Raw genomic sequence first — 288358 nt, 5'->3', positions numbered from 1 at the left:
TATTTTTTATAATATTTTAAGCTGATTGCTAGGAATAAAATATTCCTTACTTTTCTTCAAAAAAACGAACAAATAAAATAGCAGCACCTTTTAAACAAAGCAGCTAATACACTTCTTTCCATTAAAAAAATTTTTTAACGGCTTTCAAAACGAAAAAATAATAATAAGTTCATTAAAATAAATACATCATATAAAAAAAAAATCGTTTCTTTTTCCCCTGTTGCCGAAAATAATTTTTTAAACGAATTAATGCACTTACCAAAATAAAAAAAAACAATAAAATGTCAACTTCAAGAAATAATTTTCATTGTCAAAAAAAAAAAAAAAAAATCGTCTGCGCATATTTTTCGAGTTTATTCACCGAAAACTAAATACCTAAATTAAAACTTTAGCGTGAAAATAAAAACAAATCATATCAACAATAATTATTTCACAGTTAAAACACAGCAGCGGAGTCGCAGTCGGAGTCAATCTCATTTTGGGATAAAAGAGTCGGAGTCAAATATCCAAGAATCGGAGTCAGTCATTTGTCCTCCGTGTATAAATGTTTGCCAAAGCTACGAAGTCAGAGTCGAAGTCGGGGAGTCGGAGTCCGATTAATTGTCGGGAACAGGAGTCAGAGTCGGTGTCAGGTCCCCCTAAATTCTCGGAGTCGGAGTCGGGAGTTGGTCGTTAAGAGCTATTTCCAACAAAGTTTGTTTGAAGTAAATCCGCCTTCAAGTACGGAATCTACATTGACTTTGAGTTTCCCCGTAGGCGCTAATGTTAAGGGATTTGAACTGTTCAAAATTGAACGGAAAATTGTTCAAATCAAAAAGATATCTTATATACAAGTTTTTTATCAAAAGCTTTTTCCTACAAAGTTTGTTTGAAGCAAATTCGCCTCACAGTTCGGAATTGCTTTGAATTTCCCCGTAGGCGCTAATGTTAAGTTTTTTTGAACTGTTCAAAATTGAACAAAAAATAGTTCAAATCAAAAAGTGAAATATGGGAATGAGGTGTCCTCGCCGAGACCTTTCGAACAAAAAAAAGTTTGTTCGAATCGGACTATTCATTCAAAAGTTATTAGGGGGGGACAGACAGACAGACAGACCGACAGACAGACAGACCGACAGACAGACAGACAGACCGACAGACATTTTTCCCCATCTCAATACCCTACTTTCCAATTTTTAATTTTTCAATATTTATTTAATTATTTTATTTATTTTTGACTTTTTTTTGTTTTTCACGATATTTTTAAGATGCATTAAGCCTTCTTTCATGCTTTTTTCTTCTTTTTCTGACTTTTACTGGGAAAGTAGGCTAAAAAAGCTGATACACTGGCGAAGAAAGGATCTTTGGTAGAACAGCACATGAATCGTCCACGTTCCTTCCATACAACTAAATTATTTTTTAACCTGACTTTCAGAAAAGTTCTCAAACAAGAAATGATGTAACGTTTTCTTAACAAGAGATGGAGGACTCTGGGGGGGGGGGGGGAAGAGCGATTCCCAGTTATCCTAGGAAGATTATAGTGGCTATTTTTAGAGGTCTCATTGGACAAGACTTTACGAGACCATAGAATCAGAGTGTTGGATCCCCCAGAATGTGATTTGTGTGACTCTAAACATCCAATGACTTTTGAATATTTAGAAAGTTGTATTGTGTTATCTCAATATGAGGACATTTAAAAAAAATATTGGAGAGCTCGTGAACTAATGCCTTAGACGAGAATGTTTGGCATTCGTAAAATGAAATGAAATGCTTTCGATGTTAAATAGAAGTAGAAGCTAGAACTTTTTTCAAAATAACGACTTTATATTTATAAATTAAAAAAAAAAAAAAAAAAAAAAAAAAAAACGGAAAAGAGCTTTGATCGCTAAATTTGACGGGATACTTCGAAGAAATGGCTCTCTTAAAAACTTGAAAGTTTTTGACAGAATCTAATTTTATGCCCAGACTAGTATTTTTCACGATACATCTAAAAGAAAGAGAATACAAGTTTGAAGCCTACGTATGATTATTGTTCCCATGGAAAAATTTGAGCATTGAACAACGCGTAGGAGAAAGCGCAATTGAAAAAATTTATTTTTGTCTGAAAATATATTTGTTTGAAACTTACATGGGGTTGGAGAGATGGAGAGAGAAAGCGGGTAAGAGCTTTCGATTTCAAGTTTCATGATTTCAATCTAATAAGAATTTTTGAGACTGATATTGAAGCATAGTGGAATTTGCGTGCTTTGATTACCTATGTTGCAACTATTTTAAGATAAACTTTCAAAGATGATATAATGCTGAAACTAGTTTTTGTTTTAACATTATTTATGCAGGTTATTTCTCCAAAAATGTTCTCATAGCATTTGCATTTATAAAATATGCATTAAAAATGTTTTTAAATTCACAATTGCTACAAGACTCACTAAAATTACAAGATATTGAAAATAAAAAAACTATTTTTTTTTTCGGTGAAGTACTACTATAGTAAAAGATAAAAATAAGATTAAAATGCATAAATTTATTCAATTCATTTTTTATTTCTCAAGTTTAGCCATTTTCAATTTTGAAAATAATTGAAACAGTAAGTAAATAAGAAGCTAAATTTTTACAAAGGCCGCAAGGGTCGCATCGACTTTATTTTTTTGTGTGAAAACCTGAAGGCTATGAAACAGGCACGCTTGAACGAGCCGATTTTGAATTTTCTGCGCAGGCGAGAATTCTTCCCCATCTGCCAATAGCGTCAGTCACTAGCAAACAGAGTTTGGCTGACGTGTAGTGTAGTGCTCTCGTCGGATTTTTTGAATTTCAAGTGAAATGACGAAACCATTATAACATAACTAATCTTTCACTGCCTCTTGAGTTTTAGGAACAGCCGGAAATTGCAAGGGGTAGTATTAGGAGAGCAAAAAGCCCATTTAGCCACAGAAGTCTGTATTTTTTTTTGCCAAAAAAATCGAAATCTAGTGCGAGAAATGTGCTGAGAAATCGTAATCGGAAGCAGTCTTCATCTTTCAAAAGGTTTCGCTTGCCTGTCGCTCTGTTTATTGCAAAATTAGATGCAATTCTAAAGTTCCGTTATTTTTCTTGAAATTAAAAACGCACCGAGAGTCCTACACACTTGCTCAGTCAAATTTCGTTTTCCAGTGACTGGCGAAACAAACAGTTGGGAATAAATACAACCATGCGCACAAAGGTTGATCTCTGCTCATACCTGCTCGCTTGATACATATATTTTTCGCAAAAAAAAAACTTTTTTTAACAGCCCTCGTAGTCCTATTTTTCTCAGGGTCTTATTACTCGAAAAATTGGTAGCTTTCCGTTTATGATTGATGTCATAACTCTTTCAAGTGTGGAATTTCTGGTCGGAGACGGTTTGAAAGAGGAAATATGATGTCAATCCGAAGCGGAAAAATCAAAAATATTATTAAAAAGGAAAACGATCATGTTTTCTTCCACACTTTTTTTCTACACAGTAACCCCTCGTTATATCGCGCTTTTCGGGGACAAAGAAAAAGAGCGATATATCGGAAAGTGCGATATAACAGAGGTTATTAAAAATAGTTATAAGTCCAATACATAAGTAAATTAGCATTCGTTCTTTTTGACATGATTTTCTAATGGTTTCGATGTAGTTCACGAATGTACTATCACACCTATTGAAATTTAAACAAGATTGAAATTTAAGTAAATTTTCACCGTCAGAAAGTTAAAAACATCAAATGGTGAATGAAGATGATCTTTTTGAGCTGCCGGGAGATAAAAGTGAGCATTCTCCAATACCCTCTTATTCCCAATAGACTTTCTAATACGTTTGACTTGCTGTAGAAAGGATGTGAAAAATAAAAGTAACCCCATTGCTTACAGAAAACTTTTTGCCCGTCCATATCATTCTTTTTTTTTGATGCAAATCCCGGTTTGTGCAACCAAGCACAAATCTTTTCCGTTCTAAATGAAAGGCGTATGTGCTCTTCTACATGGGCTAGTATGACACCTGCTTGATGTCTGTCACTCATTGTAAAGCAATGTATCAGTACAAAAGAAGATGTCAAGTAGTTTACAGACTGATATATACTGCGTGGGTACGTACATTTGGATGACAAGTATTGCTGCTGCTTTTCCAGTGGATTCTGAAGAACAGCTTCTTTTTGTTTACTGACAAAATAAAGAAGAAAGAAACCTTCTCTGAGCAATACCATATGTTTTCGGAAATGGTTTCAAACTTAAAGCGAAGTTTTTTTCCTTAGACTTTAATATTTCTGGAGACAGAAGAAAAGAGCGATATATCCGAATGAGCGATATAACGAGGCGCGATATAACGAGAGGCTACTATAAAAAACTCAAATTTGTAGAAAAGAAAGAAAAAGGGGAAAAGATCAATAAAAGAAGCATAGTAATTGACTGCAACTATTATTGGTTTTTAATTTTCTGTCCTTTCGAAATGCTCATTATTTTTGGACATATCGCACAAACTTTGTTATGAAGTGGAAGAGATCTGGACAAAGGCCTCCCTTCCAACGGTAAGTTGAAAAACTCAGATAATTCCACTATAAATACAGTACAATTCTGAAGGTTTACAAAGGGGAAAAAGATAATCTTAACTACCAACGAGAGTAATTGACTTTCGTAACAAAGCCAACAGGCTATTTAATATCAGAAAATGTGAGTGCTTCGACATGATTTAAAATTGCAAGTACCTGAAAGAATTCAAATTTCCAGCAGAAAACGCATTTTTCTGCAAGATTAAAGGGGATCAAGAAAAAGGATAGTCCGGTTAATCGGTAGTATGGATAAGGAGGAGACGGCGAAATTTCAGAGAAAAGTTAGGAAGCCATTCTCAGTTGAGTAAATAAGCTAAGTATCAAACAGAGAAAAAAATTAACCCAATTTTACAGATACCGACAGTGTCGAAGATGACTCTCGTTGAACAGCGTGAGAGATGATGCGTACATATTTGATGAAAAACAAATTGACATTAAGGCAAAGAAAAATATGAAGCATAAGAAAATAATTATCTCTCTACCTGCACTTGCTAAAGCTTGCGATAGAAACCGAGTCGCGGATAGATCAACTGCTTTGTTAGCAACTTCAGTTCTGCACGATTTTGGTCTCGTGTCGCCAATCGACAGATCTAAAGTAATCGATCGAAGCAAGATCCGTAGAGAATGAATTAAAACTCGTAAGAAACTCCAGCAAAGTAAGAGGGAATATATTTTGATAGTCAAAACATAGTCAACTTTGACACAAGTAGTCGGCAACGACAGCAAGCACCACAGGAAATCTCTTACCGAAGAACATGTAAATATCATCGCAGAGTCAGGTTCTTCTTATTACTTCTCACCGTACTCTGATATCAAATTCCAGCGACAACATTGCTGAGGCATTAGTCTCTAATTCTAAAGAGCAGAATGCACAAATGAGGAACAATAAAATTATAGGGTGTGTTTGGGGGAGGGTACACAAATGTGAACACAGGCCACAGGGGAGGCTCTGTACGACGACTGGAGGAAACATTAAAGGTTAATGTATCTACTCCACACAAATGAGCTGCCCTTGCGCCATCTTTTCCATGCGATGGATGGCCAAACTACAGAACCACGGGGGCTTTCTGGTGATATCGGAAATCTGCTTGATATGTGTACCAATCAGCTTGTTATTTCCTTCGAACCCATGCAGTTAACCGAGGAACTGTCAATGTAGACCCGAAGAAGTTAAGTAAAGATCAAAGCTAACTTCTGGAAATGCGCAATAACATCAGCAATGGTTATAATGTAGCCTTACTATAGTAAATCGGTTTGCCGTAAAAGCCCACTGGTCAACTGACCATGCAAAGATGGAGATAGGCAGCTTTACCTGATGCTTGTCAGGTCACGATACCTTAGCTCAAAACAAAAAAATCGTTGACCCTGTCATTCATCGCAATGCCTTCTTTGCTCACCCAGAGAATATTCTCATAGGTCACTCGTACGTAAACCGGGCCTGCGGCGGATTATGAAAGCCAGAGCTTCTACAAACTCAAGCGGATCAATACGGAGTTTAAAAGTGGGTGACTTCGGAAGTGACTCAAACATAATCTTGTCCAAGTTTGAGGCAAAACGTGAAGTTTCGCATTTCACTTTTACTGTCTTTAACATTTGAGATATTTTATTGTATTTAGTATTTGTGATATTTTATTTTATTTAGTATTGTATTTGTGATATTTTGTTGTTCTTAACGGTGGCTAAACTGAAAAAGAGTTTGCCTGATGTACTGGCAAATTTTTACGTAATGTCCCTCAATATTGTAAAATAAAAGGTTGCGAAGGGAAATCGAAATATTTTTTAAAACTCTAGAAAATTTCACGCTTTGTTTTAGAGATCAAATGGCACATTTTGACATATCAAGCTATTTGAAAGTCAAAAAAAAAAAAAAAAAAAAATCGGTTATTTTTCACTTCACTCTAATATCTATGTTAATTCGAGGAAGTATAAATATGATGTACATTTTTTTTTTCATTTCTTGCGAGTGCTTACAATTTTTGTTCGACCGACGCGGTGTTATCTGCTCTACTTGCCATCAGGGGCAACTCCAAACTAACTTTTTTGGGAGAAGAAAAATTCAGTTCAATCATTCATTCGTCAAATCATTATTTAAATTTTTATCTAAACAAAACTATTCAAGGCGCAAGAACACATGTTTTCAGTATGAATTGGAATGAATAAAACATAAATTTGAGTTAAAAATTTGAAAAGCAAATACGAAAATGAATAAAAATGAAGAATAGAAATAATATTTTCTGTTTGATTGCAAAATTGTAGCAACGAATATACATTGTTATTATTTTATTTTTTAAATAAAAGTTGCAACATAATTTTGAGAGGAAATTAATAAGTTTGGATACACAAAAATACCAGAAATATAAAAGTTGCAATGATAAAAAATACAGCTAACTCGGACGCCTTCGTAATACAGCATTGTCAGATGATTTTAACCCGCAGTCAAAATAGGTTGCCAAATCCTGGCCTATTATATTCTTATTATTAATTTAGTTATCTCCAAGGGCACCCATATGGGAGGGGGACAAGAGGAGAGGGGGGGTCTCCTTTGAAATTAGAACTTCCTTGCTTTTTAGTACTTTTTTCTTTGCAAAAATGTAAAAACATTTCTACTCCAGCAATTAATGTATATGTTATTTAAAATGTCAAATTTTAATGACTCTAATCTCTACTGAAATCGGTTTCTATGGGAAAAATGTCCTGCAAAACCATGTGGAAAATATCCGAGTAAACACTTAAAATTTTGCATATGGACGCCCTTGGTTATCTCTATTATGGAATCAATACGTTTAAACTATTGTTACAAATTCTGTAAATAGTAATTATTGTAGTAACGTAACCTGTAAATAGTTTCCCGTAATGAATATACAACCCCTTTTCATTCGGCTAAAGTATACGAGCCCCTATTTCCTTTTCTTTTCATTGATTAAATTTGATAACGGTCTACGCATTTCGAGAAGCAGTAAGAATGTTGTGGAAACTTCTTCGATGTTTATAAAAGCGTCCTGCGTGATAAAAAGTGGAGTTTCGATTGAGATTTCGAACTGAGAGCGTATTTGCTCTGTTTATTGCGAGGCATTTCGCTGTGTTGTTTTCGTATTTGGAAGTAAATACGTGTGTAAACGTTGAGTTTACGGTGTTGTGTGATAATTGCTTAATTGCTGATGAATAATTTAGCAGTTGTTAACGATTTCTCCTGTACATAGTGTAAATAAAGCTCCTGTATTTTTATCAAGAACTGTGTCTTCATTTCAAGAAAGTGGAAGTCGCACCGAATCCGTTACAATTTGGCGCCCAACGTGGGGCTACTTCAGGACTTTCTTGCAGTAAGTGTGACTTTGGACATTTTTTCATAAAGACTTTTTAAATTTGGACTTTATTTTTATGGTGATTACTCGCGCAATGGATGAACAATTAAAACAACTTCTTGACGCAATCAACTCTGTAAAAAATGATATGGCGGCTAATCAAGAACAATTAAAAAATGATATGGCGGCTAATCAAGAACAGTTAAAAAGTGATTTGACTGCAAGTTTTACTGCAAATCAAGAACAATTAAAAAATGACATTGCGGCTAATCAAGAACAATTGAAAAGTTATTTAATGGTGCTGAAAAATGATTTAGCTTCTAACCAAGAGGAAATTAAAAACGACCTTACTTCGGTAAAGACTGTGATGGAAAATAAATTTAATGAGATAGAACATCGAGTTGATGCTATGAAGGAAAGTTTGAGGCAGTTGAAGGCCAATTCATCGCAGTGGAAAATAAAATCGAAGAGAAATTTGAAGAAAAATTGAGTACCGTTGAAGGCCGATGCAATGCTGTAGAAAATAAATTGGAAGAAGAAGATAGAAAAGTTCATCAACTTAAAGAAGACATCTTTAAAGACCTGGAAAGGAGATTGGCGACCGCGGAAAGCAGCTCTGTACAGTTTGGTGCTCCCACATCGGTTGCTCGACCGTCCATTAAACTTGCCACATATGATGGGAAAACTTCGTGGCAGGTTTACAAAACTCAATTCATGATAGTGGCAGAAGCGAACGGATGGGACTCTTCTACCAAGGCCTGCCATCTTGTAGCATCCCTGAGAGGTGACCCAGCGGACATTCTTCAGACCCTTCCGGACGGCCAGCGCCTGGATTTTGCCACCCTCACATCTGCGTTAGAGCTTCGCTTCGGTGAGAAGTGCCAGAAAGATTTCGGCCGACTCCAGTTGAAATCGCGTTTCCAGAAAACCGGGGAAACCCTGCAAGAGCTTGCGGCGGACATCGAGAGACTGTCTCATCTTGCTTTTTGCGACTGCCCTGCGGATGTTCGAGACAACCTGGCACTCAACTACTACATCGACGGGGTTCGAGATCCGGAAATCCAGAAAGCTCTACGGATGGCGGATGTCAAAGACCTGAATTCTGCTGTTGTGTATGCGATGAGATACGAGGCCGCCCAAGAAGCAACCCGTGTGGATCGTCATCTAATCCGGACTCAGGAAGCTGATGAGTCTGATTCCAGGTCGTACCATCTCGCTGAACTTGAGAGACTACTCGGTGACTTGGCAAGACATCTGAACAGCATAACAGCCCAAAAGAAACAAGAGCAGAAGTGCTGGAAATGCGGTAGTGAAGGGCACCTGCGAAGGAGTTGTCCTGCTCGCCAAGCTACGCGAGGGAAAGAAATCACCTCCACCAGAGCTCTGCAGATTTCCTCTACTAGTAGTGGCAGTGATGGACTTTTCATTTACGCACATGTAAATTTGAATCCTTGCAAACTGATTGTCGACACTGGAGCCAATGTGACAATCATTAGGACAGATGTGGCTCGTGAATTTGGATTGAAACTGTTGTGGACATCGCCACGCGTAAGTCTCCAGACTGTGACAGGTGACAAAATCGAGATTGACGGTAAAGTGGACTTGGAAATAGTGTTTGGGAATGCCACCTACCATCATACGGCATTTGTCGCTAATATCACGGACCCCTTCATTCTCGGATTGGACTTTTTGAAGAAATATGACTTCACTCTCGACTTCAAGACTAATGAACTGCACTCGATGAGAGAAGACATAGCCGTTTTCCCTGCAGAAAGTGATGTAAAATCCGATCATCAAATAATAGCCCAAACAGATTTATCGATTCCCTCAAGGTCAGAATCATTAATACCTGGCTCCCTTGAAGAAAGCAATAGTTTTCGATTTGGACTCATTGAATATCCTAACCTAAGCAATAACCTGAAAGCAGTGCTGGTAGCATCTACGCTTGTGGACCTTTCTAAGGATGTAATTACTGTAAGAGTCGCCAACGTGAGTGAAAGACCAAGGAATATCCGGAAAGGTGAAGTGTTAGCAACTTGTACTCCAGTAAACTGCATCATTAGAAGAATCAATTCCCCGGAGACTGTGTCTTCCGAGTCCTTGACATCGAAATTAATTGGGAGTTCTCCATTATCGAAAGATCAAAGAACTGCTGCGGAACAATTGGTGGACGACTTCAAGCATCTGTTTTCATCTACATCGGAGGATGTTGGCCGTACGAATTTAACGCAGCATAGGATCTACACTGGAGAACACCCCCCTATTAAACAGCATCCAAGACGACTACCGTTCGCCAATAAGGAAGAGGTTGAGACCCTCCTGAAAGAGATGCAGGAGAATGATGTCATCGAACCCGCGTACAGTCCTTGGGCCTCCCCCATCGTCTTGGTCCGAAAGAAAGATGGCTCCACCAGATTTTGTGTCGATTACCGGCGGCTGAATGAAATCACCAAGAAAGACAGTTACCCTCTTCCACGGATAGACGACACCTTGGACACTCTTTCCGGACACAAGTGGTTTTCGACCCTGGACTTGAAGAGCGGCTACTGGCAGGTTGAGATACACCCTGATGACCGAGAGAAGACAGCGTTTACAACTGGACAAGGCTTATGGCAGTTTAAAGTGATGCCCTTCGGCCTCTGCAATGCACCAGCTACGTTCGAGCGTCTTATGGAGACAGTGTCAAGAGGACTTTCCGACGAATCCTGTCTGGTCTACTTAGACGATATCATCATCGTGGGACGCAGTTTCGAAGAACATCTGGCAAATCTTAGGAAGGTGCTGCAAAAGCTTAAGGAAGCCAATCTGAAGTTAAGCCCGTCCAAATGTAATTTGTTCCGCCGGGAAGTGAACTACCTTGGTCACATCATCTCTTCTGAAGGTGTACAAACCGATCCAGAAAAGGTATCAGCGGTCAAGAGTTGGAGTCGTCCCGAAAACATCCATCAGCTGCGAAGTTTCCTGGGGCTCTGCACGTACTACAGGAAGTTTGTAAAGGGTTTTTCCAACATTGCACGACCTTTGCATAAGCTGACAGAGAGCAAGCAAAAGTTTGAATGGTCCAAGGAATGCGAAGATGCATTTCTACGACAGAAGGAGGCTTTAACATCAACGCCTATCCTCGCCTATCCTCAGCCTGAAAAATCCTTCATCCTTGACACTGATGCGAGCAACGAGGTCATCGGAGCTGTTTTATCCCAAGAAATTGACGGAAATGAACATGTCATCGCTTACTGGAGCAAATGCTTATCAAAGTCGGAGCGAAATTACTGCGTCACCAGAAAGGAGTTACTGGCCATAGTGAAAGCTGTAGAACACTTCCATCATTACCTCTACGGCCGAAAATTTATGCTTCGGACAGATCATGCCTCGTTAACTTGGCTTTTGAACTTCAAGAATTCAGAAGGCCAGATAGCCAGGTGGATACAGCGGCTCCAGGAATATGACATGGAGATCAAGCACCGAAAAGGGTTGTCTCACGGTAATGCAGACGCTTTATCAAGGAGACCCTGTCCTGAGAACTGCAATTATTGTTCCCGAATCGAGAAACAGTATGGAACGACTAGCCCTACTGCCTATCAGGTGACAGTGACTCCAACATCATCAGAACCTGATCCATGGAGTGATGACCAAGTTCGAAAAGATCAACTTAAAGACCCCGACATAAAACCAATTTTGGAGTTCATGGAAAGTGACAGTCGACGCCCTAGCTGGCAGGAACTTTCCATCTTCAGTCCAGCAACAAAAAGATACTGGGCTTTATGGAACTCACTCCATTTACGGAACGGCGTACTGTACCGAAAATAGGAATCTGATGACGGCAAAACATCTAGGTTGCAGTTACTACTTCCCCGATCAAGGATTTCAGATGTTCTGAAAGAAATACATAGTAGTGCGACTGGAGGACATTTTGGTGTCTTGAAAACCCTCAATAAAGTTCGGGAGCGCTTCTTCTGGAGCAAGGCGAAGGATGACGTGGAGAAGTGGTGCCATTCTTGTGACGCGTGTGCTGCTCGTAAAGGACCGAAGAAGAGAAGCAGAGGGAAGCTACATCTGTACAACGTTAGAGCTCCTTTCGAACGAATTGGGATCGACATCCTGGGTCCTCTACCAAGAACTGCTGATGGGAACAAATACATTCTTGTTTCCATCGACTACTTCACCAAATGGCCGCAAGCATATCCCATTCCAGATCAAGAGGCTACCACCGTAGCAGAGACTCTAGTCCAACATTGGATCTCGAGATACGGAACACCTTTGCAGATTCATTCCGATCAAGGGAGGAATTTAATCTCTGCTGTGTTTAAGGGCCTATGTCAAATTCTCGGAATTGAGAAAACTAGGACAACACCACTACACCCACAATCGGACGGCATGGTGGAGAGATTTAACCGCACAATCCTGAATAATCTCTCGCTTATGGTATCCAGAAATCAACAGGATTGGGACAAGAAGCTACCTTTGTTCCTGCTGGCTTACCGCAGTGCTGTCCACGAGACCACCGGATATGCCCCATCTCAGATGCTCTTCGGACGAGAGCTTCGGCTACCTTGTGATCAGTGGCGGCGCGAGAACAAAAGTAGACGTCGGCGATGCAGTTTTGCGAGGCCCTTTTAATTATAAAATATTCTCAGACAAATAATTGAATTCATGGAATTAATTTTTGTACTAACTATTGGCACTTAGGGTTCCCAATTCACTTAATTACTAGGACAAAAACATTTCGTGATTAGTAGCGCAGTCAAAAAGAAGTTTTTTTGGTGGTGGGTGGAGGAGGCGACACATTGACGAGGGAAAAAATTACCTGGTAAAAAGGGGGGTCCGAGGGTTCTCCCCCGTAAAAATTTTGAAATTTATAGTTGAAAAACGCCATTTTAGGCCTTTTTTGCTGATGTTAAGGGAAAAAAGATACAGGAGGTCTCGGTGGTAATTTCTAGAAATTGAAGCCTTAAAAACGCAATTATAGGCCATATTTATTGAATTTAGGGTCAGAGACTGTCCTAGATCGATTCTTAAAAAAATAAAAAAAATAAAAGATCAAAATCAAAGTAATACAAATTCTCGAAATTGAAGTTTCAAAAACGCAATTTTAGACAAACTTTGAAGATTTTGCGGGAAGGAAGGGAGCTTTTCCCTCGAAAAATTTTGAAAGTTATGGTACTAAAAACTTTCGCAATATTTTATATTCAGGAGCCATTCCACTTAAACTTTTTGTTAATGTAGTTTAAAAAGCCTAATTGCTTATGATATAAAAGAAAGGCGGTATGGGGATCCTTGCCCGAATATTTTTTGCAATTCAAGCCCTAAAGATGCGATTGTAAGGCCATTTTTTATAATATTAGGCTCGGTAATTTTTTTAATTCAAGCTAAAAAAAACGCAAGTTTAAGAGCCATTGTTTGTAAGGATCAGGCAGGTTGTGATTGTTGGGATTTTTAATTTTCTTTATTTTCACATAGGTTGTTCCTCATCATGAATGTAATGTAAATCCGAAATTTGAGATTTGTCTGACTCACCGTTTTTGAGAAAACAAATTTTTTTGTTTAGGGAGCGTGGCACATTTTTGCTGGTTTTTCAAATTTGCAGATTTTAATGTGTTTGTTGCTTGAAGCGCCCTTATGACATGTATTTTTAAATTCCATATTACTATATGGTCTTGTTAGATACTGTTACAGCTGTCAAATCGGTGACACTACGAGGGCGACACCCACAAACTCCGTCTAAAAATGACCGAAAATGAATTTTTTTCTATATTCAAGGCTAATTTTCTCAAAGCGCCTTCATGATGACACCAGCATTTTTAGATCATTTTCTAGCCACACTTACATACATCAAAAATATGTATCAAAATCGGTGTCACTATAAGGGCGCCAGAAGATATTGGAACTTTTATTTGATAAATTTCACAAAAACACAAATATTTAGAATCTAACTACAACTGTCGCCCTCATAGCAGATATCCGACACTAAATTAGGATGATAACCAACATGTTTGTCTAACATTTGCACACAAAAAATCGGTGTCACTCCTATTATTTTTGGAAATATAATCGTTCGAAGTTAGTACGTTATGGCGTTTTTTTTTATATTTATTTATTTAATCTTTTCACACCCAGATATTTTTTTTTTTGAACATATTTATTTTTAATTTAATTTAATACAAAGAAGTGTACCTTATAACATAAACAGTTTTGGGCAGTAAGAGTGTCTTTTTCTTGAATACAAAATGACCGTTTTGATATAGGTAGAGGCGGATCTATTGTGCATAATATGTCTAGATTATCATACCAATACTCATCTTGTTTTTTCGGCCCAAACAAATTTATTTATTCCAATTGTTCTTGACATACATTTGACCTCAACTTGCGAATGGATTTTATACGAAAGATGTATAGTGAGAAGCTCTTACAAACATCTTATATAAATGCTTCAAATTGTTCAACTATTAAATACCCCTGCATTGCCACAAGTTCAATTTAATGAAATTGGATGAGCTCTATCTTTACGAGCCCAGTTCAAGTTCACTTCAAAGCAGAGAAGCAGTATTGATAAGAACAATTTACGATTGGTGAAAATACTGGGAAAAAACAACATTCCAGTCAAGTTGCACACTTGATGAGAAATGCAATTCGTAACGGGGAAAAAACTGTTCGTTGCTCCAGAGTATTGTGCTGTGAACCAAATCCTATCCCCTTTTTTTCGATACAAGAAACAAGAAAAACGAATGCATTCTCAATACATCAAATGAGAATAATGAAGAAAGCGAACATTCAGAATCTGAAACTGAATTTGAGGATAACGTAGACCAAAACGAAGAAAACATTAAGAATCAAATCAACCAATTTCAGAAAGACGGTCATCTCTTATTGAAAACTGCTAATTTTGGAGCACTAAAGTATGGGAAAACATGGCATCCCAGAAAAATAGTAGAAGTTGACCATTTGCAAGTTTAGGTCAAATGCATGTCAAGAACAATTGGAATACATAAATTTGTTTGGCCGGAAAAACAAGACGAATATTGGTACGATAATCTAGACATATTATGCAAAATAGATCTACCTGTACCTATATCAAAACGGGAATTTTCTATTCAAGAAAAAGACTCTCTTACTGCCCAAAGCTATTTACATTAAAAGGTACACTTCTTTGCATTAAATTAAAAATAAATATGTTTAAAAAACTATCTGGGTTTGAAAAGATTAAATGAATAAATGTAAAAAAAACCCCATAACGTACTAACTTCGAATGATTATATTTGCAAAAATAATAGGAGTGACACCGATTTTTTTTTTTTTTGGTGCAAATGTTAGACAAACATGTTGGTTATCAAACTTATTTAGTATCAGATCTCTGCTATGAGGGCGACAGTTGTAGTTAGATTATAAATATTTGTGTTTTTGTAAAATTTATCAAATAAAAGTTCCAATATCTTCTGGCGCCCTTATAGTGACACCGATTTTATTACATATTTTTGATGTATGTAAGTGTGGCTAAAAAATGATCTAAAAACGTTGGCGTTATCATGAAGGCGCTTTGAGAAAATTGGCGTTGAATATAGAAAAAACTTTATTTTCGGTCATTTTTAAACGGAGTTTGTGGGCGTCGCCCTCGTAGTGTCACCGATTTGACACCGATTAGACAGTATCTAACAAGACCATATAATAATATTGAATTAAAAAATCCCTGTCATTATAGGGGCGCTTCAAGCAACAAGCACATAAAAAACTGCAAATTTGAAAAATTAGCAAAAATGTGCCACGCCCCCTAAACTAAAAAAATTATTTTCTCAAAAACGGTAAGTCAGACGAAGCTCAAATTTCGGATTTACATTACATTCATGATAAGGAACAGCATATGTGAAAATAAAAAAAAATTAAAAATGTCAAAAATCACAAATGCTTTAAACTGTCTGATTCTTACAGACAGTGGCTCTTAAGCGATTTTCGATGTTGTTGAGAATTTGGGGGCTTTAAGCTGGAAATATCGCGAAATTTAAGATCTGGAAACAAATTTTCAGTTGCTCCATAATGCTTTCGGTGTGTGTGTGTGTGTAGAGGGGGGGGGGAATTCGGAGGAGCAGCATTTTGAACATTTTCTTACTTTTTAATGAACTTGGGAAACAAGAGAAAAAAAGAAAAGAACTGAAAAGAAGAGCAAAAAAAAAAAGGGGGTAAGGGGGAATAGAGTTAGCTGATCAATAAGCTGTTGCCATTGAATATTTTTAACTCAGGCCCCGACAGATTTGGACCAAACATTTGCTAAGGCTGGGCTCTGTGCAGTCTCCCCTGCACACACTATTTTGATTACTTTTGCGTCTGTTATATTTAATAAGATCTTCAATTCGCAACTCCAGCGCTCGAATACGCTACCTTGCGGAGATTTTCAAAACTGCCGACAAAACTAAAACATTGCGTTCCATGTTTTCATTTTGGGCAAAACAAATAGTTTGTTATGTGTATTTTTTTATTTGCGTAATTCATCATTTGGAATCGTCATCCGCAACAGCGTAACATCAAAAATATCTTATATAAACTGTGAGTACACATTTTATTTATCTTGTTCTGAGTGAATTTGAATAAATATCAGTTTTTCAATTCGATGAAAAAAAAAATGAACTTAACAACATTTACTGGACACTTTTCCTTAACCTAATTCCACATAAATGATTTAAATAACCTTTGTTACTACAGTATCCTACTGAAATAGACAGTATGCAAATAAATTTTCTTGAAAATATTTATCGCAGAACAGATTGAAAAATCCAGAAAGAACGTTAAGAATTTTAACAATAAAAAATAAAAGTTTGCCAAAAATCTGTTTATAATGTTATGGTTTTAAAATTGTGTGAAAGAATAATGTATCTTGACAAGATTTCACATATCAGGTAAATCATTTCCATGACGAATGAATTAAATGCATGATTTCTTTTGATATCCAATCATATAGTCATAGAAATAAATTATCTAGTGTTAAAGGTTACTCTTGACAGTCTGCCACATATGTGCACTATGTGACAAAAATGTCAACAAATGCCGGAAATGTCACGAAACTGAACTTAATATGTACTAATGTATAGAAAAAACGGTACAAAATGAAAATGCCGTTCGAAGCGAACCAAAAATTTATGAATTCCGAATTCAACATCGTGAAAATGGCTGCTTCAGAACAACTTACTGTGTGTTCTGCATAATTTTTTACTTTCGTAATACTTTTTGATTTCTAATCTCTTTCTACATGGGTCAGAATAACCAAAAGACTTTGAAAAATCTTTTCAAATGAATAAAGAACAAAAAATCATACATGCGAACAAAAATATCTATCATTTCCTAAGTTTAGAAGCAATTTATATGTTACAGCGTGCGTTTGTTTTAGTTTTTTCATCGGCCATTAAACAGTGGCTGCAGCGCCCCCTATAGTTTGTTGGAGTTGCGAATCAAAAACATGGAAATATCTTAAAACTTCTGAGAATTTACTTTTGAGAATTTTGCGAGGCCCTATCTGCGCGAGGCCGTCGGCCGTTGCCGACGTCGCCGACGCCTAGCGCCGCCACTGCTTGTGATCTCGTCTTCGGTCGTCCTCCGGATGCGCCTGCATCGCCTGAGGAGAACATCCAGGATCTCCAGGACCGGTTGGAAGACGTTCATAACTTCGCACGAGAGCGAATCAACATCGCGGCGGAGAAGATGAAGACCCGATACAACACAAGGTCTACGACCCCTTTTACACGATTCCCGCTTTCGGACATCGGACGGCAGACATGTGACGTCACAAGTCAGAGGAAAATCGTTGCTCATTTACACGAAGGCGGAAAGCGCGAAGCGTATGCAAATTTCGTAACCGGTTCGGTGTTTTGACAGAGCGTCTGCACCTGTTTGTTTACATTTGCTTCCGTTGAATCTTCTGTTATTTCCTACTATTTTTTTTAATTATTAAAGAATTGAAGTGTTTTCCGTAAATGTTGAAGGTTTATTTTTTAGAAAACATGTCTTGGATAGCGCTTTTTTTAATCTTTTTTTTTTGAGCCACGCTAAAAATAGAAGTAAAAAATTCTAAATTTGCCAAACAGTGCTTTCCCGTGTTTCGCGGTAACGGTTTACTGCTGTTTTTTTTTTTTTTTAAATCTGTGTGCATATTCAATACATAACACGTGCACAATTAAGCCAGGCTAAAAAAAATAAATAGAAGATAATTCTGGGTTCATCGAACAAGCAATCCCTCCCGCCCCCCCCCCCTGAAGTTCAAAGATTAATTTAAAAAATAGAATGGTCCATGTTCTAGGACCTTATCACATCATGCTGCTGTTGTATGCATGAAAAAATGAAATTGCACAAGGATTTCATAAATAAAATAATTTTTAGAATACTGAAACATATATTTCTTTATTTGCTTATTTCAATCAATTTCAAAAATGAGGTTTTTGGCTTGTGCAAATTATTCTCATACAGTGATGTTTCCATCTATTTTTCTGAGGGTATACTCCCAGTAATCCATTACGCACAATATTTGTATGCGATCAAATCGTTGCCTCAGAGCAACAGTAGGATATCTTAATGTTATTTCGGGGATTAGATGTCTTAGTGTTGCTCTGAGGCAACGATATATGTAATATATGTGTTTATATGGAAATTTTTGAAACTTGAAGGTATACGCTATATGTCTAAAAAATATTTGAGAATATACGGCATACATGGAATATACCCTATGGGAACACCACTGTTCTCAGTGTGCAAAAGTTTTTCTTTCTGATAGCCGCTCGGAAAACAACAGTTGATAATTTTTGCTGTGTTCTTGCTATTACATTTTTAGAACTCGATGAGGAGCATTTTTTCATTTAGTGATACAGTGAAACCTGTGTATGTTGACCTCTTTATTTTCTTGAAACATCATTAAAAAGTGTTGAATTATATAATTCATAGTACAGCTCGAGTTCAATAATGAAAACTCTTAAGTATGGCCACCCCTTCTGTGTCCACATTTTCACTGAACGAAGGGGTGGCTTCTCGGAGAGGTTTCACTGTATAATAAAATGCTTGTAGTGATGTATCAAAATGTATATTTTTTTAGAACTGCTTTGCATGTTATTGTGGAATAATACTAACAGTGGTGTTGAAATATTTTTTCGGGGGGGGGGGGGAGGCTACATTTAACACATGTGCAAATCTACGTGTATGCAGGCCCGCACCAAGCCTGATTGGCGCTATCGTGCAAATGTCTTTTGAGCGCCTTTATGCATTAATGTTCGAGAAAATTCTAGTTAACTCCTGGGGTGAGGATTTATAGACAAATGCAGTATTGAAAAAATACGTTTGGCATTTATTTGATGTATCAAAAGGAAAGTAATGTATATATATTTCATTTTGAACACAGTGTATGTTTTTACCTTTGAGCAGGAGTTAGTTATCTCTTCATCTCGAAGTTGTTTCGAGTAAGGGTGGATGTAAGGGAGGGGTGATCGGAATTGACTTTTGAATTATGGCTTTTTCTCTTGGAAACCTTGCATTGAGCTGTTGTTAAAAAAAAGATGGCCATTTTCAGTTAATCAAAACATTTCCCCCCAACAATTAAAAAAAAAAAACGTCTTGGAATTTGATTGAAATAATTCTTGCTTACTTTAGTCTGATAAGTACTTTTTTGAAAAATGGGAAATGGCTAATATGCAGCCGTTACAAGAAAACGGAACTGTTACAAGAGGCATTGAATTTAATATCTAAAACAAATATGTAGTCCTTCCAAAGTTTTTTTTTAATACACAAATAGTAAAAGAAATAAAGGGAGGGGGAGGGGAATTGAATAATTATGGTCAAGTCATTACTTTTCAGAACTAAAAAGTTAACCTAAATTATTGTCCGAAGTACATACTGTCCAACCACGGATTGCATGGAATTTTTATACGTCCAGATAAGACGAATCTATGTGAATAAGGGGGAAAAGTAAAAATTTGATGCCCGTATTCCACTCATTTGAATGAGACTCTGCTTCTACAAAAGCTGGCATCGATAAAAAATAATAGATTTGTCCATTTCCGGCTGTAAAACGGATGTTTGTCTTTCCATACAATCCGTGGCCAGACAGTAAGTGTTACGCACATCTAAATAATATACATATGAGCAAACTATTTTTTATGTATGATAACACAAAGCAGAGGAATTACCACAAATTAAAAATTGCAAAAAGACCCCAAATTTTTCAAAGCTCTGTTGTAAGTTATGGAGCTGTATAAGGAAAACTCCTTATGGGGCGTTCTCCCCATAGGTAGACGAATACCCTCCTATGTGTATTCCTAAGCATTGCACGACCTCTGCACAGTGGCGTAACTAAGGTGGGACGGAGGGGTTGGTCCGCCCCGGGCAGCATTTTGCTGGGGGGTGGCAATTTTTGGGGATGTGAAAAAAGTTCAACATTTGCTAATAGGGAAATCATGCTTCTGATCAATTACTGGAGGCAAAAAAAAAAAAAAAAAAAAAAACTTTTCGTTGTAATATGAAATTAGCACTTGATTTTAAGAAAGTTACTCGAAAACTACCTTATTAAAAAAAACTATTTTTTTGAGGAAAGTTACAATAAGAGTAAGAAAAGAGAGGTCTGTGCAATTAATTGCTTATCTTTAGGGTAGCATTATCTGTTTCAGAAATTGCTTTAATTGGTCACTTATTACAAAACTTTTATTCAGACCAGAATTAATTTTATGCTTATCTTATAAAAGTACTTACTCACAACTCAAATAATAACTGCGACTAATCTTACTGCTTTTTATCAGTAAAATTCCTATAAACAGCGAGTTTCAAACTGAGACATTCATTTAAGCAGAAGGTTTTTAATTAGTGAATTGATGTCTAAGTAAACCTTTCACATTCACATGGAAAGTAATGATTTTCAATTCACAACTTTTCCTTCTCATGAATCAGTATGGTTAATCGAACTTATAGGGCTCATTAATCTTATCACCCTGTATCAGTGAAAAAGAAAACCATCCAAATTCTGTAATATGGCAGTATTGGACCTAGGAAAGCGGCAATTTCCGAGTTTTTCAACATTAAGACAGGCACCCCAGCACGGATCCAAAAGGATGTCATTACCCCCTTTGAAAGGACCAAAGAAACCATAAAATTGCATACCTAGATCTTTAAATTAGGAAAATTTCCTGTGCAGAGCGCCGGCCTCTAAGCTCCTGCCTGGCGTCACCAAAAGGTTAAAATGCATTCTTAGGGCTAATTTAGAAATTTTTTCTGAATAGAGCATATTCTTTATTTTTCTTCGTAATTAAGTTCTTATTTTTCCTTTAAATACTTTTGACTGTTTCTCAACCAAAGGGCAGCAAATTGAGGAATTGTCCCGGGCGGCAGAAAATGTAGCTACGCCACTGCCTCTGCACAAGATTTGATAAACTGTATTTGTGTAAGGAACCCCCCTCCCTCCCATGGTTGTGCACCGTGGGGTGAAACTCCTCATGCAAATTCTCAAGTATCAAAGGACCTTTGTGACAAATTTGGCAAAAATCTGGCCTTAATTGTGGATTTGTATAAACTACATAGCACACACAATCACTAACATACATCATATTTTGTTTAGATATATAGATTTTACTTTTATTGTTTATTTAACTTTTTCCATGATTTAATTGAAAAATAATCAGTTTAAATTTTGAACGAAACCAAAATTTAAAAGTTACCTGAAAAAATCCAGGTGGTCCTTTAAAAATCCAGTTGGGGTTTTTACAAATGCTAGTTTTACCAACCGCCTTGTCTGGTGGTCAAAGAAGTGACTATGAATGCGAAGTTACTGGGGGGGGGGGGGGGTCATAACGCAGTCTGGACCATAGAAATGTTCAGAAGTGTATCTTTACGGTTTTTTTGAGCAATCATGATTGCTTATTGCTTTCATTTGACTGTTTTGATGTCCTATGATTTTATTTTCCCACCAGCACCCTCTGCAGCATCACCGTCGACCGGCTCTTCACGATGCTACTCCCCTAGCCAAAACAGTCTCCAGGTTGCATCCATGTCCTACACACACGCACATACATACACAACTACATGCACACACAAATACATACCCACACCCATACACTCATGCCTGCACACAGACATATACACACACACACATACATACACACATATACCCACATTCATGCCTGGACACAAACACACCCCTACATACACACTCGTGATTGCGAAAAACATAATTTGAATTCAAGATGTCAAAATTCAAATTATTATTATTTTTTTGACTCTCGCTACTTGCAAGCACAAAAGGAAATGAATATAGAAACAACAAACACGAAGATAAATATTTTACCCTCAGCTAAAGTTGATTAGCAAAACCAGAGGTTTAATTGTGAAGGATGTGAGAGGAAACTATTTTAAACATTGAAATTTTAGTCAGATGAAAGATGTTTATGGTCATTTTTTATTCAATGATGGCAAGGAAAAAAAACCCCTTGAAGATACCCCCTCCTGTATATAAACAGAAAAATCAGATAAATATAGCTTAAAATGAACATGCGTAACATGCATTGAAATAGTTTTCCTTTCGTCCACCCACCTTTCACTATAGTTTGACGCTCGCAAGTAATGCCTATCCTTTTCCAATGTTGATGTAACTTTGGAAAGAAAGATATCGAACAAAATTTTTGCATTTAATATTCTTATTATGTAGCCAACTAATGAATAATAACTTACTTTTCAATTCCTGTTGAATGCTCATGGAAAATATTTATCAGGAAATTAAAGAAAAAAGTTGTAATTAACTTGTACACATTGTATTTATTTTTATCATTATCATTAAATGTAAAATTTATACCTGTGTGTGTTTTTTCCGTAAACTCGATTTTTTTTTAAAAGACCGCATAAACCAAAAACTTGGGATGCACTGAATACCGAACATTAAGTTAAAATTCTGTCCTTATCTTCAGCTGAATACTGAATATTTTGCCAAAATTTGTTGTTGTTTCAACATTTAGTACAATTGTTGATTAAAAATAGGAATGGAACAGAGCTTCAGCCCAGCCAAATCATGAACTGATTCAGCACATAACAATTTGTCGTGAATATTTTTTTTTGCAATAACTAGTACACATAGTATTATGTCCCATAATAAGTTACGAACAATTATGCCCTAGAATAAAACACAGTAAATTTAAAAGAATCCATTGCACTATAAGCGGTCCCATATTTGAGAATATGTACCTTCTTGGAAGTTCCTATGAAAAAAGTGACTTTACAACATTTGATTGATAATTATTTAAAGATTTCTTCATTTGTTATGAAATGAAGCTATTACAATATTGCGTAAAACATTGTTTAAACACTTCTAGCTACTAATGAAAACAATGTCATTATTTTTATTACATAATAATCTAAGTAATATCACAAAGTATTTGTATGATAAACAATCACAATGGTACTTACTTGAAAAGGTTTCAGGTGTAACATTGAAAATCTAGTAAATCTTCTCATTGCCTCCATAAGCAAGAATAAAATTATAATATCTTCTTTTTGCCAGCAAGATAATTCTTATGACAGAATATACAGAAATGATCCTGCCGATAAGAATTACCCAGCTAAAGATGCTACGCTGCAGTTCCTAGCATGTTAAAAATCGCTTTTTTTTTCCAGTGCATGATGGTCCTTCATAAAAAAGAGGCTCATTCATTTCGCGCGATTATCAATGATTTACGTAACTTTGTTCAATTTCGAAGTTACACTTTGAAATTCACTTTATCAAAATCATTATCGTAGACACAAAGATGGCTACCTTTTCCCTGATTTTAGAAGGTTTATTGTTACTATAGAAACGAAAGCATGTGACATCAATAGCCAATCATTGCACGTCGGACTTCGCTTTTCTGACTTGGAGTTGTGGACGATCCACAACCCATTCCCGACGAAGTCAGGCAGGTTTTGGAGGCGCGAAAACTGGTTTTCGAGCTCAAAATGACGTCAGATGTCCGAAAGCGGGAATCGTGTAAATCGGCAACTGGACATGAATTCAACGAAGGCGACAAGGTTTGGTTATTTAATCCCATCCGACGGAAAGGTCTGTCAACCAAATTGCAGTCGCATTGGGATGGACCCTACAAAGTCCTTAAACGACTAAATGACGTCGTAGTGAGGATCCAAACATCACCTAATGCAAAACCTAGGGTTGTACATTATGATCGGTTAGCCCCATACTATGGCCATAGTTCATGAGTATTACGTAAACAACCATGGTTGATAACATAAAAGTTGTAGATAATTTTTGCTCTTAATGTTTAGTAATATTTCTTGTTATTATTGTGTTTCCTATGCATTATTGGTTATTATTTAATGTGTGTATTTGTGAACTTGTGATAGAAGTTTGCACCCTTTCTGGGGATTGTACTGCCCGGGACGTGCAGTCCTTAGGAAGGGGGCAATGTTACAAATTCTGTAAATAATAATTATTGTAGTATCGTAACCTGTAAATAGTTTCCCGTAATGAATATACAGCCCCTTTTCATTCGGCTAAAGTATACGACTCCCTTTTTCCTTTTCTTTTCATTGATAAAATTTGATAACGGTCTACGCATTTCGAGAAGCAGTAAGAATGTTGTGGAAACTTCTTCGATGTTTATAAAAGCGTCCTGCGTGATAAAAAGTGGAGTTTCGATTGAGATTTCGAACTGAGAGCGTATTTGCTCTGTTTATTGCGAGGCATTTCGCTGTGTTGTTTTCGTATTTGGAAGTAAATACGTGTGTAAACGTTGAGTTTACGGTGTTGTGTGATAATTGCTTAATTGCTGATGAATAATTTAGCAGTTGTTAACGATTTCTCCTGTACATAGTGTAAATAAAGCTCCTGTGTTTTTATCAAGAACTGTGTCTTCATTTCAAGAAAGTGGAAGTCGCACCGAATCCGTTACACTATGAACAACCACTGCAATGCAATAACACCGATGTCTAATTTAATATTTACATTCAAATTACTATTAAAAAAAACGCTTTAATTAAATTCTATTAATAATTTAATGTCAGACTCATTTCTGAAGTATGTGAATATATTAAGTCAACATACTATGCTAATCAATAACAGTCTGTTATATTAGTTCAAGGAAAATATTTGCAAATAAAAAGCGATATCTGCTATCAGTTGAATGACGATTGAAACAATGAAATTTGCTATTTTGCAAACTTTAATTAAAAATGGATAGATTACTGTATTTAGATATTATCAGTTAAACTTTGATATTTTACGAATGGAGTAATTTCCTATCCCCTTGCTGGATAGTAAATAATCACCTGATTGAAGAGCCATGTTCTGTTTGAGAAAATTACAGTAAAATTAATTAAATTTCAATTTGAGTTCGATATATATATATATATTTTCAAATTGAGTTGATATATATATATATATATATATACACTGGTGTCCAAAAGTTAAGCATAATTGTTATTTATGTGAGTAATGTGAAAAATATACATCGAAATAGGGAGGAACGTGATATACGAGTGCAACACGGTTACAAAATAAGGAAACTACTCAAAAAAACGGTAATATTTACTTTTATCATCCCAAAAAATAGTTTAAAGGAAAATTTGGCATATGAGGAGTTTACTCTTTGCACAAAAATTTTTCTTTAAAAGATGATGCTGAAATTCAATAGTGTGTATGGCCACCTCTGACTGCCAGGCACGCTGCACAACGATTTTACGCTGCACTCATACTTTCTATGAGGTAGATGATGAGTTGTGAGCTTAAACAGTTCCAAGCATGCTGGAGAGCTCTTTTTAGCTCCGGAGCGGAGCTTTGCGGGGGCGAACGCGGGCTGCAAATTGTCTCCCGAGCATATCCCAGACATGCTCGATAGGGTTCAGATCAAGGGAGTTCGCAGGTCACGTCATTCGCTGGATATTTTCTGATTTGAGGAAGTCATCGACCACAGCTGTTCGGTGACATGGCGCGTTATCGTCCATGAATATGAACTCAGGACCAACAGCACCTCGAAACAAGCGAACATAAGGCTCAAGAACCTCGTCTCTGTATCTTTGAACAGTGACTGAGCCTGTCTCAAAAATATGGAGGTCGGTGCGGTCATCCAACATAATGCCCGCCCACACCATTCTCCTGCTGACGCAAAGTGATGTCTTTCTCTTATGTTTTGCGGTTGCAAACGAGTCCCCTTTTCTCTCCAGATTGTTACCTGACGAGAAACACCCTGTAGAGTAAAGCGGGACTCATCACTGAACATCACATTAGCCCACTGTCCCAGACTCCAATGCCGATGTTGCAAGCTCCAGTTTAAACGAGCGCGTTTATGCGCTGATGTGAGAGGAATGCAAACTGCTGGTCTTCAGGCATACAGACCGACATGATTGAGTCTCCTGTAAACATTTTGTCTCCAAATTGTTATTCCTGTGACGGCACTGAGCGCCGAACCCAGTTCCCTGGCACAGCTATCCCTATGACGTCGTGCAGAAATTGCCAGAAAACGATCTTGGCTTGCGGCTGTGACTCTTGGTCGACCTGGTACTGGTCGGTGAGTAACATCTCCCGTATTTGAAAACCTCTCCCACAGTCTCGAGATTACACACTGAGGCACATTAAGAATACGAGACACTTCAGTTTGTGATCATCCAGATTCTAGCATTCCAACGATTCTTCCTTTCGCAAACATGTCCAATTGGCGTCTTTGTGCCATTATTAGTTCTGTTTCACCAGATCCAATGTTTCTTGGTACAGCAATTGCATGAAACGCACCTGAACTCTCTAAAGCGTGCGAGCTGTTTTATCCACATTCCGAAACGTGCACCTAATTCGCGCATGACAGCATCGACGTTACTATTTTGCATAAACATATTGTTTCTTCTTCAACTAATGAATCTCCATAAGTAACTTTATATAATTTTACGAAAATTTACAGATTTTTCACACATTTTATGAATTATGCTTAACTTTTGGACACCAGTATATATATGTATATACACTCATGTTTGTGAAAATTGCAACAACATGAAGGACTCATTGGCAAGGAATAAAATTAATTTCACATATTGCTCATAGTGCTACAAATAAACGATCAAAACTGCAGGTTAATGAAATGAAAACAACAGACGTAAATTAATATTGAATGTAGCAACCCCGATCAGCTATGAGAGCCTATATACCTTTCGGCATCGAATCATAGAAATGCTGATTTTTACGATTGGGAATAGCTGCTCATATGGCTTCAATCGGATGCTAAAGTACATCCGTACCCGCTGCCGGACGAGACACATGAACGAGTCTCCGACCAATGACATACAGGACATGCTCGATGGGCGCCAAATCCGGAGAATGGGCAGGCCAAGGAAGTAGCGTAACCTGTCGTGCACCCAAGGACACTTGTACGTTACGTACGGCATGTGGTCGTGCATTTTCCTGCTGAAACACTGTACCAGGAATGCTCTGAAGAAAGGGTAGTACCTCCGGCGTCACAGCATCCCTGAAGTAGCGCTCGCTATTGAGGTTACCAGTAATTCGGTGTAGATGGGACTGCCCTTGATATTCAATAGCGCTGCATATCACGACGCCTGGCGTTATGCCGGTATGACGTCGGATTGTACACTGTAGGAGGTGACGTTCCCATGTGTAACGCCTGACACGTACACGTTCATCGTTTTAGTGCAGATTATTTCTGGACTTATCCGGGAAGACGACCTGTTGATAGTCCGCACGCCATTGTGTGTGTTAGTGGGCGCATTGAGGCCAGAAGCAACGATGGTTGAGGGCGAATGGATTCTTGTGTAGGGGAATCCTTGTATATATGGGGTCTTGGCTCAGCAGACGATGTCAAACCGTGGATGCTGCAAGTGTGACACCTGTAGCCATACTCCGACGTTGTGCTAGCGTACGAGAGGACGCTATTCGATCCATCACAGCTAGGCGAGTGAGGTGCCGATAATCCCGTGGCGTCGTTCGGTTACGTGGGCTGGTGCAAGCCCTTCGACTAATTTCATCGTCCTCTGTTCATCTTTTACAAATACGCATCACAGTTGAGTCATTACGCCCGGTGCGGGCATTGATTTTTCTATACGAAAGTTCACCCTCACGCATGACGATCATGCGGCCCTATTTGAAATCCGTTACTCGTTCGTATGACGCTCTGCGTTTTAGACGAGGCACATTGAGCACTAAAGAAACATCTACCATCGGCAAATAATCATACACTGATTTCGAAAAACCTTTATAGTCCTTAAAGTACAGATTTTGCGCCGAAGTTCAGAGGTCGTTTCTCGGTCCACGCATACGTGAATCAATTATTTCAGAAAGGGCTAAGTCCAATGAATTCCCGTAGGACTTACGCCCTTTCTGATATAATCGATTCACGTGACGTCTCTGTAATTCTAATCATTTGCATATCTTATCCTGCTATACATTTCCTGTAAGTTTCGTTTAATTTGCATAATTCCTTCTTGGTGTTGCAATTTTCACGAACATGAGTGTACTCGCGACGCGTTCCAAAATCTGTGAGGCTTCTTTTAGGGTTGCTCCCCATGAACGAAGTCGTTCAAATGAACGATTTAAATGAATGGATCAAAAGAATGAACGATCCTCTGATTAACGGGTCATTAAAAAGAACGACATTGCCAACCTCTAATTTTTATTCATAAAAAATCAATTTTTCCCCCCCCAAAAAAAAAACGTTTTTTATTTTTTCAACCATTTCAAAATTTCCGGAAATTTCTACCCACAACTCTATCCATACTTAAGTTCAGCCTAAAAAAGTAATTTAACTTTATAAACAGTTAACTTAATCATTTCTGTTATTGAATTTTTTTTTTTTTTTGCAACCATTACGATACTTGTCCAGTCCACCCATTCAAACGGAAACCAGGACAGAATAGGGTCAATTGTTAGTTGAATTTAATCCTATTTACTGCAAAGACTGCCTTTCATTAAGATCTGCCTTATAAGTTAAGATTAGTGACTTTCACTTTAAGCCTAATTCTATGCTCACTTCACCCTACCTTACTTAATTTGTTCTGAAATATTATACAAATTAAATACAGTTAGCTGCTAATGCTTTATTTTGACAATGCTGAACTGGATGCAGTAATTTAACTGTTTTACTGATAAGACTTATTTTAGGAGAACGAAGACTGGAGTTAAGGTTAAAATTTCAACTATCAAAATATCACAAAGCAAGCAATTTCTTCATTCATTTTCTTTTCTCCCGTCATACATACCTTGACGGGGGATTTTCTAGTTAACAGTAATACAATGTCGAGTGTAGAATGATTCCTGATTGCTTAACTCTAAAATAAAAATTTGACACTCATTCGAACATTTATTTCCAAGATATACCTCTTTATTTGATGTATGACCACTTTCCCCAAACAGTCACTTTACCCCACCAGACCCTAAGTAATAAAAGCTTTTCATCTTCTTTTAATACAAGTTTGCTCGCGAGCATAAAAACTAAAGCCTAGGTTTTAGTTTGAAGGAAAGATTCACTATCAATTAACGAAGAATATTTCAGTTAGAGTGTATCATTAACTTTCGTCACGGGCAATCAAGTTTTCTTTAGGACAGAAACAATCTATTACTATTAACTTGAGAAGAGAAAATTAACACCTTCACAGGATACATAGGTGACAATGATTTTGATTGATTTCCTCTCCGTCCGAGTTACATTAAATAAATAGGTGACTGTTAAGTAGATTGATTTTCCTTTCTTCCATTGTTGGCCTTTCTAGATAATAACAGTATTTCACTAGATAATGATACCAGCTTGATAAATATATATTCTTATCGATGTTTTACGATCTGTAGAATAATGAGCACTTTCTATTGTAATACGTTACGTGAGAAACGTTATAATAACATAACTACGGAGTCGGAGTCGGGAGTGAAAGTTCTTAATATTCAATGAATCGGAGTCGTTTATTTTCCCATTGACTGCTTAACTCTGCCTGGATTGTGGAGTCAGGGTCTGACTGATTTTGGGGTATAGGAGTCGAGAGTCGAAGTTCTATAAATTATATGAGTCGGAGTCGGGTATTTTCCCATAGAGTCCTCAAATCTGCCAGGACTGTGGAGTTCGAGTCAAACTGATTTTGGGACATATGAGTTGGAGTCGAGAGTCAAAGTTAAAATTCCTTTTTCATAGAGTCCTTAACTCTGCCAAAATTGAGGAGTCAGAATGGGAGTCGACCTGATTTTGGGGTATAGGAGTCGGAGTCAAGGGCTATAAAATTATAGGAGTCGGAGCCGGAGTCGATCATTTTCCCAACTACTCCGCCGTCCTGGGTAACAATCGTACAGTCATGAAAACAGTTGTAGGGAAAAGCGAAAAATCATTAATTCCTAGAGTTTAAAACCAAAAATTTAATCAGAAAGTTTAATGATCAAAATGTCTGAAATGAAACATTTAAAAGTAAATATTACATAAAAATGTTATAAAATCATTAAAATTCATGATTTTTTAAAAATATTTTTAAAAAATATTTTAAATATTTTTTTAATAGCTTGCTACCAGGAAAAAATCATAAAGACAAGCATTTCTTTGGAGATTACAGCAAAAATTTGCCTATTGAGTCAAAGGATAAACTTTTTAAACTATGACTTAAAACTATTTCTTAGTAAGATTGTTCACTTTGTCTCGTTTTTCGTCATGCCAAACAGCATGCAACTGTCTGAATTTCAAATGGAGAAAATTATGGGTTACAGAGAATGTGGTACGAAAGAACGTGAAATTACAATGTACTTAAACAAATCTAAACCGGTAAATAATCATTTTTTGAATAAGAATCCAAACAAATATGGCAAGAAAAATAGCATTCTCATTCCGTATGGACTTCTTTGTATGGGGTTACGTCAAAGGCATTGTTTATCAACCACCGATGCCGGAAACACTTCAAGGACTTCGGGGACGCTTCAAGTAATGCATTTGTGCAGCATTGCGAACCATTCACACCTTAAACAATATATGTAGAAAGAACTACTTTATTACGGATTGTATGTTTGTAAGTGTAACAAATTCTCACTCATTGAACACTTGTAACTTAAAAAATATATAAAATAATATAAATAAATAAATAAAAAATAAACATGCACACAAAAACACAAGAAAGTTGCAATTTTTTCTCCAATTTCATGTATCGTGTATCAATTGTTTTAATTTGTGTAATTGCCAAAATCACCATAAATCTTATTCGATCAAACTTGCCATTTGAAACACAAATTGAATTCGTTTCTTTATTTAATAGTTCGAATGAAAATGCACTTAAAGTAAAGAAATTTATTGCACTTGAATTTTTATAGCTCTGAAACAAGAGCAAAATATTTTTTTCAAAATTTGTTCAGCTACAAAAAAAAAAAAAGTTTTTCTCTAAGTGAGAACATAATATATCGGTGCGCTTTTCCATCATTTAAATCTTCTCTGTCCTACAAATTAATAAGATGAAGCTACTTTAAATACTTATTTTACACGCTCTTTGTAATTTATTCAAAACCATAAAGGTATTTTTTCTCCAATGTATTAATAGACTTAAGTTAAAACTTCTTAATTTATTTAGGCACATGCTTAAGAGGAAAAAAAAAATCCGTAAAATTTCTAGATTATTCTTGTGGAACACGGAAAGAAAAGAAGGAAAAGAAAAATGTATGTATTTCGTTTTTTCAAACCAAAATAATTTAGTATTTTTTTACATGAATAAAATATTGTTCGAGACGCCTGCCCGTTGGAGCTCCGGAGGTTTACTGAGCGTTTTTCAGCAATTTATTTCTTTTGAGTAAACCTTATCAGAATTTTTTTTTTTTTTTTTGTACTCTGTAAAAGCTTAACTAAGAAACTCAATGTTCCCAACTTACCTAGACGATTGTCTTTTTCGAATGATTTTTTTTTTTTGCAAGTGCCCATAGGATAGGTTTTTTGGTTGATTTATAGCACGTTCGTAGCCATTGGGATCATGGGGAGGGGGGGGGGTATTTTTAAAGCTGCCTGTAAGAGCAAAAATAAGACACTAAAATAAGTCCAATGGGGTTTTTCAATGATTTTTTGCAAGTTCGAGGAGTTTTGGGAGTATATATCCGACTAAAGAGTCAGAGAGTGCAATTTCTGCATTCTGTGAGAGCTAAACTGAAATATTTCCAATTTGCCTGAACCATGGGTTTTTATTTATTTATTTTTTTCGTAAGTACCAAACTATGGGTTTTTGGTTCATTTTTCAGAAGTTCGAGGGACCGTATGGAGGTGTTTTATAATCATTCAAACAGTCAGGGAGTGCTATTTCTATCTTTTGTAAGAGTTAAAATGCTAGACTGAAATAATTGCGAGGAGTCTAAAGAATGGACTTTTTGAATGATTTTTTTAAGTGCCAGAGGAACGGGTTTTTGGTTGATTTTTCACAAGTTAGAGGCAGTTTTTTTTATAGCCATCCAAACAGTCTGGGAGTGATATTTCTTCATTCTGTAAGAGCGAAAATAAGACACTATATCATTCCCATAGGTTTTTTAAATGCCTTTTATTTTCATGACTGGGGCAGTCATTAAGACCGTTTAAACATCGTGGGAGTTCTATTTCTGTATTCTGCAAGAAGTTGACTAAGAAACTAAAATATTTTCTATTCACTTAAAGGATTGGTTTTTTGAATAATTTTTGCAACTGCCTGAAGACATGGTTTTTCGTTAATTTTTCGAAAGTTTAGGGCAGTCTGCAAATATTTTTAAACCGTCAAACTGTTTGTGAGTGCAATTTCCGCATTTTGCAAGAGCTAAACTGATAAATGATTTATTTCCAATTAGTCTACAGGATGGGTTTTGTGATTGATTTTTTTTTTATAAATGCCTAAAGGATTGGTTTTTAAAATAGTTCTATGTAATTTTGAGGACGTCTGGGAACATTTTGCAATCGTTAACAGTCTGGGAGTGCGATTTCTGCATTGTGTAAGAGCAAAATTGATAAAATAAAGTATTTCCAATTTACCTAAAGGACGGGTTTTTGATTGATTTTTGTGCAAACGCCTGATGGATTTGTTTTTAAACTTGTTTCAAGAACATCTGGGAGTGTTTTATAATCTTATAATCGTTCACACAGTCTGGGAGTGATATTTCTGCATTGTATAAGAGCAAAACAGATAAAATAAAGCCTTTCCAATTTGGCCAAAAAGATGGGGTTTTTTTTATTGTTTTTTTTTTTTTTTTTTTTGCAAATTCCTATAGAATTTGTTTTTAAAATGGTTTTTCGTAAGCTCGAGGATGTCTGGGAGTATTTTATAACCATGCACACAGTCTGAGAGTGTTATTTTTGTATTTATCAAGCGCCAAAATCAGAAATTTAAACAGTTCCAATGTGCCTAGAGGATGGTTTTTTTTTGCTACTACGCAACTTTAACGAGCTGCGCAGTAGCAAAATAACCGCCAACGGTCTTGCAGACCCTCGATTCCGAGTTCCCTAACATTCAAATGTTCATTTTTTCCAGTTTCTAAGTGCCTAAAATACCTTCCCGAAATATATCACCAGCTCTTGGGCTACAATATTGATGTATTTCCCCTCCATCATTTATTTTCACCTTAGAAATAATGCCATTGATACGGTCTGTCACGGAGGTGAGGAATTTTTCATTAATATAGGCCTAATGGATACATTTTTCAAGGAAATATTTTTTTTCTTCGTGCTACAATCTGCACATAATAAGCATATGAACACATGTTCACTTCTTTTTTTACAATAATTTGCATCCCTGAAATTTAAGTTCACGGAGGTGAGAAATCACAATAACCACACTTAGTTTTTTAAAAAAAATCTATCTTCTTGTTTTTCGACAAATATCTCACAACTTCTTTATGGTTAAACAATATAACCCTTGTATCATGGAAAATAAAACTTAATGTCATTACCGCCACGTGTTAATGAGAAATGCTATTTTGTGTTTAGGTAACGGAGGTGAGAATTTATTGTGTGACATGAATCCTTATCCTACGAAAACGAACTAAAACACACTATTAAAAATTAAATATACTTAAACAATTAGTATTTTTGGAACACTCGTAAAAGCAATAATAAATGAATAAGTATATACTTAAATCAAACAAGTTATTAAGCAACATTAACAGTCACACAAGGTGTGTGACATGCCATGGAGTTGAGAATTCACATGTTGTGAACTAAATATATACTAAAATAAAAATTATTATTAAAAGTGTTGGCAGGTTTAAATAGTTTTTTTTTGATGAAATTAAAAAGTATTGTTAAATGAATTTGTTCCTTAAAGTTTTTACTGAATAAGGCGTGTGACAGAAACGTTACACTTTTTGAAGGATGACTCATTTGCTTTATGATCTTAATCTTACGTTATTTCCTTTTAATCTTAATCATAATTTAAAGTATTAAATAATGATGTTGACTAAAGTTGCATTTTTCTCTGTGTGATATTTGTTAGCTGGACATAGATGGTCCGAGATTGAATGTATTTTACACTTTAAAACTACCTAACAGATCACTTAATGTAATGTTTTGTTTCCAGCATATTTAGAATTTAATAACAGTTAAGCAATACTAAATAAATTTCTTTTATTAACTTAAAATTTTACATATTAAGTTAGTTTTTGACAGTATTTGACACTTTTGATGAGCTAGGTTTTTGACGTAACAGTTTAAATCATGATTTAAACTGTCAGCAAATGACACGTATCAAAAGTCTGCCAATCTTATATCTTCAGAAAGTAACATTTTAGAAATCAGTAAAATCCGTTTAATGAACCTCAATAGATGTAGCGGTTTTTGAAAAATTATTATTATTATTTTTTATTTATTATGGATTAACATAAAAGAGAAATTAGGATAGATAACATCCAAGAGCTGCCTGTTCTGTTGAAAGAGTAATATTTAGAAAAGTAAATAAACTAAATTATTTGAGTACAGAGGCGGCGATTATAAGTGCGAGGGCAAGAAACTTTTGGAAGCTGAATATGTTACTTTTGGCTATCTTTGGGTGATTTAAAAGGGAGAGGGGGAGGGGGTCTCTAGGAAACTTTTCCCCCAAAAAATTTCGAAGCTGAAGTATCAAAAGAAACGTCTTTGGTGATGTAAAGGTAACCTCCCGAAAATAATCCCGCAACTGGTGTCTTAAAAACGCAAATTTAGGACATCTTTAGCAAACTGAGGGCAACGCGTTCTGAGGTTCTCTCCCGAAAATTTTTCAGAGTTGAATCGTTTTAAAAACGCTATTTCAGGATATCTTTGGATAACTTTATGAGGAAAGAACGATTTCGGAGGTTCTCCACGGTAAATCGTTTGGAACTGTTAAAGCCCTAAAACATCAATTTTGGACTTCCTCAAGTGACTTGGGAATGGTGTGGTAAACGGAAATTACGGAGGACTACTTCCAAATTTGTTTCTTAATTGAAGGTTTAAAAACACATTTTTACATATTTTTACTGATGTTAGGGAGAAGCGGGTTCGCTTCCAAGAAAAATTTCCGATTCTTAAAATAGCACTAATTTAGGCCTTTTGAAGATACAAGGAGGGAGCGTGTTTACGGTTTCTCCTTCGGAAATTTTTCGAAACCCAAGTCTAAAAAATGCAGTTTTAAGCTATCGTTAAGTGATCTCTCAGAATTCTTTTCAAATTAAAATCTTAAAAACGTTCAGGCGATGTTCATTGATGAAAAAAGTGCGGGGGCGGTGCCCTTGCCCCACCGAATTGCCGCACAGTGTGGCGAAAACGTCAAAAAGCGCTTATAAATGTTTTTTTTCCTATATTAAACCAATTGAGGATTAATAAATTTGCACATGCCTACCTGTTAGGCAATCAGAACTCGAATTTTAGAGCATTTCGTCCAACACAAAGCTGAAAGGAGCCTTTAGAAAGTTGAAGAGCCATGAGTGCGGGAATTTACAAAAATCGCTTTGTAGCAGTCTATAATTTTTTTTTCTTATTAACGGCGGGTATATTTAATTTCTCGTGTCCAACGATAGTAATAGAACGAAAAAAATGAGCAATCGAAATCTCAAATCGAAAATCGGTTTTGACCAGCACCGGAAACTTGGGAATTCAAGTTTATTGTTTTCAAAACACTATGAAAAAATTTCCTCTTATGTCCTCTTAGAAATAAATATTAATTAATCATAAATGGTCTGTAGAAAGAAAGACCCTGAAAAGGAATTAGCTGCGTAAACATGCGAACTTTGGACCCTGAGTCCAAACAAATCGGAAAAACTACATAATAACATGCCTGTGTAAACAGACAAGTGAGAGAGGATCAAAAACATTTTTAAGCCCTTTTTGGCGTTTTCGCCTCACTGTGCGCCGCCATTGTTTGAGTGTATAAGTAAGTCTATAGCATTTCTCTCACAATAAAGAAGTCGATAAATACCACAAAAAGAGGTAAAGTGACTGCGAGAGGAATTCATCATCATATAAGTAATAGCCGATGATCGAGTAACTCTCGTGTTTCTACAATGAAACTCGCGCCACGGCATGATAATTTGATAATATGTTTTAACAAAGTTTAACATGCAGGGAAAGGCTTTATTGTGACAAGACTGAACTCGATCCGGTAACTTAACAGCTTTACTAGTAAGACTGTGTCATTTCAGGGGAATGAAAAAACGAAAACAATTAACGCTATCTACTAGAGTTTAGAGTTAATCCAATGGTGTTATTGTTAAAATTTTAACTATCAAAATATCACCAAACAGGCAACTGCTTCGTTCAAATGTAGAAGAGTAGAAGCAGTTTTCACTCCTCATACCTTGACGGGCGACTATCTAAGAATTATCATGTGGTATTTTAATACCAAGGTTGACCAGAGTGAGAAAGCAAAACGAAGTGAATGTGGGAAGCTTTGGTTTTGAATTACGGAAAGCCGAACTTTCCGATTTTCAAATCTCTGTATATCCAATGAACTGCGAATGGTGTCACCGGAGCAACCACTAATGTAACTTATTTCAAAAAAGTTGTGGAGTTCTCACATAAATTTCAACATGAGAAGTGACCGCATGCGCTTACAAAGCACGTTTCACATACGTATAGAAGATCAAAGTGTGATATAGTGACATAAGCATTTTAGAAAGAGGACGTTGGCTATGGACATTCAGATTTTGTGTTAAAATTTCTACGAGAATGATTTGAATTTGGCGATCTGTTTCCAAGTGCTGAAAGGAAATAACTAGATGCTGTTCTGTTTTAAGTCGAAATTTGCCTTAAAACATTGAAAAAGGAAGTTTCCTCGGAATTCCTTGGAAATCCTAGACAAAGAACGAGTTCATTGTGTTCGCAGTTTTGATTTTTGCAGTTTTGTTTCAAATTGCTTTGAAACAAGCAATAACACTAGTTGGGTATAGTGATACAATAATTATATGAAACACATTGCATTACATGCTCATCAACTGTTTGTTCTTTCCATTATGTTAACGACAATTTTCAAAAATCTGCTTAGCTTCAATAATCAACAGAATTCAGGAATAATTTTTGTGCTATGAACAATATGCAAAAGACAAAAGAAATAAATGAACGGGAAAAGGAAAAGCCCTTTTGTTTTGCCTTCTTTGATGTTGAAAACAAATTTGAAGTTTTGATAATACACATAGTAGTATTAATAGCTTTGAAAGCTAATGGAATAGAAACGGCGTAGAGACCAAAGTAATCAAGAGAATTTACAGAAAAGCAACGACAGCTACACGCTTTTACAAAGGGACGGCTAAAAGCAATTTAAAAGTAAGCTTCTTAAGGATCCGGTTTTTCTGAATGAGAATTAGTTTTCTCTTTAGCGTTAGGTGAACATTTCTGAAAGTTGTATTGAAAAAAAGAATGGCATAAAAAAGGAATTTCTAAGGCATCACTGGTGGATAAACTCAGTATTGTCCGTTTTTCACAAGAAGGCACTTAACTCCTCCTTCGTCACGTGGTATCCGGTGATTCTCTTTCGCTGTTTTCGGCAGAAGATATATTCGGATCAAATCATTTTGTTGTTAAAGCAGCAGTTTTTAAAATGTAAGAGTAACTAAAGCGGCAACAGACAAGTGAAACAAGTGATGTAAAAGACACTCAGATGTTTTCGCACATTAAAATGCGCGTCCAAGTTCCCATATTGGACCACTCATAGAATGCGACAGCAAATTTTTTTTAAATTGTAACTACATTATTACTAGGATCTGTTTAGACGTATAAAACAAAAATTTTGAAAATATCTTTTATATTTTAAAAAATACAAGCTGTCCTATAAATAGGACAACGGTCCAAAGCACTACAAAAATCTCAAATTTTTATCTTACCTTCTGAGGAAAAAAATTACAAATGAAACTTTGGAAAACATACTAAACAAAGTCCAACATTTCATTTTTGGCATATAGTTGTTGGTTTCCGCTTGCAATTTTTCAATTGGCATCTTCTTTGGTAACCATCAGCATTTTTTACCAGTATATACTCATTGTTGGGATGAAGGAGTTCTTTGTTATTTTGTAGCAATAAACTGCGCTGTCTTATTCCTTGGAATTGATTCATCTAAGTAACTGATAGTTACTGATCTTCAGAAGGTTAATCTATCTTGTAATTCACTCGTACAAAATAATTTAGAAAGGTTCCAGGCTGCAACGAGAGCTGTTTCAAAGCAGTTCAAGAAAAGTGGCCAATACCACTTTTTTCCTTGGATTGAAGCAAAATAAACTTCAGCATGACTGTCAAAAAGGTCTATTCCATTTTATATTTGTTATGGGTGGTGACACAATATGGCACATCGACTTCTTTTCTGCCTTCCTTGACCCGGTGTTCTACTTTGTTTTTTACTTTTGTATTTTCAAAATTGCTCATCAAAGAAACGACACGATTATCATTCCAGCGTACAGCAGCAATTTTGTTGGCAGAGTGAAATGCTGCGTCGGAAGTACCTCTTTCTGTCTTAGACAGCTCTTTCACAGACTTCAATGAACATTCTGCTATCCTTTTGTCTCTTACAGTCCCAGTTGCACAAAATTCCCTTTGTTTCAATCGAACAAGTAACCCATGGGAGGTAAAAAAATTATCCATGTATATCTTGTGAAATGCAGGATTTTTCACAAGATAGTAAATTTTCAACAACGCGTTGAAAAAGTGTTTCGTTACATTTTTCATGAGCTCCTTGATAATGATATTGTTACAAATTCTGTAAATAGTAATTATTGTAGGAACGTAACCTGTAAATAGTTTCCCGTAATGAATATACAACCCCTTAACATATGGCTAAAGTATACAACCCCCTATTCTTTTTTTTTCTTATTTCATTCACTGATTTTATCAATGGAAGTGTAGTTGTAAAACGGTCTACGTATTTCTGGAAGCAGAAAGAATGTTGTGGAAAATTCTTCGATGTTTATAAAAGCCGTTAGCGATGGATAAACAGTCAGTTTCGATTGAGAATTCGTTAGTGTATTGGCTCTGTTTATAGCGAGGCATTTCGCTGTGTTGTTTTCGTATTTGGAAGTAAATACGTGTGTAAACGTTGAGTTTACGGTGTTGTGTGATAATTGCTGATGAATAATTTAGCAGTTGTTAACGGTTTCTCCTGTACATAGTGTAAATAAATTTCCTGTGTTTTTATCAAGAACTGTGTCTTCATTTCAAGAAAGTGGAAGTCGCACCGAATCCGTTACAATTGGCGCCCAACGTGGGGCCTCTTCTGGACTTTCTTGGAGTAAGTGACTTTGGACATTTTTCTCATAAAGACTTTTTTTTGAATTAGGACTTTATTTTTATGGTGATTACTCGCGCAATGGATGAACAATTAAAACAACTTCTTGACGCAATCACCTCTGTGAAGAGTGATATGGCGGCTAATCAAGAACAATTAAAAAATGATATGGCGGCTAATCAAGAACAATTAAAAAATGATATGGCGGCTAATCAAGAACAATTAAAAAATGATATGGCGGCTAATCAAGAACAATTAAAAAATGACCTGACTGCAAGTATGTTGGCAAATCAAGACCAGTTAAAAAGCGATTTAACGGTGCTGAAAAAGGACTTAACGTCTAACCAAGAAGAAATTAAAAACGACCTTATTTCGGTAAAGACTGTGATGGAAAATAAATTTAATGACATAGAGCATCGAGTTGATGCTATTGAAGAAAAATTTAATACCGTTGAAAGCCGATTCAATGCTGTAGAAAATAAATTTGAAGATGAAGATAGAAGATTTCATCTATTAAAAGAAGAGATCTTTAAGGACGTGGAAAGGAGATTGGCGACCGCGGAAAGCAGCTCTGTACAGTTTGGCGCTCCCACATCGGTTGCTCGACCGTCCATTAAACTTGCCACATTTGATGGGAAAACTTCGTGGCAGGTTTACAAAACTCAATTCATGATAGTGGCGGAAGCGAACGGATGGGACTCTGCTACCAAGGCCTGTCATCTTGCAGCATCCCTGAGAGGTGACGCAGCGGACATTCTCCAGACCCTTCCGGACAGCCAGCGCCTGGATTTCGCTGCCCTCACATCAGCGTTGGAGCTTCGCTTCGGTGAGAAGTGCCAGAAAGATTTCAGCCGACTCCAGTTGAAGTCCCGTTTCCAGAAAACCGGGGAAACCCTGCAAGAGCTAGCGGCGGACGTCGAGAGATTGTCTCATCTTGCTTTTTGTGACTGTCCTGCGGACGTTCGAGACAACCTGGCACTCAACTACTACATCGACGGGGTTCGAGATCCGGAAATCCAGAAAGCTTTACGGATGGCGGATGTCAAAGACCTGAGTTCTGCTGTTGTGTATGCGATGAAGTTGGAGGCCGCTCAGCAAGCAACCCGCAAGGATCGCCATTCAATCCGCGGCGTGAAAACTGATGAGCCTGATCCGGTTTCGTCACGTTTTGCTGAACTGGAAAAGCAAATAAAAGAAATTGCAGGAATCCTCAAAAGGACTTCGGCTCCCAAGGACCATAATGGACAATCACTTAAGTGCTGGAAATGTGGTGGCGAGGGTCACTTACGAAGAAACTGTGAAGCTCGTCAAGAAACCAGAGGGAAGAGCACCTCTCCCTCGCAGGTCCAGGAAAACTAAGCCATGGCAATCTCGCGGGGCGGAGGTCGCCAAATTGGAATGAGCCCCATCTTAAAGTTTTCCAGATTTCATCGACGAGTGGCGGCAGTAATGGACTGTTTGTTTACGCATATGTAAACGGGTTTCCATGCAAACTGATTATTGACACTGGAGCCAATGTTACGATCATTAGAACAGATGTGGCTCGTCAATTTGGACTCAACATTCTGTGGACGCCGCCCTGCGTTACCCTCCAAACTGTGACAGGTGACAAGATCGAGATTGAAGGTAAAGTGAACTTAGAAATTGTGTTTGGAAATGCCATTTACCATCATACCGCATTCGTTGCTGCTATCATAGACCCCTTCATTCTCGGATTGGACTTTTTAAAGAAGTATGACTTCAACCTCGATTTCAAAACTAACGAGCTGCACTCGACGAGAGAAGACATAGCAGTCTTTCCCGCAGAAAGTGATGTGAAATCCGCTCATCAAATAATTGCCCAAACAGATTTATCAATTCCCTCAAGGTCAGAATCATTAATACCCGGCTCCATTGAAGAAAGCAATAGTTTTAGATTTGGACTCATTGAATACCCTAACCTAAGCAATAACCTAAAAGGAGTGCTGGTAGCATCTACACTTGTGGACCTTTCTAAGGATGTAATTCCTGTAAGAGTCGCCAACGTGAGTGAAAGGCCAAGGAATATCCGGAAAGGTGAAGTGTTAGCAACTTGTACTCCAGTAAACTGCATCATTAGAAGAATCAATTCCCCCGAGACTGTGTCTTCTGAGTCCTTGACATCGAAGTTAATTGGGAGTGCGCCATTATCGAAAGATCAAAGAACTGCTGCGGAACAATTGGTGGAGGACTTCAAGCATCTGTTTTCATCTACATCGGAGGATGTGGGCAGGACGAATTTAACGCAGCATAGGATCTACACTGGAGAACACCTCCCTATTAAACAGCATCCAAGACGACTACCGTTCGCCAAGAAGGAAGAGGTTGAGACCCTCCTGAAGGAGATGAAGGAGAACGATGTAATCGAACCTTCATCCAGTCCTTGGGCGTCTCCCATCGTCTTGGTCCGAAAGAAAGATGGCTCCACCAGATTTTGTGTCGATTACCGGCGGCTGAATGAAATCACCAAGAAAGACAGTTACCCTCTTCCACGGATAGACGACACCTTGGACACTCTTTCCGGACACAAGTGGTTTTCGACCCTGGACTTGAAGAGCGGCTACTGGCAGGTTGAGATACACCCTGATGACCGAGAGAAGACAGCGTTTACAACTGGACAAGGCTTATGGCAGTTTAAAGTGATGCCCTTCGGCCTCTGCAATGCACCAGCTACGTTCGAGCGTCTTATGGAGACAGTGTTAAGAGGACTTTCCTACGAATCCTGTCTGGTCTACTTAGACGATATCATCATCGTGGGACGCAGTTTCGAAGAACATCTGGCAAATCTTAGGAAGGTGCTGCAGAGGCTTAAGGAAGCTAATCTGAAGTTAAGCCCGTCCAAATGTAATTTGTTCCGCCGGGAAGTGAACTACCTTGGTCACATCATCTCTTCTGGGGGTGTACAAACCGATCCAGAGAAGGTATCTGCGGTCAGGAGTTGGAGTCGTCCCGAAAACATCCATCAGTTGCGAAGTTTCCTGGGGCTCTGCACGTACTACAGGAAGTTTGTGAAGGGTTTTTCCAACATTGCACGACCTTTGCATAAGCTGACGGAGAGCAAGCAAAAGTTTGAATGGTCCAAAGAATGCGAAGATGCATTTCTACGACTGAAGGAGGCTTTAACATCAACGCCTATCCTCGCCTATCCTCAGCCTGAAAAATCCTTCATCCTGGACACTGATGCGAGCAACGAGGGAATCGGAGCTGTTTTATCCCAAGAAATTGACGGAAATGAACATGTCATCGCTTATTGGAGCAAATGCTTATCAAAGTCGGAGCGAAATTACTGCGTCACCAGAAAGGAGTTACTGGCCATAGTGAAAGCTGTAGAACACTTCCATCATTACCTCTACGGCCGAAAATTTCTGCTTCGGACAGATCATGCCTCATTAACTTGGCTTTTGAACTTCAAAATCCGGAAGGTCAGATAGCCAGATGGATACAGCGGCTCCAGGAATATGACATGGAGATCAAGCATCGAAAAGGGTTATCTCACGGTAATGCTGACGCTTTATCCAGGAGACCCTGTCCTGAGAACTGCCACTATTGTTCCCGAATCGAGAAACAGTATGGAACGACTAGCCCTACCGCCTATCAGGTGACAGTGACTCCAATATCATCAGAACCTGATCCATGGAGTGACGACCAAGTTCGAAAAGATCAACTTGAAGACCCCGACATTAAACCAATTTTAGAGTTCATGGAAAGTGACAGTCGACGCCCTAGCTGGCAGGACGTTTCCATCTTCAGTCCTGCAACAAAAAGATACTGGGCTTTATGGAACTCACTCCATTTACGGAACGGCGTGCTACACCGGAAATGGGAATCTGACGACGGCAAAACATCTAGGTGGCAGTTACTACTTCCCCGATCAAGGATTTCAGATGTTCTGAAAGAAATACATAGTAGTGCGACTGGAGGACATTTTGGTGTCTTGAAAACCCTCAATAAAGTTCGGGAGCGCTTCTTCTGGAGCAAGGCGAAGGATGACGTGGAGAAGTGGTGCCATTCTTGTGACGCCTGTGCTGCTCGTAAAGGACCGAAGAAGAGAAGCAGAGGGAAGCTACATCTGTACAACGTTGGAGCTCCTTTCGAACGAATTGGGATCGACATCCTGGGTCCTCTTCCAAGAACTGCCTATGGGAACAAATACATTCTTGTTTCCATCGACTACTTCACCAAATGGCCGGAAGCATATCCCATTCCAGATCAAGAGGCTACTACCGTAGCAGAGACTCTAGTCCAACATTGGATCTCGAGATACGGAACACCTTTGCAGATTCATTCCGATCAAGGGAGGAATTTCATCTCTGCTGTGTTTAAGGGCCTATGTCAAATCTTCGGAATTGAGAAAACTAGGACAACACCACTACACCCACAATCGGACGGCATGGTGGAGAGATTTAACCGCACAATCCTAAATAATCTCTCGCTTATGGTATCCAGAAATCAACAGGATTGGGACAAGAAGCTACCTTTGTTCCTGCTGGCCTACCGCAGTGCTGTCCACGAGACTACCGGATATGCCCCATCTCAGATGCTCTTCGGACGAGAGCTTCGGCTACCTTGTGATCTCGTCTTCGGTCGTCCTCCGGATGCGCCTGCATCGCCTGAGGAGTACATCCAGGATCTCCAGGCCCGGTTGGAAGACGTTCATAACTTCGCACGAGAGCGAATCAACATCGCGGCGGAGAAGATGAAGACCCGATACGACACAAGGTCTACTGGACATGAATTCAACGAAGGCGACAAGGTTTGGTTATGGAATCCCATCCGACGGAAAGGTCTGTCACCCAAATTGCAGTCGCATTGGGATGGACCCTACAAAGTCCTTAACCGACTAAATGACGTCGTAGTGAGGATCCAAAAATCACCTAATGCAAAACCTAGGGTTGTACATTATGATCGGTTAGCCCCATACTATGGCCATAGTTCATGAGTATTACGTAAACAACCATGGTTGATAACATAAAAGTTGTAGATAATTTTTGCTTTTAATGTTTAGTAATATTTCTTGTTATTATTGTGTTTTCTGTATCTGTTAGTTATTAATTAATGTGTATATTTGTAAACTTGTGATAGAAGTTTGGCACCCTTTCTGGGGATTGTACTGCCCGGGACGTGCAGTCCTTAGGAAGGGGGCAATGTTACAAATTCTGTAAATAGTAATTATTGTAGGAACGTAACCTGTAAATAGTTTCCCGTAATGAATATACAACCCCTTAACATATGGCTAAAGTATACAACCCCCTATTCTTTTTTTTTCTTATTTCATTCACTGATTTTATCAATGGAAGTGTAGTTGTAAAACGGTCTACGTATTTCTGGAAGCAGAAAGAATGTTGTGGAAAATTCTTCGATGTTTATAAAAGCCGTTAGCGATGGATAAACAGTCAGTTTCGATTGAGAATTCGTTAGTGTATTGGCTCTGTTTATAGCGAGGCATTTCGCTGTGTTGTTTTCGTATTTGGAAGTAAATACGTGTGTAAACGTTGAGTTTACGGTGTTGTGTGATAATTGCTGATGAATAATTTAGCAGTTGTTAACGGTTTCTCCTGTACATAGTGTAAATAAATTTCCTGTGTTTTTATCAAGAACTGTGTCTTCATTTCAAGAAAGTGGAAGTCGCACCGAATCCGTTACAATTGGCGCCCAACGTGGGGCCTCTTCTGGACTTTCTTGGAGTAAGTGACTTTGGACATTTTTCTCATAAAGACTTTTTTTTGAATTAGGACTTTATTTTTATGGTGATTACTCGCGCAATGGATGAACAATTAAAACAACTTCTTGACGCAATCACCTCTGTGAAGAGTGATATGGCGGCTAATCAAGAACAATTAAAAAATGATATGGCGGCTAATCAAGAACAATTAAAAAATGATATGGCGGCTAATCAAGAACAATTAAAAAATGATATGGCGGCTAATCAAGAACAATTAAAAAATGACCTGACTGCAAGTATGTTGGCAAATCAAGACCAGTTAAAAAGCGATTTAACGGTGCTGAAAAAGGACTTAACGTCTAACCAAGAAGAAATTAAAAACGACCTTATTTCGGTAAAGACTGTGATGGAAAATAAATTTAATGACATAGAGCATCGAGTTGATGCTATTGAAGAAAAATTTAATACCGTTGAAAGCCGATTCAATGCTGTAGAAAATAAATTTGAAGATGAAGATAGAAGATTTCATCTATTAAAAGAAGAGATCTTTAAGGACGTGGAAAGGAGATTGGCGACCGCGGAAAGCAGCTCTGTACAGTTTGGCGCTCCCACATCGGTTGCTCGACCGTCCATTAAACTTGCCACATTTGATGGGAAAACTTCGTGGCAGGTTTACAAAACTCAATTCATGATAGTGGCGGAAGCGAACGGATGGGACTCTGCTACCAAGGCCTGTCATCTTGCAGCATCCCTGAGAGGTGACGCAGCGGACATTCTCCAGACCCTTCCGGACAGCCAGCGCCTGGATTTCGCTGCCCTCACATCAGCGTTGGAGCTTCGCTTCGGTGAGAAGTGCCAGAAAGATTTCAGCCGACTCCAGTTGAAGTCCCGTTTCCAGAAAACCGGGGAAACCCTGCAAGAGCTAGCGGCGGACGTCGAGAGATTGTCTCATCTTGCTTTTTGTGACTGTCCTGCGGACGTTCGAGACAACCTGGCACTCAACTACTACATCGACGGGGTTCGAGATCCGGAAATCCAGAAAGCTTTACGGATGGCGGATGTCAAAGACCTGAGTTCTGCTGTTGTGTATGCGATGAAGTTGGAGGCCGCTCAGCAAGCAACCCGCAAGGATCGCCATTCAATCCGCGGCGTGAAAACTGATGAGCCTGATCCGGTTTCGTCACGTTTTGCTGAACTGGAAAAGCAAATAAAAGAAATTGCAGGAATCCTCAAAAGGACTTCGGCTCCCAAGGACCATAATGGACAATCACTTAAGTGCTGGAAATGTGGTGGCGAGGGTCACTTACGAAGAAACTGTGAAGCTCGTCAAGAAACCAGAGGGAAGAGCACCTCTCCCTCGCAGGTCCAGGAAAACTAAGCCATGGCAATCTCGCGGGGCGGAGGTCGCCAAATTGGAATGAGCCCCATCTTAAAGTTTTCCAGATTTCATCGACGAGTGGCGGCAGTAATGGACTGTTTGTTTACGCATATGTAAACGGGTTTCCATGCAAACTGATTATTGACACTGGAGCCAATGTTACGATCATTAGAACAGATGTGGCTCGTCAATTTGGACTCAACATTCTGTGGACGCCGCCCTGCGTTACCCTCCAAACTGTGACAGGTGACAAGATCGAGATTGAAGGTAAAGTGAACTTAGAAATTGTGTTTGGAAATGCCATTTACCATCATACCGCATTCGTTGCTGCTATCATAGACCCCTTCATTCTCGGATTGGACTTTTTAAAGAAGTATGACTTCAACCTCGATTTCAAAACTAACGAGCTGCACTCGACGAGAGAAGACATAGCAGTCTTTCCCGCAGAAAGTGATGTGAAATCCGCTCATCAAATAATTGCCCAAACAGATTTATCAATTCCCTCAAGGTCAGAATCATTAATACCCGGCTCCATTGAAGAAAGCAATAGTTTTAGATTTGGACTCATTGAATACCCTAACCTAAGCAATAACCTAAAAGGAGTGCTGGTAGCATCTACACTTGTGGACCTTTCTAAGGATGTAATTCCTGTAAGAGTCGCCAACGTGAGTGAAAGGCCAAGGAATATCCGGAAAGGTGAAGTGTTAGCAACTTGTACTCCAGTAAACTGCATCATTAGAAGAATCAATTCCCCCGAGACTGTGTCTTCTGAGTCCTTGACATCGAAGTTAATTGGGAGTGCGCCATTATCGAAAGATCAAAGAACTGCTGCGGAACAATTGGTGGAGGACTTCAAGCATCTGTTTTCATCTACATCGGAGGATGTGGGCAGGACGAATTTAACGCAGCATAGGATCTACACTGGAGAACACCTCCCTATTAAACAGCATCCAAGACGACTACCGTTCGCCAAGAAGGAAGAGGTTGAGACCCTCCTGAAAGAGATGCAGGAGAATGATGTCATCGAACCCGCGTACAGTCCTTGGGCCTCCCCCATCGTCTTGGTCCGAAAGAAAGATGGCTCCACCAGATTTTGTGTCGATTACCGGCGGCTGAATGAAATCACCAAGAAAGACAGTTACCCTCTTCCACGGATAGACGACACCTTGGACACTCTTTCCGGACACAAGTGGTTTTCGACCCTGGACTTGAAGAGCGGCTACTGGCAGGTTGAGATACACCCTGATGACCGAGAGAAGACAGCGTTTACAACTGGACAAGGCTTATGGCAGTTTAAAGTGATGCCCTTCGGCCTCTGCAATGCACCAGCTACGTTCGAGCGTCTTATGGAGACAGTGTTAAGAGGACTTTCCTACGAATCCTGTCTGGTCTACTTAGACGATATCATCATCGTGGGACGCAGTTTCGAAGAACATCTGGCAAATCTTAGGAAGGTGCTGCAGAGGCTTAAGGAAGCTAATCTGAAGTTAAGCCCGTCCAAATGTAATTTGTTCCGCCGGGAAGTGAACTACCTTGGTCACATCATCTCTTCTGGGGGTGTACAAACCGATCCAGAGAAGGTATCTGCGGTCAGGAGTTGGAGTCGTCCCGAAAACATCCATCAGTTGCGAAGTTTCCTGGGGCTCTGCACGTACTACAGGAAGTTTGTGAAGGGTTTTTCCAACATTGCACGACCTTTGCATAAGCTGACGGAGAGCAAGCAAAAGTTTGAATGGTCCAAAGAATGCGAAGATGCATTTCTACGACTGAAGGAGGCTTTAACATCAACGCCTATCCTCGCCTATCCTCAGCCTGAAAAATCCTTCATCCTGGACACTGATGCGAGCAACGAGGGAATCGGAGCTGTTTTATCCCAAGAAATTGACGGAAATGAACATGTCATCGCTTATTGGAGCAAATGCTTATCAAAGTCGGAGCGAAATTACTGCGTCACCAGAAAGGAGTTACTGGCCATAGTGAAAGCTGTAGAACACTTCCATCATTACCTCTACGGCCGAAAATTTCTGCTTCGGACAGATCATGCCTCATTAACTTGGCTTTTGAACTTCAAAAATCCGGAAGGTCAGATAGCCAGATGGATACAGCGGCTCCAGGAATATGACATGGAGATCAAGCATCGAAAAGGGTTATCTCACGGTAATGCTGACGCTTTATCCAGGAGACCCTGTCCTGAGAACTGCCACTATTGTTCCCGAATCGAGAAACAGTATGGAACGACTAGCCCTACCGCCTATCAGGTGACAGTGACTCCAATATCATCAGAACCTGATCCATGGAGTGACGACCAAGTTCGAAAAGATCAACTTGAAGACCCCGACATTAAACCAATTTTAGAGTTCATGGAAAGTGACAGTCGACGCCCTAGCTGGCAGGACGTTTCCATCTTCAGTCCTGCAACAAAAAGATACTGGGCTTTATGGAACTCACTCCATTTACGGAACGGCGTGCTACACCGGAAATGGGAATCTGACGACGGCAAAACATCTAGGTGGCAGTTACTACTTCCCCGATCAAGGATTTCAGATGTTCTGAAAGAAATACATAGTAGTGCGACTGGAGGACATTTTGGTGTCTTGAAAACCCTCAATAAAGTTCGGGAGCGCTTCTTCTGGAGCAAGGCGAAGGATGACGTGGAGAAGTGGTGCCATTCTTGTGACGCCTGTGCTGCTCGTAAAGGACCGAAGAAGAGAAGCAGAGGGAAGCTACATCTGTACAACGTTGGAGCTCCTTTCGAACGAATTGGGATCGACATCCTGGGTCCTCTTCCAAGAACTGCCTATGGGAACAAATACATTCTTGTTTCCATCGACTACTTCACCAAATGGCCGGAAGCATATCCCATTCCAGATCAAGAGGCTACTACCGTAGCAGAGACTCTAGTCCAACATTGGATCTCGAGATACGGAACACCTTTGCAGATTCATTCCGATCAAGGGAGGAATTTCATCTCTGCTGTGTTTAAGGGCCTATGTCAAATCTTCGGAATTGAGAAAACTAGGACAACACCACTACACCCACAATCGGACGGCATGGTGGAGAGATTTAACCGCACAATCCTAAATAATCTCTCGCTTATGGTATCCAGAAATCAACAGGATTGGGACAAGAAGCTACCTTTGTTCCTGCTGGCCTACCGCAGTGCTGTCCACGAGACTACCGGATATGCCCCATCTCAGATGCTCTTCGGACGAGAGCTTCGGCTACCTTGTGATCTCGTCTTCGGTCGTCCTCCGGATGCGCCTGCATCGCCTGAGGAGTACATCCAGGATCTCCAGGCCCGGTTGGAAGACGTTCATAACTTCGCACGAGAGCGAATCAACATCGCGGCGGAGAAGATGAAGACCCGATACGACACAAGGTCTACTGGACATGAATTCAACGAAGGCGACAAGGTTTGGTTATGGAATCCCATCCGACGGAAAGGTCTGTCACCCAAATTGCAGTCGCATTGGGATGGACCCTACAAAGTCCTTAACCGACTAAATGACGTCGTAGTGAGGATCCAAAAATCACCTAATGCAAAACCTAGGGTTGTACATTATGATCGGTTAGCCCCATACTATGGCCATAGTTCATGAGTATTACGTAAACAACCATGGTTGATAACATAAAAGTTGTAGATAATTTTTGCTTTTAATGTTTAGTAATATTTCTTGTTATTATTGTGTTTTCTGTATCTGTTAGTTATTAATTAATGTGTATATTTGTAAACTTGTGATAGAAGTTTGGCACCCTTTCTGGGGATTGTACTGCCCGGGACGTGCAGTCCTTAGGAAGGGGGCAATGTTACAAATTCTGTAAATAGTAATTATTGTAGGAACGTAACCTGTAAATAGTTTCCCGTAATGAATATACAACCCCTTAACATATGGCTAAAGTATACAACCCCCTATTCTTTTTTTTTCTTATTTCATTCACTGATTTTATCAATGGAAGTGTAGTTGTAAAACGGTCTACGTATTTCTGGAAGCAGAAAGAATGTTGTGGAAAATTCTTCGATGTTTATAAAAGCCGTTAGCGATGGATAAACAGTCAGTTTCGATTGAGAATTCGTTAGTGTATTGGCTCTGTTTATAGCGAGGCATTTCGCTGTGTTGTTTTCGTATTTGGAAGTAAATACGTGTGTAAACGTTGAGTTTACGGTGTTGTGTGATAATTGCTGATGAATAATTTAGCAGTTGTTAACGGTTTCTCCTGTACATAGTGTAAATAAATTTCCTGTGTTTTTATCAAGAACTGTGTCTTCATTTCAAGAAAGTGGAAGTCGCACCGAATCCGTTACAATATTGAAAGTGCCATCGTAAGATGCCAGCATCCATAATTTGTATCCAAATTTTACTGGCTTGTTTTTCATGAACATCTTACAGCTATGTTTACCAAAATAACGCACCATTCTTTCATCAATTGTTAGATTCTCTGAAAAAAACTCCAAAACTACTGCAAAGCAACATTAAGTTTTTCAAACAATGATCGAATTTTGTAATAACGATCTCTTTTGTCGATTGTGGAATTGTCATTGAAATGAAGATAATGTTTGATGTCACTGTATTTTTTTCTTGATTTTTTTCTTTTGCATTACTAATGTTGTGCATATATCTGGAGCATTTTCCCAATACATTTTTTCACGAGATAAACTGTGATAACCGCTATAAAACATAACACTAGGAACAGCTTAAATTCACTCTCAGAAAAGAATGATCATTCTTTTGGGAAGCATATCAGTTCGTCTCTCTAACGGTGTGTGATATCATGTGTTCAGCCATTATATGAAAAAGTTATTTTGATTCACAATTTTTCCACTTCACATCCTCCATTTCGAAAATAGCCGCATCGGGTTTGTTTTTCGTAAAAATTTCTACAGTTCCAGCAGCATCTTATACATCAGATTTGTCATTCAATGCTGGTGTATGACAATTTGTGAGGGTCGTCTATTTCATATTCGTCACTAACTAAATCAGGTTCGGGAGGAATAATAATCACTTCTGCTTCATCAATTTCATCATCAAGAGAGAGAATTTATATAATCAAGAGCTTCCTCAACTGTCAGAAATTTTTTCGTCATTTTATAAAAATCTCATTATTTCACATATCATCTAAGAAACACCCTGCACTGCAAAGCGAGTCAAAAAGTAAATGATACTCCGCTCTTAAAGGAATCCTAAATTTCAGAATGGTTTCCCCTAAAGAGAACAGGTGTACACATACAAAAGATTTCGTTTCAAGGAATGCAAATCTTTACATATCTTGTACATACCAAAATATTACTTAGTGGGGAAAGGGGAAGCTTCTGTCAATCAATTGGACACCCTTCCACCTTAAAACTCCACCCATTTGATCTTGGTTTGTTATTGTATGAATACAGCTTGTTTCACGACTATTTTTGTAGGAATGTGAAACAGAAAAAAATAAGAGTTGGTATTGGACTGTTGTCCTGTTTTTAGGACACCCGAATATTTCGCTAAATAAACCTATAAAATATAATTGTTTTCTTGAATTTTATTATTTATAGCAAAAGCACTGCTCTTCTACTCCAAAAATAAATTCATAAATTTCTTTTTAAAATGAATGTATAATTTTTAATTAATCATAAAATAACATAAGTTTATTAAGTTCTAAGTTTTATGGTTATTTCCCAATTTAAATTAAATTTATTTGTCAAACTTTTGCTTGTATATTATAAACACCTACGTCAGAAAAAGTATGTGACAAAGTTTATAAAAATCGGTCTATTTATTTGTGATTTATACTTGTTTATTTCAGCTGTCCTATTTATAGGACAGCGGTCCAATATGGGTTAAAATTGTCTGGTTGTCTCATATAGAAGCGCGTGGATATGTTTACCGATCATCCCAGCGTAAAATGGCACTCTGCGTTCGAGAAGGTGTGGCGAAATGCCTTCTCGTGAAAAATGGACAGTAATTGCATACAAAAACCATATACTTGTTATTTGAATAGAACAGACTAAACTGGTGAAAATACGCACATAGGAGTATTTGCATCAAAAAACCGGACAAAATTATTTGATGCGATTTTTTGTCATATAATACATTGAAACTTGCTGCTCGATCAAAATAAGGTGCTTATTTAAAGGAAAAAAGATATTTCTTAGAAAATTACTATCTTTTTTTCTCTTCTATAGACTTATTGCAATTAAACGGTTGCTCATCTAGTATTTATTACTGTGTGATTGTGTCTTACGATCATCATATTTACTCCTTCTATGGAAAACGATTTTGTTCTTTAGAACTGCCTGGAACTACCACTTCTTTAGTGGGGGTTAGGTTTTCATAAGTGTCTGTTTAGTCTGCATCTGCTACAATCCACTCATTAAAATTACCGTGAAAAATGTACTCGGTGATGCTGCTCGGGCTTATTGCGGATTACAGATGCCTTCTCTGAAAACTGAGCAATTGGTTGGATTGCTTGAGAGGTAAACTGCAGCACCTGGATTCAAAAATTTATGTATACTTTTAGGCATAGGATGATAACCTAACTCGTATAGGTCGTCAAAATCTAACAGAGGAAGGAAGAATATTTTGTAATTTTGTTTCCTCCACCATCAATAATTACAACTAGTAGTGTGAGCTCTGTTTAATATTTGCATCGTTCTCGGGAATGTTTTAAAATTTTTGTTTATACTGTGTCTGCTGGTACCCATCATAGCCCTCCTTTTATATCAGTACCATAGTTTGCTTTTTTCCCCCTGAAGACATTTCTCCAACTATTATAATTATACAGTCGTAACCCATCGTGGTCAAGCAGTACGTGAAGTTGAATTTCAAAGACGGTATCTGTTACTCGTACAGGGTCTTCATCCGGGTAACATTCCTTCTAAACACTTTCTTCAATTGAACATCTAAGGGTAATTGCTTTTGTTATCATTTTAATTTCTTCCCACTGCCCTCTACGGAGGTCTCTGTCTGAAAAAAATTGCGAGAGCCTCTTGAGATGTCTGTTTCATAAAAACACTTAGATTATTACAGTCGACTCCCGCTACAACGCGATGCGACTTACGCGAAATGGCTATAACGCGAATTTTTCACGAGTAACGAATTTTAGAGCTAACGCGATTTTTTGCCCACAACATGAATTTTTTAGAAGGAAGTATCAACTTCGTTACTAGCTACTAAATATTGATTTCGTGAATGTTATTACGTCCCTTTGAGCGTCACTGACAGTCAAAGTTCCCACGCCAAACTAGTCTAGTGCATCAAATAACCATAATGGCACCTTAGTGTCACCTTCATCTGAAGTTTGAAAATGTGAAGAAAAAGAAAGTTTCTGATAAAAAAAATTTAAAAAGGCTAAGATTCTCGATATGCTTGAACAATTACAAAACGTCGAAGGTAGCGTGACAATAAGTATGAGTGAATCTTCCATATGTACAATTAAAAGTCAAAACAAAAAGATGTCCGTAAAAGTTTAGAACTTAGTTTCAATTTTGAAGCTTGCAGAGCAGTCTAGCAAAGTAAACATTATAAAAATGGAAGCTACGCGCTTTTGCATTGTGGATTAAGAAAAAGATCAGGTAGAGGAGATGTAACCACAAATTGAAACGTTTTAAATAAAAGGTGAAGCGTATTTAAAAATGTATTAGCTAAGAATAACGATCTGATCTTGGAGCATAAATCATCACTAGTATCCTCATTTTTTAACTCGTAAGTATTGCTACTGTATCTACTGTACAGTACTATTTTGTGCATCATTTTAATTTTACTGCATGCAGTGCGTACCGTGTTGTTTTATTTTATATCTTTTATTCCCATTGGTCATTCATTTTGTGCATCTTTAGTATTTCATGTTGAATAACAGATTTTTATATTTTTTAAATACACTAAAAGTTCAGTTCTTTATGGAAGAAACTGTAAGGGTTAAGGAATGCTTCAAAGCAGATTGAGGGGTGTTTATAAGTGCCTAAAAGCATTTGGTATGCTTTAAAAAATTTGTATGCATATATTTTTCCACAACGCGAAATTTCAACTTACGCGAGGAGTGTTGGAACGCATCCCTCGCGTAAGTCGGGACTCAACTGTATAGAGGAAATAATAGTTCTTTCGAAGTTAGGTGGATCCAGTTGGTAAAGAATTTAGTTATTTTATGATTTCGGATTTATCACTGTTTTTATAGTGCACTGGCTTATACCAACTACACTTGTCATCTCTTCTTTTACAATTTAGTTCTTAAAAGGACTTTGATGGTTTCTGCTAATTGCGCAGATTTTGTCGACCAGTAATGAAATATCTTAGCCATTGTTCTTTATTTTTCAAGAAACAATCAGCAATATATAGCATTCAGATGCCTCTTTACAATTGAATTCGGTTTTAAAATACTTCAAAACACGACTCAATATGATCTGCCTATTTCCCTAATTCCTCAAGTTTTCCTCTCGACAATGTACACTTTTTATCCAGTACCATGGCTTTGAATTCTTTCATAATGTCATACAATCCTATTCTAATAAAAGACTTGACAGTTTCAGAAGAATTTATAAAGAAATGAGAAAAATCTCTGAACTTGAGTTAAGCCTTTTTTACTCACCAACTTTAAACTCCTTAAAAACAAAATGGCGGAAATAGGCGGAAGATGAATTGATACAGAATATCATAGCAGACAGTCTATATTTTATGCCCATATCAAAAGTACAGCCCGACTCGGCCCGGAAAGTAAACAAAAACTTTAACTTCTAAAAATTTTAGTGAAAAATAAACATCCAATTTTGACTTAGTTTCACAGAGTAAGAAAATGACAAATGGCGAAATAATTCAACGAAGCAGGATTTTAGATGGAGCTATCTACCTCCCTTTTCCAAATCCAAAAGCTTGTTTTACTAAATTTCATCGCATTCAAATACAGTAACAATAAAACAGAGACTTAGCATGAAAAGCGTCGAAAGCAAAAGCGAGAAGATCCAACAATGTCTAAGTTCCGACTAGCCTACACCAACGGAAATGCAACAGGGGGCTGTCCTTTAATAGAACAATTATCTGACTTGAAGTAAAGTAGGTTTAAAACAAGTTTCGTTAAACTTTTGGATTTTGGTTTTTGTCCGGTTTTACTGGCCAAATACTCCTATGTGCGTCGTGTCAGATGTGAATTAAATATATATATATATATATATATATATTAATTTGAATTTTTGGCATCTTGAATTCAAATTATGTTTTTCGCAATCACGAGCGTATGTGTATGAATGGGCGTGTGTGTTTGTGTAGACGCATGTGTGTGTGTGTTTGTGTAGGCGCATATGTGCGGATGTGTGTGTATGTATGCATGCATGTGTGTGTGCATGTATGCATGTGTGTGTGCATGTATGCATGTGTGTGTATGTATGTATGTGTGTGCGTGTTGTGTATGCAGTGCTGTGTGTGTAAGCGTTCGTGTGTGTGTATGTACACTCTCAGAAATGGACTTTCAAATTTGACGAAATTTTCTTCGTTTTTGACGAAACCACTTCCAGGGATATGCTCCGAGCGAACATTTCGTCAAATTGAAGAAACTGCTTTTGTTAGTGGTTTGAGGATGCGAATTTCGTCAAATGTAACGAAATATTTCTTCATTCTAGTTTTGTCAAATTAACAATCATTTTCGTAGTTTTGAGAGCATTAGTTTCGTCAAATTAATTTCGTCATATATGAGGACGTTAATTTCGTAAATTTTTAAGAAAATTTATTTCCTTTTTTTTTTTCTTTGAGCACATTAATTTTTTTTTTTTTTTTTGAGAATACAGTCGAACCTCGTTCATTCGAACACGCTTAAAACAAATAACTGCTGAAATGAACTTTTTTGCAATCTTTGTCTTATTGTTTATTGTTTTTTGGATAAAGCGAACCAACTTTTTATAATAATCGATTTTAATGGTCCCTTTAAGTTCGTTATAACGAGGTTCGACTGTATTTTATAAGATTCGTGTGCGTGTGATCAAATCCTAACTTCAGAACCTTACCACCGTAGTTTCCCACTTTATTACGTATAGTCACTTTCACAGGACCGTCAGTTGTTTTAGTTCGTTTTCTGTAAAATTTTTATTGAGTACAGACTCTTTGTCATATTTGGGAAAAAATTGAAACAACGGGCCTGCAGCTCCCTCCCCCCCCCCATCAAAAAAAAGACAAGTAATTGTTAAAAAAAAGAGGCACATAAAATATGTCAAGCGAATTTTTATTTATGTAAAAATGCAAACAAACAACTTCTTAAAAAAGGTAAAACAAATCATTGCAGATTAAACTCCCCATGATATCTAATCACCCCCCCCCCTTATAATGTGGGTTTTCCTTCAAAAAATCTAATTTTTGTCGGATATTTTCCAAATTTGGCACAGAGGTTCGTTATTGGAGGCTCGGGAATTCACACAAGGTCGTTTATGTCCCTCTATGTGGGGGGGGGGGGGACAGGCAACCCCACATTGGGGGTTCTCCGTATTTAAAAAAAAGTTTTTGTCCGATCTTTTTTAAATTTGCCACAGAGGTTCTTAGATGCTCAAGAATCACGCAGGGTAGTTTTCATCACTTTATAAGGGGAGGGGGCGCGATGGGGGGGGGGGGGGTCTTTGAAAAAATCCAATTTTTGTCGGATTTTTCCAAAATTTGACACATAGGCTCTTTGATGCACGGGGATTCACGCAGGGTAGTTTTCGGTCTTCTATGGGGGGGGGGGGCAGGGCAACCCCTATGGTAGTTTTCCTACAAAAAATCCAGTTTTTGTTGGATCTTTCCGAATTTGGCAGAGTTTCGTTATTTGATGCTCAGGAATTCTGATAGGGTGGTTTTCTTTCCGCTATGGGGGGCAACCCCCATACGGGAGGGGTTCTTATAGAAAAACAGTTTTTATCATATCTTTTCCAAATTTGGAACAGAGGTCCTCTGATGCTCGGGAATTCACACATGGTAGTTTTCAAAGCTCCATGATGGGGGGGGGGGGAGCAACACCGCATTGGGGGTTCTCCTTATATAAAAAAAAGTTTTTTTTCCGATATTTTCTAAATTTGCCATAGAGGTTCTTTGATGCTCAGGAATTCACGGAGGTTAGCTTTCGTCAATGTATGGGTGGGGGGGGGGGGCAACCCCGATGGGGGTTTTCCTTGAAAAAAATTTATTTTTTGTCGGATCTTTCCAAAATTTGGCATAGAGGTTCGTTCATTGATGCTCAGGAATTCTCATAGGGTGGTTTTCGCCCCGCTATGGGGGACAACCACCAAATGAGGTGTTTTCTTACAAAAAACCAGTTTTATCATGCCTTTTCCAAAATTGTCACAGATATCCTTTGACGCTCGGAAATTCCTGTCTTCGTCTCGCTATGGAGTGGGAAACCACGTGTGTGTGTGGGGGGGGGGGGTCTTAAAAGAACCCAGTTTTTGTCCGATCTGTTCCAAATTTGGTACATTTGTCTTTTGATGTTTCGGCATTCTCATAGTGTAGTTTTCGCCCCGCTATGTGTGGCAAACCCCATAGGAGTTTTCCTTATTAAAATCCAGTTTTCGTCGGATCTTTTCCAGATTCGGCCCAGATATCATTTGATGCTGGAAATCCATATAGGATAGTTTCCCATGGGGTAGTATTCATATGGGGTACTACCCCATGTGATTAAAGAACCTATGTGCCAAATTAGAAAAAGATCTGACAAAAGCCTGGATTTTTGTAAGGAAAACTCCCCTAATTGGGGAGGGGGGGTGCCCCTAAAGCGGAAAGAATATTTCAAACTGTTTGAACTACATCGCTACATCGCGATGTAAGGACGGCGATGCATCACGATGTTGAAATTCCTACATCGCCCTGGCCCCTACTGGGAATATAAAAGTGCTACTTCCTCAGCAGACATTGGGTTCTGGAAAAATAAATCATGTGCCACTTTTATGCACAGTTAGATCGATATATGCTCGGGAGAAAATTGATGAGAAGTTTCTTCACTGCATTGCATGAAAAATTCCAGAAAAAAAAAAAGATTTTTATCCAACTTATACCACAAATTTCAAAGAAAAAGTACAATAAATTGGACAACTTTAAGTTAGTACATATTTGTTCTAATATTAGATACAGAAAATAAAATTAGATAATCTTAAGAAAAAGCTTACCTTTTTCTTCTTCTAATTAATTATTTGTTTTATTAATTTTGCTTGTATGTAGAATGTTTATTTGGCCACATGAAATGCATGCAATAATAAAATTCCTGTTTTTTAATACAGGAATTTTAGTATTGCATGCATTTCATACTTCATACTTTGAAAACAATTCTCTGCCAAAATTGCAAAAGGTATTTGAAAATATAAATCTTAAAAAAATGCAGATGTGAAATAAATCTTTCGGTAAAATTAATTTAGTGTAATGTTTGTTAAATAATTATAAAAATATACCTTTGCTTTTTACCCCAAAGTTTTTATTTTTATTTCCAAACATGTGTAACATGAAATCAATGTATAATATACGAACATTTAGAATATTGTTATAATTATGAAAAAGTCTTCGTCTGTCCTTGTTCCAATTATCTCCGTGATGTTGGATCCATCCTAAAAAAAGTTTTAAAAAGAGGATATATAACATAATAAGTAAAGGTTTAAGTCCATGGGTGTATGCCCTCATGCACATGGATCTTTTTTCTATTTCGAGGAAAGTTTTACGATTAAATTCATCAGTTTATTTCTGAAATAAAACATGTTTTCACGATATCTTTCAAAATCTGAGGTTTTTTTTTTCCTAAAGTTAAAAAGCTACGATTTTGTGACTTTGAAAAGCATCTGATTTAATTTTCATATTTTTCAAAATATATGATGATTTCAATGCTGACAGCTTTTTTTCAGGCAGATTGCAAGAATGAGTTATTTTTACAGCGGATGAACAAAATTTTTATTTAGGCAGATAGACTCTCAGTTAGTTTCTGAAATTAATTTCTAAATAACATTCTAGAATTAGAGTTTCTTCAATTTATCGAGAATCAGCATTATTTAGCCATTAAACGAGTTAATTCTTTTGCACATCAAGTCGTGAATTTTCATTTTTTTGAGCTATAAAAAAATCAAAAGTGCGAAAATTGTTGATCTGTGATTTTTTTTTATATTTATTTTTTATTTTAACCGATAGCCAAAATACACCGTTTTTCTTTCTTTTTTTTCGATTTTCGTGTTCCGTTTTCTTCACGAATGTTTTCTGAAGTACTCTCTCCCCCTACTCAAATTAGTTCCAATAAAGTACTTATGAATTAAGTAGTACTGAAACTGGTGATTATGATTTTATTTGCACTTTTTTCAGAGATTTTATTGTGCTATGTTATCAATAAACAACATTTACTTACCGAGCTTTACCTCCTTAAAATATTATCAAATTCGAGTCAAAAACCCTGGGCTCCAACACTCGAAGCCAAGCTCCATTTCATAAGTTAACTAATAATTACATAAAGCTACCTTCTAGCTGATGGATAGGGATTTAGTAGAAAAAAAAACTGATTTTTCCGCTATACTGGGGGTAGAGTATGGGGCGTAGCTTAAGGGCGTGTGTACTTCGGGTTGTTTTAACTCAGCTGGTAATGATTTTAAGAGGGAATGCTTGCCAAGTAAAGTTTTTAATTGATAGTATAGTACCTTGAAATCTTTAAAAAATATTCGAACAAAATCATAAAATCATCAGAATCAATCACTAGTACAAAAATATTCAAACGTAGCTCTACTTACTAGTTTGGGACGGAGACGAAGGGAGTATCACCTTTTAACTAAGCATATTTGATTTTTAAAATATGCAATTTTCACGCAGTAAATAAAAAAAACGCCAAGGGAGAAGAGCTGCCAAAGATAGGGGAAACCCAATAACGAAGTGCATTTCCTTGTTTGTTTGTGTCTTGAGACTGATATCAATGGATTTTTTTTTTTCAAAGGTTTATAATGAAAATAGGGACCAGTGTGGTGCAAACAAGCAAAACTTGTTACTTCTTATCATACATTTTCATTATCCTTTTAATTTTTCATATATTTTCATTATCCTTTTAATTTTTCATATATTTTCATTATCCTTTCAATTTTTCAATTGAAGTTCGGTTAAATTTTCAGACATTTTACTTTGTATCCAGCAAAATCACAGCTCCAACAAAAAATTTGGATTTATTGGAAGTTCATCTATAAAATGCTTCTTAATCTGATTTAATGTAGACCGGGATTTCTCACTTTTTGTTGACAATACCTTCAGGCGGCAAATATGGCAATAAAATTAATGCTGCATTTATTTTAGCTGTAGAAACTATGTATAATGGAAAAATTCATAATTATGACAAATCATGTAACACAAATTGACATAGAAAAACCTATAAATTTAGTGTATGAAGTGGGAAAATAAACAAAAAATGCTTATTATTGTTATTACAATTTTCAAACATGCTGCTATACTATCTTTTCTTTTTAAATCGAGGTTAAACATTAAAACTCTACTTTCAATAATTTATTTTAATTTGCGGAAATTTTTTAAAAAATATTGAAAATATTCTGCTGAAATATCAAGCACAAAGATAGAGTTCTTTATGGAAATTAATATTTTCTCTATCTTAAAATGATTTGTATTAAATTGATATTTACTTTACTTCATGTTTTATGCAAGTAAAAAAGAAAGGCTCCACAAATAATGAACATAAGCACTTATTACTAGAAACATCTGCTGCAGGGAAAGAGATTATATAAACAACATGGGATAAGCATTTAAAAGTCTTGTCTACAAGCTTAACAAAATAAAAGACGGTATCATTTCGGATCCAAAAGCTGATATAAACGGTTTGCATTTATTTTTTATTGCATCAAGCGCTTTTTTTTTCCTCGAGTTTCATCGATTTTATTCAAAGATTGCTAAACAATTATTTTAAAATATTTTCTACGAACACTTTTGTGTTATAAAGTTCTTGATACTTTTTGATTATTAATTTCTTCAAAATCAATTTTATTTTGCTACTTAAATATTTCATGAAGTTTTGTAATATTGTTTACCCATTCCAAAATATTAATTTTTACTAATGGGTATAGCAATATTTCATTGAAAATGATAAGTTTGCGAACACTTTTGGGAACTACTGTATAAATTATTATATTGAAAAAAAACATTAAATGTAGAGTGGAAGAAAAAATATCAATACTTACTGGGGGATTGGTACATAGTATTTTTTTAAGAAAATAAAAATGCGGAATGAAACAACTTTGAACTATTAAACTAAAAAATACACTTCGTTTAACAGAATTATTTTTGTAAAATTCATGGAGAAGAGTGAAAACACATAACCATGTAATATATTCCACGTTGAAATTAAAAGCTTCAAAGTTCTATGCCATTTATAAAAGCGCTGTATATCATCTGTGTTAGTTTAGCTACGGTGGAGTGTTTTTTTTTTTTTTTTTTTTTTTTTTTTTTTTGTAAGTTTAAATTCGTACAAATTCTTTAGTCATGTTTGTAATTTTTTTAACGAAATAAAGGAAGTACGTTTTTGGAAATAAATGTCAACAAACCAATATTCTCTTCTTCAAATAAAAAAAAATAACGCTAGCTAAGCCTAACGTGGAGGTGACTCAAAGTTAACAACACACAGAATTCTAAACCTAATCGAACCGTTCGTTTTCAATTTTAATGTGTTTTAAATACAACAATAAACACAACACTAAACAAAAATTTAACAACACATAAAAGAAGGCACATTGCACATACAAATTTCATTAAATACTAACCTTTTTTATGAATCCTGTAGGATAATTTCCGTAAGATAATTTAACGAGCAAGTACAAGACTGAAACAAAAATTCCCAGAATGCACTGCAATATGACGAAATTGGGACGAAATAATTTCGTCAAAAATTTGAGATTTCTGGTTTCGTCAAATATCACGTGATTCGGTGACGAAAGGATCGTCGAAAATAACGAAATAGTGCTCGAGGATTGCCGAATCGTCAAAATTGAGCGTTTCATTTTTGACAGTGTAGACATACGTGTTTGTGTCTGTGTGCAGGCATGAGTGTGTGTATGTGTGTAGGAGTTTGTGTTTAGGTCTGTGCGCAGGCATGAGTGTGTGTATGTGTGTGTAGGATACGGACGTAACCTGGAGACTGTTTTCGCAAGAGGAGCAGCATCGTGAGGCCGGTGGTGCTGGCAGACGGTGCTGGCGGGAAAATAAAATGATAGGAATTCAAAACCGCCAAGTGAGAACAATAAGCAATCGTGATTGCTCAAAAAAAAAAAAAAATAATGACTTAACCTCTAGAAAATAATAGTATTCTATGTTAATGCTGCAAAAGAAAAAAAAATGTGTCAAAATAAAGACAGCGTTAAGTCATACGCATTTTGATCAAAAATATTCTGCAGGTGAGCAAGGTGATAAGAGGTTATTTAAGTATTCAATGTAATATATACTCCTGAAGAGAAAGCCAATGATTTTTACCCACAAGCGTGTATTGTTTTTTACGTTACTTTGCATTTATTTGGGTTAAATAACATGTTTGTGCAAGGTTAATACAGTTGGCTCTCTGTTTAACAACTTTCAAGGTTCCACAAAATATTGTCCTCAAGTAGAAAACGTCCTTAAATAAAATGCTTTTAAACACTGTAGTGGACCACCTGGGACCGTGAAAAGCCGTCGTTAAATAGAGAAAGTCGTTAAATAGAGCGTCGTTAAACAGAGAGCTAACTGTATATGGCAGAAAAATACAAGTTTAATTTTTGCAATACGCAAGTGCTAAAAGAAAAACATACTAATGTCTAGCCTTCTATCTGATATTTCTTAGGTAGATGAATGAATTGGAATGAAAGATACCTAGAAACAGGAAATTCCTTCGAAAAGATTAATCCTCGGCCATGCACTTCAGCGTTTCCGTGTTCTAACAATACCCAGTGGACGAAGAACCACTCCCCAGGAGAAATCTACGTTTGCGCTGAATCACAGCTCAGCGAAATAGCCAATGATGACTTTCTATCTTGTAGGAAAGGTAATAAAAAATTCATGGTGCTTCGCTTTCTTGTTTTTGTCATTGAAAACGGTGGAGAATTTTGGTACTTTGAATCGATACACTATCAATGTATTTATGTTAAATCTATATAAATAAAACAGACAAGATATATATATATATATATATATATATATATATATATATATATATATATATATATATCTTGGCGGTACTTGGGCACCCGAGAAGAAACGTAGGGGGGTTTTGAAAGCTAAAAAAAGACCCAAACCGTTCGAATTTTAATTTTAGGAACCTAAAATTGCATTTTTCTAATATGATACGGAAAAAATGCTCGCAAAATTTAGAATAAAATATCCATAGCAACTCCTGATTTTTCTGCATCAGATAAAAGTTGTTCCAATGTTCCAATGTAATTGAAATGTGAATTATAACTGTCTTCAACTAATTTCATGCTAAAATGTAGGTAAGCCTCCAATTAGAAATTCATTGTTAATCACGGTCATTGTTGAAACATGCTTTTATTTAATTTGTAGCGTGAAGAAAATTATTGAGATGAAAGATCTGTTGCCATTTTTTTTCTCGAATATGAACAAATAAATTTCTGGCTTTTGTTTTGAGGCTTTTTCTGCGAGATCGGGATATTTAAAAATTTTCCTTTTTTGGTTATTTTTCTGCCATCTTTTGGGAAATTTTGCAGATTTTTTTTGTTAAAACCTGACTCTTGAACACGCGTCACTTGACATAACTTTGATTTTCTAAATACACCGTGCAAAGCCGGGCGATGAAGCTAGTCTTATCTTAAATAGTTAAAAACTGAGCGTATGTATCTATGTATGAACCTATGTATATATCTATGTATGTACCTATGTATGTATCTATGTCCGAGTTACTTCTCCCGAACGCCAGTGAACTGACCATCAAACCAGGTATCGATAGATTCATAATTTTCCCGTCTTTATGCTTGACTATTTAACGTAATCCTCCGATAATAATTAGCGCAGATATCAATTAAAAACTATTAATCGTAATACTTAGATTTCGACATAAAATCCCTTAATTTTCGAAGACTTTTCTCCATTCATATTATTATTCAGTGCTTCAACTCAACTTCCCGTAACAATGCTTTTATTAAAATTTGTAGCGTGAAGAAAATCATCGAGAAGAAGAATTTGTTGCCATTTTTTCTCCCGAATGTGAACAAGTAAAATTCTGGCTTTTGTTTTGAGACTTTTCTTGTAATAGGAAAGTTTCAAATGTTTCCTTTTTGGTTACTTTTACGCACTCTGCCGCAAAATTTTACTTTTTTTTTTGTTCATGCCTGATTGTTGAACACGCGTCGCATGATATAACTTTTATTTTCAACCGATTTTGTGGTGGAGACCTGAAAAATTTTCAAGATTACTTTACTGGAACTTATCGTAGTAAAACATACCATGTTCACATGCGCCCAATATTCAGATGTGCCCCCTTTCTCCCAATGTGTGCTTTATGCATAATTATTCTTAGATATAATGGATTTTTCTCCACAATACTTTGCGCAAAACAGCTGTGCACCATGCTGAAGGTAGTTATTTTTGATGCTTTCCAACAATTTTTGAATTTCAGTTGCAATTCCCCGAAATATGTTTTTATCCAATTGCGGAAAAGAACGGGACACAATATTTTCAAGTATATTTTTTTAATTAATTGAACAAATTTCTTGATATTTTTATTTTATATCATTATCTACGAGATAAACGTTGTCCTTTACACACGAAATAGGCTTTAATATTTATCTCATTTAGCTAATTAGATATCTCAAAAGATCGTACTCTGTTTTGTCCCGAGTTGCTGTGCCTGCTTCCTTTTGCTGAAGAAGTAGCTTCATATAACTTCAAAATATATGTAAAAGTATTTACTAATTACTTTTGCAGAGAAATTTAATTTCTTTGCACTAAATGAAATGTTTTGAAATTTTTAAAGCCGCGTAGGATATAGATGCATTTAGATACTTCTTTTCTTTTTTTTAAAAAAAAGTTTTTTTTTCTTTACACAAAAAGAGTTTTTTTTGTTAATCCGACACAAGTGTAAATAATGTTTAGTGCAAATCTGTGCCTGCGTTTGATTTTCCCCACCGTGAAAAAGTAGACTATGAACTCTATTATCAAGATGCATAATATCCACAAAACAGAAATATTTCAAAAGAAAAATCGAAAGGCAAAAGCATTCATAGCAAAAAAATGTAAATAATTCCACATCATCTAATCCGGTAAAATGGCATCATTTATACCAGTGGATTTTTTCTAGATCCCCGATACATTAAATATTTCAAATAGATGGCGCCCTGGGGAATTTTCAGGCTAGTAGACTTCATTGAAAGTGAAAAGTATGTACTTATGTTTTGACAGGCTATCAATTACGGGCACAAAATGTAATAAAATTTTTGTATAATGTCGGAAATATTTATAGAGCGTTACAAAATGTCAATTTAAGAAGAAAAATCCATGTATCAGCTCATGAAATTCTACATGTAAATGTGTAGTGTTAAAGTTTTCCAATATAAAAAGAAATAAAGGAAATGATTTAAAGAAAACAAGAAAAAGCAATTGTGCTCTGGTTGGATTTATAAATAAGGTAACAAAAAAAAAAAAAAAAAAAAAAGAATATTTCAGAATGAATTTTCTGTATACCTGCGTCTATAAAACTCAGCCAGTGAATAATATTTCTAGCAATGAAAAAACCGTTACAAATTCAACACACTATTAAATTTAATTTTTGCTAAATCGTTGTAGCAAAAATGGGTTTGTTTTACAGGCTGTGAAGCAGTCTACTGGAAGATGAAATAACCGACTCAAACTTTTGCTAGAGCGTGCTGTCCTTAAATTTACACATGTTCCTATGCAGCAAAACCTCTCATAAACTAGAAACTAATCTACCAGTTTGATGGTTTTGCAAAATGGCTTAAATTGACTTCGTAAGGTTCTACAAACATAACATACTCCAGCAAGCTCTGACGACTTAGTTGGCTACCAAAGGGCAATACATCTCAAAAGACCCTACTACGAGAATCGTGCGATAGATGAATTAGTACGCTGATAAATCTTCGGTTAGATGTTACAAACATAGTATACTCCAGCAAGCTATGACGACTTAGCAGAGGAGGCTAACCAAAGGAGAAGACATCTTTAAAAATACTGCTGCGAGAAATCGTGCGATATTTGACCTAGTGCTGTCATGCTAGTAAATTACCGCTTGGTTAACTACATTGGCGTGGATAGATATAAAGGGATTTTTTAGTTGGAATTTTCTCATCTATTGTGTACTAGTTTTATTGTACGATTTTGCTTATTTGGTTGCCGCTGAAAAAAGTGTGAATAAAAAGTCTCATTCCAATATTACCTTTTGTTAGTACTGAATTCAAAACGAGTTTCTTAAAAATATCTCAAAAACTTATTTCACAGATACTGCCGTTTACCATCCGACGACTTTACAGCGCTCGCTGTACCAGAGGCAACACCGCTTCCTTTAAAATATCGTCACAGCACCTGTGAACAGTCAGCGAGTAAAAGCAAACAAATGTGATAGATTACATGAAATACACCGCCAGCTCAGTCATTTCCAGCCGAGGACTGCAGTTTCGTGCTTCTATATTAGCTACCAGTTTGTTGTGCACTCTTGGCTTCCTTAAGAGATTTTCCATCTCCAGCTCAGTCACTTTCCTATGCCGGGCTGATGAGTGCTAATAAGCACGAAACTGCAATCCTCGGCTGGAAATGACTGAGCTGGCGGTGTATTTCATGTAATTCTGCTTTAGCCCTGGCTAATGGGCGGTAATTTACTGAAAATGTGATAGATCTTTATCTATGTTCCTGCTACGTAGATTTTATGGCCGTATGCCGCACATTGGTAAAAATGATCAATCGAGGTGGACATTAAATTTTTTTTTTCTATCAACAGAGCATTGAATGGACTTTGTACTTTTATCGAGGAATAGCTGACTAGATATAAACAGCAATAAGAATTTGATGAATAAACAGTTGTGTAAACAAACATTCTTTCCAAAACAACAGGTAATTCTGAGATCTGTGCAAATTTCAGAGCATTTCAGTTGTGTCCAACCATTCATACTGTGTTGTACATATAATAACGACACTGTTAAAAATTCAGAAAACTTGTGTGGTAAATATTACTGTAAAATGAAGTGTTTACAGTACAAAATAAAATTAGTAAATTGCACCAAAAAAAAAAAAAAAACCAAAAAACATTGTAGCGCCAATTGATACACCACGTGACATACAAATTGAAGCACATAAGACCGTATTTCCCCTCACTCGATGTATCCCAACTTGTATGGTGGGCAACAAAGCCGCCTGCCAATCTGAAGGTCCTGAGATCGAAACATGCTGCTTCCATTTTGAGTTTTAAACCCTCGTTTATTCTACCGTAAAATTTTACAGTAAACTAGGATTTTACGGTAAAAGCAACTGGCAACATGGATGCCAGTAACTTTTACCGTAAAATTACAGGGTTTTTTTTATTTTTTTTTACAGTGGACCAATTGGCTCTTATTTTTCCACTTTGTAAAACGTTAGCTCCCAGCCCCTTATTTTGTTCCAATAGACAAAAAAAATGATGTATGCAAAATATTAGCTTAATCGGAAAAGTTTAAAGGGTGCCTCAAATAGCATGAAATTATAGAATTTTCACCGAAAAGATATTTTTTCATCTTTTTTCAAGTTTAAAAACAGATTTCTAGCAGATATGAATTATTGATGGCCTTATTTCCTGTCACAAGTGTCATCTTATTCAAACTGCTTTTTCCTTTGACTTTGTATGGCTTTCCTGCTTTTCATCTGGTTTCTTTTCATGCGGCGAAGCTTTTTCTTCAAGAAAACGCTCGAAACTCATGACATTTTTGCAATCATTTCTACAACAATCTCCCAAAGGCTTCTCTGTTAGTTTTTAGCCGAGGTATTTTAGTAAGAACACATAAATTTATGAGTGTATTTAAAATTAATTAGAAATATAATTTAGTTTGAGTTTTATTAACCTTGTTAGCATGCAGTGTTTTCTATAACGTGTTATTTACTTTTTTTGAGTGAATGTGAGAAAACACTTATGAAAGGGTTATGAAAGGAACTTGTATTAGTGGTACCCGCATGGCTTTGCCCGTAATAGAAAAATTAAAAGGTCTTTTGGTTCGCCTGTATATTTACAAATAATGTATGGTGCATTTCTCGCCAGTTGGCTCGTACCCATGTTGCGGTTTCACGTTATGATAATTTCGTATCTCGCCATTTGGCTTGTGCCCATGTTACGGTTCCACGTTTTGATAATTTCGTATCTCGCCATTTGGCTTGTGCCCATGTTACGGTTCCACGTTATGATAATTTCGTAATTTACTCGTCCACCTTATGATAATTTTGTTCTTAAAATTGGAATAGAAAAAGAACCACATCGAATTTTCGAAAAATCGCTTCGAGGTGCACACCCTCATGCTACAAACTAACTTTGGAGCAAATTTCATGAAAATCGGTCGAATGGTCTAGGCGCTATGTGCGTCAAAGAGATCCAGTAGGCTTGTGACATAGCACCAACGTCTACCGGTAGCTGTTCACGCAAGTTAAAAAGGTATTTTTATGTTGATATTGTCGATTACATTTACAATCAAATTGTTGGAGTGAAAATATATCAAACTGAGAAGTTTTAAGGGTTTTTTTCTTTGAGTTTTATTTTATTATCTTGAAGTTTTATTTTTTCTTTTTTACAATGACAAAAAAGAAAAAAAAAATCCGTTTTCCGGCAAAAGCAAAAAATCACGAATTCATACTAGAAGAACGGACACTCTGAATTGATAAATTAGCCTAACTCTATGGTGCATGAAAGAATTACAGATTTTTGTTTTTTTAAGAATTACAGGTTAAAAAAAGAAGGAGAAAAAATCTTTTTGAGGTGAGAGACCTGAAATTATGAATCATTTCTGTGACATTGCGCGTGCAGATGTTTTGAAAGAGATCAAAAATGAAACGAATAGAAAATTCTGAATTCTTTAGTGTGAAAAAGGTTGCCGGGGTTCTATGGTTGGCGTTGACAAAAAAACTAGCCCAAAAAGGAGGAGAATTTTTTTTAAAAAAAATGGAGTTGTTCGAAAGAAAATAACTTATGAAGAAATGGAATAACAATCTGTCTCATCAACAACTTATGATTTAGCTTCTAGCTTCGAACAACCCAAGCAACGATGATTTTGACGACAGTGACAGAGAACCAGGATAAAATTTGACAAAAAAAGATGTATATGTGGTAACGATGGAAGTACTTGATGATGAATTCTCAACCACGATTTCTTTAACAACACATTTCTATTCAGAAACAACAGCGTGATGATCATCGAGTGCTAGGTAGGTGTCAAAAGGGTCTTTATGTACTCAAGATTTAACTACTTTAGGGTCAATTTCAGTTAGCTAAAAGGGAGAGGAACTCTTTTAAGACCATTATGTAGTTTTCTTGTGCTCGAGTATACGTTCGAGCCTGCTTTATCTCTCCAGAAGCTGTTAAAGCTCCCTATGCGGATTTTCTATTCATGCGTTAACTGATCAATTATCAAGATATTGATCCCGAAATCAGTGAATTTACTCTCAAAATTTTTTCAAACCATAGCTTAAAGTTGGCTTACGAAACTATAGCTATTTCCTTATTAGATGATATTATTCCAACCACGGTTAAGAGAATTATGACTCAAATTACGCTAGAAGCTGATAAATATTTTGCAATACCTGTTACAAAATATTTCTTTACCCGCTTTTCTATCAGTTCCGATTTCCATAACCAAGGTCTCAACTTGGATGAATTTGGATATTAAAAGAGGAATGAAAAACTTCACAAAACACTTTTTGTAAATGATGCTGCAGAAAGAGGTGTAAAAATAAGTCAGGAACACAATAATATTCTCACAGAAGATGAAAGTGAGGAAAGAAAATGATTCACACATCGTTGCTGAAGACCGAAAAAAACTGCCCTAGTGATACTAAAAATCCTCACTTATGAAAAAATAATGTTCATACAACATTGGATTATTCCTCTATGATTTGAATCTATAGAAATTATTAATCCTGATAAAATTTATTTATTCTCAAAAAAATTGTTGCAATGTTGAACAAAGGTACAATTTTTTAAATTATTTTACTAGATTTCTAGGATGGACTGAACTTCAAGGCATTTGAGTCACCCCTAAAAATTGTGCTATTGAAGGGAAATTTTGCACAGGTCAATGAAACAAGGTAGGAGGGTGGGAGCAATGCAATTTTAACTTTCGAAAAATGCCCTATATAAAATGCCTGCAAGACCTTTATTTTCGCAACCGTTAATCCTAGATATATACTTCCAATTGCAAAAATGTTCAAAATCAGATGCAGAGTTAAGAAATTCAAAATTTGAAGTGAAAATAAAAATTAGTCAAAAAAATACAAAATTTAACTTTCTATACGGGCCCCAGTTCCCCTAGCTTATATTTAGGGAAATAATTTCGATTGAAAAATACTTCCAACACAAAAAGTTTGAAACTATTACTACCAATATTCACCGAGACATGAAACGCAGCGTTTTGTGACTTAGACCACTTTTCACTCACCGTCAATAACACCTTTTGGGGGAAAATATAGCAGTTAACAAGTGTTTAAAATGATATATGTGCACAGAGTGGTTTTTAAAATTGTTCGAGGTTTTGTAGTGTGTTTTTACGTACCACGGAATAACACTTGCATTTATTTTTGAATAGCAATGAAAAATATAAAAACCTTGTTTTTCTTACTTTGACGACCTGTCATTCTTCTGAAAGGGCGATAAGTTCCAATCTCATCTTTTGTATGTTCCCTTAAAACTTTGAAATGGAATATCTACTTGATTTTGGACGCACAAATGTCAAGTTTTTTGTGTCAGTAATAGTTTTCAATGGAGATTATTTTTCTAAATATTAATTAGGTGACCTGGGGCCCGTATAAAAAGTTTTTTTTTTTAAATTTTTTGACTGATTTTTATTTTTTCTTCAAATTTTCAATATCTTAACTTTGCATCTGATTTTGAACATTTTGCAATTAGAAGTATACATCTAGAACTTACGATTGTGAAAATAAAGGTCTTGCAGGTTAAAACGGAACACCCTGTATAATCTACATCTATATATGTTTATGGTGAGTGGTACATATATTAAAATTTAACTTTCCGGGTGCACTTAGTTTGAGATGAGTAAACCTATATAGCAAGTTAACAGATTTTTGTATTTGGAATGATGTAATTTCCCCCCCCCCCCCAAATTCCTTCAACTTCGGGATGGCATGGTTTTGAAGTATAACATATACATAATATGTAACAATTGAAATCAAAACAGTCCAAACCGATAGAACAATGCTATTTATTGTTTTTACTCAACTTTACTTTGCTCTGTTGACGTGAAAAAAATTCTTATGTCCATTTAGATTGGCCATTTTTAACAGTGTGTGCTGTCTAGTAACAAATGCTTTCTGCCTCCACACACACACACACACACATTCGGTATTCATCAGCACTAAAATAAAACCCGAACTCTTCACTGACGATTAAATTCCTCCAACCAGATGTTCTTCTACTTGACCGAAATCGAACCAAGTTTGATAACATTTTCGATGTTGAGGAGTTTGTGGCAAGTGTCGTGACAGACGCGGTTGATAGAATGAAGTATCAGTTATTAAGCATTAAATTATCGCCCATAAGCCTTGACTAAGATAGAACTACATGCAATATACCGACAGTCCTATCATCCTTTCTGGGGGACCATTTGGAAAGTATACTCTTTCAAACAAAAAAAGAATTTTTCAAATCGGTTCAGGCGTCTTGGAGAAATCAGAGAACATACATAAAAAGTCGCAGACGAATACATAAATTCCTTTGAAGTTGGTTAACAAAAAAATAAATGAAAATTAATGTGCAAAAATTGACGTGCAGTGTTAAACACAAAATATGACTATCTTCTGGAAAACGTTTAATAAAATCACAATGTTTTTTTTATTTCTTACAAAGCATATTTAGTCTTAATAATGACCAAAGAAACGCTCCTAATATCTGCAAATTTTCCATGTTATTCACTATCACAATAGGTGCAAAACTTGTACCTAATATGTACCTAATAAGTGAAATTAAAAACTCTTTAATTGAAAGATAGTTATTATTTTCAGCTATTATCAAAAATACCGGTATTTTACCCCAGCAAGTACCGGTATTAAGAAATTGCAAAATAGCTCGAAATACCGGTATTCGGTATACCGGTATTGCAATCACTAATTACTGCATACAACATGCGTTTCGGGGTTTCAGGGAGCACCTTGTTCAATGCAAAAAAGTCAGCTTTTGGATGTTCCGACGTGCTTTTACATGATTGTCCTCAAATGCATGGGCATGTCTTTACATGAAGTCTGCAGTGGTAAAAACAACAAATGTTTTTTTTTTTTTTGCCATCGATTGTACGTTAGCTTTATTGTTAAAGTTTGCTTATTTGGTTTCCGCAGAAACAAAATCGCGAAAAAAACGAGCTGATGTGTGCATCACATGACTTCCTTTTACTCCAATTTAATGTCATTTCCCCGTTACTGGCAATTTTAACATGATTCAATAGTTTACTCTCTAAATATCACCAACAGTGGCCAAATCGAAATCAGATTTGAAAAAAAAAAAAAAAAAAAAAAATCTCCAAATTTGACGCCAAGTTGGCGACAAAACTTGGCAACGAAAAGACTGGCGATATATCGTCAAGTGTCCGACAAATTATATCACCACTTGAGTTTACATCGAAATTAACAACAATTTCCCTCCAAAAAGGGGCAAAAGACCCCCTTAGGAACATCCGAATGCAACCAAAAGAGAAGGTGCACAACCGACCGCACTAGGAGTCTACGTACCAAATTTCAACTTTCTAGGACATACCGTTTTTGAGTTATGCGAGATGCATACACACATACACACATACGCACATACGGACGTCACGAGAAAATGCACTGCAATTAACTCGGGAATCATCATTATGGATATTTCGCGTGTCTATAAGTTCTTAGGCACTTATCCACGTATGGTCGAGTCGAATAAAAAACTCAATATCCATTCGGGGGTGAGTAAAATGGAAATTAAGGTCGATTTTTGAGTGAAATTTTTTTCGCGAATACAATACTTCCTTTTTTGTAAAAGGAAGTAAAAACATCTAATTCCAACAACTCCCTGTTGTTAGTATTGAATCCCAAACACGTTTCTTCAAATATCTCGATATCTCATTTCTGCAGATACTGTCACTTACCTGGGCCCACCATAAGTGTCTTCACTTGATTGAAGTTGACGTTCCAGATCACTTCTGAAGTTCACCAGCCTTCACGCTCGGGTGCTCCTCCTGGGAGGTGGCGTCCATGTCCTCCGGAATCAACTTTGTTATATCCCGACCCTCTCGACTTTCACAATCCTCTTAAGACAAAAACAGCATCCAGCCCACAATATCCAGCACACAGCATTCAGCTTCCCAACTACTAACATCCATTTTCATTTTGACGTCTGGAATTCAAATTATGTTTTTCACACTTATGAGTTCGACAGAAGCCATTTATACACCCTTGTGCGAATTAATGGAAGCAAGCCAATTTTTATACAAAATCACCTTTATTTACATCATTTAATTATAAAATCAAAATCACCACTTAGTATTCCCCCCACTCTCCTTTTTTTTTTTGTCCAGCACCATTTTTGCTTTACCGTAGAGTCAACTAGAGTTTTGCATTTTTTTTCTTTGAATTCTTGATCTCTAAACCATGTTTTTAGCAAAACACAAATCATTTTGATTTCCTTTTACGTAGTAAAGGAAGTATTGTTTCGCGAAAAAAAAATTCACCCAAAAATCGGCCTTAATTTCCATTTTGCTCACCCCCGAATGAATATTGAGGTTTTTTTTTCCAACCCTTCCACACGTGGATATTTCCCTGAGAACGTATAGACACCCGAAATATCCATATTGACGATACTCGAGTTAATTTCAACGAGTTTTCTCGTGACGTCCGTATGTATGTATGTATGTGCGTATGTATCTCTCATAACTCAAAAACGGTATGTCCTAGAAAAATGAAATTATGTACGTAGACTCCTGGTGGGATCTAGTTGTGCACCTTCCCTTTTGGTTGCAATCAGATGTTCCAAACTGGATCTTTAACAACTTTTGGGGAAAATCATTGTTAATTTTAATGCAAACTCAAGTGGTGTTATAATTTCGTAAACACTTGGTGATATATCGCCAAGCATTTGGTTGAATAGTTTTGTCACCAACTTGGCGATAAAAATCTGGTTTCTATTTGGCCATATTTAGAGAGTTAACCACTGAATCACATTAAAATTGCCAATATTGGGAAAATTTATCTGTATAAAACGTTTTCTTTGCTTCGGTTTGCAACAAACGTGGGCTGAAAACATTTAAAGGGTTTCTTTGTTTACTTCGAGGCACTATTTTCATTACATTGGAGTAAAAGGAAGTTATGTGATGGCTCCCATCAGCTCGTTTATTTTATTGTGCAATCAGATTTTCACTCAATGTCACAATGGCCTGCCTTTTCCGTAGAAAAATATCCATGATTAACAAAAAGATAAAAAGTGACCGGATTGAGAAAAAACAGCAAAAATTTGTAGAAATTTATAACACTTAAACAAAACACAATGTTGCTGACGAAAACACGTGAGGTTATAGTACCTAATCAACTGGTAGGCTAAACAGCTGTCATAAACAAAGATTGAACCTAAAAAATTCGAAAATTAAAAATTCCCAACTTGATTTTTAATTTGCACAAGAGTGTAGAAACAAAAAACCAAACCAGCTAGGTCCTATTGCAGTTCACGATTACAAAAAACATAATTTAAATTCTAGCTGTCAAATGCCAAGGGTTGTATACCTAAAGCTTGATATATTTTTAATTGTTTTAACGCTTCAGCACGGACCTCCGTGAATTTCACTTTTTTTGTGCGTGTATGGTACACTTAATAGTGAAACTAAAAATAAGCCTTACCAAATTAATACCTATCTAAATTCGCCATTTTTTTCCGTTATGTCACTATCACTCTAACCCGTAAATTTGTACTAATTAAGTATTCCAGCGGATTAACTAAACAACTACTAGTCTTATTCGGCCTAAGTTATTCGACAAGTATAAGTAATCCAAAGCCGTTTGGAAAACTCATTTATATACGCTAAGGTTTTGGGGAAAACTCTTCGAAGACGGTACCCGGAAAGTTTATAAATGTAACGAATCTCAAAATTAAAGATAACATAATGCTTAATTGTACGTGATGCTAATCAGATCTTGTAATAGTAATCAGATTTTAAATCCTGCAATGCTAATCAGATTTTAAATCCAATATTACTAATCAGATTTACAATCCTGTAATACTAATCAAATTTTCTTCTCGAAACAGAATTTATACATAAGATGAAAATTCAAGTTGCCGTTGTGGTACTTTTCACCTTCCTAGCAAATGAAAATGATTTTTAAATGAGCACTGCAATACAAAGGCAAACCCGACTCCGGGACAAAGTTTCGCTGTATTCTTCAATTTCCTCCCAATGCCAATATTTGAAAGCTTTTAGAAAACAGCTTCGCTTGCCGTAACAATTTCAAGTATTAAATTAAATACTTTTCAAAGCTTCTGAGTATTCCTTTTGCAGTTGCTCCGTCCAAACTACTGGAAAATTTATAAATGCTAATTTTAGCTCCTATTTAAAATTTTTATCTTTCATTTGAAAGAAAACTCAACAATTTAATATTTTAAAACTTGTTCTAATGTTAATTCTAAATCTATCTGTTTTCAATACTTCAAATTTGCTAAGTGTGTCGCTACTTTAACAACTTCTTCGTATTTTTCCCGTTTAAATTGATATACATATATGTCTGTAAGTTCAATTTTATTTGATTTTGCAAAATTTAGAGACTTTGAGTTGTGTGTGTGTAGTTTCCAGTTTAATTTTAAAATAGAAAAACTATGAATGTCAACAGATTCAATTTTTTATTCTTGATCTTATGAGCTCCCTAAATTTTCCTTCCATACGTTAACGTTTTACGTGTATTACTACTTTAATTTCCTTTTCTCTATTTTTTTCTCTTTTCTTAAATTTTAACCAAGTTCCATTGAATTAGATTTTGAAGAATGTAGAGGTTATGAGTTTAAAGTTTTTATTTAAATTCGGAAGAAAATAAAGTTTATTTTATGGATGTTTCACAAATTAATATTTTATTTTCAAGAATGTGTAAGATTTCGAAAATTGAATTTAATATGTTTCGCTAATGTTAATAATCATTGGTGAAAATAAAATTGAGAAAGTCCTACCGCCCAGAAAAAAAAAATCCCCTTCAATTGTAAATAATTGAAACAACATTTGAAGTACCACTGACAACCATAAGCATCGCAGGAAACTTATGACTTAAGGTCTAATTTTGTCAGGGATTAACTGCGTCGTTTCAATCGTAATATGAAATAGGGGTTGTGTTAGGTAGGATAACATATTTTCTTTATGGTCCTGCATCAATCTTTAAAAAAAAGTGAAATATCAATTTAGTTCTGAATTTGTATTGCGGCAAGGTGAATTCGTAAAGCTTTTGGTTTTGAGATTTGTAGGAACTTGTCCATAATTGTTTTGAGCATGTATCCATACTAGAAACGTTTTTATGTAATGACTTTTTTTCCTTGAAAGTTTCAAAGTTCAGGAATATAACGCTCATTCTTACAGCTACCAAATTAGTCGTTTGCGTTTAGTGGTTTCCATGATTTAAAAACAAAGCCAAAGCTTAGGAATATTAACTCAAAAAACATTTTTATTTAACTTTTACGCCAAGATACTGATATTAAAGTAAACTATGAAGGCAACACGTAGGCATATATAAATAAAACTGCAAAAATATGCAAAACATTTAATTTTCTGGTAAAAAATTCACTGCATAAAATAATAGCACTACAATTAAAGAGGAGAAAAGGGGGCACATGTGAACATTCTTTTTCATTTCTTAATTTCGCAGAAAATATTTTCAATTTCTCACCGAAAAAGGGTCCCCATGATTGAATAGTCTTTTCTTTGTGCCATGGAATTTTTTCAGATTTTTTTAAAAAGTATTTCTATACTTCATAGATTTTTTTAAGGGGTCACAGTTACCTCAAAAATGATCAAACGATCAAAAAATATTTTATTGCTAATTTCAAAACTAAAAATTATTCTAAACACAGGGAAAAAGTTTCATCGCTTTAGTTCACATATTTCAAAAGTTATGAGTAGTTTTAGGTCATGCTCGCTATGTGTTCTTATGCAAAAGAAAAATTTTAAATTGCATTTTCTCGGTGATCGTTTTTTTTTTTTTTTTTTTTTTTTTTTTTTGAGCAATCACGATTGCTTATTGTTCTCACTTCACCGTCTTTGATGTTCCGTTCCTCTTTCAGCTTGAACCAGGGGCCTCTGCAGGCGGCGCGGCTACTCCGGTCCTGAGCTATCCGCTTCTGAATCCATGTCCTACACACACGCACGCTCACATCACGACTTCTCACACATGCCTACGTGCATGCACACAGATCCACGCACACAAACACACACAACTATGCACACGTAACCGCCCAGGAGGAGGGGCAGGCTTGGGAGGACAGGAGCCGTTTCTAGAAATAATAACCCCTATCAGTAGGGTCGTGTCGCAGTTCGTGATTGCGAAAACCATAATTTGAATTCAAAATTTTAGAATTCAAATTAATTTTTTTTTTTTGTGTGTGTGTTTGTGTTTTCATGCCATTAGAATCCCTAAGCATATTTTTCTATTAAAGATACAGCTTTAAGGTAATACTTTTTGCAGTCCGGAAAATATATTTTACAAAATTGTGCATTGGATAAGCATTTTATAAATTACTCAAATATTTAGAGCATGTTATACCTTTAAGAACAAAATATATTACGATTTTTTACATAATAAATCACAGAAAATACTCCAATGCATATATAAACAAATGAATGCACAGATTTTTATAGATGAACATTGTGATTGCTTAGCAAAAATCTTTTTTTAAATAAGTGCAAAAACAAAAAAGCTTTAGGGATTTTAAAAAATTGAAATTTCATTAAATTTTTTGAATTTTTAAAAAATGTGGGCAATATTTTAAGATTTTGAAAATAAATTATTGGTTGCAAAATGAGTGTGTATGTTATGGTTCAAAGAAAAACACAATATTCATAAATTTAAAAAAAAATGTTCAAAAGGTACTGTGACCCCTTAAATGTGTTCAATTGTCCACATGTGCCCCTATAGGGGGGGGGGGGGGCGCATGTGAACACGATTGAAAAATGCAGGAAGAGCATCATATTTCAACGAAAAACTCGTTATAATGGAGCATATATGTATATACTAATTACATTAAAGAGTTTGTAACCTGTCAGTTTGAATTGTACGGTAACTCTGAATTAGAAAATATGTTTTCCGATCTGTATAACCCTGCTCACCGTCAAATTTTAAAGTTTCATAGCATTTTCTAATCAATGGATCGACAAGAAAAAATCCTATGAGACTAAACAATACAAAGAATATTTTATTACGTAAAGTATATTCTTGTTATATAGTCGTTATATAGTGCGTTTAAGCTTCATACAGAATATGATGATGAATTTTAATATTTTTCTAAACTTCAGTTTTTAGTTAAAGGAAAATATTTTGTCTTTATTTACCTTGCAAATATTATATACCACTAAATTTTTAGCCAACTATTTAGTAATTAACGAATTAAAAAAATAATAAATAAATAATTAGCAATTATGTAATAATACTTAACAATAAATTTACAAACTGATTGCAGCAAAATAATAATTATAACTCTCTACATCTCTTTTAACACTTATAATAAACCTACACTAATATTTATATTTGCGGAGAGGATATGGGAGCTGTTCACATGTTCCCCTACATGTTGCGTTCATAAATGCCCCGGCATCTACCTTAGAAATAATTTTCAAAAATAAAGAATTTTAATTTAATTACAAAATTTAAACATTTGCATTAATTTACGTGAATGTTCATATAATGGTTTGCAATAATTAAATTTAGCTTATTCGTTAGTTTAAAATATGTTTTTACACAAAGAAGACAGTGATAAAAGTATATCAGCATCTGCTAAAAACAAAGAAGCTGTCACAACAAGAACATAAACTGGTTCCTTGTTCTGAAAGTTTGGTTAAAAAGTAGGGCTGGTACTGCTATTTCTTGAGAATTTTTTAAGATTTTTTGCTTGACGTTATTAGCTTGACATACCATGTTCACATGTGCCCTGTGATCACATGTGTCCCCTTTTCCCCTAAATAATGAAGGATCAAAATCTTCTACATAAGGCAGTATTTAATTCACTTTACCAGAAGCAGTTTATGTTACAAAATGTGTTGAAAAAAAGGACTTTTACATTTAACCACACTGTATTTGTTTCTTCCAATGTGTACTCTTAGTTTAAAAAAAAGTCTAATTTCAAAAGCTTCTTTTTCAGAAAATCAATGAATTAAGAAATGCAACATTTTCCCAAAAATTTCCAAAAATTTAAGAATAAGAACTACTCTAATTAGTAGTGCCTGGTAATTGCTAGAACAAATGCATACAATTAAAAGAAATTCAGCGTACGATTTTATTTTTAGTTGAAATAGGTTTTGTATTCTAAACATTTTCATCGTATTCTTTTATTATTACTTCGAGTATTATATTATTATTTTTCTCTTGATATTGCTAATGGGGGTCATTTCCAAAGTTTTAAAAGTATTTTTTTTTCTGAAAGAGAATGCTTAAAAACATAGGATCTGACCATTTTTTTGAATAATTTGTTTAAGTTAGGTACTTTTAAAAAATTACCTAAATCGGTGAGCTTTCATTGTTTACGCTTCTGTCCAATGACATCACAAATTATGAAATGCCATTCAGTGTTGCCATTCACAGAGCAAAATATTTAATTCGCATCTTTACTCACGTGTATTGGCTACGATATGGTTGATAGCAAGCGCAGAGCGCAATTTTAATTCGCTTCTTGATTATCGTAACATGGAATCGCGGTAGAAAGATGAGCCAAAGAGCATCGTTTGTGACGTCATTTCAGTTTATACAAGTACAATTCTCAAAAACGGATAAAATTTTTATGTATTTGTTCTTCCTTAAATATTTATTCACAATAAGCTTCAAAATGTTCAACACAAAACTTACTCAACTTGATAAAAAACAGATTATTCTTTCTGCATGCTGGACCGAAGCTCGACTGATGCTCAAAAACTTATGCGAACATGTGCTAGAGAGCAGCATCAATCTGTTATGACTGCTGGCTCTCCATTTATAATTTGTTTTGAAAAATAGAACACTGTGTAAACGTGCCCCGTTCTACCCTATTTTTAATGAGTATTTCTGAAACGGTACTAGTAAGAATTAGTTTATAAAAACCTTTTGTTGGTTCAAGATTTTTTTTAAGTGTTGCCATACCATATGAATAGAAAAAGTATTTTAAGAACAATAAATTAATATTTTTATTTCACTTCCAGTTCCTTTAATTTAACTGTGATTATAACTTGTGGTAAGCTCGTGAAAAACTTCTATATGACATAATTTTCTTAATAAAAAGTAATATTTGAACTTTTTTTCTTGAGTTTTGATGATAATCAATATCAAGTTATGTCTTATTCTCTTAAATTATTTTTTTCTTGTTTGTTCTCTTTATTAGATTTCCAGTTTAACTGCCATTAATTATTCAGTTACGATCAAAGCTATTAAATTGTGGGAGTCAATTAATTGGATAACGAGCCCGAAATCTAAATCCGATAAGTTGTTCTAATTAAGTCTTTCGCTCGATAGTAATGTCAATTAATTTAGTTAGGCAGCAGTAACTAATTTACATAATTTTTACACTGAACGCGATAAAAAAAATCCTGAAAGAAGCTGCAAAAAATACTGTATAAAACCATTATATGTAAAACACTATATTTTGTTGGAAACAAAATTTCTTTTATCACTAATTGAGAATGCTATGGCTCCTGCTCCAGAATAAAGCGCTTAAAGTTAAATGTTAGTTTCGTTTTTGTATTTTGATACGAAGACATGTATAATAGGGGGGGACCAAAAAAATCGAACTTTTGCTGAGCACTTAGCCTTAGTGCGGAAAATTTGTGACTCCATAACACTAATTAGTGGGCAAAATTTCGTGACTCTGAGTTAATGTCTTCTGCTCTGAAAAGACACGTGAGTTTTCGAGATTTTTAGAAAAACATTAATAAAGAGAAAATTTACAAAATATTTTAAATTCAGCTGAACTTTAAACCTTAATTCGGTAATTTTTTAACTTCCTTACACAAACAACTGCATAAAATTTCAAGCCTGTGAGTTAATTTTTTCTGCTCTGGCAAGAGGCCTGAATTTTGAGAATCTTACATAAAATTCCTTAAATACGAGTGTCTTATTACAAAGTAGCTACATACCTAATACGCTGCAGTACTTCAAATTTTTAATCACATCAACGGCATAAGACTACCCCTTGAACCAGATCTTTCCTTTAAGGGTTAGGGTCAAGGGGGTCAACGCCAACTTACTTTAAAAAACTAACGCTTTTATATATAAGTGGGCGTGGTTTTGTGGTTTTCCCATGAAATTTCATTGAGTTCGCGCCTTTATCCCCCCCCCTATGGAAAAATTCTAAATAATCGGTCTCTCTTTAATTTTGTAAACTCTTAACACAAATTACTATGCTAACTTTCCTATATCTAATTTAATCTCCTCTGCTCTGGAAATAAGTCTAAATTTCAATGATTTTTTTTTTCTATTGTGTGGCTGTTAAAGTGAGCAGAGATTCAAAAATGACTAGATCTTTAATTATATAATCTAATTGCATGTAAGAACAAGTTCGATTAAAAATCAATGTTTTTATTCGGTTACAAAAACTCTCTGGGAAGTATGCAAAAAAGAGCTGCATTTAGGATATAGATTTCTATTCATTGAAGAAAAATTATAAAATCTTTACTAATAATAAAGCTCCAAGTCTCTCTGTCTGGATGTCTGGATCTCTGTGACGCGCACAGCGCCTAAACCGTTCGGTCGATTTTCATGAAATTTGGCACAAAATTAGTTTGCAGCACGAAGGAGTGCACCTCGACGCGATTTTTCGAAAATTCGATTTTGTTCTTTTTTATATTCTAATTTTAAGAACATTTTACCGAGCAAATTATCATAACGTGGACGATTAAATTACCAAATTATCATAACGTGAAACCGTAACATGGGCGAGCAAATAGCCATAGCAAATTGGCGAGAAATTCATCATCCATTATTTGTAAATATACAGGCAAACCAAATGACCTTTTAATTTTCTACTGCGAGCAAAGCCGTGCGGGTACCACTAGTTACTTATAAAGCTTGTAAACTATGCATTATTAAAGCTACAAAAGGTACCTTTTCGAGCAGTTGACGGAATCAATTACAGCGATGCCTTTTTCGAAAGTATCTTGATATAAAAAGAATTCCCACGTATGCTTAGTTCCGTCTCAAATAGAATGGTTGGTTTTCACTCTAAACCAGGAGATGGAGTATATACATTAATAAATTTGACCAAGATTTGAGACTCAGTTGGTGGTTTTATGGTTGAAGTGCACAATCTCAATCTTCTATTAGCAATTTTCAGACAGCGAGACATATTTAGGGCACCTAGATTGTGGTTAGTATACGTGGTTAGTAAGGAGAGCGTACGCCTTATTTTACAGCAAGTGATATTAGTATTTTGGTCTTTACTCAATATCATCGGGTCAACTTGCAATCAAATGGCTTAATACTAACTATGGGACGCTTTTCAGAGTCGCACAGCCTTTTTTAAATTTTACTGGAGTAAGATTTGGATTCTCACTGACGTTGAACCATCAACAAACTGGAAGAAATGCCGCAATGAGAGTTCGTTAAGATGTAAAAGGAAAAATGCCCACAGGAGCGGTCTGCGGAGTTTTTGCTCCAATTGGCGAATGATTCCAGATTTAAAAAATTGAAAATATTTTAAAATGTGCTTCAGATACAACAGACAACTTCTAACAACTATTTAAACCACGTGAATTCCTTATCATTTTTCCCGCATAAACAACGAAATATAGCCGATTTCAGTTCAAGACAAGCCCATTATTTCGATTTTTCCAAGGGGGGGGGATAAAGGTAGTAAACTCAATGAATTTTTATCAAAAACTACAAAACCACCTACATGTAAAAACGTTAGTTTTTTAAAGTAAAGAGGGTCTTTACCCTTTTCACCCTAACCCCTTAAAGGAAGAACCTGGTTTAAGGGGTTTTCTTCTGCCGTTAATGTGACTAAAAATTTGAATTACTGCAGCGTATTAGGTATGTAGCTACTTCGTAATGTGTCACTCATATTTGAGGAATTATATGTAAAATTCTAAAAATTCAGACCTCTTGCCAGAGTAGAAAAAATTAACTCACAGGCCTGAAATTTTACGCACTAGTTTGTGTAAAGGAAGTTTAAAAATGACCACACTAAGGCTTAAAGTTTAACGGAATTTCAAATATTTTGTAAATTTTCTCTTTATTTAATGCTTTTCTAAAAACCCTCAAAAATTCAAGTCTGTTGCCAGAGCAGAAGACATTAATTCAGAGTCACGAAATTTCGCAAAGTAATTTGTGTTAGGGAGTCACAAATTTTTCGCACTAAGGCTAAGTGCTATGCAGAAATTAGATTTTTTTCAGCTCACCCTAATGTATAATTTTTCATTCATTGTAGCTTAAAACAGAATTTCTCAACTCTTTTCGCAGAAAAAATATAGGGGCATACACAGGGGTGCTTACCTCCCCCCCTCCCAAGCGCAAGGGCGCACAACCTAAATATTGTGAAGATTCCCCCAAAGTAAGAGCCTCCCTAAAAAAGAAAAATACCCCTCAAATCAACCCCCCTAAAAATTTTAATGGTGCAGTTTGCGCCTTGACAATCCCACCCCCAATCCCCCCATCAAGGTGGGCACCCCTGGCATTAGGGGCGAATACAGACTAATATTTTAGGAGGGGTCATGCTAATGACCCCCAACCCATGACCGAACTTGCAGTTTTCGTACTAAAATTTTCTGAAACTGATTGAGGGTCAATAAAAAGCACCAAATCGGCCAGGAATAAGGCACTTAGTACAGCATAAACGCTACCAATTAATTTCATAAGCAATGAAAATAAGAGCAATATTTCAAATATTTACTTTAATAACAATCAATGAATTTAAAAGATTACTGAAATCGTTTACATTTTATTCATCAAGTGCTTGAACACTATATGAACGGATTATATTGCAGACGGTTTAGAGGGGGGGGGGGTCATGACCCCAATGGCCCTCCCCTCATATCCGATAGTGCCTGACATACATTAAAAAATATTAAAATAGTGGAGTCATAAAATTTGCAAAATATCCACTGTTGAACTACTTCATTAGGGCAAAAAATCGTTACTGAAAAACTCAACACAATGCCCAAAACGTCTATTTCTTCCCAAAAAAGAATTTTTTAAGCACATTTTGGAATGACAGTCCCAGATATGCATTTTTGAATTTCAGAAAATGCATTACGTGCAAAAGGATACCCGTAATTTATATTTGATGGATGAATTGACAACTACTATTTCTGAAAAACTTCTTCCAAGACACTTTTCCCATTGAGAAAAAACAGCAAAATAAGTAGTTTTCGTTTCCAAATTGAAAAAAAAAAACATAATTTGTCTTTCGCAAAGTTATTACTTTGCTGTATTGTTTTTTTTTCTTTTTGTTTTTAAATAGTTTGCAGAATAACTTATTTCAAAGTTTATTGCATTGAAAAATAACAATTTCAAAATTATACGGTGTGTTTTACGATATTTTTTCATACCCATCTTTTGATATGGATATTTTTTAATTGTTGAAACACAATCTCGCTTACTTTTTTATCGCAGCTGTTTTTTCTTTCCATTTAAAAGAGATGTTTTGTTTGTGAGAATTGTTTTAATCGGTGGAAAAATTAATTAAAGTTGGGGCCTGAACCGAAAAAGTCAGCGATAGATCAAGAAAGAGAGAGAGAGAGAGAGTGAGTTATTGTCAAAATATCAATTTAATTTAAACTACCACATTTCTTTGGTCTATATCATATCAGATTTTATTATGGGAATTTTCACATCCTGGAAGAGCGAACTAAAAATCAAGCGCTGAACTGAGCTGACTGCTCAATGCTTGTTCGTCATTAGAAAACGTAATGCGTTACTGTTTTATTCTGCCATTAACAATTTAACTCTTGAGGTAATTTTGTAGATCTTTTTTAAAACGAATTATTAGGTTCGAAAATCGCTGAGAACTCTTGGATTTATGGATTATAGAAATCTTAAGACAGGAATTAGTAAATGGATGAACCAAGTCCAAACATTGCCTTAGCAAAAGATGAGCCAAAGAGCCCAAATCACGTGACCCAACAAAAAGTATGACTGGCACGAAATAAGCCTGATTTTTTCCAATGCTTTGCTTTAAAATCTACCACGTGACTTGGGGTCTTGGCTTCCCGAATGAAAGTCTTCACTCCCTTCATTTTATTGGACTATTCCATTGACAAAGCTATCGCAAATCGCACATAGATAAAAATATATCATTGCCAAATTTAAGCTTACGAAACGAGTTTAAGTCGTATATGCTTCTTCTTCTTCTTTTTTTTGAAATCAACACAAAAGCTTGTGTCCTGGGTCTAAATAAAAGGGTAACAGAGCGAACTGGACAGTTTTAATGTGTTGAAAATATACTGAAACAGTGTTCGCGCTCAACTATCCATAACCTGGGTCCCAGGGACCCATTAATGAAATAAATTTGGGTCCTTTGGTGGAAAAAAGGAGTCCTTTAAATTTTAAACAAAATCTTAGCGTGTAAATGAATAATATAAAAATATTTATACTTGGGGAAAAAAAAGGTATGAAGTAAGATAAATTGGTTAATTTTGCCCTAATTTTTTGTGATTATCATGGTAAAATGATTTTCAAATAATACTCTTGCAAGACTTAGTTATGTGAGAAACTATTTGGTCAGTTACAATAAGATTAACTCAAAATTTACTTTAAAAATGTGTTTTACCATAAAATAAAAAACAAGTGCCTCTGATTGATCAAGGAAAAAGCACTCCATTAACCTTTGTTTTCCTGGAAATTATCTTAGTGAAAAAAGTGAATAGCCCCCCCCCCCAATTATCATTAGCAATTACATAATAATAAACTAAAAAGCAAGCGAATGAACCCAATGCAAAAATCTCGATCGCCAAAACGAAACATTTTTTCATGTGCAATTGCTCATTTGCAAAATTAACTCACTATATTTGACTTTATTTTGACTCATTCAAAATATCTGTTTTGGCTTTTGTGCTATTTTTAAAATCGCGCCATTTTCAAGATGGCGCGATCGATTAATACCCGACTTTTGCTAGTCCAAATAAAAATAGCCCATCAAAAAGAGATGAATTACTAAAAAAGGAACAAGATTAAATTGCTTTTGTATCAAATTCAATTATTCATAAGCAATTTAAGAAGAAAAATGTGAGTTCAGAACTTTGTGTTTAACATGATCGGGAAAATGTTTGCCTTTTTTTTTTCTTCCCTCCTTTTATTGGGGATGTAAAATAGTGATTTTCAAAAGTAATTCTGGTTACGTGGATGCAAAATAGCTATATTTTTACTGTACAGTTGTTTTGTATTAATCCTGAAGATTGCATTGAAACCACTCTTACTTTTAGTTTTTATTACTGTTTTCAGGAATTTCCTCAAGATAAATGTTGAGGGAGAGCTTATTCTTAGAATACAGTACAATGAGCTATTTATGAACTTGCAATATTTTGCTCCATGAGCTCTGCCCAGGAGGTCACTATAAGCTCCAGTCTTATCACTAAAATTCCATTGACTGGTCAACAGTAGGGGTGTGTTCGAATAGCTGATAAAGAGATAGGGTCTTTTTAATCCCTTTCTGTTGATTCTCCAGGTCATTGAAGCTTAAAAGCATTTACTAAATAGATTTTTAGCATTTTCTTCAATTTTTTTCTGGTTCTTATCTTTTGGGTTTTCTGGGTCCCTGGGACCGATTTTTCGCGTAAGTTGCGTCCCTTTCCCGCGAATTTGCGTAAAAAACCCGCTATAGCGCGTAAACGCGAACCCTGCTGAAACATTAAAACCATACAATGCCTTGCTGTCCAGTGGATGTGTCTTGAGACAATAGAAAAGAAATCACTTCAATGCAACTCAACGAGAAAAAAGTTTAATTTTGGGATTCCAGCGGAAGAAAGGTTTCATCCCCCCCCCCCGCATGCAAACAGAAAATTTCCAACATGTACTTCAAATCATTTCCAGCACCAATTCATATGAGAGCCAAATTTCGACCGACACAACGAATTGCGTTTTGAGTACGAACATCCACGATAGCGTCGCCTCATAAACAGACACACAAATAGACAGACATTTTCCAAAAATTTTCAAAATGAGTTCAGCTCCCCTTAAAACATATGAAAATGTGAAAGTAGACAATACCCATGAATCCGTTATTACAGTATCAGCTTAAGAATCCTTAGCTATGAATAACATTTTCAAAAACGTTTTTGGAAAAATTCCCTACATTTGTATCCCAATACATTCAATCGGAGTGTTAGTTAGATCTTGGAAATAACTGAATCGAATAAAAAATGGCATCGTTGACGATAAATGTATACATCACTTCTCCCAATTTCAGAATTGCTGCTAGCGTCATTAGTTCCTAATTTTGCACAAATGAGATTTTTACAACAAAGCCCCCATTACAGTAATGTAATTTGCTTTGAAAGCCCATTGTTTCACACAGCAGACTCTCAAGAAATCAATCATCATGAGAGATATTACACAAAATGAAATAGCATGCAAATATGCAACCTTTACGCTTTACAATTAATCTTTAGAACTAAGTTTGCGAACTTTATAGCAAGTTTTGAGAACAAGTATTTCCAAGAAATGCTGCACGTTAGCACTAAAAGCACTTAAAGTTTAGAGCTACTGGCAGATAAATATGATTTGTAATAGAATGTGAGGTGATTTATGCACCAATGGACTTGTGGAGGCATTTCTTCGTGCGCAGCTGGAAAAAATTCGAAACATTTTGAATTCTTACGGTGTTTCAAGAGTAATCTCCCAGAAAGTGTAACGTTGCAGAAGGGAATAAAATAAAATATGTTTTCGTTTCCGGGAATGGTGCCTTTTATTTTATCAAAACTCTTTTAATTTAAACAAAGGGGTTGTGGTGGATATTTTAAGAGGAGAACCAATCACACTGCATTAGATTTTGGGAGAATAAAACTTGCGTTGAAGTGCAGAGCTGTGAGGAGTTCGAATGTTAGAGGTTTCAGAAAATTTAGCTCCTTTACTTAGAGTTGAAGATTTGTTGAAACCAACAGAATCTTTTCATGACAATTTTTGAGTCACATTCATGGAATTTTATACTCTGAATAAAGAGTTTTGGAGTGTGTGTGTCCGAATGCAAACGTACTAATTCTTCGCCATAAAATGCTGATTTAAAATCCTAGATGAAGATCGACTCAAGCGACTTTTTTTTTAAATTTTTATCACAGACAACACCTCGGCGGGAATACTTTTCCTTCATATATAACCAACTGCTTTCCAACTGTTTCTGCAGCTGAGTTTAAATTCTGATGGATGATCTTCAAAGATGATTTCTTTTAAATTTTTACTGCAGGAAATGAAGTGGTGAGAAAATTACTATAAAAGATAATTAACTATAAAAAATTGTTTTTTAAAAATGTAAGTAAAGTTTTACATTCATATGTTCATGTTTCTCCTTTTATTTAAGATTAGCTTTTAATTCAAGATTAAATGCAAGTATTGTCCTTAAATATCTAAATATTTCTGAGTTATTATTTAACTAAATTTCAGAAAATTACTCTTGTGTTGCCTGTCAAATGGATCATGAAGACACATATACTCCATTCATTCACACAAAATATACTAACTTGTACGTAGTTATTTAATCGTTTTGTGTATAAAAAAATATGCATGCTCTACAACAAAGTTTACGGTACGTACAGTCTGACCACCGCACCGATGAGATAGAAAGGCAAGCATCCGGTTCACAGGCGGAAATGGACGCATCTATTAGTTTTTCAGGGATGCCAGCTTTTGCAGATGTACGTTAACCTCTAAATTAAACAGAGTCACATTCAAATGAGCAGAACACGCGCAACAAATTTTTACTCTTCTCCCTCATTCAGATAGACTCGTCTTAACTGGACGTTTGTCAATTCCATATCATCCGTGGGCAGACTTTTAGTCTTACCTTTACGTACCATAATCTTTACAGAAGAGTATGGACATTTTTTTATACGCAAAACTGTATAACGAGTTTACTAAACAGACAATATGTCCATATGAAAGTTCTTGCAGAGGCATCTGTTATGCTGCCACCTACTTGCAAAGAATCATCTGTGAGGGTGTCTGTTAAAAACCCCTAAATTTGCTGATTTTATACTACAACCTCAGATAAGTGCAACACATAACGCATACAAATGTATTCTTCCTGCACCTATGCTTTAAGATACTGAAAATAAATTTTCACATAGATTTAAAATGCAATTGACTGTTCTTATCAGATACATAAAATCTCACATCATGATATATTGTATATAATAAACTAAATTCAGTGGCGCAACAGCCCATGGAGGCCGAGGTGTAGACCTCTCCACTTTCGTAACCCAGGGCTTTTGAGTGCAAAGCACATGTTCCGGTTAGGTAACCAGCCGAGTGCAGAACCCACAGTGTTCAGCTTGCAAGCAATCCTGGCACTCATTTTAGCTACTACTCGGCTGAGTCGACTGAGTCCAAACCAAGAAACCGTGCGGCATAGAGGGCCGAAATGCTACCACTAATTAATTTCTGGTCTTCAGTTTGCCAATAATGAACAACATAATGGTCTCCAGTTTTGCTCTTCGCGTTACTACAAGCACGTATTGGAATTGATGTAAAATGGCTGGAATGGACAATAAAATTAGATCAAAGTTAATATCTAGAACCAAATAAAACTTTGCGACTGTCTAAGGAAAAAGTTTCAAACCTGTTTTTAAAGTACATTTAAAGGCATTGAAACTTAAAGACACTTTATATACGGCGTACATTTGACGTAAACCCTAATTTTTCTTGCAGATGATTCATGCAATTCTTTTTTGCAGCAAAAGTTTTAAGAAGTAGAAATAAATGTCACTTGGCCGCATAGTTTTCAAGAAAAGAGCGCGTACATTTGTATTTGCTTACTTTTCAAAAAATCTTAAATGAATTTCTAGACACTGTTTATTAATATCAAAGAATCTAATAAAGTTAAGATAGAAAAAACCGACATAAAAGATCTGAAGTTCACAAACTTTTATTTATATTTGTCATAAACAAGAAATAGCTCTTTGAAAGATAAAATAATCTTATGGGAGCACATAAACCGTACGATATTTCTTTTTGCAAAAATATCAGAAAACTTTTTAAAGATTTAGAGGGAATATTTTAAATGCTTTTATCTTTCCTATCAGACGTTTTGGACTTTTATTGTGTTATAAAATTTGATATAAGTGTCATCTAATTTGAACAAAAGTTTTTGAATTGGCTTTTATATTATGAAACAGTATATGGGCAGAATATCAAAACTAAAATAGAGTAAATAAATGCGGAAAGGAAACTTTATCATTCTTATACTTCTCTGCCCAAGATTCGAAACTGGAAAAGGAACTTTTATTCTGCTTTCATACTAAATAAAATCAAGGTTCTGAGAGTTTTCCTTTGAATACAGTTCTTTTTAGTTGTCTTTTATTGTGAAAAGAAAACAAAACAAAGTTGTTTGTAACCAACCAACTTAAAGTCCATTTTAACAAAACCTTTCACGCTAAAAACTTTAAATAATCACATGGAGCAATACAGTTATGGTTTTTGTCCCTGTATCGTAGAAAAATCCTTAAGCATAATTCTCGTCATAGCAGTCAAAAGCTGTTGTAAACAGGTATTTAACTCTGGATACATTTTTCACAGTGGGCAGAAACTAAGGCTCTAAATGTCAGGGATCTGACTATTGCGTAGACTGACCATATTATGGCCCGTTGCCTGTTATTAGTTAAGTTTCCCCTTTTGTTAGATTATCTTAGCTCTGAATTAAAATGAATTTCAAATGACAGTTATGAAAATATGAAACGGTTCCACCAGGAATCTCGTAATTACAAGATTAAAGCATTTTATCGGTCACACGATGATGCATTTTATGTAAACATCCCAATCACGCTAGTAACAACCAGTTAATATGCTAAGAAAGACTGGTTTTTCAGTGAAACATTATCAAAATCTATCTGTAGACAATACTTTAGCACGAAAAAAAAGAATATTAATGGATGAAGGTTTTTCATGCCTTTATGTGCACCATGTATTTATTTTTAAACATCCTTGATTGCTCACTAGCCTCTTTGTAAAAGTTAATTTCAAGTGCTATTACAAATGTATTTGTTCTATGAATTACATATTCCAACCATCAGTTGTAACAACATTTTATGACACATATGTTTTAATATTTGACTCAACTGTACTGAATTTTGAGAAAAACCTTTCCTTTTTAATGTAACAAATGTCACCTGTATTGGAGTACTGTACTCTCTCGCTATTTAGCTGTATACTTGACGAGATAACACTTAGCAATTGTATAGTAACTTAAAAATTTACATAGAGGAAAGGCATACAATTGGAAAATATTTTCAGATATATATATTCTTGTAAAGAATTTTGCAAAGAAAACGAAAACGATAAAGAGAAACCAACAAAGAAGATCAAGTTTAGTTGAGTTCATGATAAATTTCAAATCAAAAGGTTCTATCACGTGTGAAAGAACGTGTCATGCGCGAGCTGCGAAAACGACGTCGGTATTAGTTGTTGTGTGCGAAAAAGAAAGCAATAAAATTAATTTGTGACTATGAATAATATATAATGGAAGTCTAAAAATAATAAACAGTAATATATAAAGTAAAAAAAAGAAAAACATGGTGATTCGCTCGAAATACCTTTAAGTGGACATTTAAATAAGTTTACAGTAAATTTGAAAATTCGGTTGTAAATAGTGAAAATCCTATTAGTTAAATAATAGTAGATTATGAAATGTGTTATTAGAATAGTTTGAAAATTAAACTTAAATGACAAAATTATTTGCAACTACAGAAAAAGTTAATTTGTAACTATTGAAAATAAAATGTATGTCCAAAAATAATAAAGTGTATCATAAAATGAATAAATAACATATTGATGAAAAAATAAATGCAAAAAATAAAATAAAATAAAATAATCAAAGTTATTTAAACGACGTGTGTTAGTGAAACTCTTGAAAAGTATATTTAATGATGAATTCAAAGAGTGAAAAATTAGGTTACTAGAAAAAATTATATAAGATGATTTTTAAATTCCATGAAAAATCGTTTAATGATACTTAATAGTTAATACAAAGATTAAGTTGATTGAAAACAATAAAATGAATTAGCAATTGTAAAAAAATCAGAATTAATTAAACGACATGTGTTAAATTAAGTCAAGTAATGTTAAGTTCAAATGCACTTTGAAATTTGGGTAATGATGTACACTAATTAATGTAAATGGTAAATTGAATGAAAGCAATAAAATTAATTTGCAACTATGAAAAATAATAATTTGTAACTTTGTAAAAATTAATTTACAATTGTGGAAAATAAATTATAATGGAAGTACAAAAATAATAAACAGTAACACATTAAGTGAAAACGTGGCGATTCTCGAAAATCTTATACATTGAAGTCGTTAAAATAAGGTAGAAAATAATTTATCTTATTTATCTCTTGAATGTATTTAAATATTGAAAATGAATTGAAATGTATTGATTTATATTTGTTAATGGTGTGTGTTTATTAATACTAAACGTGCAAAGAGTAAATGGATTAGTGATATTTGGTAATTAAAACTAAGAGTAAAGTGATTGTGAGTTTTAAAATTAATTTAATCATTGCGTTTGAAGATTCAGTTGAGGAAATTTATTTTTGTAAGTTTGAAAAATTTTTTGAAAAAAAAAAAAACATAGTTTTGCGAAAAAAGATTAAAAAGAAAAAAGAAATAACATGTTAGAAAAATATTATTTTTGTAAGTTTTGAAAAAAAAAAATGATTTTATTTTTATTAGTAGAAAAATATTACAAGTTTGAGAAATTATTTCTTAAAAAACATTTTGTATGATTGAAAGAAAAAAAATATTTGATTTCATTTTTATTTGTAAAAAAAATATTACAAGTTTGAAAATATATTTAAAAAATTTTTTATATGATTGGAGAAAAAAAAAAATATTTGGTTTCATTTTCTAAGTAGAAAAAATATTACAAGCTTGAAAAAATACTGTTTTGAAACAAAAATCTGTTTAAAAAAATATTCTTTTGAGTTGGAAATTTTTTATAAATTTGAAAAGAAAAAGAAATTATATGAAAAAGCAGCGATTCGAAAATATACTACATGTGAATCACCCGATTAAGTCTTAAAATTATTCGTTCAAGGTTGATTACTCGTCATGTACTTATAAATAACTTGAATATTGCATTCGTTTTAATATGACAAAATACATCCGAAAATTGCAAAAGAAATTGAATTCACTGTTGCAAAAATAATTAAAATCGCTAGAAATATTTTTGGAAATGTGAAAATTACAATGTTTTTGGAAGAATAAATGATTGCAACGCTTAATTGATGAAAACTATTAAAAGAATAAGAACGCTTTGAAAATAATTCCCACAGTGAAATAATCATTGAAAAATAACTAAGTTTAAAAAAAAAGTAATAACTATGATCTTCCTGAAAACACGAAATGTAATGGTGGAATACATGAAATACACCGCCAGCTCAGTCAATTCCAGCCGAGGACTGCAGTTTCGTGCTTATTAGCACTCATCAGCCCGGCATAGGAGTGACTGAGCGGAGGTGGAAAACCTCTTAAAGAAGCCTAGAGTGCCAAACAAACTGGTAGCTAATACAGAATTAGCCCTGACCAGACGAGTGACTGACCAGACGAATATACCTGAATGCCTTCAATGTTCGAGTTGAAATGAACCATTGTTTCTGTCACTCGTCTGATCAGTACTAATTCTGTATTAGCTACCAGTTTATTTGGCACTCTAGGCTTCTTTAAGAGGTTTTCCACCTCCAGCTCAGTCACTCGTATGCCGGGCTGATGAGTGCTAATAAGCACGAAACTGCAGTCCTCGGCTGGAATTGACTGAACTGGCGGTGTATTTCATGTGTTTCTGCCTTAGCCCTGGCTATAGGGCGATAACTTACTGAATATGTAATGGTGGAATGATTGCGAATAGGAAAAATCAACTCTTTAAGTGTGTGTGCGCGAGAAACGAATAGAATAGAAAAATTTTGTAAACAGTTCAAGTTCGGGAAAAAAAAATCTCCGACAGGGGTTTTGAAATTAATTAGGAAATTAGCTTCAAATAAAGACTAAAATTGAAGTATCGGGATGAAATGCGATATTTTCTTTAATTAAGTTTGTGCGCGGCATGCTGATTGCAAATGTTTTATGTAGTATCTAAAAGTTATCTGTGATAAAGTGGTCACGAGAGTTTACAGCAGGTTGAAATCTTACCACGTGGTTTCCATGAATCATTGTAAGATAAGATCATCGATATCGCTGGCGAAATGAACATTCATGTCTTACGGTTTCAAGAGGACGCATGTTTTGCAAGGATGTGCTGACTAGCTGTATGAAAAATTAACGAAGGTTGGAGTTAGTTGCATTTTTTTTGGGTTGTTTTAATAAATCCATCCATTAATTGCAACTAATTTCAATGCTTTGTTTGATTCACATTCATGCAAGTGGCATACTGTTCTTTTCCTAACATTATAGGTCAGGTTTTTAAATATTATCTTCTTATTGTATTGTTTTCTGTTTCTAATTTGTTGAATTTGACTTAGTGTTTAATATAATAATAGTAATAAGATGAAAAATGTGTTAATGATATTAGTTGATTGTAAATTATGAAATTTAGAAAAAACATGTAAACTCTTATTTTCAAAAATAACTATAACAAATATATTAATGTAAATTTAATTATAAGTTTAATGAATATTAATTAAAAATATGTGATTAAATAATTTTGTTGAACACTGATGTCAAACGATTATTAGAATTAATTAAATGAATTCTTGTAAATTAAATCAAGTAATGTTGTATTAAGTAATTTCGGTTAACGATATGTACTAATTTTATCGTCAAACTGATTGAAAGCACTAAAATTAATTTGACTATGAAAAATATGTACCTTGAAGTCTGAAAATAATAAACAGTGACACATAAAGTGAAAAACATGGTGATTCATTTGAAATAGCTTGAAGCGACCCTTGGATTAGTTTGCACTAAATTTGAAAATTTCATTCGGCTGTAAATAATGAAAGTCCTATCAATTAAATAGAAGTTGATTGTGAAATGTGTTATTAGAATAGTTCGAAAATTAAACTTAATTGGAAAAATAGTTTGCAAATATAGAAAAAAAAAAAACAATTTGTAACCACTGAAATTAAAATGCACGTCCGAAAATAACAAAGCGTGTGATAAAATGATTGAGATATGTATTAATAAAAAAAATAATTACTAGAATTAATTAAACGAATTGTGCATAAAGAAACTCTTGAAAAGCATATGTAGTGATGAAATGCATCATGACTGAGAAATTTGCTTACTGGGAAAAAAGTTATATAAGATGAGTTTTGAATTCTGTGAAACTTTGTTAATGATCTGGGGTGATTAATACCATTGGTAAATTGAATGAAAGTGATAAAATTAATCTACAACTGTGAACAAAAAAAATTATAACTATGTAAAAAAAATTATTTACAATTGCATAAGATTTAATGGAAGTCTAAAAATAATAAACAGTAAATAAACATGTTGATTCTTGAATTTGATGAAAATTGTTTACTGGTGTTACTAGATGTTAAAGTAAAAGGATAAAATATCTTGCGTTAAGGAAAAAAATAACTTCGATGAATTTAATCCAAGTGCTAAATGACGGGGAAAACGTTCAAGTTCAAAATGTATGAAAGAATGATCAAGTTCGAAATAATTGAATATAAACTAAGTCAGAAAAACTATGAAGATCGAAAGGTGCGTAAATAATTCTAAGTCGGGAAAAATGATTAATTCCTGTATGTTTGTAAATAAATAAAAGATGCGGAAACAGTTAAAGATCAAAATGCCTGAAAAATAAACTACGTCTAAAAAATCGCGAAAAATAATCAAACTCCAAAAATGTACGAAAAAAATCTAAATAGTGAAAAATATTCAAAGTGTGAAATGTTTGAAAATAGCAAAAGACTAAAAATGTAAGAAAATAATCAAAGATTAAAAGAAGTAGTCTAAGTCCTTAATGGGAAAAAAAAACGAACTCAAAAATGCATGAAAATAATAAGAAAAAAAATATGATGGACAGATTAATTTGAATTATTTTTCGTAATTGTAATAAATGCATGAAAAATGGTAAAAGGCGTGATAAAGCAATTAAAATAAGTATTAATGAAAAAAAAAAGTATTTATTAAATGAACTGTGATAAAGCTCTTAAAGGTTTTAGTAATGGTGAATTTTAAGAGTGAAAAATGTGATTGCTAGAAAAAACTTAAATAAGATGATTCTTGAATTGGATGGAAATTTATTAATGATATATATTAATTAGTACTAAAAGTAAATGGATTAGTTATATGTGTTAATTGATATTAAGAGTAAAGTGATTGTAAGTTTTAAAACTGATTAAATCATTGTGTTTGAAGATGCGGTTTGTAGGATAATGATTGTAAAAAAATTAAGACAAAACCTGTCACTGGTACTGGAAAAAATAACTTGTGCGAAAAAACGTTTAAGTCTGAAAAAATAAGGAAACTCCAAATCATATGAAAAATCTAACTTGCGAAAAATATTCAAATTCCGAAATGTTTGAAAATAGTTCAAAGGCAAAAATGTGAGAAAATATTCAAAGATTAAAAGACGCTGAAGTAGTCTAAGGCCTTAATGCAAAAAAAAAAAAAAAAAGAAAGAAAAAACCTCGAACTCTAAAGTCCACAAGGTGGTAAAATAATGTAAAATATAAAAATACTCCTACAAAAATGTATGAAAATAATCAAAGATTGAAACGCCCTAAAATAGTCTAAGACCGAAATGGCAAAAATAATATTCGAACTCTAAAATGCATGAAAATAATCAAAATCGCGAAAAATATTCCATCTCCACAAAGCGAGAAAATAAACTGAATCGCGTGAAATATTCCTAGTGTAAATATGCATGAAAACAATTGAGCTCCTAAATGTAAGAAAATAGTTAAAGTCGAGAAAATGATAAACTCCAGTATATTTGTAAATAAATAAAAGATGTGAAAATAGTTAAAGATCAAAATGCCTAAAAATAAACTAATTCTAAAAAATCGTGAAAAATCATCAAAAGAGCTTTAAAATAATCAAAGACTAATGTGCTAAAAATATTTGAACTCTGAAATGTGCGCAAATAATCAAAATCGCGTAAAATATTCCTAGTCGAAAAATGCATGGAAACGATCTTTGTCCGGAAAAAACTTAATAAATAAAATGTTGATGAAAAATAGCAATCAGAATTAATTAATTTGAAATAATAAAATCGATGAATTAAATCTAAATAGTGAATGATCTATATTTAAATAAATCATAAAACAACTATATTATTGTAGAAAATAATAATAATGACGATAGTTTCAAATATATGTTTAAATTCGGTTAATACTAAAGGTAAATTAATTGTTGGTTTTAAAATTGATTAAATTGTAACATTCGATGTCATGGTACAGATTCATATTAAGACTGAAATAGTAATGGGAAATATAGCATAGTGGCTAGCATTAGTTTTTTGCTAACTGAAAGTTCGGATGTTCGATTCCCAAGCCCGACTCTATGTAAAATAAAATAATAAAATTTGCAGAAATATTCTAAGTCCGAAAAAAAAAAAAAAAAATCGACGTCTCAATTGATGACGCAACGAGCACTCTTAAAGTAACTCTAGCTATTATGAGAAAATCAAAACAGGTTGCCATCCTAAAAGTGAAAATTTTGGTTGCTATGAAGAGTTGCCATCCTAAAAGTAAAAACTTTAGTTGCTATGATGCGTTGGCATCCTAAAAGTAAAAACTTCGGTTGATATGATAACATGTTGCCATTCCCTAAAAACTATCCGTAAAAGGTTATGAGAAAAAAACGACTAAGTAAAGAAACGCGCGAAAAAGTTTCGAAACCGAAACTAAACCCCCGTGACCTTTCACGGGCGCGCGCGGAGATTACAGGCGGCGGTGGGGAGGTCACAGGCAGAGGTCACACCGTTATCTTATCCCCAGATCCCCCTGCCGTCGCAGAACTGTCCTTTTACCCTTACTTTCGATTTCTTCCTAGGTGTTTTATTTTTATTCCATTCACAAATCTTATCAGGGGACCATATACGTCATTCGAATATAAGGGGGCTGTGTACTCATTACAAGAAACTATTTACAGGTTAAGTTTCTACGATAATTTTAAATGAAAATTAATGGAACAAACGCCAAAATTAACCAGATTACAAAAAAAGGAATCATAAAAACACCATTAACAAATTTGTAAACACTGCGTTAGGATGACTTATGTCGCTATCCTTCAAACCAAGATAAATAGTTTATTAACGATAGCATATTAAACACATTTTATTAGCTAAAGATACTCAAATTCACATAATGTGATTAAAAATTATCGAAACTGTTATACTGATCAAAAGTTCCATTAAAAATGCAACAAGTAATGTCACAACATCAGAGAAAAATGCCTTTACATAAATAAAAAAATAAATATAATTGGTTTTCTTTACTTTTAATCAAATTTAAGAAAATGATAAATAACAAAATAGTTTTGAAGTCTAAACCGTGATAACATCATTTTGAAGATTTCTTACACTTATGCTTTAAAATCACCTATGAGGTTTCATTCTTTAATTATACTTTTATGCTTGATGAACTCCTCTCTTTAATCAAAAGCAAAGGAGCGAAGTTATCAAAGACGGCTTTTTTTATAATAATATGTCACGCATCAACTGTTACGATGAATTCGAATAAATTAAGAAAAGTTTTTGATTAGAATCATAAATTTCAACTCCCAGAACTCATTTCAAATTTTCGGGGCAATGATTAACATTTTTCTTTTCTGTTAAATGGACGGCACTGAAATTTCGCTCGATTAAACTCAGAATTTTCGAATTTCCAATGGTTCTTTCCAACTGTCAGTAATGTGTCACAAAACAAAATGTTTAAATTATGTTTCCGTGAGAAGAGTATTTTCTGACGTGATTTTTCTAGCTGTATTTTAATAATCATTTGCAATTTCAGAGATTTAAAAACGCCAGAAATATTCATTTTTTATTTGCATATTGTATTTCGAAAAGAATTTCTTAAGTTTTTAATGCATAAACGGAAACATTTTACATACCCAGCGATTCTGAGAAAATTGTTAGTTAAGTTGCTATTTTGACTTTGAAGTTCTCATCTCATGAATTTTTCATTTGTATTGACGATAATGTAGAGAAATAATCTTAGTTTGCACATCATGTTTTATTCCGACGCGTAAAATAATGAGTTTTTTAGTTGCATTTTCTTGATTTCGTAGAAAACTATATCCAGTGGCATTCCTAGCACGGGCGTGCCTAGGACGGAAATTTGTGACGCTCCCCCTCCCACCAACCCCCCTTTTAATAATGCCTCGTGTGAAGGCGGTCTTATCGTAAAGCTTTCTCTTTTAAATGCAGTACCTCTCCCTTCTGTAAGCAAATCAGTATGGCCACAGCCTTCTTTTGCATTAGAGTTGTTTTTTTTTGTTTCTCCTAAAAAAAGTTAAATTTGAAACAGTATTTCGCAATGAACTGTTTCGAAATTTCAAACTAAACTTAGAAAGATCGCTACTGAAACTTATAATTTATTGAAAGAAGTGTTATGGCAATTAATAAAACAATAAATGGTAACTTACTGAACAAAGACCTTTTCCTTTTGTCGAAAAAGCTTCTTACGGATATCTTTTCTTCCATAAACTCACTTATTTTGCATTGAAAAAGGGATTACTTGTAACCCTGAAACACTTGTATGCAGCGATCTACAATTTTTGTGCAATTATATACGAATGGCAGAGACATATTTTAGTTATTAGATTACATGATCAACCTGCGGTCACATCTTTCCATTTCAAAACAGATGACAATATTGAAAAAATCGATAACTTGATTTGACCTGACAGTTGGTAAGTATTCGCTGAGTCTGTACGACCCGAAACCACGAATTGTGAAAGAAAATGTAGTTTATTCTCTACCAAGACAATGTGTCGGTTAATTCTGCAATGTCTTTTAAAAGCCTTCTAGCCAAGTTGTTCATCAGCTTTTTGTTCCGAATCCTGCATTGTGCGACTTCTATCTGTTTGCTAAGGTCAAATCTGTATTAAAATGGATGAGTTGAATCCGTTGAAGAGGTGAAAGAGAAAGCCGCACGCGTTCTGAAGGAGCTGACGGAAGAAGAATTTCAGCACTGCTTCGCATAGTAGAAGATTCGCAAAAAGCGTTGTAGGGATAGAGGGGGGTTGTACATCGAAGGTACATAAACAAAAGTAAAAATACAGAGGTAAAAATGTATGAAATCAAAATAAATGTTTTACAGCGTCTGTCTCGTCATTTAATTGCCACACCTTATAAATTTATCTCTTCAGCATGTGACACGTTCTCAGCTTTTAAAACATCCCATTTATTCTCAGTGAACATTTATTTTTGTTTTGAGACGTATTGGTTATCTCCCTCGCGATGTAATAAAGCACACATTAAGAAGATCTTTAAATCAAATCAAAGCACCCATATTTCTAAACTTTATCAGGATACTTTATGATTTATTTTCCCCAACTGCAGGATCATAAAAATAAATGAGTTGGGTATTAATTTTATCAATTGAATTGTTTCATAAATTGTTTTATTTATGAGTGTTATTTAAGGAATTACCAATCACTGTTAACTAGATTTTCTTATTGTATTAACTGTAATAGAAGATGGAGTAGCTTTAAAAAAATATTAAGTAGTTTTCTTTTCCATTAATTATTTTTGTTGCCAAAATCTGAAAAATAAATAAATAAAAATATAAATTAAAAAATGAACAGTATTTTTAATGTTTTAAATTTTATCATTAGTATGAAAAAGGAATTATATGTTAAGTTAATTATATGTAATAAGAAAAAATTGTAGTTAAATTTTTCAACGTATTCCATCCGTAGGAAATCTTTGCTAATAATAAAGCTGAAAGTCTGTATGTCTGGATATCTAGATGTCTGTTACGCGCATAGCACCTAGACCGTTGGGCCGATTTTCATGAAATATAGCACAAAATTAGTTCGTAGCATAGTATTTCGAAGCGATTTTTCAAAAATTCTATGTTGTTCTTTTTTCAATTCCAATTTTTAGCCGAGCGAATTACCACTACATGGACGAGCAAATGAACACAGCATATTGGCGTCTTCCCCCAATCTACCATACTAAATTACCGACACCTTAGAGCAGTAACACTGCTTAAACCTTTCGAAAATTTCTTCGTATTTGGCAAAACTGCTTTGTGAAACGTGCTCCAAGTGAACTTTCCTTCGAATTGACTAATATTCTATGAGATTAGAGCATGAGTTTACAACCCAGTGTGGAAAAAATCGTCGAAAATTACGAAATTCGTCAAATCCTCGGAAGTGAGCGTTCAATATCTGAGAATGAAAAGAAAAACGACAACATACGTTACAAAAAAAGACAGAGAGATTAAGTTGTGAATCAACATGATTTAAACAGGAAAGTTTGAAAAATTCTCAAGACTGGCATAACAGTTTGTAATGGCGCGGAACTAAAAATTTTGAAAAAATCATTGGAATCTCCTATATCGCTATATCGATATTAGTCTTTTATTGCGCTCCCATATCATGAAAAGAAAGTTTCAGTTCGATCCTCTTTTGCGCTTCCAGAAAACTTGAAAGTTGTTTCCAATAACTATCTCATTTCCTTTCATAAGATTTTTTTCCTTATTCGTGGAAAAGCATATTGTAAAATCGGAAAACAGTCATTGTTGGATGATGAACTTATTGGTTAAAAGTTTTCTCCATTATCTAGAATACTTTTACACAATCAACATTGATATACTTTTACTATTCAAGAGATCAAAAGATGTTCAACGAAGCTAAAATGGCCATTTTCTGTATCATTTGTTAAAAAATAAACTTATGCGTTTACTTTTATCAATACTGAATGCATGGTATTTTTCAATTTTGTTGTATTTCATTCCCTTATTCCCTGTGTGTCTTTCATTTTTACGTTCGAAAGCTGTGAATTTTCCAAACTTTGATTCTGAAATGATGTTACATAAGAATACATTTATATATTTCATCCTGTTACACACAGATACTTATATTTTACACGCAAGTTAATGCTGTTTTACGTAAAAAAACAGATTTTAAAGGAATGTGATGAATGGAAAAGTAAAATTTTCACTAAATAAGTACTTTATAGTTCACAACACTTCGGTTTATTTTAATTAACTGTGGGACAAATATTCATAAGAATTCACTAAAAACATACACACACTCACACTTCAAGATAAATTTTATAAATTTCACTCTACGTAGAAGAAATAAAATCACAACACACAAATTGAATTAGAGCACGAGAATAGTAAACTAATTTTCACTGTTATAAGAGCTAATTTATATAATAGAAAATTATTAAATCAAAACAAAACCCCGACTGCGTAAAAACCAAAAAAAAAAACCAAAAAGAAAAATGTATAAGCCCAGTAGTTTAGAATGTAATTAGTATAACTGAATAACTCCACCGTTGAAATAGTTTTATAACCGTACACAGATAAGACAAATCATAAATTCAAAAGCAGAATAGAAGGATCAACAGTCGGGGCCCATTAATTTCTGATTTAACGAACCCCGTCAAATTTGCTTGTGGTAGAAAACTGTTTGCGATAAGTATGACTCAAAATAAACAAAATACGAATAAAAAATAATGACAATGTTCAACAGTGGTTTCTTTGTCCTTGACTTCGGATCGAATTCGCTCAGAACTCATGGCAATATCAATGATTTTGGAAGATCTGCCCTAGTTTCTGTTTAAAGAAACCCAAGGCTGAAAGCTTAGGTGGGGTGTTGAGGAGAAAAGTTTCTATTGTTGTTGTTGTCTTGTACCAGCTACGCTGGCAAAAGATTCCCAAAGTTTCTTCATTGCCAAAAGTTCCTGTTTGAATATTTATTTTCATGTTACACTACAAGTAAATATGAAAAAAAAAGCAGTTATATTTAGGCCACTTATCAAACAAATCATGAGCCTGTACAACGTGATAGCGGCATCTAAATGAAGATCAAGGATTCATGACGAACAAGTTGGGTTCATGCACTTTGTATTGTAAGGGTTAGATGAGCAGATTCACATCGCAGCGCTTGTGGTCACTCTCTGGCGGTTGATCCAGTAGCAAAAGCTCTCATCCATCTCTCACTTCTGTCTTGACGTGAGTAGCGAGATCACACAATATTTTTTGGCATATCCGGTCTTTCACGTATTATTTATCACGTGTATTTCACGTATATCCGGTCTTGTTTCAAGTTCTATAGCTTTTGAACTAGACTAACAGCTTTGTAACCACGAGTGTTCGGCTCACCCGAAAAATACCAGAGACGTCATAACCAACACCTGACCAGCCACGCGTTGTAACTGGTAAACCTGTTCCGAGCGCAACCGAAATGAACCTGAGCACCAAGGTCCTAGAAGAAGAAACTCAAACGCCCGAAAATGCATATTTGAGAACTAATTAAAGCGAAATAATGTTTTACTTTCAGGACTTTTAATAGATAAAAATAAATGAAAATTCATCAATATCTTTTTGAAGTTAAGTAAATAAAACATTAACATTTATTTTTATCTGCTAAAAGTCGTGAAAGCAAAAAATTATTTCGCTTTAATTAGTTCATGAAAAGTATCACGAAGTTTACAACTAACTAAAAAAAAGTATTTGCTTAATTAATTTTACTACATTCTCCACCTGTCAATTATTTACAGGAATAGAAAAATTCCAACTCGTAATAAATAAAATATCGGGCAGCGCAGTATTAATAGCAGACGAATTCAGCAAGTTGGCAATGAAGAATAAAATGAATTTTTCCAACAAAATACTGCACTAACTTCCTGTAGATGAGAGCCGTACATCGTCCACTATATTAGCCCCTTATTACAACCAATTTCCAGTAGTCTTTTATTTATTTTTTTCGTTTTAATAGCTGCCTCTAAAAAAATGAGAAACTTAGCATCATTTGATCTACTGCGATTGATGGATGCCGTTCGACGACAGCGCCCTCTGGAAAAAGTGAACAAATGATGCCACTTCTAAATTGGAAAGATTTATCTCCTCCCTTCTACCTTCCTGGTTGTCAACAAACTGAACTAAAGGATTCCCCCTCTCTATGTTTTCTATGCACAGGAGACACCTTTGGACAAGATAAGTTCAAAACATAGGAAGCATTATTTCTAAAATGTTTACGAAATTATGTTTAGAGCAGAATTAATTTCTTTTAAAAGTAATTGCAAAATGTATCTCATATGATTTTGAAAATATTTGCAGGTTACATGAATCTGAACCTGTTGAGATAGTAGCAACCATTCAAAACCTATCGGGCACACCCGAAATATACCAGTGACGTCATAACCAAACCCTACCAGCCACGCTCTGTAACCGATGAACAGCTTCCGAACGCAACTGAAATGAGTCTTAAGCACCAATGCCCGAGAAGAAGAAGAAGAAACACATAAGCCCGAAAATATATGTTGTCTGTCACCTTTGGACATGGTAAGTTTAAAATGTAACAAGCATTGTTTCTAAAGTGTTTAAGGCGGTTTTGAAAGTAGAATTAATCAATTTTAAAAGTAATCGCTAAAGATATGTCACATGATTTTGAAAATATTTGCTAGTTAAATGAATCTTAACTTGTTAAAATAGTAGTAACCTTCAAAATTAGTGACTAATTTCAAGTACAATACATTTATTCAAAGATATCGATACCTTTGGCGAACTAACAAGAGTTTAAAAGCTACTTGGTTTTATAATTCTATCAAGTGTGACCATAATGTATGATAATGAATGAAGAAGATAATTGTAGAGGACATTTCACAGACCTTGTCAGAAGTTAATGAAATTTGCATTTACTGAGTGAATTCGGTTTTGTTTTGAAAATGAGGAGGATTTAAATGTCACTTGATTTTGAAATTCTAGCTTGAGGAACTGGAATATGATAATTTATTTCGGGAGATATCTATTGAGCTATCTAAAAGAATGTTTTAGAAATTAGACTCTTTGTGATGTCTTTAAACATTTAGCAAACGTTTAAATGATGCGTAGGTGTAGGTTTTTCATGGTTTCTTGAAATTAGCTTTGAGATGTTAAAAAAATTAGTTTTCGGTGGAGGTTGAATATAAATGCCCTTTAGGACAGTTTTCTTGTTTTGTTTTTATATATGAGACGAAGTTGACTTTAATGTGGATTAAAAGGTCCGAAATAAATTCAGCGATTATTGTTTTTATTTTGATACTTCACAAAATTGCTTATTACAGTTATGTGTTTTACATCGTTTGTAGCTTATTTTTTCTTTGCTTTGTATTAAAGCTTCACTCACATATACTGCTGTAAAATAAAATTTAGCCAGTAGAGTAAACTGAAGGTCTAGTAAATTCCTATAGTTTATTTTAAGTGTAATTCAGAAGTTTGGTGTTGGAAAAGAGCCTTTAAGCTTACTTCAGAAGGGTGGTGTTGGAAAAGAGCATTTTACTTAACAAATCTTTAGAACGATTTGATAGAGTTTTGTGTTTAACAGTAATAGAAAATGATGTACAATCAAGAAATTGTTGAATTTAAAAATCTTTTGACATTTAATTATTTGCTTTACATAACGTTTCAAATTACAATTTCTTAAGTACAATATCGCACTTTGGCAAGGAAAGTGACACTATTCATAAAAAAAAAGCACTGGTTAAAAAGGAAGGTTTTACGCAACAGTAGTTTTAAGCGATTTCCTCTCAAATATTTCAATACGCGCAAATAATGTATAATGTGATGTTTACTGGTTAGTTTTTGTTTCCTAAATTAATTATGCAGCTTTAAAGTCGGAAGTTTTTCTTCTAATTTATGAAATTTTAATGATGTGTCACTATCGGTTGTATCGTTTTTACGCCACCACGCACCATTTTTTAACTAACTTTGCGCTAGTTCTCTGGCAGGAAAGAGCATTAATTTAGATTTTAAATCAATTGCTAAAACGTTTTTCCCAAATTTTGAGTTATATCTCTTTCCTTGCCAGGATTTGATATAGTATACTGAAATTGTTCCATTGCGATATGTGTAGAAACCCCCCAAAATTCATAAGCCGAAATTAAGATTAGTCAGGGTAAAATCTTTCATGCTCTTAGTTTTGTAAACTTGCTTGTGTTGAACATTTTTTCCACTTGAAAAAAAAGATGTGTGTGAGAGGCAGGGGGGGGGGATGAAAATTTAAATTTAAAAAAAAAGAAAAAAAATGAAATTAATTAATTTGAATTCTGAAATTTTGAATTCAAATTATGTTTTTCGCAATCACGACAGGACCCTACTCACTGGAGTTATTGTTTCTAGAAACGGCTCCTGTCCCCCCAAGCCAGCCCCTCCTCCTGGGCGGTTACGTGTGCATAATTGTGTGTGTATGTGTAGGTTTGTGTGTGAGTATGTAGGCTTGTGTGTGTGCGTGGACCTGTGTGTATGCACGTAGGCGTGTGTGAGTGTATGTGTGTAACAGCATGTGTGTGGGAGTGTGTATGTGCGTAATGATGTGTGAGCGTGTGTGTGTGTGTAGCACATAGACGCCACCGACAAGGAGAAGCGGCTAAAGCGGGTCAGTGCTCAGGACCGGAGGCTGGTGGTGCTGTAGAGGCCCCTGGTCCAAGCTGAAAAAGGAACTACAACGCCAAGGACCGTCAAATGAGAACAATAAGCAATCGTGATTGCTCAAAAAAAAAAAAGAGAAAATGAAATGACGAAGTGATTATTTTTATTGAAATGCTTATTTTTAGTATTTATTTTAAATTCAATTTTAAACTCTGCTAACTGAAAGAATATTTGTAATTCCAGAAACAAGAAATCGTGCATACCGCATAACCAAATGAAACACGTTCGCCGAATAAAACTGCACGTAATGTTATTGTATAACACTTACGCTGACGAAAGATTTCCTCCTTTTCTTTCATTTTTATGCATTAGGAGCCCTAATTTCTGCATTCTGCGCAAAGCATACCCTCACGTAAAACCTGACCTAAAGCAGATTTTTGTGCGAGGCAATTTTGTGCGTGTGTTTGTGTGTGGGAGGGAAAGGAGGATCTTCCACAAAAGATGTAGTTTGAAGCCTTGCAATTTTCGGATAGCATTTAATGGATTTCCATAAAACAATAAGTCAAATAATTATTTAATTAAATTCTTTGGCAGTACATTTATGTGTCATTAGTCGTTTGAAATTAAATATATTCCTAACGGTATTTTTGAATTGATATCGAGAGTAACTTCTTTACTAAAAATAAAGCTGAAAGTCTCTCTATCTGGATGACTGCATCTTTGTGACGCGCATAGCGCCCAGACCGTTCGGCCGATTTTCATGAAATTTGGGACAAAATTAGTTTGTAACACGGGGGTGCGAACCTCGAAGCGATTTTTCGAAAATTCGATTTTGTTCTTTTTCTATTCCAATTTTAAGAACTGTTTACCTAGCAAATTATCATAATATGGACGAGTAAATTACCATAACATGGACGAGCAAATTACCATAACATGGACGAGCAAATTACCATAACATGGACGAGCAAATTACCATAACATGGACGAGCAAATTACCATAACATGGACGAGCAAATTACCATTACGTGTACGAGCAACTTACCATATGTGTGAGAAAATCAAAATAGCATATTAGCGAGAAACTCATCATCCATTATATATAAATATACAGGCGAACCAAATAACCCTTTAATCTTCTACTGTGAGCAAAACTGTGCGGGAACTACTAGTTATGAATGAGATCGCTGCAGTAGCTTAGTATAATGGGATGTCAAAATTTTAATATGGTTTTTATCAGGGAGGGGGTGTTGAGATTTCAAGATTTATTCGTCGCTACCGAGTGATTTTCCTATTATACACTAATACTATTGTCTTATATATTTGAATATTGCTATACAATCTATTCTTTATTACTTCTTTTTAAACTTTAAGTATCGCAATAGTTGTCTTTCTGTCATTTTGCCCTTTTCCCCCGCACCACAAAACGGTTAGCCGTAACTGACACAGCACATCAGTAAACTTTCATTACAACTTGTGCCTTTTTTTCCGCGACACCTCTTTATTTTCCTAGTAATGCAGACATTATAAATTACTATTTGTGAAATTTCTGCAAAGGAATAAAATAATCTAATATAAAAGCTCGTTTTAAAATGAAGCATTGAATCAAAAGTTCAAAGTCAATTCTAAAGCTTTTTAGATTTTACGCCAAAGGAATGTTTCTAAAACTAGCCCCCGAGTCAATACTTGCTGTGGGGCAAATTTAAGTTTTTTTTATTTTTATAAATATACTACTCAGCAACTATAACTTCATTTCCTAAATTGAAGAAAAATTTATCTAATGGCGAGGTTCCATACTTAATTTTTTAAACAGCAAAAAGTTTGTGTATAAACTGTAAAAGTAACTTGGAAAGTATTTATTGAATCAAATTTTAGGAGTTAAAATTTTTTTTCCGAAACATCCTTCCGCATAATCTGTCAATAAAACGGCGTTTAGTGCATAATATATAAGCGAGAAGTAAATAAATTGAAGAAGTGAAAATATTATTGTTATTAAGAAGAAAATTACATTAGCTTTTTTAGAAACTTGATAACTGTTCAAGCAACTCTGAATGAAAGGCAAAGAGGTTTAAATTGGTTCCTGTAGGACTAGAACTGACATTAAAATGTTTAAAAGTTTGTTCACTATAACAAATGACTTAATACTCAATTGAAGGATTTCGGTATGCTTAGCAAACACAGTGGTGTGAGGTGTTATGGCTTTTAACATATTACGAAGTCAGCATAATATTTAACATTAATTTCTCGCATTTTTGAAGGGCCCGATTAAAATATTTGAGGATCCTAATCTAAATATTTTTTCGTTGTTCTTCTTTAGTCAAACTTTTGAAACGCAAACATTCACGAGGAATAAGGAGTGACGACTGCAGGGGGCGGCGGTGATCAACTACTCGCTCAAAATATTTATTGGGATGCAAAACACATCGTAAGTGAGTAGAGAAAAAAGTAAAATTAATAAATAAAAGAAAATTGTTTAACGTTCAAATTACTTCCTTTTACATAGCAAAGGAAGTATTAAATTCGCGAAAAATATTTCACTCAAATATCGGCCATAATTTAAATTTTGCTCACCCCCTAATTAATGTTGAACTGTTTTTTCGACCCGATCACACTTGCATACATATATAAGAACGTATGGTTGCCCGAAATATCCATTTTGACCAACCCCGAGTTAATTACAATGAGTTTTATCGTGTCGTACGTATGTAGGTACGTATGTGTGTACGTATGTACATTTGTATCTCGCATAATTCAAAAACGGTATACCGTAGAACGTTGAAACTTGATATGTAGACTCCTATTAGAGTCTAGTCGCGCACTTCTCTTTTTGGCTGCTTTTGGATGTTCCAAAAGGGATCTTTTACACCTTTTTGGGAGGAAATCAGTGTTAATTTCAATGCACATTCAAGTGATGATACAATTTGGCGGACATTTGGCGATGTATCACAAAGCTTTTGGTCTCCAAGTTTTGAAAAAACTTGGCGACAAATTGGGCGAGTTTTTTTTCTAAATCTAGTTTTAATTTGGCGATATTTTCTATTCATTGAATCAGGCTAAAATTGTCGATATTGGGAAAATCAATATCTGTAAAACACTTTTCTGCTTCGGATCGCGGTAAACTAGGGGTGAAAGTATGTAAAGTGTTTTCTTGCTTACTCTAAGGCACTGTTATCATTAAATTGGCCTAAAAGGAAGTCGTGTGGTTCACATCAGCTCGTTTTTCTTAAATAATAGATTAGAACTTGTGTAGTTTTTGTAATTTGGAGGTTCTTAGAAATCAAGTTTGTAGGCCAGGCCCTGGTTTGCTTGTTCAGTTTTTAGGTTCTTCGTTTTGTCAAAATGTTTCTTAAGTGCCGATGGGGATGCTCTTTCTCGAGTTTATGATGGCGTATTTTGACTTATTTGAATAAGGTTAGTAAGGCTGGGGATGTGAATGCTTTGTTATCCCGCATTCTTAGGAAAAAAAAAAAAAACTGATAATGCTCAAGTTTTTTACAGAGTCTGCAAAAATCATTTTCATTAAACAGGATCATAAGCTCATATGCATGTTTTAGATCGAGTACAACGTGATTCTATATAGAAAAAATCCTTTATAATTATTTACCTTATAAGAGCGCTACTCCCAACCTTTGTATGCAAGAACTTTTTAACATCTCTTGCTAAGTAGCGATAATGTGACTTACCTTAGTCTGGCTTTGAGGTACAGATAATATTATTTGAAGACTGTAAAATCATATTCAACTGCTGTTTTTGCACTTTGCACCAGTTTTGTTAGTTACTCAACTATAATGTATTTTTGTAAAAAAAATCTTACGTTATTAATTAAAAGGTAAGGATTGTTTGATTATTCTTCCTCCTGCGTAACTTTCTCCTGCAGAGCAGTGATAATGTGGCCTCACATTCATCTGGTTTTGAGGTACAGAACCTTTCGTTGTTTTGTAGTTAGTCTATTTTTAACCGACTTCAAAAAAGGATGTTATGATTTCGTATTGCGGCTTTTTACGTATGTTTTCGTATTGCACCTAGTACTGGACCGATTTGAAAAATTCTTCTTTTATTTGGAACGGTATACTTTCTAGATGGTCTCATGTTAATTTTGTCTGGATCTGATGAGGGGTTTCGGAGAAATCTAAGAAACTTTAAATTACATGCGTTGTGGCTACGTAGATCAGCTATAATGTAAAAAACCTATAAACTGCTACCTAACGTAGCTGAGTAGGTTTTGTTTTAAAAACTTTCGTGTTTTGTTGAATTAGTGTTTAACTCAGGATTTGTTGGATTGTCAGTTACGTTAGGTAGTAGTTTATAGGAGGCCCCGACTTCAAATCGTTATTAAAAATTAAGAGATCGTATATAATTAGTTCGATAAAATAATTCATCGTATAGTAATTAAAATCAGTATTTATTTTATAATTGGGTGTTTAGTTTAGTTGATTTTTGTACTGGAACTGTAAAAAAAATTGATTTATACGTTTGAGTAGGAAATCGTGTGTAAGTATGACCAATTATTTTTTTACTTTTTAGTTCATCTTTGTTTTTTGAAATCGGTTCTTGTTTTATTTGAAAATAATTTTCTCAAGTCGAGTATTATTTAACGAAATTCTTATCGAGCAAAGTGATGAAAACGAAATGTGTCGTTAAATACAATAGGTCATTTAATGAAAGGAGCTATCAAAGGAAATGATAGTCTATAAAATGCTTCAATGGAAATAGATTACGCTTAGCTAAGTTATTGTAGTCTAGTAAAACGATCATCAGATCTAGCTAATATTAGAACATAATCATTATTAGTTATTATTTTAGCTTTTTTTTGTTTAAAAAAAATAATGATCAAAAAAGAGGCTAATGACACTAAAATTTAAAACGATTAGTGTAATGAATAGGAAAATACCTTAAAAAACTAAAACCTTTTGTGACTATAATGTTAGTTTCCAAATGGGTAAATACTCAAAATAATACGAAAACCTATAAAACCTAGATTTCATCTAAACTTAAAACTCTTCCACTTTTCATCAAACTGAAAAGAAATTTTTCCTCATAATCATTTATAATGGTGAATTATTTTTCGAAAAATCTTTTGTTTCATAGTTTCCTGAAAACTTAAAAAATAAATTGCTAAAATAAAATATGAAAAGAAAAAGAAACTATCAGCGAATTAATATTCATAAACCGTTAAAATGCCGATAGATTTTAAAGCGTGCCTCTAATGGATTCATTTAATGAAGTATCAGAGAACACGACTTTGATTTCTGTCTGGTGGGACTGTAAGCTAACTGCAGTGCTTTGAAAGCAAGCATATTATTCTCTTATCTCAAAAACATTAGCAATTTTCTGAGATGCATAAAAACGATTAAAAGACGAAAATGAGATTTTGATGCTTAAAACTTGCTTGCTTGATTCAAAATGAATGCAAATTTATTCGAGGAAAATTATCCGAGGATAAAACTAAAGTGAACAAACAAAAATTGAATCTTGAAAAAAAAAAAAAAAAAGATTAAAAAAAAAAATAACAAGTATTTTTCGGAACAGTTTTAAAAAATTTCGGAGAGGATTTGAACCTAAAAACCCACCACTTAAACATGGCCCTGATAAGTGTTGAGAGAAAAATTTAATATTTTGTTAATAAATATGTTCAATGTATTTCTTCAAATTTTATTACATGAAATAAAAACTTTTTATTCAATTTAAATTTATGAGATGAATAAATTGATATACAGAGATAAAAATCTTTCGTGAACAAACCGCATTTTCTACACGCAGCATACTTTACTTTTTCCATTATTTATTTAGCCGCTGAGGTAGGTAGCGCATAAAACCGAATTGCATAATATATTTAACATTTTTCTTTTACCATAATATAAAATCCTGTTCGCATTTACTTTCAATAACAGTTTTGTGTTTGCTGGGAGATCATTTGAGAAAATGATTTATTGAGACCAAAACATATTTAAAAAACAACTTTGACAAAATGGTTAGATTATGTAAATTTGTGGGAAATATATTTTGAGACTTAGAATAGACAAATGCAATAAAGTCTGTGTTCCATAAAAATGAACTGCTGATCCCGTAGAAGAAGAAATGATTTTTATACCATAAAAGTATAAAATTACGTATAATTTCTAAAGCATGTACAGTAGGGTGATTCAAAAATACATGTAAAAAAAAGTTTCTCCTACGTGACAGGACACCAATCAATATCTTTAGACTTGTGGATAGTAATATACTAGAACTTAAGTTTCTTATTTCAGTTGAAAGAGGGTGCTCAACCTCCTCCCTCAAATTTAATCAGTATGGGTGGGGGGGGGGTTAAAAATACATTGAACTGAAAAAACAATGCTGCATATTATAATAAACATGAGTAATACGCATATAAATTGCAATAAAATAAATATTAAAAAAAAATATAAAAAAAAAACAGCTCGGGAAATGTAATGTTTCTAAAAATGTGACATTTTTTTATGCTACGGCAAATGTTAAATTAAGGCGTCATTGAGCACCCTCTTAAAATTTGAATAAGAAGCTAAAAATTTTACAGCTTAATCCTATTAGTAAGTGTAAAAAAAAATAGGGGGTGTCTTGGACTCTAGCTGGAAAAAGTTTTTTTGAACTACCCTAATGTACAGTCAACTTCGCTTGTAATGATACCTGATTTAACGAGAACCCAGATCAAGTGAGGAAATCAGAAAGATTTGGATAGTACAATGTTAAGTATAAGGGAACAGGCAAAACTCGCTTGTAAGGAGCAAACCCCGCTTAAAACGAGCAATATTTTTGTAGTTCATAAAATTTCCATGATATGATTTCCAGCTCAGCTTATCCTTTCTTAGAAAAATTCTTCTAACACTCAGAAGTCAACCGAAAGCTAGTAATGAGTCATAAAACCTGAGAAAAAATGATGACGGTACCTTTTTTTTAATTTGTGGAGTTGAGAAGCATTTGAAAATTAAATATTTGTTGATTCCAATATGTGTTATCACTTCCGAGGTGAAGAGTTTGAAGCTGAACCACTTTCAACATATTCTGGTTTTTCAGGTGATATCACGTGATCATGAAGTAGTCAATCAGATTTGCGTATTTCCGAGTTCCTAGTGAACTCTAATGATTTGTGGTTTTTAAGTGCAGAAAAACTTTTGACCTTTTTTTGAAGTTAGAGATGCAAGTGTGGATTTTTTTCGAGTGCGCAAGAAAGATAGTGTCAGACAATAAGGCAGTTCAAAGCAAATTTACCAGAAATAGTAATAAGAAAATAATAAGTCTCTATGAACTTTCATGATTTTTTTACAAACTCATTTTTTACAAACACTCGATTATAATTAGCAAATATCGCAGTCCCTCTGCTTTCGTTATAAGCGAGTTCGACTGCATTATTGTTTTGAAACAAAAATAAAACAATCAAAGTTTCTGATTGCAAAAGTTCTGTAGTAGCTGTGTTGTCAAGCTGAATCCCGCAAAAACTTTTGATCCAAATATCTCTTCGTAAACTAACCATGAAAAAACGTAAAATGACAACTCCTTCCCTCTTTTTTATGAAAAAATAAATAAGCAGTTATTTAAACCCTTTTACAAATCCCACCGCCGTTTTATCCCGTTGGCGCTTTCAAAATGAATTACTTTAACTTGTTTTTAGAGTTTAAATTTTCTTTGATCTAAAGGAGAATTTTTGCTCCAGATTTTATAAATTTAACATATTCAGGCTCTCAAGCTAGATTTGTTTTCAGTGGAAATATTCTTAGAGAGTAAATCTCTTTTCGATTGCGAGGTAAGCACCGCAAACACCTGTAACTTTATATTCAGTAAATTACCGCCCATTAGCCAGGGCTAAAGCAGAAATACGTGAAATGCACCGCCAGCTCAGTTATTTCCAGCCGAGGACTGCAGTTTCGTGCTTATTAGCACTCATCAGCCCGGCATAGGAAAGTGACTGAGTTCCTATGCCGGGCTGATGAGTGCTAATAAGCACGAAACTGCAGTCCTCGGCTGGAAATGACTGAGCTGGCGGTGTATTTCACCTGTAACTTTCTTTACTGTCACGTGACGAGCCATTTCGTTTTGCTGCCATAAGTCATTGGCAATCCTTGGTAATAGTAGTTGCTTTGTACTTGTGTCAGGATGATAAGCTTTGAAGCAAAAATGTTTTCCTACCCACATATTAGTTTCAATTTCTTTTTGTTTGTGTAGTTACTATATTGTTTACCAAAGTAAGAGAGTCGTCCAAGATGTAAATTACATTTTACAAATCTAAAAATAAAAACTATCGCATTAATTGCGACTGATATCACTTTAATATGTTTTTAAAAGTCTGTTATTTCAAATGTAAAGACGACGTATGTGGAATGGCACAAACCTTTCAAACGTTGGGAGGATGATTTGTTATGTTTATCTTGAGAGAAGCGTTTTCTCATTTCTTTGGGAAAAAAAAAAATCCTCATTTGTTGTTTCAATAAAATAAATTTCCAATGATGAACAAAAAAAAAAAAAAAAAAAAAGAAAAAGAAAAACAATCTCCTTGCCTTTTTTTCTGCAACTGACTGACGTTTCTTCATGATTGCGCAACCAATTGCAACTCAAAGTTGGTTTTGATTATCCTTATATATTATTTCTGTAGCCTGTTTTTAGTTTCTACGCGAGATTTTCCTCAATTCTTGATCTATGTCTTTGATTTACACCTTATTTTAAAGCTTATCGTGCAGGTTACTGACGAAAAATAGACCCAGGGTCTAAAAATTCTTTTTTCGGGCAAAAAAACCTATTTTAAAGAACCAGAATGAGGTTTTCGGTTAATTTTATAACTTTAACTTGCACTGTTGCCGACAGAGCTGAATAGCTTGATCGGCAGAGCGTTCGACAGGTAACCAGGAGAATGCGTGTTCGGGCCCACGTCCGGACAATCTGCATCAAAAAGTTAGAAAAATATCGCGCATTACATGAACAATGAATAACAAATATGAGGGAATACATGAGGTAGAAAAGCTCCTAGCTGTTATGAAAACTTGATGCAACACGGAGCTAAATTGATACTCAGTTGTAAGGTTTTTTTTTTTTTTTTTTTTTAAAGCTTTGGCTCCGGGAAGAAAATTAAAACATAATGTAAGCGAAAATATAAGTATCAGGTTTAAGATTTCAGACTACATTGGAATTGTTTTTTGTTCAGTAAAATATAATAAATCGTATGTTGAAATATAGATTCTTCTAATGAGTTTCTGACTCTTTGTACAAATAAAAAAATACTACCTCAATTTAAAGGGTAATATATATATATATATTTCTCCTTTTTGCAAAAAAAAAAAAAAAAAAACAAATAGCGTATCACATTTTTACTACATTTGAAAAGCTACGCTTAAAAAAGAACTTAATTCAAATTATTTCGTATTTTAACCGTGCTGTTAAATGATGAACACGTGCTGCCATCTAAGTCATAACGGTTCAAACAGCCTGCGATAACAAATTGTAAAAATTTTTAAAAATAAAAACACTTCTCGACAAGAAAAAAAATTTAAAATTACCTGTGGGTTTTTTTTTTTTTTTTTCGGTAGAGCGTTCGGATATTAACTATCTGAACTTCGGGCCAGTTCGGGCTGTCCGACATAATAGCAAATTTACAGTAATATTACGCATTACATGTACTCATAACATACAACACACCTTATAAAATAAATGCAGTGGGAATGCTATTTGGTGTTTCGACTCCTTTATGCAGGCTACAGTTATCATTCAGATAAGTTGACTGCTAAACGAAGGGAGTTCTTCCCTTTTTTTTAAGCTTTGACTCCGTCTAGACTACTGAGTATAATGTAAGCATAAAAAAAAAGTATTAGATATACCTCAAGGGAATCCTTTTTGTGCAGAAAAACATTTTCATGGTATGCTGAAATGTAGATTTTTCTAATGGCAGTGTTCGAACTTTTGTACAAATGAAAAAATACTACGCCAAATTAAAACTACGAGTTTCAACCAGTAAATCTTTAATTTTTTATTCCAATACGATATAAAACATTAAAATTATTATCAACTTCATTAGTAAGAAATCATTTTCTACTCCTCTGCTTTCGGCTGAAAAAAAAAAAAAAAAAACATTTTGTCTACGTTCGAAAAATTACACTTAAAAAACGGACTCAGTTCAACTGGTTTTGGTTTTGAATTTTAAGTGTTCGATTAAAAGAAAAACAAGTGCGGGCTTTTAAGCTGTACAGGTTAAAGAAGCCTGCTATGGGAAATTGTTGAATATTCAAAAATAAAAACACTTATTTTTTCTACCGAATTTATTACTTCTCTAGAATGTTTGTTTCAATCGCTACGTGAGATCTTCCTCATTCTTTAATCAAATTTCATGTTTTACGAATAATTTTAAATCGTATCATGCTGGCTAATGACAAAACATAGAAGCATTATCTTATTATATTTTTTTCGGCGAAAAACTTTTTTACTGTGTTTTATTACGCATCCTTCAATGAATAGCATTCGAAAAGGAAGGCACAGTTGCTAGGTTTGTTGGAGCGTCGTACTGTTAATCAGAATGGCGCCAGTTCGAATCCGTGCCATTAAATATCTCTTTAATGTTTCTTTTTTTTCCGTCAGATGCTCACATGGGCAGGACTGTATTTGCCACAATCTGTTTTTTTCACATGCAAAATTACTGATGTTTCACGTGTCACTCAGCCACACTTTTAATGATATTTATATTTGAATTGAGAATACGTACAACCAAAAGGGGAGCGATGATCAAATTATCACAACGTTGTATTTAACGAGGTTTTGTTACTGATGTCTTCAAACTACATGCATTCTCTTGCGCGCTTACTTTTTTCCGTTTACTTTTTTTGGTTTTTCTTCATAATATTCTTTCTTTGAAATTTTTAAAGAGCGAAATGCCTTATGAAACGATTCGAAGTACAGTGCGGAGTTCCGCACGGATCGACTAGTATATTCTAGTGGACGAAGGATTAAGCGATTTTATTTGCTAAAAATACGGGTTAGCAAAATCAGTTTGAGATTATTTAAATAATTGACATCATTGTTACACATTCAACGATTAATATGTTTTTGTGTATAGCGATATTTTTAAGATGCATTAAGCTTTCTTTCATGCTTTCTTCTTTTTACAGGAAAGAAGGCAAAAAAGGAATTTCACCCCGCCTTCAAACCATCTTTCTCACGTAACTAGAGCAATGGTTATGATTTTATTTTTGAAATTATAAGAAAGTCATTGTGAAGTATCATTCTACGCGGTCCTAGTATACATTTTATTAGGAAATAAGTGTCGAAAAACGTTTTGTAAGCGTTGAAATAGACCGGTAGTTTTACTTTTTGTGCGCACATCAATCTTCCTTTATGTCTGGTGCAAAACAGAGAAAAACGGCAACGCAATATTTTTTTAGCTTGGCACGAGAAACGATCTTAGGGCCATTTCCATTTTGATATGCTTTTAAAGTCATGTTGAAAGGATCATTGGAAGTCAAATGGCCTGTGAACCGTTTTCACCGCATTCGAATTCTAAAATATAACTTCTGTGGATCATTTGTTTTGAATCGAGTGATGTGGCGATTGTATTAATCATACAATTTTTACGCATCCAATAACTCTTCGCATTTTGGCAAAAGGTGAATGGTAAACTTAAAAAAAAAAAAAAATTGTCTGTGATCTAAGTTTAAAATTATTTTTCAAAGCTCCTTTTACTTTTCTTAGGTCTCTAATCTACCGTGCCATATTATCTTATCCTTTACTTTATATCCGGGAGTTTTGTCGATTCTATAACGTTTCTTGATGCTGCTTCTACATTATTATACTCCAATTAAAAAATGTACTATATAGTACCCTGTTGTCATGTTTTGACAGGCATAAAAGTTTAATTAATTATTCAGCACCTGGCCCTTATCGCCCGTCAAGGAATGACGGGTGAAAATCGCTTCTATATTTGACTACTATTGCCTGTTTGATGATATTTTGATTTTTTGAAATTTGAACCCTAACTCCAGTGGATTAACCCTAAACTACAGTGGATAGCGTTCATTGTTGACCACTTTTTCGTTTCTTCATTCTCCTTAAATAGTCTTACCAGTTCTCGGTTCAAGTTCAGCCTTGCCAAAAAAAAAAGCGTTTACCTTCATGTCAAACATTGCCAAAAAAATCATCAAATTATAAATAACTTGCTGAATTTTCGGTGCTTTAGCAATAAAATAATGCCGTCACGCATGTTACGGCGCGAGTTTTATTGTTGATGACATCAGAATTACTCGATCAGTGGAGCTTCCACACGTCATATGACGCTTTACATGACATTATCCAGCAGCTGTTGCGGCAATTTATCCTATTCTTCTGTCAGTCACGTATAAGGATGTCCTTGCTCAATGGAGGGTGTTGTCGACCAGCAAGACTGCTCTCCAAAGCATCCCAAACATTTTCAATATGATTCAGATCTATAGAACGTGGTGGCCATTTGATGGGTTGAATGTTTTGAGTGAGCTAGACACTCCTGGACGGCGATTGTAAATGAAATGTTACGTTGCCATCCATGAAAACGAATTTATCTCCCCCAGCACCTCAGAATACGTGAACACGAGGCAGTAGAACAACATTAATGTATCACTAGCCGTCATAGTCTTGTTTGGAAGCACACGAGCGACGTACGGCCATCGATTATAATCATACCCATACCATGACACAACTTGTAGGATACTAGTCCTTTTCTTTCATGTTTGCCGGCTTTATACGCTGTACCACTCTCATGCCAGGTTAGTTGTCATCCACAATTAGACGGCAGACTGAACCTGCTTTCATCTGAGAATAGTACACAAGCCCAGTCGACTTCTCTCCAAATGCGATGCTGAAGACATGATTACAAACGAGCAAAACACTGATTTGTAGACAATGCGATGTACAAAATAAGCTGACGGGCGTATAATCTTCCTGCATTTGAACGTCTGGCTGCAGTTTTTCGGGATATTTGCTTGCTAGTAGCAGCAGGAAACTGCTTTACTACCCCAGTAGCTGTGTTGCGCTGGTTCCTTTTCATTGCTAGCACTAAGTACCAATCTTCTGCTGACGTCGTATTGCGTACACGACCTCCCACTGACATTTGCTACGCATTCCATTTCTTTGAAATTATTTCCTAACTCTAGAAACAACCTTGTGGCTGAAGTAAAACTCCATGGCAACATCAAAATTTTCTGCCCTTCTTTCTATGTTGCCAACCACGCGGTAACCCATAAAATCATATAAGGGATGTCGGGAAGACTTACTGAAAAATGCAAGTTTGTCAATTCAGTCTTTCCCGCCAAACTTTGCTTTTGAACAACGATGGTCATCATGCGCATAATCTTTTCTATCACTTATCGGCGCTATCACGTGACCAGTAACGTCGTGAGTCTAAAGTTTGCATACTCACAACACGTCTTACTGTGTCCCGAACTTATGCTTGATTTTATATTTCCTTGCCTTCCATTTTGTGGTTGCTAACGCTGCTAAACCAGAGTTACTATACATGCGAAAGTTTGTCTGGATGTATGTATGTATGGATGGGTGCTTGTTGCTCTTTTACGCAAAAACCACCAAATGGATTTTAATGAAACTGTTCAGTAATATAGCGTATGCATTAGAATAACACATAGTGTAGTTTTCGTTCCGTTATGGTTGGCAAAACCCCCCATAGGGGGCGATAAAACACAATTTTCGCATAAATTCCCTAATATGAGGACGAAAAAAGGCGTGCACATATTAACATAATCTGTACATCGAAAGTTCTGACTTTTCTGTTGAAGATGGCATAGTTTTAAATTTCTAAGTAGAATAAAAAAACGAGTTATACTCCTTTTAGTTCCATGTTCGACCCTTTCATCAACTCAATTCAGTATTTAGTGTGCCATCTCAACTCCCTGACGATAGCTAGAGTTATTGTGTTAGTGAATATGTATATTTGTTTTTCGTCTGACTGTTCAAGGCTTTTCTCAAGTTAAATCTTAAAGTTACATTTTCGCACATTATTGACATTTAATAAATGGATTTGGCTGGTTATTTTCCATTTTAATGGAACTTTAATACAATTGTTTTTTTTAAAGCTTTTATTGAATGTGTTGATTACGAGATCGAAGTTCCACTTGAGTTTTTTTTTTTTTTTAACTGTATTTCTACTGGCAGTTTACATTCAGTGTGTTAATAAACTTTCCCTTTCATTTGCACTTACATCAGGGTCAAGACACCTAAAAGTCGTATTTTCTTCTTTAAGGGCGATCCTGTATGGTCCAAAACATCTTTTATGTGTTCAGCGCCATTGCATACCTGCCGAATTTGCTATTTTTAACTGGTGCTGTTAACTTTTTTTAAGGCTGTTTCCCGATTTCTAATTTAAGTATGATTTTTTTCCGTTTTTAAAACTTCTTCAAATCTTTAAAAGATCGGCTGATAAGAAGTGTTAAAGAAAAAGTAAAAACATTTTTTCTAGTAGAACTAATAAAAATCATCTTTAAGAGTCTTTTTTTTTTTAAAGCTGGACACTTTTAATAAATGATGTCTTCAATTTTCGTAAAAATTTCAGGATGAGTTAGTGGTACTATGATAAGAAAAAGTGAAGTTTTTTTTTTAAAAACTGATGTGTTTGTCCTTGAGTAGGGGACAAAGTTTATGGTCGTGAGAAAAAAGAGCTAAATATATGATTGCTTTGCGTCAAAAGCAATGATTGAACCGAGCCAATTCTTTTGAGTAAAGATACTACTTGATACTAGGTACATCCTACTATAAATATTTTGGTAACTCACTCATGGCTTTGAGTGTAAAGGTCAATTGAAAATGCAATTTTTAAAACTTTTTTACATTGTTTGGGTCTGGATATCTGCTAAAGCTATGAGTAACCGTCAGAAATAAGTATATGATTAACTACTCACCACAGTATAGTACTACGAAAATTATAAAATAGTTTTCGTTTCTCTTGGCTTTAGTAGCTAAACAGTTTCAAAGTCGATGATTTTTTTTAGATGGCCAAGTTTAGAGGTCAATAACTTTGATCGCGACGGGTCAACAACTTTGGGACACAGCTGTAGTTATAGTTCGAGCAGTGTAGTTTAAGGTCCAGATTAGAAACCCATGGCAACTAATCAACTTTTTTCGTTACGCAGTCTCAAAGTTGCTAACTTGAAACAACAAGAATCAATGTTTTAGGTCAATTACTCTATAACGCTTGAGTCAATAACTTTGAGCAAGAGCTGTAATTATGCTTTACGTGGTGCAGTTTTACACTCATGTCAGAAAACCATGAGATCTAATCATCTTACTTAATTAAACGGTCTCTAAAATGATGATTTCGGTATAAAAGAGCGTTTTACTCGAGTTTATATGCGTGCTACTCAAAATCTTATCAGCTCAAACTCACATAAATACTAGAACGAATCTACAGCCAAATGTACTTCAAGCTCCAAAAATTTCATGCTTAATGTGTAATGATTTTTTTTGTCCCGGTCAAACTGAAACGTCTAGCAAGCGTATCCAAGAGGGATATGTTTTCGGCAACCTAGAGCTTATCCCTGAGGCAGATGGGCGGCAAAAGGAATTTATTGTTTGAAAATTTATATATTTAGGAAACAAATAAAATTGATCTTATATGAAGAGAAAACTTTTAAATGCTATTTTACAGCGTTGTTTTCGAATTAAATACTGTATGAAGATATGGTTTTTAGCAGCATCCCAATCGATGCTCTTTGATATAATGTCTAAAAATCTAGCAGCGTACCAAATGATGATTAACATGCAACGGAAGTAGCGATTGGAAAATTCATAAATCACTTATGATCTTTAGGGGATGAAGTAGTAGTTTTGTCCGTATTGGATGAAAGAATTAACTTTGAAGATAGGAAAAGACTTCTCCAAAAAATGCTTGCTGATAAAGAAGACGTGTCTGGTGACTGTATAAAAATTTCAGATTACAGTAGATGATTTGGAATACTTTTTTACTAAAGATCTCCCTCTTTATAGAATCAATTACAAGTAAATTAAACTGTTTGATAAGTTACAAATACCAAAAATTTTTTTCCTACTTGATCTTGATTCATGGCAAAATGAAGAAAGCTATTTCAAGGAAGGGAGAGATCGTTAAAATGCTGAAAGTTGTGATTGATACAACTGTAAGAAGAGTACAATTAATCGAAGAATTTCACAAACAATTTACCAAATATGAGTAATGAAACCAATTTCTTTTACAGACAGTTCAACGCTATCGGAAAAAAAAAAAAAAAACACACACACACACGATCGAGAAACAATGAGAAAAGCGTACGATTAAGGTAAAGTTTCTAAAGCATTATTTCATCCTTATTCAAGGTAAAATCTTTAGATAATACAAAGTAATTAAAAAGATTGATTTTAGCGTACGGTAAAAATATTTTGCAAACCTAGGAGAAACGATGTACTGGGTCTGAGGTAAAAACTCGAAGATTGGTGAGACAATTATCAAAAATGTTGAAGTTCAACGTCCTATTGACACGTGTTTTTATTGACCGATCGAGTTCAAATTTTGCACACATTACTTTTTACCATAGTGATACCAAACTAGGCGTCGTCACTTGTTGAATTCCAGAAAAAAGTTGTTCCCATATAAATTAGGACCCTATATATATATATATATATATATATATATATATATATATATATATATATATATATATATATATATATATATATATATATATATATATATATATATATATATATATATATATATATATATATAACAATGCTAGTATATGCAATAGCTTATAAATATAGATAGCACTCGCATACATTTACTCGCTCACATAGCTAGAAACAATAGTATATGTAACAAATGCACGTAAAAGTTAAAAAATGATCGCTCATTACTGAAAACGGATTATACACCATACGTGAGTAAATCATGCACCAGATCACCTGAAACAAATAAAACTAGTGTTCACCAAAAACGCACAGAAGAGAAGTGCAGAATACTTTCAAGACTCGTCCAGTCACCGTTTTCCGTGTTTAAGTAGTGTTGATCCGTAACTAGGTAAGTGAGATTGATCTAAAAGTCGTTAAGTAGTGCAAATCAAAAGCAGTAAGTAGTGCAGATCTGAAAATCAAGTTTCAATTACTCAGATTTTGGTGATCTTGAAAGGTTTGATGTCATTGGAAAAGAGGAGGGAGAAAGAAATAGGAAATGTATAAAATTAGATTTTGCACTTGTTAAGTTGAAACTTGTGCATCTATTCACATTTAATTAATGAACGCCGATATTTTGTTTTTTGAAAGTGTGAAAGAACGCGGCTAATCATATATACATACATATATATATATATATATATATATATATATATATATATATATATATATATATATATATATATATATATATATATATATATATATATATATATATATATATATATAACTGCAATAGGGAAGTATTCGATTTTCTAATTTTATTTTTATTTGATAGAGTAACATACATGAACATCATCTGCGAAAAAATTTTTACGATACGACTAATACTTTTTTTTAAAATAATTTTTTAAAGTTCACGCGCGAGTGACGTCATTTGCTTGTAAGTCCTTTGACTGACGTCACTGCCGCGCTGCGAGGCGGCGGGGTTGGCTAGGACAAAGAAGTGCTTGGCGATCTTTGGGGGAAGGCGCGGGAAAACAAGAGCCTTCTAACAGCAGCGCGCATAAAAGGCTAGTGAAAATCTTTTGCTGTCTGTAGAGTTTAATGCATTCTGCGATTGTTTTTAATTTGATTTTCTTTGTCATGGCTAGTAGAATCACTTACAAGTATTGCTTCGTTCCTGGATGCGTATCTACATCTAAAAAAACTCCTCACAAGCGATTTGTTATTGTTCCGTCCCAGCAGGATCTTCGAAAGAAGTGTTTTCAAGTGTGTTTATTAATTAAAATTTGAAAATGAAAATTTGCACTTCATTTTAATTAAAAACTATGTCAAGTGAGAAATACAGTTTGAAATATATGTTCACAACTGTTCATAAATAAATGTTTAATAAGCATATGAGATATTTTTTAAAAAAATGCAAGTAAACAAAGGAATTTAAACCCTGCACAATAAACTTAAATAGAAAGTAATAGATGCATTACTATTTCCATTTTAATAACAATGCAAAAACTATTAATACTTTCTTTTTAACATTCAAACTATCTTCAAATTTTAACTATTACAAATTGATAATTTAAAAATACATTTTCAGTTTATCACCAGAAGCGTTTCTATATATACAAGACCTTTCTCACCTGCAAAAAGGTACTTATTTTATGAAATGAACACCATTTTCAAATTTATTATTTTTATCAAAAGAGCAAAAAAATATATTTTTCCTTTTTTTGCTAAGTTGCACAAAAACTCAAGGATAATTAACATGTATTAGTGGATTTAAAACAATTTTCCACAAAAAAAAAGCAGATCAACTTTTATTGCCAACAAAGCGAAAAATTTTCATGCAAAAACTGCTCTAAAACTTAGTACTGGAATCACTTGCAGTAGGGTTGTTACAAAATGCGCGCCTCATTAAAAGCCGCCAAGTAAGAACTGGAATAGCGCTCTGACATTGTAATTTATATATTCAGATAAAAAAACCATCTACACACAAATGGAAATGATCAATCTTGATAAGGGAAACTAATGCGAATAATATGAACTGCAAACATAGACGGATATGTACGTACAATTTTAAAGAATAACAATGGTGAAACTTTGTTGTCTCACTCCCCGTGCTTCTAGGACATTAAACCTCTCGTCCTTTCGAAGAAAGTCAAACACCATGAATGACTTTACTTGAGGAAGGTTATTGGATTGACCTTTCGTGAATCCTAGCCCCATGATGGAAAAAATGCTGGTTAAATGCTTTAAAAAGGCTGAAAAAGACAGTGCTATTCACCTCCTGGTAGGCGCAACACGGCATGGAAATGGAGCTCTGATCGGAACAGGGAAATGACGTCAGCTGCTGACGTTTTAGGCCACACCTCTTTTTTGCGCATCGCTCTTTAAAAAATTCATAAAAAATCAATCGTTGGTTTTAAAAATCCGGCCATGGTGAATTTTTGTGTTTTGTAAGCCTGTCAACATTGTGCAATAGTTAAAATTGGAATATTTGATAGGTTGATACTTCCCTATTACCGAACGAAATGAATTCTGAAAATATGACAGCACTTAATTACAAATGGTAGCAAACGGAGAATGTGTACGTAAAAAGTCCAATTAATTTAATGAAAATGTCTATTACAACATTTTTAGACAAGGAAAAGGTTTTCCGAAAGCAGCAAAACTTTCATTTAATTAGAGTTAATGAAATACTTTGCTTGAAAAATCCACAGTCTAACAAGTTAAAATTAACGAAAAATTGCGCATGATAGAGGAGGAATTCAAAAATTTCTGAAGACTTGTATAGGCATTTTTGAATTACCGTCAGCGAAATTTTAAGTGTAAAATACGTCCGTTAAGTAATGATTTAATTAGCCTGAATTGGAGCTATTTTGAGAGCAGGTTTTAAATGACAAAATTCAAAATATTTTTGGATATTAAATATGACAAAGGAGGCAATTTTTTTTTTTTTTTTTTTTGAGGGACAGTGATGGACTAGGGTGCCGTGAGAAAATTAGGGTGCCGCAAGTTGAAAAGGTTTGGGAACCTCTGCTTTAAAATTTCCTTTGACGCTTCTTTTGTATATCCACCCTTATAAATGCCTATTATTGAAAATCAGTAGTTCTATTAACGAGTTGTTTAAAGTAAAATTAACACAGTTGTCAACACATTCAAATTGTGTGCATTTTTTTTGTTTTATTTAAGTTAATGCGTGTAAATAAAACTAGCACCCTAAGCCATATTTACTGTCGCATGTTAACATTTACATCGCCTTAATTCCTGTTCCAATAAACATATGGCTATTGACAGACCTTTCATTACGCTTTACGATGTATGCTTTTCCGTTTTATCATAAATATGAGACACAAATACACAACTTTTGCATCTCTGTACATAAATAAAGCATGGCATACGTCAAAAAATACATTTCAGTTGGAATTTCCTCTTTTCTATGTTATTAAAAGGTCAATTTAGTCTCTGCATTTCATGAAAATAGCTCCGTACTGCTGTCAGATTATATTGAACAACAGATCATACATATCCGTTGCTCGAGAAATCAGAAGAATAAATAATGCCATGGGTGATGCAGGTATTCAAGCATTCCTCTTCAATCTTCTTGGAATGAAATGCGCATTTACTTCGTGACTGACGTCAGAGAATCGGTCCCACTTTATACTCCTTAATTATTTAAATGATAAAACTGATCTAAAGACTGCTTTCGCAAATTTCGAATGCAAATCTGGAATGTAGTATTCGTCAAGGTTCTGTGTTACTGCTTTGTATTCTTTTCCTGCATTGTTTTATGTTGTGGGGATAAGTTTCCAGTAGTTTACGGTTAAATAGTGTATTTGAAGCTAAGGGAATCGCTAAGATTTCAACTTTCTTTGCTTTTATTCTGTATAAGACATAACGGGTTATACAGAGTCATTGAAGAAGGTATTAAAAAGCCACTACAACAGCTTCAACTAATGATGTCACTCCAAAAGTCATTGCCGATGAAAAACTTCGTTGCATGAGGAAATCTCCTCCGCCGTAATAATTTGCATAGCTTCAAAGAAGGAAAAGAGGAGGGAGAGTAGGGGGGGATACCCCCTAAAATCACATTTTTTCCATGCGCTACAACGTTGTACAGAAAAAAACTCGAGACAGAGAACAGAGAAAAAGGGCAAGCTAAAACATTTTAATCCGATTTTCCCAGATTTACTTACTTGTTAGCTATCAAGATCTTCCATTAAGCATACCAGCTGTAATCCCTTGTGTACACAAAAATAGTAAAAATCGCAATGAAAAGAAATGATGAATTCATTATAAGGCTAGTCGGGAAGCATGTTCTTTTTAGCCTACTTTCCCAGTAAAAGTCAGAAGAAGAAAAAAGCATGAAAGAAGGCTTAATGCATCTTAAAAATATCGCGAAAAAAAAAAAAAAAAAAAAAAAGAAGTCAAAAATAAATAAAATAATTAAATAAATATCGAAAAATTGGAAAGTAGGGTATTGAGATGGGGAAAAATGTCTATCTGTCGGTTGGTCTGTCGGTCCGTCGGTCTGTCTGTCTGTCCCCTCTCCTAATAACTTTTAAATGAATAGTCCGATTCGAACAAACTTTTTTTTGTTCGAAAGATCTCGGCGAGGACACCTAATTCCTATACTTCACTTTTTGATTTGAACTATTTTTTGTTCAATTTTGAACTGTTCAAAAAAACTTAACATTAGCGCCTAGGTGGAAATTCAAGGCAATTCTAAACTGTGAGGCGAATTTGCTTCAAACAAACTTTGTAGGAAAAAAGGTTTTGATAAAAATCTTGTATATAAAATATCTTTTTGATTTTAACAATTTTCCGTTCAATTTTGAACAGTTCAAATCCCAAGCGCCTACGGGGAAACTGAAAGTCAATGTAGATTCCGTACTTGAAAGCGGATTTACTTCAAACAAATTTTGTTGGAAATAGCTCTTGACGCCAAACTCCAGATTCCGACAATTTAGAGGCACCTCACTCCCACTCCTGTGCCCGACAATTAATCGGACTCCGACTCCCCGACTTCGACTCTGACTTCGTAGCTTTGGCAAAAATTTATGTACGGAGGACAAATGACTGAGTCTGTTTCTCTGATATCCGACTTCGACTCGTTTATCTCAAAATGAGATTGACTCCGACTCCGCAGCTATGGTTTTAACTGCGAAATAATTATTGTTCATATGACTTTTTTTTATTTTCACGCTAAAGTTGGAATTTAGGTATTTAGTTTTCGGAGAATAAACTCGAAGTCATTTATGTTTCTACATAAAGATATGCGCAGACGATTATTATTATTATTTTTTTTTTTTTTTTGCGCAATCACGATTGCTTATTGTTCTCATTTGACCGTTTTGGTGTCCGTGCCTTTTTCAACTTGGACCAGAAGCCTTTGCAGCACCACCGCCCACTGTCCTCTGCTGGCGGCGCGGCGCGGCTGCTCCGGTTTTGAGCTATCTGCTTCTCCTGGTCGGAGGCGTCCATGTCCTACACACACGCACGTTCACACACATACACGACTTCACACACATACACTCACATACGCCTACGCGCATACACACAGGTCTACGCACACGCACAACTATGCACAAGTAACCGCCCAGGAGGAGAGGCAGACTTGGGGGGGGGGGGGGGGGGGGGGCAGGAGCCGTTTCTAGAAACAATAACTCCGATGAGAAGGGTCCTGTCTCAGTTCGTGATGGCGAAAAACATAATTTGAATTCAAAATTTCAGAATTCAAATTAATTTTCTTTTTTTCCTATAATCACACTACAGACTGACTTTTCTGCTCCAATGCTACCTTTTCTACACCGTCATAAAGATCAAGTTCTCTTTTTGCTGCTATAAGTCAAATATCACGAAAGTCCTGATGATTTAGTGGAAAACCTTTTGGACAATTTTCGGAACATATTTTTTTTTTTTTTTTGAGAATGAAAAATATTTCTTTAAGTTGACATTTTATTGTTTTTATTTATTTTGGTAAGTGCATTAATTCATTTAAAAAGTTATTTTTGGCAACAGGGGAAAAAGAAACGATTTTTTCTTTTTGATATGATGTATTTATTTTAATGAGCTTATTAATTTTAATTATTATTTTTTCGTTTTGAAAGCTGTTAAAATTTTTTTTAATGGAAAATAGTGTATTAGCTGCTTTGCTTAAAAGGTGCTGCTGTTTTATTTGTTCGTTTTATTTATTTATTTATTTTTATTTATTTTTTACGCATCTAATTTTTTTAGATGAGTGAGGAGTATTTTATTCCTAGAATGTTTCAAACAATTTGCGATATTAGCTTAATATTGATCAGGTACTAGAAAATAGTATGAGTATACGGGAAAGTAGGCTCGTATAGTTCTAGACCGAACTTCTTGTTTACTAATGCCCTCCATGTTTTTTTTTTTTAAATGATGGGGCGTGTAGCTTTTATCAGACATTTGCTTTATAGTGTTCTAAGTCATTATGTATTGACTTCCATTTAATTAAACTTTTTACAGATAAAATTAAACCGGTGAAAAACCATTTAGTATTTAGAAATATTAAAACACTTACTCAAATATTTTAAGGATTCAATGTTTCTTGGTAATTTTACTTTGCCGTGGAATAATTTTTCTGAATCTATTTGCTTGTGAGTGATAGATAACGATTCACATAATCTATTGCCATTGCGTGACAAATGAACTTTGCGTTCAGCGATGTCGTGTGGCCGTTCGTGGATTGCGAATCGCGTTGTCTTATTTATTTACTTTTTTTTTTGTCTCTTGACGTCTTATTGTTTTTTTTTTTTTTTTTTTTGTTTCGTTTTAATATTATTTATTATCATTTTATAACTAAGTATTAGTATCATTATTATTGTTATTGTTTTGGCTGGTATGCTAAAAATATTGATTTAATATTGATTGAAAGTTCTTTTTACTTATAGCAAATATATGGTTGGAAATAAGTTGGGGGGATTTTTTCCTGTTTTTAGTATTGAGTTTAAAAGTCATGGAATTAAATTATTCAAAATAGTGTCATTTATTTATTGTTAATAAATACATTCATCACAATGTTTGATAAACTCAAAAATGGAAAAGGTTTTTTCCGCCGATTAATCTGCTAATTTTTTTTTCGATTATGGCCGATTAATTGGGACATTGCTAATTTCTACGTATTTTTATTTCTAAAACGATTCTTCGTTCGCTCCTTTGAAAGGTTCCCACCCAAGTCTTTGATAGTGAAAAATGTATTTTGAATTTGTCAACCCGGGCAGTTGTTCCTATGCTGGTTAATGACTGCCCATAGGGCGTTTTCATGTACTATAGGCTAACCGGTAACTATTGAAACGCGTCTGGTTTGTGTCTGATCCCGAATTAACTGATTAACGCTACCTCGGAAATCAAGTCAAAGCTAATTTTTATCTTTGCTTTTGTGGTACTTAAACTTGTAGAAGCATCTAAGAATATTTTGCTAGAAATGATTCAAAGTTGACAGTATATTTTTTCTTTCTATCTTTTCTTTTTTTTTTGCTATTTTTGTGCAACTCCTTGCCGTAGAGTTTTAAGAATGTCTTTAATACACTTAAAAAGAAATATTAGAATATTTTATTCAAGCAAAGCAACCGAAGTTAAATTTTGGGTTTGACCTTACTGTAGTATTTACATCACATTTTATTTCACTTTAATTCAAAACAGCCAATTCTTTTATGATTTTGCAGTCAACTTTCTTCTTTTTGAAGAATAATTTATTCTACTCACGATAATGGCAACAGCTCAAAGATACTTTCTCCACCAGTTCGTTTGTGGAGTTCCACACACGTGCTTAAGAGCACAATCGGAGAAAATGATGATTTGTTTTACTTCGCAGATTCACTATTTTACGCATTTTCAATGATTATTTTAGAGTGAAATTGTATTGCTTCGATGTTGTATTCTATCCTTAGAAAATTGCCAGTTAAGGTCTGGTCTTTAGTAGATTGAGCGTGAAATATCATAGGTTGAGCGTATAATATCATTTTTTCTTACATGCTTAAAAGCCAAGTTCTTTTTGGCATCGCCCCAGCTTCGAAATTAAATGTTTTGATTGTTTCATTTTCAAGAAATTTTTCTAGATTCATTACTCAATTTTAGAGAAAATAGTTATTTTCCACCCTTAGAAAGAAAACAGTAATATTTAGGCTAGTACTTCAAAAGCCTAAATTCCGTTATTTTCTTTGACAAATAATTTATTCTTCATGATAAAGATAAAGTTTCTTATCAATGTTTTTCTTTAAAACAAACTTTTTTGAAAAATACAGAACTCCACATTTTACGACATTTTTAAAAAGAAAAAATAATGACTGTGGAACGTTATTGAAAAGGAATAACAATTGAAAGATCTATCTATTGGAACATTTAAAAAAATATATTTGAGAAAGCTGAATTACTTTCTTGATAACTAAGGTTTTTTTTATCAAGTACCGTTAAGAAAAAAGCTTTGTTCTCATTAAAAATCTTTAAAACGAGTGAAAAGGTTTCATTATTTGGCAATTGAAATTGATTACGATTTTCCCGATTTTCACTTAGGATAACTCAGTCGGTACATTTTGCTCAGATTAAAATATTATTTGCAACATTAAAATATTATTTTTCATTGAGTTGCCTGATTTTCTTTTATTTGTTGATCTACATTAATGCTGTAATGTAGTGAATAAAATCTAATTATCTTAAAGTTAAATTAACGCTCACGCTGTAGTATTAGCGATATCTCAAAATGCTCAGACAACACAGGTTCAGATTTCAAGGGGACTTTCTATGCTCAAAAGTAGATTTATTGAGGAAAAAAATATTTCTGATAAAAGAAAAATATTTAGAAAGTTTTAAAAAAATCATCAAACATATGCAGTTGTAGGTTTTGCTTATCAATATTTAAAACAGTATCGTGAAGTTTTAGGATAAAAATGAATGGTATCTATGCTGCTGGTACTTTGTACAGTAAAATGGTATTGCAAAAGATTTTACAGTAAACGAAACTCAAAAGTATACCGCTTTTAACTGCGATCGTTAAATTTGCAGGTATAATTTGCTTTAAAACCTTCTCCGTGCTGTACACACTCCATTTTACAACAATAACATTAATTTTTTCCTGAATTTTCAACAGTTTGTTTAAAAAAAATTTTGTTTAAAAATTTTTTACTATACCACTAAATTATGAGATCATTACAACGAAAACTTCTGCTGCATTTTCCCCTCATATAATGAAATTACACATTTAACGGTGCAAAAATCTTAAACGATTTTTGTGATTTTAAATCAAGGAATGAAAAAAAGTGCATCGACAGAACATTAATCTCATTAAATAAAACGAGATAATGTGTGCCTCCCATGACTTCCATTTACTCCAGTTCAATGTCATATTCCCTTTATTGGTAATTTTAATGTGATTTAATAGTTTACTTTCTAAATATCACCAACAGAGGCCATGAAAACTCTTTAAAAAAAAATAATAATAAATCGCCAAATAAGTGTCTTCCAAATTGTAACACCACTTGAGTTTACATCGAAATTAACAATGATTTCCCCCAAAAAGGGGCGACAGACCCCCTTAGAAACACCCGAATGCAACCAAAAGGGGAGGTGTACAACTAGATCTCACTAGGAATCTACGTACCAAATTTCAACTTTCTAGGACATACCGTTCTTGAGTTTTGCGACATACATACATACGTACATACAGACGTCACGAGAAAACTCGTTGTAACTAACTCGGGAATGGTCAAAATGGATATTTCGCATGTCTATACGTTTTTAAGCACTTATTCACTTATGGTCGATCCGAAAAAAAAAAAACTCAACATTCATTCCGGGGTGAGCAAAATGGAAATTAAAACCGATTTTTGAGTGAACATTTTTTTGCGAATACAATATTTCCTTTTTTGTAAAAGGAAGTAAAAACAACAATCTTTTACTTACCGCAATCAACTTACTAGAAAATCTTTTTGATTGTTTAATTTTTTTCATACCTATGTAAAACAAGTTAAGGGTTGTTATTTTCTTTTATGTAAACGATTTGCTGTTAAACATTTCGCAATATTTTCATGAAATGTCAATACTCTGGGTCAAACTTACTTATAATTAAAAGCGTTTTATTTTATTCATCTGTTTCGAATATTAAGAAATAAAAACACTCTTATTTCCGTCAGGTTTTTTCGAAATTTTTATTTGTCATTTTGTGTTATATTTTACCACCACATTTACCTGCATAATACATCATAGTATTCATTTTTCATGCATTAGAACTTCCTTTTTTAAAGGCCATCCTGTTCCATCTCCTACCTGCAAACAACGTCTCGGCAATATATTTTCTCCATAGAACGAAACTTACGGCAAATATCTATACAGCGACTACTTTTAAATCTGAGCATCGGACCGCATTTCTTTGCCAAGGAATCATTTCGAGGCATTCTCGCACGTTATGGATCAAGGAAGGAAAAAGTTTCAAAAATGCAGAACGCCGATAGAAAATTCTAATACTTTTTCTCTTAAATAGCGAATGTTAGAATGAGATAACTGAATTTTGCTTTAAAGTGTAAAATATTAAATTGTTTAGTTCAGTTGTTTAACAGTTTCTATTGATTGTGGAATGAATAATTATTTTTCTCGTTCTTTTGTTTAAAAATTCGAACGAAAAACTGACAAAGGAAAAGAAGCAATTAGATTCAGTGAAATAATTAGTAAACAGAAAAACTAAATTTTAACTTAATTTGTATTCTACAAAATTGTCAGTTATTTCATTTCCTAATATTTTACTTCTTACCTTAATGATTTAAAACTGTATGTTGGAGAAATATTTTTTTGTATTTCTGTTCTTCAATTAGTCTCTCGTAAGTTATGTGTATTAGACGAATTGGCCGTAGTGGCCTGATCGGTAATTCGTCGGGCTTGTAACCTGAGGGTTGGGGGCTCGACACCAACCGGTCAAAGATCCTCCGTGTTCGCTGATGATGACTGGGGCACGTTAAATATGTCGTGATCATTAGGCCAACCAATTCCTCTGGGAGTGCTTAACCAGGAGTTGTTAGGCTTCTGGTTTGGATCAAAATTATCGAAAAGTTAGAATGGTTTTTCCATCTATCGTATGCTATCCAAGCTTAACGGTTTTTCTTAAACCGGGCAGCGTTTTCGACTCGGGTTCGGACACCGGAATTTTTTAAGTAACAACAACAACAACTGCAATATTTGACAAAACAGCTGAGTTTGAAATGTTCCTGACAAAAGATCACCATTCACGTTATTATTATTATTGTAAAAATAGACTAACAATTCTTTAAACGAAATTTGATACAGTTTTTATATCATCACGTGAGAAACATATTTTTTTTTAGAATCAGTTCAAACACTTTAAATGATATGCGGGGCATACTTTGAAATCTTAGCTAATGCACAGAAAATTGATCTAACAATAAACAATCTACGTTGATGTAGAGAGAGTAGGCTCGTTTATTGTAGATAGAACGTTTTGTTTCCAGTAGAAGTCAAAATCTTACGCTCAGGAGAAACCCTTGTACCAAATTCGGAAGAAATTCACTTTATAGATTTCCCTACGGCGAGGTTCGACTATCTCCTATTAAATTTCCTTTACCCTGTACATTGCGAAAGTCTTTTCCTTTCAATCCATCCTTACTGTTAGATAAAACTTATGAAATTCAGCTCAAAACGACAATCAGCAGGATTGAGATTATGTCACGGCTTATAAACTTGAAAAATACTCCTTCAAAGTTAGATAATGGGGTTGTTTTTGAAATTTAAAAAGTATCTTTTTTCTGAAACAGCATGCTTAAAATCATGGTATTTAACCATTTTTTAAAATAATTTGACAAAGTTTAATATTTTTTAAAAAATATTTTAATTGGTGCGCAGATTCAACTTCATTTTTTACGCTTCTGCATATGACATCACAAGCGCATAGCGCAATATTTTATTCTCATCTTTACTGACATCTACTGGCAACGATACGGTTGATAGCAAGCGTAGAGCGCAATATTTAATTCGGTTTTGAATTATCATAAGCTGGCAACGCGGTAGTCAACAAGCGTAAGCATTCAGCACGCCAGTGGAGTGCGCGCCATAGTTCATCGCTTGTGAGGTCATAAAGACCACGCCTGGTTTTAAAAATTTAAATAAAAAATAACTGTTGGGAAAATAAATTTTTTTTCTAGCTTCATGTCATTATTATTATTTTTTTTTTTGCTGATTCTATCAACTTCAGTTACTAAAAGTAGTACTTTTGATTGATGAAGCAACCCTATTTCTGTTCAGCCGACGCGGTGTTTTCTGCTCTACTTGCCTGCTTTTATATCTGTATGTGTTCAAGCTTCATATTTCATGAATCTCTCAGATTAATTCGTCAAGAAGAGGGTGGAGGGTTTTTCACTTTTAGCAGTAACTTTTAGCAACATATATATATATATATATATATATATATATATATACTGTGTTGCGAAAATGTCTTTTTATAGCTACTCATAAAGTTTCGAACGATTTTTTTGGTGCGAATTTTTTATGCGATTCCTGTACACCGCATAATAACAGGTTTGGGTGTATTTCTTAGAATTTGTTTTTTGCATTTTGGAGAGTAGTTTTCTATTTCAAAAAAAAATGCTTATGTAGTTCAACCAAAAAAATGCTTTCTTAGTAAATTAACTGAAATGACACTTTCAATCGATTTATGAAAGCAGAAGGAACTAAATAATAAAGCTGTTGATCGATTCTGGGAGAAAAGAGCTTTGTTTCTCACAGTTCAATGTGGAAGGCTTCAAAGGCAATCCCCGATTAATTGCAGACTAACCAGAATATTCAGGTATTTCGCTGTTATGTCATGTTGACGTGACTCTTGTTGCAGAAAGTGCTAAAATTTTTCTTCTTAAACACTGCTGAATTTTTTCTATAGTCCAATAGATTTTTCAGAATTTAGTGCATAAAATGCATGTTAATGATTTTATTCATTATATTTACAAAAAAAAAAAACATTATAAAAACCCAATTGGTATTTACATAAATATTTTTCTATAAAGTTTTAATAAAACTTAATGTCAGCAACCACTGTCTCCTCGTTAGATATATGAATATCCTCATATATATATATATATATATATATATATATATATATATATATATATATATATATATATATATATATATATATATAAATAATAGCCAATGATCGAGTAGCGGCGAGTTTCAACAATGAAACTCGGGCCACGGCACGATAATTTGATAATATGTTTTGGTAATGTTTAACATGCAGGGAAAGGCTTTATTGTGACAAGGCTGAACTCGATCCGGTAACGTAACTGTTTTACTGGTAAGTCTGTCATTTAGGGGAATGAAGAAACGAAGTTTAGGGTTAATCCATTGGAGTTAGGGTTACAATTTCAACTATCAAAATATCATTTAACATTCAATGACTTCGTTCAAATGTAGAAGCAATTTTCACCCATCATACGGGCGATCTTCTAGTATGTAATATTTTCCTTCTTTAAATGTCAGCAATCAAAATGTTTTGCCGAGTCTTTCCTTTAAGAAAAGTTTTAAAAAAGAAAAGTCAATTTTTCTTGTTCTCAAAATCGGATCCAGTAAAAATATGAAAACACTCATATTTTTTTTAAGGCGGGCAAAAAGTAGTTTCGTTGCCTAGTGATTTGACTTCTTTCATGCATCACATACCCCTCTCCCTCCAAAACAAAATGTCCCTGAATAGTTTTTAAAATTAAATTCTTCCGGAATTCGTTTATTAATTTGTTTGTAACTCTACGCTCAGATACAAGAAGTGTTGTATTTTCTTTTTTTTTTTTTTTAACTCTGGTGTCTTCATAAGCGAAAACATTTTTCTAAAGAGATATGTACTGTTTCTCAGATTAAAAGAATTTTGTTGGTAAGATTAAGACGCAGCGTAGTTAAAAAATTTCAAAATGTGTAAGTGAAAATGTAGAATATAAATTTTTAAAAGAAATAATACTAACTACCAAACGGCACGAACTTGAGGGTCACGTATATAGACAAAATTCTACAGAGGTGTGAAATTTATAAGACTCAAGGAACGAAAAAAAGAAAAATTGAATATTCCGGTTTAAAAATAACCTGTAGACCTTTCTGAAAGCCTAATTATGTTTTTCCAGAGTAATCGAAGTACTATATACATTTTTTCCACTCAAACTTTCCCGTTTTACTTGAATTTTCCCTCCCTGTCACATTGAACCTTATCTGATAACACGCGCCATTATGTTCTGCAGCTGTTTCCAAAATTGTTTCTGCAGCTGTGGGTGGTGTGAATGTTTTTTTGTGTGTTTTTGCGCTAGGATCACCAAAATAACAAATTTATAAATGATTTTGATTTGCACACTGGTTTCAAGGAAGAGTTTTAGTGTTCGTTTTCATGTTGTTCCCATCGAACACATCGATTTTGGTGGATTTTGTTAAATGGGTAAGCTGCCGGGCCTCTTACCAAGCAAGAAAGCATTGGCTATGTGTATATTAGACCAAAATACCTTCTCATAAAGAGTAATTGTGAAAAAAAATAAACTATTTCCCAAAAAAACTGTCCGTAGAATCAATTTTTTATCAAAGAAAACATACCAATTGTCCCAAAGAGATTGGGAAAATATGGCATAAAACGCAGACGGCCTCCAAAGATGAAAAGAAAACTCATTCGGATGATCAAGCCCAACAGAAGAGCAACTAGTTAAGACCTTGCGAACAGTCTGAAGCATTATGAAGCATTATGGTGAGGACGTGGACCCACGATTGACCCGGCGAAGACTCATCGCCAATGGGATGTCTGCTCGAAGGCCCCGCAGGAAGACCAAAATCACCCCCATATATGGCAAAGAAAAAGATTCAGTAGGCCAAATATGTTTAAAAAATGTTCTAGAGAGTACTAAATCCTTTTCCCAATCCATAGAGCTTGTATTAGGTATAGCGGCAACTAATTTCAGCACATTTTGAAGATTAATTAAATGTACCCATTGATGTTAGTGTTACTTTTTTATTGCTGATTTTTCCTTTGTGAAAAACCCCGGAAAGCAATGCTTCTTTTATTTTTACTTATTGTCATCTCTTGTGTTTTTTCACTTAATAAAATGTTAAAACTTTTATTTTAATACTAGAAAGTCGCCCGTCAAGGTATGACGGGTGAAAATTGCTTCTATTTCTTCTACATTTGAATGAAGCAAGTGCCTGTTTGGTGATATTTTGATAGTTGAAAATTTAACCCGAACTCCATTGGATTAACCCTAAACCCCAGTAAATAGCGTTCATAGTTGACCGCTTTTTCGTTTCCTTATTCCCCTGAAATGACAGTCTTACCAGAAAAAACAGTTAAGTTACCATATAGAGATCAGCTTTGTCACAATAAAGGGCAGGCCCCTTTCCCTGCGTATTAAACATTATAAAAGCACATTATCAAATTATCATGCCATGGCACGAGCTTCATTGTTGAAACACGCGCGTTACTCGATCATTGGCAATTATATATAATGAGGGTTAACATATCATTTTCGCAAACAAAAAAAGGAAGCAATATGCTTACTTGAAAGAGAAAATTTAAAGCAGGAAAGTGTGACTCCTCGCTGATTTTCCTTTTTCAACGAATGAAGATTTTTACACTGTTTCAAACAAAAATCTGAATTTCTGCCGAATTTCAAGCACAATATGATTTGTTGTTGTACCATCTGAAAGGTAGTGAAATATGTCAGTTTTTGGTACATTTGACCGATTATAGCTCACACGGTTGTTTTTGAAAATGTCAATTGTAGTCTTCGGCACCATTTCAATTCTGAGAGTGTTCAATGTTTCAAAGCTAACAGCTCGCTTTAAAGTTTGACTATCTTGATGGGGAAAAGTCATTTTGAAGGATTTAATCTGTTTTTTCCAAATATGTAGTTATTTTGTGTGTAGGTCCTACAGGGATTTGAGAAATCGGTTGTTTTCTCAGAATTTTATTTTTTAACTAGTTTTCCTTATATCTATAATAACTCGGTTACGGTTAAAGATTGAACACGATAACGGGTCATTCTATGCTCCGCGTGGGCTCTGCTACCACCCCCCTTTCGTATGATAGATTCGCTCGAAATAAAAGCCCTTTAAGGGGAAAATGTTCCCTGCTGGAGAAATGTGGATGTCATATTTGGTTGTACCAAATAATATAAATACCAGTCATAACAGTTCACTTTTCATGATTCCAAATTTTCCCGGTCTATGTGATTATTGTTGATACTAATCTCCATTTACACTGCTCGACATTGAAAATGCAACACCAAGAAGAAGTGGTCAGAAAGTGATGAAATTTGGAAAAAAGACAGATACAGCAAGGAATAATAAATGATCTTAATTTCAAAATGATAGGCAGAATACAGAGCGTGAACGGCGTCGGCTCAGAAGGATTTAGGACCACCGCGGACAGAGATACACGAAGAAACACGTCTATGCATAGAGTCAATAAGGGTGCGGATGGTGTCCAGAGGAATGGCTCTCCATTCCCTTTCAACCATTTGCCATAGTTCGTCTTCTGAACGAGGCAAGGACAGGTCTGCAAATGGCGTTCAATCACATCCCACACATGTTCTATTGGTGACAGGTCACGAGAGTCTGGTGGCCAGGGAAGCATATGTGTGCCTTGGAGAGCATGTTGGCAGTGCGAGCATTGTGTGGTTGGGCGTTATCCTGCTGAAAAATTGCAACGGTGGATGCGTCAATCTACGCGTTCTGACGTCACTTTGGCTGCCCCTGCGCCCCTGATTCTTGCCACATTTCGTTGTTTCAATCGTCTTCGGCACAGCCAATGCAGTGTGCTCGCATCCATGTGGGTATCAGCTACGATTTGACGTACGGACCAACCTCCTCTTCTCAGTCTGATCACCACACCCCTCGGAAAATCGTCTATCTGCTGGAAGTGCCTTCGTCGACGCCAGCCTGGCATTCTCTCGTGTTACACGTATCCTCCAAAACAAAATTTCTTCGATAATTCTCCAGTCAGAAATAGCGACACGAATATTGCCCGTTCTGCAACTTTCTTCCCTTATATCTTACTTCACGTGAGTCGGAGAGCTGCGCATTTCACATCATTTACAAAACTTTGTGATGTACGTCTACTCTAAAATTTGCATAAATTTCTGAACACTCTTTCTTTGTGTTTCATTTTCAATGTCGAGCAGTGTATGAAGACATCAGCAGCAGTCATACAAGAAGCTTTGAGCTAGTTTCGCTATGTAAACATATTAAAAGACCTCATCACATTGTCATATATTTAAAAACGATCTTTTTAACAAGATTGGTCAAAATGAACTGAAAACACATCTTTAACTAGAGTTAACAGTCAAAAACTAAAGAATTATTTATTTAAACATCTTGTCTTAGAGCTTTTTAGACCCTCATGTTTTTGGCACCGTATGTCTTTGGGAATTGAAAATTCTTCACTGCTAAACCTGAGCCAAAAAAGCAATTAAACAATTATCCCTTTTCTACATTTTTTAAATAGCTTTTGAGATACGAAACTACTCATTGGCTCGCCTTATAGGAAGTTTTACAAAAGTCACAACTGGCTTCAGGTCTGATTTTTCAACTAAGGTTCTTAAATAATCTTCAAAAATAATTATTTTTCTTAATGTTAGCAAAACAAGAATCGGGTGAAAACTATACATTTCTACTTTAAATGCAAAATCTATCAGAACTTAAATAATAATATCTGTTTCTGAGTATGCTTTTTTGTATTTGTTTTTAATTATAAAATGTATCAAAATACAACTTTATAACTTTTCCCATTCATAAAGCTTAGTTCAATTTCATTCTCGAGTCCCAGTACGGATTTTATAGTGATACTTTATTCTGAAAGTAAATTCACGAAATGTTTCCAAACGAAAGTTTTCCTGCAAATTTCCATGAAAGATATCTTACTAAGTTGCCGAATAAACCAGTACAACTGTGCATATTTGAAGCCTAGAGAATTCAAGCCCACTTTCAATTTTAAAGCTAGATTCTTTTTGTCGTTTCCAGAAAGCGACTTTCTGTCCATAAATCAATTCCCATTTTAGAGCTCTAAGAAGTGTTTGCATCTTTAGATACCAAGCCACGAAATTGTACTTTAAGATTAAATTTTAGAAAATCAGGAAAATTTCCCTTTGATTTTCCGAGGCTTTTCCTTCAAAATAAGCGGAATACTTTATTTCTCGTGCTTGTTCAGCATAGATGTTTTATCAATGGTAAAGAAAAACGACCTCTTTTTTTCAACATTTACGATAAAGTAGAAACCCCGTATCGAGAATCGTATGAGAATCAAAGAAGCCCATAGAATCTTGATTACACTCCGTATTTCAAACTTCTCTTAAATAGGAGTTTTTTTTTCTTTAATTGTAAAACCGATAGTTTCAAAAGGTTCAGCTAAAAACCTGATTCGTACATTGATTTATTTAAACAAACGTTGAGTCAGGAAAATATTGTAGGTCATTAAATTTCAAAGTAAAAACAAATCATTACTAGCCCAGTTATTTTGTTGAATTTTCTACTTCATGCGATACTTGTAAAGTTTTAGAGCTGCCCTTCTTTAGTGCTCATAAAATCATAAATTTAGTTGAAAAAATCTAGTATAGATACTATGTTAACTTTCTCATATTTGGTGTGAACATTTATTCTGCTTTCTTAATTAGAAATAGCGTATCTAAAACACTAACTTTTGCTACTCGTGTATTTCCAGTTATTTTAATACAATACGTTAGGAATTTGAGTTCAAGTTGTTTCTTAAACAGCTTATTAATCATTTTAATTTTAGTTTTTTCAACAAGTTTCTTTTTCTTCGGATGGGAGCGAAAGTTTATATTGTTTAAATTATAACTAGCTGCGTGCCCGGCGTTGCACGGGCTACTTAAAAAATGAAAGAGATGTCCAATTGATGTTTTTGTATTATTCTAACATCAGTTTCTAAAGCGCTAAAGAGTAAATAAATACGCGTAATGCAAGGTTTGCAAAACACCAGTAGAGCATATTTTTGGCAAAAATCTCTTTAACGTTAATCATAGTTATCAATGATACAAGTTATGAGTATTTTCAATTAGCGCAAAAGATGAAAATATATGCATTATCAACTATAATCTACGCTCACGTTAAAATGAATTACATCTGATAGACTATAACTGAAATATTTATGTACAATTACAATGAGCTCTTTACATAAAAGTGACACACACTTTTTGGTTGATTACGTGAAACTAAAGCACCAAGACTATATAAATACCAATAAGTATTAATTTAATACCCAGTCATCAGATTCCAATTTAGCTTTAGTTAAAATCCTTAAAAACAATCATTTTTGTTCAACTCTGTTTCACTTAAAGAAATCCAAACAATCTTAATTTAACATGTTCTTTTAACGATACAAACTGTATTTCAAAAATATAAACAGGAAGGAAAAAGAGAGTTATTACAATTCGAAAACTCACCCATGTGACAGGAAAAAGTCCAACAAAATAAACATAATTAGCCGCACATCCTAAATGTACCAAAATGCGAGGCTGGTGAATGATAAACTTACACTACAGTCAATAAACATAGCTAAAGAAACAACTTTCATATGCTGAAAAGAGTTACGAACGTTGAATGTAAAAAATAAAAAAAAAAAGGACAGACGATAAAATAAAGCCTATGTCCGAATAGAGCAATTAATTTGAAACTAATTTAAAATGAAATTCTAGATGGAGACGTTGTTTTAAGATTTAGACAGCAGCCAAAAAAATCTCTTTAAAAACAATTATTAGAATTTTACTTGCTCACCCATATGCAAAATGGCAACAGGAAAGAAATAAAAATTCCTGAATAATGCTATGTTAATTAACATTTTAATTAATATCTCCGCTAATTAAAGTCGCACAATTACGAGATTGGTACTATTGTTTTCTTTAGAAAATTTCGAATTGACCGGTATTTCGTTTGACTCCCAATTCGCAGCGGTTCTCGAGAAGATCGATCTTCAGACGGACAGACAGACGGATGCGAACAGAGTTTAATATTATAGTGGATAAAATCATTACTTAAATTTTATTTTTACAGGAGGAGGAGCAAGATTTTAATTTTGTTCTAGTCGTAACGCGTATTTCAATCTGATTCTTCTTAAAAAATGATAAAAATATCTACGAACCAAATAAGGTTGAGAAGCAATATTTGGGAATTAGTGAGTAACAACGAACAGGGGGCGAAGCCCCTGGTGTATTTTAAGGACATTATCACATTTAACACCATGTCCATATTCCAGTCAAACTTTCACGTTTTACTAGCCGCCAGGTCTGAATCGCATCTGCAGCATGTTGAAGTACACCGCCTCCGAATGTGCACTTCGCGGGCTTAGTCCCTTCTCGCCGTCTGCGGCGCAGAGAGCCACCATAGGCATCGGCCTCTATGCCTATGGTGGCTCTCCTAAACCATCTGCAGCGGATTGGTGTACAAATAAGTTTTCCGGGAGTACCAAAGGAGTAACTTGGAGCTTTGTCCCGTACTTGATTTCTGCAATAACTGAAATTAGCGAAAGGGTTTTTTAACTGACGTTTTTGGGACGTAAATTACATTTCTTATAGAAGTAAAAGAGGAAAAAAAATAATTGCGATAAACAACGCGTTTCACTTACCTACTCGAAACATTCGCTTGCCCCACGTGACCTGTCGTTGCTTATCCTCTTTAGAAATCTGACATAAGTCAGATCAACTCTAGTAGGCTGTTAACTGCCAAAAAATTAATGACTAGTAGGGGATCAGTTGTTATTCACCTTTGAAAATCATATGCATCCCAGAATATGCTCTGGAGTTTTTTTACAATTTGGATAGATTTTTCTGCCTCCCTCAAAAAAGAGACACTTAATGTGGCCACTTGTGAGTCTTGCTAGTGCCGTTTCTGCGTGACCTATCGTCTACTAGTCACTTCCGCTTTGAGAAATAATTGGTCGCTTACCATTAGCAGAATCCGATATTTCGGACGAAGAAAGGAGGAAGAAGAAATACCTTTTAAATTAATATCTCCACTAATTAAAGTCGTGCAATTACGCAACCTAGCCAAACATGATGTCTGAAAAATTACAAATCCATTGATATCTAGTTAGTTCTCTTGTGTTTTCAAAAACTTGGGAGAACATACATACATAGAAACATTCACACAAAAATGCTATCGACTTTTAATCTATACTAATAGTATAAAGAGAGAGGGCGGATTTTTGTGTGTATTTATGTTCGAAGTAATCTCCGGAACCACTGCACCTATTTGAAAAACTCCTTCATTATATAAAAAGTGCTTTCTTAATGAGTGACATAGGCTATAGTTTGAAAAAAATCCGATAAATAGTTCTTTCTTTATTCCAATTTAGGCCCAAATTTCACATAAAGTCTCAAATATGGGAGTGAAAAATCACTTGCACATATTAATATTATATATCGTTGAAAAGGGTAGAATTTTCCGCGTTCTAAACAATTTGTTTCAATGTTCTAACTTAATTACGGCGGGAGTAATTTTTGGCTTAGCTGAAATTTAGGCACTACTTTCTTCTTTAAATCTATCAATAAAAAGTGAAGGAATTGTCCCACAGTTTTCTTTTAGACACCATTTAAAAAAACGACATTTTTTTACTCCAGATCTCTCTCGACCTATGGTCGATAAACTTAGCTTCTAACTTCAAAGGAAAAAAAAAGTTACAAGCGTTTTTAAATCAAGTTCGAAAGATGTCATTTTGATTCAGGTTGTCAACCATTTTATTTTCGCGTTTCCACGTTTACGCATTTTTGAATCCATTGTTTCTTTCCTTATTTTGCATTTGATTTCTTAAATTTATTTTATTTCGTGTTTCCATGGTAACGCTTTTAAAATCCATCTTTCGCATTTTAATTTCTTAAAAGTATTTTAATATCTGTCGTCATTGCTTGGAAGGGTAATTTTGCACGGTGTTTTTTTTTTTTTTCTTTTATCTAAGCCTGATTGTTGAATATATGTCACTTGACACAATTTTTATTCTCAAGGTAGACCGGGCAAAGCCGGGCAACGCAGCCCTTAATATATAAAGATTTAAAAGCTACTGTTAATGTGATTTTATGCATTTTTGTTTGTTTGGCGAAACATTTATTATTGCCAAAGATAAAACATCCGCTTCACTCGCAAAAAGGGTTGGGTTCCTGTAGCGTGGTCGCTTGGCGCGTTAGGTGCTAAGCAGTTTATTCTAGGATTATTGTTTTAAAGCAACCATAAATGTAATTCATTGTTTTGGTGATTTGTTTTGAAAGGAAAGAAACTTTTGATTTGTTTTTATCCGAGTGAAATGTACGACATTTTTTTTTTCTGACGATGATTTTTGAATGTTCCACGGGATGAATTCTATTATGTTGAATTTGGGTTGTACTATTATTTTCTTTGATATTTAATGCTTTTCTTCCCGTCTTTTTTTTTTTTTTTTTTTTTGACAAGAATCAAGTATTTGTTTCAGCAATTAGTTAAAATATTGTTAGATAGGTGGAGCTAGAATATTTTGCATTTTACTTTACTCCACATTCCCCTACTATACTATAAACCATAACTGAGTCGATTCTTTTGACTAGGAATTAAAAGTTTATTGATCACTTTTAAGTTTTAAAAAAATGTCTTTCTGAAAAACATTTATTCATAGATGCATTCAAAAGACTGAAAAATGTCGATGTTATAATGTGTCACACATGAAGAGACCAGATATATAAAGGTATGTATCGTTGCTTTAATTTTAATTTTCGAATATTTTGGTAGCAAAAACTTAGGTAAAAATTTGTGAATATTTTGAAATTATGACATAATGATCAAAACTGTTTTCGTGCATGCACTTATAATGGAAGCATTCTACCGACTTAAATTTAAACTCGTAATAATTGCAGTATACTTTGAATTTTGTGGTACGTAAAAGTTTGCTTCAGAATATAATTTGAGGAAGCAATTGGCTGGAATGAATATTTAAAATTTAAGTGTTAAAATTTTTGTTTGTGTTGAAAAAAATAAATCAAGAAAAGTTTGATCCCTCGTTTTTTTTCTTTTCTTTTTCTGATGCAAGCATAAACAAGGATAGAAATGGAATTAAGCCGCTATTCATTTTGGATTTATTGTATAGTTTAGATCTTCGAAATAATATTTATAGTTCTGCAGTTAATATTTGCGGTGGGAAGTCGAAACTTTAGTTCTCTCATTACCGACAAACTTAGAGAATTACCTTTAACAGCCCTGTAAAAATTTGTTTAAGAAATGCCGTAAGAAAACCATTGAACAAAGATACATTGACTGCAAACGATGTTTTATTTTGTTTTCAATTAACATAAAACAAGAACTTGAGATCAAACATACAAAAAATTCTTAATGCCTCAAAAAACGCAAAATTATTTTATGCTTAGAAATATCCAACAGAAATCTCCTCTAACCATCTATGACTTAATCATGCGACTTAAGTCATAGAGGGTTAACTTTTAACTCATTTCTTTTTACATCTTCTTTAACTGTATTTTTTCGAAATAAACGTCGTTTGATTGATGACAAAAAAATCTGAAATGCTAAAAAGGAAACGAAAGCAATTTTTATCTTTCACTTGCGATTTTTTCCGTATTTAGTCAAAGTTTTTGCTGAATAGTTTTATCTTAGGAACTTTTTTGGTCATGTTAGTTTGAAAAAAAAAGGGAACCACATTACGTTTTTCCTACAAAAAAAAAAAAAAAAAAAAACTCAAACAATATGCGACTGATTCTATTCCGCCCATGCCGTTATAGATCTCTGGTGGCTTACGAAGAATTCATTGTTATTGTTGCCATTCCTAAGAACACAAATCCATCAGATCCTTAATGAGTCGGCTGCAATGTCCAAGTGAACTGAACATATGAGACATTAGAGACAAATATATTGCTGCAATCTAACCGTCTCGAAACGAATCGTTGAGCAATAAAAGAAACTTCGTGGTGTTCCAGACAACTGTATTTTATTGTCAGGTGTTGCAAAAAATGTAAGACACCTGTTTTGTGTTAGGGAAAAATTAAGTCATGTAAGAGCAGTGAGACAACTATATTTACCACTTTCGTTCCATGTGTTATGTTTTGGTGTTTATTGTTCTTGTGGGGTTTTTTCCTACTTCCAGATTCAGGAATGAACTTTTCCCATAATTTTGAAGATGTACTAATGTTTGTTTTGTTTTTGTTTTCTTTAAAAATCTTACTACTGACTAAATATTTTTGCAATTTTTAAATATTACATTTAAGTTTTATTTTGAGAGCAAAGTTACGTTTTAATTTCAAGTTTTTCAATTGTTAAATATTGTCATATTTAAAAAAGTTTGTCATTACTTGGGTTAATTTTCTTACATTTAAAAAATGTATATTTTAATTTAGCATATATTTTACCTTTTTTTGAATTCAAGCTGTTTGAATTAATTTTAAAAAACAATATAAGACTCAGTTTTTATCTCTACAATTGTTTTAAAAATGATTTTTAACATGTATTAAAGTATATAACTTTGAAAAGTTTTTATCGAAGTGCTTATGTCGCTATTTATTATTATTATTATTTTTTTCAATATTAGAGCTCGAAAGTTTACATTCGAAGACATTTTAATTGTTTATAATTTTAAAATTTGTTGTTCAAATGCTTTTTATTAAAAAAGGAAAACATAAGTACAAGTTGAAATTTACGTCCACATAATTCGCAATATTTTGAGAGAATGTCTTTCATAATGTTTTTTAAAAACTAATATATTTTTTAGCATAGAAGATACATGTTTTGCCTTTATAAAATATTTTTGCTGTCAAAAAAGGTTTATTTGAAATAATTAAGAACTCAGAATTCAGTGAAAAGTGGGTGAGACAGAATGATGATATTTTAAGAAATAGATCTTGGCACATAAGAGGATAGACGACCGTCTTGTTCACTTTTGGGATTTTAGTTTGTTGTTTTACTGCTGACTAAAGACAGTTTACAGTTTAACTAACAGCAGCTGACAGTTTAACTGCTGACTAAACATGTATTTCAAATTAATTTTTTAATACTTTCATGATTGGAAAAACATTATGTTTTAACCGTTTAATAATTCTTACTTGCAATAAAGCATTAAATTAGTGTTTAATGAAGAATAACAAAATCAAACCATTTCCGAACAATAATAACTATAAGTATTATATATAAATATATTTTTAATGAAAACTCAAAACGAAATAAACGAATCTTTTACAAACTCCATTCATATCAGTGCACAAATTCATGAATGAAAACCAATACTTATATGGCGAAAGAACAACTAATGTGTGATTTTTACAATGCAGGGACAATACGGTTGGCCAGTTCATTTTTTCCCCAAGAAGTAAGCTTTAGAGCTTCAAAATTCGCAGTTCGGGACATGAAATCCTTGATATACATGCACTGAACATAGTGCTTCAGTTCAGAGTATTCAGATCAACAATGATTTTACTGTCGTTAAATGTTAGTCACGAAAGTTTCTTCCTAAACTCTGCTGGAGTCAACCATCGGGCTACTCAAGCTTGATTCTTCTTCGTCCGTTTCAATGATGATGCTTGGGGCCTTGATCCCAACTTTCAGCCTGCTGCTGGCTGGTAACCTCAAGGAATTCACACATATGATCTCTTCCTCTTCACTGGCACTGCTTTCGTCCATGCTGGCTTTGCTGGCTCTGGACATATCACATGAACTCTGGTCGTCGGACATGGAACTCATGTCCGTCTGTGCCATCGATTTTGAAGTGATACTGGACGAGTTGGTGGGTACCATCAGATGCATGTTGCCTGCCTTACAGGCTCCATTCTGGTGAGATACTTGGAAAGACACGGACGGTAGGGTTTTGTTCTGGGAGGGTCCACACATGCTGGGCTGGAAACGGACTGTTGGGATTGGCTGTAAAACAAAATGGTTTTGTTAAAATACACATAGCTAAGTATGGATAGTTTCATGATGCCTGTAATAGCATTTTATTAATGAACTTAGCTCAAAATGTATATTTTTGGATTGCTTAAATCACACGTATCCGCTCTCTAAATGCAAGAATTTATGCTTTATTTTCTAATGTGTTCGGGATTATTTAATTTAGCGAAAATAAAATAGTTCCATATTCAGTTTTTTGTACAAAGTATTTACGCATATGCACTTTGGGTCAAACGGTTTGCGGCAAAAATATGTTTTCTCTCCTGTCGCTACATTTATAGCATGAGAGCGCATCTGGGATTTTGCTGCCAAATGTTTCATATGATACGCAGCGTTATATAGCAAAACCCCAAATGAGCCCATATACTATAGATATCAGGATACTTATTTTCGAAACCTCAGACGTCGCTATATATTCTATTTATAAAAAAATGCACCTCAAAAGAAAAAAAAATATTGAGTCCCGACCATGAATATCGACATATGTTATGTACAGTCCTTACGCATATGATAAAATTAATAAATTCCGAACGAAGCAACATTTTTAACTGTTAACTACAATAAAAAACTAATTTCAGTAATTTATAAAAGTATTCTGATGGTTCGGATCCATACTCAATGGGGTATGGACTCTACTTTTTTCATATACTTACTTCATTTCACACTTTTTATTTGCGAGAATTTTATTGCTTATTAAAATGCTCGTAGAATTTGGAATGAAAAAACAATTTTTATATTTTATTTTAAAGCTTTTTCGTTTTGAAATTTATTTGTGGTGAAATTTTTTGAAATTTAAAATATATGTACATGTTTTTTATACTTATTTAAAAAGCAATGTATTGAACTTAGTTTTAACATCAATGTATAGCGCATAAAGAGAGGAAAGCTGATGTTTAACGCTATCTGCACTAAGTATTTCAAGCTTGTATGCTCGAATTTAAAAGCAATTTTGAACTAGTATAGAGACAAAAAAAAAAAAAAAAAAAGAGAACTAATTTGAATTCTGAAATTTTGAATTCAAATTATGTTTTTCGCAATCAAGAGTTGCAACAAGACCCTACACACTGGAGTTATTGTTTCTAGAAACGGTTCCTGTCCCCCAAGCCTGCCCCTCCTCTTGGGCGATTACGTGTGTATAGTTGTGTGTGTGTGTGCGGATTGGCGTGTGTGTGTGTGAGTGTGTATGAGTATGAGCATGCGTGTGTGTAGGACATGGACGCCACTACGCCACTGACCAGGAGAAGCGGCTTCCGGGGGACAGTGCTCAGAAGCCGCGCCTGCAGAGGACGGTGGGGTTGAAAAAGGAGCCAAACATCAAGGACAGTCAAGTGAAAACAATTAGCAATTGTGATTGCTCAAAAAAAAAAAAAAGCTTTTAAAAACGCTTTGAACCTGATGAATTGACTTGAATCAAATAAATCTTCCAAATCTGGATTGTTTGATATGTTTAAAATGCCCAGCATCCATAAATATATGCCTGCTTAAATTTATTTGCTAAATTTATTCGCAAAAATTAAACTTAATACTTACTATTATTTTTCATTGGCAACAGTTAAAAAGCGAGACTACGTTAAATTTGTAATTAATATTATTTTCAACTGTTTTTAGCAACTCGGACATCATCATAACAGAGAAAGTAAGCTAAGAAATAGTCTTTAAAAGCGACATTTTTTCTAAAAAAAAACTGTTTTTTTAGTGTTACAAAATAAGTTTAACAAGTTATCTTAGAAACTACACACCGTGAAAAGAATTTCTCTCTCCATAAAATACAAAATAAACGCCTACACCTGCAAAAAAAGATCTCAATAAATTGAACTTTAAATCTCCTCTTTGAAAGGCAACACGATACATGTTTTCTTTTTCTTTTGGTTCTCATTCTATAGATGGAGAGCTTCAGATATTTTCTGAAGACTAACTTTTGTTGCACGTGAGAGAAGTTCAAAGGAGATGTTATTAATATCAATCTCTTCACTTTAAAGGATCAAAAAACGCTGACAGGAAAGAAAACAAGACGAAAAACGGGTAGTTTAAGATAAATTTCATGTCAAATGCAACGTTTTAAAAAAGGAAAAAGAAATTCATATGGAACGAAAATGTTGAGATCAAAAGGCTGAATTTCACTTACCAATAGATAAGTATCAAAATGTTTAAAATAAAGAAGGGGCGAGGGACTGCAACTAAATCGTGATTTATTCAATGAATTTCTTCCAAAAGGAGATAAAAACGTACCCATATATGCTGATAAAATGGCTGAAAATGATACCCATATTCAGTAAATTACCGCCCATTAGCCAGGGCTTTTGCGCGGTGGATGGGGATCGCATAAAAAAAAAAGAAAATCAAACAAAACTTTACGAGTAGCTACAAAAAAATGTTTTCGCAACACAGTTAAAAAAAATGTTTAACTGTTTTACTGCAAGACTAGGAGAATGAAGAAACGAAAAAATGACCAACAATGAATGCTATCTACTGGAGTCAAGGTTTAATCCACTGTAGTTAAGAGTTAAAATTCCAACTATCAAAATATCACCAAACAGGCAATGGATTCGTTCAAATGTTGAAGCAATTTTCACCCGCCATACCTTGACGAGCGGTTTTCTAGTTATTTAAGAAACAGAAACAGTCGCTCGGTTTCACTTACATTAGAATAACATTTTCGTAAGTTAAAACAAAGATTGAATTTTAAACTCTTGGTACCTTCCCCTACAGTCATGCTCTTACCTCTCCCTGCAATTTTACTAATCTCTCCCCCGCGCAAAAAAAAAAAAAAAAAAACCACGATTTCCATAACGAGACAAAATCCGTTTGAAAACAACATCTAAAAACTATTTTTTTTATCGCAAAAGAAATTCTAAATTTACTAACTTTTCTATTTTAAATCGAATTTGCAAATTCAACCTGCATATTTTAGCAAACGATGTTTTAATTAGCTAAAATAATTCAATCGAAATGACCCTTTAATTTTCTACTACGGGCAAAGCCTTGCGGGTACCACTAGTGTCGAAATAAAAGTAATCAGGAAATGCACAAAAATTATTAAACGCATGATACACTGCAATAAATATTGCAGTAGATTACATTGATTTTTATTATGTATTTTTCATTTGCTTAATTTAATTTTATTTTTATCCAATAAATTTTAATTTGAAAGAACATTTTTAAAAAAGTTAAGTTATTGGAAATGCTTTTTTTTTTCATTGATCGTTCATAAGTTTGGATGTCATTATTTATACTTATAGGGTAATTATGAAACATCTCAACACTTTGGAGATCCCGCCAACCTTAGAAGCCATTGTAACTACAGTAGTCAAAGAGTGATCTAACAACGATAGTAGTCTAGTCGATCGTTGTGAATCGAAGCTCTTGGAAATACAGTGATGGAACAAGAAAATGACTATTAAAAGTCGATCAGGTAAGTTACTCATAGTTTGCACAGCTTGAAGTTAATATTGGCATTGATATTGGTTTTAAATGTTGAGCGTAATAAATGCTTTGGCTTTATGCGATTTCCACGTCATCTGGATCAGACATTTATTAAATTTCATTATCCGTTTCTCTCTTTTTATAAAATGTTAAGGAAGAAGGTAGACATTTGACTTAATCTATTTCAATTGTATTACGTAAAATAGTTTGCAAACTGATTTATGCGGAGTTTTCAAGTCAAAACCAAACTTTACGATTTGATATTAATATATAAGTAAATGTTTCTGAAAAAAGAATTTAATTCTCAAGCATTAATTTGTTATTCACTATTTTCCCTTAAACTGTCAAAATGTTCCTAAATTACCTTATATATTACTAATATATACGCTGTAGTGCGCAAAATGATGAAACTTATGTTTCGTCGCCTCAGAGCAACACTAAGACATCTAATCCCAGAAGTAACACTAAGATATCCCACTGTTGCTCTGAGGCGATGGTTTGTAATTAATAGTTTACTTAAATATTTTCGTTTCTGTTGAAGAATTAGTATTAAGGCATGGGTTATTTCTCCAAGATGAGATCTACACAACTTGCTTTAAAGCTTAAAGCTCAAGCCATCATTAGATTTAAATGTTAAATAGGTAATTAAAGAAAATACAAAAAAAAAAAAACTGTACGAAAAGAACTTTGTCGAAAGTATGCGTTTAAATAAGAGCACTTGGAATTAAAGAAGAAAAACACCCGTTTGGCTCATCTAGATTCGTCGTAAATGATCAAAGAATTCTTCGAAAAAAGTAATCAACATGACAGAGAAGCGAAACTGAAATATTTTCGCAGTTAATAAAATATCATTTGCCATTGTTATATTTCCTTTTAGTTAAATTCAGTTTTAGAGTTTGGTTATGCCACCTTGCGGTGATTAAAGAAATAAGTCAAAGAAGTAAAAAATTTCAGTTTTTCACTGTAATGACCCGTTAGAGTAAAGAACAGTTGGTGACTCTCAATCACCAAAGAGGTGCTTACAAAGGACAAATAACAAGAATAGCATATGTTGCGTCATTACGCTATAGACGAGCCTTGATTATTTAGAGTAATGACGCAACATTCACGCATAAGGATGATGTTTGATTGGGCAGATCATATCCAACGCAAAATGGCACGGTCTTGGTTTTTCCTCTTTCAGCCGTTGTTAGGCAGAGAGTGCAGTTCTTCCTACAATTTTTTAAGAGCGCGGTGCTAACGAAACTTTCTTATCAGTAGAGCTTGTGTAATTTAATACGGATTTACCTACCATTATGTCAAGCCTGTTGATAATATTTTCATTTGGCTATGATTAAATTTTTATTGCAAAATAATGAACTGCTTTCTGAATAACTATTAAAGATGCAGAAATATGTCACTAAAATATTTTTTTCTATGTAGAATAATTTATTCAAACTACAGCATAGATTCTTTAGTACGTTTTGCTCTTTTCTATTGACTTTTCTTTTCTGCTCCGTTGGAATTAGTAACTTGCTTGTAACACGCATATTAGTTAGTAGCAAAAAAAGAAAATTATGCTAAAAAATGTTAATAACTTTAATAGCGAAATATTAGTTATAATCAGAATTTTCCCAACAATAAGCCGTACATTTCTTATTACTTTCTGCTGTTTGCTATATTTTGCTACACTAGGTGGCTCTGCCCCCTGCTCGCTAACGATCACCAACACCCGAAGATTGCTTCGCAATCTTATTTAATTTGCAAAGATTTAAATCGGCAATTAGAAAGAAAGAGATTCAAAACGCATTATGAGCTCTCTTTGGATCAAAAAGCACCCCCTTCTCCGGGTTTCAGAATAACTTGTACCAACTTGCAGAGCCGTCCCAAAAAAGGGAGTGATCTTAACTATTTCACTTTGCCCCACATTCCCCTACTTCGTTTTAAACTACAATCACATGAATGATCATGATTTAACAAATTTTCAACAAAAGTTAATTTCTAGAGTACACATAAAAGAAGTACAAGTCTTACGAACAGTCGTGAAAAATTTTTTAAATTATTTGCGAAACATTTATTTAGTATTGAACGAAACTAATGCTTTTCAAATATAAAATTCTTCGAAAAATACCATTTTAAAACGAAAAGAGATTGGCTGAGAAAGGAAATTCAACGTCAAGTCCATCTGCGCTGAAAATGAAATTACGATTGAAAAGAATATAATGAAACTTTGTTGACCAAAATGGCAACGCATGACGCGTAAAGGAGATATTTTAAACCTTGACAAAAAAGTTTTCGCAGTAGTAAACTTTTCACTCTATCTTTTATGAAGCACCTAGAAATGTCGAAATTTTTTTGTCAGAATCTTGTAGAGAAAATTTTCTTGAGAAATGCGCAATAACGTACGAGTGAGGAAAAATTGCCGACTGATTTATGTGACAAGAGTTACGAAAGAGTAGAAACTTTCACGATTTTAGAGGCGAAAATATTTTTTACGGGGCTATTTTATAAAAGAGCCGATGAAACAAACTTGCAACGTGTGGAAACTAAATTCTATTTGAAATCAATAAATACATTTGAATACACACAATGTAAAAGATAATAACGCAACGTTAATCTGTACAAACCGTGTTGAAAACTGCAGACACATGTTTTGAGGTTGCGTTGAACCACTTTTTTTAATGCAAAAGGAGAAGCATCACGTGCCTGCAGTTCTCTTTCACATTTTTGTATATTAACGTTGTATTATAAATTTTAAAAATTATAAATGTAATTATAACTTTTATGTATGTAATTATAATGTATGTATCTAATTATAATGTATGTATCTAATTATAATGTATGTATCTAATTATAACATTTTAAAAATTTTAATTGGTTTTAATAATTTACAAATTCATTTTACCAAACATATTACCTTCTTGATTTAAAAATATATTAACATACGTAAATACACACGCTCGACAAAACTTGTCAAAATGGTCTTCAATATGTGCTGTACAAAGGGTACGGTTGCCAGTACGTACATACAGATGTCATGAAAAAGAAAGCCGAAATTATTAATGTCAGCATAATTAAAATGAACACAAAACATCCGTTATTTCGTACCAGGAAGAAATAGATTGGAATGAGATAGCGGGAAGTATTCAATTCCAAACTCAATATCGAATTTTCAGGGCATTGGTTGCTGGAGCGTGAGACTTTCTCGCAAGTTCATTAACCTGCCCATTCGACAGGTTAATAAGTTTGCAAGGAGTTAGCGTAATTAAATCCTTGTAATTAAATATGCATCCATTTTCAAACACTGAAAGGTTTCTTTAAATTTCTCAGAATGGTAAATGAAAAAGAAAATGGCTTGAAATTAGTGATCAATGCATTAAAAGCAAAAGGAAGAGGACCCCAATAAGAACAGTCAAATAAGGGGAAAAAATGAGAAGAAAATAACTGTAAGAGAAAATTATGTGAATCGATTACGAATGATCCCCCAAAAATATAAGGAACAAGAAGCGTAAAGAGAGAGAAAGACAGGAAAAAAGTTGGGTAAAATTACAGGAATAAATGAAAGAAATGACACAGACTAAAGGAATATAAGAATGAAAAAAAAGACAAACAAAAGCTTTTGATCCTAAAATATATTTTCGCTCAAGAGTTACACATTCTAGAGAACGACATTTATCATCTTAAAGCTGACTTGTACTTTTTTCAATTTGTCTCTTTCTAATTGAACAAAAACGAGCTGATGTGTTCATCACATGACTTCCTTTTACGCCAATTTAATAATAATAGTGCTTTAAGTAATCAAGGAAACACTAAATATTTTCACCTCTTGTTTGTTGCGAACCGAAGCGAAAAAAAGTTTTACACAGATTTATTTCCCCATTATTGGTAATTTTAATGTGACTTAATGGTTAACTCTCTAAATATCGCCAATAGTGACCGAATTAAAACCAGATTTTTTTTTTAAATCGCCAAACTTTTCGCCAAGTTGGCAACAAAACTAGGCGACCAAAAGCCTGGCGATGCATTGCCAAGTGTCCGCCAAATTATAACACTACTTGAGTTTGCATCAAAATTAACAAAGATTTCCCCAAAAAGGTGTAAAAGACCGCTTTTGAAACATCCGAATGCAACCAAAAGGGGAGGTGCACAACTTGACTACACTAGGAGTCTACTTGACGAATTTCAACTTTCTACGACATACCGTTTTTGAGTTATGCGAGATACATACGCACATACACACACACATACATACGCATACACACACACATACATACATACATGCGGACGTCACGAGAAAACTTCTTGTAATTAACTCGGGAATCGTCAAAATGGATATTTCGTGCGTCTATACGTTCTTAGGCACTTATCCACGTGTGGTCGAGTCGAAAAAAAAAACTCAACATTCATTCGGGGGTGAGCAAAATGTAAATTAAGGTCGATTTTTGAGCGAAAATTTTTTTGTGAATGCAATGCTTCCTTTTTTATAAAAGAAAGTAAAAATGGGGCTTTTGGAACAGAAACTATTTCAAAATTCTTGAGATCAAAACTTTTTTAAAAGCAAGCGAAAAACAAATTTTACGTAGTTTAAAACGCGTTAGAAACTATAAGAAGCTTTGCAATGGGGCTTAACCTTTTTTTTTTTTTTTTTGCTGGAATGGTTTCTTCCAACAAGCAACCGTTAGAAACTAGAAGTAAAAATGTAAAAGTGAAGAAGCCTTTCTTCGAAATGCTCCTTTTGACTCTTCAATAGTACATCGACAGAATGTTAAGCTGTGACACAGTTGAGTCATCGTTTTTAAGTACAAATATATGCTACAAAAAGTTGTTCTTTTCTCGAGGGAAAATAAGACATGTCTGATCAGCTTTTTTTATTTCATTATCAAGAATAAGAAAGAAAGAAATTTAAGAAAAACAGTGTTTTGATACATCAGACAACGCAACGAAAGTGACGCATTTCAAAAACGTTCCTTATCTTTAGCAATAAAATTATTTTATAAAATAATTTGAATCGAAAGGCAATTTCATCACAAAATGAATCAATACAAACTGAGTTTTAAACATGAAAGTTCTTGTAGTAAGAAACTGTTTGAGAGTGAATGAATAAAACAAATAACGAAACAAAATTAATATTGAATTTTTAATTTCGCCTTTTTCTTATAATGCTAAATAATGTAGTTTATCTAAAATTCCGTCCAGGAGCTCATTGCTGAATTAAAGAAACTTTTAAAGAGAAATTATTCGCTCTATGGGGCTCGAAGATGAAACCGAGAAGCTGAAAATAATGCTGATTATGACTTTAGAACTCTTTTCCATGATATAACTAATAATTTGCTGAGAACATGCCATATAATAAACTAATGAAATCAAAGCATAACAAGAAGTTCAGTTCAGAACTAAACGAGGCTACTTTCCCGTATACCAATATCGACTTTATAGTATGTGATCAAAAGTTCTCAAACTTAGCTAAAACCACAAATTTTTATACCATAACTTTTTAAGAAGTTTGAGCCGATTAAAGAAAATATGCCTCGCTCATGTAAAGAATTAGATGAGTAAAATGTAAATAAACGAACAAATAAAGTAGCAGCACCTTTTAAACAAAGTAGCAAATACATTTTATTCATTTAAAAAAATCTTTAGCCGCTTTCAAAAAGAAAAAAAAAAGGAATAAAAACTAATAAACTCATTAAAATAAATACATCATATAAAAAATAAAATTAATTTGAAATTTGGCATCTTGAATTCAAATTATGTTTTCGCAATCACGAGTGTGTGTGTAGGCGTGTGTGTTTGTGTCTGTGTGCAGGCATGAGTGTGTGCGTAGGTGCGTGTATGTATGTGTGTGTGTGTGTGTGTGTGTGTGTGTAGGATATGGACGCAACCTGGAGTTGGTTTTTTGCTAGAGGAGCAGCATCGGGAGGGGCCGGTCGACGGTGTTGCTGCAGAGGAAGGCGGGAGGGGGCTGGGGAATAAAATCATAGGAACGTCATTCAAAGGTCAAGTGAGAACGATAAGCAATTTGTGATTGCTCAAAAAAAGGTTTGTTTTTCCCCTGTTGCCAAAAATAATTTTAAAAATGAATTAATGTAATTTTGAAATAAAAAATAAAATCTATAAGATATCAACTTAAAATAATAATTTTCAATATCGAAAAAAAAATCATTAAAGCATATTTTTAAGTAGAAACATAAAGGATTCCAAATTTCTCCGCCAGAAACTGAATATGTAAATTAAAATTTTAGAATGAAAATAAAAACAAATCGTATTAACAATAACTATTTCACAGTAAAACCCATGGCTGCGAAGTCGGACTCGGAGTGAATCTTATTTTGGGACAAAAGAGTCAGATTAGGGAGCCCAAGGTATTTAATTCCAAGACTCGGAGTCGAAATCCGTCATTTCCCTTAAAATCCGGAAATCTGCCAATGTTTCTGGAATAGGAGTCGGACTTATTTTGAGATAAAGGAGTCGGAGTCAAATTTCCAAGAGAATCGGAGTCAGTCATTTTTCCTCCGCGTATAAATTTTTGCCAAAGCTACGAAGTCAGAATCGAATCGGGGAGTCAGAGTCAGACTTTTCGAGCACAGGAGTCGGAATCGGAGTCAGGTTCCCCAAAATTCTCAGAGTCGGAGTCGGGAGTTTGTCGTCAAGAGCTATTTCCAATAAAATTTGTTTGAAGTAAATCCGCCTTCAAGTTTGGAATCTACATTGACTTTCAGTTTCCACGTGGGCGCTAATGTTAAGGGATTTGAACTGTTCAAAATTGAACGGAAAATTGATCAAAAAGATATTTTATGCACATGTTTTTCTTAAAAAGCTTTTTAATACAAAGTTTGTTTGAAGCAAATTCGTCTCTAAGTTCGGGATTGCCTTGAATTTCCCCGTAGGCGCTATGTTAAGTTTTTTTGAACTGTCCAAAATTGAAAGAAAAATTGTTCAAATCAAAAAGTGAAATATAGCAATGAGATGCCCTCGCTGAGATCTTTCGAACGATAAAAAATTGTTCGAACCGGAATATTCACTCAAATGTTATTAGGGGTGTGGTGGGACAGACAGACCGACAGACATTTTCCCCCATCTCAATACCCTACTTTCCAATTTTTAATTTTTCGATATTTATTTAACTATTTTATTTATTTTTGACTTCTTTTTTTCTTTGTTTTTCGCGATGCAAATTTTTCAAGATGCATTAGCCTTCTTTCATGCTTTATTTTCTTTCTCTGACTTTTACTGGGAAAGTAGGCTAAAAACAGAAATGAAACAAAAATTTCATTAAGATAGTTGGTGAGTAAATTATCTAAAATTTAAAGTAGAGTGGAGTGATTGGAGTTGCTACGGAACGAAATTTTAAGATTAACCTGATTTTTACTGTATTTTATTTTATTTTTTTGATGGTCAAAGTTTCATTCCATGACGAGCGAAATGAAAATATATTTTTTATAGAAAAAAAGGTCTATTAATGGTGTATTTATAATTTGCTAAGTTAATGTTGTTTCTTTCTTCGTTTTTATTTTAAAGAATTCTAACTGCAGATATTGTTGTCCGTTAAAAATTACTTCAAAACCGGAGACATCGCCCCCTGCTTTATCTAACAAACTGCTTGAGGGTAGAAATGTCCGCAGTATGTATCCCTTATTAATTAAAATATCAATCTTCCTTTTTGGTTCCTTTTAGGTCACGATGCCGTAATGCAGAGGAAAGTGTAAACCTAATCTGATAAACATTATGTCAATGTAAAAGATTTTTATTAGAAAAAAGACTACGACGAAAAATACTTTGTTTGAAACTTTATATTTAAATTTTCAAAACTTATATTAAGGTAAAGATTTTTTAAAAAAAAAAACCCTGACACACAGCTCCTAAATCACAGCTAAAAAAATAATCGATCATATCACCTTTTAAAAAGGAAAAAAAAAAAAGAAAAAATGCACATTTGTTTTAGGAGCTGCGATGGATACAGATAGACACGCGAATGCAGTTAGTTACACACGTCAAACTTATAACCAACCCTCTTTTTGCTTTGAGGATTAAAAATATATGAACTTTTGTTGCACACTTATAACGTTGTGTCTAACTAAAAAAAATTCAGACATTTTCTGAAGTTCTAAATAAAATGAAAACCTTCTCTTTCTTGCTTATACTTTAAAAATAAAACATGCGTTACTTTTTGCCTTTCGCTTTAAATCAGAATTAGTAACCATCAGCAAAAAACACAAAACAAAAGCTAAATAAGGAAAAAAACCCTCTAAAGTTAATATGAAAGTCAAAATCTTTAGTTTATCGGGGAAACAAAATATATACATAAAAATATTTGCAATTTATGAAGACTTTTGACTTACTTGGCAGTTTGCGCTCTGACCAGCTCTTCCCCTACCCAGAATATACTGTTGATACTGGGAGACTACGCATAATATACAATATACCTAAAATGAAAATGGTCGCGAATATTAATTTACAAATAAACATTGTACGATTATCAAAAATTAATTTCGATGAAGTCCTTTCAAAAAATTGTAACACAAGTATCATTTCCACTTAAACCAGTCATCCATTTGAACAATGTCATTATTACTAGTCTCAGGGGCTATCCATAAATGATGTCACACTTTTTAAAAGCACTTTTGGCTCGTTCTTCCTTTGTCACAAAGTGTAACACTTTGCTCTCTTTGTCACATGTCAAGCTCTTTTCACAAAAATTTACAATAGAAAAATTTCCTGTCACGGTGTTAGTGTTTAAACTCCTCTGAAACGGCTTGACTGATTTTTATGAAATTTTTTATTTTTACTTGGAAGGTATGAAAATAGGTCATAAAGTATTTTTTCACACCGACAGGTAATCTGGTTTTCCCTATCCAAAACTTTTTTTGAAAATCATTGTAAAAACCATTGTTGAAAATAATAGTAAAAACCATTGTTGAAAGTCATTGTAAAAACGATTGTTGAAACTTATTATAAAAGCCTTGCTTGAATTAATTATAAATATCGCATTTGTAAACAAGCCGAAAATAGGAAAAAAAATAAAAATAAATCATTGAGAGTTTTCCGACGTTTTACCGGAGCGTCGAGTCCTTTTGTCATTTATTCTGTATTTCTTTCGTATCACAAAGCAGTGCGTGCGAAATTTTGAACGATTCAAAAATTTTGTCTGTGCGTGTGCGTGTATTACTGTATTGAGAAAATGATTGGTTGGTGTTTCTTTTTTGTTTTTATCGGTGATCGTCATCTGCAGTGCTCCATTCCTCTTTCCGTCAAAGATCTCATCCCAACAAACTTACAATACATTCGTTATTTTTTAATTAACAACTAAAATATTCGCTAGAAAATATTTATAAGGCAGAACAACGTTTGCCGGGTAAGCTAGTCTTCTTATAAAAGATGTGTGATGGGACACGATTTGCTACCCCTCCCTCTAGCAATTTCACGAACCCTCTCCCCCTCAAAACTTGAGCTCATTAGTGAATGACCCCTTAAGCGTTTTAGACTACCTGTAAAGAATAATTCATTCATTTTATTTATGGACAGCCCCTTGTCGGAAACATTAACCTAATAACAAACCACTCTAAAATAGTGGCTACCAGCGACACGCCATTTGGACAAATAACATCAAGTGATTATTATTGCATTAACAGTTTTCGTAATTACGTCACTCACGTTCATCCACCGAATAATTGCAGGTGACATAATTTTCCGGTGGAAAATTCTAGTCGGACAGCAACATTTCAATTCACGGTGCATTTTTCCGGAGAGTGACATTTTAGCAAATTCATCTTTTTCACTTCCCCAAGCCACAAGGGATGCGAAAAGACTAGTTTGCGCAATCGAATTTTACTTCAATTCGATGCGGTTGGAAATAATATTTCATTATAAATTTATACTTATGATTTAAATAGCAGAGTGAGAAATAGCAAAATTTAATTCGACAAAATTGCAGATTACTGCCTACATAAGTTTAGGAGTTACAACAGAATAAAAACTTATTTGGCACTCACAAAGAGATTCGTAGTAACACCAAAACACGTGTATGCCGCAATCTGAAATTTTGTGCATTTAAACCTTGTTATTTCTTATTTTACTTCTCAAACACAAAGGTATTTGTTCAACTTTATTTGTACATCATGTTTCAGAAGATTAAATAAATACTTTTGTTCTTGAAAAGTATAAACATAAACGAAAAAAAAAAAAAAAAACTATGTATAATACCACAAATTGCAGATTACTGCCGACACGTGTTTCGGGGTTACGTGAAAAATGGGTTCCTTGAAACCTTGAAACACATTTGTGCTATTATACAATGTTATTTTTTGTTTTATCATATTACATTTTCTGTCAAGTTTCGCTGTAATATTTCAAGTACAATCTCTCCGTTATGCTTAAGTAAATGCTTAATTCGTAAGAACTAAAGCTAAAATCAATTTCATTGAACTGAAAGAGCCACAAAAAAGTATACTAATGTTGATATTCAGTTTCCAGTAATTGGTATGTATAAATCTGTATAGTAAATCCAAAGCGTTGCTGCAACGCTTTTTATTGCAATACTTAGCTAAACCAAGAGCATAAGACAGTCAAGGAATTTCAAAATGGTCTCCAAATAGTTTAAACAAAACAGGAAAAATTATTATAAGTCATATTGCTTGGAGCGAAATTTTTTTTGGAGGTACCAACTTTTGCAGCCATACGGTTCATCTGAAAGTTATTTACCTCAAATAAAACCTTTTGAAATGAAATTAAAATATTAAATTTAGTATATTATTTACTTGTAACCTTTCATTCATTTAGTTTTCAATAAGTATACATATGTATTGTATGGTTACTTTAAAAAAGGATGTTAATTTGCAAATAAATATAAAGAAAGTTACATTTTATGGGGGAAAACTATTTTAAAAATAATGGATACAGCTCGCATTGGAAGAAACTATGGATGAAGCAGTTTTATGCTCTTCCTTATTTGATGATTTCCTATTTAGCGAAGTTTGATCTTTAAGAGCTTCGATTACTGGCTCTTAATTTAAAGCTTTTATTTTAAATGAAGAGCCGATCCTAAGAATAGATCAATGTGGAGCATACACTGCTTGACAATTGCTAAGGAACAATTACATTTTTTGGAATAGTTAAGAATAGATAATGATTAAAGAAACAGAACGAAATATATAGTTAGTAGGGAGGATGTGCCTTTATTATAAGTACAATGAAGTAAAAACTTAAAAATAAAAAAATAATCCTACTTAGATGATTTTCATACAACACCAAAAAAATGATCTAGGTCAGAATGATGGAGACATGAGTACATTAATATGATGTATGATTATCAGGGACACTGATGCACAATTTACATCTGTCTTCGATACTCCCTACTAATTATTGAGGAGTGCTTGGGGGATGTTTTCCCCACTCCTCTCTCAATGCGGATTTGAGTTCTTGTACTGTTCTGGGAGGGACAGTTCGTCGCGCAACACGTCTGTCCAGAGCCTCCCAGGCAAGCTCATACGGATTTAAGACGGGAAAGTAAGCAGGCCACTGCATACAGAGAATGTTTTCATTTTGCAGTGTGTCTGACACTTCAATGCTCCAGTGTGGCCGTGTATCGTCGTCCTTAAAGAGAAAATCTGGACCGATAGCCCCCCTTAAAAAGACTAACATGGTCCAGCATAGCAGCTCTGCAATACATTCGCGACGGATCGCTTTCTTATTTAAAAATGTAAAGCTGTGTTCTGCCATTGTGCATGATGCCTGCCCACACCATGACGCCTGGGCCGTACCGATCACGTTCGCAAACAAATTTTTCTGCATAACGTGTTCCACGCTCTCTCCACAGTAGTTGGTGACCAGAATCACTCGTTACACTGAAACGAGATTCGTCAGAGAACATCACTCTAGACCAATTTTGATGATCCCACGAACATGTTCCTTAGACCAGCGTAATCTCTCTCGACGATGGCGTAGTTGAACTTATATGCAACGTACGGGCTTCCGTGCGTACAAACCGACATTATTTAGTCGCCGTGAGATGGTTCTTGCAGAAACATACGTACCGGTAGCGGTTGTTAGATTTGCAGCTGAGCGAAATTTCTGTCCCTTTTTGCCACGAGGGCTACATAGCGATCCTCTGAAGGTGTGGTGCTCCTACCACGACCCCCGGCATGCTTTTGCAAAACATTTCCACCTTCAGCGGCCGTCTATAATCGGGAGAATGCACTTTTTGATACACCCATTGCAGCAGCCACAGTGGTGAGACTTTGACCTGCTTCCAGTCGTCCAACCGCTCGTCCACATCGTAGATACTCAAATGATGTCTTGCTGACATTTTACTCTTAAGTATTTCAAGAACCAAGCAGAATTTTAGAGAAAAACCTTTTTTAACATCCAGCACTATTTTTGTTGAAAACCAAACAGCGTGAATTTTCGTACGAATTTTGAGCGTGTATGCAATGTCTTTTATACAGATAACGAGTCTTGGTCTACCACGCCATCTGAACTTGAATTTATTTCCATTGGCCAGGTGGTTGAGGTACAAATTTGCATAAATCACTTGTTCCTTAGCAATTGTCAAGCAGTGTAGATTGTGGATAACTTCCAACAAAATAGTGCCGAAGACTAACTAAATCTAAAACAGAAAATGAAAAGTATCTATGAAATAGTGATTGTACAATAGGGGGGAAAACAAATCGAAAATAATTTTTTTAATATTGCGGAAAAGTTACGATTTGGTTCCATTAAGAGAGAGCAAAAATATTTTTATAATGCGTTTCCATCTTAATTGTTTATTCTGATCTTCAATTTCACAAAAATGTACATTTTTCGTAACGTTTCGTTTTTAGGTTTTTAATATAAGTAATTTAAATTTTTGGTTAAAGGAAAAAAGTAGTCACCGGTATCATAAAGAATGTATTAGAATTAGTACTTTATTTTAAGTATTCATCTGAAGGGTTCCTCTAAACTTGAAATGTACAAAACTTGATTTATTTGCTTTGGTTTTGCAATATTTCCCTTTTAACTTTTTTTTTCTTTTCAATATTCAACTATTAATGCCACAGAAAAGTTGTTGATGATGCCACAAACATACAGCTGAAACGCTTTTATTCTCCGTTTTTTTTTATTTTTGAGCTCTTCTCTGACCTTGATTTTATTTTTTAAGTCTGTTTTAACACTATGACGATATGAAGAGACCAACGTAAATGTTGAAAAAAAAATTGAGGTTCTTCAGCTTCTCAAAATTCATTTCAAGGAGCTGTTACAGTGGTTAGTATGTCAAATTCATTTTACCAACGTCCATTGAGACATCTATCGAAACACTAAGATGGCAAATCTGAAGGACACAGTGCATTCTGTGGAATTATTGAAAAAGCATTGGCTGAATGGGAACAGTTGCTAACTTCACCGTTTGAGACAATTCAAGTTAGTACTTAAGCTTCTTCTATTTATTTTTGTAAGACTAACACTTTGAAATACAAAATATTGAAAAAATCTTAGCAAAAAGAGAAAAAAAAAGTATCTCGAATCGTTTTGAATTTAATTTAGTACTTTTTTTTCATTTCTATGTCTTTTTTACTACTACTATTATTATTACTTGCTTTACATCTGTCTCAAAATGTACAGCTCAAAACAATTAGTTTTGTTACATTCAAAACTTCAAACTGTACACATTTTTCTTTGCAAAACTTCAAAGCAAGAAAGTTGCTGACTAAGAATTTCATTTTCATTACACAGCGTGAGTGAAGAGGAGAACTAATTATACAAAAACAATGTGCAAGATTAGCAAGTCGAGAGGAATTTCATTCTAACTCCCGTAGGAGCTACAATGTGCAGGGATTGAACTAATTCAGCAGTTTTTTTTTTCCTTTCTCCGCCTTTCTTTAGTTTAAGAGAAGGGTTGAAATAAAATGAGGAAAAAAGTGGCGCTATTAAAGAAAAAATGGCTTGGTTGACAATTTTTATAAGCTTTATGAAATGAAAATACTGATCATAAATTTTAAAACATTATTTTCTCAGAAAGTATTTTTATTTTTAATTTAGTTAGTCTTCTCAGGTACTAGACTAACTTGAGTATCTTCTCAGGTACTCAGGTTAGTCTTCTAGTGTACTTTTAGACAGTGGCGGATACAAGGAGAGTGTCATGTAGGTAATTTCTCCCCCCCCCCCCATTGACAATATTATCCGTCCACATTGTGTTAAACAACTTCATGAATGAAATGTAAACAATTTCAGTAATGTTTTCAATTCATTATATTTTTAAAAGTAATATTACTTCTTTTCATTGCTTATGAAATTAATTAGTAACGTTTGTGCTTTACTAAGTTTTACTAAAGTTTAACTAAGTCTACTAAGTGCCTTATTCCTGGCTGATTTGATGCTATTTACTGATCCGCGAAACTGGGGATAAACATTGAAAATCGGATTCGGACTTTAAACGAAAGCTGTTCGAGGACTAAGACAGAATGACCAATGAAAATTTCCTCTAACGAACAAATATACTTTTTTTTTTAATTACATAATTTAAGTTATTTTACTTTATTTATGTTTTGTTTTCAGAAACATTAGTATATGAGATATATGATTTTCCTTTGTATCTTCTTTTTTTTTCACTTTTTTTTTTGTAAATTATATTAAAAACGGGAGAGATCTTTTAAGAAACTGAGCACTATGAAGAACAAAAATTGCGACAAATATGTATTTTATTGGGATTTCAACTTTTTTTCGGATGCAATGTATGGCAAACCAATTTTACACGAAGGAATAGAACATCTTTTTGATACTTTTCTGTTCCCTTGTCGTAGAAAGATTTGAATTAAAAAAAGGTTATTGATCAAATTAACTTTTGATTTATGATATAGGAGAAGCTGCTGCACCCACGGACGGTTGTACCTATACGGACGTTGGTCGGGAAATTCCGGGTATCGTCGAGAGAGATTTTAATTGGGGTTCAACGTGTGTGTCACAGTCCTGTCCAGTACCCCATATGCCATCAAACGAGCATCTAAGATTCTATCACATTTTTTCGGTTTTAGTAGGAGCTAAGTAAAAAGAAACATGAGCAATTTCTTTTTTTTTCGTCCATCGCGGATTGTATTACTCATTTTTGTTGTAGGTATCATGATTCGCTATATTTTGAAGGTTTTGTTTCTGATTTTTAATGTTGTAAAACTGTGGTTTTGTCAATGTGACTGGCTTGCAAAATCAAAATGGCGTACCTTTGTGCCCAAGGACACATAACCATGTGTATCCACGGGCTGCAATTTTTAGTCTCCTTGGGTCACACCTGAATCTTCTTACAAAGTGAAGTACGTCAAAATGGTGCTTTTTCATCAACTTCCGAAATTTGATTTTAACAATGATGATGAATTTGAAGCAGGGCTTGAAGATTTAGTGTTGAAGTAACAGCCACCTGTTGTAGGATCAATCTTACCTGGTTTCATTTGAAGTCCACTTTTCTTGATTTTGACCTAAACTGAGTTTTTTTGTAATGAGTTAATTTTGGTTAAAGGTTTCAATTTGCATATAAATTGAAGTTATTATGTAGGTACATAGAGAGTCATACTGTCATGAATCTAGTTATGTTTTTGTTCAAAGACATATTAAGTATTCATAACATCATTAACTCTTAAGTGTAATAAAGAGTTCCCTAATTTTTTAAAGAGTTCCCTGATGTTAAAAATTCGGAAATTTTTTTTTAAAAAAAAAAGGGAAAAAACTTTCTATTAATTTTCAAAGTTTAATTTATGTTGGATATTTTATTTAATGTTAATTTCAATGCATGTTTGAATAATTTCAGTATAAAATGGCTTATAAAAATGTATTAAGTATAATTGAGTTCCTCAGACCTATTTTTATGCATATTTTTTATACGTCCATGTGTACAAAGGTACGTCCATGTGTACCACCTGTACTCGGGGTGAACGGGGTGTTGTACCCAAGGACAAAAAAAGGTGGTTTTTAAGAAAAAAAATTTTAAGTTGAAAGCTTTGAGATTTTCACCGGACAAAAGTTGCGAAATTAGATGATAAGTTGTAGATTCTGCCAGAAAGTTTTTCCGATCCGTTATCCATTCCCAGATACCAGCAAAAATTGAAAAGTAAACTTTGTCCGTGGGTACAGCAGCTTCCCCTATATATATATACATATATATATATATATATATATATATATATATATATATATATATATATATATTGCTATCAAGCTCCATTTTTGGACATTTCAAAATTTAAAGTTAAGCTGTCGCATAAAAGAAACTATATAAAAGCAAGAGCTTTTGTCAAATATTTACTTTGAGTACTTTAACCATATAGTTCCATTTCCATTCACGATGTTACAAAAAATCATACGTCGTCGTCGAAATGGAGCTGTATTTATGGAAGAACGCTTGTGGCAATAGAAAAGGGGCAATGTGAAAAACATTTTTATAAAAAAAAAAAAAACTTTGGAATACATGTGTCCTGCTGCTCTCTTAATACTGGAGATTTTTCTAGAAATATACCCAGGTTTTACTTTACTTCTACTAATTAACTTTATATCAAGATCAGTACACGTTATTGAAAGAAATAGCTATGATACTTGCGCAATATTTCAAAAAATGTTTGCATCGCTATGGAAACCGACCTATACGACTTGATTATTCGTGTCATTGTTTCTCCACACATTGAAAATGGTGTATGGAATTCTCATCACAAAATTTCACTTTGTAATAATGCTTCCGTCAACTTGCAGTTGATCTAAAAGTAATGATCTTCATAAAGCACCTTTTTTTGAATTTTCTCTTCGTGACAGAAAAGAAACACTAAAAGTAAATCAAATTTTTCCCATTTCATTCTTTGACTATATCATGCTTTTAGTACCTTCCAAACTATTGGTCTTTACAGCGTAATCGAGTACCATTTCAAAAACATTTTTGAGACGACACAAATCTGAACTATTTAAACTAAAGTCATTGAGTTGCAAGAAAAATCTTCCGTCTACGTTTTGTACTAAATGCGAAGAAAAAAAAAAAGAAAAGAAAAAAGAAGAAAGAAAGTGAGAAAATATTTATGCTTTGGGGCTGTCCATAAATGATGCCACACTTTTTTCAGTATATTTGACCCCCACCCCTTCTTTGTCACAAAGTTTCACACTTCACCTTACCCCCTCTCCTCGTCACATGTCCCGCTATATTACGTTAACAGACTGTTATAAAAGATGCCTTCATTTTAATCACAATTCCTAATCGCGAACTCCTTGTTACATTCTCCCCTTATCATAAAATGTAACAATACCAGGAATCCCCCTCCCTTTTCTAAGCTTGACATCATTTGTGGACGACCCCTTAGGCGTTTCGCGAAAGAAAAAGCATAGGATACTCACACTTAGGGCACAAAAGGAGATATCTAGGATAAAGAAGATGGTGACAACAGGATTTTCAATCTGAAGAAAGAAAAGAGAAGCTTTTAAATGTATCCATAAACTGTAGTGCCTCACAGCTAAAAGAAGAACACATCTAATTCATAAGAGCAGCAACGCAACTAAATAACGCAATCGATATCCCCAGAGCAAATAAAAATTCTTGTTTCGTTTCATTTCGTTCAAATCTTTACTACATTCTGAGTAAAAACTTTAAGTCCAGTGCACTTTTTTGAGATTTTGGACACACCTTAATCTTAGGATCAAAAAGTCGTATGAGCGATAATTATTAAACTTAAATACAAGTAAAAAAGACAAAAAAAAATTAATTGTAAGTGTTTCATTATCAGAAAATATTACTGATCAATATTTGAACATGAGTAAAATCTTTAAGGCCAACATAGAAAAAAGCATACGAGGACAAAAATTCAAATATTTCTAAGCTTGTGTGGGAGTCATTCCTTCAAATTACTTCAAATATTCTTGTTTCCATGAATGAAACTAGTTTTTGACAAAATTCGGGATGTATTTTTTACCATTCATCTTCGATGGTAGATTTCAGTTCCATTGATGAAGTAAAATGTCTCTCCTTTGCATAAACTCTTCTTCCTAAGTCACCCAATAAGTTCTCTGTTGGGTTAAGATCTGTAGACTTAGTTGGTCATTTCAAAGTTTCAACATTGTTTACTTTGAGCCTATTTCTTGCACTGTTACTCGGATGGATAGATGCATTGTTTCGCTGATATTTTCAATTTTCCCCAGCAATAAATTCAGCATTTGGTAAAAGATGACTTGGGAAGAAATTTTGATATGCTTGTGAGTTCATTTTACATGAAACAAACGCAACTGAGCACACACCATTGTAAGAAAATACTCTCAAGTTCTGACAGAGCCTCCATCTAATTGGCGCTTGTAAGATATTTCTTTTTCTTTTCGTAAATCATGCCAATAGTACTTCCGTCCGTTTGGTCCATACAAACTTCACTTCTTTTCGTTAGAAAAATTTAATTGTATTCATTGGTTATCCCAGGTCATGATTTCCTAGCTAAAGTTGAAACGCTCTATATTGTGCATTTTCAATAAATGAGGTTTAAGCAATTTTTTATTAGCATTGATAAAATTTCCACACCTTCTAATTGTATTATATATCGTTTTTGACAAACATTTAAACCTATCGTCTGAATAAGTTTCCTGGTTGAGTACTTTTCAGATTATGTAATTATTTCGAAACTCTTCTTCCATGACCAGAGGACAAAGCTTTAAGTTTTCCCGGGTTTTATTTTTACCCTAATTGTGTTTAAATCAAACAAAAATGTTGACTTCAGTCTTCGATCTTCCTATTTCTTCGCAATAGTACGCCTACTTATCCTAGTTGAGGAAAAGGCTTCAATCTGCCCTCTTTCTTGAACAGTTAACTTTTTACCTTACGATATCGTCGCAAGTAGGATAAAAACTTTGAAGAAATTAATCACAAAACTGCAAGTTGAAGGGTTTCCACAATCTTGTTAACTGAGGTGACATTTATTACAGTATAAGTACTTGCAGTTTTTTAAAAATGCTAGTGGCCTTAAAGTTTTTACTCAAGCTGAAATGCTAACTTTGAATAAACCATTGCTTTTCTGGTTATTGCATGCTTTACAAATCCTGGCTGTTGCGTTATTTCTTACCAATGAACATTAATCCTTATATATTATTTCTGTAGCCTGTTTTTGGTTTCTACGCGAGATTTTCCTCAATTCTTGATCAATTTCTTTGATTTACACCTTATTTTAAAGCTTATCGTGCAGGCTACTGACGAAAAATAGACCCACGGTTTAAAAATTGTTTTTTCGGGCAAAAAACCTGTTTTAAAGAACCAGAATGAGGTTTTCGGTTAAATTTATAACTTTAACTTGCACGAGGACCGACAGAGCTGAATAGCTTGATCGGCAGAGCGTTCGACTGGTAACCAGGAGAATGCGTGTTCGGGCCCACGTCCGGACAATCTGCATCAAAAAATTAGAAAATTATCGCGCATTACATGAACAATAAATAACAAATATGAGGGAATACATGAGGTAGAAACGCTCCTAGCTGTAATGATAACTTGATGCGACACGGAGCTAAATTGATATTCAATTGTAAGGTTTTTTTTTTGTTTTTTAAATCTTTGACTCCGGGAAGAAAATTAAAGCATAATGTAAGCGAAAATATAAGTATCAGGTTTAAGATTTCAGACTACATTGGAATTGTTTTTTGTTCAGTAAAATATTATAAATCGTATGTTGAGATATAGATTCTTCTAATGAGTTTTTGACTTTTTGTACAAGTAAAAAAAATACTACCTCAATTTAAAGGGTAATATATATATTTTTCTTCTTTTTGCAAAAAACAAATAGCGTATCACATTTTTACTACAGTTGAAAAGCTACGCTTAAAAAAGAACTTAGTTCAAATTATTTTGTATTTTAACCGTGCTGTTAAATGATGAGCACGTGCTGCCATCTAAGTCATAACGGTTCAAACAGCCTGCGATAACAAATTGTAAAATTTTTTAAAAAATGAAAACACTTCTCGGCGAGGAAAAAAAATTTAAATTACCTGTGGTTTTTTTTTTTTCGGTAGAGCGTTCGGCTATAAACTGTCTGAACTTCGGGCCAGTTCGGACTGTCCGACATAATAGCAAATTTACAGTAATATTATGCATTACATGTACTCATAACATACAACAGATAACACACGTAATAAAATAAATGCAGTGAGAATGCTATTTGGTGTTTCGACTCTTTTATGCAGGCTACAGTTATCATTCAGATAAGTTGACTGCTAATCGAAGGGTGTTCTTCCGTTTTTTTTAAAGTTTTGACTCCGTCCAGACCACTGAGCATAATGTAAGCATAAAAAAAAGTATTAGATATACCTCAAGGGAATCCTTTTTGTGCAGAAAAACATTTTCATTGTATGCTGAAATGTAGATTTTTCTAATAGCAGTGTTCGAACTTTTGTACAAATGAAATAAATAAAAATTAATTTGAATTTTGACATCTTGAATTCAAATTATGTTTTTCGCAATCACGAGTGTGTGTATGTAGGCGTGTGTGTTTGTGTGTGGGGGGTATGTGTGTTGTGTGTAGGTGGTATGTGTATGTGTGTGTAGGCATATGTGTTTGTGTCTGTGTGCAGGCATGAATGTGTGGGTAGTTGTGTGTGTGTGTATGTGTAGGTGTCTGTATGTATGCGTGTGTGTATGTTGTGGTGTGTGTGTGTATGTGTAGGTGTCTGTATGTATGCGTGTGTGTGTTTGTGTGTGCGTGTGTGTATGTGTTTGTATGTGTGTATGTGTTTGTGTATGTGTGTAGGTGTATGTGTGTTCGTGTGTGCGTGTGTGTATGTGTGTTCGTGTGTGCGTGTGTGTATGTGTGTTCGTGTGTGCGTGTGTGTATGTGTGCGTGTATTGTTGTGTATGTATGCGCGTGTGTGTAGGACATGAATGCAACCTGGAAACGGTTTTCGCTATAGGAGTAGCATCGTGAGGAGCCGGTCGACGGTGATGGTGCGGAGGGTGGCGGTGAGAAAATAAAATGATAGGAGGCCAAAAACAGTCAAATGAAAGCAATAAGCAATCGTGATTGCTCAATACTACGCCACATTAAAACTACGAGTTTCAACCAGTAAATCTTTAATTATTCATTCGAATACGATATAAAACATTAAAATTATTATCAACTTCATTAGTAAAAAATCAATTCCTACTCCTCTGCTTTCGGCTGAAAAAAAAAAAAAATACATTTTGTCTACGTTCGAAAAATTACACTTAAAAAACGGACTCAGTTCAACTGGTTTTGGTTTGAATTTTTAGTGTTCGATTAAAAGAAAAACATGTGCGGGCATTTAAGCCGTAATGGTTAAAGAAGCCTGCTATGCGAAATTGTTGAATATTCAAAAATAAAAATACTTATTTTTTCAACCGAATTTATTACTTTTCTAGAATGTTTGTTTCAATCGCTACGTGAGATCTTTCTCATTCTTTAATCAAATTCCATTTCTTACATATAATTTTAAATCGTATCATGCTGGCTAATGACAAAACATAAACGGATGATCGTATTATATTTTTTTGGCGAAAAACTTTATTTACTGTGTTTTATTACGCATTCCTTCAATGAATAACATTCGAAAAGGAAGGCACAGTTGCTAGGTTTGTTGGAGCATCGTACTGTTAATCAGAATGGCGCCAGTTCGAATCCGTGCCACTAAATATCTCTTTAATGTTTCTTTTTTTTCTGTCAGATGCTCACATGGGCTGGACTGTATTTGCCACAACCTGTTTTTTCACATGCAAAATTACTGATTTTTCACGTGTCACTCAGCCACACTTTTAATGATATTTATATTTGCATTGAAAATACGTACAACCAAAAGTGGAGCGATGATCAAATTATCACAACGTTGCATTTAACGAGATTTTGTTACTGATGTCTTCGAATTAAATGCCTTCTCTTGTGCGCTTACTTTTTTCCGTTTACTTTTTTCGGTTTTTCTTCATAATATTCTTTCTTTGAAATTTTTAAAGAGCGAAATGCCTTATGAAACGATTCGAAGTACAGTGCGGAGTTCCGCACGGGTCGACTAGTAATTAATAATACAATAATATTAAAATCCCTTTAATTTCATTTTCCTTTTTTCAAAGAAAATTATACTGGCCTTAAAGTTTTTACTCAGACTGTAATAATAAAGCTGAAAGTCTTTCTGTCTGGATTTCTGTCTGGATCTCTGTGACGCGCATAGCGCCTAAATCGTTCTGCCGATTTTCATGAAATTTGGAACAAAATTAGTTTGTAGCATGGGGGTGTGCACTTCGAAGCGATTTTTCGAAAATTTGACTTTGTTCCATTTCTATTCCAATTTTAAGAAAATTTTACCGAGCAAATTATCACATTGTGGAATAGTAAATTTCCAAATTATCATAACGTGGAACCGTAACATGGGCAAGCAAATGAATACAGCAAATTGGCGAAAAATTCATCATCCGTTTTTTGTAAAAATACAGACGAACCAAATGACCTTTCAATTTTAACTACGGGCAAAGCCGTGCGGATACCGCTAGTATATAATAAAGTGCGTTGCCGCTTTGACATTTAGTTGCTTTATAACTTCATAAAATATATTCAAATAACTTCGCCTCAAATGAGAAATAACAGTCAAAGAACGCATCTTTGCTTGTTTTATGTTAGTGAAATATTGGTGAGTGACTTACTACATAAGAGTAATATTTATCAAGGATATTTATATATTTACATACTTTTATGGTTAAAACCTGAAGCAAATATTTAGTTCAAGTTATAAACAGTTTATGAGAGATCGACTTGATAACTGAAAACTAGGTTGAAAATTTTACCTGTAATTGATAACATCTGAATAGTTGCAAAATTTAGCAATCTAAATTGAATATTAATCGAAATTAAAGGATTGCCTACATATATATATATGTTTTCCATATCTTATATCTTTACATTTTCATTCATTTTGAGCAACATTTATGCAATGAATTACTTATTTATCTTTTTTTTTTTTTTTTTCGTTTTTCTTTTCTACCTTTCTTGGACACCTGATTGTTAATGATTTGATAGTTCACTTTTTTCCCCCACCAAGAATGGAAATTCGCTTTACATTTCTGTTTCAGAAAAATGGTACTATAAGTAACATAAATCGAAAATTTAATGTCAAAGAAACTGACACCTTTAATAATAAATTATAAATGCATTTTAAATGTTTAAACGTAGTTCCTCCATAGAGGATTCCCTTCACCCTCAACCGTCGTTGCTTCCGGCTTCATTGGGCCCACCAGCTAGCCCAATGGCGAGCTGACTAGCAACATATTGTCTTCTCGGATGAGTACACATTTAATCTGCATTGTAACGATGGATGTGTACTCGTCAGACGTTACAAATGAAAACTTCACCTCAGTGAGTGTGTAATCCGACGTTATACCGGCATAACTCCAGGCGTCATGGTCTGGAGCGCTATTGAATATCAAGGGCAGTCCTATCTACTCCAAATTACGGGTAACCTCAATAGCGAGTGCTACTTCAGGGACGCTGTGGCGCCGGAGGTACTACCCTTTCTTCAGAGCATTCCTGGTGCAGTGTTGCAGCAGGAAAATGCACATCCACATGTCGCATGCAATGTACTAGTTTTCTTCGGTGCACGACAAATTACGCTACTTCCTTGATCTGCTCGTTCTCCGGATATGACACCCATTAACTATGCCTCAGACTGAGTTGGTCAAAGACTCGCCTGTATGTCTCTTCCGGCAGTGGGTACGGATGAACTTTGGCTTCAGATTGAAACCATATGGAATGCTATTCCCAATCGTGACATTCAGCACCTCTATGATTCGATGCCAAAACGTGTACAGGCTCTCAAACCTGCGCGGGGTAGCTACATCCGATATTAATTTACGTCTGTTATTTTCATTTCATTGATCTGTAATTTTGATCATTTATTTGTAGCACCATGAGCAATAAGTTTTATTCCTTTCCAATGAGTCCTTCATGTTGTTGCAATTTTCACGAACATGAATGTAAATTGAAAGTAACTACTAAAAATATTAAAAAACTTACCAAATCAGGAATAAAATAGAGAGATGCCACGAATTCCAACGTTGTGGCAACGGACACTGATGCAATCCATGGAAGAAGAAGCAGTCGGTTGTCCTATCTCAGGAAAGAAGAAAATATTTAGACAAACGAAAATGTTTCGAATATTTTTAGTTGAAATTTCTTGTTTCTAATTTTCAGTTTTTGTGAGCCATTATGTAAATCCTTTATGTGAGCTAGCGAAGCACGAATTTTCAATGCCAACGAGCAATGGCAACGAACTATAGTTTTTAATCTATATGCTTTTTGGAAAGGTTTTAAATTCTTAAAATTCGTCAGTTGAATTGGATAGTTCATTGAATTAATCGCTCTATTTGGCAAGCATCGATGTCGACATAAAAAAAAGAATTTTTTTTTTCTTTAAGAAAAAAAAAAGTCTTAAATAAATAAAAATAATAATTTCTAGCACTACTGGTGCTTGCATAAAAATGTTCAAGTTTTACATGATTGACGCAAATGTAAAATATTTTTATTGTTTAAAAATCAGTAAGTAAATCAAATAACAAATCTTTCGTATATACGTAGTTAACTATTACTTAGTTTTTCGGACTTATACTTAGTTTTATGGTATACTTAGTCACTTACTTAGTTATATAGTATACTTAGTTTTTCGGAAGCAATCCTGCTTATGAAATAGGAATTTATTGCTGATTCATATTTTATCGTAAAAGCTAACGATATGTTTTTTTAATGATGAAACGAATTTATAAGTAGACAAGGTGCATGTCGAACGCTTAAGCAATATTATACACTTAACTTTTCAAAAGTTAGAAATTCTTTCATTGAAACAAGAATTTAAAAGCTACTTAAGGGGAATGAAATATATTAGGTAGCAAGATAATATTTTACTTTGCTGGCAATAGCATAAAATGAAAAATATAGAAATAAATCTCATGATAAAGGTTTAACCATAATGTTACCGTCGAGTAAATTCCCTCCAACAGTAAATAGCATTAAAAACAAAATTTTGCATAAACAGGGTAAGAACCAGCAGAATGTCTGGCTTTCGAAGAATATTCTCTGATAGTATTCCCAATAGATTTTTAGTTTGATTTAGTTTAAAGATTTTGATTAAGCCACATATATTCTTTTTAACTTTTGCTTTACACTTAGTGAATTTTTAAAATCAGCCTTTTGCCTCGATAGCAATAAAAGTTCATTTTTAGGTTTGAAAGCGAAGTTTCTGACTCATGAATTTTTAGAAAGAGGTAACAGATGCTGTTACAGTGTTCAGCTTTTTTTTCTCTTTACCTACTAGAATATCTAATGGGAAAAAAATACTATGAAGGCGATATTGCTGTCGTTTGGAAACGATTCTTGGATCCTACCTCAAATCGTGACAATACAACCTCAAACTGTCTGGACCATCCAGATTCCCCTCCTTTTCTGCTACTAATTACAGGATGTCAGAAATAGGTTGACTGTTTACAAAACTTTATAACAGGAAAATCTTTAATGATAAAAAAATAATGCTTGCAGAAAGTTCATTTGACGAGCTGTAAATTCCCCTCCCACCTCGAGTTGCAAATTTTAGTTAATTTTTTTTTTACTAGATTGCGCTGCGAATAGTAAGCCCTTAAATCAAAAGAGATAGAAAATTACATCATAATTTTTCGAAAAAGGTTTTTAATGAACAAAATTACATAACAATATATTTAAAATGTCTACCATCGACTGCAATCACATACGATTTAAATATAGAGTTCTTATGTGTGAGGTGGGGTGTAATCTCAAAGTTTGGCCTAGGGCGTAAATATATGTTAATCCAGCCCTGGCAATAGGTGAAAAAATCGGTAAATTTCACTTCTTCGTTTTTGACTTACAGGCTTACTGGGTCATTCCACGAAAATGTCAACCTGCAGGCCAAAATTTCAAACTCAATCAATATTAATGTATTATACATATTTTAGAGATAACATTCTTAATTTTGAATCTCATAAAAGGTTTTTCAAGATGAATGCCGTGCGTAGAATAATTACTGCTTGAAGATCTTCAACAACAACATATACATTTTAACTATAAAGCATTCAAGAACGCGACTTGTAATTTTTTAAGCATACATTCGATGTAAATAATTTTTTTTACATTTTGAGATTTTAGTTTCTTTAATTTCTTTCAGTGAATTTTAATTTTTTCTCGTTGAGCTTAATTTGAATTCTGTGTTAAACGGCCTGTTACGTTCGTCACAAAACGTCATATTTTCCCTTCCACAGTTTGTATAGGAATATAAAAAGCAAAATTTTGCTTTATTCTCTTTCCAAGAGCTTCCTAGAATGCATTTAAAGTGTTGAATTTTTATTAAATTTTTTACACAAATAACTATCTGCGTGACGAAGGTAACATATTGATTGTGACGAACGTAATCGTTTAAACAAATACTGCATCTTTCGAACGTTTAGTTCAATAAAAAATGAATGAAATGTATATTTTGAAATAGTTGTTTTTTTTTCAATGTTATTGTATAATATTTTGTAATTTTTGCAACAATTAACACGATTTTCAACACATATTTGTGGAATTTTCTTGGGTTGCATTTTTTTATGGAAAAATTGGCACCTCAAAAAAAAAAAAAAGAGAGAGAGAGAGAGAGAGAGTTAAAGCAGAACAAGAATGGCAGGTATACAAAAAGAAAATGACAAGAAAAAAAGCAGCACAGTGTATGCGAATATTACGGCAAAAAAAAAAAAAAAATCAAGAAAACTGAGGAGTCAAAAATGAGAGGTCAGGACATGAGAATCAATTGTAGAGAAGCTAGTAGGCTAGCTTTGCATAAAGTTCTAAACCAATGCAACTACACCTTTCTCAACATGCTATGTTTACGGAAGAATTCAAAAAGCACGCTCTTCCATGTAGCCCCAGAAAAAAAAAGGCTTTTATATGTTACTTGCTAAATAATAATAATAATAGTAATATTGGAATTACAAATGGCAGAAATGAAAGTCAAAAGGCTCCAGGAAGAAGCTTTCTTGAAAAAACAATCCTCACAATGGATATTGTTTTTGTAAAGAAGATTACATTTCTTGATAGCTTAAAAAAAGTTCCGCGTGTGTGTGATGAAAAAAAAAAATGTGTTGTAAAGATCCAAAACAGAAGAAAAACGTTTTTCTTTTCTTTTTTTTTACATTCTAAACTGCCATTTCACCCGTACGTCTTCTCTCACGCCAAGCTCTTGTTCTTTTTGCGTCTGACTTAGGCATATTCACAACATGATTGTATATTTTAATGAAGAAAATAGATTATAAACAGTGAGAAAACTAAAAATTTAATCGAAATCCGCATTTTTGCTGTTGACAAAAACAAAGTAATAATAAAGTTAATTTTGATTATAAAAGTTAACAAACTAAATTCAAAGCTAAACCTTAGCAATGTGGTTTACGCTCTTGAACTTGAATCATTGAAATCCTCGAAAACCTGCATTATTTGAAATGTTTAAAGTGACTAAAATCCATAAATATATGCTTACTTAAGCCTTGAAATTAAATTTTTAATTTTATTAATAAAATTAAATTTAAACGCTATCATTTTTTTCATTTTTTCTGGAGACAGTTAAAAAACAGCTGCGTCACTTCCGTGACACGAAAATGTTGGAGATCAGAAAATCAAAGCTCTCGCATAAAAAGTTTCACTTCAAAACAGAGGAGAAAAATATAAATTTTGCACAAAGCCAATAAAAAAAGTATTTATTTAATCCATGTTGAAAAATTGTTTATATAAGTGATACTTTGAAGACAAAGTATCAGTGCTTACTTATTAATTAATGTTTAGAGTAGACACGTAACGGTCTAAAATACTACACGAGTCATCACCGTGACGTATTTTCAGAGTTACGCTCTTCAATGTTACGTTCGTCACATGTCATATTTTGAAGAAATATTTATTTCTGTTACATTATAAGAAAAATGAGTATTATTCTGCATGAGAAATATAGTTAAGGAATGAAAATAACGCATTGCACTGTTTTTACAATAATATCTACCTACACTTTAGAGAAATTGAGAGCTCAATTTCATGTTGCAAATTCATGTTACTTTCGTCACACTATAGTAATTTAGTTTCAAAAACCAATTTATGTGATTTATACTGCGTTTTTTTGCATGGATATTACACTTAAGTTTTATTCTTTCACAAAATTACACAAAACCATAAGTAAATGATTATTAGACGTCTTAAAATCATGATATGCAACAAAACAGAGTCTCTAAATGTTACGCTCGTCACTATGGAATGACCCTACTGTAAAGTAATACTTAATCCGCAGCGTCATCGATTGAAAAAATTTTGAACTAAAATTTGGAACTCCGGAGGAAAAATTTACAGCCGGCCACAGGAATTTTCTGCAAGGTTTTTTTTTTTCAATCACAAGCCGTTTTTCTGTTATACATATTCAAAAACAGTCAATTTCAGGACACCCTGTATACGTATTTACAAGCCATTTATCATTCTAACTAAATGTTACTTTGCCCAATACCCATGCAACAGGAAGCCAGTTATGACTTGAAAATAACTTCGGCTTTTGCTATTTTCTTAATTTTTGCCCACACACCTTGCAAACATGTAATTGTAGATGGAGAGTTTTTCTGTTGTGATCAGATATGCTGCAGTATCTGCAGAAATGAGTTTTCGAGACACAGTGAAACTAGTGTTAGTTGTCAGCTTGCGGTGCACTACTTTAGTGGTCAACTTAAACAGGTGGTCAACTTTCAAAGGTTGATTTTATATTGTACAGTAAAATCTGTAAATTTGACCACCCTTGTAAGCTGGCTACCTACCTAAGTTGACTGCTTTTTTAAGGTACAGAGAGTTAGCCCTATGTCATATAAATCAATCTCTATAAGTTGACCACCTGTTTACGTTGACCACTAAAGTAGTGCACCGCAAGTGGTCAACTTACACAGGTTTTACTGTAAGGGCTAAATCCGTGCCTGAAAAAAACGGTCAACTTAGACAGGTGGTGAACTTACAAGGGTGGTAAACTTCATAGGTTTTACTGTATTTGAAAAAACGCCTTTTAGATCCAATACTAACAATAGGGAAATGTTGGAATTAGACGTTTTTCCGTATTTTGCTTTTCAGCGGAAACCAAATAAGCGAATTTTTGCAACAAGGCAAAAAAAAGCAAAAAAAAAAATTAAAAATGTACTGTCACTGCCATTTACCTGCCCGCAGGAGTTTTCATCTTCTTATGTTGGCAATAAAAAGAGCTTGCATGAATGCTCAGAGGCTTATCCTCTATTCATCTTGCTGAATTCTACACTTTTAGCGTCGAAAGCGTTTTTTTGACTTCATAAATGTGCTTTTTGTGATCATGAATAATATCTACGCTTGGTTTCATTTAACTATTCAGTTATAGCAGTTGCACTTTCCCCATAAAATTTAACCGCACAACTTCAGAAACTTCTCTTAACGCCTTCAATTGTGTTATAGTTATTCTAGGCTGATGATCTTTAAAATGTGTGAAACTGTATTCTCTGCAGTCTGCACACAACAACGTGATTCCTCAAATCTGCTGTTTCTTTTCTTATAGTAAACAGTCTCGCTCTATAGCATCTTGGAGACTTGCAAACATGTACCAGATCTAGTACGTATACGACGTCGTCAAATAAGAATCATGCAAGTTAGTTGAATTTTAGTTTTAATAGATTGCAATATACTTAATTTTTTGAAACCTCTCCATATTTTTGTTTTGTTATTTATTTTTTAGTAAAAAAAAGAAAATAGAAACTTGTTAACGTGTGTTAGCAGCGCCTTATAATTTACTTTGTCTTAAATCCATTCTCATGTACTTTTGCTAAAAACTTATTGAGCAATTACGATTGCTTATTGTTCTCATTTGACCGTTTTTGATGTTCCGCGCTTTTTTCAGCTTGGACCATAAGCCTCTGCAGCGCCACCGCCCACCGTCCTCTGCAGGCGGCGCGGCGCGGCTGCTCCGGTCCTGAGCTATCCGCTTCTCCTGGTCGGAGGCGTCCATGTCCTACACACACACACGCACGCTAACACACTCTCACACACACACACGCCTACGTGCGTACACACAGGTCTACGCACACACACAAGCCTAGACACTTACACACACAACTATGCACACGTAACCTCCCAGGAGGAGAGGCAGGCTTGGGGGGGGGGGAGAGGAGCTGTTTCTAGAAACAATAACTCCAATGAGTAGGGTCCTGTCTCAGTTCGTGATTGCGAAAAACATAATTTAAATTCAAAATTTCAGAATTCAAATTATTTTTATAATTTTTATTTTTATTTATAGTGTAAAAAGAACAGGAAACATCCAAAGATTTAAAAAAAAAAACTGAATGACGTACATTATTCTCTAATCATTTATAGGAGAGAAAGTTGCATTTTTAAACGTTTGCATGTAGTTTAAATTTTCTGTGCTTCAACTCAATTTTAATTGGTTTTTTTTTTTTTTTTTTTCAATTTTTAAAATCATTGAAACTAGTTTTTCTCCTTGTTGAGCCTGAAAACATGCGCAAAACGCTATGTATATTTTTATTGTTTATTGTTCTTTTTCCACTCGCCGTAGCTTTTCGTAACATTGTACTTCAAAAGGTTTTTCCTCTCTAAGATGTGACACATTTTCATATGGCTATAGAAAAATGAATTTTTAAAGTACATTTTCTACCTTTTTCACAATCTTATCATAAATTCACCACGCAGGTTTTTCCTGCATATAAAATTCAGCACGTAAGCAAAGTAGCGTAATGTATTCAAACTGAAGTGACGCAGAGCACTCCAGAAAATAATATGTTTAAAAATTCAGAAAGCAAGTGCATCACATCTTTGTCTGTAAATAAACTGCGCCATGGAACTAGTAATGATTGCTCCTTTTTTTTTACATTGATTGAACATGATTGAAAGAGATAGAAACTAGGATAAAAAAACAGAATATTATTGGGTATACATTAATATATTAATAAGTTGTACGTGGAATACTTCTGACGTAAAAAACTTGATTGACAATTTTTGACAATCAAGTTGAAAACATGATTGACATATTTTTGAGGTCCGACGGGCTCCAATCTCCTTGTTACTTACAAGTATTTTTCTTGTTAACAAATAAATATTTGAACTAAAAAAATAAATAAATAAAAATAAATTAAATAAATGCACACATTTTTTTTTATATGGAAGCGAGGCTCTTCCGTTAGAAGTTTGAGCATTTGAATATTGAGATCGATTTTTGTCTTCATTTTTTGCAAGAAAAATCCTTGCATTTTGTTTCTTGCCCCTCTGTTATGTTACTTATTAATGAAGTCCATAATCAATTTATTTAAGCGAGACTAATTTAATTTAATGGAAAGCTCCTTTGATATGATGTTTCATTAAAACGTTTGATCTACGTAAATAGAGGACGAATCGATACAGTGAGTAGATTCAGTAAACATATCTGTTCACCAGCTATAATACAACAGGTATAACTTTGGTCGAATTGCATTCTGATGCACACAACATTTCACGAGACTAACATTTTTTGTATTGTGTTAATTATAAAAAAATAATAATGCAAAAATAATATGATGTAATCGGAGATGCGATGCAATAGAATTTTCAATGTTTCATTCCACCTAGAGGTGTGGCTTGAAAAACAGCAATATTTTGAGAAACGGATTTTTTAAAAAATATTCTTTCCTCTCAGAACTGTTTTGGCAAGAAGTCGAACCACTGAAATACAGTTGTACGAGTAAAAATAGTTAATTTTCTAATGGAAATACAGAATGCGAATTCAATTAAATGTGTAATATCATGACATGCATATTTTAAGAATGCAAAATATGTTTAAAAAAGAATTAACAGCAATTTTAAAACTTGTGTGTGACCTCTGACATTTAAAACCATAGTTAATTAAATTTAGCTCAATAATTAATGCATGCAATATTTAAAGCAAATAAAAGTATGTAATTGATTCTTCTAATGTGGAGTAAAAGGCAAGGTAATGTAGATAAAATAATTTCTATCAAGTCAAATATTGAAGAAAAAAATTGCGTAAGGCGAACAAAATATAAAAAATAAAATAAAGTGTTCTTGATGATTTCAAAAAAAAAAAAACTGATTCAATTTATTTATTTACTTACTATGTTTTGTTTCACCAGGAAAAAATAGTTAGTTAAAAATAATAAAAAAATTTGTCTGTAGACTTTAAAACTACGATTCTTAAGATTGAATTGTTGTGGGTTGTTTTTACAAAATATTTATTTTACAGAAGGAAAATAACAAAGAAATTAGAACATTTGCATATTATAAAATTAATAAATGAAATGATAATGCACTTTTTTATAAACACTTTCTAGATTTACTTGTAACATTTTTTGAACAATCACGACTGCTTATTGTTCTCATTTGACTGTTTTTGGCGTCTTTTGATTTTTCCCACCGCCACCCTCCGCACCATCACCTTCGACGGGATCCTCACGATGCTGCTCCTATAGCGAAAGACGTCTCCAGGTTGCATCCATGTCCTACACACACGCGCATACATACACAACTACACACACACGCACGCACACACAACTACACACATACACGCGCGCATACATACACAACTACACACACATACACACACAAACACATACATACAGATACCTACACATACACAAAAACCTACACATACACACAACTACCCACACATTCATGCCTGCACACAGACACAAACACATATGCCTATACACATACACCTCCCCTCCCCCCCCACACACACTCATACACAAAACTACCCACACACTTATGCCAGCACACAGACACAAACACACATGCCTACACACACATACACATAACCCCTCACACAAACACATACCCCCACACACAAACACACACGCCTACACACACACACTCGTGATTGCGAAAAACATAATTTGAATTCAAGATGTCAAAATTCAAATTAATTTTTTTTGATAACATTTGCTAAATGAATGTAGTAAAAACATAAACTGTAAGGAAGTTACAAATTTTACGCAGAAACTTCTTTACAGTTCCTTTTCAGCTCAGTAATTCACACTACAAAAATGCTTTAAATACCAAAACAATCTTACCACACACAAGCCTACCAGCAATAGGACAGATGACAGCACACAAAAGAAGGAGAAGATGAGCATAATTATGTTGAAAATCAGCAGGTCTGGAAAAAAAAAGAATGACTAGGAATGGAAAATTACATATGCAGCATGTTTTTGTTTATCCAGGAAGATCACTAATTTTGCAACCGTTAGTCCTAGATGCATTCTTCTAATTGAAAAAGAAAATGATCGAAATAAGATGCAGACTTAAGATATAAAAAGCTTGAACAGAAAATAAAAAGAGTTAAAAATGTAGAAACTTCATATATGGTCCCCAAGTCCCTCACATTGCACTTAGAAAAATCCCAAGCATGAAAAAACAATTCGAAGACATAACATTTCACATTTTTACAGCCAAGGAATAGCCAATTTGCAGCGAAAAACAATTTTAATTAGCGGGACATTCCATTAACGGGATCAAAATGACAAATTAAAATGGTTTGTACATTAAAAATGCATTGCATTAAGCGGGATATTTATTTAACCGATATTCCTCTAGGGCCGTTTCCATGGAAACTTTCGATCCCGGAAATAACCTGCTTTCCACAGCATTCCGGTTATTTGCGGGGTATATGTGGATTTTTTCTCCTCCTGCTTGCTTCTGGGAGTAAAGCGGAATTTTACCCAGAATGCATTACGTGAAACAAGTTTGTCTACTAGGCGCTAAGGATGCTGGGTAAAAACCGCTTTCTGTGGTACAATGGGAAACATCTTTTTACAAGGAAACAGGGAATTTTTCAATCGTTTTTTTGCGGAGCCAGAGCGGGGATTTACCGGGTCAAAAAGTGTGTTGTGAACGCGGCTAATAAGGGGATTCGACTGAACAACCAATATTCACCCAGATGTGAATGCAGCGTTTTTGTGACCATTTCACACTCGCAGTCAACCACATCTTTTGGGCGAACTATAGTGACTAACAAGTGTTTGAAATTATGCGTCATGCATATGTGATTTCTCAAATTGTACGAGATTTGTTGTGTGTTTTTACGTATCATACCATACCATCTGCTTTTATTTCTCTATAGCGATGAAAAGTATTAATATTTTGTTGCTGTTCTTTTACTTCGACAATATGTCATTCTTCTAAAAAGACGTTATGTTCCAAACTTGTTAAATGTTTTCGCACAATGGGGTCGTTTCCGAAATTTTAAAAGTATTTTTTTTTTCTGAAAGAACATGTTTAAAAACATTTAAAAAACAAAATATTTTTAAAAGCATGATTAAAAAATGGATTTAACCATTTTTTAAATTATTTGACAAAGTCTAATATGATTTAGCAATTATTTTAAACGATGCAATTTTATTGTTTACGCTTCTGCACATGACGTCACAAATGATGAAATGCCATTCACTTTTACCGTTAGCAGAGCGCAATATTTAATTCGCATCTTTACTCACATGTACTGTCAATTATATGGTTGATAGCAAGAGTAGAAGGCAATATTTAATTCGCTTCTTGATTATCATAACGTGGAAACGCGGTAGACTGCAAACGTAAGCATTCAGCGCGCCAGTGAACTTGCGCCAAAGAACATCATTCGAGACGTCATAAAAACCAAGACTTATTTTCAAAATGGGACATTTAAAAAAATTAATTAAAAACTAAGCGTTTTGAAAATTATAGTTTTTTCTCGCTCCATGTTATTGTTATTATTTATTTTATTTATTTATTTATTTATTTTTTTGCTTAATTTATCAATTTCAGTGACTAAAAGTAGTAGGTACTTTTGACTGAAGGAAACAACCCCATTTAATCCAAAAAGGAAAAACACACAAAACATTTTTTAAATCTTTAAATGTTTTCTGACTACCATTTTTGAATCCCTTATTGATGCTTTTTGAATTTTCTTTGCAATTCCTACAATAATAAAACAAAATTGCATTTAATCTTTAATAAAATACTAATATTACTCAATCATTTTCGTGATTTTTATTCCTATCTTTTCGTAGGAGTTACTATTTTGCTGAAGTGAGGAAAAATGTTACAAAACACATGTTACTTTGTTACAAAATTTCAATCTAGAAGCTGTCACAGCAGCAGGTCAACAGTTAATTTTATTCATGCGCCTAGGGAGTTATATGATGCTCGGAAACCATAGCAACAATCGGTTTAACATGTTTGCATGAAATTTATTTTCCAGCTTAAGCGGAAAATTTTTGGAATTGCGCTCGCTGGGACGATTGCCCGGTTCTACTGCTCGCTGGAGAATTTGCTGTTTGTTTGGCAGACAACAAAACGTTGGAATTGTTTTTCGGGAAAAAATATACTTGTTATATAAGAGAAATGTACGTGGTTCGAATTGAATTCTGTAATGATTTGAGTTATGAAAATTACCCTGATCATAAGTTCTCAAAATTTTAGGCTCAGCAAATCCCTGGAAAAATTAAAGCTCCCCCTCCTCTCCCACACACTTACACAGTACAATAACAATTTTAAAACAGAAGCTGATTATTAAATGAAAATATGGATAGTAGTTTCGTATACAAGATACGATTTTTCCACACTTAACTGTATTTTAAACATATTTCTGCTATAACACATGAAATAAAAGAATCTAGTAACGAAAAAACAAATTATTTCCATTTCCTACTCAATACTTTCGCATACTTTCTATTACATTATTTGGACGATCATGTGTACTTTAAGTTTCATTTATATCATAAAACCACTCAATTTTTTTTTCAGAACAATGAATGTGAAAAATTTCTACATTCGCATTTTTTAATCAACAATCTAAAAAAAACCAAGCTGCTTTTGCTGTGGTACCGTAGGAACATAACCAAAAACCTTCAACACCGACATGCCCCCATTCGGAGATAAGTCAAACGTACAGTGCTGGCCAAATTATTAGACTAAAATGTTTTTTTTTTGTCTTTTGTACACTATTTGTATTAAAATACTATTTATTTTACTGTTACAGTACAGTACATACTGTAAACTGATTATTACGTTATTTTAGCATAATTTAATGTTTGCAGGTGGCAGCACTGTCTGATTTGTTTACGTTTTGTTTATCTACCTACCAGGAACATAACCTCAATCTATGCCTCAATCAGCTTAAACAGTTCACTAGTTCTTTTTTTTAAAGTGTTCTGTTATATTTAAAGTTAGTTTTAGGTAATTAGCGAGTATATGTATGTGAGTATATATAATAGTGAATATAAACAATTTTTTACCTCCTTTTTTAAAATGTTAAGAAATGGTGTAAACCTTGTGAAAAGTATGCCAAAAAGTCTTAAAATGCTCATCAAGAACAAGGGAATGCATACTAAATATTAGATAATTATTTCATCCTTCGTTAATGTGTCTATAGATATGTAATCAATAAAGAATTTGCTTTTAAAACAGTCTTAGTCTAATAATTTGGCCAGCACTGTAGAAGGCAGGCCTTTATCTAGAAAACCTGTTCTTTCAGGATGCTACTTTTGCACTGAGTTCATTATAAGGTTATTTAGGGGAAATATATTTTTTTTGTCGATAGGTTCTTACACAACTTCCTTAATCGCTTTTTCGAAACTGTAAAATTCAAGAACGAAGAGTCGTTACCTGCGCATCGTAATGAGTAGAAGAAGGATAAAAGAATGATCTCATAGTGGACCGGAGGAACAAAAATGTGTGTATGAGTTAGAAATCTGATTTTTTTGAAGATGTATTAATTTCTAGGCACCAAATGTACATACACATTTAATGTAAGCACATCAAGCATTCCTATTATTTCTGTTCTTTGATATGTATAAGGGTGTTCTTGCACTGTCGGGAGGAATGAGCGTATTAGATCTTTTTTATCGAACAGCATAGTACACTTTCAATGAGACTTATAATCGAATGAGTAGTAATTGATGGGGCCACCGTGGCTCTATGGTAGAAGCTTCGCTTCGAATGCCGGAGGCTGCGGAATCGATTCCCGCCGGTGCCCTGGGTGTTATTTCCTCTGTATGTGCTGTAAATCTTTCTTGTGTTGTCTTATTTGTCAATAAAAAAGTCCAACCTTTCGAGGCAATGGCACCAAACTTTCCGTAGTTGTTTATTACGGACACGACAACAACAACAACAGTAGTAATTGATGTAGTAGTAATAACTGGGCATTAGTAAAAATTGCCCAGTTGCCTGATTTCTCCCTAAGAATCGAAAAAAGTTGCAAGTAAATAAATGATGAAATAAAATGAAATAAAAACGTATAGCGTGGCTCTGGTAAGTTGATGTCTGACCTTGAACAAGAACAAACATGTTCGGATAGAATAAGAAAACATTCTCAAACCGGCACTATGCCAATAATCGTTATCAGCCACTCAAACCGCCTGTCCTCAACTCCCTACGACGCGACGTAACAAACGAAATTGTGCTCGCTTCAGCCGATCGAAGACATATCAGAGCCAGACTATAGCGTCAGAAAATGTACTCCACCTTATAAGATAGAAAAAGATAGAAAATTTTTTTTGACAAGAATAAAAACCCTAACGTAGAAATGACCTACTTCATTTTATTTTCGCAAAAAAAAAAAAAAAAAAAAAAAAAAAAAACACACACACACACACACACAAAACTAACAAGAATTCTTCACCTAGCGACATAAAATATGGACTAGTATTTTTTCTATCGCATATATTTCTTTTTCGCTTGGTCCATATAATTTGTAGACTGTTATGGTAATTTTAAATATGATCATCATGTTTATACGGTGTGTTTATAAAATTTTGCCCTGACGAGAAATAAAAAAAAAAAAAAAAAAATTAAAAAACCCCTCACATTTAAACAAAATTTTTTTGTTTTTTATTCTGATCCTTCTCTCAAAAAGTTTTTCCACAACGGTTATATACTCTTACGTGTGCGGCTTTTGTAGTTCTAAGATGATTTAGACGGTTTTAAATTTCTCGTCAGGCACTTGCGCAGCCAGAATTTGACTTATGGGGTGTTTTTTTTTTCTTCAGGGTGTTCAGTTAGGGTTTGGTTATAACAGTCTGAATATGGATATATGCTCTCATAATATGGAAAAACCAAAGGATCTGGGGCTGTTGATGCTCCTCTTCTAGAAGTCTTTTTTTTTTTCATAAACGCAATTTTCAGTTTTTGACGTTAGGGTCATTATGAATTTGACTAATATTGCAGCAATGGGGAAAAACGTTTTGAAATAAGGATTAAAATAAACAAAAAAAAAAAAGTTATTCTTAGACCTGATTTTTTAAAATAAATTTTCTTTATCAGGGCAAGACTGTATTAACACACTGTACTTTAATGAATTCTATAAATTTTGTGACAATTTTTCCTGAAATTTTCAATATATTTAGAGCACTAAAAAATGTTAATATTTTTCATCTTAAACCGAAAGTGTTTTTCTTTTTAAATAAAAAACAAAACAAAAATCAATGGTGCGAAAAGGAGATCCAATATCTTTCAAATTGAACGCAAATCAACATGATATAATAATCTTAAATATAATCCGGTTTTACTTAAGAGCAAGAAACACACTTCCTTCAGTTATTTTCCTTTTAAAAGCAAGATCATAGTAATTATAAAAATATCGTTAAAAATTTTCAGCACACTTTTTTGACGTCGTAAAAAAAAGTCACCACGATCGAAGAAGTTTTTCTTCTTGATTAAAATTTTAAAAATTGTTGATCAGTGAGAATAATTCCCGAACTAATAATACCCTTCGAAAGGATTATCGAGTACAAAGCCAAATTTATCTTTTTCATACAATTTGCTTGACTCATTCGTTTCTTTGCAACTTTTGTCTGATATTATTTTTTGTTTGGAAAGAATAGTATCTGCATTTTAAATGCTACGAAAGTACTTCGAGAAATACTTAACTGTCAGAACAGGTAATTAAGCCTATTACTTTTGACTTTATTTCCTAAATAAAAGAACGTACGCTTTTTCTATCGGCTTTATTTATCTTTTGCTAATTATATTACTTAAAAAAGGAATGGAATAAATGAACAGGACTAATTAAGTCTTATTCGTAACTAGAAGTTTGCGTTAATAAGAATAGAGATTAAATATTTCCTATTAAATTCACGCTTTGAGTAGCATGATTTTCTTTTAAATGCAAAAAAATATGTTTGCAAGTAAGCTCAGGGCTCATATATATCTATTGCTGGCTGCACAAAATGCAAAACAATGAGTGATGCATGCAAACCATGTGAAATTTACAGCATGCGTTTGCGGCGATGAAATATACAAACTATTAGCATTGAAACGAAGACGCACATCACGGACGATTGTTAAGCCACCAGAATCGGTATATAAGGGGAGAACAGATGGGCAATTTGAAGTACGGCAACTGTTTTTTTAAAATTATTTATTTTTTTTTTCTTGCGTATGCTGTGTTTACCGATTCCGATTCCTAGTCACAACTGACTACAACTGTATTTATGTCGAGGACTGCATACTAAGCGTCTTGCCTCCATAATTTTTATACCGATAGATGGCAGCACCATCACTGGATCGAACAGTTAATGAGAATTTAGAACTAGTCCAGGAGCTAATAGCTACCTGGTGCTAGCATCCCCAGAGGTATCGTTTCACTTGGAGGACATTGGACCACGAATATATTTAACGTCGAACAGTCCCTTTTAATGATGACGGTGGATCTTCGACCATCGAGGTTCGAACTCAGGACCCACCGGCCCTGAATCCGACACTCTACCGATCGGGCTAAAACGGCCCGTATGCTGTTTTGCCTATGCTTTATGAAAGATATCGAGCGTTTCTTGAGCAAGTTTTTATATCCGAGCAAGGAAGAATCGTGTTGTGGGTTATCCTTCATAGGAATCGATCAACGTGTTGGACAAAACCAAGCAACTGTGATGCGGATCTGTAATCGCTGGGTGCAAGAGGGAACGACGGGCCGACGCGACGGAGTCAATCGCCGCGCTCACCTCGTTGCATCACTGCTTGTGATCACAAGCAAATTGTGCGCATGGCAGTGATGAATCGTGCAGCGACATCAAGAACCATAGCAACAACAGATTCAGTCTACTACGCATCATTCGTTGTCCACTCGTACCATTCGACGCCGTTTGCAGCAAAGTGGAATGTCTACAACGCGTCCGTTGCTTCATTTACCTTTGACTGGAAATCACAGGCGTTTGCGTCACCAATGACTCGATTAGAGGAGGACGTGGTCAACGGAATTGAACGACATTGTATTTATTGACGAAACTATTTTCTGACCTGCAACATCACGATGGTCGAATTCGAATTTGGACACATCTTAGTGAGATGCTGCTGAAGTATTGCGTTATGTATCGCAACACTGGTTCCGGGTCCAGTATCATAATTTGTGGTTTTATTAGATTTCACTGTCGCACCCTTCTAGTACGCATTGCCGGTATACTGAACTGCAAGCGCTACATCTACATTCAGTGCTAGCAACCAGCCATATTCCAACAGGGTGACCACACGTGGCCCGCAATGTTCAAAAGGACTTCTTTACCAATAAGGTTGAATTGCTTCTTCGGCATACTTGCACTCCCGATTTATCGCCAATCAAAAACTTATGGTCTATGCTTGCACAACGACTGGTCACTTATACACTAACCGCTGCTACGCCAGATCAAATGAAGCAGTAGGGGGAAGCCGCATGGACTGATATGCCACAAGACACATTTTTCATTTTTTATCAACCATTTTTGCGTAACAAATTTGTGACCTGTTTTGCATCCATCAGCTTCTGGCTTTGTGTGCATGTAGCGCGTCAGCGACCGTAAGTTCCTTATTATTCTTTGCTTCTTATCCTCCCCTCTCACACTTCATAGATTTTTGCCCAAGGGCTTGGATTCACTCTGTAAGCATACATGTATATTAGTGGATATACTCGAGAATACATACATGTACTGGTGTATACATGTAAATGTACGTATGTACGTCAACACAGGTATACAATCGTGTTTACACATAATCATGCGTATATACTCGTGCTTCCATATATACATACGTGAGTAGACACGTACCAAACACGCACTGGATGTATCCACGAATTGACTCGTGTATACCCGTATATGGTTGCGTGTACACTTATATATGCGAATATACGTCTACTATAAACGTATATACTCAGGTATGCACGTATATACTCGAGATACAAGCACATACACGCATATGGTGTTTGTTTATACGCGTATATACTCGTACATACACTTGACACGTATATACTCAGGTATGCACGTATATACTCGGGATACAAGCATATACACGCATATGGATGTTCGTTTATACGCGTATATACTTGTATATACACGTGACACGTATATACTCGTGTCGACATCAATGCACTCCTGTTTGTAATCACATATACATGCTTATATACTCGTGTATACACGTATATACTTGAGTAGGCACGTGCATGCATGTATCTGATGTTATACATGTATCTACTCATATATGAACATGTTTACACGACATGTATATGCTCGTGTATACCCGCATATACATGTGCATATATATGTAACTATAAAAATAACCGAAACATACAAATAGTAGTGTTATTTCTAACGGTTTTGCATATATTTTTAATTGTGATCACTTTACCCCATGCTATAACCACTTTCCGCCACCCCATGAGATAAAGTAGTCATCAATACATAGGGAAATGAAAGTGTTATAAACCTACTTAAATCAATATTTTTGTTCCTGAAGTTCAATGTACCGTGTTTTTTTATAAAAGATATGGAAAAATATACACATATCATGTTTCTTAAATGAATAAAATAGTAGTCTAATGTTTTAAAAGTCAAACTTACCTATTGATTCTGAAACAAATCTTGCTTGGAACACGGTGGCCGCCAACAAAAACAAATATACCGACTGAAAAAGAAACGGAAAATAACTTACTATTATGACAATAGTAACATTGGCACTAAAATATTTATTCCACTTAAATTAAAAAGCTCCACATATTTTTTTCCTCGCTTAAAAAGGCATCCTAATCAAATGTCATACGGTTCTTGTGTTAAACAATTCTTTCAGTTCAAAGTAAACACATTTTTGCAAATTTTTATTAGTTACTTAGACTCTTATTTACTAGAGGACAATATTGTTTTCAAAATAATGGTAAAAATTTACTGTAAAATAAGTTGCAGATCAGCCAAACAGTTTGAGAGAATGAACTTGATCTCGTTTTCGATTCAAATATTTTCTGTTTTTGCTTTTGAAAGGTATATTTTGTTTCCAAAAAATTGTTTCAGCTCGTAAATAATTATAACATTTTGGATCCCAAGAGAGTTGTGAGAGAAATACGTCAGGTTTCCAGAAAATGGATGGTGGCATATAAGAGAGAGACAAGTTTAGTTCTGGGGGAAATTCTTGCTTTTTTTTAAAGAGAAACTAGCTTTGTTAAGGAGGCTACTAAATCTGTGAACTAGTAATGAAGAAGTTTGTAAGTAATGAAGAGCCGAAGAAAATGTGTGCGGATCTGCTTTGTTTCTTTCATCGTCATGACAAGTTTGAAGAAGTTTACATTTGATATTGTAATTTGAGGCTGAAATGATTTGGCGAACAAATTCATTTACTAGATAATCATTCCGTTTTACTAGATAATCTGTAGGAAACTGAACTTCAGTAAAGTTTTCTAGTAAAAATCAGAAGCGTACCTATGGGGTCCAGCGCCCCTGGCGAACTTATGAAATTGCCCTCCCCCCCCCCGCTCCAAGGTCGCACGGATAGAAAATCACCGAATATCACTGAGAACATCCCGAGAAAAAAATGGGAAGGGGTGCGGCGGGGGAGGGGGACATTTTGAGTAATTGATTCGACAAATTAAGGGAGAGTATTGCAACTTAAATATATATTCTTTTTTTTTTTTACATTTTTTCAATGATTCCCAATGTTCCTTGGCAATACATATTAAGTTTGAATGTATTTATGTGCATGATCGAATTTTATCATTCTGTAATTTTGGATTTCATTTGGCAAAATGAGAATTTTCGCCTTCCCAAAAGCTTTTATTCATTATCTGGTATCGAACGCCCTCCACCACCGCTCCCTGGTACACAAATTGTGTATAGAAGTCTTTCTCTAACTCAGTGAATCGGAATGAAATCTAATGCTGTGTAAAATTCCCCGTTTTTTTGGGGGGGGGAATTAAGGATTGTTTTTTTTCTCCTTTAGCTCTTTTTCTTGCGATTTTTATTTTTTTAAAGCATTTTTGTACTTATATCATCAATTTTTCAATGAATTCAAATACAAATCAATCAGTTGAAATGCTGCCCCCCCTGGCTGCTACGCTTCTGGCGAGAGTCACTCTTGCCAACCCTAGGTACGCTATTGGTAAAGATACAGCTTTTTTTTAAAGTAATATAGCACACACAAACAGACACATGTTCCAAAAAATCCTTCAAATGGACTTAGCACACTTCAAATCCGTCATAGTTCGAAAGAGTTTCACGAATCCAATACTTTCTTCTACTAGATATAGAAGAAAGTAAAAAAAAAAAAAAAAAAGGTTTATTCCAAAGCACTCTTGAAACCTAAATGGCGAACATAACGGCCTGTGTTCGAACGGAGTTCTAAGTAGAACAAGCGAGAACTGAAAGTGGCGGAAGGAATAATTACTGATGATTCCGTTTCTATAAAGCTTATACTAAAATACCTCAGAGTGATTGATGGTCTAAATTAGGCTTGGCATCTGAGGCACCTTACGCGTGATTGTCAGCTAATCCTCTTTTAGAGTATCCTTAAATACTTATAACAGCCCTAGTTTCCCAAAACCACATTTTAAAGAGATTATCCGACACCGTATAAAGCGAGCGTAGCCGATCGTTAAAGCTTCACATCACTACAACTTCTCATCCTACTCTGAGACGAGTTCTTAACTTACTTTGATAAACCATCGAGATTGGAGGGATTTACTCTTTCGGAAGAACTCTTAGAAGATATACGACTTCTCTGGAAAAGGAAGATCTTTTATTAGGATGGGAAACGAAAGTATACATATTTTAGTTCTTTAAACGATGTATTTTTACATTATGCACAAACTACAGGGTGTCCTGAAATAGACTGACTGTCTTCAAAAATGTATAACGGGAAAACGGTTAATGATACATATAAAAAAAAAATCTTACAGAAAATTCATGTGGTGGGCCGTAAGTTTTCTCCCCCCCCCTTCCAAGTTTAAAATTTTAGTTCAAGAATTTTATGGCGCTGCAGTTCATAAGACCGTAAATCAAAGAAAGGTAGAAAATTACATCATAGTTTTTCGAAAAATGTTTTTAATTAAAAAAAATTACTCATGAATACTTTTAAAATGTCTACCGATGGCTGCAACCACATGTCGCAATTGGAGGAAAAATCGGAGAATTTCAATGCTTTTTTTTTTTTTTTTTTGACTAAAAGGCTTACTAACTGCAGCGCCATTTATTGAAACATTATGAAGTAAAATTTGGAACTTTGGGAGAAAATATTTACGGCCCACCATATTAATTTTCTGCAAGAATTTGTTCCTTATCAATAATCGTTTCCTTGTATTAAATTTTTGAAATCAGTCAGTCTATTTCAAAATACCCTGTATTTTAACGTACATAGCCGGTTGACACAAGAAATATAACCTAGAAAAGAAATTTTAACGTTCATTGAAACGTAACATTTAATTTTAGAAGAATTGCCTTCCGTGACGGAATATCGACTATTTCGACGGTACTAAGCGTAATTAAATACTGTGGTGTTTAAAATTAAGAGATTTTTTTTATTTGTGCTGTTATCTCCAGAACTACGAGACAGATTTCAGGAAAATTAGGTTTAAACATTGGCTAAGTCACAAAAAATTAATTCGTTATAACATACCCGCACGATTGCACGTACTGAGGGCACGCACCCTTTTTGGAGAGATAAAATAGAAGTTGTTGAATAAACTAAACTAAGTTGTGATAATGGTACGGACCCTCATTAGAGATATACAAGCTTTACATTGTGATTTCACAAGAAAAAAAAAACCTTTTACCGAGTTTCTGGGATTAGGTGGTCTTATTTTTTCAGCAGTGCTATATTCAGGTTCTGGAGTGTTGCGCCTACTTATTCGAGAATCTTTTACATCGAAAAATGGAGCTTTTAAGCTGTGAAATTAGCACGTATTCGCTAGCTAAAACGAGTCTGATTGAGAAATATAGCGTACTCCCTGAGCGCTGCGCCATCTGGATTTTCCTCAGATTTGACATCACATATCGTCCGTCGATAGACACACTATTCTTTCTAGGTACTACACTTTAGACACGGAAATTGGTAGAATAAGCAAAAAAAAAAAAAAAAAAAAAAGAAAAGAAATTTTAACGTTCATTGAAACGTAACATTTAATTTTAGAAGAATTGCCTTCCGTGACGGAATATCGGCTATTTCGACGGTACTAAGCGTAATTAAATACTGTGGTGTTTAAAATTAAGAGATTTTTTTTATTTGTGCTGTTATCTCCAGAACTACGAGACAGATTTCAGGAAAATTAGGTTTAAACATTGGCTAAGTCACGAAAAATTAATTCGTTATAACATACCCGCACGATTGCACGTACTGAGGGCACGCACCCTTTTTGGAGAGATAAAATAGAAGTTGTTGAATAAACTAAACTAAGTTGTGATAATGGTACGGACCCTCATTAGAGATATACAAGCTTTACATTGTGATTTCACAAGAAAAAAAAAACCTTTTACCGAGTTTCTGGGATTAGGTGGTCTTATTTTTTCAGCAGTGCTATATTCAGGTTCTGGAGTGTTGCGCCTACTTATTCGAGAATCTTTTACATCGAAAAATGGAGCTTTTAAGCTGTGAAATTAGCACGTATTCGCTAGCTAAAACGAGTCTGATTGAGAAATATAGCGTACTCCCTGAGCGCTGCGCCATCTGGATTTTCCTCAGATTTGACATCACATATCGTCCGTCGATAGACACACTATTCTTTCTAGGTACTACACTTTAGACACTGAAATTGATAGAATAAGCAAAAAAAAAAAAAAGAAAAGAAATTTTAACGTTCATTGAAACGTAACATTTAATTTTAGAAGAATTGCCTTCCGTGACGGAATATCGACTATTTCGACGGTACTAACCGTAATTAAATACTGTGGTGTTTAAAATTAAGAGATTTTTTTTATTTGTGCTGTTATCTCCAGAACTACGAGACAGATTTCAGGAAAATTAGGTTTAAACATTGGCTAAGTCACGAAAAATTAATTCGTTATAACATACCCGCACGATTGCACGTACTGAGGGCACGCACCCTTTTTGGAGAGATAAAATAGAAGTTGTTGAATAAACTAAACTAAGTTGTGATAATGGTACGGACCCTCATTAGAGATATACAAGCTTTACATTGTGATTTCACAAGAAAAAAAAAACCTTTTACCGAGTTTCTGGGATTAGGTGGTCTTATTTTTTCAGCAGTGCTATATTCAGGTTCTGGAGTGTTGCGCCTACTTATTCGAGAATCTTTTACATCGAAAAATGGAGCTTTTAAGCTGTGAAATTAGCACGTATTCGCTAGCTAAAACGAGTCTGATTGAGAAATATAGCGTACTCCCTGAGCGCTGCGCCATCTGGATTTTCCTCAGATTTGACATCACATATCGTCCGTCGATAGACACACTATTCTTTCTAGGTACTACACTTTAGACACTGAAATTGATAGAATAAGCAAAAAAAAAAAAAGACCTGTGACCCACTTCCCCCAATCAACTCTAATTTGAATTCTGAAACTTTGAACTCAAATTATGTTTTTCTTAATCACAAATTGCGACAAGACCCTACTCATTGGAGTTATTGTTTCTAGAAACTGCTCCCCCCCAAGCTTATCCCTCCTCCTGGTTGGTTAAGTGTGTAAAGTTGAGTGCGTGTGTGTAGACTTACGTGTGTGCACGTAGGTGTGCGTGTATGTGTGTCAAGGCGCGCGTGTGTGATTGTGTATGTGTACCTATGAGCATGCGTGTGTAGGACATGGATGCCACCGCCCAGCAGAAGTGGATTCCATAGGACAGTGCTCAGGAGCCGCACCGGTGGGCGGTGGCGCTGCAGAGGCCCCTGATCGAGGCTGAAAAACGAACCACAACATCAAGGCCGGTCAAGTGAGAACAATAAGCAATCGTAATTGCTCAAAAAACATGGAGCCAGAAAAAAAAAACTTATTTTCCCAATAGTTATTTTTATTTAATTTTTTTATTATGTCCGATTTTGGAAATTAGGCGTGATCTTTTATGAGGTCACAAGTGATTAACTTTGGCAAGTTACTGCATTGGCGAGCTGAATGTTTAAACATTGTTAAAACAAAGGTTGCCATTAAACAGTAATATTAATAGCAATCATAATGAGAGATTTGAATGAAGGCTTTTCTGAAGCAAACATGAAATTCATTAGTATTATTGCGCTATTATATTTTTATCTTTATCTAATGCCAAAATATTGCGCTCTGCGCTGATGGCATCAGTAAATGGCATTTCATCACTGTGATGTCATGAGCAGAAGCGTAAAAAGATAAATTGAATCTGCACACTGATTAAAATAATCTTTTAAAAAACTAAACTTTGTTAAATTATTTTAAAAAGGGATAAAACCCATGTTTTAAGCATGCTCTTTCAGAAAAAAAACACTCGAAAATTTCGGAAACAAACCCTATTGGATGCCCGAAATCTATGCCAACTAATCTTACTGTTATTGATAAAACCTAAGCCAGGAGTTCGAGTGTTAACAACTATTCTAGAAACATGTAGTTTAGTTATTACATTTTAGACATAAAAGTATACTTCCTTAAAATCAATCAAAATCAGTTCGACCAAATTATTAAGAAACTTTTCTTGATTTCGTTACATCATCAGAAAAGAATGAAATAAATCAAACGTCTAATTTCTGTTTGTTCCGATTTAGGCAGTTTAAGGTTATTATTGAATTCATTTAATTTATATTGATCCTTTAAATCATTTAATTTATAATGTCTTTAATTCATTAAATTGTCTATTTATCATTTATGATTTATATTGACTTACTTATTAGTTGAACTATAAAATATTCAACAAAATCGTAGCTTGTCATTAAAATTTACTTATTTTTATTCAAACTAGATAACACCGCCCTAATGATTCTTTAAGACGCTCTCACTGTTATAATCACAGAATGTAAGATCGCGTCTTCTCCTTTGCTGAATACGTTTATAGGATAACCCATTTGAAACTACTCTCCCTGCGCAGCAATTCATCATCTGGAATTAGGACGAGCTTGTCATAGTTACTGCCTCAATCTAATTGAGATATTGCTTGGAGTGCGTGATTTCTGTTTTGGGCGAAATCTTCCCGGTAATGTAAGAAGAATGACACTGTTTGCATAGAGATTCGCCGAAATTATCATAATGTTATTAAAGTATTTGTCACAAATAGGAATGGTTAGTTAGTGGAATAACAGTTGCACTGCGGAAATTTGTTCTATAATTGAAACTGATCTCTCATACATGTATGTATATTTCAGGGACGGAAAACTACATTTTTTATGTAGCGAACTACAGCCCCTCCACTTTATTAACAAAAAAAAAAAAAAAAACATGGTTAAAGATTGGAAGATCAAATTTGCAAAAAAAAGCTAGAGTAATAACTTTGATTATTCAAGCATGTAAAATCACTTAGAATTGTCTAGATATGGTTTTTTTTTCTTTGAGCAGTAGTTCAAAAAATGCTAGAAATTTATCAAATAGCTGATTCCTTTAAAATAATTAAAGTTCTTTATTTTCCTCTAAGAAGCAATATACATCGAGGTTTCAAAGTAAAATATGTTTCTCTGCATTGAAATAACGTACATGTAATACACCGCCAGCTCAGTCAATTCCAGCGGTGTATTTCATGTATTTCTGCCTTAGCTCTGGCTATAGGGTGGTAACTTACTGAACGTACATGTGTTTTGTTGATTTAGAATTTTCTGATAATTTGCACACATTCGCAATAAGTCCAAAAAAAGGAGATTATTTAACACTTATTCATGAGGAATAGCAAATTATAATAAAAGCAATATAAAAAGGCTATTTTTACAATTGCTATAATTGTTACTCTCTTTATTAAAGTCACAAAGAAAATTAAAATCAAAAATTTAAAAACCTCAATTTGCTATTATGAATAAAACAATAAGCATAAAAAGCATGAAAAAAAACTCAGTTTAGAAATTCAAACGTAAAATTTCTGTAAATTGATTTTAATATTTTTTTATTTTTCAAAGATTATACAAAGGGCGTGCTCCATTTTCAAACTAAATAGGGACGTATTTGATAGTTCAATTTTAATTTTATATGATAGAATAACAACATAAATATTATCGGTGAAAAAAATTGCAATATTCTGAGTTTTTTAAAATTTTCAAAGCTCAAATGATGATTGCATTACTGTATGCTGTACGGTAGACGTCATAGCACTTCGCCCGCGCCGCGCCGGCCGTTGCCGACAAGGAGAAACGTACGAGGAAGCGCCTCTGTTGTTTAACTTCCCGCATTTCTGGATATTAAATAAATCGTCTTCTCGAAAAATGTTAAATACAGTAAAACCTCGGTAAGTCGTCACTCAAGGGATCAAACATTTTTGGTCATTTATGCGGAGTGACTACTTATGTGGAATGGGAAATTAAGGAAGAAAAAAAAAGCCTTACAAATATTAATGAATAGCAGTAGAAACAATAACTTATGTAATCAATGTCTTTAAATTAATGGAAATTTTAAAAAGGGGGACAATACTAATGATAGTTACTTTGTTTTATTTTCTCTAACTTATACATCACTTAATAACAACAACTTACTTTAATGTGGTTACGATACATTAATACAATCCTCCAATGCTGACTGGTGAAGTTGTTGCTTTCGGAAAAGAACTGTCTCTTCTAACATACATCAAGCTTTAAATTCTGTGCTGTAGTTCTTTGAACGAATGTTAAATATTGACTAACTTTCTCCAGGTATTAGATTGTGTCTGTCTTGCGGGAAAGAGTTTGATTCATATTCTCGGCACTCAGCAGAGTCACAGCAAGAAATATGCTTTGAATGACCAGAGCCGAGGATCGAGATTTGAAGGAAAAATGACTATCATTGCCTTTCAACCAAGTCCAACCTATTTTCGAAGATCCGATAAGGAAAAGGAATTTTAGAAAACTATTTTTGAGTGACTAGTTAACCGGGTAAAATTAAATTTCGTGACTAGCAAAGGAGGATCATTTCACATTACTGTGAATGAGACTTTGTCGGGACCAAAGAAAAACGACCACTTAAATGGAGTGACCACTTAACCGGTCGACTACTTATTGAGGTTTCACTGTATCATCATGGCAGTTACCTGTGGCAGGTTGTTGAATTGACTTTTCACGAGTTCTGGACCCATGGGGAAGTAAAAGTAATTAACTGACTAAAACAAAGGGGGGAAAGACTGTGATTCAGCTGCTGGTATATCTTGAATTCGAAATCTAGCGCGGAATGTTGAACATGCAGTGTTGTGACGTCAACTGCTGACGATTCTGGCTAATCCCTAATCCATAGCTGGGATTTTTAAAAAAAATCTTGAAAAATCAATCGTTGGTTTTAAAATTTGGCGTTGGTGAGTTTTTGTATTTTGCAAATCTGTTAAAATGTCTAGCAGCCAAAATAGGAATATTTAATAGTTTGATACTTCTCTATTCCCACCGAAGTAAAAAGCGTATCTGTAAACACTAATGCTGTATTGTAATTTGATTCTAATATTCTTTGTACCATAAAACAGATTATTCGAAAAATTCGTCGTCAGGAACGAATTGTGAGTAACATTTTCTGATAGAAATCTGACCCTTGACTCATAGAATATTCAGTTGCAGAGCATTTCTTCACAAAACTCAATCACAATATGAGTTCACAAAATTCCTGATGACAAGACGGACCTTATGAAATTCATTATCACAAAAAAAGTACTTCAGGAAACTAATAGTAACAGCGCAAACACATTTGCGATACAAAAGTAAAATTTTTTTTACTAAGCTCGTGCTTGTAAAGAAAAATGCTTTCTATACAGTGTTGCCAGATTGGGGGAAATTTCCCCATTTTGGGGAAATCTGGTGCTTTTTGGGGAATTTTTGGGGAAATGGGATTTGAGGGGAATTTTCGGGGGAAACATTTTTTTCTTGGGGAAAAGCTGGGGAAAAAATATTTTTTTTCGTATTTAAATTCGCGTCAAGAAGTTGTTTGTATCGAACAGCGTTGGTTTAGCTTTGCTCAACTTTATGGAATTCGCATTTCGCATTATGTGGAATATTATGCTACGGAGTTCGCATTAATGTTCTGCGTGAGTAACTACAGGTAAAAATAAATGATAAAGAACGTTCTTGGATAAATGTATACAAAAATCATAGTTTAAATATACATGCAGAAGCAGCGTAGTAAATGCGAGTAGAAAAAAGTATTTGGTTATTTCATATCTTTCAGTCAGGCGCTTGTATTTATGAATAGTGGCACCTGCACGGATTTGCCCGTAGTAGAATATTAAAAGGTCTTTTGGTTCCCCTGCATACTTACAAATATTGCATGATGAATATCTCGCCATATTGACTTGCGGACGTCACGGTTCCACATTTTGATAACTTGGTAAATTTACTCGTCCATTTTATCATAATTTTGCTCGGAAAAATGTTCTTAAAATTGGAATTGAAAAGGAACAAAATCGAATTTTCGAAAAATCGCTTAAAGGTGCACATCCCCATGCTACAAACTAATTCTTTGCCAATTTCATGAAAATCGGCCGAACGGTCTAATCGCTATGCGCGTCACAGAGATTTTGACAGAGAGTGAGAGATCCAGACAGAGAGACTTTCAGCTTTATTATTTGTAAAGAAAGATAAAGATAAAGAGACAAAAAAAAAAAAAAAAAAAAGCGAAAACGGGAAGAAAAAAAAGTTGGGAAATTTTGTAAGAAAATGTGGCTATTTGGGGAAAAAAATTTTTTTCAAGAGACAAAAATATTAGAGGAAGTCGATTCATTTTATGAAAATATAAGTGGAAAAATAATTTTTGAATTTGGGGAATTTTGATAGAAAACATCGGTTTTTGGGGAAAATTTGGAAGGGAATTGGGGAAATCTGGATTTGACCATCTGGCAACACTGTTTCTATACCGTAAAGTGGGGCTACTTGAGCTCCAGGGGTTACTTGAACCCATGAGAAAAAAGTGTTTAAAATCCGTTTTGGTCCTATAAAACTCCATGCATGGACTTAAAAACCTTCTCCATGACAGATAGCAGTACTAAGCAGAGGCCGGAGCAAAAAACAAAATTTTTGCTATTCCTTCCTTTTTCTGATTGGGGTTATGATTGCAAGTTGTCTAAACAGTTGTTTTTAGTGTCTACAAACTTTCGCATGTAAGTTCATTGGAAACATCTGATATAATCAAGGTAAAGATGTTTTTATGTTTGTATTCTATTTCTTAATAAAATTACAATGTTTTAGGTAATAGCTATATTATACACAGTAACTAATATAAGTTAGTAAAAGTGAACTGATTACCTTAAAATGGAAATACTTGAACCCAGCGTTTAAGCAGCCCCAGATCACATTTCATTACTAAATTATGTAAAGTAAGGTTTGTAATCTTTTAAAATAAAGAGGTTAATTAATATTCATACCCGTTTATTTGCAGATCTGGGGATAAAAAGAGTCCGAAAGTAAAAGAGAACCTTTTGAAGTAGGAAATATGGGGATTATTAAAAGGAAAAATTACAATTGTGTCCAGATTCAATTAATTCCGGAGGAATTATCTTAGATAGTGGCATCAGTCCATTTTGATTTAAGTATATCAACTCGTAAAGGGGATATTAAAAGATCGCCCACAAAACAAACCTGGGCATCCTGTAGTATTTGTAGCGAGGAAGAGCAGGTATTAGATAATCCCCCAAGTTATTAAAGAAAGGAGTTTTCAATCTTTCTTATGTTTAAATGATGAGCATTTCAATTAGTTTAAGCTGTAGTTAGATTATATTTCTATTTGAAAAATTATTTTTGCCTAAAAATATGTTTTTATGAATGTACGTTGATTTTATAATAATTTATATTAATAATTTGCAATTTACGTAAATAGTTTGCTCACTAGAATGTATGTTTTGAGTTTTCTTTCAACATCATTGGTCCTTCTTGATACTACCACCTGTTTTATAGTTTTTTCTAATGTATTTGCTGAGTGGGGCTAAGTAGCCCCAGCGCGGGGCTACTTGAACCCAATTTTTAAAAATAGAAAAAATATACAAAGAGTTTAAATTGTTGTTCAAAAAAGGCTTAAGGTGGTAGCATAACGTTTGAAAACTGATAAAAACAAGGTGATCAGTTCACATTATGGGTTTAACCAAAAAACCAGTGTAAAACACGCAAAAAATTGAAATTTCGGGTCCAAGTAGCTCCAGTTTACGGTATATGTAATTCATCAATGCATATAAAACCTACTCATTTTCATTTCTTCCCCATATTGCAAGGATTAAATGTTTCAGCAGACTTTAAACAAATTCCTTTTTCTGAATTCCTGTACAGTTGTAACTAGACATGTTTGCTGCGAAAAAGATGGCTATTCTATTTGGCATCATTGATCACATTTGAATTTTGAGTGAATTGCTTACACAATATTTCATGCTTCTTTTCATTTTTCTGTTACGACTTTTATTCCAAATATAAAACCTTAATCGAATTTGTTACTTCTTTAGCTTTTGACTTTCCTTTGAGTTTTTTCAGCTCCATAAAAATTGAATCAAAAACTTAACAGCTTTTAGTTGCCACAGACTTTTATTCATATAAGAAAAAAAAATTACTGGTTCAAAATCTTGATAAATTCTTCGAAAAATGGGAAACTACTTACGCACTATTCCTCTTCTACTAGAGAAAAGCATCGTATTTGCAAATGAAGGCACCTGAGACTTCCGGAAGCAGAAAAACAAAAGATTCAATTTCCGAAATAAATAGAATGCATATTAAATAATGAAAGATAAAAAGCTTGTTACACAACTGAAATTCATATGCATTCTGGAAGAAGATTATCTTAAAAAATACACGTTTTCACTTTTACGATGCTACCAGTGCAGCTTTTTTGAACTAGCAAAGACTGGAGCAATTTGGAATGCAGTACTGAAACGAATATCAGTAGAAGGGACATCATTATTCCAAAAGATTTAGAAACGAACGGGGAGAAAGAGATTGAGAGAGACATGGAGCCGTGACTATACTGTAACACGTAAAAAAGTTTTTTTAGAAAAAGTATTTTTCAGCCTGAGGAAATAAAGACCATAGCTACAAATCCTCTCTGAAAATCTGTATCTCGATATACGGGCGGCTTAATAAGAGGTGAAACCTATATTTATGTCACCTTGCATTCCTTAAGATGTATGTGACAACGAATAAAAAATGCAACGAAATATGCGGTTATTTATGCATTTAAAGCTAGCATTATACTGTACGGTGGTTCGAAAAAAAATCGATTTTTTTAATTTCGGAATCGAGTTACCTATCAAAAATTGTAGTTTGAATTCCTCAATCGGGGGGGGAGGGGGGACCTGAACCAACATCTTCAGTTTGCGCATAGGCTGAAAGTTTGGAAAAATGTTAAAAATTGCATATTTCAAAGATTTAAAATTTATTTTTTTAATAATTTTTATGGTTCAACAACCATAAATTATCAGTATATAGCGCAGTTTGAACCTAAAAAAATAGTTTACAGCTGTTGCATAAGATCATTAGTCGCGCTTACGTAAATTTCAAATTTTAGGCTAATTTAGCCTAATTGAAGGCGTATGCGCGAACAAAAGATCTTTTGTAAAAGCTATAAAATATTTTTTTAGATTCAAACTACGCTACATACGGCAAATTTATAGTTGTTGCACTGCAAAAAATGAAAACAAAAATGAAAAATTCAATTTTTAACATATATTTTCAAAATTTCAGCGTCATGCGCGAACTGAAGATGTCAATTCAGAATTTTTTTTTTAATTTTTCCCCAATTGAGGATATTAAACTGCAACTTTTTAGAAGTAACGCGATTCCAAAAGTAAAAAATCGATTTTTTCGAACCACCCTATTACACAAGGTGTTTATAAAGTATTTTAATCCCTATTTCAAACAGTTTTTTCACTACGTTCATACAGTTCTACGAGTACACCCTTCGTAATTTGGGAAGATTAAAAAGGTTTTCAAGTTCGAGCCAGGCACTAGCCTAGCCAGGCAGCGGCAGTGGTTTTCGGCCTGATTGACAGTGAGTGGCTCAATTCACGAATTGAATTGGTTTTAATACTAAACACCTTATATTTTGTATTTCAAATTTTGATTGAATTAATCAAGTTGAACTTAAAAAAAGTCACACGATATAATGAAAAATTAAATGAAAAGAGTAGCAAGAGAAAGAGCATTGTAAAACATCCTTCTCGGAGCATAAATTGCCCGTGTGTCCCCGTTATCGAAATAAGAGCAGTTAAATTCTGCCAAAACTTAAAGAAATATAGCCAAATTGAACGAATTTAAGTCAGAAATGGAAGATATCTTTCATATCATTTGTAGATGAATAAACAATAAAATTGCGCGATCGCTAAATCTTTAAATTTGGTGCATTTCATAACATTTCGTCAGACTTCCAACCCTTTTAACCTGATAGGAGGTGCACGAGGGCAAATAGGTTTGTTGTCAAAAATATGTCTCAAGATATTCTTTTAATTGCTACCTTTCTGAACTGATTTCATTATTACATTAGTCATGTGGTTCCCTAATTAGTAGCGTTTAAATAAGTATTTTCGTTTAACGGTTCTTTTTTAAAAGATACTACCCGCTCGAAGAATAAGTGCAACACGTTTCTTTGAAATCCGTCACGTGGTTTTTGGAGAAGTGGAAAATTATATGAGGCGGGGAGAAGCAAAGGGATGTAAATTGACTTTTTTTAACTTTCAGGTAAAACGAGTTTAAAGTTCAGATTTAAAGGAGGCCTTCATTTTTTTTTTTTTTTTTTTTTTTTCTAATTCATGCTGGATAGCAGCAGCCGCCAAGGTTGCTAATGCCATCTCTTGCCCTAAAACCAAGGAGAGGTTCTCCTACCATTAGAATTGATTACCTCCAAATTTTTAATTTTGTCCCTTTACATCCCTTTGCTTCTCACTGCCTCATATGATGATTTTATCCTTAACTTTTCTCCCTTCGTTTGTACTTGAACCAATGCAAATTATTATACAAAAATATTTTACGATATATTTTCTTGTACTTTCATTGCATGTGAAAGAAAGACAATTACTACAGTGCTTTCTTATAGGCTACATAACTGTCATTCATGGATGGAAATAAAACTGATGCGACAACGCCCTCTAAATGACCACATATATGAAAGACATAACACCCACTGCCTCACGAGCTGTAAAATATGCACGCAATACATTCATTCGGTACGTGGCATGTAATAAAACATAAATGGGGTTCATTATTCTAAGTGTTGGGCCATGGAATTCTTTCAATTTTACAATTCTCTTCTATTATTAAGGCTGCAATACTAAACTAGTACCTGACCTGCAGTAATAAAATTATTTTATTTGAAAATATCGAGATGTATTTTGGCTTTTGTGGTTAATGACTAATGAAGCACTGCCAGTTCTCCTAAATTCGTTAAATTGTAATTTTCGTTACTGGAAGTGAGAAAACGCCGGAAGACAAAGCCGGAATAAGACAATATTTGGGCATAAACATTTCCGGCAATGTGTTGGCCCGTTAAGGAAAAAATACGCAATAGTGTTAATAAAGTAATTTCCTGTCTTGCACTAATTACTGACACTAACACTTACAGTTAGAGAAATTGAGTTGCAATTCTAAGAGTAAAAGATTGGCATTTCACTCAAAAGGATTTGGTATAATTTTCTATTCGTATTTGTCTTTTCATTTTTTCGGCTGAATACTACAGCTAAGTAATTGCAAATTTGAAAAAATAAGTAAATAAATAAATAAATAAAAATAATGAATAAATAAAAAAGAAGAATGTTTCACTTTCGTTGAAAGTGTTCGCTCGAAGGAAGTCTTAAATACTTCTTATTAAGAAAACATATAAGTGGTAGATTAACAACATTTAAATTAAGTCTTCATTAAAACGCCGTAAAAACATTGATTTGCAGAGTTTTCCTCAAAAGCTGTATGAAAAATACAGAATTGCTGTTACCTGATAGTAGCCCGAAGATTTTCTGCATGATTATTAATAATTATTAGCATGTTTAACTGCGCTTTGTTTCGCAAAAAATATTTCTGAAGTAGATTAAGTACGGTCATTTAAGGTTGTTGAGAACCATGTGTGCATTTTATGCCACTTCATATTACTTCCTTTTATAAAAAAGGAAGTATTGCATTCGCGAAAAAAATTTCACTCAAAAATCGACCTTAATTTTCATTTTGCTCACCACCGAATGAATGTTGAGTTTTTTTTTTTTTTTTTCCGACCCGACCACACGTGCATATATACCTAAGAACGTATAGACGCCCGAAATATCCATTTCAACGATTCCCGAGTTATTACAACAAGTTTTCTCGTGACGTCTGTATATACGTATGTACACTGGTGTGCGAAAATTAAGGACGAGACGGTTTTTTCAATATAACTTTGTACAAAAGCTTTCCAAATTAACACATTTAATACCGTAAGATCCCCAATACGTAAGGACATGTGTAATGTAAGCAACACTTACTAAAAGAGAAATCAGAGAGATAAAAAGAAGCTTTATTGAAAAAGTAGCATGGACCGCAATGCGACTGAAGGCCGAAACATCCCTATGATGGGTGTCCAGCAAGAAACATCCGGTCTTTAGTAGGGGATATGATCTCCCCCGACTGCTAGGCAGGTTTCACAGCGTCTGCCCATGCTGAGAATGAGGGTGTCAGTGAGTTGTTGAGGTATTGCTGCCCATTCGTCTTGCAGCGCCAATCGAAGCTCCCGAATCGTTACTGGTGGTAAGGTACGAGCTGCCAAGCGTCTGCCTAGAAAATCCCATACATGCTCGATGGGATTGAGATCCGGAGATCGTGTCGGCCAATCCATACGTTCAATATCCTCACTCTCTAAGAGCTGTTCGGCAGCTACTGTGCGATGACATGGTGCATTGTCGTCCATGAAAATTAACTGCCGACCCATAGCGCCTCTAAAAAGACGCACATATGGAAGAAGAATCTCGTTACAATAACGGGTTCCGTTGATTGAACCTGCGTCGAAGATGTGAAGGTCTACGACTACCAAGCATGATGCCTCCCAAAACGAGAACACCGCAGCCTCCATACCTGTCCCTTTCAATGATGTTCGAGGGATGATTGCGGCTTCCCCGCTCTCTACAGATGAGTATGCGATAAGAATCGCTACTCAGACTGAATCTGCTCTCATCTGTAAAGAGTACTCGTCCCCATTCATTGTCTCTCCAATTCTGGTGTTCCTGGCACCACACAGAACACCTTCTCCGATGGGCAGGCGTTAGAGGTACACACCGTATAGGGCGTCGTGCAAACAGACCACCACCGTGCAGTCTTCTGGCCACGGTAAAACGCGATATCGGTCGTCCAGTCGCCTGTGTCGTGTGTCTAGCGATTTCTCCCGCTGTCTGCCGCCTGTTTCTTCTATCCTGTAAGACAATATACCGGTCATCTGCGGGTGTGGTTCCTCGTGGACGACCACTACTGAACCCCCCCGGATAGCTGTTCCTGTAGTTTGAAATTGTCTCCAAAGTCGTGAAACGATGCTGTGAGTAATTCCGAACTCTGCAGCCACACTTGTCACACTGCGGCCTTCCCCCAACTTCCCAATGATTTGACCTCGTGTAGAAGCATCCAGATGTCGTCTAACAGATTGATTATTCGCCATTTCTCGCTGAGGCAGCAACTCGGTGTGATTTTAACTGCTATACCGCGTGCAATCTCTTTGCCAGAAATACTGATCTCACACCGACAACATGCTTTATACTACTCAGACCTTCCCCCATTACGTCTGCCTGCATATCTGCGCATGTGCTACCGTACATCACCTTACTTAATCTCCTGATTAGTCTTTCTGTCCGCTCTGCCTCTTCGTTCAGCTGATATGCTAATTTTTCGACTTCGTCCTTAATTTTTGCACACCAGTGTATGTACGTATGTGAGTATGTATGTCGCATACATCAAGAACGGTAGGTCCTAGAAACTTGAAATTTTGTACGTAGACTCCTAGTGGGGTCTAGCTGTGCAGTTTCCCTTTTAGTTGCATTTGGGTGTTTTTAAAGGGGTCTTTTGCACCTTTTTGGGGTGAAATCATTGTTAATTTCGATGCACTCAAGTGGAGTTACAATTTGGCGGACACTAGGCAATATATCGCCAGTCTTTTGGTCGCTATGTTTTTTTTTTGCCAACTTGGCGAGAAATTTGGCGACCTTCTTTTAAAATCTGGTTTCAATTTGGCTACTGTTGGTAATATTTAGAAAGTTCACTATTGAATCACATTAATATTGCCAAATATGGGGAAAAACATGAAATTGGTGTAAAAGGAAATCATGTGATGCACACATCAGCTCGTTTTTTAGTACATTTAACTTCAAAAGAGACTGTTGAATAGGGTGGGCCGAAAAACTCTTTTTTTTTTTAATTCGAAGTTGTTATAACGCAGAAAAGTTGCGAATTATAAAGACAAACAAAGGAAAAAAATAATTATGAAAATCGATTGAATTCTTCTGTTCGCTCATGCGGCCTAAATTTTGACAAAGTTTGAAAAAAACATCATTTTTGAGATTTAAATTTTTTTTAAAAAATAGATGTTTTCTTAATATAATAGTTTGTAACGTCTTTAAATAGAGCCTCATTACATTGTGTTTACATTTGGTTTCGATCAGCTTATATCTTTCGGTCGTGCATGGGCCCCAAAATCTTCCCAAATAATGAAAAAGTTACATTTCTATGGGTTTTCGGTTTTAGATGAATAATCAGTATTTAAATATAATAGACGGAAGTATTTTTTCAGTTGGACTGAAAATGAGATATAAAAAAAAATCTGTTAGGTTCAATCAATGTTTTCCGGTTGCGCAAAGTTTAGAAACTCTCGTGCGCAACGTCGGACAGCAATCCGGATAATGTCACTCGCCTGGTTGTGGACGCTCTCCTCCATGCCATCCCCCCTACTAGAACTTCTAGAACCAGCATTGCTTTTTCAGTCTGCATATGTCAGTAGTGATTTCAGTAAACTATTATTTAGTTCGACCTAGCTGTTTTCATTCTGCAACTCTAGTAGTTTTCTGTCATAATATATGCCTGTGCAGTGGGTAATTTGTCTCTTCCATTTCAATAAGTTTCCATTCCACACATGTTTCTGCTCTTGGATGGCAAGACAACGGGATCTAGTACCTCTAAAGGATCAGTTGGGGAAAAGTTAGTTGACTGCCAGAATCTTCTAGAGTTAACTTTCAAAGTATTGGTTGCCTGGTCCCAGAGATGGACCAAAACGCGTTTAGCAAAGATCAGCATCATTAATTTGATATTTCTAAAGCAATTGAATCAGAAACCTGTAAAGAAGATTTGGATATACGAAATACTCGGCTTTTATCACATTTGAGGTGGTTGACAAAGGCAAATAGAACTCTTAGATTGTGTATACAAGTGAAGAAATCCTCGCATCTGAACTTCAAGAATTAGGATAGTTTATATTGAAATCATTCATTCCAATGTAGTTTTCTATCAAACTATCTTAATACGGCCCAAAACTTGTTTATCAAGCAATACAATATATTAGGTACTTGCCAAAACTTTCGCTTTATGTTGTCAAGTTTTGACAACATAAACTTGACATCTGCGATCGAACGGAATGTTTTTTCGCTCACCCAGAAAATTTACTGTTTATCCATGACTCAAGATGACAATAAATACATAAATGTTCGGCGTTCGAAGAATTCTGAAGTCACGACAGATAGATCCAAGAAGGAAAACAGAACATTCACGCAAAAATCAACATCATTGTGGAAGAAAACTCAGAAATGGTCAACTGGATGTACTATGAATTATCTTCTTCCCCATTGTTGGTACAAATTAGTGACGACGACTACATCGAATCACACATCGAAAGTAACTCAATCCCTGAGTTTGAAGACCTATTTACTGGTGACGATACCGAGGACTTGACGAGGCATGGATGATCTGGACAGTAGTGTGGTACTTATAAATCCGTCTCGAGATTCAGCTCCACAAACTTTTTCTGAGACTGCCGTGACGAGTTTTACTCAGCTTTCAATAGTATGCGTGTGCACTGGGAATTACTTGAAGGTAATTTTCCAGACAGTCAACTAACTTTTCACCAAGAACAATTGGCCCTTTATAGGTACTGGACACCGTTGTCTTGCCATCTAAGAGCTACCCGAAGACATTGACTGAACATGGCAGATATTTTTTTATCTCATTTTCAGTCCGACTGAAAAAATTATACTTAAATACTGATTATTCATCAAATACCGAAAGCCCATAAAAATGTAAGTTATTCATTATTTTGCAAAATTTTGGGGCCCATGCACGGCCGAACGATATTAGCCGATCGAATCCAAATTTCAACACGTTTTGAGGCTCTGATTAAAGACGTTACAAACTATTACATTAAGAAAACATCTAATTAAAAAAATTTAAAAAGATCTCAAAAATGATTTTTTTTTTCATATTTTGTCAATTTTAGGCCCCATGCGCGTACGGAAGATGTCAATCGATTTCAATAATTCCCTTTTTCTTTTGTTTGTCTTTATAATTTGCAACTTTTCCGCGCTATTACAACTTCGAAATAAAAAAATTAGTTTTTTCGGCCCACTCTACTGTTGAAGGCCCAAGCTGCTGGAAAGGTAATAGTATCGACTTTCTCTTTTTATTTTGTAAAATAAGTAGGCATCTAGTTAAATGACCCATTACTTCTGAAACGGCAGTTTGGAAAGATGATTTAATGCTGATTTGAGTTTGTGGAAATTTCTTAGTCTGAATTGTAATTATTCTATGTAGTTCAATAAGCTAAAGGTTTAGCCTAAAAAGATTCATTCTACTTTCCAGCACTTTGTATTGACCTGCATGACCTATAAGGACAAGAGAGTCATGAAAATATACGTACACTCCCAAAGTTTAGCCTTTTAAGGACCATTATGGAACATGACTCCTAATTTCCAGTTCTTTTTAAAAATTGATTTGTAAATTTAAAAAAAAAGGCAAATTTGTTTTTCTTATTATTGAAGCGTCTGAGTCTTATTACTATTTTATAGAATATTGCATATTCTTTACACAGGAAAATTGTATACTAACTTTAAAGTATAAAATCCTCAAAGGGTAAGAAGTTTGATTAGGTGGCAGGCCTAAAATAGCGCAATACAAAATGGCGGTAATGCAAGCGAGAAGTTTCTATTTGTTGCTATATGCCTCTGCGGTTATGAGCGTTTTGCTTTCATTTTGACGCGAACAAGAAAGACCTATGCCTACTTGCCAAAGCAATTTGCTTTGATTTCCTCAATGTCATAAAACTGAACGTCTGTGAAAAGCGTCAACCACTTGTCTCATGGGAGAGTCGTGGACTGAGCAGGGTGAGAGTAATGTGAAGTAGGGCTGTGGAGTCGGAGTTGAACTGATTTTGGAGAAAGGTAATCAAAGATGGAGTCAGAAATCGAAGGCTAAGATTCGGAGTCAAAATCTGAGTCCGTAACTCTGCCAGAGTCGGAGCTGCATTGATTTTGGGGTAAAGGAATTGGAGACGGAGTTAGGAATCGCATGTCTCAATATTCCAAGATTCGGAGTCAGTATCCGTCATTTTCCTTCAAGAGTCTGTAACTCTGACTAGGAGTCAGAGTCAAAGGCTTTAAAATCGCAAGAGTCGGAGTTGGTAATTTTTTCTCCGACTCCGCTGCCCATATGAGAAGGACAAGTTATTTGCATCCTCGAATGCTACTCCTGTTGCTGCACGAATGCACCACCGCCGATGAGATTGATATTGGCGAAAAAATGATGAACGTTGTCATGGCTACCTGCGATCTTGCTTATAAGGAATATCGCAGGTAGCCATGCCATTGACGAGTCACATGTCATTGGCTAAAACATGCTTTTAAACGTGAGGACGGATTATCATTGTTTGTTATGCCGGGTAACTAAGAGAGCACATATTAAACACTTATAGTATATGACTAAAACTTGATGAGTACGTGCAGGAAGTTGTACGCCACTTGTTAGTGCGTTTTATACTCAAACAATAGTCCTTTAAAATCCAATGAATCACTTAGGTGAATCTTGTATAGAAATTTGAAAAATAAAAATAAAAAACAAATAGTCAAAATGGATTCGGTACACCTCAAAACATTTTAAAATCGAAATTTGCCATTATAATATATTTTTCTATATATGGCAGTAGAAGAAAGTATGGAAAACTGGGATGGTTTAAACACGAAGAAATTTAAACTTTTTTGTTCAAAGTAACACTATTTTTACTATTAATTAATAATTTTTCCATCACAATTCGCACACGTGTCTATGTCCAAGTAACAGGATAAATTTGAACAAGGTTAATTATTAATTTTTAAAAAAAGGTTTTTTTAGTAACTAGGTCTGGTGGGGGAAAGTGGTCAATGGGGTAAAGTGGTCATAATTCAAATAAATGGCTATAGCTTGGAAATTAATGTTCGAATACATGTGAAAATTTTATTTTAGGGTAGTGCATTTATAAACTATATTTTGAATACAAAATTTTACAACTGGCAAAATTTTATTTGGTAAAAAAAAAATATTTTGTGTAAATATGAAAATTCTTAAAATCTAAACACCTTTTTTAACTTCCTTGGGAAATTTTGTTTGTTAGAATTATGAACAGATTGACTGCACAGGAAGCTTCCTACATGTCTCAAGAACTTTTACTTATTAGCAGTTAGCTGAACCTGTTTTTAATAATTTGTTAGAACAAGTTAAGTAAGATGGGGTAAAGTGGTCATAATATTAGGCTTAACGAATATTGTTCTTGTAAAGTCACTTAATCTTTAAGTATAAGGCAGATATAAATTAAATATTAATTTCACTTAATATGTATTGTTTTTACAATAAACAGGGTTAAATATACGAGTATATGCGTATGCATACGCATATACTCGTCCCTGCTCGTATATATACGTATTCACATAAATTCACCAATAAACACGTATTTGGGTACCTGCAATTATTTTTTATCGATAGAAATATACATTCGACTATACACGTATATTCCCGCTTATATGCTCGTATATATACGAACAATTATATACTCAGGGAGACACGTATATACGCGTACATACTCGAGTAGACACTTGCATACAAGCATATGATATACATGTATACAGGGTGAGTCTAAACTCTTGATCAAATTATTAAAAGGTTTTAAACGGGAGGATAAGAAGCGAGAATCATAAGAAACATCCAGAATCAAACTCAAGGCTGACGCGCTACATGCACGCAAAGCCAGAAACTGATGGATGCAAAACATGTCACAAATTTATTACACAAAGACAATATTACACAACATTTTAGGTTTTAAGAAAATTTTTAAGTTATTGATGAAATTTGCGGCCGGCAGCTGTAATACATGCATCGCAATCACTCTGTTGCAATTACGAGACTTTTGAAAAACATTCATCAGTCGCTGCACCTTCGTTGCGATGCGTGTATTAGAATTACTACAGGCCGTAACTTTTAACAACTGCTCTAAATATGTCTTAAAAACTAAAATGTCGATTAAAATCATCTTTGTGTAACAGATTTGTGACCTGTTTTGCTAACGTCAGTTTCTCACCTTTTGTGCATGTAGCGCGTCAGCGACCATAAGTTCCTTATGATTCTTTGCTTCTTATCCTGCCCTTTCACACCACTTAGATTTTGCAAAAATCTTGGATTCATTCTGTGAGCATACATGTATATTAGCGGATATACTCGTGGATATACGTGGATACATGTACTGGTGTACACACGTAAATGCACGTACATACGTCTAACAGGTATATAATCGTGTTTACACGTAAACATACGAATAATACTCGTGTTTTCCTATATATTTTCGTGAGTAGACATGTATAAACACGCACTGGAGATATCCACGAATTAACTCGTGTATACTCGTATAAGTATGTATATACACTTATATATGCGTATATACGTCGACTGTACACGTATAAACTCAGGTATGCACGCATATACTCGAGATACAAGCGCAAAACACGCATATGATATTCTTTTCTACGCTTTACTCGCATATACACGTGATACGTATATACTCGTGTAGACACGTATACACTCCTATAGGTAATCACGTATACATGCGTGAATGTATACGTGTATACACTCGTGTATACACGTATCTACTTGAGTAGGCATGTGCATGCATCTGATGTATACATGTATCTATTCATCTATGAACATGTTTACTCATGTCTACACGACACGTATAGTAGACTCGTGTATACCCTTATATACTCGTACATATACTTGTAACTATGAAAATAACCGAAATATACAAAAATTAGGGTTATTTGTAACGGTTTTGCAGTTTTTTTAAACTATGACCACTTTACCCCATGCTATGACCACTTTCCCCCATCCCATGGGGTAAAGTGGTCATAAATACAAAGGGAAATGAATGTGTTATAAAACTACTTAAATTCAATATTTTTTTCCTGAAATGCAATGTACCGTGTTCTTTAATGATGCAATGTAAAATAACAACAAAAAAAGTTGAAGTGTTTAAAGAATTTATTGTTTTTATTATCCACTTAAGTTGAAAACCTACGATTTTATGACCACTTTACCCCACCAGACCCTATACAACACTTTGAAAATTCTTCTTCCGGTTGATGCTAATATCGATGCAATAAGTATTAAAATACGAGTAAGGAAAATAAAAATAGAGAAATTCTGAATCATCGTTACACATTATAGTAAAAAAAGGGGGACAATCGTACCCATTTTTTAAAATGTGGCACGATTTTGGTGCACGTTTTCGAAGTTGGAATTGAGGTTTGGCGTTGGAAAGACAATCATTTATTTTTAACTCATCAAATGACATCATCAAGCCAAGCTATGAAGATCTAATTTTTCCTAAAAGCAGATTTTTTTTTCTAACTTTACATACGTTTAAAAAAAAAGTACAGTATATTATCCTTAATTGGATCCGGGACACAAAAATCGTCAAATTTTGCATTTTTTTTATCATTTGAAAAATTACTCCATTTTTATCTGCTTAAAAGGACGTTCGAACCTTGTTTCTATCTTAATTAGAACGAAAGATATAATTATTTTTGTTGCATGCACCTAACTAATGTGTATTTAACTTTAAAACTTCAAACGCGTTTTTCACCATGATGCAGTTTTTCCAGATTTCTTGCATTCAAACTCTTATAAGTCAGGAACCGAAAGTAATGAAATTTGGATCACATCTTTTTCAAACAGTTTGTTTTAATTTTTATTTGGCGAATTAAAAAAAAAAAAAAAAAAAAGTTTGCTGCAAAAAATGATTAAAAAAAAAGTATCTTCGGATTTTTCGAAATTTTTCTTCAAATATTTTCTATTTTTTATTGAATCAATATTCTTAAAATGGCCGAATAAAAATTAAAGCTTAGATATTTGTGCATAATTTTTTGAAAAAAAAAAATTGAAAATTGACCAAGAATATTCTGCGTTATAGCAATTTAAAGCAACCCCATTTTTTTTTAAACAACAAATTAAATTTAAATAAAAATTTTTTTTTTAGTATTTATGTTGTGATTTTGCTTATTAAATAGATCGTGAATCAGTGCAAAAAATTTCAAAACTATGAAGTATTTAATAAAATTTTTTTCAAAATGTGTCCCGGACCCCCTTAAGAGTTAAAATGTATTTCTTTTTTTTTTTTTTTTTTGGACAACTAACGACATAAAACTTGGGTAATCTTTTTTGCTGATTTGAGAACAATGTGCTTGCTCATCAGTATTTTTTTCAAAGAAAACGTTTAAGGTAACAAGAGAGATCGATTCTTGGATAGATTCATTTACATACTTAAGATAACAACCTATATTATTAATTAAATGAAATAATTACCTAGGGCGTTGTCTAACCCTTCAAAATTGGTTCTTTAAATTATAGCCGCGGTTGCTTTATTATTGGTGTAATTTATGGTTTCGAAACTTATTAGTTACCGGTAATTCGTTTTAAATGAAGTACTGATTCATAATGCAAAAACAGAGCAATTGCACTCAAAACCAAATGTGAACGAATTTTCTGTTCCTCAATGTACTTTGGTTGTTTCTTATAGATTTCAAGGTGCTGAAAAACAATATGTTTGCAAAAAATTTCTATCACCCTCCAATTTCATTAAATTTCATTAAAACGTTTTAAATTTTTAGACTATCTTGCTATTTTATAACAGTTATGAATTTACTACATTTTTCTTCTAAATGCATCTGATCCTTATATACATATTTTTTTACTCATTACAGCAACACAGCATGTAACAAGAGAGTAGAAAACGAATTCATTTTGATAAGTTTTATATTTGCGACCTTAAGCAGATAGCGCAAGGCGTTCCATATCATTTTGATTTCATTCAGGATCACGGTCGTTGAAGTTGTCTTTCGGCACGTGAAACTACCCTGACGTCGAATCTTACGAAAATATGAAGATATTGCTTCAGGAAATCGACAAATTGAAGAATAATTAAAATGACACAACGTGTATAAAGTACAAAAAAAAAAAAAAATCATTTAAAAGAGAGTTAAAAACTCAGCAAACAGCTATTTCAGGGCTGTCAAATGCGAGCCCCTTCAGTTTTTTAGTGTACGGTTGTACAGTTTTTAAAGTAATTGCATTTTCAATGATCTGCAGCTCGATTATACGAAATACTGCTCTGTAGAAGTGGGACAGCAGAGCAAAATATGAACATTACATGAAAAAGAAATGGCCAGAGTGCAAACAATATATTGCAGGTGAAAAAAAATCAAAACGTTCCTCTAGTTGATAAAAAAATAAATTCTCCCACCTTACATAAAATTGAGATTAATGAAGATTTTCGTTAATGCAATGGATAATAAATGGTATGAATTTCAATATTTACAGGAATAGTTCCCATCACTCACAAAGCAAAACTTAAGGAGGGAATTTTCATTGACCCACAGATAAGAACGCTTTTGAAAGACGAAAATTGTGATGCTAGTTTAAGTGATTAAGAAAAATCAGCATGGCTTCATTTTAAAAATGTTCTGACACAATTTTTAGGAAATAATAGAAGTCCTGATTGTGAAAAAGTAATAAAAAACTTCTTAAAAAGATACAGAAAGTTAGGATGATCAACGTCATTGATTTTTTTTTTTTTTTTTTGCATCTCACTTAAATTTTCCCCCTGAAAGTATGGGAGCTGTAAGCGACGAGCATGGGAAACGCTTCCCCCAGGATATTTCTGCAACTGAAGAGCAATATCAAGAACAGTTAACTCCTAATATGCTCCGGACTACTGTTAGAATCTTATTAGAAAAATTTGTGATAGTGCCTATAAAAGATTTTACTGCTCCAAGAACATTTACAGCCACAAGAAGAATGAAATTTCGGATTTTTTTTACGAGCATTATTATTTTTTTTATTCAAAAATCTCTTTCATTCTTCTACAAATTTTTCAACAATATATATTTTTATGTTTTACATTAGTTTTACGCTTTGTAATTGTTTATATAAAAAGGTAAATGACAAAAATTTTTCTTTCATGCGTTGAATAAATGTCATTAAACTGAGATTTTAAACGTTTTGAATTTTTCAAAAATCTGTGAATGATGGAATGTTTTTATTTTCATATTCTTTTTCAACATCCTCTAACCATATAAAAGTCACGACTTACTTATTGAGAAACAGAAACATTGTTTACCAGTGTTATGTAACTTTGACTATTAAATGGATCAGATTTACTTTAAAGTTTTTTTTTTTTTCAACGTACAACAACCTCTGCTTATAACGCAAAAACTATTAAATTTAGTAGAGCTTGTATAGGTAATTTGGAAGAATACTAGCAAACAAATCTGAACAAGCAATAATCTAGTTACAAAATGTACGTATAACGTAACTTATAGAGAAAAGCGAAGCGAAAATAAACTGTGAATAAGATCTTTTACTTATTAAGATTAATTTGAATGAATACTAACAAACAAATTTGAACAAGAATAATCTAGCAACAAAATGTACGTACAATGTAACTGAGAGAGAAAGCCAAAGCGTAAATAAACTCTGAATGAGATCTTTTATTTCTTACACCCGCACGTCTTTGCCCGTAATAGAAAAATAAAAAGGTATTTTGTTCGCCTGTATATTTACAAATAATGTATGGTGAATTTTCTCGCCATTTGGTTTGTACCCATGTTACGGTTCCACGTTATGATAATTTCGTATCTCGCCTATTGGCTTGTGCCCATGTTACGGTTTTACGTTATGATAATTCCGTAATTTACTCGTCCGTCTTATGAAAATTTTGTTTTTCAAATTGGAATAAAAAAAGAACAAAATCGAATTTTCGAAAAATCGCTTCGAGGTGCACACCCCCATGCAACAAACTAACTTTGTGCCAAATATCATGAAAATCGGCCGAACGGTGTAGGCGCTATGCGCGTCACAGAGATCCTGACAGACAGAGATCCGGACCGAGAGATTATCAGCTTTATTGTTAGTAAAGAAGAGTAAAGTATAACGAGTACAGTCAGTCATTAAGCGTAACTTTTAGCCACATTTATTTGTTTATTTTATTTGTACTTTAAACTGTGCCATTCATATTGTAATAGTTTTGTCATATTTTTTGTTACAAAAGGAAATAGACACTCCTATACATGTATAAAAAAAATCCAGTTTAAATGAATTACAATCTTAGTTTTCAGCTTCCTTGCCATTTAGGTTGACCTTTAACCCCGCCAGAAATGGGATACAAAATAAATTATTTTTATAAAAGTAGTGTAGGGGCCTGTTCACATATCGGCAGTCCGTTCCGTCCATCACATTTCTTTCCTCCCGAAACAGGTTTTCTTTGCTGGTTGCCATGACAGCAAGCCATCTTGGACGGGACCGGTTTCGATCAGAAGAACCTTGATATCTGATGGCCGTCAAAAGTAGAACGGCATTTCATTGGTTTCCGCTAAGCAGCGCGCTCTTCTCTCTGGCGGGGGTATTCAGTCACGTGATTGATGTGCGGCGACCGTATGTGAACGCTGCTCTGCTTTCGTCGGCAGTTCGTCACGTCAAAAAACGGGATGGACGGGACGGACTGCCGATAAGTGAACTGCCCTTAACTTGGAAACAGAAAAATTAAATTTCTAAATGTTTAAAAGAAACACTTTGTATCCCATTACTTCAAAAAAATTTCTACCATTCATATTATTGTATAAAATATTACACTGTAGGAAGAACACTTTCAACTCCAAAATAGCTTCCGAGCAGTAACTTTAGAAATATTGAGTGTAGCAATGTGCTGAGTACAATATTGCCAACTTCTTCTTGTGAAAACAGGTAGAAAGCAATCTCATAATAATGGCAGGTGAGAGCTAGTGGTGTGACGTCGATATCGATGTTTTCAAAACATCGATGTTTTTGTTAAAATATCGATGCTTTTTCTAAAATATAAGTTTTGTATTTGATGTTTTTTCGATATCCATTTTTTTGTTACATTTGCACCAAAAAATATTCTTTTAAAATGTGAATGTGTTTACAGATTACTGTTATGATGCAAACTTTATTATGAATTAGTTTTTTCATGCGGTACCATATCGGGGAGAGTATTCTATTGTTAGTTCTTTAATAAATTAGATTTATATTTCAGAAAAGTTAATATCCTTTTCATTAGTGTGCTAAAAAAAAGGATTGATGAATGTCTTCATACTTTTTCTGAAATAAAAACATAAGGTTTTTTTTTTTTGTTTTTTTTTTGTTTTTCATTTTAGTTTCCCTTCTAAGATATATATGAAACTATAATAAAATTCCCCTCTCTCAAAAAGTCTCTCGTCGCCATAAAACTGGCGAGATTTTTAATCGCCAAAAGAAACTAAAATTGAGATTTAGTAGCCGTAATACCTTCTTATAGTAAGTGGCAGTGACAGAATTCTGCCTTGAACATTTAGCGGTTCGTTTGGTGATAACAAATTGCGTGCTTCTCACATAAAACTACCTCAAAACTAGCCAAAAACTTAATTCGCGTTTAAACTAGCATAATTTAGCTTTGCGAAACTTTCTCCTATATGTTTTTTTTTTTCTTTTTAATAAATTCTTGACTCAAAGCAAAATCGCAAACTACTTATCATTTCTTTATGTGCAATACATTTACATTATAACAGAAGTGAATACTTTTTTTTTTTGGCTCTAAAAGGTGACAGGTAAGCTATTTTTTTAAGTTTCGCTTCAAATAAATTTTAAAGTTGAAAACAAAAGAAATAAATAAAAATAAATAAGTAAATTAAAGATTTTTTTTTCATACAATGAAAGTCCAAAAATCTTAGTTTGCACCAAAAGATAAGAAATGAAATACATATATGATTCCTTGATTAAAACACTCAAAAATGCAGTAAATCTTAATATCCTTATTAGGTTAACTAAAAAGCAGCCAATGAAACTTAAATTAAAAACTTGATCGACGAAATAGGTGGCCTACAGCTTTTTGCGAACAGCTTTTGCTATATACCGCATATGTTTTTCTCCCAAATTTTGATTTAAATTTCATCGGCTGCTTTTGAATTAACCTAATAAATGTGTTACGATTAGCAGCAAATTCTTCAGTAAAGTAATCATAGGCTTATTTTATATCGTACTTTGCGGACCAAGCTTTCAGAAGAAGTCCCAAGGTTTAAAAAACATTTAAAAAATATTATTTAATCTCTAATGTTTACCATTTGAAGGAAAGCGTAGATGCAATCAATCTGATGAAGTGCATAGCTATAACAGCAATCGCATAAATGCAAAATAACACCAATTTCGATTAGGAGAAAAATATTTTACGGAAGTGTGCACATTTTCGTTTGATTTAAATGATAAGTGTGTCATGATAAAAGGGATTCCGATTTGCTGTTTACCAGGTTTTTGCCTTTTTGTTGTATATATGAAAAGACCAGCTGCATTGCCTGTGCTTTGCCCCGGTCTACCTTGAAAATAAAACTTGTGTCAAGTGATTATGTTGAGCAATAAGGGTTCAAAGAAAAAAAAAAGCATCATGCAAAATTTTCCTTACAAACAATGACGACAGATGTTAAAATACTTTTGAGAAATTAAAAAGAAAAAAGATGAATTTAAAAAGCGTAACTATGAAAACCCAAATAAAATAAGTTTGAGAAAGATGGAAGGAAACAATGGATTCAATAAGCATAACCATGGAAACGCAAAAATAACTTGAACTTAGCAACTTGAATGGAGATGAGATTTTTCGAACTTGATTTAAAACGGCTTGTAACTTTTAATCCTTTGGAGATAGAAGCTTAGTTTTTCGAACATGGGTCGAGATAGTAGCAAGTAAGAACAATGGATTCAATAAGCATAACCATGGAAACGCAAAAATAATTTGAACTTAGCAACTTGAATGGAGATGATATTTTTCGAACTTGATTTAAAACGGCTTGTAACTTTTAATCCTTTGGAGATAGAAGCTTAGTTTTTCGAACATGGGTCGAGATAGTAGCTTTTTCCAATGCTGTCAAAAAGAAAACTGTGGGAAAATTCCTTCACCTTTTAATGATATAGTTAAAGAAGAAAGTACTGCCTAAATTTCTGCTAAGTCTAAAAAGTTTGAGCTAGAAACGCAAATAACTTTCGCCGTAATTAGGGTAGAGCATTGAAACAAATTGCGTAGAACGCGGGAAAATCTACCCTTTCCAACGATATGTAATATTAATATATATGTGCAAAAAATTTTTAACCCCATATTCGGAAATTTTTGTGAAAATGGGGCATAAATTGGAATAAAAAAGGAACTTCTCGTCGAATATTTTTCAAAGTGATCTGCAAACCTTGCCGGTACTAAAAGAACGATGCTGTGAAAATTTCAGCAAAATCGGTCGGGTGGTTCGCGAGTTTTATGCGTTCAAACAAACAGACGCTCTTTGGAGACTATTTACACTATGACAATGAGACATTTTACACTATGTAGAGATGAAACGTTAAGTGATGTAAGTCAATGATTTAATCGTTTTGAGAAACTAAGTGGTTAACTGAAAGTATAATTTAAACAAATCCATAAAAAATAATATTGAAGTCAAGACTGCTCCATAATCAATTACTTTAACTTACATTGAATTGTGCAGAGTCAAATGGGGAGAATTTATATAGGAACTGAGCATGATAGGTTTTGGAAAGTAAGCGACGTCTCTTTCCTCTTCATCGCCGTATTTTTGAGCGTACAGACGGTCTTTATGCAGGGTGATCCATAAGTTTATTTCCCTCATACAAAGCCCTAGCGGCCTTCCGGGAAAATAAATCGAACCAAAATGTGAGACATCGTTTTTTGAAGGTATGCGATACACACTGTAATGATTTTAAATAACGCAAAGCTCAGCCTTTGTTACCGTTGCAGTGTACCAATTTTGAATTTCGAATGGCATGACACACTTTTTCGACGTTTGAAATGACCAGCGCATTGAAAAACCACAAATGAAGCACTGGGAAGCAAAGGGAAGCAAGTGGACATTTTCAAGTTTTGAATAAAACGACTTTAAATATAAGGTCCTAGGTAGGCTAACATTGATTTTTTTTTCTAAATCATGCTGTACAGCATCAACTACCAGGATTACTACTACTAGATCTTGCCCCAAGATAGAGGAAGGGTTCACCTACCATTTGTACTGGTTATCTCCAAATTTGTAATTTTGCCACTTACATACATCCCTTTGCTTCTCATTGCCTTAAACGGCGCTGAAACGTTTGGCGTGGGACGAAAATTGTTAATTAGCAAATTCGAACATCGGAGTGAAAAAACAAGTTTTCCACCCTGCTTCTGAATTTTTTTCTACCAGTAATAGTTTGCTCATGATGATCTGTATTTGATGCTTCTACTACTGTACATCCTGTAAAAAATGCAGCGAAGTTAGTCAAAGGTCCTGCTCTCTACTGTTGTCATTAATTTTTTACGATGCTTTTAGTTGCTACTTTACGCGGGTGATTTTCATCATACGGCAGTCGTCTCAACACTAGTTTGAAGATGTCAATACGCATATCAATTTCTACAAAAAAAAAAAAAAGAAAAAACAGGCGTTGTGATTTGAAAATTACGAAATATGTTCACCGTAACCGTGAGCACTAAGTTGTTTAAAATTATCCATCTATAGCGCATACCTTCAAATAAAAGTCTGGTTGAGTCTAAAATAGTCTGGTTGGATTGGTTCAGCGAATACGCCGTTTGAGTTTCAAATGTAAGGGTAGTTCCATTTTAACCATCTTGTACATGGATCATAATGCCATATTCGCTTACTGTTATTAGAATAAATATGTTTTGAAATATTTCCAAGAAGCCACAGTTTCGCAAATTTTAACTTTGCATGGTATTTTAATAGGGCTTTAACCCTTTTTGGTCAAACGACATCTGGTTTTATTTATGCTTCAAATATGTCTTGAGATGGCAATTAAAACATTTAATTTTGAGAAAGATTTTCGACGAGTCAACAGCCTCAATTCTTTACTTTAAATCCGATGAGATCGCAATCATTATACATCATTCATTCAAAGAGTGGTTTTCTGGCAAGTATGATTACCGAGTGGCTTATTTAAAAATGATTTTTCGAGTATTTGAACTAAACACAATTTTAACTAGCTTAATGCAGTATTTAAAACGCTTCAGCTTTATGCAATATTTCAGCTACTTCATTGTTGCGGAAAATACTTCCTAATTGCCGAGTACAGTTCTTGTAAAATTTAAGAGAAACAAAGTACATATATCTTGTTTAAAAGGAAAGTTTGCCTTTGAAATAGGTTCTCTTTGGAGTTGAAGTGAAAGTTCAATCATGAAACTAGAATAACTGGAGTGTATGCCAGTTAGAGACTACAAAAGTCATCCACCAGTCAATTAACGTTTTGAATAATATATGTACGATGAAAAGTGATAAAAGAAAAGGTGCAAGTATGGAAGTTTGCTTGTGTTTCTGATTTAAAATTACTTTAACTTTAGCAAACTCGCTAATTTTTACCTTTGATAAGATTTAGAAACAGTCTGCTAAATTAGAGGAGGCAAAACTATGCTTAGCAGCATTTTTTTTCCCAATTAAAAAACGAAGATTTATACAAAAAGCTCTAAATAACGCATCAATTAAAATATGGTAAAAATAAGGGCCCTCTTCAAAAAAGTAGTTCAAAAAATTTAATCTTTTGTACCTCTCACAGCTACTTAGGCTACTGCTACTCAAGCAGGGACTACCCAAATTGAACCTGTGTTCGTTTTTATACCTTTTCTTTTACGCATGCTCATTAGAGCAGTCAGAATTTTCTTCTGAGCGAGAGAGGGGGGGGGGGGAGACGGGAGTAGGTTCGGAAATGCTTGACCCATTTGTACAAGTAAAAATTTACCCCTATATTTTTACTTCATTCCGCGAATTTTAAATTTTTGCTTTAATTTACATATATTTGACTACAGTACAACGTGGTTTATCTGGACTAATTGGGACCAAAGGCATTCCGGATAAACAAAGAACAGACTTGTTTTTTATTAAAGCAAAAAACAATAGTTTATATGAAAGTTACATGGGATTGTTTCTCGTTAACACTTCATCACTTATATGACGCTCAAAGTGCGCCATGTTGTTACAGTACTTTAACTAGGGTTCTCCCAGCGGTCAAAATTCTACGATATTCATGACTGAATATTTGAGAAAACTTATATGAATTTTAATGTTTCTAACATTTTTGTTTTTACTCTCATACTTTCGTTTCACGATTTTACATATTCTGTAGACCGGGGCACGTTTACGACGATTTTTTTCAATGAATTTTCTAATTTTTCTGTTTGAATCTAGGAAGTATTAGACAATGTGGTTTTATAAAGCAGTTAATGAAGTCAAAATTTGTATATTCAGTTGTTGCTGAGCTTGTGTTTTTAACCGTAAAAAAAGTGTTTTTTAAGAACAAGTCGGTTGCGTAAACTTGCCCCGAACAGAGGGCACGGTTTACGCATCGAAAAGGGCGCGTTTACGCATATTGAAAATGATACCAAGGAGTAAGTGATATAGATATTTAACAAAATTTAAATGTTTTATTTCTCTTAAAACACTTTGAAAATAAGAAAATCATAAATAATTAATTAAAGAGCATTTTATGGGCTAAACTAAAATCATAGGGCTTATTACTAATTAAAAACAGAAACTATTTAGTCATCTTCTTCATCACTTTTAGATTTTAATATCAAAAATAAAGTATATCTTTCCGCATACTTGTCATGGGACTGCGTTTTGACATCTGAGACATTGAACTCTGTCTTGACTTTTTTTCGATTGGTTGTGTGCATTCAAACAATAGATGCAAGCACAATTTTGTATTTCGTAAACAGAATCGTTCATTAATTTCCTTTTTACAGAGTGCACAAACTTTTTCCTTGTCGCAGGTTTTATTATCATACATTTTTCTTTGATGTCCTCTATTTCTGCTTCAATAGAAACATAAAGCAAGAATTTTAAAGTAATTTCTCCTCTTTTTTTTTTTTTTTTGTTCTGCTCATTTTTTTTTCTTTGTAGCTTCTAACTGCTCTTGTCTGACGGCTTTTTTAATCGGAGTATCAGTTAGGAATAAAACAGAGATTGCTTACAATCCTTTCCTGCTTTCTAAGCACTAGTCCTACGTTTTCAAATGGTCTCAGTTGGGGTAGTCCATATGTGACGATGTGGAAGGCCTAGTGGGAGAAATACTCGACTTATCGATAAGCCTTTTCATTATTTTGACATCTAACATGGTTATGTTAGTGTTTTGAACGTAATGTCTTAACATCTTTAAAATTAAAAAATATATATATTACAGGCTGATCAGTGTATGAAGTTAAAGCTGAACAGGCATGAAGACAACACTATATGATTGTAAGCGAGAAGATACTAATCTGTTAATTAAAAATGAACGGTGATTTTTAAAACTAAATAATCTGAAAATACTAAAAGTTTGAGACAGTACAAAGCGAAAAAAGCGTCCGGGGCCCGTTTAGAAGTAAGACAGAGTAGTAAGACACACAAAGAACGTACGTAAATGTGTCCCAATGAAAATGCGTAAACGTGCACCGTCGACAAGTTTAGGCTTATTTTTAACGTGAAACAAAATTTAATAACTGTTGTGTTCATATAAATATAATTCTCAAAAAAGGGATAAAATTCTGCTATTTTTTATATATTCATTTGTTTTTAAGAATGTATTATTTATTCAAAATAAGCTTCAAAACGTTCAACACAAAATTTAGTCGGCACTATAGAAAACATATTTTCTAATCCGCTTGCTAAACCGAAGCTCGACTGATGCTCAAAAACTTGTGAGAATATTTGCTAGAGAGTAGCATCAATCTGGTATGACTGTTGGCTCTCCATTTATAACTGGTTTAGAAAAAAGAGCACTACGGGAACGTACCCAATGCGTAAGTGTGCCCCGGTCTGGTCTACCCTACTCACAATACCGAACAGTAATAATTTATTCCAAATTTGCTTTCTGTATGTAGCGTAGCATAACCTATTAATAACGCTTTTGCGCCAAAAAAAAAAAACATAGCTTTTTGTACGTTAATCTCAAGACAAATGAATGAAAGGGGATATTTCAATTATTTGGAAATTGACGTGGTCGTCAAATTCTTGCGGTGATCACCATTTGTTTCATTTCGGATACCATATTATCTGGTGATAGCCCTATGTAAATATATATTTTTCTAATTTTTGTTTACGTCCTTTTGTGGCATTGATTCCAAAAAATTGACGCCAATGGTAAAAATCGCCAATTTCCAAATTATCGAAATCATCCCGAATAAAATGATACCGCAAAACTCAGTTAATACGTAAAACCTCTGTTTTAACAAGTTTCATTTCTTAACAATCAAGCTAAAAGTGGCAATACATATTATTATTTAGCAATTCCTTCATGCTATGTTGCGTGAAAAAGCAAAGAAAATGATTTTTAGCTTTCTTATAATTGCTTCCAGCTTTTTTTTTTTCCATTCAATTTAGCGGGTTCGCGTTTTCAAACCGTAAAGTGGAGTTAAACGTGTTTCAAAGTATGTTTTACAATCTTTCAAACCATACCAAGATTGAAGCACTAAAATGCATTTTTCGTGTAGAAAGAGCGGTTTAAAAATCAAGTAAAACAGAATGTTTCACGCTTCCAACAATGAAAAAGAGTCAAACTTAAAAATTATGAGTTTCGCAAACCAAAAGACGCTTATTTTTTTTTTTTTTATTTATTTATTTTTTTTTCTAGTGGATTTAGGTTATTGGACCTTGTGCGTCCTGACAGTTTTTTCGTTTGGAGTATTAAAGACCTTTCCAACCATATCAAATTCGAAACAAATTGGACCATCCATTTGCGTAGAAAGAGCCATTTAGGAAAAAAATGCATTTTTAATTGATATCTCCGTTAACTAATGTCTGATATCAAAATAATTTTATTGATGATCCTAAAACTCGGCAATAGCTACTAACCAAAAAAAAAAAAAAAAAATGATGAAAATAGGTTTACAAATAGAGAAGAAAATGGCACCGAAAGAAAACCTATTAATTTATAAAGATTTATTGTACTACCTTTGCAAGAGCTCTGCATTTGATCAAAATAAAAAGGTAATATTTGGTGTATTTATAGTTGTTTTTATTTTAAGTTCCGTTCTTGATATCACTATTTAAAATTATTATTTTAGTGAATATTATATATTTTTTAATTGATTTCATCCAGATAAACCGGAAATTCGTATAAACGGGGGCCGGAGAAACTAGGTTCTTCTGTATTAGGAATCATTATGTATCATAACACAAAGTGTTAGCTTTCTTTTCTTCTTTTTTAACTTAAGAAATAATGATTTATACGCTTTGTGAGGGCGACTTAAAGTCACACCCGCAACATGTACAAATCATTGTTCTAAAATACTAAAATGTCTTTGAAAGTTGATAATTTACATTATGACTCATAATGGTTCGTTATAATCAAGCATATAAGAATTAAAAGTCAGAGCTTAAGGTTCCTGAAATAAAGAAAATATATATACGTCTGAACGGCGACATAAAATTTTACAACCATTCTCATAGATTGAGCATTAAAACTTTACTTGTACACGTATCAACATGCCAGGAGTAGAAAAAAGCCGTAAATTTATGCTCGTTAATACACATCCCTCGTTGCGCTCGAGCAAAAAATGCACATGCTTTAAATAAATTAATTTTGATGACTTCTTTACATTACTAAAAAGGGGCAATTCCATAATAATATACGCATCAATTGTTGCACAAAACATCCTACAAAAAAGTAATTAGTAAGAATAAATATTTTTGTTTTGGAAAATGAATAAAGAACTAACAGCGTTTAGTTACACAAAAGAAAAAGCAGATTACTATACACGCGTGTTTAGGGATTACAAGGAACCCATTTTTCAATGAGAAATAAGTGAACTTATGGATGAAAATTCAGAAACATGTGTAAGTAGCAATCTACAAATTTTGTGAAATTTAACGTTGTTTGTTCTTATTTTATTATCCTGCATAGACTCCAAGTATGTTAAACTATTGTGACCCGAATGTAGCATTCGCGCTCTAAGGAAGGATTTTCTGATTTCAATGCCACCTCGGGATGCTATAGATTTATGCAATGCGAAATAAAACAAAAAAAAAAGCAAGTAAAAATTACGTTTCTACTATGTTAAAATATTTTACAAAAGTTAAACTGCGATTTACCGTGTTGAAATTAATGTTTCGTTTACTGTTGTTGTTGAAATAAGAAACTTTCACTTTTTTTTTTTTGCTTTACTACGCATCGCATTAGTTTATTCTCTGGCATCCGAAGTTGCATTGAAATCAGACGATATTTCCTTAGAGCATGAATGTTTCGCGCGGGTCAGCTAGTCCAACATATTTTGAGTCTTTGTATGCTAGCAAAATAAGAGCAAACAACGTTAAATTGCACAAAAAGTGCAAATTACTGCATGCTTATATTTCGGGATTTTCATTCATACGCTCACTTATTTCTTATTGAAAATGTGGTTCCTGGTAATCCCGAAACAACTGTCTGGATTCGAACTCACGCCCTTCCCATTATTAGCACGATGCTTCATCCAACCGAGCAAATATGTCCTCATTTTTGGTTTCTATTCATTGAAGTGGGACCGCAGTATTGATGTGCCGAAATAAAATGGGAATTATGATTTCTACCTAGTCCAATAGATACAGCAGATTAGAATCTGTTACATCTACTGGGAAAACTGAAAATAATTCTTCACATTTTGTTTTGGTACATAAACGCAGCTGTATTATTCTTTTCGACGTCACTTTTCCTCTGGACTCTCATGATTCGATCAAAATGAATAAAAGTGTATATTGTATTTATTATTTTTAAATTCAGTTCTTTGTTCATCACCCCATACTTTAAGAAACAATAAAATTGCGTCATGAGTACTGAACATTTATGTGATTTATTTTTGCTCTACACCCCATAACATGGGAAAAGTAAAATAATCTATTTACTTTTTCAAAAACGACACGTTTCACAAAGTTACGGATTACGTGCCAAAATTATGTTATTAAGTAACAATATTTTTTAATAAAAGAATTTCATCCGAAATAAAATCTTAACAATGTGTCGTTCGGAACGTGACTCGTATTTCAGAATGACAACTAATTTTAGAAGAAAAAGGTCAAAAATATCGATTTACTTTTATATAACAGACAAAAATGCAGACGGTTTAAAGTTTTCTGATTTATTTTTTTATGTCTCCGACGTTTTTCTGTTAAACTGTTATCATATATTTCAAATCCTGAAGTAGACAATGAAAGAGGGGGCTATCACATTTCGAAGATGAGAGACGGTTCAGACTATGGTTTTCCTTTTGAGAAATTGAAAGAGCCTTTTCTTTTTTTTTTTTTTTTGATAAAACTTTAGAAATCGAACGAATCTAAAAAACTTTTTAAAGAAAAAAAACAATTGTTTAACGAACAACTAGTTTGTTTTCTTTACGGAGATGATTGTAAATGGTGTTTTTTTAGAGGTATAGAACTTTATATCTAAAGTCGAGAACACTGTTTGATCTGTGGGTCATTTTGATAGTTGTCACTTGTTTTGTGCTTAGTTTGGTTTGCCATTTCATCATGAATAGACAACAGGACGGTGCAACACGCCACACAGCGCGTGTCACAATTGATTTATTGAAAGAAACTTTCGGTGAACAAATAATTTCGCTTAATGAACCCATGAATTGGCCTGCGAGATCATGCGATTTAACTACGCTGGACTATTTTTTGTGGGGCTGTGAGAAGTCTCAGGTCTACACCGATAAGCCACACACGATTGACGCCTTGGACAAGAACATTCGCCACATATCACTCACATACGGCCCCCATTGCTGCAAAAAGTGATAGAAAATTGGACTTCTCGATTAGACGTTCTTCAAGTCAGTCGAAGTGGTCATATACCAGAAATCACATTTAAATAAAAATGACAAAGAATCATATTTTGAATAAAACCAAATTCATGGCGATTTATATCATTTAATGGTGTTTTATTTGAATCTAAAGTTCTATATCTCTAAAAAAACACACTTTATTTTATAAACTATTAATTTTTCGATGCAATTTTTATGTAAATATTTGCTTCTTTGAGATGTTAAAAATAATGATTTATTTACCTTTTTGAATTTTGTTGTACCTTATAAAAAAATCCTCCTTTTGGCTCATTTATTGTTATTAATATTTTTTTTTAAAGTTATGATTTTAGCATTTAAAAGTTTCAGTTGATATTCAACCTAGTAGCAGAATCGTTTTCAGCAGTCTGCGACACTAATTAAAACTAAAAAAAAATAGTCTGCAAGATAAACCGACATTCGATGATCGCGAAACAGAACAGCACCGATAAAAACTTCAAATTAGGATGCTAGTACAAGTATGTATCTGTAAACTGTGTGTTTTGTTATATACCAGAAAATACGATACGAATCTTTTTTTTTTTCCAATGGCTGGCAGCAAAAAAAGGTTACAAAGAACAAAATAACAAAAACAGACACAATACACAGAACAAGGAACAATACAAAAACAACAGAGTGAAATATTTAGCTGACGATACGAATCTTCATTTGAAAAATTTCTTATTTGTATTTTTTCAAAAGTTATAGTTTTTTCTCCCCCAATAAAGAAATATTTTGCAGACTTTCGGAAGAATCTGCGACCCACATCAAAAGGTCGCGCTGTTTCTGCTATCGGGATACCCAGTACAAATTAAAAACTACATTGCTACACATAGAATTGTTCTGGGTTGTAACCGTATTTTTTTCATAAAATGATGATGTTTTTTTTTAACTAAATCCATTTTTTATGATATTTTTATGCTTTATTCTACATATCGATATGATATTTCTAAGCTTTTACTCTACGTATTGTTAATTTTCGTTTGTTTGATTTTGCTATTAATCAAAAAAAAAAAAAAAGAAGAAGAAGAAGTTTAACATTTTGAAACACAAATTGAAAAAAAAAAAAAAATGATACGCTTAGGCGTCTTTTAGAGCTACAAAAAGGGAACCTCTTTTTATCAATGCAGAAAGTTGAGTTTCGAAATACAAAGCACCAATCCAAAAGCCAACCACACATAATTGCCCACACTAAAGCTAGTGACCAATGATGGAAGCGTGCCGAATTAACCACAGAAATGAGAAGAGATCCTATAATAATGCAATGAAGGGATAGAATTAAAATAATGTATTTGAAATCGTGTAGTTTAATACATTTTCACTCGTCCAATGGAGAACATTATTTCTTCGACAGTTTGTTTGAAACTTTCGGGAGGATTTTTATTGGCTACTCGCAGACCTTGTGCCTTCTCCAGTGACTGGCAACCATTCTTTCATGTGACTCTTCTATTAGCGGTTAGCCATTACTACTTGAGAGTTTTGATGTTGAATTAGGACTGTAATTTCGACTAAAGTATTCATACCAAATACATTATTGTGGAAACTTATTCTTACATGCCGCAAAAAAGTAGGAATCGGATATTTCTTTGACAGTGAAAACGTTTAGAATGAAACACGACAAAAAAAAATCGAACATCCAGCATTCATTTGAATTTTGACGTCTTGAACTCAAATTACGAATGTCGTTGTAAAAAATTGCAATAGGACCCTACTTGTCGAGTTTCTTGTTTTTACAAAGGCATTGGCATGGAAATGACCAAGAAATTTGCACCCGCCACATTATGACTGGTTATTTTCTATAACAGGAAACACGAGGAATATCTATAAAAAAAGAAATGGTGATTAGGATGCGGTAATAAAGATAGATTTTATGGCCGATATCCACCAGTACACTTATCATAAAGATTATTTACATCGTATAACATTACCTATTTTTATTTTTCAAGAACCTTAAATGATGGAAAATAGTAATACTGAAAATTTGTAATTAGATGACGTTTTGCTGTTTAAGTTTATCTATGTTGATGTTTTTCCTGAAAAAAATGTAATTTTACACTGCATACCTTTAACGCTGCAATAAATGTTTTCGTAGTCGATGAATAGGAATTGCACTGTTTCCCCGGGCAATAAAAGTTTGAGTGCTTCAAAATAATAAACCTCCATGGATGACATTTTTGATAAAAGGAAAAAATCCCCGCCGATGTTAAGCCAACTTAAGAAACTGGATTTACATGTCTCTTAAAATAGAAAAGTTTGTGGTACTGAAAGACTGTTCATGTGAAAAGAGTCAGAAAAATGCTGGTGAAGCATTGCAAATATACATCTCTGGGAAAAAAAAACAATGACTCAGCACTTACATAGAGGGTCCCTAAGCGATGCGTTGGCAAATATGCTTTCAAAAAAGCTACATTTTTCTTATTCAATAAAAATTCAGGGATACTTTAGAATTTCGCAGAAAATATGTAAGTCTTATAAAAGTTAGTTTAAAATGGCATATTTGTTTTGAGAACATTAACGTTATTAAAAAGTAAGACTGAATGAAATAACCTATCAAGAAAGCAATGCATTATTTCATGGTAAAAACGTAGTCAGAATCGCGTAAAATGTAAGTCATTTTGAGATAGAAATTGGGTGAAAGATGTACTTTTTTCTCATTTATTCCGAATTTCTCTCGGTAGAAGAATACATTAACTTATAGTGGTATTACTTAATACTAGAAATAAGAGAAACAAAAAATATTTTGCATGCAAAATTTTGCATCTAAACTTTTACATTTAGCTCTCGCTTCCTTAGATTTAATTCAGAACAGAAAAAAAAAAAGGATTCACGGAAATTTTCGGAATATAACTTTCATGAGAAATTTTTTTCAATTAAGAACTACTTGTTTTAGATTTTTTTTTTAAATCAAACGTCTGCTAATGTACATTCCCACATCTTTATGTCTGTAATTCCAATTTCTTTCGGAAATGAAAAATAATTTTTTTTTTTAATCGAGAACAATGACATTTTTACAGAACTCGTTGTCTCTGCAATAATTATTCAATATTATTCGCAGAAATGCAAGTTTGTTGGGTTTCCTTAGTTATTTTCTTCACTGATTTTCTTTCTTTTGGACAAAACTACGAAAGTACCCATAACATATGGAGTGGCCAGCAGAAATAAGGAATCTTGTCCGTCGCTCCATTCCATTAGGGCACAATGGGGAAAGTTTGGGCAAAAGAATCATTAATATTAACGCGTAGGAGATGAAGTTTTGCTTAGTACTTAACGCTTCCTAATGTAGAAGTGCCCATTTAAGAATCATACACTTCACAAAGTTTACATTTCTTATAGCCTTAAACTTCTGTTTTGTCGAATATATTTTTCCACACGTACGGTAAGGTACGGTAATGTTTTTATTAGTGGACCGAAATAATTGTTTTGAGATTCTAAGAGTATTTGTTTCCAGAATTAGCCCGGTCTTTGTATATTTAGAAATACGGCAAGTGTCATTTTGACCACTTGAGAAGAAATCTAAATAGTTCCCTACATAAAATACATATTTGTAAAGATTAGTTCAAAATAAAGATATTTATAACAAATGCAGTTTACTTAAAGGATGCGGAGATTTTACGGATATATAATGAAGTAGTTTTGAAATCAACACACGACGTTCATTTTCAGTGGATATCATCCCACGTAGACATTTTCTTCGCCCTTATTTACTCAGAGCAATAGTCCAAAATTAATCATCACCTATCAAAAAAGTGGAAGATCCCCCCCCCCCCACCACTGGTATGCGGCTGGGGAACCGGGCTCTTCTTTTGATCTCAAATGAAAGAACTCCTAAATCGGCAATTTCTAGATCGGCTAGCGGACATACAAAGAGTCTCATTCTTTGAGAGCAGAAAAACGTATGCAGTCTGCTACTCTAAGTGCAGGGTTCAACAGGTCTCAGCCGAACACATCCTGGACTGCTTGGGTCTTACCAAAGAAGACATATGCTACCCCCCTTCTTGTTACAGTTTTTTAAGGGTCAATGATTTGCTGAATCTTGTCTGACTCCGACAGACAATCAGAGGATAAGAAACAACAACAAGTTTTAAAAAGTTTGAAGTACCTCAAAATAAGCAGTGCTGTTTCAGTTACATTTCAAAAAAAAATCAGTTTTACCCCATTTTATGTACAAATCCATCATGAATGCTTCAAGTTTGTGAAATGATATGTTATAGGAGGCATTTTTGAGTTTATGCTCTGTTTCAGAATCAGTAAATGTGTTTACGTTTCTTTTTTGTTCAAAATTATTGAAATGACACCTAACCACATTTTTGGCTACTAGGGTTTCCAATAGGGACAGGATTTTGGTATTATAAGGAGCCAACTCCCCGGTATCCCGCGGGACTGACTTGAAATAATGACTTGAATTATTCTAAAAATAGAAAAAATCATGATTTTTAGGAAGGACTGCTCTTGTTACTTGAAATAGTGGTTTTTTGTATTCCTTACACCAATTTTGGACACTACAAAGTTAAATCTTAATTAGACATTATTGTTTGGTAGGCAAAAGTGTGCCCTAAAGAAGTCCAGTGCGACTACAAAGCATGGCTCGTAAGGGATATGATTAAGGATTTTTGTTCAAAAAATAATGCACTTGATAAAAAAACACGTGGTGTGGCTCCACTGCAATTGGTTTTACTAAAATTAAATAATTGTGGACATTTAGAAAAAGAGCCGCATTAACTTCATCACCTTCTGAAATAGATTTTTCTTTTTTATGAAACGTTTTCGACCAAGAACTGCAAATTTTGGACAAAGCGATGTCTGCTGGACATGCGTTTTGCTGTGTCCAATTTAACTTGCATTGATAATACCCTTGTTGCTCCCTAACATTGGTCATTGTATCAGTGAACTTGATTCATTGCAACAAGAGGTGAATACTGTTTGATTTCACCATTTCACCAAGTCGCAGTCTCAGTAAAAGTGCTTGGATAACTTCGCTAATTTTGCCTCTCACTTTAAAGAGGAATTCAAAAACATGAGTAGAGCTTAACTTACTGCACTGTCATGCGAGTAATCCTGTGTCTCATACAAGTTTCTGTCGCCCCTTTTAAAGACGTGCCAAATATATAAATAATGTGAGATTTTTCATTATTTGCTCCTTTGGAGTGCACTTTTTGTAACTTTAAGGTTTTGAGTGCATTACTAAAGCTTACAGAAGTGCTCTAACATTGCATTCAGACTGCTCCAGCGGGTTTCGGAATATATAATACACTTTCTCTATTTTTTCCAAAGCGTAATTTACTGGACTTTGAATTTTAGTGATGGTTTTCGAAAATGCTTATAAGTTTTAAGCATTTTCTTAATTCCCGAAGGTATGAAAATTGAAACCTCTAATGAGAATACCAATTGATTCTCAGAAAATATACTCTATTTGTATTGTGTTCTTAAAGTGGAAATCCATCGTTGATCAAACGAGACAGTTTTTCTTGCTCTTCTTGTAGATATACAAGAAAGAACTTTGACTTCAGAAGGTGCTTGTGAGTCGTTTTATGAGCGGAAAAAGCTGGAAAACGTTTGAATAGAAAAAAAAAATTGCGGGATTGAGAGAAAAATCCCGCGGGATCCATCCCACTGGATTCGGTATCGGGATTGGAAACTCTATTGCCTACAAACATTTAGTTTGGGTTTTAAATAAAATACAATTTTCTTGAAAACTTTATATTATGACACAGCACGATGCTTTAGGAAAAGTCAAGCAAGGATTAAGTTTTTCGTGGAAATACAGCAAAGTTATCAAAAAAGTTTTGCTTGCGGTCTAGATGACCCCTCCCGTATTTCTAGTGCTAAATGGCATTGTATATGTTAAAGCTATGGCGGCTTATTTTTGCAGTAAAAGAGTCGTACATTCTACAATAAATGATTACTTAAAATTATACAAGAAAAAAAATTACGTAACAGCACTAAAAGAAACAGCCCTTTTCACGGAATCAAGCCTGAAAATAATTTCAGTTGTGTAAGAAAACTTTCTTACTCACTGCTTAGATTACAAAAAAAGTATTTTTTGATGTAAATAGTTAAAAGTGAATCTAAAGATATGTCATTACATTAGAATTTTTCATACTACACAAACATATCTTCTGTAGTTGCATTCTTCAAGGATTCATACATTATTAACGATTTTAAAAAATTCGAACCGTGAAAAAACGTGTAAAAGAGGGAAATGTTAAATAATAATAATAATAATAACATCTGCTCCTTCATAATCAATTTTATTTTTCAGTGCAAGCCTTCATAATTCTGTTGGAAAAACAAATCTGAAATTCTTAGCTCGTAAAGTATAGGTACAGAAAAGCAAGGTTTACTTATATATTGATTATTTATTTAAGCTTTATTAATATTTAACGGCAAAATTGCACAGCTGTAATCATGAAGTATTGTGATGATAACAGCAAAAAGTCAAAAAAGGAAAAGAAAAGATTATAAACAGAAGAAAAATGAACTGGAAATAAAACAAATGTGTTTTTCTCACCGTGCTAATATTAAGTTTAATTCAAGGGACAATAATAGTTTACATATTTAGTAGTGAAAACGGGATTTTCATACCATTCCAAATCGTAAGACAATGTTATAAACATTCATTAAAATATTTCATAGTTATACGATTTTTAGACTTTTTATATTTTTACGATATATTTCAGTATTGTCTTTTGTGTATAAGATAAATTGTTCTTAACAAAATTTTAAACTCATGCATCTTCGAAATTTTAGGTCTTTCAATTGCACAAAAGTCATTAACAGTTACATGTTTACATAGATGATGAAAAGGTATGTCGATGATTTTTACTAATAAATTAAAAATTTGGTTTATCATATGTAAACCCCAATTCTGATTACAGTGGTGGTAAAAAAAAATGCATTATCTGCGAAATCCAAATATTTTTAGCATTTATAAGTAATTATGAAATATTTAACGGCTCTTGCATCATATAACACGAATTGGTATCGGTACATGATGCAAGCCATTGCGTAAGATTGCATCATCCTTCTAACTGTATGAAAAAACAGTTGAACGTTCGAAGCATTCATTTACGATCTGGACTTAAGAGTTGCAGTATATCGAAATACGTTCAACTGACACCACAAAGGAAGAGTGTTAACGTTGGATAGGACAAAGAAGGATTGTCGTCACGCTCCATAGCAAAAAGAATAAACTGTTCACAATCGACTGTTGTTCGACTACTGAATAAGCTAAAGATCACCGGAAGCACATTAAGAAAGAGTGGCAGTGGTCGTCCACGAATATCCTATGCAGCGCAGGACAGATATTTGATACGACTCAGTCTTCGGAACACACAATCATCTTCCACAGACCTTAGAACAGCATGGGAAAACGAATCGGGTGTTCACGCATCCACGTCTACTGTATGAAAATGACTGTGTGGTGCGGGTTTGGTGGTACGTCGAGCACCAAAGAAGCCATTGTTGATCAAAAAAAATGAGGAAACAGCGTCTAAACTGGGCAAAAGCTCACTAAGGGTGGACTGTCGATCAATGGAAAACAGTCGTGTTTTCGGACGATTACAAATTCAATATGCATTGGTCCGATGGACAGCACACAGCCTCCGCGAAGGAGAGGAATATCATCCCGCCTACATTCAACACAGTCAAGCATCCCGTATCCCAGACGATTTGGGGATGTATTTCTGATTAAGGAGTTGGTGGGCTTCACTTTGTGCAAGGAACAGTAAACGCTCAGATGTATATTGGCATTTTGGAGGTGAAATTGCTTCCTACTATCCAGGATCACTTTACTTCAGTTCTAAACGTCATTTTCCAGGATGATTCTGCTCCGTACCATAGGGCAAAACTGGTAAGTAACAATTTAAATGCCGTTTTCCTGCCATTAGACTTAAATTGACATCTGGTTAAGTATTTTTTTTCTCTCTCTTAACTCACACGCAGGTTCAGAAACGGAAAAATGAGCATGGGGTCAGCAGTTTCCCTTGGCCCGGAAATAGCACCGATCTAAAACCGATCGAACATTCCTGGAATAGAATGGGTGTAGAAGTGATGAAACATAAGCCAACCTCACTTGAAAAACTCCAGGAATCAATAATTCGTGTCTGGCACTATGAACTCAGTAAAGAATACATTCAATAACTCATCCGTTCAATACCCCGTAGATGACAAGCTGTCATTCAAGCTAGAGGCGGACCAACAAAATATTAGGTTATATTTATCATGTTCAAACATTTCCATGTTACTTTTGTTTATCTTTGAACAGAAAGATTGTTACAATTAAAACCTCTACTTACTTTTTCGTCGTTCACTTGGCAACGTGGATGCACTTAACATTGTACTTGTTACAGTTTTGGCCATGTATTTCCATACAATTATCGGATACCTGCTGTTGAATGTTTATTTCATAAGTTTTGCAAAATTTCAAATACATTCATCGTTAAACGTTCGACCAAATCTTCTCACATATCTTATTGTTGTGAAAATGCGAGGGTGATGCTCTTTTTTTTACCAGACTGTAAGCAAGAAAAAAAAAACAGTAAAAGTTTAATTAAAAATATATTATATAGGATTGGATGTTCAAAGCTAAAGCATGAGCACACTGTTCCAAATATAAACTGTTCGCCGCTCAAAACAAAGGTCGTTTACGTTTTAGGGAAGCGTACTGTGCCGTTCGTTTTAAGGAGTCAGACTTTTGGTTTCGTTCATTCAGGAAAGACACAATCCCTAATTCGAACCAACGGTCTTGTTAAATTTTCTGCATGAAAACAAGTGTCATTTCGCTAAACTCACCTACAAAGTTTCTTAAATTCGTTCTAAGGGTAAATGACGTTCATGTCGTGTTAGCCAAAAGCGGACCGTTGCATTCGAAAACGGAGAGAACGAGTTGCCTTTACGTTAGATGTTCCTTGATACATTATTTGTACACAGAATGATTCCAGTAATGATTATAAGCTAAACAATGTAATCAAAGTTATGAAATAGGGATCAATATCCTGTATTAAAGCCGTAATATCAAAGTATTCATTTAAAAATTCAGGTTTAGAAGATCCATTAAAAATCTGCCATTTGATGGAGATAAATCTGACAATTGAATTAAAGTAATAGAAGTAGATATTTAGAAGATCTTAAAACTTGTCATTTGATGAAGAAAAAACCCGGCAATTGAATAAAAATTATAGAACTCCGTTCTCATTCCACGAGTTGAGCTGAAAGCATTACTGTTCAATTACTCGAAAATACTTATGCTATTTATTCATTTTACTTGATAAGATTTAATTTTAATCCTTTTTACTTTTGAATAGATAGTTCAAAGCTAAAGTAAGACACGGCGGATGCTGTTTCGGTACTTTCTGGTATTGTTGTAAAGTTTTTCCACATGAAATAAAAGTAAAGTCAGATGTTCTATGAAATGCAAACTATATAGAGATTCAGGTTGAGCTTTTGTTTGGTTGTAACATACTCGAAGCTTTAGATCATTGCACTGAATCCGTTTTCGTCAGAGAAACAAACCAGAATCCAATTATGAGAACACTTTACACATTCTTTCCCAAAACTAAAAAAATCTTACCACTGCATTCTCATTTGCGATGGTGGTAGAAAGTTTTTTTCACGCACGTAAATGTCAACATTTTCCTTTAAATTCACGAAAGCTTTTACAAATGTGTACATTTTTTTTCTGCTGCTAACAACATTATTGTTTTTGTTCTCGTCGAATTTTACATTTTTGGCTGTGCAGTACCTTAATATGAACCCTTAAAATCCTTAACAACTCGTAATATCTAATAAATATCAACTTCGATTTTTAATTTGCTTGTGCTGTTTTAATACCACATTCATTCAAATGTCGCGAGTAAAATTTCGAAAAATATCTACATTTTATCCTTTATGGACATCAATCATTTTTGCTTCAATAAATATTTCATTCAAGTACAAAATATTATGTGCTAAAATGTAAACAAAATAAACATCATAAAAGATTCCACTGAAGATTATCCAAAGAAACGCTGCAGGCGGTGTTTTCTAAAAGTTCAAAAAGACAAAAAAACCCATCGAAATCCAAGAAAGTCGATAAAAAGTAAAAGGATTTTATAAAAAAACTGAATATTTTTCCCCGATTCATGGAGTTTTACATTACTGATTCTTGAAACAGAAATCGATTAATGCGTGATACTGAGCGAAGTTGTTCTCTTTTTTATGGCAGTCTGTACTTTGAATCAAAGGTGTTTTTTAAGGTATTAAAGATTTGAATCAATTGTATAAATGAATTTACTTTCTATTCAAAGAAGAAAAACAATTTTAAATTGAGGCTCTGTAGTAGCAAGCACAATAACTTATCTATGAGTTAAATAGAGTGTAAAAAGTAATACTTTGCGTTAACATGTTCGAAAAAACTACGTATTAACTAGAATAAACATGGCATACATGTTTGAGTTCAAGTGGAGCTTACTCAAAAAGTTGAAGAAAATAATTGGAAGAAATAGTGATCCATATCAAACAGATATGACGCAGTTTGAAGCAAAAAGGTACAACTGCAAAAAAAATAAATAAATAAAAAATAAATAAATAAAATTTGAAGATAACTAGTTCAACTGATAGGAGAAACTCCCATCTGTTTTGGGCAAGACATGGTAACAGTAGTCCCAGAATGTGCTGCTACACAACATGAATGTGAAAAACATTTCAATGAAAGCCTGCTTCGAGTTTGAATTATCATACAGTTTACTCAAAAACTTTAAATCGTCTTGCATGTTAGAAGATTTCCTTCGACGATATTTTTCCGACTCCCATAAATTTTCTTTGGAACAATTTTCAAAGCATTGTCGTTCTGTTCATAGGTATTGTTTTCGCATGATGGCCGACTAATTTTTGATAAAAATGGGACACACACACACACACACACGCACACACACACACACACACACATACACACACAAAAAAAAACATATCTTAGAGCAACATTCTCATTTGCGATTAAGGGTTTGTCATTTTCATAAATTTTACTTTTTTGCCAAGTAAAAATTTTTTGACAGGCAATTTCAATATTTTTCTTTAAATTCACATTAGTGTTTACAAGTTTACGCATCTTGTTCTGCTGCTTTTTTTTATTATTTAATGATATGAAGGTTTATTGAAACCATAAAAAAAGAAAAATAATTGCGGCATAACTCTTCATATGGTAGCAATTGCTAATACTTAATATTAAATTTGTTTTTATATGAAAAGGTAATACTATTAATGATTTATTTGTTTTTCAGTACATTTTGCAAAGTTTTGGTAAAACCTCACAAATTTTAAGCATGAGTGTCATTTTTTTCTCTCTAAAAGTAGGTTTTTGTGAATTCTGATTTTTTTTCTTTGCTTGCTGTATTTTCAATTTCCTGGTATTGTATTTCAGTGCTGGAAGTTGGTGTGGTTTTAATAAATATCTCGCAAACACAAGAACGAATGTGCTGTTTTTGAACTAAATAATATAACCAAGAACTAAATTATATGTGCACAGATATCAACTAAACTATATGTTTGGCCATGAACAAAGCCATATATACTGATATACCAAAACATTATGACTACCCAGTCAATAACGCATTGTACCACCTTTGACCTGCAAAACAGCTGCAACTCGCCTCGGCCTTCGATTTTGCTTTACCAAGCGGCCTAGTCTCCGACGTCCCTCATCTTTGATGACGCGTGGCCGTCCTACACCTTTACGCCTACTGTTCGTTTCACCGTCCTTTTTCCACTTTACATAAGTACTAACAACGGCAGATCGTGAAGAACCTACCAGTCTTGCAGTTTCTGAGATATTCGTTTCGAGTCTTCAGGCCATCACAATCTGCCCCCTATCAAATTCGCTAAGATAGTTACCCTTTCCCGTAATTTGCAAAAGAAAGTGCTCGAAAGAAGCTTGACCTTCTCTAGCCCCAGTTATATACCAATCCCACTTCATCACATGGTTTCCACGTCATACAGACTAGTTCTTCAAAAAGTTAGGGGTGGTCATATTGTTTTGGCTCTTCAGTGTATTTCACTAGTATACTATGCTAATAAACTCAATGTATAGCAGCTATTTTTTACCATGCAAGTTCTTCATATTGATGAGGTTGAATTCTATAAAAAGTACAGTTCTTCAATCGTATTTTTACCATTTATTTAAAATGATTTAACTTAATATTCAGACTAATACAGTGATTTTATTTTGAGAGACTTCAAAAATAACTTTAAAAATGTTTGTCCAGTTTTCGTTCTTTCTAGAATATGCAAAAGCTGTTGTATGTTGATTTTTTTTCCATTTTATATACAGCTATAGGCAGACCAAATCTGCCAATGCTTCACTTTATTTTTGAAAGAACGTTTCTCACTCTGCTTTATACTTTCAAAAGTTTGAACTCCTTGAAACAAAAGAAAGAATCTAGTAACTAAATACTTTCACTATCTCGTTATTTTCTTTGATGGGATCGATTTTAATTGATCAGAATATTTTTCGTCATTCCTTTATGCTTATGATTGTAGTTTATCGCTCAGAGCTTTAACAGGAATTGACTTAAAAGCTTTAAGCATCTCCTATTAGGTTTTTTCCTTATTCCCTTTTATGGGATAGCTTTTAATTAATCTGAATGTTTTTCTTCGTTAATTTTTGCTTATGCTTGAAATTTATAGCTCCGAGCTTTTACGGAAAATGATTTAAAAGCTTAAGGATCTTCTATTTTAAGACCCATAACGGTTTTTCGCCATTTTAATTTAATTTTATGCTTTGAAGTCAAAATATTTCATCTGTCAGGTAACAGGTGGTTAAATTCAAAATTCAAATCTTCTTTATCTTGAGGTAAATATGGAAATTTTTCTCAGAAATATTCAAAAGAAAAATGAAATGTATTTGGTAAAAATAATTGCATTTTCAACTCATATGATAGCAGCACATTTTTCTTTTCTTCCTCCTTCAGAATATATGTAAAAAACAAGTAACACACTCAAGGTTTTGAAAATTCCAAAAAAGCTCTTTTCAAGTATTTACGATCCAGTGTAAAAAGAAAATAATAATAATAATTAAAAAATGATATCAAACTCCTGTTCACAATTTACTAAGCGATTAATGTCTTTAAGAGGGTTTAGAATCAGCGTTTACAGATGTATTTCTTTTCAAAGAAATATCTTTGTAATCCTGCATTTTTTCATTTTAAAATGTATTTTTTTTTATTCAGAAATAAACTGTAGATATATTTGCACTATGCTTCAAGAAGATGTAAAAGCATTGGGAGAAACACTTCTTTATAAAATCTCTCAATCATTCCATTCGAAACTGGATATTACGGAGTTGAGCGAATTCGGTTAGAAACAAGAATTTGTGTAAGGTGTCGAAACAAGTGGGGTTTGAAATTTTGACAATATTGGCACAGTTTCCTACGAACTTGTGAAATACATATTTAGTCTCAGTGTTTTCTTCCCTTAGGAGTCAAAATTTATTCACTGTGAAAAATTCGACTGAATGTGTCGAAAAAATTCCTACTTTTGCTCCAAATAACTCTTTTCTGGCTTCATTTGATATAAACTCTTTATTTACGAACGTGCCGGTCGAGGTTTCATTGTTATGCCTTAAAAGTAGACGTTCTGAATTTTATTTTACTTCTAAGGAAATTGATGAGTTATTTTTTCTAACTCGGATCTGTTTGAAACAACGTTCTTTTTTTTAATGGTAGGTTTTATACTATGGTTGCGGGTCTAGCTATGGGAAACCAACTTAGCTCCATTCTTAGTGATATTTACATGCATTACTTTGAGCTTAAGCTGTTCCAAAAATTATAGTTTCAATTTTATGTTCACTATATTGATGACTGTGTTGTTCTTATGAACCATAATCATCTTAGTGTTGCTGAGGCTTTAGTTATTTTAAACTCTATAGATCCTCATATTCACAATTCTCGTATGAACTAGAACAAAATAAATGCCTTCTCTTTCTCGATGTTCTCGTTTCTCGAACTGAGTCTGGTTTTGAAACTACTGTTTATAGCAAACCTTTTGCTGTTTTTTTACCCCCACACAGACTATCGTCTCATCCATCTAATCAAAAATATTCTGTTTTTAATGCTCTTGTTAATCGTGCTTTAAAGACTTGTTCTTCAGAGAAACTTCTTAAGGCAGAACTTAACTATCTTAGAGCTGTGGCAATTGAATAGAGACTATCTGTCTACTTTGCTTTATTCCATTAAATCAAAAAAGGTTTCTAAAAGATCCCTGAGTAATGTTCGAAAAAGAACTTTCATCACGAAGAATTTGGTTGTTTTACCATTCTTTCCCTTAGTTAGTTTTCAGGTCGCTAAGATTCTTAAACATTTCCAGTTCCAAGTTGTGTTTTCACCAATTAAAAAACTCGTTCTTGTCTCTTAAGTATTCCACTGATCCTCTTAATGGTTTTGGAATTTATAAAATTGATTGCATTTGCGGTCTTGCCTATATTGGACAGACCCGCCGTTTTTTTGAAATTTCGCTTAAAAGAGCATAAAAATAAGGTAAGAAAGCAACAATTCAATAAGTCTAATATGTCTAGCACTGTTGGAACTCAAATCACTCCTTTGATTTCAACTCATTTAAAATTATCCAGAAATGCCCAAATTCATCAGATCTTGATTTTTGGGAGTCTTTCCACAGTTTGAAGAATTGTTCTAATCTAGTTAACGATCTTAAAGCGATTCCGTATTTTTCTGCAGTGAGTCATCCATTCATTAATTGGTAGTCTTTTTTCGCTCTCTTTGATACCTTATTTTATCTCCGCTGTGTTGTAGGTGGTTATTGTAATGTTTTTTTAATTACTTTTTTCTGTCTTTACGTACCAATTTCATGTTTCATTTTGTACTTGTTTTATTTTTTGTTTTTTCCCAGCGTCTCTCTGTTGACTGAATTGTTTATTCTTCCTTTCGCTAAATGTGACAGTTGATTCGTAGCAAAATCGTTTTCGAACAAGAAATTTATTGCTAATTTATTTATTAAGTAGTTTCACTTTAACAGCAAAATGTATTCTATGGGTCTTTTTATAGAAATTTATTGCGTAACGGTTTTTTCTGTGAGAGAATCATGCAGTAAAATTTGACTTTGAGTTACATTTTGTCTAGTTTTGCTTTTGTTAGTTGCTTCTTTTGATATTCAAGCTGTTTGCTGTCCATTTTCATTGCTTTTACTGGATGTCTTTACATCTAGAAGCTCACACCTTTGAATTGAAAAAGGAGTTCCCTGAGACCCGAAACACGTGTATTCTGTAATCTGCTTATATGTGCTAAACAACGTTTGATATTTCATGTTACTGAAAACGACTCCTTCAGTGAATCATAATGCGAACCAAGCACCTAAGGTTTTTATTCCTTTTCCTAAAAAATTCTAAAACCGGTATTAAGTTTAAAAATCAAGTACTGGAGTTGCATTTTTGTTCGGTATTTCAATTTCTTCTCTCCACGTAAATCAATCCGAAATTTCCTTTGACTTCAATTATTACTTTCTACATGCTTCAAATCTTCATTTGTTTTCTACATTTCAATTGCATTAAGAGGGTTGTATGTTATTTAAATTATAGTTTCCATATTACAAATGCGTTAAAAGGGTTGTGTGTTATTTAAATTATAGAATTCAAATTTAAAACGTAGCGTATGTTCTATGGCACTGATTACAACAAAAATATGTTTTTCGTCAGTTTCCTTCACTAATGGAATTTAATGCATCAAAATGAATTTGGAATAATGACAGATTTCGCGCAAGCATAATCCACACAAGACTTTGAGAGATCTCCTGATTGATGATGCCACCTGTAATTAGGTGCCATGCTTAGATCTCACTACACTAATTAGTTTCACGCTGACATGATTAATATTTCCATGTGTAACCAGTTACAGTTGCGGCAAGTAGATTAAATATATTATGGCTCTAAAATGATCTCCGTGCCTCATTTCACACGAACAAACATTGCGTTTGCTTTTCTAGTAGCATTTGTGAATGCTAAATCTAATGCTAATTTCCTATTGCACTCGAGCTATAATTATGCAGATACTACAAATCTGTCTTAAATAGGACTCGACCGATGCATCGGCCTGGCCGATGCATCGGCGCCGATTGTTCAACAATTTATCCATCGGCATCGGCATCGGCGGCCGATGCTAAATTGCAGGAAACATCGGCCCATCGGCCTTAAAAACATCGAAAAACCGATGGAACTGGCCGATGTTTTTGAAAAAAAAAGGACCTTTGATGTTTTACTTTTTAATACAAAGTAAAGGTTGTTTTCGTATAAAATTGTTTACTAAATTTCAGTATGAATTTCTATTTTAGTCACCCCTGAAAGAGTTTTTAATACTGCATTCAAGTACCAAACAAGTTTATTATTGCGTTGTTCCTTGCTGCTGGATGTACGTATGTACCTCTCATAAGTCATAACTCAAAAATCGTAAGCTGTAGAAGGATAATTTTCGCATTTGGGGTGTGCACTTCCAGTTGTGCATTTCCCTTTTTGTTTTCAATCGGGTGTTCTGAAAAGCCTGTTTACTCATTTTTTGTGGCTATTAATTACTTATTTCAATGCAAAACTAATATAGCGTCTCAGACTGACGATCATTTGGTAATATATTGCCGAATTGGATACCTTGAAAACAAATATGAAATGGCAAAACCGGTTTTTGTGTCATTTTGTTAGATTCCATTTGAGCCGACGGTAATTCTTAATTTTTCGATATCTATATACATAAATGGCTACTTCTGTGGGGATGTCCGGGGTAAAATTCAAAACTACTGGACAGGTTTTAACCATTTTTTCACCATAGATAGCTACATCATCAGGGAGCATTTTAGCTATAATTTATTCCTTAAAAACTTAGTTTTAAAAAGTTATGGTGGAAAACATTAAATTTCATGTAATTTCCCCATGTTATGATTAAATATAAAACCCATTGTTAGGAAAATTCGTTGCCTAACAACAGCAATATTAAAAGTAATCACAATGAAAATTTTGAATCAAGGCTTCTCCGGAGCAAGCATGACATTTATTGCTTTCTTAGGAGTTGTATCCTCATCTTTATATATAAACTAGCTGTACCCGACGCGCGTTGCTACGCAAACAAAAAAATACATCATTATACTGATTTTCATGACAATCGGTTGAACGGGGCAGAAGTTGCTAACTCTGCAGTGCCACCTGGTGGTGAGTGGCTTCAATGAGCATATTATGCACCTTCTTCGTGGAAAAATACACATACATAGCAATTTTCATAATAATCGGTCCAGGTATCAAGTGAAGCCGTGACTATACTCAAATTTTGTACTCACGCAGTTTGCAAGATCAATCAATCGCTAAAAATATCAAATAGAAAAAGTTTTAAATCCCCCCGTTGCATGAAAAGCCATAAAACAATAAAGAAAGAATTTATTTGTTCAAACTCAAGAAAAATGGCAACAGCTAACTTCTTATCAATGAGATCTTTCACGCGAATTAATTTCTGCAGCCGATAATTTTATTCGTATTTATCCAAAGGATTGTGACTTTTTTCGAACTGGTCTATAAACATTCCCAGTACCAAAAATAACAAACGGTGAAAGTTTCAGCCAAATCTGCCGGGTAGTTTTTGAGTTCATGGATGACATACAGACAAACATTCATTTATATATATATATATATATATATATATATATATATATATATATATATATATATATATATATATATATATATATATATATATATATATATATATATATGGCTGCTTCTGTGGGGATGACCGGGGGTAAACTTCAAAAGTACTGGACGGATTTTAATAATTTTTTCACCATATATAGCTATATTATCCGTGAGCAACTTAGGCTACAATTTATTCCTTATAAACTTAGTTTTAAAAAGTTATGGTGGAAAACGGTAAATTTCATATAACTTCCCCATTAAGTGATTAAATTCGCAACTCCAATAAACTATAGGGGGCGCAGCAGCCACTGTCTAATGGCGGATAAAAAAGGTAAAACAAAAAAATACCGTAAAACTTGCTTTGACGCGTAGTGAATGACATTAATTTTTCATCGTGTTTGTGAGAAGCCTTCTTTTCTATTCTTCTGAAATTACATTACACCACAAACTGCTAGAAGCCTGTAGTTTACCCCAAAGAAAACACGTGGAATGGAATGTTTTACCTTTTTCTTTAGCATTGGTTTTTCACAGCTAGGTAGCGTATTCGAGCTCTGCAGTCGCGAATATAAAACCCATTGTTACAAAAATTCGTTGCCTAACAACAGCAATATTAAAAGTAATCATAATGAAAATTTTGAATCAAGGCTTCTCCGGAGCAAACATGAGTTTAAAGTCATTTAAACTTTTGGAAACTCTACTTTTTGCACCCTTAAAGAAACCTAATAGAGAGCTTTTTTTTGTGTGTGTGTACTATTTAATTAAATAAAGCGCACGGTTTTTTTTAGTGATCTTTGTTTTTGCTAGTTCGTATTTTGGAAATTCTTCAAATTTTTATATTCTTAAATTCGTGCTTTCGTTTCTAAATTAATATTCGTTCGTTCTTTATATTTATTGCTATTTTACTTTTATGGGTAAGGAAGAAGCTCGATTTTTAATGACGTCAAAGCAATGTGTTTTGAGTTCTTTCAGTTAAAACAGAAAACGGAAGAAAGTAGCTATTGTTTCTCGCAATTATGACTGACCCAGGCGACGCCGGGTATTTTTGATAATTTGTAAAATAAATTACAGTAATGCAGTCTTTTCTGTATCGCTTCGGCGGAGTTACAAGTTTGGGGCCCGTCGAAATACATTTTGAGGCCCTATTTCCCTATCACAGAAGTTGTAAAACATTTATCACAAGCATTTTTCTAACTCCTACGGTGCCACTATGATTATGGTGCCTCTCGCGCAATTGCAACATTTGCTATATTTTAAATCCGCCACTGCACATCAAAACAAACTCGGGTGCAAGTTTTGAAAGGGTTTTTTTGCTCAATGTTTATGATTATTTTGAACTCTATTTTTTACGACTATTTTTTGAATTTCCAAGAACACTTGCGCGTCCCTCCTCCCACTCCCTCAATTTTTGAAATTAAACTCTAGTTGTTTTTTTGAGTTGTTTAAAACTAACACCATTCATAAAACTAGAGATTTTTTTTCAAAAACTTTATCTATTGTTTAGAAAGAATTTAGAGCATTAATGTTAGAAATTGATTAAAGACGTTTTGAATGGTGACATAATTCGGAAATCGAAAAGACTTTTGAATTTTTTTCTTCGGAAGCGCTGAGATAGATTCAGAAACTCTTCCAATGCGTTGGCTTTAGCGGTTCTGTACTGAAAAAAATTAGGCCGAGGTTGGGGCCGAAGTGTGAATTACTGCAAAATCAGAGGGTGACCCCCCTCCCCATTTTGTAATGCGCCATCTTTTTTGCGATCGATTTTTTTCTCTCGTAAGTAACTATTTTAATGTATTTATATAAAATCAATGAATAACTTATTTTCGTTTCTTATGGAAAAGTTTCAAGGATTTTCTATTATGTAATTTTTTAAATTTCAGAAAATTATTGTTATATTGAACAATTTAATTTGAACATGTTTGTAAAGCTTCAAAAAGATTAAACAATCAAATTGTTTAATATTATGTGTCCAAACAACAAATCAAGTAGTATATGTATTCAGTTATTAACTTGGTGAAAATATTGAGTTTGTTTATTGTAGCTGCGTTTTAAGAACCTCGCTCTTTTCATGGCTTTTTCTTTTTCAGCAAAATTTATGTCACTGTTTTAGTTTTCTGAAAAATGCAAAATTTTCTATTCATAAATTTTAAATAAGTATAAAAATATTCCTATTATGATTTAATATTGTAATTTATCTGTTACCTTTTTTGTTTAATTTGATGACTAAAAAATGTCTACGTGCAATCTTTCTACTTTAATTGCGTAATTTGTTGAAGGTTTCATTGTTTTATTATTATTATTTTTTTTCTTTTGGAAATGATTAAACAACATAGTTTAATGTTTTTTAATTATGTTTAGTGTTCCTAAATCCATACATCATTACAATCTTTTTCTAAAATCTTAGTTATATGTTCAATTTGTATATATATATAGGCGACTACTTTGTAGATCGATGTGCTTCGGTAATGTGAACTATTCAGGGTAAGGTTTTATACAACTTGTCCTCTAACTTTTAGATCATAATACGTACATATGAGTTTTCAACTTACTATTTCATAAAGTTTTTGAGTGACGCAAGTTTACGCGCAGGAAGACATCACTAGAGAATTTGCGATAATTAACTGAGGAGGCGTTCAAAATGGATATTTCGGTCATCTATATGTTCTTAGGTACATATGCATGTACAGCAGATGTGCCGAAAAAACTTGTGAAGTTTAAATTGGGTGATCGTAAAATAGAAATTTAGGTCAAAATCTGATTTTTTTTTTTTTTTTTCTGATTACAATTCCTTATTCGTAGAACGGAAGTAAAGTGAAATGAATCAACGATCTTTTAAATCCCTGACAATTTTATCAATTTATTTCTGTTTGATTTTTCTTTCTTTTTTTTTGCCATCGGCCAACGGCATCGGCCATCGGCCATCGGCCATTTGGAGGAAAACAATCGGCCATCGGCCATCGGCCATCTTTGAACAATCGGCCAACAATCGGCATCGGCCCATCGGCCAAAAAATGCCATCGGTCGAGCCCTAGTCTTAAAATTCATATGCATAGGTTTGAGACGCATCTTCTGGTGTTTTATCTCCTTTACAGAAATGATTTGGTTGATGCTTTGTGGAATGATGTTATTAATGTTGGTTATCAAATTTTTTTAGATTTTGGTACACATGCGCATATCCTAACATAAATACACGTATAAGAACCTTACAATCGTATAAGTACGTGCGGTAAGTTTTAAACAATACTTAAAAAAAAACAGTCGGAAACTTAACTACGATAACGAGCATACATGTAAAAATAAAGCAGTTAAAAATAGTTAAAACCTTTTTTCACTGTTTTTATTTTTACGTGTAAACACGTGTTGTCAAATTTTACTCATCTAAACAATATTTTTATGCAAAAATTAATGTAAGAAACGTGAGGACTAAAAGTTCTCAATATTTTTACTTTTTTTTTTTACATTTTTGAAATTTCAAACATTTCCAATGTTTGATAAATGTTTAACGTATTAAAGATAACTGAGCTACAAGTAGACATGTTAAGCTTTGATGATTTTTCATTATTTTCTGGTTAGGTGTGTTAGTGTAAAAAAAAAAAAAAATACGCTGAATTCTTAATGGTAGACATGAATTCGAAGTTTGAAACCTGATGAACTTCTCTTTGAAATCCATTTTTCCTCAAAAACAGCGTGAGATAATTTAGACAAAACGTCCAACACAAATCGTATACATGGAACACGGCCTAAAAGCCAAAAAGTTGTTACATTATTGAGACTTACGAAAATTTCAAATTTCTCGAAGGAAATTGTTTTGTACTCTAGCTGGAGATAAGGTGGTTCAAAAGAAAATTTCCTTATATATGTATGTTCCTTATACACCCCCAGTAATTGGCAGGTCACAAGTGATTGGCACTTCCAGCAAAAATGTCCTAAAATAAGATTTATTTTCAATCTTTTAAAAGTAGAAGACTATACACCAACTGAATGTACATTTATTTTAAACGTTTTAACTTCAATTCATGTTACTAAATGGTAGCAGTGCATAGGAAAGATAAACCATTATGGCTTGCGTCAAATCAGACATTTTTGTTGCAAAAGCTTCTTCTCTGGCTTAAGGGAAGCATGCACATCAATCCATTAAAATGTGACTTAAATTACATTTTAAACTTAGGTTGTCAAAAGTTTTGTTTAGTTGAAATGTGTGACTTTAAGTGGGAAAAAATATATTTTTATCTCTTTTTGGAGTTTTGAAGTAATGATGGATGCCATTTAGTGGTGCTTCAGTTTTGCTAGTCCCCAGTAATTGGCATATGTGCCAATAGTCACTAATGTGCTGTGCAATATGTCACAAGTTTGATTTCTGATACTTTTGCAGCAACAATCTTATACATATAAAATCTGAGTATCTATCTATCTATCTATGTCCAAGCTTCTTCTCCCGAACGACAGTGAACTGACCATCGAACCAGGTATCGATGGATTCGTCATCTTCCCGTCTTCATGTTTGGCTATTTAACATAATCCTCCGATAATAATTAGCGGAGATATCAATTAAAAATTATTAATTATGACTCTTAGATTTCAAAATAAAATCCATATTTTTCGAAGGCTTTCCTCCATTTAAATTATTTTTCAGTGCTTCATCTCAACTTCCGGCAACAATGCTTTTATTAAAATGTATAGCGTGAAGAAAATCATTAAGATAAAAGATCTGTTGCCATTTTTTTTTCTCGAATATGAACAGGTAAAATTCTTGTTTTTGTTTTGAGGCTTTTCGTGTAATCAGGGGATTTAAAATGTTTACTTTTCTTTTTTTTTTGGGGGGGGGGGGTTCCGCAATCTGCCGCAAAATTTCACTGACTTTTTTTTTTGGTTCAAGCCTGAGTGTTGAACTCGCGTCACTTGACATAACTTTTATTTTCGAGGTGGACCGTGCAAAGCCGGGCGACGCAGCTAGTATTATATAAATTGTACTATTGATTTGAATCCTACAGAATTTACAGTTACATTTTTAAGAGAAACAATAAAAAATCAATTTTTTGGCCATCACAGTCTGATATAGCAACTGTAGAGAATCGTTTTTTTTTTTAATTTTTTTATGATTCCTTAGAATCGTCGGGTATTGTTCCTTTTTCTGTGGAAACAGCTATAATTCGTAAAAATAAAAAACTGCATACCAACTGATGAAACCTCAGCAAAATTCTTGTATTTTTTTTACATGTAACGCTCCAAATTAATTTTTATTTCTCTAAAATACTTTTTCAACGTCAAGATGTGTGATTTAACATTAATTTATGTAAAATTACTTACTTTAAATTAAAATTAATCAAGTTTCTCAAGATGATAAAATTTGTATTTAAACTAAAAGTAAAAAATAAAGCGATTTTCCAGTTCTATTAATATATGCCAATCACTGGATCACAAGATGTCATACATTGGGGTATCAGGTGCCAATTACTGGTGATTTTGGTAACTTTTTATGCATATATTTTTATAAAAATATCGATTCAAATATTTTTGCTTTTAGTGAACTAAATAGATGCACAGATGTGCATTCTTTGGTACAAAAATATTTGCAGGTGAATATTTGTTTTCTAAGCAATGAAAATAGAGGTAAATTTAAGGACAAACTCTTAAAGTGCCAATTACCGGGGTCGTTCTATGAAACCGCAGCGGCCTAACGGTTGAACCAATCAAACCAAATGTTCTGCTATGGTTGTTTGAAGGTGTGCGCTAGAGATTGATAAGTTTAAATAATGCAGCAATCGAAATTACAGTAAGGGAATATCAAAATTTTCAAATGGTAAGATGTGCTTTCCCTTGCTTTTTGATGAGCGAGTTGAAAAATCACAATTGGCGTTGGACAGATTGTTGTATGACAGAAGTTGCTCGTTGGCACTGTCGAGCACCTGATTGAAGAAGCACTCTTTTTACAATGTTTATTTAAGGTTTTTCAGCAAGAAATGCCTTTCTCGTGATGTTTTAGGGTAAAGAAAAACAGGGCGTGTTACCGTTCAAAAATTACGAAATTCTCTTACTGTAAGCGTAACCGTAAGCAACGTGCAGGCTCCGATTACCCGATAGGCTACCCTAGGCCATGACTTAGGGGAGCAGAAAGGGCGCACATCACGGATAAAAAAAATTAATAAACAGCTTGTTGAAAAAAAAGTGGCTTGTTAGTATATATGAAGAATCAAAATTCAACTAAAATAGATTGCAACCAGCGCGTTAGGCAAATGAAAAAAAGAGCGATCGGAAGATAGAGAAGGGGCGTAATGATCTAGTCGCGTTCCTTTTCTGGCCAAAGCAGATAATTTTCAATATCTTTGATTTGAAAAATAATATCTTTAAAATATAGCTTTGCCCAGGGGCGGACTGGGTCCTCCAAGAGGCCGTCAACCTAGACTCCCAAAAGGTGCACAGGTTCGAGGGCCGGTGGACTAGTAGCTGGGAGAAGTTGGGGGGGGGGGGGGCGCTCATGGCTTTGCAAAACTGAACACTTATTAGAGGTACGTCACACACAGGAAAATTAGTAAAAAACATGACCCGCTCATAAACGCTCAGTTATAAAATTTGTTACTGAAACTATTTTTCTCTTGATGTCTTTAAATTATGTCAGTAAGTATGTGTTTCGTAATAAATAATTTATTAATTCATACTTATTTATAACTGCCAATCATCAGGAGCGCCCAAAGTTAAATCTTTCGGGAGATGGGAAATTATCAATTTACCGAATAAAATTTCAAATCTTACCGAGTAACAAAATACGAGCATGCACACTTACCAACATCTAACGAGAAAAAAATTAGACATCCTTAAAAAAAAAAAAAAAAAAAAAACTACAATGTTTTTTCCAAATTTTTCTGTCAGACATTTTTTGTCAAATAAGGAAAGTTTCGAAATATCACAGTGGACAGTGACCTCCCGTGACCCCCTTCTTCAGGGCACCTCTGACAATCATATCTCCTATTTTGTACAAAAGATTCACCATAGACTGCTTTAATTCTCTACACACCCATGCATTGCATGCAAGTTCCCAACAAATAGTTTATTATACGCAATTTAATATATTTCTACTTATAATGATGCAAGTTATCGGCGTTTGCTTCCAACATATTTTTATGAATTTTACTCAAAAATTTACCACGAAGATCACAACAAAGTGAATTAAAATATATGGGATGCCCCAAAATATATTTTAAATAGAACAAAAATTAAAATATAGAGAGAAAGATTCATTTAGAGCATTGTAAGGTAGAGACACCAGCAGTTCCTAATTTTTCTAAGGTATAAAAAAAAAGAATGGAAAACAAAAGTACATCAAGAAATTCAAGTGTCCGGATATTTAAATTTAAATAAAAAGGAAAAAATTATATAAGATATCACTGCTAAAAATCACCTCAGATCAAAGTGTCAAAAGTTTTTTTTCTGGAGCTAAAAGCGTTTGTTTTTCAAGCAGGAAAAAATTTGAAAAGTAAGTTTGAAAATTCCATTACGGAAAAACTTAAAAAGTTAATGTTTTTAAAAAAGAAACTAGTAGGTTGTGGCCATCACGAAACTTTCTTCTATATCTTTCTTATAATTCTGATTCCTCCCAATGCTTGACGAGGAAGCAATATTCCCAACAAAAACAAATTACACACGCCAATTAAAATCACGCGAAATACGCAGATGACAGTCTATTACGATTTATCTTTCTTGTTGTTGAATTAATAAAGCTATTTTTACTCAAAAAAAAAAAAAAAAATCAGCCCCCCCCCCCCTTCCACATGGAGCGATTGGCGACAAAATTGAACCAACGCCGGTTTACATATGGATTCACATTTATTCCAAATTTCAACCAGAACGTGTCATTACTTCTTGAGAAATGGCACTTACAGTGGGAAAAAAAGAACGTTCGATTGCGCCACCCCCTTTTCAGCTGTTGATGCCAAAATAGAATCAGCTCTTATACACTCTAAGGGGCTACTTGTCGATAAATTTTTGTTTGATTCCGTTCGTTATTTCTTGAGATACAGCAGTTACAATTGACGACAAAAACGTTCTACAGCTCAACTTTCGTTTGAGCTATTGACAATAAAATTGAATCAGCTCCTGTACCTGTTAGTTGCAACATATGGACCAAATTTTGTTTGATTCCGCCAGTTACTTCTTGGGGAATTGCAGGCACGCATAACTCAAGAAACGGCCCATTGCTCCACATGAGACTCAATGAACCACATGTTCAACTGCGCATTTAGGACTTAAATATCGAAAATTCCTGGGGAGGGTCCTAAACACTAATTCTCTCCCTAACACCATCGAAGAAAGCAAACAATTTCGTTTATAGGACCTCAACTCTAAACATTTGTGCAGGAGTAACCTCGACCCCCAAGGTAACCTCGACCGACCCTCGAACCCCCACCCCCATCCCCTGTTCCGTTCCCAACATTTTGAAGATGGTCTAAAATTTCAAACATTTTCCGGAGGAGATTCCCCAAACCCTATCCAGTCACTCAGCATTAGAGGTGCCACAAATGCATATTTAGAGTTTTCATTTCGACTTTTTTTAAGGGAAATATCTCTATAACGCCCCACTTTCACATCGCATCAGATAGTCTCAGATTCTGTTTTTAGAACCTCAATTTGGAAATTCTTTCCTGAGAGCGAATTCGATTTCAGCCCTTCTCCAACGCTATTAAAATCGTCCAAAATTTTGTTTTTACGACTTCGATTTCGAAACAACTACGGAAGAGAGTTACCGAACCATATACCTTCTCATAATGTCATCAGCGATGGTTTTCAATTGCGAATTTAAGTTTCCAATTTCGAAACCTTTCTGAGAAAAAAAGGTTAAAACCCATCTGTGTCCGAACGTTATAAAAGATGTCCTACAATTTTTTGGTTTTCAGTTTTGAAAAGCTTCCTCGCTAAAGTCATCAATCACCCTACATCAAAAAAAAAAAAAAAAATCGTTAAAAGTTGCGCTTTAGGATATCAATTTCAAAAAAATTTCAGGAGAGCTGTCCCGACTCCCACCGTCTTCTACGGGGGTGATGGGGGGAGAGTTCCCGAACTCATCTCTTTCTTCAACATCATCAAAGATAGTATGTATATTGTATAGGACTTCAGTTACAAAAACTTTCCGTGGCGAGTTCCAAATTCCCTTTTTGTCCGCCTTTGATGGTCCAAAATTGCATTTCTAACGCTTCAATTTCAAAAAAAAAAAAAACGGAGGAACATCCCCCCCCTCCCCTCTTTTGAATATCATCGAAGAAAAACAAAGAAAGAAATCCAAACCTCTTTTCATCAAACAGCTAGGAACACGAAATTTTCAACTGTCATGGACGCTACTACGCCTCTGGTAATGCCTGGGGGGAGGGGGGATACGATTTCAATAGAGTTCGGATATGTGAGGTGGGGCATAATCTCTAAGTTTGTTAATAGTTGTTTAAATAGATGTTAATCCGGTCCTGGTAACGTGTTATTTAAAATCATCACAGTACCATTTCTAATAGTTTGGTTCCATTAGCACAGCGGATAGATCACTAGGACTTCATATGTGCCTGAAGTTCCTTTTTGATCCCCCTGTACATCGCGGCATGCTGCGTCATACTCCATTTTCTGCTCAGTGACGACGTTTTATCACAAAATTCGATTCAAGAATATTGATAGTGGGCCATTCCAAAGTAATTATTTTAAATGAAACGAAATAATGACGAAATTTTTTGCTTAAGAAATCTCACATAGGTTTGTAATTTGTTAAGCAGAAAAAAATTATTCTTTTTTAAAAATATTACTTTTAATGAAATATGAGATGTCACGTGTGGGACAAAATAACTGTTTTCCGTGGAATGGCCTTAGTCGGGATCACAAAACATTCCGCACACATGCTTTAAAATCTCGCACATTACAATAACAAGAGTTGATTACAAATAAAATGCAGTTAATTTTGTACTCTTGTTACCCAGATTACTTTGTACTTGACATTATGCTTATTTATCATGTTCCTATGACAAATATTCCAAAGGATTTATGTGGATATTCTTTTTATGATAATTTGCATTCTTTTTACCACTCATCGCCATATCTAAGATAGGAAAAATGTATTACTTATGTTTTAAAACTCCCTTTTGTGTTGAACAAATTCGTTTTGCTACAGTTTGTTCAAATTCTAGACGTAACTGCTTTGGCAATCTACATTTGGCACGACGATAATCATTTATTGGTTACATTTATATTTTCATAGAGACAATTGCTTGAATACTTTAACTTTTCCTCCGAAATGTTAGCACCTGAATTACACACGCAATATGCTACAACATACATTTTTAACTGCCTACTTGCACACCCTTCCAAAATAGACCCTTTCGAGTATTTGTAACTCGTACCACTCGTTCACAATTGTCCTATATGATGCAATAATATCACATGAGAATTACTATTGCATTGAATGCAAGACACATAATTCAGTCGTGCTCTATCAGCTGTTCATTGCATTAATATTTCGGTATAGCTCACAAGAGCTAGTAATATACAGTTTCTAGCTGAATTTGCATCATGTAGTTAGTCGTCATCCTTGAATGTAATTACGAACCTAAAATTAAGCCTCGAAATCGGTGTATTTTAGATATGTTACACGTACTTTGGCACAAATCCGAGACTATCTGTTTTTAGAGTATACTCGCAGAGCCTTTAGATTGCTTGAATTTAAAATGTTTATTGGTAGGTGTAATTTAGTGAAACGTAACACTTGACAGCTTAAGAGAATGACTTTGATATAGTTTTTAGCCTACTTTCTCAGTAAAAGTTAGAGAAAAAAGAAAAAAAGCATGAAAGAAGGCTTAATGCATTTTAAAATATCGCAAAAAAAATCAAAAGTACATAAAATAATTAAATAAATATTGGAAAGTACGGTATTTAGATTGGGAAATTGTCTGTCGGTCTGTCTGTCTGTCTGTGTGCCTCCCCCCCCCCTAATAACTTTTGAGTGAATAGTCCGATTTGGACAAATTGTGTTTTGGTCGAAAATTCTTGGTGAGGACACCTCATTCCTATCTTTCACTTTTTGATTTGAACAATTTTTCGTTCAATTTTGAACAGGTCAAAAAAAACCTAACATTAGTGAGGAAATTCAAGGCGATCCCGAACTTAGAAGCAAATATGCTTCAAAACACCAGTTCAAATCCCTTAACAATAGCGCCTATGGGAAAACTGGAAGTCAATACAAGTTCCAAACTTCTAACCGAAACTAATTAAGAGAGAGATTTTGCTGCAGTAAGAAAAGCAATGTTAGTCGCAAAAAAAACAGGCTCGTTCAATTTTAGATCAACTTTTTGGATAAAAATTCCTTTGTGTTCTTTCACTATCAGTTTTAAAATTTTGAGCTGCTTCCAAAATTTAAAAATAAAATCTTGCAATACCTTCCATTCATTTCCATTATGCAAATACACTGCCCCCCCCCAAAAAAAAATAAATAAATAAATAAATAAAATAAATAAAAACAAAAAAAACCTGACTGCGTAAGAACCAAAAATTCGAGACAGAAAAATATATAAGTCCAATAGTTTAGAATTTTAAGTATTACTGAATAACTACTCCAATGAAATAGTTTTATAATCGATACACACATAAGACAAATTATTAATTCAAAAGCAGCATAGAAGGATCAACGGTCGGGGACCATTCTTTTTTGATTAGTCAAAAAAACCCCATAAAATTTCTTTTTTCTTTGTACCATTAAAAGGTTTTTGCGTCAATCAGAAAGATTTCCTTATAATAAAGAAAGTGCATTTAGAATTAATATTGACATTTTTCATTTTGCGTTTGTCATCGTAATTAAGTTACTTCAAATTTTCTAGATTTTTTCCCCTATATTTTTGCAAATGAAATGCAAATATATTCATTACAAAATAGTTTTTTTTTTTGTTAGCTTCAAAAAAAAAAAAAAAAAAAAAAAAGAAAGAAAGAAAGGAACAGTAAACCACATAGCTGACACTGAAGTTTCCCAGCAGTAGTACTGCTAGAATCATAAAAATAACTTTACAGTTTGTAACAAAGATTGATTTCATTATCGCTGAGTTCTCGTTGAATTTAAAAACAAATAATATCGCTTGGAAAAGAAACCTCTGCTAAATGCAAGCACTCCTAATATAAATTTCACGCAGTAGTCTTGAGGGTTAGAACTTAATCAAAATTATTTTAAACTATTTGCAAAAAAATTACATTTTCTACCTTACAAAAAATACAAATAAACAAGTTCCTTGAAAGTAATATTAAATTATACGCAGTACGAAAGAACAGTTATGAACTGTACAAAAAACATATTGTAATAAAGCGAAAATAACTTTCTTCAAGAAACAAATGCTACGCAAAACTTCACGGGGGTAAAGCACAGGGGAAAAACTTTTGTGTTCACGAGTCTGTAAATCAACTGCGCGTTTCTATTGTTTTTCATAAGTACCACTTTTATAAATAGCACATGGAGTTAAGCTCGAGTAAAATTCAATTTTGCAAGTAAAAATGAATACAGTAGGGGAGACCGGGGTTAGTTGTGCCTGGGGCAAGTTGTGCCATCGAGCCTCCTGACTGAGCCAATATGTTTCAACACCTGTCACTTCATGTGAGTGAACAGGTTGATGGTCTCGGTGTTTTGTGTAAGTTTGGAAGTATAGCGTTGGATTGTTTAAGATAAAATATTTATCGTGTTTTCTACAGCAAAAGTAAATTTTGTGACCTGCGTTGGAATTGTCAGTGCACTAAGAATACTGAGGTGTGAAAACTTTCATACCATTATCTAAATACATGTGTTTCGAGCTGTTATTCTATGAATTTCATTTGTTGATTATGACACTATTTCGGAAACTATTTAGTAAAACACAAAATGCCGTAACACGGAGCAAGTTGTAACAAAGTCAAGGAGGCACGTTGTGACAGTGTCAATACTTGCCCTGATCCGTTATCCATCAGAGACGAGAGCGTTGATGACCAAAATGATGGTGGAAATAAACATGAAGCTGTTACCAAATTAAGCACTTCAGCAATAAATTTATTCAATGATAATACGAATGCAGAGCAGTCTTCAGAAGTGAGAGATCCGATTGAATTAGATGAGTCTATGACACTTAACTTTAGCATTGTAACAGCGATACGTTTTATACAGGGTGGCGACAGATCAGGGAAATCAGGGAGATCAGGGAAAAGTCAGGGAACTTTATTAATCAGGGAAAAGTCAGGGAAATATCAGGGAATTTTGGAAAAATAACAAAAAATCAGAGAAAATTGATTTCATGAATTTTTTTTTTTTTTTTTTGCTTTACAAAATTAAAATTCCCTACGCATTTTCCGCCAATTATCTGTTCAAAAAAAGAGTAAAATTAATGAGGTGCGATTATACACTGCCGCATATTTGTGCATCTTTTTTCCTCAACATCAAAGTATTGAATCTTACTTATTAACCACAGGATGAACTTCCTAAGATTGCTTCTGTGTCTGTTATTTATTTTACCGAGCTTGAAATTTCTTTTTACACTTTCAATGCTACGTAAAATAAACAACCATACAGGCAAAGAGGAAGCCTTCATTAATGCCTTAGCTCCTTTGCCTTTATTCTATTGTCTCGAAGTAATTAGCGAACTGTAATCACGATTTCAAGAAGAAATCTTTGGTGTTTGAATTAATTCTATAAAAGCTTAAAAGTTATTATTTCTTCGCTTTTTTAAATAGATTGCTAAAGTTGAACTTTCAATTAAAAAAAAAACTTTGTTTTTTGCTGTTTTACTATTTGTTGTCACCGCAGATTATAAAGGTTTTCTTTTCTTCAGACTTAAGTGATTCTTTAATTTTATAACCAAGTTGTATTCTTTTATGTATTTTGAAATTACCTAATTGTTTTTTTTTCTTTTTTTTCTTGCATTTCAAAGTTGTTTCTTACAAAAGCAATCTAAGATTTCTTTCGTTACATACTGAAATCATTTGAAATAGAGTTAATTTGTGTACTTATGTAAATATCTTTATTTTTTATTGTTAAATTAAAATACTGTATTCTTTCATTAAAACCTATGTTCTTGATTAGAGAAAAGCTCCCTATGAATAAATGTCAAATGGTTTCATCTGTTTTGCATAAATATTGTCAATTAATTATATAAGAATAACTACATCACTTCGATTCCTTCACTATTACTTGTTATTCTTGCAACAATTATTATACTGTTTGAAAACTTAGTTCAAAATAATTTCAATTACTTTTTAGTTCTATCATAAATACATATATGTTTTTAAGAGTAATTTTAATAGTTTCTTTAAAATCTTGTGCTAAGTGGTTTCTTGAAGTAAAGTATTTTTTTTTTAATTTTCTGTAATCTTTCCATGTAGAAAAATGAAATATACTGTTTTGTAGGTTCCCCCCCCCCCCCCAAAAAAAAAATATGTACTTGATATGTTTTTTTTTTACCATTTTATTAAAAAAAGTAGCATTTTTTAAAAATATGTCTTTAGTTCAACAACTTTACACAGCTTAAAACGTTTAAAATACTGCTTTTTATACAAACATACAATGGATTTCAAGTAGAGCAAAGAAAGAAAACCATTATCATTGGTAACGTAAATCAGGGAAATTTGATGAACTAAATCAGGGAAAAGTCAGGGAACTTTTTTTCACAGTTCCTGTCGCCAATCTGTTATAGATAAAAGACGGCCACCTTAAGCTGGAAATCGAAAGTGCAAGCACTCCACTCGTAAATGTTTTAAAATCTGTTATTCTAGCAATCGAACCTAAAGAGAAAATTCGAGCAGAATAAAAAGCAAGAAAATGCAACAAACAAATTGAAGAAGAAAAAGCAAATTTTAAACTTTACGGAAATGTCAAAAGGTGCACAAAAAATGACACCAACGTTATTAAAAAAATTGAAGAATAAAGATTCAGATAGCTCCAAAGATGATAAAAATTGATTATGTCTAGTTTGCTTAGAGCAATACAAAGTTTCTGAACCCGTAGAAGACTGGGTACAATGCATGACACTTAATAACTGGTCTCATGTCAAATGTACCAAAAAAGAAACCTTATTTTATTTGCATTAACAGCGCATCGGATGTTGAAACAAACGATGTTAATGAGTGATTATAAAAATAGGTAGGCCTGTGGGATATGGGCCTACACATTGTACAGAGTCAAAGATTAATATGGCCAAAAATTAATGCTGGTCTACGTTTTATCTTTCTCGATTAACGAGTATTTTGATGTGTCTCTGAAAAAGAGTTCACAAGTGTTTATAATTCAACTATTTTATTTTCATTTCGTTTTAAGTTTTATTAAAAACATGAATGTGTTCTTTTTTTGTGTTAAGATCATTATGAATGAATAATATTTTCATTCTTAACTTAAAATATCCCACTTAATTGCATTTCTTACATAATTTGTACATGTTACAACGTATTTGTTCGTGTTCTTTGGGTGTCAAAATGTGCCTCAAGCATGTCACTACTAGTCCCGCTACGGGGCAAATTGAGCCAAACTTATAGGTTACGCAAATTCCATTTTTTGTCATGAAAACCGTTTAAAATATTTATAATTGTTTTATGAATATATTGCTCAAGATTTACTCTAATGATATAATGCATTATATGTTTTACATCAGTTCAAATCTTCCGGTAATATCAAAAATGACAAAAGTTTTACTACTAGCCCCGGTCTCCTCTACACCAGAGATTGAAAAAAAAGTTTTTGATTTAAAATAGATGTTTCAAGACTGTTTTCTTCATTCATCATTGTTATTGTTCGACGGATAAAAATTTAGTGAAGAATATCAATAAAATGACACCTAACATCAATCAGATACCTAGTGATATGAATTAATAAGCAGAGGATTATCAATAAACCAGGTTCCCCATGAATCAATCCATTAACTCCTGTCGAATAGCTGTCAAGTTTTATTAAATATTAATGAGCATGCGATAGCAACATCTCAATGCGACGAACACATCAAAATCTAGAAAAGTCAAAAAATTTATGTTAGTTATAGACTAGTGGTAGCGAACGTGCGGATTCCCCGAGTTTCTTGTGTGACCTTTGTAAAAGTTAGCACTTGTATTAATTACTATTTGGAAGTACAGATTGAGATTTGAAAATCAATTTTAAAGTTGTTACACACAAAGTAATCCAGATTTTCAGATTGAAACATATGTGCTTTTCGAACTGTCTACAGTTGTCAAATTAAAGTCTAGGTACTAAGTATTGAATTATTTTCATGTAAGGAAACGAAACAAATGTTCCAATAAATTTTTGTCGGATAAAAAATTCGCATTACTTCCATATGTTATTTTTTTTATAATTTAATGTTATTATTGTTTTTAAAGAATTTCTTCACATTATAATTAAGAAAACGTAGAAGATCGAGAAAACATTTTTCCGAATAAACTAGAAAACGATGCCCGTCATATAAGGGCAGAGAGGGGGACGGGTCAAATGCCCCCTTTTCCTCGAAAATTAGTATTTTTACATATAAGTGAGCATGGTTTTTCCTGTTTCCCTATAAAATTTGCGTTGACTATACATTCTTACCTGCCCCCCCCCCCCCCAATCCTGGAGGAATTTGAAATTACGGGTTATAAAGAACCACATTTCAACATTTCGACTGTTATTTTTAGAAGTCAGTAAAATCGCCCACAAACAAGCTTCATTTTTAAAAACAAATGAAAACTTTTAATGGACTCCTTTTATCCATGAAAAATTGGGTAACAGCGCCATGTACTGTTAAAAGTAGAAAATTTAAACAAAAATTAACACGAATAATGAAACTTTCATCCAGCAATATTTAAAAATATTACTGATTTATTATTCTTATTTGAAGTGGTATTAAACTACACAGTTTATAGGGGGAAATGTACCAAGTTATTATCCTTGCGTAAATGCAAAAATATTTTTTATTGTAACTTCTTACGTTAAAAGATTTTTTCTTCTAATTTATGTGTACAGTAAAAGTATGTGATAAAAGTGTACAAAAACTATGACAATTTTATTTAGTTACTACAGGACCCGACAGCCGTTGTTCTGTTGAAACTTTGAAAATTGAAAAGTTAAAAAGTTTCAATAAACCATCAAGTGTTTGCACCGTTCTGTTGAAGGAAATAAATAAAAAGAAATTTTTTAAAGCTGCTTGGTGTCAGAATGAGTATATTTATTACAACTTGATTTTATCTAATGCCCACTGAGCAGTTGTTTTATTAACTATTTCCCCCCCCCGTGCTTAATGGTTTGTTCCTTTAGCCTTATTCAAAAGGATAAAAAGCGTCCTCAGATATTAAGTGTAAAAATCTAACTACCCATCTAGAACAAACGGGTAATCCCGCTGCAACTTTCCCCATATGAAAAAGAATAAAACAATCGAAAGGATATCGTTTAGAAAAATTGTAAAGGTAAAAACAGTTCTCTGAATAAGCGAAAATCACTGCTCGCTACCCCCCTCCCTCCTTCCCGATGTAAAATAAATAAATTCTTCAACTAAAATAACTATAAACTCTTTAAAAACGAAAAACAATTCTTTGCAATTTGAAATATTTCGACAAATAAACAAAAAATGCAATAAATTGCATTAAAAGTAGCTTTAAAATGTAAACAAATGATCACGCAACTGTATTGTTTATAGCCAAAGTCGCCAAGCCACCACGTTACTGTAATCCAGCCGATCAGTGAGCGAAGCCAACTCCGACCGATTAGCGGTCCGATCTTTTGAACGAAAACTTTCTAAACTTCGTATTTTGCCTAGTTTGTTTTTTCCACCAAAGATAAAGATCTTCCACTGCACTGATCTTTGTATACAGAACTACCCTGTTGTAGTTTATATGGACGAAAATAAAATTTGTTTCGTCTTTAAATTCCATCATCTTTTCCTTTAATAATGTACTGATTAGTTAGATAATCCTTAAAGTATTCTTGACATTGGTGCCAAAACTCAGATATTAGAAACAAATGTTGGTAGGTACGGTACTTTCTGATCATTTGGTAAGGAAAACCTAAAGCACCGATCCGGTCACATGGTTCATCTACGACGACAGCACACATGTTTTGCGTGAACCCCTTCCAGTACTTTACTTTAAAATATATCCCTGGACCTAAAATCGTTGCTTTCAAGAGAGAGAGAGAGAAATGAAGGCTTCACACTCTCTCTCTCTCTCTACGTTTTATCTATTGACATATCACAGTAGGTAATTTCATTATAAAAAGCAGAGTTGGCTTTCTTATTGTCCTTTGGCAACGGGTTAAATATTTATTTCAGTTCTCGCTCAACAATATGTTAAAATATATATTAATCATTTGGGAGATATAATCGTTTTAATTAATTGATTAATTAAAACGATTCGATCTGTCGCGCTTCGAAACCATGCTTGCCACAACTTAATAACACACAAAAAATTTGATCAAAATCGGTCCAGCCGTTTAAAAGCCTTATGGTGACAAACGTATGCACAGAAGATTTTTATATATTAAGATGTCGCCTCCTTTATTACTTCATAATTTAAATGTGGCATCCAGTTAAAAAAAGGCCCCCACCTGTACTATGCTACGGCATCTTGAATGACTATCCACTGAAAAACAACACAGTGAAATCTCGTTACAACGAATTCCAACACATCAAAATATCCGTTTCGACGATAAACATTTTCAGTCCCGATTTAGTTGCAATTATATTACTTAAATTCCACTATAACGAAATAAATTCGCGTCCCTTGAAGATCGTTGCAATGTGATTTCACTGTATATTGTCATTTGATTGAATATGTAGGGGAATGTGGGGCAAAGTGAAATGGTTAAAAGACTGCGTTTTTTCAAAATGAACAAATCGGAAGTTTGTTTTGAAAATTACAGTATATTGATAAAGAACATTGTATTTTATAATAAAACTTTTACAGTTTAAGCAGTATTTTTTATTTTTGGCAGTAAATTTGAGTCTTCAAAAAAAAAAAAAAAAAGTGGAAAAATTTCACTTTTTTTTTATGGGGCAAAGTGAAAAATTAAATACTTTTCTAATGAAATATTTTCCATTCGATTACAAAATATATTTTTGATCAAAAGAATCAGTAAATAAAAGGTTGAATGAATACATGAAACGATAGTGAAGCAATAAACGAATAATTAAATAAATAAATCAATTAATATATGAAGAAAAATAAATGGGCAGGTGAAAGAATGAATGAAGAAAAGAAAAAATAAGTGAATGAGTGAATGAATAAGTGAATTACTAAATGAAGAAATGTAAATGAATTAATTAATAAATGAAGTCGTAAGTGATTAATGATTGAGTAAATAAAACAAACTATTTCCTTTGCCCCGTCCACTTTGTCCAGCATGTACTTGACTAATTGTACAATTTATTTAAAATACAAATAAGCTTAATATTAACTAAATTAATACTTCATTGAATATTAGGATATCTCAATTAATATTTAAAATGGTAATACAAATAACTTGATCGTTTTATAGTAAAAAAAGAGTTTTCGACATACAACAAAATATTACAACATGCGTATCAATTTTTTAAAAATTGCCCATATTACCAATTGCAGTAATCTTCGGCAGTATTTTTTTCCTGACTGAAATATACATATGGTACTATATAGTTAAAATGATGCGGTATAGGTGGAGCTAAAAGCAGAGAAAATATTTCACTCTTTGCCCCATGTTCCCCAGAAGTAAAACATGAGTTTAATGACGCTATTATTTATTGATTTGTTTTAATATATCAGTAACAGAGACACTAAAAAATTTTCACAATCAGACATGAAAAAAGAAGCGTTTTCAAATTCAAAAAAAGAAAAAAATGCCATTTGTGAAATTTTATCAAAAACTATAGATTACTGAGCATATTCGATAAAAGTTTCATTATTATGGCTTATTTTTGATGTAATGCGCCGCTATCAAAATAGCAAACCGAAATTCCAATAGTTCTGTCAAGTTCAAACCATTTTATGTCTTTCTTTTGAAACATTCCGCAATTACACGAAATGAGTCAGTAGAAATAAATAACATTTTACTTTAAGGAGTGATGGGGACACATCAATAGTCAAACTCTCCCCATTCCCCTGCTTATGTTATTGCGTTCTAAATTCGCTTCTTTTCGATCCTGATTTCCACATTCCAAAAGAGAAGGGAAGGAAATCGCCGAGTTTAAACGACTTGCATAAAACGCAATGGAAATTACATGTTGTATTTTGTACTAATAGTATGTTCACAATTCTTATCAGTACATGTTTCGCTCTGTTATACTATTTTTTTTTCTATCTCCATTATGTTGTTTTATTGCTATAGAAACTGAAGAAGTAAAAATGAAATACCTTAACTTTCTTGGAGGAATACTTAAACGCGAAGTTTTAGTTTCAGTTAAAAATGAAAAAAAAAAGTTAAACAAATTTTAGTTTTGGTTAAAAATGAAAAAAGATTTAGCTAAGTTTTAGTTTTGGTTAAAAATCAAAAACGATTTCAGCCAAGTTTTAGTTTTGGTTAAAAATGAAAAGCGATTTTAGCCAAGTTTTCGTTTTGGTTGAGAATGAGAAAAGATTTTAACCAAGTTTTAGTTTTGGTTAAGAATGAAAAAAGATTTTAGCCGGGTTTTAGTTTTAGTTTAGGCTATAAGAATTAAAAAAACGACCCTATTTGTGCAGATTTTTCAATATTTGAACCTGTCAATCGACGTTTTTTTACAATAATTTCAAATTCTGTCGAATTTCAAAGTGCAAATGTTTTCATGTACATTTCAAATAAATTTTTCGTCGTGGATATTTTATTAGTTTTTAAACTTCAAAAAGGACCGATTTTCAATTCTTACCTTATGTTTTTGTATGGCTATAACTTTTTACTGGATTATCCAATTTCGTTAATACTTTTTAAATCAATAGAGTGACCTAACCTGGTTGACGTAAATATGTTTAAAAACATTTGTTCGCTAAGGCAAAACAAAGATGTGGAAAATTTGCAATTATCTAGTAAGTTTGCAATGTTTGTTTTGATATCTTCTTACAAAAAATTAAATGTGAAACTCATTCTTAACAGAGGCTGCTTTCCATAACGAAATGATACAAATTATAATTTTTCGGAGAGAATAATACTGAATGAAGGCTTCTCTAAAATAAATGAACTTCCATTATGTCTGCCACAGTAGTATTTAGAAAGCAACAATGAGTTTAAATCTGTGTTAAATACTTGTTAATAGTTTTTGAAATTCTCATATATATACGTAGGCTGCTCAATCCACTATAATATTAAAATCTGTTCGCGTCTGTCTGTCTGTCTGTCTGAAGATCTATCTTCTCGAGAACCGCTGCGAATCGGGAGTCGAACGAAATACCGATCAATTCGAAATTTTCCAAATAAAACAATAGGACCAATCTCATAATTATGCGACTTTAATTAGCAGAGATATTAATTAAAACGTTAATTAACATAACGTTATTCAGGAATTTTTATTTCTTTCCTGTTGCCATTTTGCATTTGCGTGAGCAAGTAAAAGTCTAATAATTGTTTTAAGAGATTTTTTTGGCTGCTGTCCAAATCTTAAAACAACGTGTCTATCTAGAATTTCATTTTAAGTTAGTTTAAAATTGGTTGCACTATTCGGGCATAGCCTTTATTTTATCGTCTGTCCTTTTTTTTATTTTTTACATTCAACGTTCTTAACTCTTTTCAGCACATGAAAGTTGTTTCTTTAGCTATGTTTATTGATTGTTGTGAAAGTTTATCCTTCACCGGCCTCATATTTTGGTACACTTAAGATGTGCGACTAATTATGTTTATTTTGTTGGACTTTTTCCCGTCACATGGGTGAGTTTTCGAATTGTAATAACTCCCTTTCTCCTTCCTGCTTCTATTTTCAAAATACAGTTTATATCGTTAAAAGAACATTTTAAATTAGTTTAAAATTGGTTGCCCTATTCGGGCATAGTCTTTATTTTATCGTCTGTCCTTTTTTTTATTTTTTACATTCAACGTTCTTAACTCTTTTCAGCACATGAAAGTTGTTTCTTTAGCTATGTTTATTGATTGTTGTGAAAGTTTATCATTCACCGGCCTCATATTTTGGTACACTTAGGATGTGCGACTAATTATGTTTATTTTGTTGGACTTTTTCCCGTCACATGGGTGGGTTTTCGAACTGTAATAACTCTCTTTTTCCTTCCTGTTTCTATTTTCAAAATACAGTTTATATCGTTAAAAGAACATGTTAAATTAAGATTGCTTGGATTTCTTTGTGAAACAGAGTTGAACAAAAAAGATTGTTGTTAAGAATTTTAACTAAAACTAAATTAGAATCTGATGACTTGGTATTAAATTAATGCTTATTAGTAGTTATTTAGTCTTAGTGCTTTAGTTTCACGTAATCAACCAAAAAGTATGTGTCATTCTATGTAAAAAGCTGATTGTAATTGTACATAAATAGTTCAGATACAGTCTATCAGATGTAATTAATTTTAACGTGAGCACAGATTATAGTTGATAATGCATATATTTTCATCTTTTGTGCTAATTGAATATACTCATAACTTGTATCATTGATAACTATGATTAACGTTAAAGAGATTTTTGACAAAATATGCTCTACTGGTGTTTTGCAAACCTTGCATTACGCGTATTTATTTACTCCTTAGCGCTTTAGAAACTGATGTCAGAGTAATACAAAAACATAATTGGACATCTCTCATTTTTTAAGTAGCCCGTGCAGCGCCGGGCACGCAGCTAGTAAGTAATAAGATTAATTTTACTGCCACGAAACCACTCACCGGAATGTTATTTTCTGTGGCATGAAAAATGTCTGTAGTCTGTACTTACAAAAGCTACCGATAGTTGGCGCGTGCTGACTCATGTTCCTGAGTATCACGTGATTAAATTGAAGCATGTTGGCGTTCGCTTACAAGAAATAAGACTAATTTTACTGCCGCGAAACCACTCACCGGAATGTTATTTTCTGTGGCATGAAAAATGTCTGTAGTCTGTATTTACAAAAGCTACCGATAGTTGGCGCGTGCAGACTCATGTTCCTGAGTATCATGTGATTAAGTTGAAGCCTGTTGGCGTTCGCTTACAAGAAATAAGACTAATTTTACTGCTACGAAACCACTCACTGGAATGTTATTTTCTGTGGCATGGAAAATGTCTGTAATCTGTATTCACAAAAGCTACCGATAGTTGGCGCGTGCAGACTCATGTTCCTGAGTATCACATGATTGAATTGAAGCCTGTAGGGGAGCGCCTGCAAGACGCAATCCGTTGTCAAAATGGAAGCGTCATTGGAACAAAGTTATGTGATTAATTTTTGTTTTTGTCTGCAAAAATCAGCCTCGGAGATCTTTGATATGATACGTGAAGTTTTCAACGATGAAGCAATGTTTAGAATCAGTACTTTTTGCAGGCATAAATCTTTTAAGGAAGGCAGGCAAAATGTGGAAGGTATCGAACGTGAGGGACAACCTTCAACATCCATCACAGAGATAATGATTAACACTGCTGCCATTATCATCAAGGGAAATCACAGAAGTATTCTACATCAGTGTTTTCAGACTTTTTTCTTACCTTAAGAAACCATTACGAGGCAAACATTTTGAAAGCAACAAAGCATGTTCAAATTCAGCGGAGGCGATTTTGAAAAAGCTCTCACAAACGTAACGTTCACAAGTTTTTATGAAGTGGATAGAAAGTTGGAATAAATGCATTCAGTCCCGCAGAAGTTATGCTTTAAAAAATCATGTAAATTATGACTATTAAGGTTGCTCTGTATTTTTTATAAATTTGGCCGTATTACTTATTGAACAGCCGTCGTATATAACAGCGAATTCACTGATCGAGTAACGCTCTGACGTCATCAACAATGAAACTCGCACGGTAATATGACAATTTGATAATTTTTGGTACGTTTGACATGCAGGGAAATGCTTTATTTTCACAAGGCTAAACTTGATCCTGTAACTGTTTTACTGCTAAGACTAATTTTAGGAGAGTGAAGAAGCGAAAAAATGGTTAACAATTAACGCTATATACTGGAGTTCAGGTTTATTTACTGGAGTTAAGGTTAAAATTTCAACTATCAAAATATCACCAACCAGGCAATTGTAGAAGCACTTTGTACTTCAAATGTAGGAGCAATTTTCACCAGTCATACCTTGACGGGTGATTTTCTAATTTTATCAATATTTGTCCAATAACAACTGAAGTAAAGAGACAAATAATTTTTTCAAAAATCAATTTTAAAACACCTTTTAACGCCATTAATCATACAGGAAAAACGTAAAAATTAAGTTTTTAATGTTTTTTCCTACTATTTGATAAAATATGAAACATATATTACTATAATTTTCTGTCAGTGTAATTATTTTCTCGGAAAACACTTCTTAATTATAATATGAAAAGATCATGCATAAGAAAGTTAATTTACTTGTTATAGAAAGTTTCACTATTTGTGGATTGATTCAAAATATTGACATTAGATACACTTTAAAAATAATAATTTGAGTTTACATTCATGGTAAAGTACCGTAAAACGGTACAACTTTGTGCCAAGCAGGCAACAATGATCCACTGTTGCCATGGCGATGATTTTGCTTCCTGGTACCCTCTTTTACGAGTTCCAAAAAAATTTACCAGGTAGTGTAACCATTTAGGTAAAGACACAATATCAGAGATTACCATTGTTGTTGTATACCTTAGATAACTTAGTCGTTCTTAGTGCGTGATTCGGCTCACTCGTGGAAGAGACATCTCCTTTGGACAGACCACATATATTGTTTTCCAAGGTCTGGTAAGTTCAGATTTGCTTTACTAATTCGTCAGTTAGGAATTAAGCCGCTTGTCGACTTAAACTATTTTATAGTTTTCACAAGCTCTCAGCATTTATCGAAAATGAAAATGTTGGGGTACAACAATGGGCTACCTATTTTTCACGGTTTTTAGTGGCTCGGAGCTTCATTTTATTCTCTGCAGGCTTGCTTTCGTCATATTTTGTGTTATTTATTGCAAATCATGGCAAGAAAAGACAGAAGAAAGCTTAAGGGTCGCCCTGTCGCTCGTACTTCTAGGAGTTTTTGAAGATGGTACTGACTGAAATTCGAACCAAATACAAACTGAGAAAAGTAATTTTTCAAAATTATTTATTTTGATGGGATTTGGAACATAAGAAATGTGATTTTCGCCTTTCAGTTTTCAAAAAAAAAAATTTTTTTTGATCTCGTTTAAAATTTATCAGACCTACGAATTTTCTGAGACCTAAGTATAGATATACTTTAGTTGGTGAGATTTTTCTAGTTTGCAAATGTTTCTATGTCAAAACCTAGGCAGATAATAAAGAACGTTACCTACGTTTACTATGATGAACTTTATTAATCACTCGAGACGACAAGTGATGATTAAGTCTTCAAATATTGAAAAAGGAAAAAAAGGTAAATGATAAACTTAAAATAAAATCTTTATACAGTTTCAAACAGAGGACAACGTGTAGTCTCAGACAACAATGGGCCAGATTAAGTTTTCAATATTTTTTCTAGGTTAAAATGAGGTGGCCCATAGTTGCACCCCGTAAGGGTGCAACTATGGGCCCCGGGGGAAAAATTCCCACCCCTCTTCTTTCCAACTTAGATTTTTTTTTAAACATTTCTTTCGAAGAACGAGATGTATAGCTTACCATTGCTAAAATCCTTAAATTTCTGAATCAAAGACGTACACGGAATTTTCAATGAAAACATCCAAAAGTGGCCCAAGTTGGACCATTTTACGGTAATATGAGAGAAAATAACTTTAATTAAATTCGTGTCTCTTTTTTATGATAAGTATTAACTTTTCATGGTAACAAAATTAAAAAAGTCATTAAAATATATTTAACAAACGTATAATATATACAGTTATAATATGCAGTTTCGGCATCAAACCAATTATTTTTTTTAATTTAGAGATCACGATATTGCCTTTGTTTTCCTTGACTTTATTCTTTTTTTTCAAAAAGGCCGGTTGTTCCTTTGATTTATATATTGTACAAGATTTCTTAACTTTGCCCCTTTTATTTAAAATAAATAAATAAATCATAATGTCAATGCACTATATGACCAAAAGTATTGGGACACTTTCAAAGATTCACATTTTTACGGGTTTCTCGAGAAATAAAAGACCAATTGTTGTGTAATTATTTTTACATAAAAGGTATACTTCAGGTGTCATTTTCCAATAAAAATTAAGTCTACTATTCATTTGGGGGACTAGCAACAAATTGAGGAAACAAAAAAAGGTTTTTGATCGTTTGTCGTTGTAAAGAGCTGGGAATAAGCTATAAATTTCAGAAATAAGTTTAAAAAAACTATCTAGAATTTATTCTTATATGTTTGTAAAAGTATCTCTTATACCCACGGAGATATAAGCATTTCTTTCAATCATACAAAATATTTTTGAAGGTTTTCGGCTTATATCACGCAGAGTTTTCCGTGAAATGTTACTAAACTTGCAGAATATTTGACAGCATATCAGAGAAACATAATAATTTTTGAAATTCAAATATTGAAAATTCAATGAAATGTGAATGTTTAAAGCTATTATTGAAAATTTTAAACCAAATCCAAATTTTACACTAGTAAAGTTTGATGGTACAAGGGCTTTTTCCGTTGATCAAAACTTAGGTATCAGACACTGTCACGCTAATTAAAAGTGTTCCTGATGGACAAAACCACATTTACATTCTTAATTCATAATAATATAAGTAACTCATAAAATGGTAGCTTACCAAAGTAAATATTCCACTTGCAAAACTTCCTTTTCTGACAGATCTCCAGCAGCAGCACCTCGAAATCAAAACCATGTTCATTTAAAAAGAATTAATCGAGTGCTTCAAGTCTCACATAGTTACTCTCGCAAAAGCATAGTATCTTGATCAGCTCTATGATTCTTTAAACTTAAACGTCCCAAAAGAAAATATTTCGCGCTCCGAAGTCCCGAACACTCTTACTGAAGCATCTTCCTTGAAGAAGTTGAAGTTGTTTATCGATGGTTTCCGACACGTTTTCTGGAGCAGTTCGGAGCGATCAGGAGTCCTGTTCCACCCCTTTCTCGAGCGATCGTGGGAATGATGTGAAGGGATGGATGGAACTATGAACAAGAGAGCCACGCGGAATGTCCCAAGTAAAGCGCATGCGCAGAACTCCGAAGGGGGTCGCCACCCTTTCGTCCGGAGACACAGAGGGGACGTTTCGCGCCCGAATTTCTGGCCGTTCATTGATTTTCGTTTCGAAGGACTGGATGAATGGGGAGCAAGAGTACAGCAATGGATTTTTTTCCATCCCCACTCAACTACCCCACTTGAGTAGACAATTATTCAACACACGGTTAAAATTTTCGTGCCAAATTTACTTATTTCAAATACAGGGATATGGGTGTCGCAGCCACACACAAGTATGACACATAAGGTAATGAGGTTTTTTTTAAATATTTTTTTTGATAACTCTATAGACATAAATTTTGCAATTATTGGTATGCATAACAAAGAAAGCATAAAAGGGCCATTCCAGCGTCACGTGCGGGACAAAAAGACACTTAAATTTCATTAACATGTTGTCATATCTTTTAATATTTTAATTAAACAGAGGTAAACACTTTTTTTATCTTTAAATTTGATACGAAAATGCTCCTGACACAGTAATACTTTTATTAAAAAAAAATTGTTATTTAAAATACATAATTTATTTACATGCTTCATGTGTGGGACATTCAAAGTCAACCTCTTGTAACTTGCTTATGAATTAGTTAATATTTTTCCTCTGTTAATATATTAATGTTAAAATAAATTGTAGATTTTGAGAGCAAGGCTTTCAGTGTAAAGGTGAGATTACTCATTTGTTAAGAAACAGTAGTTTAAAGAAAGGCCTCTAGATAAATAATAATTTTTATAGCGGCTCTAGTTTAAACTATCGAAAAAATTACCGATTGGGTCACTTTGTCCCGCATGTGATGGTTAATATACTTCATTTTAAAGTAATTTCTTGAAACAGAAATGGCAAAAATCTTTTGCTGAATGAATCGTACATTCGTTTGTAATTTGTTAAGCAATTAAATGTTTATCATTACCCATTTAAATTATTGTTTTTAATGAAATATTTGAGGATAAACTTTTTGAAACCATAAGGTTTCCGTTCTACGTTCGTTATGTTGATGATTGCTTTGTCTTGCTTAGCGAAAACCGTGTCGATAATAATCTTTTACTTTCTACTCTAAATTCTATTGATCCTTGCATCCGATTCTCAATTGAAATGGAAACTGATAGTTCTCTTTCTTTTATGGACGTCTTTATTACTAAAAGTAATAATGAATTTATGACTTTGGTGTTTCGTAAGCCTTTTGCTGTTACACTACCTCCTCATAAATGCTCTTCTCATCCACCAAACCAAAAGCTGGCTTCATTCAAGGCTTTTGTGTTTCGTGTTTTTAACATCTGTTCTTCCACCAATTCCTTAAGTGCTAAGCTTTCTTATCTTAAAGCAGTGACTTTCGATCGTGGTTATTCTCCTAGCATTAACGATCAATTTATAATAAGCTAACTAAGCCCTCTCATTCTGACAAGGTTTCTGCTTCCAATGCTTTCCTATGCTATTGTTTTGCCTTATTATCCAAAAGTCAGCCATCAAGTTGCAAAGATTTTGAAGAAGTTTGGTTTCGATATAGCTTTTTCTCCTGTAAATAAGATAAAGTTCACAAACTTGAAGGACCGTATTGATTGCCATAGCAACTGGGGTATTTATAGCATCTCCTGCAAGTGTGGACTTGGTTATGTTGGACAGACTAAACGTGCTCTCAAGCATCGTCTGAAAGAGCACGAAAATTATGTTAAAAATAAAGAACTTGCTCGATCTTCTATCGCTCAACATTGTTGGACTTCTGGTCACTGTTTTGATTTTTCATCTGCAAAGATTATTTGTAAATGTTCTTCTGTGTATGACCTCGATTTCTGGGAAGCTTACTATATTTGGAAAATATCTCATTCTCTTGTCAATGATTTTTCCAGCACTATAATTTTTTCATGATATTTGGAAGCAATTTCTGTAATTGCTTTTTCAGTTTTTTCATTGTCTCTCACTCTTTGTGTCTCCTGGCTTCTGATTGGTTGTCTCTCTCCCTTACTCTGAGCCCGGGGTTGACATGTCGTTTGCTGGTTGGTTGGTTGGTTGTTGTCCTGTATCCTGAATTCCTATTGGTTGGCCCTCTTTGGTATAAATACCGGTGTAAACGTGGTCGTTGTCAGTTCTCTCGCGACTTTCGGTTGTGTAGGTGAGCTTTTTGCACTGATGAAGAGGCTCCATTGTAGCCTTGAAATAGCTATATGCTGTATTTTCTTCAAAATTTGTGCTTTATTTACGTTGTTTTTTCAGTTTAATCAGACTTTATCACAACCTGTTGCTGGGGTGCTGGAGGTAATTTTGAGTCCTCGTGTAGATATTTGATCAGTTCTTGCGGATCATTTATTGTGTTTTTCTTTTGAAATACTGTTGGAAGAAGTAACATCGGACACAAGAATAATAAGATTCAAGTCGTTGGGTGTAGAGGTAAAATACCGAACATGCCGTTTTTTTTTTTTTTTTTTTAAATATAATAAAGATGCTTATGTTTTTTGATACTTTTCTCTCAGAAATTAAACATGCGAAACATTTTGGCTAAGTTTGGCACTTAGATTGGTTTAGAGCACCTTTTTGTCCTCCAGCACGGTCTACGGGAGGCTATGTCAGCCTAGTCGGAAACTAGGGACCCGACTCTTGAGAGGGCCCGACTCGGAATCAAAGCAGTATAAATCAGTTTTACGAAAGGAGGAGGATTCTGGAGACTAAATTGAGAGGGGGCCCGTCTTGGCTCCCGGCGGCACTGCCTCCAAGTATGTCCACATCTTGGAGCAAATGAATGTTCTATTCAATCCAATATAAAATAAGCTTGTGTACAATTATAACAAAAAGTCTACTTAAGCCGACATAGAATGTAAACATAGCAGCAAAGACATGCTATTTACAGATGAACTCATAGAAAAGTACAATAGCTTTCAAAAATTATCCAATTAGAAAAATGTCTATGAAACTGGTCTAAAAAAAATCACAATTCTTTTTTCGTTTTTATATTAGATGAGCTTCTGCATACCACGAGTATTTAACTGACTATTCTAAGCAAAATTATCCAAGAACAATAATATAATAAGCAAATATCGATCGGAGTTGAGTATCCTGGAACACAAAACGTAATGATTCTTGAATGAAACAATAGTTCTAAGGGTAAGATTAACAGTCTTGATGGGGGATTAGAGCTCCTAGCGATACTCCCTTAACAAAAACGCATCGGATTTCTTACCCCAGTCGTGATGTGGAAACAGAGCTAGCATTTCTACGACGGATTTCTGCGATTGGGTTTCTTATTACGGACCACGTATGAAGTCAATGACTGCCAAAACTTACTGTATACTTCAAGAAGTACTTTTCAAAAAATTTTATCAAATGAAAAAATACCTTTTCTACTAGTTTTTGCATTAAAAAAGCTACTAGTTTTTGTGTGTATTGGTTGCCTAAATTTATAGAACTACAAAAATGGGGCACTGTTTTACAGTAAGTTTTAAATGATACTTATGCTGCCGTGCTCAACTTGGTGATCTATCGCCACGATGGCGACTAATTTGGAAAAAAAAGGATATTTTTCGGATCTGGTTTCCAGTTGGCGATATTTAGGGAGTTATCCATTAAATCACTTTAAAATTGTCGATATTGGGAAAATTAATCCTTATAAAACACTTTTTTGCATCGAAAAGTCAGGGATGAAAATATTGAAAGGGTTTCCTTGCTCCTGACTCCATCCTCTCCATGATATTTCGTTCATGCACGAAAGGATGTGGCACAGGATGCGGCTGCAGAAAATTTAGTGCAAACTCTGGCATTTTTTGCATAAACTGCCAGAGTTTTAAAAAACTGACACTTAACGGTTTATCACAAAATATAGCCAGCTAAACAATCTGAGGAAGAAGATTTCCTTTATGCATGGTTGGATTTTTTATCATTAATTTTATTATTTATTCTTACTGCACAAGGATACACGATTTAATTCTTACATACGTTGTCTTTTTGGTCCAGAATTGACTAAAATGACACAACAGAGTCCAATTAATTAAAAACAAGTCATTATTATGTCTTTCTCTGAGTTCGAAAGATAGAAAAAGGGGAAAAAAGAGACAGTTTTTCAAAAACTCACGAGTTTTGAAATATAGCCTGCACCTATCACAGCTATAACAAAAACAAACCACATTTTAAAGGTAATTTTACGCTCTTTACTATTGATTATTTTTCTCGCAAATAAGTAGATTTTAAGATATAAAACGAAAGCAGAAAAAAATGGAATCCAAGATAAGCGGAAAAACGAAACTCCAAAATAGTGGCGTGAGCTCCCCTCAACCCCTATACAACCAGGGACTTAAAGTATGTTCGTTAAGCTCCCTGCTCATAACAGCGACTGCTAATATTACTGATAACTTAACCTTTGTACTAACCTTTATTACAGGTGGAGTTGAAAGATCTACGTATACACCAATCGGAGCCTGCACGCTGTCTGCCGGACCAGCCTTATGGAGGAACGCTCTGTACAATGTAACCAAGTGCACTCACTCATTCCGCTTAGCTGTAAAAAAATTAAGTTGTAAAAATATTTTTCAAGAAACGAAAATATCTCTATGAACTTTGAAACTTTTTTAATCAAAACACATTTCAACAAGACACATTTCTGATAACTAGACCTTCGTACTAACCTTTATTACAGGCGGAGTTGAAAGATCTACGTATACACCAATCGGAGCCTGCACGCTGTCTGCCAGACCAGCCTTATGGAGGAACGCTCTGTACAATGTAACCAAGTGCACTCACTCATTCCGCTTAGCTGTAAAAAAATGAAGTTGTAAAAATATTTTTCAAGAAACGAAAATATCTCTATGAACTTTGAAACTTTTTTAATCAAAACACATTTCAACAAGACACATTTCTGATAACTAGACCTTCGTACTAACCTTTATTACAGGCGGAGTTGAAAGATCTACGTATACACCAATCGGAGCCTGCACGCTGTCTGCCAGACCAGCCTTATGGAGGAACGCTCTGTACAATGTAACCAAGTGCATTCACTCATTCCGCCTAGCTGTAAAAAAATGAAATTGTAAAAATATTTATCAAGGAAAGAAAATGTCTTTATGAACTTCGAAAACCTTTTAATCGAAATGCATTTCAACAGGACTTTTGTAAATTTCTCGGTTTTTCTTCAATTTTCGGAAATTACCGTTAGTTTCATGTAAAAGATTTGTATACATTTTTTGTTTATCACAAGAACTCTGGTATATTTCCTGCTTTTGATGCATTCATACAATTCTAAGTTTTCGGGCGTTAATGTTTTTTCATAAAGTCGGTCCTCAGTTTTTGTAATGCATCTCGAAAGAACTTTTTGGTTCTATGTAAAGGATCTGTGTGTATATGTTCTCGGCATTATTTTAAAAGTTTTTCCTTGCTTAAGTAAAGGTATTCATTGATTTTTCTTATTAATAGATTTATAGTAGATATCATTCTATTGCATACAACCTTTTAGATGACGTCTATAGTTTTTACAGAATATTTTCCTTTTAAATGTTTTACATAGATTTTTGTGTATTCTCTACCAGCATACATACAATTCTTAATTTTCTAGAGACTTGCTATGAAACGTTTTAGGTTTGTAAAATATTTCTTTGGACAAAATTTGTTTTTTTCTCTGATAGATTCTTTACCCTATATATGGACTTCTTTTCCACGAGATGCTGTTTTTCTTTTTTTTTTTTTTTTACCTTTTTTTTTGCTTCCATAGTAGTTTTGAAGCTTTCAAACATCTTATTAGTTTCTGTAGTAACATTTATATAATTCTTTTCCGTAGTGAAGTTCATGAATTTCTCGACGTTTATAGATACCTTTTCCGAAGATATCTGTTTTTTGTCTTGCCGTTCGCTTTAGGAATGCTTTGCATGAAAATTTTTCGTTTCTTTACGTAGATGCAACTTGACCTTTTGAAAGCCTTTTTAGCAGGTTATTTCGAAAGAACTTCGTAGCTTCATTTAGTGAATTCGTGTTATCAGTTTACTTCTTCAAAACTCTCAGTACATCTTTACTAACGTTTTGCAGATTTACTATTTTTCTGGTTACTTTTGTAAGCGTTATGTTTCGGTTACTTGCTAAAACTTTAGGTGTTTATCGTCCTTTATTCTTTCAACCAAAAACTGCTGAAAGCATTTGAACAAAATTTCAAGATAAACTTAAAATGACATTTGTTTAAAGTAGCGAACAATTTTTGTCATCCTTCGTCGGTCATAGATCAATTTATGAACAAAAGCAACCTTCTAACCTTGTACAATAAATTTATTCCTAGTTTCAAATGTATTTCTTAGTTTAAGATTATGGCATAAAATTATGCTTGACATGTATGATAAAATCTACGACAGGCATTTCCTTCTCTTTCAAGAAATGCATTTTGAGATTTTAAAATGCTTTAACGACGAAATAGCAGTTTTCTTTAACTGCATCGGAAGTAAACATTTATCACAACTAGAGTCAAAATGTTAATTATGTTTCTCGTAACAGTCTCTTCCCCCGAATACTTAAAAATACGGGAAATGAAGGCACAAGCAAAGTTATTAATACCATTTGTGTTAAGAATGTACATAAAGTCGTAATCAGAGACATGAGTTTCCTGTCTCATAAATATGCTTGTGAATGTCTTATTTTAAAGCAAGTACTGAATTTAATATTTTTTTAAATTAACTTTTGTTTATCCCAATACTTTTGTGAGACAATAATTAAACCATCTTTCTTTCTTTCTTTCTTTCTTTTTTTTTTTTTGTTTTTTTTTTTTTTTTGTTTTTTTGTTTAACTTATTTTCTTCCCTTCATTTACTAGAAAAAAAGCAAATGATCAGACACAAAACTCATTAATGTTCAAAAGACATTTTGTTTTAATTAAATAGGAAGTTCCGTAGGGAATTAAACGAGCCTACTTTCCCGTATACCAAACCAATATTACCTTTCTAGTATCTAATCAATGTTCTCACAATTAGCTAAAACCGCAATTTCAAATATTACTTTTAAACATTTTAAGCTGATTTCCAGAAATGAAATGTGCCTCTCTCATCTAAAGAAATAGATGCGTAAAAAAATAAATAAACGAAAGAATAAAGTAGCAGCACCTTTTAAAAAGAGGAGCTAACACATTTTTGTTTTCTTTTGAAAATAAAATCTTCAATCGTCTTCAGAAAGAAAAAAAAGATTTGTAAATAATGCATCAAAAGAAATTTAAAAAAAAATCTCATTAAACACATTATATCAAATTTAAAAAAAAAATCGTTTGTTTTTCCGCTAATACCAAAAAATAATTCAAAAAAATTAATGTACTTTTAAAAATAAATGAAAACAAAATGCCAACTTAAAAAAAAATCTCAAAAAAAAAAAAAAAATAAATAAATAAATCGCCTACCCATATCTATATGTAGAGAAGCATAGTGGGCTCCAAATTTCTCTGCCAAAAACTGAATACACAAATTTCAACATGAGAGTGAAAATAAAAACAAATTTTATCAACAATGTTTATTTCCTAGTAAAAACCATGGCTACGGAGGTGGAGTCAGAGTCAATCTCATTTTGGGGTTAAAGAGTCAGAGTCGGCAGTTGAAGGTTTTCAATTAAAAGACTTGAAGTCGGAATCTGTCATTTTCTATTAAATTCGCAACTCTGCCAATGTTTATGGAGTCAGACTTATTTTGAGGTAAAAGAGTCGGAGTCAAAGACTCCGTGTTTGAGATTCCAAGAGAACGAGTCAGACATTTCAGGCTCAGTATCTAAATTTTTGCCAAATCTACGTATTCAGAGTCGGAGTCGGTGTCCGACTAATTTTCGGGCATAGGAATCGTAGTCTTCTGCCCTAAAATTCTAGAAGTCGGAGTTGGAAGTTGGTCATCTAGAGCTATTTCCAACAAAATTTGTTTGAAGTAAATATGCCTTTAAGTGCAGGATTTATATTGACTTTTAGTTCCTCGTAGGCGCTAATATTAAGGGATTTCAAAATTGATCGGAAAATAGTTCAGATCAAAAAGGTATTTTCTATACATGTTCTTCATCAAAAGCTATTTCCTACAAAGTTTGTTTAAAGTAAATTCGCCTCTATGAGTTCAGGATTTATATTTACCTTGAATTTCCCCGTAGGGCGCTAAAGTTAAGTTTTTGAACTATTCAAAATTGAACGAAAAATTGTTCAAATTAAAAAAGAAAAGGTAGGAATGAGGTGTCCTTGCCGAGATCTTTAGAAAAAAAAATGTTCGAATCGGGATATTCGCTCAAAAGTTATTAGGGGGGAGTGAATGAATAAGAAAATAAGTGAATTATATGTGTATGTGTGTATACTTTCCCTATACAAATCCACAGTTTAAGTCGGATCTTCATCACATATGGCAGTGAGGTATTTGGGCATCCAAGAAGTAACGTAGAAGGAGAGGGGGTCGAACTCCAAAAAAAAAAAACCGAACTGTTCGAAATTTAATTTTAGGACCCGAAAATGGAATTCAATGGCTCTTTCTACCCGAAATAATTAACTGATTTTCATGACTCAAGTATCATTCGAAAGCCAGCAGGGGTATTTTTACCCCTAAAGTTGTTTTACTTCCATCGAATTTAAAAAAAAAAGGCTGTAAAATCACCGAGGAAAAAAGGTTTAACCATTTTTAAGCCTAATGAAACATTTATATCAAATCGGAAATCTATCATTTGCCACGACCTCAGTTTACATTAGAGTGTAGATGTGCTGCCAATTTT

The 288358-nt window shown here is 34.0% G+C and overlaps 1 protein-coding gene across 1 annotated transcript; it reads right to left on the bottom strand.

Annotated features, from left to right (window-relative positions):
• Nucleotides 1-149240: 149240 nt before the first annotated feature.
• LOC129234534 (uncharacterized) lies at nucleotides 149241-279569 on the bottom strand. The gene is made up of 7 exons (XM_054868549.1): nucleotides 279260-279569; nucleotides 195141-195204; nucleotides 186375-186460; nucleotides 177301-177393; nucleotides 170663-170722; nucleotides 161671-161754; nucleotides 149241-149902 (listed from the first exon to the last, which is right to left on the bottom strand). The coding sequence occupies exons 1-7, from the start codon at nucleotides 279338-279340 to the stop codon at nucleotides 149495-149497; spliced, it is 876 nt and encodes a 291-aa protein (XP_054724524.1). The 5' UTR covers nucleotides 279341-279569; the 3' UTR covers nucleotides 149241-149494.
• Nucleotides 279570-288358: the final 8789 nt, after the last annotated feature.

The sequence above is a fragment of the Uloborus diversus genome, chromosome 1 (assembly GCF_026930045.1).
Source record: "Uloborus diversus isolate 005 chromosome 1, Udiv.v.3.1, whole genome shotgun sequence".
NCBI lineage: Eukaryota > Metazoa > Arthropoda > Arachnida > Araneae > Uloboridae > Uloborus > Uloborus diversus.
Note: the sequence above shows the minus strand (reverse complement) of the source record. Positions and strands in the feature narration are given on the sequence as shown.

Bases quoted from the DNA above. Each gene is read 5' to 3' on its own strand.
- LOC129234534 (XM_054868549.1), bottom strand. From the start codon at position 279,340: ATGAACATGGTTTTGATTTCGAGGTGCTGCTGCTGGAGATCTGTCAGA. The intron at 186,461-195,140 runs GTAAGTTTGACT...TTTTTTTTCCAG, and splicing joins ATTTGTTTCAGAATCAATAG to ACCTGCTGATTTTCAACATA. The intron at 161,755-170,662 runs GTGAGTATCCTA...TTTTCATTTTAG, and splicing joins TCTCCTTTTGTGCCCTAAGT to GTATATTGTATATTATGCGT.